Genomic DNA, 277,670 nt, shown 5'->3' with positions numbered 1-277,670 from the left:
TCCAGCAGCGACATAACAACCAGACGGATATCTCAAATTTCATCTTTTAAATTTTTTCTTTATATTCCAACCAATGCAGGCAGAATTATACAATTTAATCATAAATTATAAAATTTTGAGGTACCTCATAACTCAACTAAGAGAGTCGTAACGCTGATAAGAAAATCGGATTAAATTTCCTATTATGCTCGCTTGTGAGGATTTTATTCGGCAAATCTTGCAGAAGTTACTTCTGACATAACTTTTAGTGATGGAGAGGAAATATCAGTTCCTATGTTTCTGTCTTTCGTCATTTATTGCCCGAGGAAAAATTGATGTTATAACATAATCCTACAGTTTTAGATAAACTCTTAATGGAAATACATCATAATCGAACCTAGTCGCACAACTGCGTTGATACCCCTTTTATTAGTAGTTCGACAATGAGAAGAAATGTATCTTTTTTCCAACTTTTTCTTGGCTAATGAATCGAATAATATCACACTTTAATCCATCGAATAATTCACCCTTTCCAATTAACAGTCTTACATTCATAATAACCATTCCCGACGAAGGGTTATCTAATTTCAGTTTTAAAAGTTATATCAATTAAAGGGCCATGGAATTTTGTATGATAGTCCTAGAAGCGGTAAAAACAATCAGTGATCGTATCTGCGGTTAAATTTAAGGAGCTTTACGAGAAACGTTTCCGTGTGGCTTGTAATGAATTAAGTGGGAGATAGCCTATTCCCGCTCACAACTTCGTTTGGTGGTGTCGGATAGAGAATCAATAGATTCTCAACATTATTTCCGGCTAGGCTCCACGTACACTTGCCTTCAGATTTCTAGTTTTAGATTTCACGCCTTTTTCCCCGGAAGCAAGTGTTCCTAAGCCTCAATTTCCTTTCTCACCTTGTAACGTAGAGTTTCCTGCCCTATCCTTGGTAGAATACCATAAGAGGTAGTCGTTTGTTGTTTGTCTTGAGACTTAACGTCTCGTAGGTGATTGCCTTCCAGAAGCCTCTGGATCTGTGGGCCTTTGCGGCTATAAGCTGAAAGGTATCGCCGTCCGAGCTTCTGAGGAGTGTCCTTCCCTACCTTTATGTGAAACGGTTATCTTTTCGTTTCAGCATTTGAGAAAGATTAAATATGCTTTCTTCTTCGTAAGGATGAAGTGACGGGTGAGATGAATCCTTGATGGAATACGGAGGTAATCGGCTCTATGTTGTGCCGTTCCGTCCTCAATGATTCATCTTCGCTTTGCTCTCTGACTCCAGACGAGGAAGATTGAATTCTCGCGATCCCTTTTTGCTTGTTTTTTTTTTTAATACTCTACGACGGGGAGCAACTCGATTGTTGTCTCTTCATGAAAAAAAAACACTGTGTGTGGAAGTTTTCTGCGCACAGGTGAAGCAATTTATGAGGTTGGGATGGCTTTTTGGTTTGGAGTTTTGCGGGAGTTTATTACAGGAGTTGACAATTTAGAGAGAGAGGAATCCTCGCAATTCATTTTTCTTTCCTTTTTCACTATTTTCTTTCCTTGGCCTTGTTTTTTTTGCTTCTTTTTCTTTTCGATTGATTTGACTATTTTAATTTTCGTTTTTTTTTTCTTTTCCTTTTCGCTTTTGCACCTTATAATTTCGCTTCTTTTTCTTTTTTTTTTTTGAACTTCCTTTTAGTGGTTTCCAATTTTATTTTTTTTTTAATTTTATTAACAACATGCCACATCGCGAGATCACGGGTCTCGCGACTTTAATCGTCTTCCTTCTACGCTACCTCCAGGTCAGTGGAGCTCTGCTGAGCTTGACCTGCCAGCACGCCGTAACGATTGACGGTGGCATGAAGCGGCGAGGAGAGATCCTGTGGGTTGGGTTGATCCTTCCACGCGGGATGCTAGGGCGATGGACGCTTCACGAGTTGAAGGAATGGTTCGTGAGCAATTTGTTACGCTTCGAGACTCAAACCCGAATACGCATTTAGTACATCAGACACCTCAACATCAGCCTGCTTCTACTCGTGCAGTACAATTTGAGGACTTACCTCCCTCTCTTTTCCTCCTTGCTCCCGCAGAACCTGTATTGAAGGGACATCCTCAAAAATGACAAACTGGCCTGAAGATGTCAAGGAAGGGTGGGAGCCTCAGGGGCCGCGACTCATTCAAGATCTGAGGCGGAAGAGGCAATAATTGGGACTGTGATCCGTCGTGGATCTTCCCCTCCTTGATCGCAGCACTTGGGTCCGGAGGCTTATGGCTCCACGCGCGCGGTCGAGCCGTTTTTTTTTATTTATTTTCCAATTTTAGTTCCCGTTCTGGTTATTATTCGATAGTCCGTCGCGAATTTCCTAGTATTGTCTATTTTGGAATCCGGTGCGGACCCACGCATCGGAATAGACACGTTGATTTGGTAGTAATGAAGCCTGAGGGATCAAAGCGCTGTAAGGACCCGCTCTAGGTCACTCAGGTACATTCGGAAATAGAGCGTTCACATCGTAAGATACTACGCAATCGTCTTGTGATAGTAGAGAGAGAATTTATAACCGCATGTTTTCCGTTAGTGGGACAAGCAGCGAATTATTTTGAACTTCGTAATGACCCCTTGTCGGCTTCCATGAAACGGAAGGAGAAAACATTAAAAGAATGCCCCCTGGTTGTCTCCAATCCGTCTCAATTATGAATGCCTAATTATTCCTTGCCAATTACCATAGATGCCAACCTAAGGTCCACAAGGAAGCAACGAGATGCGGGAAATTATAGCAGACTCTAATTCCTCCATGTATAACATTGCAAAGTGGCTGGTCAATGAATGTCAAAAACTAGGATCCGGTATCCGATCTAGGCCTGCCTTAATAAGGAACTCCAGACATCCCGGTTTTGCGCCGAGGTCCACCAATTCGATATCCCTAAAAGCTGTCTGGCGTCCTGGCCCACGCCATCGCTCCATCTTAGGCAGGGTCTGCCTCGTCTTCTTTTTCTACCATAGATATTGCCCATATAGACTTTCCGGGTGGGATCATCTTCATCCATACGGATTAAGTGACCCGCCCACCGTAACCTATTGAGCCGGATTTTATCCACAACCGGACGGTCATGGTATCGCTCATAGATTTCGTCATTGTGTAGTCTACGGAATCGTCCATCCTCATGTAAGGGGCCAAAAATTCTTCGTAGGATTCTTCTCTCGAACGCGGCCAAGAGTTCGCAATTTTTCTTGTTAAGAACCCAAGTTTCCGAGGAATACATGAGGACTGGCAAGATCATAGTCTTGTACAGTAAGAGCTTTGACCCTATGGTGAGACGTTTCGAGCGGAACAGTCTTTGTAAGCTGTAGTAGGCTCTGTTGGCTGACAACAACCGTGCGCGGATTTCATCATCGTAGTTGTTATCGGTTGTGATTTTCGACCCTAGATAGGAGAAATTGTCAACGGTCTCAAAGTTGTATTCCCCTATCCTTATTCTTGTTCGTGCTTGTGTTTGACCAGTGCGGTTTGATGTTGTTGGTTGATTCGTCTTCGGTGCTGACGTTGCCACCATGTATTTTGTCTTGCCTTCATTGATGTGCAGCCCAAGATCTCGCGCCGCCTGCTCGATCTGGATGAAGGCAGTTTGAACGTCTCGGGTGGTTCTTCCCATGATGTCGATATCGTCAGCATAGGCCAGTAGTTGGGTGGACTTGAAGAGGATCGTACCTCTTGCATTCACCTCAGCATCACGGATCACCTTCTCGAGGGCCAGGTTAAAGAGGACGCATGATAGCGCATCCCCTTGTCGTAGACCGTTGTTGATGTCGAATGGTCTTGAGAGTGATCCTGCTGCTTTTATCTGGCCTCGCACATTGGTCAGGGTCAACCTAGTCAGTCTTATTAATTTCGTCGGGATACCGAATTCTCTCATGGCCGTGTACAGTTTTACCCTGGCTATGCTATCATAGGCGGCTTTAAAGTCGATGAACAGATGGTGCAACTGTTGTCCATATTCCAATAGTTTTTCCATCGCCTGCCGCAGAGAGAAAATCTGATCTGTTGCTGATTTGCCTGGAGTGAAGCCTCTTTGGTATGGGCCAATGATGTTCTGGGCGTATGGGAATATCCGGCCTAGCAAGATAGTGGAGAATATCTTATAGATGGTACTCAGCAACGTGATACCTCTATAATTGCTGCACTGTGTGATATCTCCCTTTTTATGTATGAGACAGATTATGCCTCGCTGCCAATCGTCAGGCATTGATTCGCTGTCCCATACCTTGAGCACAAGTTGATGAACCACTTGGTGTAACTGGTGGACAAACAAAAAAATTGGTGACCACAAGATTCACAGAAAACCTAAGAGCGGGAGAAATAGCGAGGAGAAATAATAGAAGAGCTTCTAAATCCATGGTGGCCAAACATATGTTAGAGGAAGGGCACCAGATAGATAACAAAGGGAATGGGCTTAAGCAGGTACACAAATTTAAGCAACCTGAAAATATTAGAAAAAGGGAACAAGTTGTTACCGAAATATCGATATATGCTAAATAAAATAATCAATACTACTATACTACCGATGGAGGCGGTGTTACGTTCTAGTTCTTGTTTGCACACCTCTGTACTAGCCAGGCTCGAGAATATGGGGGTCGTTCTTCGAACACTTGGATCCCTCACGTGTCATTTCACAAAAATTCACGTTCGTCGTTTCTCCTGAAAAATACGGCGTTTCCGGTATAAAGGTTTTGTGTCCATCTTATGTGAGAAACTTTCTACGTACATTTTCCATTCCTATATGGGTAAAAACCCAAAATATTCCCTCATATTTTTGTCAAACTAGAAGGTATACGTACATATTACAGACGGAGATAATATGCTGACCCTCCTGTGTGGAGTTGTCAAATCTCCCATCAGGCGCGTCCCTTCGTGCGGATACGGGAACGCTCAGGAGATGTGCGTACATGGGCATGCCTATGCGCAGGCCGCATAGGTGAGAAGTCAACGCCCACTCGTGGATTAAAATTGCCTATGGAAAGGACACCCAGAAATCAAACCAAATATGGAGGGCGAGAAGAGTAGTTTTTTACGGTAAAGGGCTTCGAAAACCCAGTACCGGCGGTTTTTGGGAGTGGGTAAGCGGGTTCAGTAGAGGGAAACTTGGCTACTATGGCATCTAATGCTACAAGAGATCTTAGTGGAGTGGAAATGAGATCTACACCGGATTCTTTTCGAAAAAACTCAAAACTTGGCAGGTCACCACTGAAGGCAACTTTACCCTTAGGCAGTCGAGATTCATCGAGGGACTCGGAAAGAAACTTTGCGAGTTCCCGGACTGACAAAACTATCGATGCTGTAAAATCCGATCGTAGAAGGCACAAATTGCAACAGCGTTTGCCTCACTGGGGTATAAATATACTCTGTGAGTTCATTAAAGAGATGCGGTATATCCACCAAAATATCAGGGACCTGATATGAGGTATCAGGTTGTCCTAGTTGTCCTGGAAGAGAAAAACGCCTAAACGTCATGTGACAAAGTCACACGGGAGATGCAGGTAATGCCACTTTAACGTAAAATAGGTGAGAACGCGGGCAAACGGAGTAGGGATAGAATAAGTGAATCCCTTGGTGCCCAACAAGCGGCCAAGAGGAGAAAAGCCTCCTCGCCAAAGAAAGATGCGTCGGCGAAAGTTTCGGGTCGTTCTTCCATTGCGAGTTCAACTATGACAAAAGGGGAACAGCCTACAGCTCACAAACCCGAAGAATGAACAAAGGTGGGCGACATAAAGAGAAAAAGAGAACTCCTCCGTTTCGTAGAGCGCAGTCCACGGTTGATGCCATTGCAACGGGAGGCATCGGCCGCTGGTAAGTGCTGCACGGTGGTAACGCTGAATGTCTGGAATGCTTTAACTCAGCCAACTGGGGTTGAATTAAGAGCACCCTGGCTAAACTGGGTGTCCCTGGTTACTTAGCTCGGATAATTGAGAGTTATCTTTCGGAGAGACTTCTTTGGTTCGAGACGGACGACGGATCGAAAGAATATATTGTGAAAGCAGGTGTTGCATGTATGATAGAGTGCTCGGCCTTCGCGTGTCAAGGGAGGCAACATTGATTGGTTTTGCAGATGACTTGGCAGTAGTAGTAGTTGCGAAAGACCACCAGGACGTGGAACTGTATGCCAGCGAAACCATTCATGTTATCGAAGCATGCCTCCAAATGGTGAAATTGGACCTGGCACAAGATAAGACGGAGACGGTCCTTATTACCAATCGCAGGAAAAACAACAATTTCAAAATCCGGGTTGATAATCACGAGGTCGTTTCAAAATCGATCGTTAGATACCTTAGGGTAATGATCGATGCCACGTTGAGCTTCAAGGGGCGCCTGGACTATGCTCGCGAAAAGGCAGCAAAAGCTAGTTCATCTCTAGCAAGGATGATGCCACATATTGGAGGGCCAAAATCTAGTCGCCGGCTACTTATTGCAGGGGTGGTGAAATCCATCCAGCTATACGCGGCTCCTGTCTGGGCGTACGCACTGGAACCAGAGAAGGGTAAGTTCGGCATACCGACCAATCACGCTGAGAGTATGCAGTGCATATAGAACAGTATCAGGTGAGGCAGTGTGTATCATCGCGGGAATGATTCCCTTGGATCTTCTGGCGAATGAGGCTCACTGTCTCTACCGGAAAAGGAGTGTGCATCCGACCGAAGTGACTGCGGGCTTCCTAAAAGCCCCTAGGAAGGAGCTGTACAGAAGATGCTAGCAACGGTGGGATAGAGTGGGCCTGCCTTAATAAGGAACTCCAGACCTCCCGGTTTTGTGCCGACCTCCACCGAGATCCACCAAATATCCCTAAAAGCTGTCTGGCGTCCTCACCTACCCCGTCGCTCCATCTCAGGCAGGTCCTGCATCGTCTTCTTTTTCTACCATACATATAGCCCTTATATACTTTTCTAGCTGGATCATCCTCTTCCATACAGATTCAGTGACCCGCCCACCGTAACCTATTCAGCCAGATTTTATCCACAACTTGACGGTCATGGTATCGGTCATAGATTTCGTCGTGATGTATTCTACGGAATCGTCCATCCTCATGTAGGGGGCCAAAAATTCTTCGGAGGATTCTTCTCTCGAACACGGGCAAGAGTTCGCAATTCTTCTTGCTAAGAACCCAAGTTTCCGAGGAATACATGAGGACTGGCAAGATCATTGTTTTGAACAGTAAGAGCTTTGACCCTATGGTGAGACGTTTCGAGCGGAACAGTTTTTGTAAGCTGAAATAAGCTCTGTTGGTTGCCAACAACCGTGTGCGGATTTCATCGTCGTTGCTGCTAAATAGGAGAAATGATCAACGGTCTCAAAGTTGTAGTCTCCTATATTTATTCTTCCTGTTTAACCAGTGCGGTTTGATGTTGCTGGTTGGTTGGTTTTCGGTGCTGACGTTGCCATAATATATTTTGTCTTGCCTTCATTGTTGTGCAGCCCAAGATTTCGCGCCGCCTGCTCAATCTGGATGAAGGCAGTTTGGACGTTTCGGGTGGTTCTTCCCATGATGTCGATATCGTCAGCATAGGCCAGTAGTTGGGTGGACTTAAAGAGGATCGTACCCCTTGCATTTACCTCAGCATCACGGATCACTTTTTCAAGGGCCAGATTAAAAAGGACGCATGATAGGAAATCCCCTTGTCGTAGACAGTTGTTGATGTCGATTGGTCTTGAGAGTGGTCCTGCTGCTTTTATCTAGCCTCGCACACTGGTCAGGGTCAGCCTAGTCAGTCTTATCAATTTCGTCGAGATACCGAATTCTCTCATGGCCGTGCTTCCACAGACACTTTTCTAAAATTCTCCGATTACGCTAACACGTTTTCTTTAACAAAGGATCTTCGCCGATGACGGTTTTTCGGGACCAGACCCAAGTTTCCTACTAATTTCACTTGGACTTGAATTTTCCGATTATGATGTAAGAACTTTCACTTTATCACTCTCTGTACTGTTAAAATTATGCAGAACTCAAAATGACTGAATCATTTCGAATTATAATAATTTTGTCAGATCCGGCAAATATGTCCCGGAAGATAAAAAATTGTCGCTTTTCAAAAGAGCTGATATTTTTTTTGCGAAATGAGCTTGTCATATATTATGACATTAAGGTGCACTATCTACTGTTAATAGAAAATTAGAGGCATCTGATTAAGAAAGTGCGTATCGTATGTGGCTGAGTGTTCCTGATAACATAGATAAAAGAAATGTATGACCGCTTTTAGCGCCAAACAAATTAAAGATAAAAAAGCATCTCAGGGTTGATTAGCATTTTCTGACGTGTTGGTCATAATTCCTTTCATCTGCCCAGGAAGAAATCTTTCCCACTGCTGAAAGACAGCTAGATTGTGGAAATGGTCTACATTGATTTGGAGAGATCAACGCTCTGTTCCGCTGCATAATGACACAGTAGCGACCCGCAAGCAATAGTAAACATCGATCAAATAGAAGTCCCTTTTGAGACCAACGCCAGCCCCTTTTGTTACGCGCAATTCGAAGATAACACTCAAATCTACTGGCATTTATTGCCAAAATTGACAACTAAACTGATCCTACAGCAGACACTATGCTCTGATAAATTGACCTCAAGGATGAAGCGATGAATTTCGAGAGAACTAAAAACCTTCCGTAGTGTGCTCTTTATTCTCATAGAAGCTTTTTTAGAAACCGGCTCCGAGAGTGTTGGAACACACCTTGCGGAAGATTCACCAACAATTCGATACCGGGTTTGCGCGTACTACCATGAGGCTTATTAGAGTATCCTTTACATTTGTGCAGCTAGAGTTGGGGGTAGAAACTAAACCCCTACCGAAAAAATGTACCCTCAACCTATGGAAGGTTCATCAAGCCAAACTATGAACTTTCCCGAATGCATTCAATTTAGATTGTGTAATTAATTATAGATCGAAGTTAAATTGCACGTAGGCATTTGATCGGCTTCTGCCTTTCAGCGGAAGAGGAGTACATGTATATACAACTTTTCCTCTAATTTTATCTAGTTAAACACTTGATAGATTCGTACTAGGCTTTTTTCACTTAAGAAAACATAATCACATACTGACAAGAGCACATTAGGTAATCAAGATTTACAAAAATAATGTCTGACATTAAAATTATCGAAATATTACTTGACCAATGTGGACCCCAAATTTATTAAATAATTCATATCTTATCTGAAAAAAAAGTGAATTTCGCTGCTTGTAAACGGGACAAAGGCTGAAGAAAAGAAGAAGTGTACGTGAGAAAAATCACATTCAATTACAATTATAATTGTAGTTATGCAAAGATTTTCAAAATTGAATTCAATCTTTGGCAAAAAACATATGTTTTCTTATATCTAGCACATGCTTTACGCTTTGTTCCATAACATTTTTATTACGGAATCTTGAAAGCAGCTTAGTCATTGATACATAATTGATATACTTTATGCGGAGATACCACTTCTCTAATATGAACATATGTAATGTTCAATACATCGCAGAAAGAAATTTGTTATTATGAGTTACTTACAGCAAGGCGCCGTATGCATTGCAGGAGCAGCATTTGGCATTTGGTCCCTCTTTTTGAACACCACATTGTTCTTTGCTCTCCCTCAAGTACTTTGAAGGGGTTGTCCACAGTCCTGATTAAGGAATTTTCTTATGTTAGCATCATATTAGGGAATTAAAATTTTAATTAGTTCAAATTAAGCCTGTTTGTCATGACATACAGAATGGCAGATAGTAGAGTGAACTGGAGATGGTAGCATCCTTTTTGTGGCCCTATACTACAACATCTTTGGTTAATATATGCCCTATCAAAGTTTCAGCGAATAGTTCCGACCAATTTGCTATCCTAAGGAGATAATCGACAACTTGAAACTGATCAAGCACTTTTCAGGTTTTTTTAATTCGCCAGGTAGTATTGTTCCACTGCGCAAGTACTCTATATGATATCAGAGATCATTTAGTGCACGTCTCTAGTATAGGAACCCGTTGTGCCTAGTATTCGTTTTCCCACCCCTTAGGGCTTACACAGTTGTGAAATTGCTATTTCCAAATGCAAACTCTGATCTTCCTTGCAGGTAAATCGACATTCATTACCTTCAACACTTATTCATGTCAACGTTACTTCGTTTTCAGTTGTTAAGGTCTTGAGATTTTCCTGGCATTTCCAGGCCAATTTAAATCTCGTTTGAGGTGATGTAGCTTTCAAGACAGCCTAAATGTCAGAGGGAGTCAGTACTTTTGCCACCTGCCCTCCCTCTGGCAAACTCTGACGCGCAGGTTTTTCGCATATACTTCTGCCTGAAGTACAATAAGGTTCTTAAAATTCTGACGTGTCATGTTTCGAATTCATTCCAGGTATCCTTGCTTCTGTACCATTTTGGGTTTTAGACATGTATTTATATGGTACATAGTATCTAGTTTCCGAGATAATTGTTTCCGGCAGAATTTTAGCAACTGCAAATCCGCCCGTTAACTGTAGGGTATCGTGTATTCAGCTCCCAGCCCTTTTGAAGCGTAAATCCCTCCATGCAGAGTGTTGAGTGTAAAAAAACCGCTGTTGATTTTTATGTTTCTGTCATTGAGATCTTTATGTTTCTGTCATGTTTGAGTCATTGAGATCCCGGTCCACACAATCACCGAGACTGGAAAAAGACTACGACAGAGAATTCTCGCAGTTACATTCTTCTGCTGACCCTTCAGGCGATTGCGAGCAGCTCAACAGTGAAATTCTCCTCGCTGCGCAACTTTTTTTTGGGCAATGTTTTGGAGAGCATCTTTACTGACTCTGAGGTCTTTTGCCATTTTGTGAATCGAATTGTCCACCTTTTCTAGAGTAGTGGAGGTGGTTGGCCTACAGCTTCGAGGGCGGCCGCGCTCCCTACAGTGTCTATGAAACAGTTCACAGCTTTGTAGATATGCGTTTATTTGAAATCACTGGATTAAGCATCGTCGGCCGTCCTCATTTACGCCTTGTGTAGCTTGATGACTTGACATATCGGCTCTCCCTATCACATTACCAAAGCAGAATTGAAATAAATAAAGTAACTACAACATATTCTGGACTGAAATTAAACAAGCCATTCAATAAAATCATTAGAAATTGGAAAAGAGCATTATGTTAATACCAAAAACAACAAAATGCAAAATTAGCAGAACTTTTTACGCACTCAGCATAAAGAGTATTCTCTACACTCCTGGCAGCTGGCACCATAGATTCGAAGAAGATAAAACACTTACAACACTCACTGGGAAGTAACTTACTCCCTCTTTCCTGGTCTACGGACCCCTCGCTTAGGGCTTGCACCCAAACGATGGCGGTTTTACGGTTTCTAACCAGGACAGAGGCAAATCATCAGACGCTGCCTCACCTCTGCCCTGGGAGCAGCGTGACCGTAGCGGCTCGCAGATGTTGCGTGCTCCTTTATATAATTCGTAGAACACTTACTATATTCTTCACGACTATGATTACCGTCACTTTATTGACGATTCGGTTCCAATCCTCGGTACTAGTTGATGCTACATCACAAAATTTCGATAATTGGTGAACTTCTTAGCTACCCCCATAGCCAGCAATGGAGTTGTCACGCTTTCTTAAAGTGTAACTTATCCTTCTTATCTTTGCCGACCCGCAAGATGCTAGCTTTCGACCTATAACCCGGTACCGTAGCCCGCTATAACCACCGGTACCATAGCCGGCAACCAACCGCTGAGTTACAGAGGTGTTAATTAAGACACTTTTACTCAGGTAGCTGTTTGTAAACTCAAGCCCAGTTCAGATTCCCATGCCCCATGCATAGATCCCTTGGTTATCTTTTCCGCTCCGAAGCTAGTTTTGTACAACGATTTGTTGTCGTCGTTGTTCTGTTTTGCTTTACATTTGCTCTAGAGTCTCACCGATTATTGCAAGAATATGGTGACAATTTGTAGCCTACGTTCAGTGGCCCCAGTGGACAGGCAAAGCTTAAATACTCCTAGTCCATTCGGATTACATTTGGGTGATAATATAACAGCCTTAGCTTTTAGTTTTCCTCCTAAAGTAGAGCGCCCACTGGGACCGACATGACACGACAGTTTTATTAGAATTAACTTATGATCGGGAAAGGAAAATGCCTCCGGTTGCTTTGGACAACAGACAGACAAATGTCTGTGCATGTTTCAGTCATCAGACAAAAAAAAATGATTGCGTCAAACAAAATCTTTTTCTGCAGCTGACAAATGTCTGTGTCTGTTTCGCACTTCAAACAGACATCAGGCGGACAAATGTCTGAGTGTGGCTCAGACATCAGACAGATAATTTTCTGTCTCTGTATCAGACAAATGTTTGCTTCAGCCAAATGTCTATTTCAGGCTGCCTCATTCTGTTTCAGACAAATGTCTGGGTGTGGCTCAGATATCACACAGATGTCTTCTTGGTGTCTGACGCAAGCTCAAACATTTGTCTGACTGACATCTGAGCCACACTCCGACATTTGTCTGACTGATGTGTGTCTGAAGTATGAGACAGGCACAGACATTTGTCAGCTGCAGCAAAAGATTTTGTCTAAAACCAACATTTGTCTGACGCAGACATTTGTCTGACGCATACATTTGTCTGTATGATGTCTAATGCCGACGCAACCATTTGTTTGACAGATGTATGAAGCAGCACAGGCATTTGTCTGCTGCAGAAAAATACATTGTTCGAAACAGACATTTGTCTGTCTGATGTCTGAACCATGAAGAAACATTTGTCTGCCTGTTGCCTAAGACAGCCGGAGGCATTTTCCTACGTCAAACATAAGTTGTTGTTGTAAGTGTTTTCAATATGTTTAATTTGCAAATACACTAGGCAATATTCTGTCGTGTCGTTCCCAGTGGGCGTTAGCAAAATTGTCGTGTTGTATCGGTCTCAGTGGGGGCGCTCATTAAGCAGTTTCCTAGAAGAAATCCTCTACTAAACCCACTACCACTGCAAGCACGTATGCATTAAACTTGAGTTTGATGTTTACCAAATCCAAATAAAATCAAATAACAATTTCCTTACTTTTAACTCAACCGGGAACTTAGCAATTTTTTAAAGGTCAATTCGTTCGACCAGGCGATGTTAAGAAAGAGTAGCCCGCTAAAATCTGACCTGCCAAAAGTCACAGACTTTTTAATTCTTTAACTAGCTCTGCGCTCGCGACAATAGACAACATGAATACTGACACTTGGCATCCAATTTTATAATATTGCTGACATAATTCAGAAGCGAAAAGCGACAGCTTTGTTTTGTGCCATGCAAAACATTCGTTACTTGCGAACGAGTTACTTAACGAAGGAGTAACGAAAACATAATGCCTGATGATCCCCAATTATGATGTTGGTCAATGTAGAAGGCTATCCTCCCAGGCTGACTAGCAGGCTCAAAAGTGGATAGGTGTCGAAAGCAAGATGTTTGCGTAAATGACCCAATCAACACTGCTTATCAACTCGAGCAAGAAATCGATCTGCTTCGATAGCTCATTCTAAGGAAAAAAGCCTTAGACTTCCTGCCAAATAAGCTAAATGCCTTAATTAATAAATATAAGAACGAGTCCTTCAGCGGATATATTTAAAATCTGACAGCACAAAAGGGCACCCTATGGAAGGCTCTGCAAAATCCGAAAGGGTCAAGACAACAAACTCCACATCTTAAACAGGAAAATGGGAACTGAGGCCATTCTGCAAAGGATAAGGCATCAGATCTCTTTCCAGAGCGTCCAGAAAATACCTTCCACCCTCTTGATTCAAAAGCGTGTACGGCGTGCAGAGCTAAATGAAGACAGAAGTCAGACAGTAATATAAATGTGCCTCATAATAGAGCACCTGAATAGGAACTTACAGGCGGTCAAAAGGTAGTATTTGTCCTCGGGCGAAACGTGGATTGGTACCCACAATGGAGTATAAAAGCTGGGAAACGCCTGCTGAACGAACACCAACAGCTCTACTACCAAACCATGTCTTCACTTTCACGTGATGATCGCTGAGAATTCTTTCTTAGTGGAAAACTGCAGACGGAGAAGAATGAAGGCGAGTCTCCCGCGCCTAAAAACGGGACGAATTGTACCAGCTGGCCCTCCAGGTTGGGGTTTGGGTGGGGCTGACAGCCCTACACGGAAAACCGATGTTGTGATCCCGCAGAAGAAGTCTCGGGAAAGATGTAATTTAAAACGACGAGTCCGGCAACGACAACGAAATAACGATTTGTCCATTTTCTCATAAAATGTGCGCTCCCTGTACAGACCAAATGCTGAATGTTGAAAGTAACTGGTTTGGGTGGAAAGCGGTCCACAAACATACGTAGGCCTCTCCAGATGGGACCACTTTTAACCAAACTGACCACGTGCTGATTGAACGTCACCACTTCTCAGCCTTGATGAATGTAAGAACATATAGGGGGGCTAATATAGACTCAGATCACTATCTCGTTGGCATAGTGCTCCGAGCTTCAATTATGACACTACCTGCAATCCCCTCTGACAATCATGTGGGAGTGAATACTAAAACCATCCACAACGCAGCCCTCCGAAACATCTATAAATGAAGAACGTTATCATTGATACGGCCACAAACGTACTTGGCCCCAGCCACAAGAAAAGTTGAAACGGCTGGTTTGACTATAATTGTAAGCTAGAAACGGAACGGAAGAATGCCGCATACCGAGTAATGTTGCATTCTCAAAGAACGCGGGCGCGCAGAAACTTATCACGATCCGTGCAATTCATCGGCTCAAAAACCATAAGTCGCCAAGAGCCGATGGAATTACAGCAGAATTGGTTAAATATGGAGGCGACCAATTAAAAATTGATAAGACTGATAAGGCTGACCTTGGCCAATGTGTGAGGTCAGATAAAAGCAGCAGGATCATTCTCGAGACCATTCAATATCAACAACGGTCTACGACAAGGGGATTATCATGTGTCCTCTTCAACCTGGCCCTCGAGAAAGTAATTCGCGATGCGATGGGAAGGAGAACCCGAGATATACAGTCTACCTTCATCCAGATCGAGCAGGCGGTAATCGGCGCGAGATCTTGGGCTGCACTTTAATGAAGGCAAGACGAACATCGAATCGCACTGGTCAAACGAAAATAATGAGGATAGGAGACTACAACTTTGAGACCGTTGAAAATTTCTCCTATCTAGGGTCGAAAATCACAACCGTTAACAGCTATAGCGATGAAATCCGCGCACGGTTGTTGGCAGCCAACAGAGCCTATTTCAGCTTACAAAAACTGTTTCGCTCGAAACGTTTCACCACAGGGTCAAATCTTTTACTGTACAAGACAATGATCTTGCCAGTCCTCATGTATTCCTCGGGGGTTTGGATTCTTAGCAAAAAATACTGCGAACTCTTGACCGCGTTCAAGAGAAGAATCCTCGGAAAAATGGTTGTCCCCCTACATGGTTGAAAAAGAAGACGACGCTTTTAGGGATATCGAATTGGTGGACCTCGGCGCAAAACCGCTATGTCTGGAGTTCCTTATTAAGGCAGGCCTAGACCAGATACCGGTTGTTGCGCCGTTCATGATGAATGTTTTTATTTTACAATTGGGCATATTGTTCAGGGAATAAAGTTTAAATCCGCCGGATAGGATCAACATGTTTTCGACGAAAGCACTTATAAGGCATCGCATAATTTATAGCACGGAAATCCCAAAGACGATTGTGAAAGCGTAAACCCTTCAGCAGTATAATCCAAACATTTTTGAGAAAAATTATAGTCATTCAAGCTCATTACGATCACAATCGAAAAACCAAATCTTATGCTAAATATGGATAAGATTTTTATAGGAAGCGTTCCTTGAGTCTTTCATCAGTTTCTTTTTCATGAAAGCCCAGTCACTTCCCCAAGGGTAAGCCTAAAGCCGTTCCTGAGATGCATTCTGCACTGTGACGTAACTGATGTAGCTGACGATGAAGAAAATATTAATTTTATTCACCTGCGTTCATACTTCTAATTTCTTCACCATCAACATTTTTACTATGTTACTTTTTTTCCATATTTTTTATAGTACAAAAAGGTTAGAGACCGAAAGTCATTACTAATTTTATTTCAAAAGTTCCAAGTTCACAAAATGTAATAATCACCATCGGTAAACGTCGAATCATTTCTTGATTGAGTGATTACATAATTGCATTCTCAACATAGAGTGAATCGAAACCCGCAGTTTCCGGAATCAAGTAAGTAGCGAAAAACATGCGCTAATCATGTTCATAGAAAACTTTATTGCCCTCATATAATTTTAATTGAACTACAAACTGACTGTTAGTTTCGTTGCCAAAACGTAAAAACTTCAAACTAATTTTCACCTTGTAGTAATTATTCATCAAATAGTGGTGTTTGTTGCGCTTTCAGCACAGTGTCGAAACCTTAAAGCGTTCTTGAAAGCTAAAGAACATGTGGCAGCATTACTTGCACTCAAGTTTCTCGTCTGCATTAACACGACTAAATGGTATTTTCGGTGAATAGGCAATTAGCTAATCGAAGCCAACTTCATGCCACCGTTGATATTGCAATAAAGGTGATAATCAGCATGCTAACTAGCTACGGTTCACTTAAATATATTTGAACACAAAAGTAATAAGATTGATTAATCTCACTGCAACTTGTTTCAAGGATATGACCATAATATCGGCTACAATGGATTCTTGTAGGTGATAAAGTGAACACAAACAGTAATTACGATTACGCAAAACTGGACGTTTTTAAGTGCAATGTTAGAACGAACGTATCTAATATTCTACATGTTTTTACTGGGGAGCATATTTCCATTAGAATATCAATCAGTATATTAATGACCACCAGGTATGATTAAACAAGTCTTTTAGTTCACCCGAAACCAAACAATTAGTGTGTTAATTAAACATAAAATTGAGAAAACAGGATATAATGCAAATATGTACAGACATCTGATTGGACCAGAAAATAATTTGCAATTTCTCTGAATTTCCGACTACTACTTTTCAAATTACTTCGAATTGACCGAAAAGCTTCAATGACTTACTTAGAATTTACTTTGAATTTTGGTTGAATGGATTTCATCTGAAACACTCAATTTAGCCATTAAGCGTAGCTACCAGCGACAAATAGATATCAGAACAGCTCTAATGTAAACCTGAATTTACAATGTAACAAACGTTAAAAACTTCTTTAGGTTTGAATGGTACCATTGTTCGAATATCACAGTAAATTGCAGTTGTTAAGAGAACATTCGAATTTAATCGAGTTTCTCGCTTAAATCTTTCGTTTTTTATTGCTGTTCTGCATTTTAGCTAGTTGCACTCGGATCTGATAGCTATGTTTTGGTATAGGATAAAGTAATTTAGTCGGGAAGGGCGTCATATTATATCTCAGCTAGCAGATCAGTAGGGTTCCATTGAGTTTCAAGTCATATGGAAGTTTGAAAAATGTTGAAGTCATTCAGTAAGTAAAAAGCTGGTCAGTTCCGCAAGTGTTGTATTGTTTTGCTGTTTTGTTGTTCTTTTTTTGTAGTAAACGTAGGCATAAATTAAAAAAAGACTTGTCTCACGTTATTTATGCGTATTTACAAACTACTGCTGCTATAGCTCTAGTCGCTAAATATAGCCAAGAATGTGAGCCAACCCAAAAATGAGCAAAGAAATATTTTCCTCGTAGCTTTTTTTGATTTAATTTTTTCTTCATTTTTTTTTTTAAGTTTCTTTGATTTTCGTGCTGGCCATCACGTACGCCAAGGAAGACATCCGTAGAAATTATCAACTTGAAGGAATACTGGTGGGAACCCCATATGATTACAAGCTTGACAGACTACAAAGTCATGGCTCGTGCATCATTTGGTCTTTTTATAAAAATACATTTGAATTGCTTAACCCATAACACTTTAAAATGAGCAATTAGGAATATGAATATAAGATGGTAATCAAGCTGTCATTATTTCAATTTCAACGTTTCTGAACAGGAACAAAATTCCAATGGATTTCAGAATTCATGCTCTGACGCCTAATGGCCACTTTTTATTGATCTCAAAGCGTGGAGGTATGTATGCCAGATTGTCTCAAGGAAAAAGTTGCAACTGGAGGTGGTGCTCCTATCCAGAAATAAGTGTGGGTATATCTAACTCAATCTTCATGATTTTTTTTAAAGTTCGGACTAAACTCTAAATTTGACAATGGCATTGACGTATTACACTCAAGAAGAGCCTTGACAATCATTAATGGGGCAAATGGTGTGTGAGTTTTTAGTTTCTTCCTTTTTGGAACTATATGAGGGATTTGATGCTATTGTTTATCACTTGAAAAGGAAAAATAAGTTAAATATTTGGATTTAGGAATTGAGAGTCCTATAGTTTAGACAGAGTTTACCTGAATGAGGAATTTGTAATCTATTAAACTTGCATTCATATTTTAATGGTAATTTGTATTTCTTTCCTTCGATACAAAAGGCAGCAAAGAGGGCTCGGACGGTAAGGGCTAGGCCTTCATTTGTAACCAAGGCTATCGAATCCGATGGATGGGTCCTGTATGACGACTCTAATCCATCCAGTTACGATTCTGAGCAGTGCAAACAGCAAGAGAACCTCGCAAGGCATTAAACTTGGCTCCCTCACTTATGTGTGGGAAGGTACACGACTAATTTTGAAAAGGATCTCTGAGCTACCATCGTTAAAAAAATGATTCCTCTGGCTTGCAGAAGAAGAGCGAAATAGTGCTGGGGTTCTGGAACAAATTGGTGTAGAGAATAATCTTCACACTATCACCTGGATGCTGGTAGGCAGCAAAAGAGGATAGACAGCCGGTAGGCCGAGGACTTTTCTCACTATCGGCGTTCCCGAACTCGATGTTAAGAAGGTTCGGGAAAAATCGGGCTGCCGGCTCTACTACGGGTTAGGGATCGTCAAGTTGCAAGTGTCGGCTCCTTAAACCATTGAAGGTGACGTGCAGCTCTCGGCATTTTCATCTCAACAGGGAGATAAAGAGATACTACGGTGCTCTGCATACTTTCTCTATGACACAGAAGACGTTCCCAGTGGAACATTGATCAGAGCTATCCAATATGCCAAAAGTAGAGATATGGCGACAATAGTAGGATGTGATGTCAACGCTCACCACATATGCTGGGGAAATTCCAACATCAATGCAAAAGGATCTAGACTACTGGAGTATCTAGTAGGAACCGATTTGCAGATCCTTAACTCGAATAATGAACCCACTTTCCTCAACGTGGTCAGGCGAAAGTCATCGACATGACGGTGGCATCTCCTGACATCGCGGGTCTGGTCGGTGGGTGAAAAGTATCATGATATCACACTCTCGGATTATAAACACATTGATTTCGTAATGGGCATGGATTCACCTCCACCCACTCTATTTCGGAATCCGCGGAAGACAGACGTATAAAATAGAATTGAGTGCCTGAGCCGCGATCCCTGGGAAGCGCATCAATTCCATTGTTGGAATTGGAAGAGAACCCAGATGATCACAACTAGCATGAGAGAAGCTTTCGAAGAAAGCTGTCTACTCAAGATTCCTAAGAACGGTAAAACATCATGGTGGAACTCTGGTTTGACAAAACGGAGAAGAACGACAAGGATGCTTCTCAATCGTGCTCTAAAGTGTGATTCAGAGGCTAGCTGCAAACGCTATAAAGAGGCACAGAAGGCTCTAAAGAAGAGCATAAGATCGGCTAAACGATCATCATGTAGACGCTTTTGCGAAGAGACTCTTGAGGCAACCTCAAAGCTGAAGCGGATTCTGGTTAAAGAACGTAGCCAGAAACTGGGTTATTTACGTTTACAGAGCGGGAGGTACACAGAAAGCGATGAAGAAACGCCAAACCATTTACTGAAGTGCACTTCCCAGGCAGCATCCAAAATCTAATCTTGAGGCGAACATGTGTTTACAGCCCTCAACCGAGAGACTGCAATCTGGCATGCAAAGTAGTATCACTGGAGCGAGTAAAATGGGCATTTAACTCGTTCCATAGATACAAGTCTGCAGGTCCGGATGGTATAATTCCTGCGCTAGTAATAGAGGGAATAGATGCCCTGGGTCTACATATTAGGAATATATATCGCGCATGCCTAGCACATGGTTATATTCCAATTAACTGGCGTGATGTGAAGGTGTTATTCATTCCGAAACCAAAGAAATCCATCTACACAGACGCAAAAATCTTTCGACCGATCAGTGTAACGTCTTTTCTACTAAAAGGACTCGAAAGACTAGTAGATCGGCTCATAAAGGATACACACATTCCTAAGTGGCCACTTCACCATAGGCAACAAGCCTACCAGAAAAGCAAATCCACGGAGACAGGACTCCATTAACTTACGGTAAAAATTGAAAAGACGATGTCCGAAAAAGAATACGCCTTAATCGTATTCATGGACATCGAAAGTGCCTTCAATTATGCCTCATTCGCGGCAATTTGTGATGCGGTAAGACAGCATGGAATCGAACTGCTGCTAACCAGTTGGATCCTTCACATGCTAGAGTGGAGAAAAATCCACAGAACGGTCGAAGTCTATTGAAGCAGGATGTCCTAGGAGTTACCCACAGGGAGGAGTTCTCTCTCCACTGTTATGACTCTTGGTAATGGATACCCTGCTGTGGCTCCTAGAAGGCAAAAAAGTCTTCGCGCATGCATTTGCGGACGACCTAGCCGTAATAATTACTGGCAAGTTTGCGGACACAGTATGTGATCGCTTGAATGTAACTCTGCATGAAATACACAGTTGGTGCCTCCGCAATGGACTCACGGTGAACGCTAGGAAGACTGGACTAGTTATGTTCACTAGGAACGTCAGGTGGGACAGCTATACGCTACCCAATCAAGTATTTTTTCACTCCAAGTTAACGTGGAAGCACCATATCCAGGAACAATATCAGAAATCCTGCAGATTACTCAAATGCTGTAGAAATGCGATAGCTAGGACCTGGGGACTTTCACCAAAACGGATACACTGGATGTATATATCCATAATAAAACCCATTTTGATGTACGCATGCATGGTCTGGTGGCCGAGACTGAACTTTGCTAACAGCAGGAAGCTGCTAACGCAGATTCAGAGGCTTGGTTACCTAAGTATCATCATCATCAACGGCGCAACAACCGGTATCCGGTCTAGGCCTGCCTTAATAAGGAACTCCAGACATCCCGGTTTTGCGCCGAGGTCCACCAATTCGATATCCCTAAAAGCTGTCTGGCGTCCTGGCCCACGCCATCGCTCCATCTTAGGCAGGGTCTGCCTCGTCTTCTTTTCCTACCATAGATATTGCCCTTATAGACTTTCCGGGTGGGATCATCTTCATCCATACGGATTAAGTGACCCGCCCACCGTAACCTATTGAGCCGGATTTTATCCACAACCGGACGGTCATGGTATCGCTCATAGATTTCGTCATTATGTAGGCTACGGAATCGTCCATCCTCATGTAGGGGGCCAAAAATTCTTCGGAGGATTCTTCTCTCGAACGCGGCCAAGAGTTCGCAATTTTTCTTGCTAAGAACCCAAGTTTCCGAGGAATACATGAGGACTGGCAAGATCATAGTCTTGTACAGTAAGAGCTTTGACCCTATGGTGAGACGTTTCGAGCGGAACAGTCTTTGTAAGCTGAAGTAGGCTCTGTTGGCTGACAACAACCGTGCGCGGATTTCATCATCGTAGTTGTTATCGGTTGTGATTTTCGACCCTAGATAGGAGAAATTGTCAACGGTCTCAAAGTTGTATTCCCCTATCCTTATTCTTGTTCGTGCTTGTGTTTGACCAGTGCGGTTTGATGTTGTTGGTTGATTCGTCTTCGGTGCTGACGTTGCCACCATGTATTTTGTCTTGCCTTCATTGATGTGCAGCCCAAGATCTCGCGCCGCCTGCTCGATCTGGATGAAGGCAGTTTTAACGTCTCGGGTGGTTCTTCCCATGATGTCGATATCGTCAGCATAGGCCAGTAGTTGGGTGGACTTGAAGAGGATCGTACCTCTTGCATTCACCTCAGCATCACGGATCACCTTCTCGAGGGCCAGGTTAAAGAGGACGCATGATAGCGCATCCCCTTGTCGTAGACCGTTGTTGATGTCGAATGGTCTTGAGAGTGATCCTGCTGCTTTTATCTGGCCTCGCACATTGGTCAGGGTCAGCCTAGTCAGTCTTATTAATTTCGTCGGGATACCGAATTCTCTCATGGCCGTGTACAGTTTTACCCTGGCTATGCTATCATAGGTGGCTTTAAAGTCGATGAACAGATGGTGCAACTGTTGTCCATATTCCAACAGTTTTTCCATCGCTTGCCGCAGAGAGAAAATCTGATCTGTTGCTGATTTGCCTGGAGTGAAGCCTCTTTGGTATGGGCCAATGATATTCTGGGCGTATGGGGCTATCCGGCCTAGCAAGATAGTGGAGAATATCTTATAGATGGTACTCAGCAACGTGATACCTCTATAATTGCTGCACTGTGTGATATCTCCCTTTTTATGTATGAGACAGATTATGCCTCGCTGCCAATCGTCAGGCATTGATTCGCTGTCCCATACCTTGAGCACAAGTTGATGAACCACTTGGTGTAACTGGTCGCCTCCATATTTAACCAATTCGGCTGTAATTCCATCGGCTCCTGGCGACTTATGATTTTTTAGCCGATGAATTGCACGGACTGTTTCTCCTAAACTTGGTGGTGGCAGTATTTGTCCGTCGTCTTCAGTTGGCGGGACCTCCAACTCGCCGATGTTCTGGTTGTTCAGTAGCTCATCAAAGTACTCAACCCATCGCTCTACCTAAGTATCACTGAAGCAATAAGTACAACGCCGACTGTGGCACTTGAAGCTATCCTAAACTTACCCCCCATTCATTTGGAAGTGAAACGGAAAGCAACAATGACGCATATAGACTCGATACCACTGGGACGGGGAAAGGCGGCAAATCACACGGTCATGCGTCTATCTGGAATCATACGGTTTCCAGATTCGTCTTTGAAAAGACATACACTGCCGTAATCACCGAAAGAGAAGAATGGTCGACAAATGGCCATAAGTCTTTTCAGATTACAGACTTAATAATCTTAACGGAGGGCGGACAGGTCATTCATGGAGGGCGGATCGGGCGCAGGCGGTTTCGGCTATGTGCAGCCACTGTGAGGTGGAGAAAGAGACGACCCTGGACCTTTTTTTCAGCTGCCCGACCCCGGCCCAGATCTCAGACGAAGACACCTTGGTAAGAAGAATCTGCACAATATGTACCTCTGGAGAATGTTCTCAGATTCACTAAAGCCTACGAACGCCGTAGGCGGGAAGCCATTGAATAAGCGACTTACGGGGATAGTACAATGGGCCCAACAATGGCCTGAATGCTCGGAGCTGCGGGTCCCCCCAGTAAACTAAACTAACTTACTATTTTTTCATCACGTTTTTCCCTACTGAAATTTAATCGATTTATTTACTATTTTCGGGTTAAGTTTAGATTAAACTTATTGTTCTTTGATGTGTTACTGAAAATTATTAAGAGATAGTAATTCATATATGTCTCTGCTGTAAAGCACTTTAAGATCAATAGTCAAACTGCGCTATTTCACCATTGACTGTTATTATTATTTACTTATATTCTGTGGGAAAAACAGTTGATTTACAAGAAGTTCATCATTATTATTTTGAATTTGATAGGTGGAAATTCTCAACCGCAAATGACTCAGTTGGTTTTTTATCCGGGGCGAAAATAAATAGCAACGAAAAACTAGTTGTGCCGAAGAGTTAGAAGAAGAGAAAGACGGTTATTCTAATGTAGACATTAGTAAATAGGTTACAAATCATGTCAAGATATTCAACGATGTCTCGCAAAATAATTAATTTAAACGGAGGAAAAGAAAGGGCAAAAATAAATCGTTACCCTGGTCGATTTGGACGCTGTTATGATTTTTTGAGAGGAATTTTATTTGGGGGGAATTAAAAAACCTCCAATCACGTTGGGAGTTTAATAAAGTGGGAAGTGGCGTAGATAAAATGCACATTAATATTGGTAAGTTGGCTGAGGAACGAAGTTGACCATTTTAATAGGCTGATGAATTGTATTGGGTATGGGAGTGGCGAATGTTGTGAACTTATATACTTCTTTTCTATTGAAAAAAAAAACGGTTACCACTACTTACAATATAGGAACCTTTGGGAATTTATTTAGGCCAAGAAAGTTTCCTTCGCGGATTTCTATTTCCAAACACTCAGTAACTTATGCGTAGAGATATAGGTGACATCTTTCTAGAACTATCACTCAAATTTTACAAATACAGAGTGTGATACGAACAAGGGTAAAATTTCCTTTGATAAGCATATAATTGCACATACAGAGGGGAAGCATATGGAAGGTTCTAAACCGCCTTGAAATTTAATATTTTGTTTCTAATAAAATCAATTATCAGATTGACCCCTACAAAGAAAATTTCAACGTAGAAAGATTGCAAACGTTAGAAAAGTGTAAGATAGATGCTTTCGTGTTCTAGGAAACAAAATTATTCCACAGTAAGCTAAACGAAAACGTCTTTTATGCAACAATGAAATAATGCAACTAAACTTTAGATACTCCAGAATAAATCAGTAAAAGAAGGATTTTATAACTGCCCTGAGTCAGTATTGGATTCACTGCCCTCGAACGAAGTAAAAATATTACTTGGCGACTTTATCGCAAAAATCGGAAACAGCTGGATCACTGTAGAACTGCTAGTTTCCACAGCATTACTGACAAAAAAGAAAGCAGGCTCATAAAATTCGCAATCTCATCGGTCTGAACAGATGGTAGCATGTTCAACCAGATTAATCAAATCGGAATTCAATTCCTTGAAGACACTAGAAACAAGGAGTGTGGGGATGGTGACCAAGCTTCAAGAGCTCCTAAAAACTGTTTAGTCTGACAAACTATATCAGAAATGTTCACTATTCACAGAAAAAGTGACCAACTTGCGAGAACAAAAGAAGGACCGCATTATTATGTATATGTTGCAAAGTGATTTCAAAAATAATTGAAAGAATTGTCGAATATTTCTGAAAAAATATTACTGCCTAATACCGACCATCCCTTGAATGTGGAAAGTTGACGACTGGTCAGATATTCTCAGTGAAGCAGATACTGGAGAAGTGCTGAGAATATAATGATGGTGTCCATCAAATTTCATTGACTTCAAACAGGCATATAACAGTATGGATCCTTTCGTGCTCCACAAAAAAATTATCTAGATCTGAAGCGAAACTGTTTGCGCTCAGCTGAACGACAATGGGCCAGTCTGCCATTCAAACGAAATTCTGACTCAAAAAACATCCACAGTCTCTGAGTTAAAGCAAGGGAGTGGTCTGCACCCAATATTATTCAGTCATCATCATCATCAACGGCGCAACAACCGGTATCCGGTCTAAGCCTGCCTTAATAAGGAACTCCAGACACTCCGGCTTTGCGCCGAGGTCCACCAATTCGATATCCCTAGAAGCTCTCTGACGTCCTGACCTACGCCATCGCTCCATCTCAAGCAGGGTCTGCCTGGTTTTCTTTTTCTACCATATATACTGTCTGTTACATAAGAGCGTGGTCACTTTTAATAATAACAACAATTGATTTTTCGAAAATTCGCAAATTTATTGATAATTTGGTCGTCAATACTCAATGCAAATACTTCAGTAGCAAGTCCAATCTCCTGCATTGTCAATTATGGCCTGGCACCGTCGGGGCATACTTTCCACTAGTTTTTCTGCATATTCTACCGGAAAAGGCCTCCAAATTTTCCGAATTTGTCGAGAAAGTTGATGTAAATTACATGGCTTGCGTCTGCGAAGCTGCATTTTCATCAGAGCCCACACATTTTCTATGGGATTTGTATCCGGTGACTGAGATGGCCAATCTAAAGTGACAACTCCGTTTTGCGCCTTCCACTCGCTACACGCTCGACTCCGATGTTTCGGATCGTTGTCCTCTTGAAGGATCCAGCTTTCATTTTTCTTGATATACCATTGCTTAGCAGATGGTAACAAAGCCTTTTGATATATTTTATTCATTTTCTTTCTTTTATTCTCCGTAAATAAGAACAAAGTACCGAAATCTTTTTTTTGAGAAGCACCCCCAAACATGGACCTTGACTGGGTGTTTAACAGTCCGTTGAAGCATCCTACTGGTGGAGGTTTCCCAGGCGTGTTTGATGCTCGGAAATGCCCAGAAGGAGGATTCATCAGAAAAAATTACGTTGCTCCAATCGCGGTCAAAGTTTTCCTTCCCCCATTCCACTCGTTTTTCAACGTGTTTTGCACTCAACATTGGTTTTCCAAAGTACTGCGATATTTCAGTTTATTGGCAAGCAAGTGCCTGCGAATCGTTCCGTAAAATATGTCAACACCTTTTGCTTTCAATTTCACAGCAGCTCCACGTAAACTCAAAGTTGGATCTTTTGAAAACAATGCGAGAATCTTTTTTTCGTCTTTTTTTGAGACTTTGCTTGCACTTCCGCGATCAGGAAAATCATCAACGTTACCGACCTTTTTATAGCGATTTATCCACTTGCTAACGAACTGCTTCGACTTTCCCATATATTTCGCAGTAGCAGTTTGTGTTAATTTGGGTCCTTTTTCATGCAAACATAGAAAAATTGCCTCAAAGCGAGAGGCGTAAACAGCACTCATTTCGAAAAACCACTCAATTGAAGACTAAATTTGACAGAGAGCTGACTTTTTACAAAAAGCATGAAGGACTGAGGTGCCCTCTATGTCATAGAAAAAGAAACAGGACGCTCTGATTTTTTATCTACGTGTAACAGTGACCACGCTCTTATGTAACAGGCTGGATCATCCTCATCCATACGGATTAAGTGAACCGCTCAGCGCAACTTGTTGACACGGATTTTATCCACAACCAGGCGGTCATGGTATCGCTCATCGATTTCGTCGTTATGTAGACTGCGGAATCGGCCATCCTCATGTAGGGGGCCAAAAATTCTTCAGAGGATTTTTCTCTCGAAAGCAGACAAGAGTTCGCAGTTTTTTTTTTGCTAAGAACCCAAGTCTCCGAGGAATACATGAGGACTGGCAAGATCATTGTCTTGTACAGTAAGAGCTTTGACCTAATGGTGATAACTTTCGAGCGGAACAGTTTTTGTAAGCTGAAATAGGCTCTGTTGGCAGCCAAGAACCATGCGCGGATTTCATCGTCATAGCTGGTATCGGTTGTGATTTTCGACCCTAGACAGGAGAAATTATCAACGGTCTCAAAGTTATAGTCTCCTATCTTCATTGTTTTCGTTTGACCAGTGCGATTCGTTCCTTCGTTCTTTTGGTTTTGGAGCTCGCATTGCCACCATGTACTTTGTCTTGCCTTCATTAATGTGTAACCCAAGATCTCGCTCCGCCTGCTAGATCTGGATGGAAGAATGGTCTTGAGAGTGATCCTGCTGCTTTTATCTGGCCTCGCACATAATATTATCCAATATCGCTCTAAAGTACGCAATTGGAAATCTACCAGTGGAACTAAAAGTTGGCCTAAAATTAAACGAACAGAAGGTCAAAATCATTACTCAAACCAGAATCAGACAAAACCTGACACTAGACGATACAACTTCAAACAAATCGATGGGTTTGTATAGTTAGTTACAACTCTCAAAAGGGCAAAGACGAAACAGACTAAATCCTCGTGGTGCAGTTCCAAAAAAATAAAAACGAGCACTAGAAAATAAAGTTCTCATGAGATCCTTAGGCCTAATAAGAATGGATGGCAGATGGAGATTTTTTTAAGAGGTGGAAGTTTTCAAAAAGCTAACCTCAGGGTTCGCGATCTTTGAGAGTGTGGAATTTTTACCCACTAAATCCACCTCCATCCATCCAGCAGTTTTCTTTGCATATTTAGGTTTCGTTTTTATTGGAAGAAGACCCTGTCCACTCCAGTACTTTGATTAGCTTCGCTGAGGAGCTGGCTGCTCCTCAGTAGCTTATACCTTTAGGCATCATTTAAGTTAACAAGTCGTTTGGGTTTACTTCTTTCAGTCTCAGTGTAATTACGCAGTATTTCTAGCAATTAAATTATTTGAAATAATTAAAAGTTGCTTTTTCTATTCGTTAGTGTTATTTATTGGTCTTGTTAGCACTGATGGCACGAACAAGTGGACCCCGAAATATCGGTGTTTATAAGACCAATAATTAGCACTAGCGAATAGAAAAGGCAAGTTTTTATTATTTCAAATATCTTTACAGTCGTCTCATTATATCACCACTTCCACCAGCAAATTTTCGGACTTCGTTATTCTCATGTGATCGTATTCGGTCGCTACGTTTAATTGCTTGGTCTGTGTTGATTTCACTAACTAACTGTACTCATGTCCCCACGCAGATCCTCAGTACTAATAAAGCAGTGAGCGTCTACTATGCTCCACTAACCTTCAGGTTTATGGCAAATATCGGGGGTCCTGCGTCTAGCAGGCGACGTCTCCTGATGAGTTCAACGCATTCTGTCCTGCTCTACGACGCAGGGATATGGGCTGACACTCTTGGCAAGGAGATATACTTTAAGCGCCTCGCGCAAGTACAGAGACAGGGAGCTTTGCGGGTGGCGTCTGCGTACCGCACTGTCTTTGAACCGGTCGTGATAGTGATCGCAAAAGTGATCCCCGTTGCCCTTCTTGCTAAGGATCGTCAAGCCATATACAAGCGCAAGGAAGAAGAGCCAGTGGAGGTTGTTACTGGTGAAAAACGGTAACTCACTCTAGACGAGTGGTAGCTCTCTTGCAAAATGAAAATAGAGGTAACGCACGCAACTTAAGTTGCGTGGCTGAATCGGAAGCATGGTGAGACTGACTATTTCCTTACCCAATTTTTAAGAGGGCATGAAGGTTTTCAGTGTTATCTGCACAAGATTGGAAAGGCGCGATCTCCGGATTGTGTGTTTTGCAGTTGAGCCGTGCACAACGCCCGTCGGACTTTTTTTTCTTGTGGAAGGTGGGATGGGATTCGTCAGCAGTTTTATTTGAACACAGGGGATCTCTCTCCAGACAACATTGTGGAAGAGATGCTGAGGAGTGCTGACAGGTGGTGTCGTGTTGCCCATTACGTCCGGGTCCTTTTCGTTGATAAGAAGACAAAGCTCGACCGGTGGAGGACACGGATAACAGCGGGTTTCTTGACCTGACACTTCCCTTCCTTCTCTCCCCTCTCCCGTTGGTGGAAAGAATTCCCTGATTTGAAGGCTCCGCAAAGCGGGAAAGTTCGAGGACTAGCCCGAAGTATTGTGACGAAAGGTTCCAGGCTAGCTCTGTGACGATGGGGAGGTGTTTAGTTGGTAGTCCGACGACGTACCGAACTGGGAGTTCAACACTCCGTGCGGAAATGCATTCACCTACCCTACCCCAAAAAAAAGCTGGGAATTTCACCCCAATAGCCATTACATCTGTCTGTATCTGGCATTTAGCTCTTCCTTCTTTCTTAGGATGTGTCCTTCCCAGCGGAGCGAGAGTCATACGTAAATATTTAACCTCACTCACCTGTGGCACATCTGTGAAGTTAATGTACGTCGATTTGTTTTCGTTTAATTTTATTTTCCACTCCATGATCCATTCTACAATGTTGTCAATAGCTGTTAGTAACTTTATTTTTGTTTCTTCCGTAGTTTCACCCGTGGTAAGGATAGCAGTGCCGTCCAAAAATGACGCTGTTTTGGCTTCTTTACAGCAAGGTATATCATTGGTATAGAGAAGAACAATAGCCCAAGACACTGCCCTGCGGTACACCAGCTGCAATGATTTTCAGTCCAGAGTAGGGGGCAGGTGGCGAATGAGATGCACGATGTATTAAATGCGAAAAAGAAGTTGCCATCCATGTTAAGATTCAAAAACTTCAGTGACTACTATGTAGAATGTATGGACGACAGAAGAATTCCCAAACGCCTACCGACCATCAAAAAACTTCGAAACAGATGAGAGGACTCAGTGGACAATGTGAATTATACGCTGCTCGGTTTCCGAAATTGGAGGATGCGACCTCTCGGCCGAGAAGACTGGGGACGAAAATTTCGGGCAGAATCGACTTTTCACTGTAGTGCTATAGAAGAAGAAGGTCTTCATTTAATAGAAAATAATATTTTCAATATTTTCCTTTCTAAATTATTGTAAAAATTGTGTGGTGAGGAATGCGCAGGAATTTTGCAGTCTCGCAGATTATTCACTGAGGAAGCTATCGTCACACCTGCTATTAGGTATAAAATGCAAACTCGAAAATGAGAAGAAAGGGAAATTTGAGGTCCGGTACGAATAGCTGGCGGGAGTCGTCTGACTTGTTGACTAGGTCGGGCTTCCGTAATGAACAGCATGGCGTCGAAACCGCAGGAAGGGCATTCCGAAGAAACTAATAGCTATTATCAAAGCGACATATGATGGCGCAAAATGACACGTGCTACACCGAGGAATAATCTCGAAGGATTTTAAGGTCCAAAGCGGAGTCAGCCAGGGTTACACCCTGTCACGGATATTAATCAGTCACATTCTTCATGTTGCATTTTCGGGAGGACGTGGAAGACATCTTTCCTCAAGCACTCTTGACTACGCCAATGACATCTGTTGGCTTTATCACCGGATCATGAACCTTCGACAAATGACTCTGAATTTGAAAAAAGAGGCAAGTAGAGTTCGACTGCAGATATATACCAATAAAACAAGCTTCTCAGTCTGACGAATGATCGCACTCTATCTATCTGCATCAATGGCCAAACCATCGAAGGCGTGGTTTCTGCCGGCGGTGGCACTCAACTATTATGGATGTCGTCTGACGCATTAACAGTGCTAGATACGGTTTCGCTGCCCTGTCTAAAATCTAGGAATGTAATTATCTCAGCACCAAGATCAAGTTGAGACTGTTATGTGCTAGTGTTCTTTCGGTGTTGCTATTTGGGAGTCGGACATGGAAATTAAACTTCGCTGTTTTCTAAAAGTTTCAAGCTTTCATTAATAGCTCTCTCTGTCGTATCATCGGAGTACGGTGGCCTGACACTATCTCAAACGAAGAAGTTGGTCAGCACATGGCGTGGCACTCGTACGCACTTTGATCGGAATACGGACATGGCAGTGGATAGGTCACACATTAAGGAGGGGTGACAATTGAATTGCTAGCTTCGCCTTGCAGTGGAATCCACTCTGCCAAGATGGCCGATGAGTGGGTCGCCAAAAGGGCACTTGGCGCAGAACAGTAGAGAACGAGTGCAAGTGTCTCGGGAAATAGTAGGTGATGTTGAAGGGCATTTCAAGTAACCGCGAACGATGGCGCGTGGGTGTGGTCGACGCCTTACACCACACCGAAGGATGAAGGGCAACCATATACACATGTATTCATTAAATGTCACTTCATGACAAACAGAATACTACATTGGACATGCGAATATTACCAAGCATCCTAATTTCAGATGAATGGAATTATTTAAACTTTTCCTTCCCAATATCTCTCCGTTAGTCTGCACAAACCCTTAACGAATCCTAGATTTAAATATGATTTCTTACTCTGTAGGCCTATATATTATATTCGGCTAAGGAAAGAGTCCGAAAAAGCTCTGGAATTAAATATTCAGACGGAGTCAAGGTGACTCGATGAACAAAGAAAAACAGCAAACAAGATATTTCCACTCAGCTCAGCGAAGAAAGGAAAAAATCGAATGTTGAAGCCTTGAAAGATTTTTTTAGAATGGAATCAGAACTTAATTTCAAGCCTAGTACTCCCGCGAACTCCAAAAATAAACATAGGCCGAAAAAAGTTGTTCTAAATTACCCTGCCTAGCCTGCAAATCAGGTGATCCTTCCAGTTTTCTTAGCAGGATAATGAATATGGATGGAGTGAAAATAAATCCACATAAACTGAAAAAAAAGCATTTAAAGAAAAAAAAACTAAGTAAGGCGCTCACCAGACCTTACTAAATAGCTCAATCTGTGAATTTATGAGATCATTAGATGTCAAAGCTCACATAAATTCAAGACACATAGAATGTTGTTTGTCTCCAATCAACCACTCGACAATTAACCACTATTCAAAAAAACAATATTGACTAAGCGTAGGAAACACACTAGCCAGGGGGAATTATTGCCGAATTTCACAGACATTTCACCTTGAAATGTAAATTTATGGATCTAGTTTACCATCATTTTGTTCTCTTAGGCCCGAACTTAATTTTTAGAAAAAGAAAGACCCGACAGATTCTCAAAGTGATAACGAATGAAACCAATTCACCAAATGACGTAGTTGGGAAAGATATGTTCCCCCCACGCAGGTGAAGCCTGGCCCTGAGAAGCATCATCTCCAGTCGTCACAGTTTTCATAACATATCACTTCGCTCTAGTGTTAAATGGTCTAAAAAATCGTGCACAAACCTAAAAGATCGGAATCCTCCAAAGCTGAAAAAATAGTTCCTAATTAATTCTAAACTTCACTTAATAAATCTGAAAAGCTTTTCAATCGCTCTTAAATTGTACGTCACCTCCAAGTCTAATTATTAATTAATCAGTCAGTTCTATCTATTGGAATAACAATTCATAAATAAGCCAAGCATACCTAAAAGTATAACACACCTGGAGGTTTGCCACTTATAAGCCTTATATCAGCAAATTTATAAATATACACACCAACTGGGCATTCCCGACGTCCATGTTTGGCCAGTAACCGACCGGGTTCGAAAAAAATTTGCTGACGCAAATCTTTCGGACAATCAACACGGTTGCAAAAAACCGCTGAACAAGTATATCTAAAATATACCTGAAGACAATAAACGGAATTGGGCGCCAAATACCATAGATAATTGGCGAGTCATGACCCTCAATTATTCAAGAGTGTTTATAAATACCTACATGAGATTGACCCATGTGAATATTTTAGATTAGGTTTATTAAGATTGTCATAACGGATGAACTTGAATGTAGAGATTCCGATTGAAGGGTAGCACTGGTCATTACGGCGTTAGACTTCTATTCTGGTACATCTGCAAAGACCTACCTCAATTTCGCGTATTGAGGATACTAATAATGTTCTCGTGCTATTAAAAATACGTTTCTTTAATTTGTTTTTTTTGTTAATTGAATTTTAGTAAGAACTCATGAGACGGTCAGTTTGTACTGATTTTTTTATTTTTTTTTTTTTTGCTTACATCGGAAAAACAATTTTTCCTATGTCATGCTCAGCCCCAATTTGAAAACACAGTACGTTTATTCCACCACAGCACTGTGGCCCCAGCTGAAACCAAGGGGTTTCGGCGAGAGAATCCGCTGCGGGCTACTCAGTCGCGGACGATTGGCGGACGTCAAAACGTACGCGGCGTTCAGGCTTCCTTCCAGGAAGATAAGCGTCAGTCTCTCTAAGTAGACCATCTTAGGTTTGCCACCGACGTCCAAACTAAACCCGTGTTCCCCATGCTTGAGTACATTATATGAACCCCCGTATGGTGGCTGCAGTGGCTTTCGTAGAGCATCAGTTCTCACCAGAACGTGGGTGCAGACTTCAAGCTCCTCAGGGGTGTGAACCGCTAACCGCACATGACGAGATGGCGGTTTCAATCTGAAAATTACCTCTCCCAGCAGGCGCAGCAATCCAGTCTCACCAAGCCCGTCTCTCTTACCGAGGTGCAGGTCGCTGGGTAATCCCCATACATCAAATCAGAAGGACTGGCAGCAAACTCTTCGCGGACGGCTGAACAGAGGCCAAGCAGAACGAAAGGCAAGATCTGTGACCAGGACGGCTTGCCACGCGCCATAATTCCTGCCTTCAGCGTCCGATGCCAACGTTTTAGCATCCCATTGGATTGCGAATGGTATGCGGTTGTCTGCTGGGGTTTGATTCCAGGGAACTTTCCGAGCTCTGAGAGAAGAGTGGATTCGAATTGCATTCCCTGGTCTCTCGACAGAGGGCCTGAGCACATGACATTGAGGATAACTCCGAAATAAAAAGAATAAAAGGGAATCCTAGGCGAACGGAATGGGATTCCTATACAACGCCTCTGAGCAATAACATGGCTCATCTTCAAACATTGTGGTCATTAATCACCTGACGAATGTATTATGGGAAGTCAAAAAAACTAAAAGAAATAGGTTTGTATGCGTTTTTGGACATCGAAGGAGTGTTTGAGAACACATTGAACAAAGAGAAAAAAGATGTCCTGATCCGCAAGGGAGCGGGAAACACCCTGGCTTCCTGGATTGGTAGAATGTTAGAGGGTAGGCAAATAGAAGCACAGACAGGTACAAGTTTTATTGTCATGAATACTAAGGTTGTCAATAGGAGCGCTTATATGGAGTATGGTTATGGTAGTGGATGAACTCCTGGACGAGTTAATAAATACTAAAATACAGGTCCAGCGTTACGCTGGCGACATTGTTTCACCCTACAGAGAATATGATGATACCCTATGTGATACAATTCAAACTGGATTAAGGATTACCAGCGCCTGGTGCTGGAAGGTGGGGTTACGTATCAATCCAGCCAAACCACCATTGTACCATTCATTAGGAAGCGCAAGCTTGATCACTTGAGAGCCATAAAGTTACATGACATCAAAGTGAAACGAGAAACAGAAGTCAAATATTTGGAAATTACTCTAGAAGGCGCATGTCGGAAACACTTGTCCGAGAGTAACGAGGGCTCCGATGACTTGCAGGTCTATTGAAAGAACTGAACTCAGCACCACAAACCAATTACGCAAACTTCAAAGACTGGCTTGCGTGCGTATCGGTGCAGCAACGAGGAAATGCCCAGCGGCATCCCTGGAGAGGTCCTTCTAGGATTAACTTATCTCCATCTGCATTTACTGATGCAGGTAGGATGGCCGGAAGTATCAGTGAGACCGGCAGCTATCTAAATCGAATTAAGGTTGATATTCTTTCTAGGTGGTATAACGAATTATCGATACCACAGGGTAACATGACAACGAGGTTTCACTTCGATAAGAAATTTGAAACACGTTGGAGTAACAAGCCAAACTGGTAGAGCGTGTCTATGACATACTGCTTAAACCAGCACTTGATTACTTGGTGCAGTGATGTATCCTTCACAGAAGAGGGAACGGATGCCGGGGTCATTGTTCCAAGAAAAATGTACTTGGACCCAATTGGTAGGCAAACAAGCATCTTCTAAGCGGAAATATACGCCATAGGCAAATTTGCCTGCCTTAATCTCCAAAATAACTATAGGGGAAGAACTTTGCTATTCTGACTGCCAACCAAGTGGCGATCGTGGCACTGAGTCCAATCAGCTGAACTCTAAACTGGTATGAGAATGACTTGAGAGACTAAATACGCTCGGCTCCAACAATAAGGTCTGGATACTCTAGGTTCCAGACCATGTTGGGTTGAAAGGTAATGAAGGAGCAGACGAATTGGCCAAAAAGGGATCAGGGGCGCCTTTACACGGGCAAGAATCCTTCTGTAAAATCAAAAACAGGTTCGTAGCTATGACATTAAAAAATGAAGAGGAACGGCTGAGGGAACTATACTGGGTGAGCTTAAAAGAAATGGAGCAGTCCAGGGTGCCTTATTGGGGGATACGAACCCAACGCAGAAAGGACTATTTAAACTTCACCAAGAAGAACCTCCGAATCATAGTGGGAATTCTCACTGGTTACCGCTAACTAAACTATCACCTAGGGAATTTAGAGATATCTACATCCGCTGCCTGCTGAAAAGAGGGACGAAGACAGCTACGGTTTCGAACCAAGGCAGTGGCAATTCATCAAACGCTGCCTCACCTCTGTCCTGGGAGCAGCGTGACCGAAGTGGCTCGCCGGTGTTGTAAGCTCCCTTTTATAATTCCTAAAACATAGCAAGGGTACGAATTATATCCAGCGTAAGTCGACCCATAGTTCGGACTAAAGCTTGGTTGGAGCCAAATAATTTTTTTAGGGATTGAGGAGTCCTAAGTTCGTGGGAGCAAGTTCCTCTCCATTTGGTCCGGTCCGACGTCAAGTGGATGCGGACTTAGTACTCCTCAATCCCTAAAAAAACGGCCTGCTGGTTCTGTGCGGAGTGTGTCGAAACGCCTATATACTTTCTGGGACAGTGTTCGGCACTTATGCAAACTAGGTCGAGGCACCTGGGAGAATACTTAATACTAGAACCATATTTGTAATATTTTTAAGTAGGGAATATATTAAGATGCCTAACGGTGAAACCCTACTATAGTTAATAGGTACACTATAACCAATAAAAGTGGAACAATAGTTCCCTTGACAGAATAATAATAACAGCGTTACAAGAGATGCACTGGACAAGGAACGGTTTCCCACAGAAAAGCCACTATACCAGCCATAGACCAGATTTTCTCTCTGTGCAAGCGATGGAATAACTGATGGAATGTGGTCATGAGTTCCACTATTTTTCATCGACCTTAATGCCGCTTATGATAGCATAGCCGAGGTAAAACTGTATATGACCATGAGAGGATTCGGTATCCCGACGAAATTGATAACTGGTGTGTGAATCGTGTACCATCCTCTTTAAGTCCGCACAACTACTGGTCTATGCTGACGATATTTGACATTATTGGAAGAACAACCCAATATGAGCAGTTTACCTTCATCCAGATCGACCAGGCAGTAATTAGCGCGAGACCTTGGGCTGCACATTAATGAACGCAAAACGAAGTACATGTTCGAAACGTCAGTACCAAAAACCAAAGCACCAATAGCATCAAATAGCACTGTTTAAACAAGGACAACAAGGATAGGAGCCTACAACTTGGAGACTGTTGATAATTTCCCCTATCTAGGGTCGAAAATCAAAACTGATAACAGCTTCGACGAATGGTTGTTGGCAGCCAACAGAGCCTATTTCAGCTAACAAAAACTATTTTGTTTTCTAGGTCTTTTTAGATCTTACGCAGGCTTTTCCAGTGAGTAGCGTGAGTTTTTTTGTGCTGTCAGATTTGAGATATATCTGTTGAAAGAGTCGTTCTTATATTTTTGTTTTGTAATTAAAGCCTTTAGCATGTTTGTCAGAAAGTCTAGGGTTTTTTCCTTTCCGTTGTGCAGTTTCTTTGCCATTGTTTGCGAGCTCTACGTTTCTTTGCAAATAGTTCGTTAACCTCAGCAAGGCAGTCAGTATACTTTTCATTCACTTCACAATGAGCAAGAGTGCTTTTCCAAGCCGACTCTTATATCTCCATCGTTAGTAAATCAATCTACTACTCGAGTTGATAAACAATATTGATTACGTTATCAATGCAAACGTTTTCTTGGATGTACTTTTTGAATACAACCCATTTTGTTTCCTGCTGAATGCGCCTGCCATGTCGTTAGCTGCATTCTAGTTCTCCTGGCGCGCAAGCATTTTCCCAGTTGTACTTGCCGGTGCTACTGTTCCTACCATTGTCTTCTCTAGACTCTTTCTTTTCTCTGCAATCTATGACAATGGGACACTCCTCCGGAATACCGCTGCGGCGAAGACAGTTGAGTAAACCGACCTCTTTAAAGCTATAGAAGTATTTACGGTAACCGCCATGCCCCGTGAGATCATAATTTATTTTGCCATATTTTCTATACGTCATCACCTTGATACTGGGAGTCAATCTGTGGGTCCATCGACCCTTTTCCGTTTGTTCCCATCGTTGTTGTCACCTGTTTAATAATATCTACCTTTCAACGTTTTTCACGTGCCGATCAGATTCATCGGTCAAAATTTCAATCGGCTTAATTCCGGCTACTGCATAGGCCGCTTCGTCTGCGATGGTTCTATAACCACAGCACACTCTCGTGCTCATCTTTTGAGCATTGCATGTGGTATTCGTGATAAGCACCGTCTCTCTTTGATCCTCCGCAAGTGCAAGACCTGCATCTTTCAGCCACATCTTTATAGCAGTGATTGCTTCGGATGAATATGTTAGTTAGTTTAGTTGACTGGGGGGAGCCGCAACTCCCAGCACTCAGGCCATTGTTAGGGCCATTATACTATCCCCGTAAACCGCCTATTCAATGGCTTCCCGCCTACGGCGTTCGCAGGCTTTAACGAATCTGAGAACATTCTCCAGAGGCAGAAAAACTGCAGATTCTTCATTGAAGAAAACCTTGCCAAGGTGTCTTCGTCTGAGATCTGAGGAGGCCGAGCAGCTGCATAAAAAGTGCAGGGCCGTCTCCTTCTTACATTGGCTGCGCATAGCCGAAACCACCACCCCAATCTGTACCATATGGTAATTTAAGGAGCAGTGTTCCGTTAAAAGCCCTACTAGGGTTTTCATGTCCCACTTCTTAAGGGCCAACAAAAATGCCACTCTAGTGGCCCTAGGCTCTTTCACAAGGATGTTCGCCTGCCGGCAAGAGTCCAAATTTCTCCACTCGACTGCGTGAATCCTTGCAATTTCATTCTTCAGAGTAGACTTGACAGTAGATGGTCGGATTCCAAGAGCTGGTTCTGGCCCCACAATTGTGGATCCAGACCCTCGGCGAGCTAGTCTGTCAGCCACCTCATTACCAGCGATGTTAGAGTGCCCCAGCACCCACATCACGAATATTTCGTTCAGTTGGCCAAGTTTTAGCAGCACCTGATGACAACTCCACACCAACTGGCTTAATATGTCGTTGCTGTTTAGTGCTGATAATGCGGAACAGATTCGAATGGTGCGGCCCCCCCATTTTTGTCGCAGACATTCTTCTGTTGCAAACAGAACCTTAAAAAGAGATAACAAACACAATTTTTTTTGAAAATCATTATTTTTTCCATAAGAAATTTATACATATTTGCCTTGTTTCTAGAATTAATTGCCCCTAAACCCTCAAAATCTCGTTTTGGAGTGAAAAACAGAAAAAAATTTCAGCCGGCGCCAGAATAACTCGAAAAACATAATTGTGCCATTTCAGGGTTAATACTTATAAATTATAGTTTAATCAAGTAAAAAACCTCTGCTGGTTAGTAAACTAAACAATTTCAAATTTGGTTTATTTTGACTGATTTACATACAACACTAGATGCAAGTAATTTCTGGGATTTGATACAATTTCGGTTCAAATAGAATCCTTAAAATTTGTATTTTCACTTTTCCAATTTATTTTCGGGAATTTCCCTTTTAATGAAAGTCTGCGGGTATCTGTCGGTGAGAATTGTAATGCTGGGAGGCGTATATCTTAACCACCAACCCATGGTTGACACGATGGATCCTATCTTGGCTTCGCACCATGTAAGACACAGTATTAGTAATTCAATGCACAAACCCGCACTCGCCGAGGGCACTTTGTTTTATCCCCCATGTTGCCATCTATACGTCACAGGCAGTGAACGGTGGTGGCGTCGATATATCCAGCGGACATCTGGTGGTAAAACTGTGTATTAGGGCACTCTGTAGTAAATACATAAATCATTATAGACACATTCGGGGCCATCTGATTGTGCGCTACTTGACGCTAGATTGCACTAGAGCGTCACTTACGTCACGTCGGGGAATTCTCATACAACATTTGTGTGCATTTCCAAAATGGCGACCAAATTGTCAGACGTACTGTAATTGTTCTGCTCAGCTGCCCAATTGGTTAACGTCTGGACTTGAATAATTCGTGAAAGCGCATCGCGGATCGTTCGTGACGTGACCCGGTGACCCGCCAGCAAGTCTAAGCAGCGTGACGGGCGTTCGAAAGCGTGCGTGTGAGGCGACAAAACGCCTGGAAAAGTGCAATGTTATGGTTGGTTGTAACCTTGACATGCCAATGTTTTTACGATTGCGACGAGGACGAGAGTGAAAATTTTCAAATTGCCCAAAAAGGGGACGGAGACAAACGTTCAGTGCGAAGTGTGAGAGTGCGAAAGGCGTTTGCGGAGCCACTGCCTGGAGTAGCCGTGATTCGTCCTTGATCAGGTAGGTAGGAGGCCCAGACATTGGCTGTGGGGCTGAGCCCCGGGACGGGGACACGGTGCACTTGCATTCCTTCCATTGTCTGGCGTCGCGGTAGTTGGCGGGACGAGTCCGAGGGTCCGGGGAAGGAACCCCAACTTCTGTTGTCTGGATTCTCGCCTGGTGTCGTCGTTTTGGTGCTCAATTGTCTGCTGACAGTCGCAGCGAATAGGCTGCGGCGAATTGGGACTGTCACGAAACGTCAGAATTTGAAGTTGCGCGGGGGGCGGCAGTCGTCGCAAAGGAAACCTGTCCCCACCTTCAGGTGTTTGAAGTTCGGGCAGGTCCAAGGCCTGCTGCCAGTTCGCGTTTGTCTGCTCGGTCCGGCCTCCGGGTTTTCCATTTCGCACGGAAGATCCGCTGGCTGTCAGTTGGGTACAGTCGGAAGCAGAAGTCACGGTTTTGTTGTCACGGCTGGCAATTAGCGTTTATGAGTCGTCGTCGTCGTCAACTCTTTAACGTTTCACTGCTGGGCTGCGTCGCTGTGCAGACATTGTCCATAAGTTCGCGAGAAGACGGCACAGCGTCAGTAGCTCCATCGGACTGAGAACTGGCCGAACGGTTTCTGCGGTCGGCACAATTTGGCGCCCAGCGAACCACTTCCCGGGCTAATTTTAGCTCAGCTTTTTAATGATATGCAAATGCAAATTTGGCCGAGTTCGAGATGAGACGAAAGCGCCACCCAAACAGACGTCGTGGGCGTATTTGGTAAATAAAAGCGAAACGCATGCCGTGGTGGACGCGAAAGTTGCAGTCGCGGGAATATGGCCTCCGATTTCTCTTACGTAATTGTGCACGGTCAGTTGGGAATAATCGGAAAGTGCTCCCCGAGATTTGCATTTGTGGCGGTTGAATCCGGGAAATGGGTCAGGATGTCTATTTTTTGCATTCAGACGCAAAACGCTTATTCTCAGTTTGCTCTTCTCGCCGATTTGGAGATCCCCCTCAGCTTCTGCAGTTTCCAATCGCCTCGAGTAAAAACACATTTCATAATTCGATTATAGTTTGCAATATAACCAAAGCCAAATTGTTGCAAGATGGATACTTGTGTGGGTTACCCGTCGAATCCATGAAAGCCACCATTATGTTAAGGATTCAATGAATTTTTGAGGGAGCCAGTTAGTTTTTAGTAGGGTAAATAGTAAAAATGCATTATTGGTCGCCTGGAACGCCGGCGGTATTCATTAAGGCATAACATTGCTAGACTGATTCAAATCAACACTGACAATGCCAGCAGACAGGTGAAAAATAAAGTGCAGAGGATTTACAGGAACTATGCCATCCCCAGGGAGACACCCGTAATTGAAATTCTGGATACACTAAAGCAGACATTTTCTGTCGCTACGACGGTATGGCGAAAGTCACTCCAGACGTGTTCAGAATGCAACGTATGCGAGGAACCAGTAAGGTTTTTCTTCAGATCTTTTAGCAAATTCCAACAGAGCATCCAGACATTACAGTTTTCAGTGACGAGAGTGAAAGAACACAACGCCGAATATTTGCTTTCCAATCCTCTACAAATTCATACCTTTCTCGAGATCAACAACATTCTGTCCGAGGGGCAGAAGGGCTGTCGAGTTGAGTCAAGGGACTGCAAAGAGTAACTCATTCTCAATTCGGTATTTGTAGGACAAGCAACTAGAGGCGAAAGAAATCTCTTTAGTTCCTAAATTGATTACGCCAAAAGCTTTCGACACCTGCCTAATCGATGTCCTACGTCTGTATCGCATAGATCTCAAACTAATAAAGTTTTTTGCGACAGTCATGGAAGGGGTGTAAAGCTGTACTGAAATCGCATCTCTCGGGGAACAATAAAATAAGTACATTACACATATTAGTTATCCCTTCACTGGCTTATGCATTCAGAATATTTCCGCGGACAAAAACCGATCCGAAAAACATCCAGCGGTGGATATGGACTACTATGTGTATTCCGAAAGTATCATCTAAACTGTGCCGTGGAGCGGATGAACCTGTCTTGAACCTGCCTCTTGACATCGGAAGCAGGGGCGTGATTGACATGGGGGCACAATATCACCGTCAAGTCGTCGCTGCGCGCTTAGCAGCCGAGTCCCTTACATGCGGCTGTTTGCAAGCCAGACTGTGGCTGACTCTACTTAACTTGAAGGATCGATCTTTCAATCCTCTAAGTGAGGTGGAGTCAGACCAAGAGCAGATCGATGAATCGAAGTCGGCAGGCAATGTAGAGTGAATTGTCTTTATAATAATAATAATCGCTGGCGCAATAATCCATATTGGATCAGGGCCTTGAAGTGTGTTAGAGCACTTCATTCAAGACCGTGACGGTACACTACTGGAGTGCCACTGTAGTGGTCAGCATTGCGCTCGCCCGATATTATTACCCTGATTTGACTCAAGTACTCATTCACAGCTGAGTCGACTGGTATCCGACGTCAAATCACGATACAAATCCCACTGCCACCAGCGAGATTTGAACCGCGGTCTTCCGTATGACAACCCAGTGCTCTATCCACTGAGCTATCCGAAATTGTCTTTGGCAGCCATTTATTGAACGATGGCTGTGTGCTGCGGAGTTCTTTGCTGAGACGGAGGGATTTATTTGTGCCATTCAGGACGCTGTGGTCGCCACCCGAACTTATAGAAAGTTCATTATGAAGGAACGGAGGGAGAACCAGTGCAGAATGTGCGGCTCTGGCTGCACTGTAATGGCATCGGTGCAATTCGCGAAGAGGCATAATGTTTTATGTAAGGTGATTCATCGAAACCTTGCATACAAGTATGGTCTGATCACGGGAACCTGTCCGGTTTACGTATATGAGTCGTAAGCAGTACTAGATAGTTCTACTTATAGCATGTATTGGGACCGGCAAGTTCTAACTTGCCGCCACATACCAAACAACCAGCCTGAAGTGCTGTTAATTGGCAAGACGAGTCGCTTCGCGTATATTATTGAGGTTGTTGTCCCCTATAATAGCAACATTGAACATCTTACGATATTTTAGGTAAAACAAATTTGACAGCTGATCAGTTGGCTCCTCCTGTCACTGTCAGGCCGTCAGCTGTTTTCCGCGGCAATTAAATGAAGCGGAAACATCTCACCATAGGGTCAAAGCTCTTACTGTACAAAACAATGATCTTGCCAGTCCTTATGTATTCCACGGAGACTTGGGTTCTTAGCAAGAAGAATCGCGAACTCTTGGCCGCGTTCGAGAGAAGAATCCTCCGAAGAATTGTTGGCCCCCTAACGACGAAATCTATGAACGATATCATGACCATCCGGTTGTGGATAAAATCCGGCTCAATAGGTTACGGTGGGCGGGTCACTTAATTCGTATGGATGAGGATGATCCAGGTCGGAAAGTCTATAAGGGCGATATCTATGGTAGAAGAAGAAGATGAGGCAGATCCTGCTTAAGATGGAGCGATGGCGTAGGCCAGGACGCCAGACAGGTTTTAGCGATATCGAATTGGTGGACCTCGGCGCAAAACCGGGATGTCTGGAGTTCCTTATTAAGGCAGGCCTAGACCGGATACCGGTTGTTGCGCCGTTGATAATGATGATTGGATGAAGTGATGGAGGCGAATCCATAATGGCGGCCAGGTTCGCGCCTCCGATGCCCCGTCATACGTTGATCAATTTATACATTGTGTAGCTATAAGTTCTGACAGTTAAACAAATCTTTATTTCTCACGAAGAAATAAACCAAATCAATCGAAAAGTACAATATTAGAAAAAAAGAACATAGAGATTTCAAACGAAAAAACAATTATTCAAAATAGCCGCCATTTGGAGCTATACAGCCCCAAAGTCTGTGAGGCCATGCATCGATCGCTTCACGCACGGTATGAAGCGGCATTTCTCGAGCTGCACGCACGATGCTGGCCTTCAACTCCCCAAATCGGTGTAAGTTCGATCGCAGGCAGTCTCCCCTAACTTTTTCCAAAGTCTGTAGTCCAGAGGATTCAAATCTGGGCTGCCTGAGGCCCATCCATCTGCGGTTATGAAGTTAGGAACATGCGCCGCTGCAGAATTATCTTGGCTTTGCGATGGGGAGCCGAGTCCTGCTGGAAGCACCACGGATTTCCAGCGAATAGAGATTCACTCAATGGCTTGATTACATCTTCTAATATCTTTTCGTGCACGCTCGCATTGGTTTTGACACCGGCTTCGCAGAAATGAATATCACTTACTCCGTGATATGAGGCGCCCCACCATACTATGACAGAAGTCGGATGGTGACGACGTTGGACTAGCGGAGCATTTTCTTTAGCTTCATAACAATTGTGAGCATATACTTGGATCATTTTGTCGGTTGAATTTTTCCTCGAAAAATAGAAAATAGAATTTTGCGATATTTTTAACCGGGAAATCGTTGCAGGAGAGCAGCACACAGAGTTCGAAGTATATAGTTTTGGCGTCAACATATGGCTAACACACCGCCGATACGAACCGAGATCTCGTAAAATACGACTCATACTTCGAATTGAAACGCCCATTTCCGCCGACATTCGTTTCGGCTTGCGGAGAGGATTGTGATGAACACGCTCACACACAGCATGCACCACATTCGGGTGACGTACGAAGCGCGGGCGCCCCTCCCGCGGCTTGTCAACCATATCAGCTGTTTCGCGGTATTGAGCTAATGCCCTAAAGGCGAATCGTTCGTTTACCGGCAGCTTTTTTAACAAGCTATGAATCATTTTCGGCGTGCAACACAATAATCGCGATTCTTTTTTCGTAGCTGCCCAACTTCATCGTGTTGTCTTCCTGCGCTACTGACCTCCGGAATCCGAAAGTCTGGCGGAAATGAGGTATGGTTAGGGACTCTCCGTACGTAGTATTACCAGTTTCGGCAATCTATTTCTCGCTATATTCATCGACTGTCAGAACTTAGGCTATACTATCTAGGAAATGTGGTCTAGGCCGACGGTGGCACCAAACTGGATGTTTCCCGATGCATTAACAGCGCCAAATACGTTGGAAATGTAATTATTTTAACACCAAGATCAAATTGAGACTGTTCTGTGCTAGTATTCTTTCTTTTTTGCTAAATGGAAGGCCTGGCGCTCAGGCGCTTTGTGATTGGAAGGCGGAAGTGGCAGTGGATAGGTCACACATTAAAGAGGGCGACAATTACATTACCGGCTACGCCATGCATTGAAATCCCCTCTCTCAAGATGGCCGACGAGTGGGTCGCCCCTAGGGCTCTTCGCCCAGAAGAGTTAAGAAGAAGTACAGGCATCTTAGGAAATCATGTGGCGAACTGAATCGTATTTCAGGTAACCATGAACAATGGCGCGAGTTGTGATTGACGCGCTATATTCCATCAAGGGATATATTGCAACCATATACCAGGTGTACAAGCTTAAATCCGCTGTTTGCTCACAGATGGCGTCAGCGAACGTATCAAGCTGCTATAAGCACGCCATATTTTTTTTTAGTAGGACATTTGTCAACAATTGTCAGTCCATATCCTCAGCAATTTCATGTAAAAACATATTTTTTCTCTTCAATAATCATGTCCAGTATTGTTCCCGGAAAAGAGCATTTGCGGGGAGTTCTACTTTTTTGCTTCAATCAGAAATCAGCCGCTGAATCGCATCGAATGCTTGTGGAGGACTACGGCGACAATGCTCTATCGGAAACCTCGTGCCGAGACTGGTTCCGTCGGTTCAAAGATGACGATATCGATCTGAGCAACAAGGAGCGTGAAAATCGGCCCAGGAATGTTAAGGACCACGAATTTGAGGCACTTTTGGGACGAAAACGATACTCAAACGCAGAAAATGCTCGCCAAGCAATTAGGTGTTTCTCAACAAGTCGTTTCCATGCGTCTACGTGCAATGGGTAAGGTCCAAAAGATCAGAAAATGGGTGCCGCATGAATTGAACGATAAGAGCGGCGTAATCGCATGCGAAATCTTGCTTGCCACACACAGAAGAAAGATGTTTTGCATCGGATTGTGACTGACGACGAAAAGTAGATTTATTTCGAGAATCCTAAACGAAAAAAATCGTGAGTTGATGCCGATCAACCAGCGACATCTTCTGCAAGACCAAATCTCTTCGGACGGAAGACGATGCTGTGCGTGTGGTGGAATCAGCGGGGTATTTACTGCTATGAACGAGAGATGGAAAAAATGTGTAGATAGGAAGGGCCAGTATTTTGAATAAAGTCTTTTTTTGGTTCCTATAAGAAAAATGTGTTTTTCTTGAAAAAAAAACAGCGGATTTAGGCTTGTCGACCTGGTATATACGCATATTATTGACGATTTGGTACGAAATATGGGCATTACCAACTATCGGCAGTTCAAAATAAAGAAAATTAACTCTGGGGATCAGCAAATTTGTACGAATTAGCCGGAACACGAATAATCGTTATACGTATTATATTGGAATTCCTCTGTTTAAGGGGGTCATCCCATGGGTCGGATCCGGGGAATCGATTTTTTTTGCATCAATTGTATCTAGATATAGTGTAGAATATATGGACAAAGTGATTTTTTGATATTCGGAGTCATTCGGAAATTATGGTGTTAAACATGTGATAAGTCACATGCCAGATTTATGTCGATCGCTGGAAAGCTCGTATTTATCGGTTCGAATGACTTCGCTAAAAGGACAAAAATTGAAGCTAAGGCTGTACATGTGTTTCTTGAAAAAACCTAAGGTTTATGGACTGGGTATACCAGATTAATGGTCAGTTAAGGTTTTATGGCTAAAAATCGTATTCTACTTTTTAAATGCGTTCTTCTCCAGACTACATGTTGAAAATCAGCTGCCACCATAGCCCAAAATCTATCCAATGAAATTCTTTGAAATTTTCATGACTTATTCAGAACATATTTCTATGGTCCGCAAACTAGGATAATTGCGATTCATTCAGTAGTTTTTTTTTATTCATGGAAGAAGCGGTGAAAAAACACCAAAATTCACAAAAAAAAGTTTAACACGACACCAAAAATTTAGCTGTTAATATTTTTTAATAATCCTAGTTTGCGGACTGTAGTTAAGTCTGTACTTTAAAATGCCGTTTACTTTTTTTCTTTAAGATGATCGCAGCACCCTCTAGCGTGGCAGCAGAAAACACCTTTTTTGGAGATGGGTGTATAAATTGCTCTGTATTTCAATAACGAACTATGCGATCGGCCTGGAAAAATTACTATCATCATCATCAACGGCGGAACAACCGGTATCCGGTCTAGGCCTGCCTTAATAAGGAGCTCCAGACATCCCGGTTTTGCGCCGAGGGCCACCAATTCGATATCCCTAAAATCTGTCTGGCGTTCTAACCTATGCCATCGCTCCATCTCAGGCAGGGTCTGCCTCGTTTTCTTTTTCTACCATACATATTGCCCTTATAGACTTTCCGGGCTGGATCATCTTCATCCATACAGATTAAGTGACCCACCCACCGTAACCTATTGAACCGAATTTTATCTACAACCAGATGGTCGTGGTATCGCTCATAGATTTCGTCGTTATTTAGGCTACGCAATCGTCTATCCTCATAGGGGTCCAAAAATTCTTCGAAGGATTCTTCTCTCGAACGCAGCCAAAAGTTCGCAGTTTTTTTGCGAAGAAGTCTCCGAAGAATACATAAGGACTGGCAAGATCATTGTCTTCTACAGTAAGAGCTTTGACCCTATGGTGAGACGTTTCGAGCGAAATAGTTTTTGTAGGCTGAAACAGGCTCGGTTGGCAGCCGACAACCGTGCGCGGATTTCATCGTCATAGCTGTTATTGATTGTGGTTTTCGACACTAGATAGGAGACATTTTCAACGGTCTCAAAGTTGTAGTCTCCTATCTTTATTGTTTTCGTTTGACCAGTGCGATTCGATGTTGTTCGTTCTTTTGGTTTTGGCGCTGACGTTGCCACCATGTACTTCATCCTGCCTTCATTAATGTGCAGCCCAAGATCTCGCGCTGCCTGCTCGATTTGGATGAAGGTAAACTGTACAACGCGGGTTGTTCTTCCCATGATGTCGCTATCGTCAGCGAAGGCCAATAGTTGGGTGGACTCTCGCATTTACATCGGCATCGTGAATCACTTTCTTCAGAGCCAGGTTGAAGAGGACGCATGATAGGGCATCCCCTTGTCTTAGATCGTTGTTGATGTTAAACGGTCTCGAGATTGATCCTGCTGCTTTTATCTGGCCTCGCCCCATTGGTCAGTCTTATCAATTCCGTTGCGATATCGAATTCTCCCATGGCCGTGTACAGTTTTACCATGGCTATGCTATCATAGGCGCTTTAAAATCTTGTTTCGGAGGACAGTTGGCTTAAGTGTTCTGTGGGCTTCCTTATAGGCCTGCTATTTTTCCTCCTGATTGGTGCCGTCCCTTTGTCCGTTCGTCTTGCTCGGTGACAAGCCTTCGAAAGTCGTTATTTCATCAGTAGTTACGTTTTCTGCTAAAAAGTGCACATCTTCTTCACGCAAACGCCTCGTATACTGTCGCGATGCAATGGGTCATCAACTCATGAGGCTTAGATAATGCATAAATTCCCATATTTTTTTCAGATTTTTAGCTTAGGTAGTTTCTGAAAACGGATCCTTGCAATGAATGCCGCTAGCGCTAATCAGTTGACCTTGCAAACACCGATATTTCGGGGACCACTTGTTCCCGGCATCAGTGCTTGATGAGGCATTGATGAAGGGAGCAAGTGGTTCCCGAAATATCGCTATTTGCAAGACCAAAAAATTAACACTAGCGAATAGAAAAAGCAAGTTTTTATTATTTCAAATAATTTCATCGATAGAAATACCGCATAATTGCACTCAGAAAACTCTTGGTTTTTTCATCACGATAATGCACCTTCGCACACATTGGTTCTCCGTGACTTTTTCGTCAAAAATTTAACGCACATCATACCGCAGTCGTCCTATTCGCCTGATTTAGCTCCGTTTGACTTCTGGTTGTTTCCTAAACTTAAATTTCCATTTTGTGGACATCGTTTTAACTGAAACCGCATAAGTGCGTTGCATTCAGAGAGGATTACTATGGAGGCGAAGAATTAAATTTGGAGGAATAAATAAATTGTTCTTGTTTGATTTAAAAAAGTTTTACTATTTTTTTATCAGTGTCCGGATAGCTGAGTGGTTAGAGCACAAGGCTGTCGTACGGAGGGTCACAGTTCAAATCTCACTGGTGGCAGTGGAATTTATATCGTGACGTTGGATACAAGTCGACTCAGCTGTGAATCAGTATCTGAATCAAATCACCACATTATCTCCTATAGGTACTGTAACCCTGTAGTGTCGCCTTACGGTCTTGAATGAAGTGCTCTAACACACTTCAAGGCCCTGATCCAATTGGATTGTTGCGCCAACGAATATCGAATATGTGTAACCGTTTCTGAGCAAAGGGCGTGTAGCAATGTGAACCGAATTCAGTAAGGTTTGTTGTTCAACAAAGTACTTAAGAACAAGGCGGAAACCGAATACCCAAAAATATGGGTAAAGTTAAAAACATTTGCATCAGTGGTTCTTTCGAATTGGGGCTCTGTGCTTTATGAGTCTTGTCCTGATTAATCATTTTACCCCTCCCTATCCTCACATCCTTCGAAATATGCAAAGGGGCATCCCTGATCCTGATCTTTCATTGCCAGTATCCACATCTTGATTTATACTTTCGCGCTTCTGTTGTAGATGTCCTTAAAAAGGATGACGCTCTTTTGAACGCCCTTCTCTAAATTGGTTTTAGTATTAGATGCAAATTAACCAAGTTCATATAAACATTGCGATTGAGAAATGTTAATGGCTCGTTTCTTCATGTCTAAAAGTCTGTGTACTGAAATTAACACTTTGACATATCAAATTAACGTTTTAAAAAATGAAATTAACGATCTTTTAAGACAAGTTAAAGATCTGTTGAGTGAAATTCATGGTCTGCCAAATGAGAATAACGTGAATAAAATACTAATTAACAATTACAAAAATAAGACGTTGTGTCAATTTGATATGTTTAAGTATTAGTTTAACTTGCAGATGGCATATATAGCTTAGAATAGTTTTGAGAGAGCTTGTTTGTTGATCTATTGGTCCAAAACATCAGGATTTCATATACTTTCGTAGAATAAAAAGGAGCGTTAGCTTTCCGGAAGTCTTGAAGGAAGCTGAAATACACGATGGCGGATACGCATGTTTGACTTATGTTCCACGTAATGTCACCTTTTAATTATGCTATTATAGGTCAGTAATTTTTCCAATTTTTTTTCTGGGCATATAATAAATTTAGGTAAAATATTTTCTACCAAAAATGCAGTTGTCACCTTGTAATTAAGATATAATTAGCTTAAATTTAGCTCTAAGTTAAATATCTTTATGGCTTGTTATTTTCTTATAGATAAGATTGTTCCAATCTCTTACGATATTTCATTTACTAAAGCCTATGTGAAGACGAAACATTTGGCCTCAATAACAATTACTTATTAATGCATCTTATTATTTAGTTAGAATAGTGCACTATCTAAATATCACAAAAATCCTCAAATTCCTCGAAGTTTCCTTTGTTATTTGTCCTTGTCACTAAAATCGCCATCTTTGAATTACATACTTGACATTATATAATCACTAGAAACATCCAAAACCATGTGCAACATGCCAGAGAGCAATTTTTTCAACACATTAGACGCGGACCGACACCTTAAAATTAAAGTTCATCGTTTCACTATAGTATCTTCATTGGGTAAAATTATTATACATAACAAAAAAGATTGTTTTTTATGTCAGAGGGCAGATACAATTATTTAATTGTGCATACATCGATCTTTAGGAAGCCAGATGTTCCCTACTAGTTTAATAGATTGTAAAACGCACTGAAGAAGGGACCATCACACTTCCGAAATAGCGATATAGACACCATAAAAAAATTTGGCTTCCCTTTAATTTAAAAACAATCTTTTACTTCCGATCGTATTTTGAACAATTTTTCGATTCCACTACCGGTGAAACTCGCCATACAATTCCTGCAATAACCGGTTTAAAGATTACTTTCACTGCGCCTTGAAACTTACACGCGACTGTTAAAATGATAATACAAGCGTTGTCATGTCGAAGAAAGCGGTGGTGATAAAGATAATTTTTTCCAGACGCTCTAGTCATATGAATAAACTAATGATAATAAAAGGAAAAAAAATACTTCATGAAATATCTATTTTTTTATATTTCATAACATTAGCACTTTACCACTGGTTGTAGTTAGGCCGGATTCTTCTAGTTGTGGTCGTTTGTTCTTTGAATGTGCTGTTTATTTTTTCTAGATACAATCTGTGAACTTTCCAACACGACTTTTATTGACGGAAGATTTGATCACTTTAGATTTTCCAAACTTGTTACTTTTTAATTGATGGATCAATGGATCTGCTAATCTACATAAATAGAGAAATATTGAGTCCTTCAGTCATTGAATGTTGCTGGAGCTTATCTACCCATTTTCAACTTTCTGGAAAATTTAGATGTTTTGTTTAACTAGAAATCGCCGATATCCCTTAAGGTTTCCACACTATACCTCTGTCAATCTTCTTCTTCGGAATTCAAAGTTCTTCATCGCGAACTCACTAATTTTATCCCCTAAACCAACCCTTTAATTGTTTTTTATTTAATTTACACAACCTTTTCTTGTGATGAAATATTTTGACAATATATTGTACACATGTAGCGTACCAAATATTTACAAACCAATGCCACCCAGATTTGTCAAACCGAACCATCCTCATGCCTATAAATATCTAGTAAAGCTTAAATAGTTTTATAGTGGTCTTAATTTTCTCGCGAGATAGTGGTTGCAATAAAAAATATATGTTAGAACTCGAAGGATTTAGATATCCCCATCCAATTAGAACGAAAACTAGTTGAAAGTGGTTTTGGAAGAATATACGTGACGCCGTTGCATATATATGACAATCTGAATAACGCAATGGAAAGATACTTGGCATGACCATGAATTGTGCTCTGAGTTATTCAAACCTGTGCTCCTGAATCGTTTTTATTTTCATGAATGGTATCATATATTGACACAAATCTACACGAGTTTGGGTTTTACCATGTGTGGGAAGATATTGGACAGTCTAAAATTAAATTTCCGGGGTCATGAGAGGTGACATTTTGGCGCCATTTTGGAAATAGGAATGGAGTCATTTTTTGATTATACCTACAGAAGTTGATAGATAACCCAATTACATATAACTTTCATAAAGATTTTTTCTTGCAATTTCCCGATAATCACTCAGTCATATGAGTATATGAAAACCACTGAAATATTGACTGATGACGTCCGTTAAACTAAATAATTCCTTTATAACTTTACAAAGTTAAAAGAGTACACTTTCACAAAAAATCATGTCTTACGTTCTATCACTACATTTTTATTAATTTTACAAACAGTTCTACATTCAAAGAGACTCATATATGTTAGTGTTATTAAAAAAGCGAATGTATTCCATTGTCCCGCTAGGGTGATATTCATTTAGCAAGTACCGATGTTTCTGGAACAGCTTCTTTAGTTCGTCAATGCAAGGCGTCCGATATTTTCGTTTTTTGCTACATTAAATACAAATATATTTTTGGTTTGTGTCACTAGCCTTAATGTCATTTGTACAGCAGCATGATCCCCTAATTCCCGTCCTCCAAACTGCTTCCATAAGGAAACGGTTGAAAGCCTTTCCAAACCTTATCTGTAGAATTAGGGTGATGCTAGAGTAGTTCAAATCCTGATTTGCGAATGTCATCTATGGCAACTTTGACTTTGTGTTCAGGTGCGTTGTCCTCACGAAAAAGGGAATCAATCATGATGATTCTCTATGCATCCAAGGAAGCGGTTGCCTTAACCTTCCCTGCAGAGCTTGAAATATTGCATCTTATCAGGGTCGGTGATATTAGCGGTTTCTACCCCATCAACTATTGCTTTGTGTCTGGATCAAACTAATGAATCGAAGTCTCGTTCATAGTCACGAATCAAGTCAAAAATACATCCGGATCAGCCTAGAATATCTCAAAGTATGCCTTCGATTGCCAAATGGCTTTTTATTTTGTTCATATTCTGAATCTGAATAAAACTGAGTTTTTGGCGACCGATCCCCATGAAACAGGCGCATTCAGATCTCGTGTCAACGCTATCAGCCAATGGAAAACTATGTCATGAAATTGCTTCACCCATTGAGCAACCTGGATGAAGTGACAACTGGTGTTCTTTGTAATCGACGTATCAAGGAACGGCTCAAATCTGAAATTTACCGCAACGTCGTCCATCCTGTCGCTCTCTATGGCTCTCAGTGTTGGCCGACTATAAAAGGTAATGAACGGCGTCTTGAAGTAATGGAGGGAAATATGTTTTGTGGTACTTCATCTGAAATGAGGAAATCCGCGATCGATATGGCGTTGCACCGATCGTGGAAAAAAATGCGAGAGAGGCATCTTGGATGGTATGGTCACGTAATTCCCGCCAACGGGAATTCGCTTCCCAAGATTGGTCTGAACATCGAAGTCAATGATAAGCGACCAAAAGGCCGGCCGAAACAACGTTGGTTTGATACGCTGGATGGGAATTTGAAAGCCTCCCGATTGCATCTAGCTCAGACATTTGATAGAGCCAAATGGCGAAATCGATCACGACGAGCCGACCCCGCTTGTGAACGGGACAAAGGCTGGAGAAAAAGAAGAAGGTTTAGTTCGTTGGTAATAATTCTTCGGATGCTCCATGTGAGATCCTCAGTACATCTCTGATGGTTTTTCTTTGACCAGCTGCGACCAAATACTTGATTTCTTTGCAGATGGAATGTGTAAAATAAATACTAACAAAGAAATAAAATGGACCGTATATGGTCTATTCGGAAAGTGGCAATACTTAAATAAGTTAAATAAGTCATTAATGACAAAAAATTAGAATTTCTCAAAGTAGATTCTTTCCGCATCTAAACGCTGCTGCCAACAAGTTTTCCTATTTTCGTCTCCAGAAATGCCTGGACCGGAATGTTATTTAGTTCTCTCGTCATGGTCTTTTTAACCACTTCTACCCAGCCATGATATTTCCCGCCATCGATTTTATTCTCGGCAATAGAGAAAAGTCTAGCGGGGTCAAGTCCAAAAGTCATGGTCCTCATTCAAAAGATGAAGAAGATCCTGGCAGATCTCTTTTGAGTTGACCTTTTGCTCGTCTGACAACATTTGGCATTAACTTCGCACACATTTCACTTATGGTTAAGTTTTCTGTCACGATCTCAAAAACTTGGGCTTGGTGGACGCTCAAATCATTAAAAATCATTCTGATGCTCAACCTACGATCTCTGTTCAATAAGTTTTTAACATATTTATTATATATTTTGAGGCTCAGATCTCATATAGATGAATCACATTAATTTGCTTCAGATTTTTGCATGTGAATGTGAAAATCACATCTGTTTCGCTTTATTGTGCTAGCATTTTAAACCCTAATTCCTCGAATTTCCAGCTGATATCGAATTATAGGGATTGACATTGCATACAGTGAGTTACATCATTCTACGTCGAATTTAAGACGGGGTCCACATACATGCAAAAGGAATGTGTAAATTTTTACCAAATATAGTCATGTGGGGCATCAAATGGAAGGTCTTGGTTACTACTTTCCGAAGTCGCTCTCAGTTTTGACATTTGTTGGCAAGATGGAGAGTTCGTAGGGTTAAAATTAATCATTTCTATCACGGACCTATTGCTGGAAACTACCCAACCGAAAAATCTGAAATTCAAGAGGCTGCCACTATATACTAATATCTGTTAAAATAAAGATATAATATACTATTTACTATAATTTTTAGTAATTGATTGCAAGACATAGAGCGTGATCCTACCAAGTTTGGTGAAAATCGCACTATTAGTAACAAAGTTATAATAGGTCAAAATTGTCGCTTCGTTTCAAATTCAACACTTTGAATGTCAGTATCACGCGTTAGGTATTAATGGGACAAACGTCCACTCAAATGTTTTTATAAAAGAAAGACGCAAAGTCTTTTATAGCTGATGCGTCCAGCTTCAGGCTGTTGCTTTATATTCGAATATAAACTAACTATATTGTATTGGTTCATTTGTTTCTTATAGGAATTCTTATTTTGAGTGGGTACAACCATCTTCTTGAGAAAAAATGTATTGTGAAGCATATAATATGAAACACATAATGAATTGGTTTCGCCATGGGGACGGGTCGCTTTATTTATACAACAATATATATGAAGGACCAACTGTACTAAGCCAATGATTGAACTATTGAAAACCAAATTCTTAAAGTACTGTACTACATCTATGAATATCTATGCTTTGACGAAGCCATGGACAAGCATTACGGCCGACATGCATGCAAACAATTCACCCAAAGAGGAGGAAAACCTCAATATTGATTTACGTTATCTTGTGGATTTTGAAACCTACCAACGTAAAAGAGAGGACAGCATACGAAAAATCATCTGGAAAAGCCGCCGCTTCTCTTTCCACCATGCTGAAGGAAATTCCGAAAAAAAAACAACAATTTCCACCCCAGATATTTTTTAATAATTTCTTTATAAGTATCCATGACAAGTGACTAATTGAGCCCTTTCATTTGACACAACCACCACATGGCTATATTCTGAGAGAATAAATTTTACATAGTTCTTTTTCCTGTTAAAGTAGAAATCAAATTGTAGCACTCACCGTATGTAAAGGGTTTCACAGGCTACATATTTGTGTGACAGACAGGTAGGTAGACATTGAATCAATTTTAATAAAGTAAAACCTTAGCAAATTCAAAAATGATCATCCGGAATTGTTTTATTATTCTCGGTAATTGCTATTAATTAAATAATGAATTAAATAAAATCATTTTATCGTTTACAAAAAACGTTCTAAACAAAACATCCATCACACTGATCGTCAGCGAAATATATCCAAAAATAGAATTGACCCTTAACTATAAGGTGGCAACGAAGTGATTTCTTTCCCGACTCCGGAAACTTGGTTTCAGAGTATCTACTTACCTCCCATACTACTATGAAGTTTCTTCAAAACTACCCACTGGATTTGTACAGATCGGCTGATGATAATGCCCTTTCAAGATTGCAAATATCTCTATTATGTTATCTACGCGATTTTCAGTAAAGTGCGGTCGAATTTCAGAATGAACAACCTAAAGAAGTAACGATATATTGTTGAAACATTTGTTATGGCTAACACGGCTTACGGTGATGTTGCCATGAAATGTACATTTTTCTCCGAGTAGCATGGCCATCTTACGGGTGGTGGACAGACATATTGAAGACGAAAAATTGAAAAAGCATCTCGTCGCTACAAAATTTGTGCTACGACCAAAAACCAAATTGGGTCCAGGTTATCAGGAACTAGTGAAAAGATGAAAACTTACTTTCAAGGATCATAACAGGTGACGAATAAAGGGATCACGAATATGTTATCGCCAAGAACACGCTAAGTTCGATTCACTTCTGTTAGTTTCACGGTGATGCCAATAGTTTTATTTAATACTAAGAGGGTGGTTCTCCACAGGTAACTCCTCCACGGCTTAACGGTGAACCAGATATACTACCTTGAAATTCTGAAGCCCTTAATGGACACAAAAACCACCAGAAATACCAAGTAGTGACGACTAGCTTAGCCTCCGAGAACTCACGATTCTTTTATCAAACGCTTGAACACTGTTCTTTCCACCTGCATAGTTCCACGGCTTATATTCCAATACCGAAAAGTTCCTTCAAAGGAAGAAGATTTCAAACAATCTTCGAGGTTGATACAAATGCAAAGAATTTGAAAAACATTACAGAAGCGTTCTAGAATTATTTCAATAACTGAGAACACCATCGAGACGAGTGCGTGTGTTGGAAAGGAAAGTACTTGAAAGTGGAACTAGATATAGTCTTTTAAATGAAAGATATTTTACTTATATGACATGGAGTAAAAATCTCGAGCCTGACAACAAAAAACTCAATTTTTACAGCATTGTTTATTGTTGGGTATAGTCTCCTTACACTACAAGCCGCCTTCATTTATGATTAATCGAAGCCTGGCAAATAGGACTATGGTATGGTGAGAATGTCAACATTCGGATTTTTTCAAGCTTGAAAACAATATTCATTAAGAACAAATTCATAGAAAGGAGAATGGACACTAACTTGTAACGAAGCTCATATAATTTGACCGTTGCTTTGACCGACGAACATGTTGATGCACAGTCATGAAGCAACATTTTTTTTCTTGTCACCTGCAGCAGCTTTATACTGATTACTCAAAAGGGATCGGTTAAAAACTTCCTGGCCAATTGTTGTGTTGTCATCGATTTCGCCGGACTGCGCAAAATCTCGATACGGATAAAGATTAGCCGACCCCGGTTCTGAACTTGAGAAAGGCTGGAAAAGAGGCCACACTGTGACACATGTTTGATTTTGGTCTGAAATGAGGAAGTGTGATAGCGAACGGGTGATTAGCTTCTCCATACCCTAATCGTTTGGCAAAACGATCAAATGGATGTTTTAAGTGGTTCCTGAGGTGATGGTCGTGGAGGGACATCTACTGCGCCCAAAGCCCTTGGAACTAGCACGACCACGCTTGAAACCAGGAACCATTGCTTTCCAATTACAATCGATTATGCGGTTGTCGGATAAAATTTATTCAGATTTCCCTTGGCTTGGCTAGTACTTTTCCGCATCAAACGCAAAACTCGCTTTTATCGATCACACAATCGACTGTCGGTTACTATCGAATAAAATTCCATGAAATTGTGTGGGTAGGTCTCGGAAGGGTGGTCTCAAACGTAGACATATACGATGTGACGAATCGCATTATCCTGTCAATATTAATTATCAGAACTAAACTTTACTGGGTAATAAAATATTTATTGGAGACTAGCTGACCCGGCAGACTTCGTACTGCCTTCTGTAATTTTCAAAAATTTGTCGATTAATTATTTCCGATACATACATTTTAGTACATATTGAATATTATAAAAAAATATTCTGGTATATAATACCTTAAAAGTGGGCATGAAATTGTCCTGTATAATATGTGTAGCGCCAAATGATGTCATCTGGAAACAGCTGTTATGAATGTTGGCCAAGAAGTGCTTAGAATCATTTCCAATCCCAGAAACTAAAGATCGTAAAGGATCTGGTGGTGGGAGCAATTGTGGCAATTTTACTTTGCCTCCAGCACAACATAATCCAGTAGATTCATGAGTGTATTTTAACGCCTTACAATATTTACAAATTATTTTCATTTCCCCAATTGCTACCGATTTGTCGGCACTATAATCAATTGCCGGATCATAGTGGAATGCAGCTCGTTCGAGAATCACAGGAGCATTCCGTCTGCGAATTCGATAAATTTCATTATGTCGTGATTGCTGTTGTTGTGTTTGATGTGCACGAACTCGTTGCATTCTAAGCCTATCTACTTCATTATCACTCACTAAATAACGCAATTCTGACATAGCAATACGACTATTTTCTTGATCTGTCTCTCTCTGGTCACCGGTGCGGTTAGCACGTGAGGTAGCTCTTCGCACATTTGATTGACTGCGACGACCTAAGTCACGTCGTCTTCTCCTCGGTATCGTAAATTGTAAATAATCAAAGTGAGAAAATTTTTCGCTCACTTAGCAGTAAAGTGTCACAATCGCAAAATATCCAAAAAAGTCTAGGTCTAGTCTAGGTCTAGGTAGTCTAGTTTGGTCTTGAAATATTTATGGAAATTCAGAGAAGGTTTAAACGGTGAGAAACAAAAATACTAAAAACAGAAATTCTATTTTCCAATACAACATGTTCTGAGCTGTGAAACATTTGATGTCTTTTGTCTTTTTAGAAATAAAAGATTGTCACTTGGTTGTAATATGAGGTCCGATGAACACAGTGAGTGATTGAACTTTATTGAATATCAATAAATTTCAAATTGACTCTAAATTTTATTTAGAAAAAAACGTTTATATGGGAAGAAGAAAAGTGCTGTTTTGAGGGGTTCACCGGCAATTATTCGAATTATTCTCACCTTTTAAACCTTCCCTAGACCTCCACGGACATTTCAAAATCAAGATAAGATAAATCCGTTCAGCCGTTCTCGAGTTTTAGCGAGACTAACGAACAGCAATTGATTTTTATATATAAGACTATTACTTTACTTTATCAATAGTTAACACCGTCAAAAAGCAAACACACGAAATTCCTTTTTATCCATTTTCTTCAAAATAACGAAAGTTGCTTCATTCAAAACGCTCTATCCCACCAGTGAATAGTCTGACAACTGTCAAATTTATACACGTGTCTTTTGAAATTTAGGGTTAACTAAAAATCATAAGGATTTAATATTAGTAGCGTCATCTGTGTGTTAGCCTGCGAACTTAGCCTGCCATTCTCTGTATAGCTGCCTATCCCTCGCCTAGCCCGGAAAGTGCCATGCTGCCTCGCGGTAAACTGTCAAAGTCGCCCGTGACAGGGTTGCGATTTGATACAATTCGTGCCATCCCTGTGGGGCTTCCAACTTGTTCTTCCTTGTGGTATTAGGTTACATTTCAAGAAAAAATATAGTTAAAATTAAAACAGAACTGTACAGAATAAACTTGAAATTATATTACAACAAAGCTTTTCTTAATCCACGAAAGTTATACTATTGCCCAGCACCATACTTAGAAGGGAGTAAGTAGGTTATTTTTCAATTAAAGTTTGGAGTCAAGTGAAAGTTATTTCGAGGGTAAAATAACTTAAAGTAAATAAAAGTCTTAACCTCGAACTTATCACAGTTCGGCTGATTAAAATCTTACAGAGCAATTTTGGGTACAATTTTCCGTAAATCTCCTAGCGCACCCTAGGGTGCTTTTCCTATAAAAATATCTGAAGAAGAGGTCAGTGACCTTATCAAGGGGGAACAAATTTTGACTGAAAGAAGACACATTTTCGGCATCCAAGTTAAGTTTTATAAAGATCGTCAAATAACGAAAAATGCAATATCAAATAATGAATACTCGTATATCATGGACTTCTCTACGCTCTCTAAATATTCACCAGCTGAAAACAAGTGAATAAATTGTTGCTCTAATTTGCATCATATTGCAAAAATGCAGATCAAATTAAGTCGCGATTTACCATGAAAACCTTAGGCAAAGCTTGTGTTTTCCGGACTTACTAAATATTTATTCTTAGTTTTATTCTGAATTAACTTTCATGGGTTGTAAATGTATGCCGCCGGAGAATCTTTTCTGCATACAAAACGGAAAGCCTACAAAAAAGTGTGCCATGTTTAAAGATATTATTCTTTAAAATACCGAAAAAATATGTACACATTCAGGTAAAATATCTCCTATTTAGATTGAGGTCTGTTTGATGTGATTTCCAATCAAAATCCATTCTTCATTAAAATTTCCACTTTAACAACACTTTATTGTCAAAATAAAATGAGTCGCGTGGGTCATATTCTTAGAAAAGTTCAAGTCTTCAGATTAAGACAATACTAGAACCATATTTTTAGAAATTATAAATAGTTCCCTAGTCAAGAGCTTAAGTGGAATCCAGTACATTTCAATAACAACATTTATGGAAAAATTTGTGATTTTAAAGCCAAAAACAGCCTGAAACTCAGTCGGGAAAAAAAGATATATTAATTTCGACCCGACTATAAAACACAAATTCAATTGAAACCATTTAGTAGTTTTAATATAGTAACTCCTTCCGTGCGATAGTCCCAGATTAGAGACGCAATTTTCGGTTAAGATTTCTGATTATTGATCACTCAGATGGTGATCGGTTTTTGTGGTGCGTACTTCGCTCGGTAGAAGCAGTTTTCAGTAGCAAAAAAAAAGTGCGATATTCTGAAAAAGATTTCTCCATGGCGTTCTCCACTAGGGGGAGTTCAATACAGTCCATGAAAGGGTTGTTATGTAGCTGCAATATATAATAAAGGTAAAAGATTTGTTAATTATAACTTTATAAGTATCAAAGTGACAGGTGACAGATCCTCATTCTAACACATATTTACTCCCTACAGAAATCAAATCTAATTTTTTAAAGTATCTAAACACCGCTTCTATTTTATTGATTCCTGTTCTTATTTCACTGTCGATGAGACTGCATCAGTTTCATTATCAAATTCAATACTGCACAAGTGACAATCCTACATCAATGGGACAAGCACAAAGATGAACACAAACATCCATGAACAAACTGAGATCCATACTTTGTGAAAAAAACATGGATAGGTAAAATAGATAATAGTAGTTTCCTAATTTGAGTCAATACCCTTCGACTTTCGGGAAGGATGATGATGACCTTGACAAGTAGATCGGTCCAAGGTAGACGGAACATAACAGATGAAGTTGCAAGGAAGGTTCGAGTTCAAAACTGAATCAATGAAAGCAACATTCTACATATAACGTACCCAACCAACAGCCAATTTGATATTGACTCAATTTGCAATGTGGCTGACAATTTAGGGTCCATAAATATAATAGTTTTTCGCCTCACCATCTTTCAATAAGACACCACTGACAAATTTTGAGTACAACCTTCTACAATGCATATTATATACAAAGTGCATCGTTCTACTTTGGAATTTCAATATGCTCTTATCTAATTACCATGCTTATCACCAAAAATACGATAAGAATTTTGTTTTCTTTTTTCTGTCATCATTAAACAATGTTTTCGTTAACATTTATGTGTTCCAGGAACTAACAATTTAATTCTATCAAAAAATAGTACTAATTCTACGCGCCTACCACCTACAAAGTGCGCTACAAGTGCAACGACTGTAATGAAATCATGGCATCGTTTTGGAAACTTCTTATCTTGGAATGCTTGTTTACATTTCATCTCCTCTGGGGCGTCTAGAAGAAAGACAAGACAAAACACTGTGGGCATTTGACATTAAAATATTCGTAGAATTCACTGAACAGTGATTAATTACTTGTTCGTTCAATAATTGTCTTGTAAATGGAATTTTTTGCATTAATCACGGTGTGAACGAATGAACTTATTTATCAAAAGTTGAAAAGAAATGAGATTGTTGTTATATTGGGAAAGGAAGTTGGTATGACTCACCGTATTTTGAATAAATTGAGCGAACTTGAACTATAATATAGATCGCCTGATATACCTCCTTATGAATATGTTTACAACATCATGGTAGAATGTTCACTGGGACATGTCTAGCAGCTGTATATAGCGGAAGCATAGGGTTACACCTCCGTCTGTCGTGGGTCATATTCCAGGAACGATCCACTCGTCTGTCATTCTGGAATAGACAACTCCCATGCCTGAGATAACCAACAATGAAATTATCGCCCTTTATGTATGATCTGTTCGTTGAAGATCTTGGCGCAGAACGCCTTCAACTGCTCGTTAGTGTTGATGTACCTATATTTCCAGATTTTAGCTCAGCTTTAATAATGGAGTGCAAGTGAAATGCCTTCCTTTAGGATCTTAACAATCATTTTTTTTGTTTCCACTTCGCGTACACACTATTGGGTTGCGGCGATTTACACGGGGCACTGGCCTATGGAAGGCTGCTCATCTTGTCATTCCTACAGAAATTATGGTCCTAGGAAATTGCGGTAACAAACCGCGCATCATAGTGTTATTTGACCTCCTCGAAGCGGCGATTCATACCTGTACCTACCATCTCTGATACCGATGACCATTCGAAGAGCGAGTGGCACATTATGCTAAAGACAAATTCGGCATCGCGGAAATGTTAGTCGTTTGTATTTTTCAAGCCAGCATGCCAATTGACAGAACAGTGTCCCCTCATTAGTGCAAAAAACTCCAAGAAGTTTTCAGAAATGTAAAACGACGGTATCATCCAAGACAGAGACAACTCTCAGGGGCGTCGTAGCTTACCAGGCAATAGTAGATCGCTTTCTACTAACTCGCAAGCACATCATGATTGCAAATTACCATATATTCAACTGAAAATCAAATTTCACTTATACCTGTGAGTTGTATATTGAAGATTAAGTATCTCCTCATACCTTTTGATAACTGTTTGAGTTTTTCCGGTTGGTGGATAGTCGTTTGTTTTCAATTTTACTTTTTAACGTTTCCTGTTTCCCTGCTATTGACATGAAGTGAAATGTAGAGTTTGGACTAAGATGTCATTGTCAGTATACTGTATACAACCAGTTTCCAGATTACGAGCCTCTTGCGGATGCCGTAAGCATTATTCTGTCATCGGATTCAAACTTGTTTCCTACACGTTGTCCAGAGCACAACAGTACAGCTCCTTATGGAGGTGAGGATGGTTCTTCTGAATTCCACTATCCTACTTCGTAGAACTCCAAGAAGGTCCAATCAATAACCCTAGAATTCTAGCCCAAATTAGGGAAAGTACATATTCTGGCGTCCGCTGAAATCGCTGTCGCGGTTTCGTAATTTAGTTTTAGTCCCTCGTACGAAAGGCAAAGGTCGAAATCTTTAGGGGTATCCTTATCGAATCATGCATAAATTTCCATTGGAAAGGACGTTACTTGATAAACTCTTTTGCCTTTAACCAATTCTATGTCAACCCATTAATATTTTAAAGGGAGTTCTTATTCCTCAACTCATAGGAACTATCAGTATCTCATTAGAATATTAGATTCATTGAATTGAAATTGGCAACTGATTTTTTTCCTCACTAATTCTCTAAAAGTAATGCCACACATAGCAGTTTCTATCAATGCGAAAGCCGCAGGACAAACCTAAGTGCGAATTGGTTAAAGTAGGCCTTACCAAATTCGAAACTTTCCAGCCCGGCCGCTAAGGCAGATCCACAAACTCCATTAGACACAGCTAAATCTGAGACCATTCAACTACAGAATTGTTTACAAGTTCCAAATAATTAAAAGAATTCCGTTGCCCGTTTCTGTGAAATAGATGCTCAAAGAGGCTGAATCTTAACTTAAGGGGGAAGCCACATTAGGGAGGTTTTCAGAATTGAACTGAACATCAACGGCGTAACAACCGGTATCCGGTCTAGATCTGCCTTAGTAAAGAACTCCAGAGGCTTAGGTTTTGCGCCGAGGTCCGGGCTCGATCATTCGCATCCATACGGATTAGGTGATCCGCCCATCGCAACCTGTTGAGCCTAATTTTTCCACAATCGGACGGTCATGGTATCGCTCATAGATTTCGTCGTTATGTAGGCTACGGAATCGTCCATCCTCATGTAGGGGGCCAAAAATTCTTCAGAGGATTCTTCTCTCGAACGCGGCCAAGAGTTTGTAATTTTTCTGACTATGAACTCAGGTCTCAGAGGAATACTGGGAAGATCATACAGTATAGTAAGAACTTTGACCCTATGATGGGATGTTTCGAGCAAAACAGATTTTGTAAACTGAAATAGGTTCTCTTGGCAGCCAACAACCGTACGCGGATTTCATTGTCATAGCTGTTATCGGTTGTGATTCTCGATTTTAGATGGAGAAATTTTCAAAGGTCTCAAAGTTGTAGTCTCTTATCTTTATTCTTTGCGTTTAACCAGTGCAATTCGATGTTGTTCGTTCTCTGGTTTTTCACGCTGTCATTAATGTGCAGCCCAAGATCTCGACTGTTCATCTCGAGTTGTTCTTCCCATAATGTTGATATCGTCAGTGGTGAACTTAAAGAAGATGGTGCCTCGCAATCACATCTGACAATCCGAATCACTTTCTCCAGGGCCAGGTTAAAGAGGACGCATAATAGGGCAACCGTTATTTTAAATCGTTGTTGATATCGAATAGTCTCCAGAGTGATCCTGCTACTTTTATTTGGCCTCTTCTTCCAGACTTCCTTTTCCGTCTATGAAATTGCTTCTTCGCTCGCCGGAGTTCGTGGTAAGTCTCTGCGCGTGCCTGCGTTCTTTGAGAATGCAACATTATACGGTATGCAGCATTACACTTCATACATTCTGCGGTTAATGCGGCATCCATTTCCCTCTTATAGGTGTTCCGGAGCGCTGTGTTGTGGAAGGGGTTCAGTGTTAACTCTCACCTGATTGTCAAAGGGGATTCTGGGTGGTGCTGTTATTCGACCTCTATGTGTCCTGACATTCATCGAGGCCTAGAAGTGGCGGCGTTCGATCATCACGTGGTCAATTTTTTTAGCGCGAACAATTAATTAGTATTCATTCATTTAAATTTGGACATTATATTAGTCATAGTTTGAACTACTTTTGAATATCTGAGTTTAAAAAGATGGTTAAAGGGTAGTATAGATCCCAGGACGAAACGTCAATTGGTACCCACGATGGAGCACCTCCACATGCTGATCGCTGGGAGTTCTTTCTTAACGAAAAGCTGCAGACAAAGAAGGATGAAGGCAAGTCTCCCGCATCTAAAAACGGGACAAATCGTACCAACTGGTCCACCAAGTTGGGGGTTGGGTAGGGCTGACATTTGCACATTTTCTCATGGAACGTGCGCTCCCTGTACAGAGATGAAGCTGTCAAGCAGCTAGCCAATACCCTGTCCGAATATAGGGTTGATTTAACAGTGTTGCATAGCATATATTATAGCCGCCATCCAGTAAACCATATGCTTGGGATAGGTTCTTAGTCAGCCAAAAAATGAAACTTGCTGTTATCTTCGACTATATGAGAGACCCGGTGGGTTATTATATAACCCAAATAGTCTTTTGTATTCGGGAGGCTAGCACACCGCTCGGAATTCTGTAAATAAACTATTCCCCGGTTTTTAAGTTGTGGCATGACGGAAAGTGCAATGGGAAATCCAATGCAAAGAACTGAAAATAAAAATTTCCGACATGTGAAGAAATCAATCAGAGTCCCCTTGCTGGCAATTGATATGCCTATCAACCCTAACACGATCTTTGATCATTCGCGTATTTTTTAATTTCTGAGACTGTGGTTAACGAGCAGAATTCTAGTCAGGTTAATGAAATTATGATCAAAATGTAAGATCAGGGAATAAAGTCAATCCATTTCAACTTCCGTAGTAAGTCTTTCGGTAATTTAAATATACTAAAACTTAAGGACTGCTTAAAGACAAATTTCTTTACAGAGCGTCAACTATATTTCTGGATTAAATTTCATGATAAAGTATTCATAGAAGGCAGCACTTTCCGAAGGTTAAATGCCGAGTTGAGCATGACATGATTATAGCATAAACTATAAAACTGGCTCCAACATAACTATAGTTTTTGTACTTCTTAAACCTTGATTGTCCTACGATGTGTTTAACCAGGTAGCCTTTGGATTCCTTAGTTCATTTATAGAAAGAGAATTCTATGAAGGAATATCAGACGTTCCCTTAACTGATAACTTAAATACCAGAACTGTCAGCAATGCGTCACCATAACTCCCCTAAATGTAGGTCGCTAAAAGTCTCGGTGAGAAGTGTACATTCATCAGAACTAGAACAGAGAGAAGAAGCGTTGGGTTTATTCCAATGTCACCGTCACTGGCGAACCTCAAACCAAGTTTAGAGATCATTGCCAGCCCAATTCAGAAACGAATCACTCGGTCAGGAACTTTATCTGTCTGCAGGCGGAGCAGATCCACGGTGGATGAGCCGTGCCTAAAGGAAGTCACAAGCAATTTTTTTATGGTGGTGGGCTTATTTTGGGTCTTTAAGGATCAAGTGCTATGAAAGGATGACAAACCTTCCTTGTGATTTTCACATATTACATGTATTATTTTTATTCAAAATATCCCCCTTTTTTATTAATACACATTTATTATTTAATTGGTAGGTTAATCTTTAGCTGAAAAATTCGGGTCGCGGGAATTGAACTTTTTCTCCACCAAGAAGTTGTCCAAATTTCGAAAAAATATGATAATCTGTGCGGCAAGGTTTGGTAAGTATGGAGGGTGAAGGAAAATTCCCGACTCTAAGTCCTGTATTTTTGTCACTTGTTCCGTGTGTGGTCTGGCGTTGCGTGAAAAGCAATAGCGTCTCTCTGTTGACCAATCTCAGTTGCTTTTCCTTGAGTTTTTCCATCATTTGACTTAATTGGTTACAGTAGACCTCTGTTTTTATCGGTGTTCCAGGTACCAAGTACGTTTTCCTCAGTGTCTCGGTGCTTCATCCACATCCAATCACACACGTTATTGTAAAGGATTCATTTCTCGTCACAAGTCACTATCCGAAACAAAAGTGGATCAAACTTGTGACGTAGCAGCAACATTAAGCAAGCCTCTAGACGCCGCTGTTTTCGGTTTTTTATTAAGCTCGTGCGGAACCCAGGAATCTGGCTTTGTCACTTTATTATTTTGATCAGGTATTGCTGGTTTGGCGATACCAAATTCCAACACTAATTCACTCGCACTTTGAAATGTGTCCAACTCTACTGTGACTTCTACTTCGTCGTAGTTGAATTTCTTTTCGTAGTGACCACATGGGCCATTGCTTGCCCTTGCAAGTAGAATAATATTTTGTTCGGGAGAATTTTTTAAAAACGAACAAAAATAACACCAGAAATGTAGCAAATACATAAAAGTTCATCAACTACAACCATAGGAAATTCAAAATTTGAGAAAAGTGTTAAAAAATCATAACCCTAACCTATACATAATACTCAGAGTTCCAATTAGCTAATGCCTGCTTCGTGATTATTCGTGATCTGATCATCTAAAAGAAGAAGATGCCTCAATTTTCGCCATTGATGCAGTGGTATCCAATAACACGAATATCTCTGGACTCTCTATCGATCTTGTAGCAATCTGGCACTCACAGAAATCTGTCTATAAGGGTTGCAGGAATTATTAAGATTCGCAACACGCTGACTTCGCCGAACCCGGTTAACTACTTGTTCACTTGTATACATGAGACCATAAATACCGCCCAGATTTTCTCGTTTCTCGTAACCTATGGTGCCCAGGACACAGCGCCAACGAGCTGAACATAAGGGCACACCAGGCTGCAAAGTCTACATACTATCTGTTACATAAGAGCGTGGTCACTGTTAAATAATAACAACAATTGATTTTTCGAAAATTCGCAAATTTATTGATAATTTGGTCGTCAATACTCAATGCAAATACCTCAGTAGCAAGTTCAATCTCTTGCATTGTCAATTATGGCCTGGCACCGTCGGGGCATACTTTCCACTAGTTTTTCTGCATATTCTACCGGAAAAGACCTCCAAATTTTCCGAATTTGTCGAGAAAGTTGATCTAAATTACATGGCTTGCGTCTGCGAAGCTGCATTTTCATCAGAGCCCACACATTTTCTATGGGATTTGCATCCGGTGACTGAGATGGCCAATCTAAAGTGACAACTCCGTTTTGCGCCTTCCACTCGCTACACGCTCGACTCCGATGTTTCGGATCGTTGTCCTCTTAAAGGATCCAGCTTTCATTTTTCTTGATATACCATTGTTTAGCAGATGGTAACAAAGCCTTTTGATATATTTTATTCATTTTTTCGGCATTTAAATTCTCGGTAAATAAGAACAAAGTACCGAAACCTTTGTTTGAGAAACACCCCCAAACATGGACCTTGACGGGGTGTTTAACAGTCCATTGAAGCATCCTACTGGTGGAGGTTGCCCAGGCGTGTTTGATGCTCGGAAATGCCCAGAAGGAGGATTCATCAGAAAAAATTACGTTGCTCCAATCGCGGTCCAAGTTTTCCTTCGCCCATTCCGCTCGTTTTTCAACGTGTTTTGCACTCAACATTGGTTTTACCAAAGTACTGCGATATTTCAGTTTCTTGGCAAGCAAGTGCCTGCGAATCGTTCCGTAAGATATGTCAACACCTTTTGCTTTCAATTTCACAGCAGCTCCACGTAAAGTCAAAGTTGGATCTTTCGAGAACAATGCGAGAATCTTTTATTCGTCTTTTTTTGAGTCTTTGCTTGCACTTTCGCGATCAGGAAAATCATCAGCGTTACCAACCTTTTTATAGCGAATTATCCACTTGCTAACGAACTGCTTCGACTTTTCCATATATTTCGCAGCAGCAGTTTGCGTTAATTTGGGTCCTTTTTCATGCATACATAGAAAAATTGCTTCAAAGCGAGAGGCGTAAACAGCACTCATTTCGAAAAACCACTCAATTGAAGACTAAATTTGACAGAGAGCTGACTTTTTACAAAAAGCATGAAGGACTGAGGTGCCCTCTATGTCATAGAAAAAGAAGCAGGACGCTCAGATTTTTTATCTACGTGTAACAGTGACCACGCTCTTATGTAACAGACTGTATAGTCATGTCAGACCTGCTCATTTAGCGCTGGCAATGATTATTGTAACATCATAAAGGATTCAGTTCTAAGAAAATGGAAACGAAAGTATAAAGAAACCTTATAAAGGTCGATTATTTGCTGATATTTTTGCGGATATATACGAAACATCGGTTCATTCCTTTGAAAAGTAAAGCTGCAGAGATCAATATGTTTGACAGACTGAACACAATTAGCTTGGATGAATACGAGCTATGTGGGAAAAGAGGAAGGGCTACGGTTTCTTTGAATGTAAAAAGAAGTAGAAGTATAAAATCGACCATGGTATGAAACAAATACTATATTAAAACGCTCGACTCAGCCGGCGTTAAGCTGCCATATGGTCAATGCATTACTATCGATATCTCAAGAAATCAAAGGATCAATTTGGAGTCATTTCAATATAAAAAGTGTTAGTTTTCCTATTAACAAAAGTTTGTTCCTTCGCCATAGCATTCTGGGACTTTATACGGCCACACAGACATGGATCCTATTTATGGCCAAACGAGGTGGCGTACAGGATCTAGACAAGGCGATCCCATCACTGAATGGAAAAAAGTTTAGAGAAAAAAAGACATACACCCTCCATTTCAGAAAGTTTCAAACGTCGTTTCTCTTTCCGCTATAGAATATTTTGAGAGGGTAAAATGTTGACATTATTAAAGATTGCTACTATATCCTGTCAATTTCTCCAGAGAAAAACCACATGTTTTTCGAACGAAGAATTCATACATTGGTTAGGTTTCTGAAAAATGATTGTTATAAATATTATAGCATTGATGAGGAAACGATGTAATATGTTTTCTTCAAACAATGCTAAGACATCGATTTATTGTCATAAATTTCTTACAAAACTATCACATTGGATGAAAACATCATTAAATTAGTTTACTTGCTTCTAGTGATGTTTCGTGATTCAACAATTTATGAGACGAATTTCAATAATAAAGTGTTTTTTCCGCAAGTGATCACTACACGAATTAAGTAAGTGACATCACTTTTAATTCTGTTTAAAGATTTTTTTATTCATTTCCTATATTTGGTAAGTAATACCCGCTTAGCGACCTTGTTGTCAGTTAACAACTGAACTTGATTTTAGGGTCTTTATTTTTTACAAGGATCAAAACACATGAGACGGATTTGGTAACAGTGGCTCAAACTTGTAAAAGTGAGTCAAGTGCAAATAAAAAATTCAAAATTTTTTTAAAATAAGCTTAATTTTTTCTTGTTCCTGAGATAAATACTAAATGAAATGCACTATTAAATTTTTCAGAGTATTTTCAATGAAAACGTAATTTAAAAGAATGTATTGATAAAAAAATTGGAACATCCGTTTTAATTAATCGTATCAACTGGTACACAAAACGGATAGATGCGGCAATAGTTCACATATTAAAATTAGTTTTTGAAAAAATAACAAAATTAAAAACTGCCGGATTTCATGGATTAAAAACATTTCAGCGGCAACGAAGCACCGATTTTGCAAATGATTTTTGAATAAATAAATCTCGCTAGGTGAAATGAACTTATTCTTGTCTTGAACGATTTTTAACCGCCCTTTGTCTAGTTTGAGGCTTTGTGTTATCATACTTAAGTATGGGTCCACCACGATTTACCTGTGAAAGTTGTGGAACACTCATTGAAATGGAACTCTTCTGGAATATTATCACCAGCTGGTTGTAAAAATGAATAGTGAACCCCACTATGCAAAAAAATTTTGTTTTCGCCGGGCGAGGTGATCCTCTTAGTGGTACTGTTCATTTTAACGTTTTTTCTAATTGTTTTCAACAATCGACGTCTGTGGCCTTTATTTGAGCCAATCAAGATTCGTGGAGCTTACATGTTATAAACATCAATTAAGGGGTCTACTTTCGGGATTTCAAGATATCGTTTTTATTTTTTTGTTTGGCATATTTCGAAATTTAATGTTGTCGGGAATACGTTATATGAGGGATTGTGAGATACGCTTCCCTTCCTATGCAAATGAAGTACCTCTGCCTTTTCGAGTATCTTTACAATACAAGAACGCTTCTTTCAAGAAGTTTTCAGCAGGACTTTAAATGCTCATAAAATTGACCAAAATTCGATTTATTTTTGCCTCAATTTTTATTGGGAAATTTTAACAAAATTCGAAACAATTTGGAAAAAAAATCCAACGTTACTGTTAAGTTTTTATTTTTTTTTGTATCGTATAACTCAGACGGCTGCAATGTTCCTACAATCCCGCCCGTGGCATTTCTGCAGTGATTAGATCAATTCAGATGGCCAATCGTTATTAATTTTCAAAAAATTTTTTCTTAGGACGAAGGATCTACCAAGAAAAAAATAAATAAATAAAAACAGTTATCTCTGGTACTTCCTTCGTAATTAATCTTTAAAATTAAATTTGGATTTTCCTTTTATGTATTTATCAAATAAATTTCATAAAAGTGGTCCGTTGACCTTGAATTCTCTTAGAAATAATAATAATAATCGTTGGCACAACAATCCATATTGGATCAGGGCCTTGAAGTGTGTTAGAGCACTTCATTCAAGACCGTAACGGTACACTAGGAGGCAATGTGGTCAGCATTGCGCTCGCCCGAGATTATTACCCTGATTTGACACAGGTACTCATTCACAGCTGAGTCGACTGGTATCCGACGTCAAATCACGATGCAAATTCCACTGCCACCAGTGAGATTTGAACCGCGACCTTCCGTATGACAGCCTAGTGCTCTAACCACTGAGCTATCCGGATCTCTTAGAAAGCCACTTCATTTACTGGAAAAAGGTGAATCATGAAAGCTCAGCAATTTTTTTTGGGGATCAGTCTTTCATCGCGTACCCCATAGTAGTCTATTATGTTGGGACAATTAAAATTTCTTCTGGAGAAATATTTCTCAGCGGTGCTTTTTGTTTTACATAAAACCTTGAAACCAGCAATCGTCAAAGTCTTTAGAACTACCCGGTTTATTAAATCGGGAAAAAGTGCAACAAATTCTCAAATCCACAACGAATACGTTCAAAAATGGGGTTGGAAGTACATACTACTGTGATCAAAAAGTAAGGTGGATTTGTTTATAAAATGTAAATTCTTTATCTATCTATCTTCTATCTTCAAGACCTTCTTCGATTCGGTTTTTATCTCCTCAATCGTGTCAAAACGGGGTCCCAGCATTGACCTTTTGAGTTTGCTGAATAGCCAGAAGTCGTACGGAGCCACGCCTCCAGTAATGATGTATTTGATGTGGTCCTGATACTCAGACAGCAAAGTTTCACACACATCAACGCGACGCTTTTTTCCGAAAAATTGAACGATTTTGGCACCAATCAAGACTTGACGCGGTTGAGACACAAAATATCCTTCACAATGGATTGGGCTGAGTCAAATGATATACTATTAACGAGGTCCCTAATTGTCAATCGACGATTTTCAAGCACCAAATCTTTGATTTTTTGGACATGGCCCTCGTCGATAGACATTGACGGTCGTCCAGAACGCGGTTCGTTTTCAACGCGTTCTCCGCCCGCTTTGAACTCGTTGTACCACTTATAAACATTTTTTTGTGCGATAGTTTGATTACCAAAGGTCTTCCACAAAATTTTCAACGTGTCCGCACAAGAATATTCGTTCCACAAACAAAATTTGATGTAAGTTCTTTGCTGAACAAAAACACCCATTGTAAAAATCGAAAAGTTCACTTTTGGTTGTTTACAAAGACACCTGTAACTCGGAGATAATTAAACCTTTTGACTAAGAGACGCCTTTGCCAGGCGTTATAGACGGTCCTACCAACCTAGGGGAAAAAAATACTTGCCTTCCTAATGTCCAACAAAATTAGTGAAGAAGTTTTCAGTATGCACCTCGTAAACCGAATCCTCCAAAAAAGATCTCATCAATCAGAAAGCTATTAACTTATTAGCTTTAGTCATATCTATTGGACATCTACGTATGTTACGTGTGTGAAACTCAACCTTATTAGAATCGATTCACTGTCTGTTTGTCCGTCTGTCTGTCAATCTGTCACACCCATTCTCAGAACCTATCCAACCGAAAAATCTGAAAAAATTCACAATAGTGGATCTATACAAAATCTAAGCCTCAAAATACATCTCATTCTAATTTCTGCTCTAATAAAGTTAATACTTGCATATTACTATTTTGGAAATTTATCTGAAAATCGCCGTTAAATTTATCCTAGAAGTATAAAATGGCAGCGTTATAAGGGATAATATTATACACAATTTTGAGAAGTTTGAAGGAAATCCAACTACTGTTAACAAAGTTATAGAAGGTCAATTTTGTATTTCACGTGAATTTGTTGCACTCTAAAACGCGCATGGCGTCATCATCATATAAAGTGAAATTCTATGAACTGTAGAATTTTTGCTTAGTAATAAATATATCAAGGAGTATTTTAAGATTTTAGCTATGTGTATAGGAAATTTCTTACACAAGTGAACACAAGATCTTTATACCCGAAACCTTCAGCTTCCGGTATTCTGACTTTTTTTCTAGATTGGTACAATTTTCTTTGACATTCATCTGAAATTTAAGGGGGATACTTCCTTCAGTGTCTGTTTGGCAGTCATTTGCTTATAACGCGAAAAATTACAGTTCATTGAAAATTCATTATAAATATTTGAGTGGCATAAAGCATTCACTGAGGATCGTGAAGTCGTGAAAGTTGTCGTTTTGTCATGGTTGATGTTTTGGGAACTGCACTCGTATCGAACGATCTAATTTTTTGCCAAAAAATGAGGGAAAGTGGTCTTAAAGAGATGCTTGTAACAGTATCTAACGGCCTTAGATTCATCAAACTGTTGACGAGACATCGCAACTGCCGAAAGTAGAGAATAATAATAATCTTTGACGCGACAATCCAATTGGATCTGAACATTGAGGATCGTAACGGTGGTACACTACCCGTGATTATTACCCTGATTTAACTTGGGTATCCTAGCGCTCTAACTACTATCATAGGTTTTGAGTTTTTATGATTTCAACGGTGCTAAGGCTGGGTTTTTTAGAAATTCAAATATCCGTGGCAGGTAAACGGTTAGTAAATCGAAAAAGTATTGAATATATTTTGCTTAGAATTGCGCCAGCCATACCCCTCGTCCGGTAGTTGTGAAACACCCTGTATACGTCAAGGATACAAATGCGAATTGTCAAAGTACTTTTTAATGTACAAATTTTACCTTTTTTTGTGCAATTTTAAGCCTTTTGACAGCTCTGCATCATCCATCTAGACTTCTGACAATATTTGTCCTGTATTGTGTCCTGTGTGCCTGGATGGCTCAAGTGGTTAGAGCACAAGGCTCAAGGATCAAATCGTATATCAGTCGACTCAGTTGTGAATGAGTACCTGAGTCAAATCAGGGTAATAATCTCGGGCGAGCACAATGCTGGCCACATGTCCTATAGGGTACTGTAATCCTGTAGTGCATCGTTACGGTCTAGAATAAAGTGCTCTAACACACTTCAAGGCCCTGATGCTGGCTCCAGGTGGCACATGCTCATCATCTGTGGTAAATCAAGGATATAGAAGAAGAAGGAAAATTTAGCCAGTTTTGACACAACCTAGATACAGGAGCTTGTGAGGCAAACACATATGAATGCTTACGGGATTCCAGCGATCTATACGAAGTGCTGGTCATTAGGATGAATGTTTTGGCGGTTATGCCGTCAACCACCAATGATGGAAGACCTAGGCGTGGTATGATTTGCAGGAACCAACTTAACGAATTTATCGTCCGCGCTTATTACCGTGTCACGGATTTGGAACGGAATCCATCAGGGTACAGACACCGATTCCATGATGTGTTCATAATTCGCTTTCCAGAACTAAGGCATGTTCCCGGGCAGAACGTCATTAATCAATACCGGGTGATAGTGGAAAATACAAAATAAATTTTTCACGAAGTTTTACTTGAGCTCGGTTTGGCGTCATCAACTTACTGGACTGAACAAAGGAGTAACGCAAATATTGCACCTATAAAGTACTCCATGAACCCAGTCATCAGGAGAAGCTTAGTGACTGGGGATGTTGACCCAATTTATAATGAGACTTCACAGAATATGCTGAGATTCTCCAAGACACTAAACCAAGGATCCTAAAACTAAAGTTTACTTTGGCAACTACGAACATCATTGCTCCCGTTGACAGAATTTTGGTTGATCGTTTGGCTAGTGTCTGGTCTGCTTTGCAGCTGCCATAGTTATTCTTCTCAATAATCAATAACTTGGAGCGAATAACAGAGGTACTCAACAAAAGGGTCGAAAAGTTGAAAAAGAATGCACAGATGCATTGCCAGCATCATTGGAAACTACCATCTGTTCAATGATGTGATAATCGAAGAAATTCTCTAGGTGCTGAAGTAGAAACTTTCATTATGCTCCAATCGCATCCATAAATGTCAAAAAAGCTTTCAGTGAAGGACAGACAACATCTTATTCTTCCAAAACCATCGGGGATTCTAAAAAAATCTCATGCGAGGCCCTGCCAGAAATGACGATGCCTGACGTGACTAAAGTTAAGGTAGAAGCAGCCCTTGAAAAGGCAGATAATTGGAAGGCGCCAGAAGTTAACAAGATTCACATGTATCTGTCTGACTGAAGCGCTTATCATTGTTTATGATAACTAATATGGAATTTTTAAAAAGAGTATTACAGCCCAAAATGAAAAGTACTCTTACTCCCTTTCGACTTTTGTACGCTGGCTAGGAAGCCAATCCGTCCCTCAGCTATGGTCTGATCTGCTGAGAAATTACAACTGAAATGAATGAACTTCTCTTGGAATATTTGAATGTTAGGAAGGATTCAAAAACAGTGTTTTTGATAACAATTTTCATCATTCAAATGTAAGTTTGAAATCTGCAGCGATAAGCAAATTGACTATGGTTTTGATAATCCAATTCATAAATTTGGACCGATTTTTTCGGCAAAAAAAAGATACTATCTACGAAGCATAAAATTAGCATTGATGCAAAACGTGCGGCGACTTCATCGCAGTCAGGTTCAAGTTCAAAACTGTAGTCCCGGTATGAGAAAACTACATCACTTCGTTTTTGTCATCTCAGTTTCAACTAGAATCAGGAGACTAACTACCCCCTTGAACCTACAATGTTCAATTCTGGAAGTTGATGGTGTGTTTGTTCAACAGACTCCCATAATGGCCGAGAAATTTCCTGAAAACAATAACGAATAATCCATGGAAAATTAACCCAATGTAGACAATTTTGAAACTAAAAAAGAAATCATAATGGGATGTGCTATATTTCATGATCTCCACAGTTTGATGGAAATTACCGTGCGGCGGACATTGCGATTATACAAACTAAAGTGAATTAGGGGTCTTTTCACGTCGCAGACACGTGCTACCACCTGTGGCTGCGTAGCGATGGCATCCATGAAAACGAGCATAATTTCGTCTGATTTTTGCGTTCGCTGCAGGCAATCAATTCAAAATATCTATTTCTTACTTCTCCCTACGACAAGTCTAGCTACGGATGATAGAGGAATATGTATTAAGTGTAGCTGGTGTCATCATTTTTGTCAGCCTTATCATTTGCTGAATGTGTACGCCTCGTTCACTTATCTCGAGATAATTTCGCGTATGTCGAGATTAATCCTACGTCATACCTATTGACAATATTGTCCCCCAATTTTTGGTTATTTTTGTTGGTTGTTTCTGTAATCACTTCTTTTACGTATACTTTCCATGGCTTATGATATCTCTCTTATCAACCTTTAAGCGTCTAGTAGTAATCTGGCAGAAATAAAGATTTTAATCTAGAAAAAAATAAAATAGATTGCATTGAGATTTCGGCGTAAATTTTCCTGGAATTTGGATTGATAAAAGACAACTTTAATGTGGGCGTCTGAACTCTAATGGGCAATAACACAATGAGTTAAGTTGATTAGTAAGTTTGTGGGAGAGCTGCCTTTTGGTTCAAACCCAAATGCCCGGCAACAACTTTGCCATTGGAGTACAACTCAACAATCAAATTTCCCAACATTTGTGTGGGTTAAACCTTAAATTCCCGAGAAATCGTTACTTGTCTCCGATTACGTTCTTTTACTTTGAAATGGCGGTATTAAATGTTAAGATAAAATATATGTGCAGCGATAGGTGTGAGAAGATGATTTCGCAGATTTTTTTTTCAAACAGTAGAATATTTATAAAAAACTTATCAATCCCCCAACGGAATGGATTGGAATTTTCTTATCGTTTCAAATTTGTCCAAGCTTTACAGTGCAATAATGCATAAGCATGAAAGCACACCGCACATGATCAAAGGTGAATCGATATGTCCGAACATCTAAATGTTACGGCATAATACCTACGAACAGCTAACCTGTACGTAATCCCGATTCCTTTTGAAAGGTGATTTGTTTTAAAACCATACACATAGCTTCAGAAAAAGCAAATGCCTGGAAGATAATGGTCACATCCACAGATGATCTACAGAAATCAAGCAGCAATCCCAGCTTTGGCAAGACAGAAACGAATAACTATGTATCTGCCTGTCTGTCTGTCATTTGAAACTTGTCATGGAGCTTGATGCCCTTCCATTGGAATTGCGTGACTTTGAAATGGTGTTTAGGACATGAGCAGAACTCCCCATGCATGACAAGTGGAGATTCAATTTTTTTCCTCTAAAAATAATTCTCTAATTTAATCGGAGATTTTCTTCACCTTAAAAGAAGCTTGCCCAGGCAAACCTCTGATTTGTGTTAAGAATCAGAGGCCTGGCTAGGAAGCACCTTTGCATAGTTTCATCCACTTCAATCGAAAAGGTGACGGATTCTTTGTATTTTTGAATGATTCGTCAATGTGAAGAATTTTGTAACTTGAGAATGGAAATTTCCAGTACAAAATAACCCTCAAATTACTCGTTTTGGAAAAAAGATTGTAACCGTATAATTGCGTTATTTACAATAAAACTTTGGATAATGATAAATCAATAAATTTAACCAATAAGTTGAAGAAAGTTAATAACTTGAAGTCAAACAAAATGAACAGGTTGTAGAGAGCATTTCCTTTATTGGCTAAAATTGTTTCGCTGAGTAACACATATGTGTACTGTATTTCGGGAACCAACTGTCCTCAACATTAGTGTGATTTTGATTTTCTCTTGTTTAAATAATATGGTTTTAGCTTGAATACATGTTTTAAAAAGATGAATTGGAGTAATTTAAAGGGACGATAGGAAAGTTAATGTTTAGATTGGAACTAAGTCACGACAAAAACAGCTCCTAATGTGAGGAATGAGAGCTTATCGAAAAGCAAACGGCAAATATACATGCAATACACAAGTTAATAGAATGCGATAAGGAAGCCCCAAATTAATGTTGTACGAGTATGTAATCAATTATTTTTCAAACGAGAAAAGATGGTTTTCACCGATATTCTAAATTTTGTAGTATTTGCTGATTTCGAGGCGTGCGAATAATCTCAGAATTTCCATTAACCATCTAATTGCTATTTATTATCCTAAAAACACCGCATTTTCATGTTTCCCATAGCCTCATCGGTTGAATACTGGCTAGCATATCTCTAAATGTTTGTTATTGAAAAAATTAATTTGCAATGTTGATGTATATATACATGGTTCAAAAACCCACGGACCCTCCTGTCCAACCGGACCGAGGGGCGACCAACCTAAGTATGCGCTGAAGGCAACATCCAAAGTTCTGGATCACAGCAATTATGCGTTTCAATGTAAAGTGTGCGACCATGTGAAAATGTATTGCTACATTCCGATTATCGCAAACACTTCAAGCAATGACGCGGTGGTTCTATACTACAGAGACACAGATCTTAAATGAGAGACAGTAAGAATCAAGGCTGAAGCCCACTAGGTAAAATTTGTTACCGGACGGGAGTCTTCGGATTATAGCACAGGTTGCAAGGATAACCGCTTTTTGCATCTCCATGTATAGTCCAGCCCTAAAACTGAGCGTTTTCAGAGCTTTACACAAATTTCGCGAGACAAATCCCGTCGCTGAAATCCCGACTGGGACTCCTTCGATCTTTGGTAGTCTCCAAATTTGCTTCATATCGTCCGCCAAGGGGCCGTAGTTTCGGATTTTTTCGTGCTGTTGTTCAATAGTGTTCCGGTCCAACGGTACGGCTACATCAATTATAAAGCACGCTCGTTCTTCCTTCAGAAGCAGAACTAGATCGGGTCTGTTATGATTAACACTGTGGTCGGTGGCAATAGTGTGATCCCACAGTAGTTTGACCCGATCATTTTCCAAGATTCTCTGCGGAGTATACTTATAGTAAGGATGGTAGGTTGTCACTAAGTTATACTTCAACGCAAGGTTTTGATGGAGAATCTTGCAGGCGGAGTTATGAATGCTTCGGTCTCACAGAAAAGTACACTATTTGTCAACCATTTGTTGGAGGCTTCGATGTCAATGCCTGACAACAACAAATTTTTTATATGACCTCCGTGAATGGGTTTCTCTTTCCACATGTCGATCTTCTGTCGGACTGAAGTGACATTCGACATGGGATCCCATTCTCTGCTTCTCAAGTTCAAAGAAGATAATTTATTATCTGCCATGACGGTAGCCTGATGTATTTGGCTAGAGGATTGTTTCTCATAGAAAAACTCACGAAGAGAATGCACTTGATTGTAGTGCAATGTTTTTAAATCAAGTATCCCCCTTCCTCCCTGATGACGTGGGATAGTGATCCTCAATTTTTCGGCAGCTCTATTGTGCATGTTGTTGTTTGCAAGAACTACCCTTACCCGTCTATTGACAGATTCTAAATTCGTGTTACACCACTGTATCACACCGAAAGTATAAAGAAAGACGGCAATGGCGAAGATGTTGATCACCATGATTTTATTTTTCCCGAACGGCTCAGTTTTAAAGATAAGATCCAGACACCGTTCAAATTCTCCAAACAACTTGGATTTGTTTATTGCTTGCAATATGCCGAGGTATTTGTAGACCTCGTCCGAATCCATATCCTCAATTGTTATTGTAACTGTATCCTTCGTTGTCGGTGTGTTTTCCCCGAACAATTACTTTTATACTTCTATATATTTCTCCAAACCCAACTGCATGCCGATATCCCTGCTGAACTGGATGGTGATGTTCAACAAGGAGCGAAGTTGGTTTTCGTCTTTAGCATACAATTTGATGTCGTCATCAATATACATTAAATGACTTAATGTACATTTCGCCAATATGCCATGTTTGACTTGGAACCCGTGTTTGCTTTCATGCAAAAGTTGGGATAGTGGATTCAAAGCCAAACAAAACCACAGTGGGCTTAAAGAGTCGCCTTGTAAAATGCCACACCTGATTCGTATCTCATCTTCTTCATCAAAGTTCTCAGGAGAAGAACGACACTCGGGTTGATTTTGTAAAAGGGTAATAGTTGTAGAGTCCACGAATACGATATGGAGTCAAAGGCTGATTTATAATCCATGTAGGCTGTCGAGATATTTCGTTTGTGGTGGACAGCTTGCTTTAAGCTACCGTATCGATTCTAAGCTGTTCTTTACAGCCTCGGGAGCCTTTTGCGTATCCTTTTTGCTCATCAGCTATCAATTTATGAACATCAAACTGTTTTGAGATGTTCGCGCACAGAACTGAAGTGAAGCCCTTGTAGATGGTAGGAAGATAAGTAATTGGTCGAGATTTGTAAGGGCAAGATGCACCCTGTTTCTTGGGGATGAGGAAAGTTACCCCCTTGATGAAAAATTCTGGAACTAATTCAGGATCGGCAATCATCTGATTAAAATTATTTGCCAATACCCTGTGAGCGCTCTTGAAGCGCTTCAGCCAAAAGTTGTGAATCTTATCAACTCCTGGCGCCTTCTAATTACCTGCCTTTTCAAGGGTTCATTTCTGGGAGGGCCTGGCATGAACGCATAAGGGTGGGAGCCACGTCGCTGCGAAATTGCAACGACTGGGTTCGCTCCAAACACTTCTCCAGAAGTCTTCTACCTGATCCAGATCGAGGTTATCCCTCGCTGAAAGCGTTTTTGATACCTACGGATGCGATTACAGCAACTTTTCGACTCCTTTGTTGAGTCGAAATACCCAGAACGGTGAATTCCTATTGCGCGTACCTCTGTAATTCGCTCCAAGTTGTTGATTATTGAGACGAATAACCGTGGCAGCTGCAACGTAGGTATGTAATCTCGCTAGCCAAACGATCTGCCAAAAATCTGTCAACGGCAGCAATGATGTTCGTAGTTGCCGAAGTAAACTTTAGTTTTGGGATCCTAGGCCTAGCGTCTGGGAGAATCTCGTCATATTCTGTGAATGCGAACTGAAATGCGGTCAAAGCCTCATTATAAATTGGGTCGACATCCCCAGTTACTAAGCTTCTCTTAATTACTGGGTCCATGGAGTGCCTTATATCCAAGGGCGAAGAGCCGCTCTGGTGTTGTCGACCGACTCTTAACTATGTTGGGTACTGTCTTCGAGTCCCTGAAGTCCCATTTAAAAAAATTTAACAACAATATATATTTATATATACTATATATAATTATATATTTCCACCAAACTTGCCAGGATCATGCTACATGTCGTAGCATACGTTGATGCAAAATTTCGTGGATGAATTTAAGGAGGGTTTTGCAATTACTAGAAAGTATAATAATATACTATTATAAAAAAAGTTTAGTTAAAGTTACTTGAACAGATATCGGTATGGAGGGTATTTCGGAGTCTAGGCAGCCTCCTGATTTTTTTCAGATTTTTCGATTGGGTAGTTTCTGAGAATGGGTCCGTGAAAGAAATGGTCACTTTCGGCTCCCCGCACTCTCCATTTTTCCACCTGTTGTCAAAACTAAGACCGGCATCGGAAAGTACTAAGCGAAACCTTTCATTTAATAACCCACGTGACCATATTTGGTTAAAAAAAAAATTGCATCTCCCTTTTGCATATATGGGACCTCCCTAAGTAATTGTATGCGTGAGTGTTCATAGTTCCCACCTTCTTTCTCAGAAAAATGCGTGTGACTGACAGTAAACCGATTTTAATAAGGTTTCGGTTTACACAAACCTTAAAAATCGAAACGAATCAAATATTTTCCAGGTTTTGTTTCGGCTACCGATTAAGTATTTGTTATCACTCGGCAAACTGATTTTCTTTAATTTCGTCCGAGCATTTTTTAAGATAACTGTAATTTTTCAGGAAACATACAAAGCTAAAGCAGAAAAAGTCTGCGTACACTCATCGAATTAGGGAATTCCCCAGAATATGACGTCTCAAATGCACTTTTCTGAACTTGTCTTGTATCTATTATATTATTAAATAGTTTTTATTTATGGACGTTATAAGAAAGTTTGTATAAAGTTTATGTTGTGGAATAATTATTTTTATTGCAATGGCAAATAATTTAAAAGGAATTTCCGTTGGCGAGTGGAAAATCGTTATTAAATGATGGAAGGAGGGAACAAGCTACAGAGAAATTACGCGAGTTGTCGGACGACAACATTCGTATATCCAGCCACTTAGGTGGGCACAATAGGTGAGTTCTCGTCGTCCATCAATGTTGTCCTGACACAGTATTCTAACAAATTTGTCCGGATACTATCAGGAAAATACTTAAAAAGGATGAATACGACGAGTCGCGCGACGAAAACCTTTCATTTCGCCGATTAATCAAAAAAAGCGCCTTGCCTTTACTAAACAGTGCGCAAATGAACCCAAACCGTTTTCGAAAGAACCTGGAAAATAAACAAACCGGGAAATCGCCTGTACCTAGTGAAAAATTAGCACACGAGGTAAACTTAAAGTGAAACAAGAAAAAAATTACGACTCCAGGCCCGAGTGGCGCGATCGAGGAGGAAGATCTACGATAGATTCCCAAACAGATCTCAGTCGCAGATGTGTTATGAGGCGTGGTCTTTTCAGTTTTCTACTTACCTTGGCGTCCTCAGTCCATTAAAATAGGAGGATACCTCTTATTTGCTCAGTTTCAGTTTCTCACTGTTTAAAATATCAAATACACAAAACTTTTCCAATTCTCCAAGTCTCTTGTCTGCAAAATACCATTACACATATGCCGTCATATGCAGGCAGAAGCTCTTCATCAATTCTCCTAGGTCCAGTTGATCATCGGTCCACATTCCTCAGCTCGTCCAAGTTCCGGGAATTTTTTTTTGAATTTCAAATTCAAAATCGGCGGTAGCAAAAGCAAAAATTACATCAAATTTTTCCTATTACGAAAACAAAGTCCCATTTGCCCCAGCCAGAAACTAACGACGGATATATGATAGTATGCATCCAATAATATGCAGCATGGAAAGTCTGCGTAGAAAATTGTATCTTAAAATTTAAAAAATTAAAAATGCATTCCCTCGTCGGATTGCCAATGGACAAGACGAATTAAATGTTGCACTTGTTGCAAAGCCGCGGACACTACAAACGATCATTTGAAAACCGAAAAAGGGCGAAATTTCTTTGTGTATCTTGAGAAAGTGGATTCCACTGCCTGGTGTAGCCAGAAATGCAATTGTCGCCTCTTCTTAATGTGTGATCTATCCACTGCCTCCTTCGTTTTCCAATCACATAGCGTACCAGTGCCAGGTTAGTGCGCCGAACAAGTTCTTCGCCCGAAAGTTTCATTTTATGGCATAATTCCAACCTTTATTGAACAATTTCATTTCTTTTTCTGTAAACATCGTTGAAGACTTGATCAGATAATTTGAGATTTCATTCACAGTTGCTTGCTAGGGTTTTGTGCATAATTCTACATAATTCTACATCGAGTTTAAGGGGGGATATATGCAAGGGAGGGCGAGGGGATTTTTTTTTCATCAATAGGGTATCAAATGAAAGGTCTTAATTAGTACTTTCCGATGCCGGTCTTAGTTTTGGCATTTGTTGGAAAGGTGGGGGATCGAAAGTGATCATTTCTTTAAGGGATCCATTCTCAGAAACTACCCAACAGAAAAATCTGGAAAAAATCTAGAGGCTGCCACTATATGGTGCCTAGACTCCAGAATACCCTTCATACCGAAATCTGATCAAATAAATAATAGTACATTACGATAATTTTTAGTAAATGGCTGCAAAACCCTGTTAAGTTCATACTGGCAAAAATGTAGAGTTTATCATATTATAGAACATGATCCCACCAAGTTTCACAAAGTCAAAGTTGTAACAGGTCAAATTTGTCGCTTTGCAAATTCAAGACTTTGAATGAAGAAATACACCAAACCATTCATACCTGAAGCGTCCAGCTTCCGGTTTCGCGACTTATTTAGATAGGCCCCCACTGTGAAATATCGATATATACTGAATTGTTGTTGTTTCAGCCGGCTTTTTGATTACTTACCATTAACTTCGATGTTCATACCAATATTGGTAAGTGAATTCTCGTTAGCGTTACGTGACCACACCATGGAAACCGCCTCACTCGTAGGTTTTCCACGGTCGGTGCAATTCCATATCGATTGCGGATATCCTCTTTTCGGACGTGATCAAAACGTGTCACGCCACCAGTGCAATGCAACATCTTCGTCTCCATTACCGCAAGACGCCGTTCATTGTCTTTTATAGTCGGCCAACACTCAGAACTATAGAGAGCGGCACACGGGTGACATTGCAGTAAATTTTAGATTTGAGATGTACGCTGATACGTCCATCACAAAGAACATCAGTTATGGAATGCCACTTCATCCAAGTTGCATTAATGTGTGAAGCAATTTCATAGTGCAGTTCTCAATTGCCAGAACTGAGCGATTTAAATATCTAGAGTCAATGCTATCAGCCAATGGAGAACTGCGTTATGCTCCTCACATTGGGAGACACAAAATCTTTTATGCCTGAAGCGTCAAGTTTCCGGTTTCCTGACTTGTTACTTATTTGATGCAGATAAAATGGGAGCACACTGCATATGGCAGTCATAGAGAGTCCACAGACCCACTTTAAACAACATTATTTATTTTATGGCCCTATGTCATCGTCTTTCTAAGTTCAATCTCAAGACAGAACTTATCGCTACTTGTCGATTTTTGGCTCCAATCATCTTAAAATAACGAACCAACTATTGTCCGTTCTTGACTTCTCTCTTACAATTTGAACTATCTTAAAAATACTTGTCAAGCGACCAAGTTGAAATTGCTAATAAGCTTTACCTTGTGAGTGATAACGAAAACAAATTACTTGCTCCCCACACTGCAGTCTCGCATTATGCTTAGGTCATTCCACCATTCGACTCATGGCTCTTCTTATCTCATTTTAGACAGCCAGCAGCAACCACGGCAACGATGATGAACCACCGAAATCTGCACTCTGGGGCCAGCGGTGGGGCCGGCGTCGGTGTCAACGTTGGCGGTACAGTTGCCAGAGTGATATTAAATTCCGCCATGACGATAAAGAGAGAAAGCTTTGAACAAGATCTGAGCAGCTCGGCCGAGTTCGAGGAGTCAGAAGGCGAGATCGGATCTTTCAAGGCCGCCGAAGTGTCTGACGAGCAGTTGAGGAAGTTATCCGAAGAAAAGATTATTAGGTGAGTACGTAAGCGCTTTCCTTAGAATATGAAATGCATAGTGGGGTGCATTTGGGGGTCTACAGAGTCGAATTTTGGTGATCTTGGGACAAGGTCCAATCAATTAACACCTGTCGGTCTCGCAGACTTAAGACGTCAACTAGACTGGTCTGCGTTTAGTTGTGAAGAAGTGATATGAATTCTAATTCCGGTTTTCAGAATCATCAAAAGTTTACATGGCCAGAAGGTGCTGCGGATAATATTTAAAAGCTAACACAGAGACCACTTGCGAATCGCATTATAGCAGGTTTACAAGACGCCAAACTCAAACTCGAAAACTTCATACCTACTCATTACATTTCCCACACAGATGGGGACTATTATTGATATTTGATGATTAGATAAGCTTTTTCTTAGGGATCCAGATTAAAAAATAAATGATTAAATGAACGAATTTTGAATATGCAACCAAGATATCCCCAGAAGGATCAGGCTCTTCGAATTTTAGCGCGACTATATAAGACTTATTCGCCTGAAGATTTGTCAGCACTTGTCCTTCATTTATTTATAATTTAGCTGAACACATTATTGTCTTACTTAACTTTACCAGAACTAGTTCCTGAATTCTTCAGTTAAAATTTAACAAATCCGGTTTATTGGCTTTTCGAAAAAAATTTGTTTTGAATATTCTGAAACTGACCTCAGTGTAATCACACAAACCTTTTCGTATCTTGTGGGGAGAATTTCCGGAAATCAATAAAATATTTTGAATCGTTGATTTTTATACCATTTTGATTAGAATGTGTCGTTATCATATATGTGGGTCAGTAGCATGTCGACATTAATAAAATACATTGTTAAATTTGAAATGAAAGCTGAGCTTTAGTAGGTCTAATATTTTACTTCCATCGTAATAAAGTTTTAGAAACTGAATAAAAAAATATTGGAGTGTGACTGGAAAACAACACTGGATTGATCAACATCCACAATAGCGCAGTGGACGAGGGGGTTAGAATTTGGCCTCCCGAAACGCTTGAACACGCGTGCAGCGAGTTTAAGCCCTGATTGATGTAGTTGTTGCTTCTATATTGGTTTGTTCTTGTCCCGTGCTCGTGGGCTTATCATTCTTGCATCAAGGTGGCGAAATTCAAGTATGGTCTCAAAAATTACGAATTAAAAAAAAGTATTTGAATTAAGATTCCGAAAGTCAGACTTGTTACTTTTTTCCTTGAGAAAGGCTCTAGAGTACTGTCATCTTCAACCTGGATCCAATTTAAAATTTTTCTCAGATGGTTGCCAAATTGACAGCTCTTTACTCTGGAAATTTGTCATTCATTTATTTCGAAATTATCTTTTTGATCTTTGCATTCTTTATCATTCATAACAATGAACTTTATTATCGGAACCAGTGAGTTCTAGAAGTATTTTTGGCTTCAAATTTGGAAACAATCGTTGAATTGATTTGCTGAATATTTCCATTGTATTAGTTTTTCCCAGTCTTTCGAGGCATTGCACAAATTCCATTCGTATAGAATTTGCTAGGTTTTTAACCTGAACAAGTCTCGAGTGCCGTTTTGGACTGATAAGCTTCGGTGAAACGTCATCGGCTACGGAAGTTTTCCATTATTCGGAACATATAGTAATCACTTAGAGTGACTTCCCCGATAGTTGATTCAGATACAGTTCAATTTTTCAAAGATTGCCAGTGTTTGTTAAGCCGCATAGGATTATCCTAGTGGAAAAAATCTATATGCACTAAAAAACTTCTTAATCAGTTTTCGCTGCACTTGGTCCAGCGGTTGACATGGATGATTGGCAGTAATTCCTAGACTACTTGGAAAACCTAGTAAAGTAAGTTTTATTGTTACAGTTCTTGGTTGATTTTTCCTCAGCCACTACTGTTCACTAACTTGTCGGGTATCATAAAGGGTCCAGTTGTCATAGAGGACCAACTTCTTAACATAAGAAAGGATGCAAACCGCTTGACCTTATGTAATAACGTTTCACAATCACTTTTTAGAAATTTACATTAATTCATATAGCAGAATCAGGCTTGACGAGAGGTGATGAAAAGCGGGGTATTCCCCCCGGACCCGGAGTTTTCAACCCGGATATTATTCCCATTTTATATATGAATTTGATACGATGAATCCTCGCAGGCATTTCCTATTTGCGGCCGACGGATGTCCGGGGATTTGCTTGCTCTTTTTGTTTCTTTGGCCAGCTTGAATTTGATCCAGCAAGTGCCTCAGGTCGGACATTGTTTGCTAGTTATCATCTGAATATTTTTAGTCGGATTTGAAAAGTTGACGCCGACTTTGAACTATTCAAAAATCAAATCGAGGATTTATCTACCCATTTTGAAGGTTTTGTCTGCCAAATGAAACCTTATTAAAATCGGTTCAATGTCTGTCGTCTGTCCGTCCGTCTGTCTGTCTGCCTGTCACTTTTCTCAGAAACGGCTATACCGATTGACACGAAATTTGGTGAGAAGGTGCGAACTGTGGACCCCCAGACATGCAGTGAGTGATATCCTTCTAGGTTGAATTTAGGGGGGGGGGGGAGTGTCCCATATATGTAAAAGGGGGGTGTAATTTTTTTTTTCACCGAATGTAGTCATGTGGGGTATCAAATGAAAGGTCTCGAATAGTACTTTTCGAAGCCGGTCTTAGTTTTGAAATTTGTTAAAAAGGCGGGGAGTGGGAGCGGTGGAAAGTGATGATTTCTTTAACGGACCCATTCTCAGAAACTACCCAACCGAAAAATCTGAAAAAATTCATGAAGCTGCCTCTATATGGTGCCCAGGCCTCAAAATATTCTCTATATCGATATCTATTCAAATTAAGTTAATAATAGTATATTACCATATTTTTGGGGAAATTGAATAAAACCCCCGTACGTTTATCCCAGAGTTATAAAAGTTGGTAGTAATATAAAATATAATGTGAAGCATATTATCCCCAAGTTTGATCGAAATGATACTATTACTAACAAAGTTACAGTAGCTCAAAGTTGACTCTCCCCTGAAAATTTACTGCAACTAAATATCAATATCACATTGAAGTGGGTTGTTAGACATGCTAAATGCGAATACATAACAGGCTACGTACAAATGGAATAGTTCTACACTTAAATATACTCACCGAAGAAGCAAACAAAACCTTTCATACCTGAAGCGCCCAGCTTCCGGTTTCCCGACTTGTTATTTGATTCCGTAGAAAATAACTTTAAATTGAAAACAGATAATTGTACAATTATTACTTTAAAATAATAACGAAATAATAGGCAATCAAACAATATAAAAACGTTGAAGGTACGCGCAAAAATTGCTAGAGAACCTACAAAAGGGGTACCTGGATGCGAATATGTGCATCGATATTTTAAAAAAACCTGCATGCCAGCGCCGAGAAATTGGGAATTTGTCAAACATTCAAGATATGCCAAAACAGTGACCCGAAAAATAAAGCGTGAAAAACACGCCTGTAGTGCTCAATTGCCCGAAGCCACTCGAAACCTCTCCGGAGTCCTCGGAGTGTAATGTTATTGGGAACCAGCAGAGTTATGTTGATGAACAAAAAACGCTTGATGGAGCGTCTTCTCGAATAATGGAGAAAAAGTTCAGTCGAATATATCCAACGTTTGGTCAAATCCATGTCACTGCACAGTGAAGGATGTATATGATGCTGGAAGTCTCCATACATCCATAAATGATTCTGAGATGGACTTAAGGGGGGTTCTGCCATCAGTTACTAAAAATTATGGTAATATACTGTTATTAAACAGATATCAACATGGACGGTATTTCGGAGCCTAGGCATCATAAAGTTGCAGCTTCCTCATTATTTTCGGATTCTTCGGTTGGGAAGGTTCTGAGAATGACCCCGTGAAAGACGTTCCCCTTTTCCAGCCCCCGCTCTCCACTTGTGAATTAAATGAGAGACTAGTTTCAAAAAGTACTAATGGAGACCTTTCATTTGATACTCCACATGACTATATTTGGTGAAAAAAATTGTACATCCCTTCTTATGCATATATGGGGACCCCCTTAAATTCCAAAGTAACTCACTGAATGCGTGAGCGTTCACAGTTCCCACCTTCCTACCAAATTTGGTGTCAATAGGTGTAACCGTTTCCGAGAATAATACGTATGACAGAGAGTTAGTAAACCGATTTTAATAAGATTTTGTTTTATACAAATTGGTTTTGGCTTTGTTAAGCCTTAAAAAGACCCATTTTTCTGACACCGCCGAAATTTTCCGCAGTGAATCATAGTCTAAGCTAAGGTTGTTAAGAATCAAATTTAAACCGGCAGCTTTTTTACGACATATAGACATCGCAGAATAAATGCGAAACATTTGAAAATATTAAGAATAATTCAGAAGTCGGGGCATTGAATACAATACAAGGTTGAAGGTGAATGGTACCTCTGTGAATAACTGCCAGCTGTCAGCTAGGCATTGCAGTAATATAGGCTATGATATATAGAGCGTCACACTACGAAATTTGGTGGAGATCGCATGATTACTAATAAAGTTATAATTTGTCCAGTTTCCCGCCTTTGTGGAAATTTCCTGTAATCTAAGACTTCAGAAAAATGAATAGTCAGACATACTAAATGCATAAACATTATGAGCTAGGTACAAATGTACACTCAAATATATATAAAATACCCAAAACCTTTTATATCTGAAGCGTCCAGTTTCCCGGCTTGTTGACTATTGTTATTGTTCACAAAATTTACTATTTAAGTAAGGAACTTCATAGTGCAAACATGGAAGATTTTCAACATCACTCCCGCTTTTGTTATTCCTCATCATTTATCTTTAGTGTTAATTCTGTGGATTCTTTGTATCGAAGACTCGCGTTCGTTATTCTGCATATTATAATGCAGATGTAAACATTTTCCAGTGTAAATTACTACAAAAGTATGTCTTTGTGGTACTCTTTCTGTGAAAATTAGAAACAAAATCAAAGAATCAATTGAAGGTTATCATGAATCATTTCATTCGCTACTTCTTAGTTCGTTTTGTCCAGCAAAATCACTTTCAAATAAAACTGTCGGACCGTATGGCCAAATTTCACATTTTTTGAAGTCGTTAACCGCCATTAACATCGATGATATCTGTATGAAAGCCTTTCAAAAATTATCAACAGTTTGTTGGGCTTCCTGCGAAACCAGGCTGTAATTCGATGCCAAAATTTTTGCTGTTATTCAGCGCTCTGATATCGCAACATCAACAAAATAGGTCGAGGGGATCCCCCCTCAAACTCAACACAAAATGGCGCCACTTGTTATATGTAAAGGCATTCACATACCACATCTTCTCACCAAATTTCGTGACAATTAGTTTAGCCGTTTCCGAGTAAATCGGGTGTGACAGACAGACAGACATCGAATCGATTCTAATAAGGTTTTGTTTTACAAAAAACCTTAAAAATCAAAAGATTGTTTGCAAAAATCGGTTTTCTTTTCTAGAAAACAAAAATTTGAGTAATGTTTTTACTCAGTGATTCCGCTTTCTACATAGTAGCCATCATGGCGTCGTAATGTCACACGGTTAGAGATTGTGCCTGGCTAATTAGTATTTGTTTTAAGATGTCGACCTAATCTTGTCTCCCGCTGATTGTAGAAATGAAACATATTCTTTTTTTGTTTTGTTTCATTGACTTGAATGAGCAACTCATTCCCTTCATGAAACTATCCTTCCTTCTGTTGCATCATCTAGTAAGTAGTAAGCAATAGCGAAACTATTATTACCCAAGTGATAATGGAATCATCTAGGGCAGGCAAAAAGACAATAAAGCATGCGTTTGAATAAAATTTACACCGCTATTCGTATCCTAAAAAATGTTCAATGTGTTATATTTATAGCATATCATATTGTATGAGACAATATAGCTATTAATATCAGCCGACTTACGTAGCATGGTACTTTAAAATAGCCTGAATGGAATAAATATTGATATTATCCAAGAAAGAATTCAAAAGGAATTTCAGTCTTTGGTGAAGGATCAATATTTTGTCAGAGAAATCCGGGTTAATGTCGTCCCTTCAATCTAAAGAAAGGAGAAACAAGGTACATCAAACGTAATTATGCGTGTGATATTCTCCTCACGATCACTTTAACAGAGGTAAAATATATGATGGTTTCCATCACCCATTATCAAGCTGCCCTCCAAATCTACTTGATTATTTCCAATAGTGTATTAACAATTGTTCTCCCGTAACTTGAACAAAGTTATGCTTTTTTGCCAGGGGGAGAGACATGTTAATGCCTACTTTAATCTCCAAGGTCTCTTAAGTAGAGGTTTCCGGTTACTGTTCTAAGAATTCTTCAAATATACTCTCTGTGCATGCGTAATGACTCCGGTTGTGTGTATTCCCCAGAAACTTCTGCATTGATTCCAAAGCTCAGGAAAGCCTGTAATTCGCTGAATTAAGAACGTTCCATCCTTTCGGGCCGCATGAGCCTAATCATAAACCCCTTGGGCTTGAAATTTACTGGTACTAAGGATTCGCAGCCAATACATAAATTTCATAGAAAAAGGTTCGCATGCTTCATCCTCCCCAAGGAATATTTTCTCCTTTAATTGAATATGCATACATGCTACTTGGGAGAGACATGAGCGCGTGATATTAGGGGTACCTTTGAACGATCGGAGCTAGCTACTGGAAGAATCTAGGAAAGAATCCTCGATCGAACTGAGGGATCTACCCGTCATCCATAAATCTTCTTTTTGTTACCATACACACAAAAAAATTCGAGCAAAAAAGAAACAAAAATAAATATTAAAAAGAAAATCCAAAAATAAGAATAAAATAATAAATATAAAGAGAAAATCCAAAAATAAATATAAAATTCAAATAAAATCAATACAAAACGTAACTTAAAAAAAGTGAAAAATATAAATTGCATGCACAAGCAAAAACACATAAATAGGAATGTAATAAAAATAAACTAAGAAATGGTTATAATTTAAATTTAGGTCTGGAATGTAGACAAAAAAAAATGTAGCTCCGGGAGAGGGCCAGAGCACTAGGGTAGGTTACAGGGATGTATCTTATTTTTTTCTGAACAATTAAATTGCAAGTTTAATCTTAGTCAATCTACTACACATTTCGTTTCATGAAATAAGCTTCACTTCACTAGTACGTCTGCCATTCCACGACAAGAACTTATCGATAAGGCTGATGACTCCAATTGGTATTGAAGCAGAGTCTAATTTTTACAACCCGAATTGAAATTGTGATGCTCAAAAAAAAAAAAATCCACAATAAATTCTATGCCGTATTATTCCGGCCACAGTTCTTCAACAATCCCTTCAGTATAGTTGATCATTCGTCCGCCTTCCTCAATCACTCAATTACCTGCTAATTTTGTTCTGGTCGACCTCGGCCTTGAATGTTAAAATTTCATAAGCTGTATGCCTCGAGTCGATCTCATTACAACGACAAAGTCCATTTGCATTCACCTGTACTTCGTGTTAGCCAGTAACAGACTTTGGAAATATTACATATATGCAGCCTTTGCAAACCTATATCAAAGCAACAGGTCAACGATCATTTCTTTGGGGAAAGTTAAAAGGAGGTAAGGGTTTGTAAACAAAAATATAACAAGTCTGGAAACCGTAAGCTTGAGGTATGACAAATTTTCTGTATTTCTTTCATAAAAACACTTGAGTGGACATTTGTTCCGTTAGTACCTAGCACCTAATTTATGCATATATTACGTGAAAATATCCACCTTCACCTGACACTGACATTCAAAGTCTTGAATTTGCACTGAAGCTACAACTTTGACCTATTATAACTTTGTTAGTAATAGTGCAATTTCTTCAAACATGGGGGGGGGGGATCATGCTCTATTGTTGCATTCGTGATTCTAGGATGAAGTTAAAGGGGGTTTAGCAGTCAATTACTAAAAATTATAGGAATATACTATTATTAACTTTAGTTGAACAGATATGGAGGGTATATCGGAGTCTAGGCACCATATAATGGCAGCCTCTTGATTTTTTTCAGAATTTCGGTTGGGCAGTTTCTGAGAATGGGTGAAAGAAATGATCACTTTTGATCCCCCCGCACTATCCACTTTTCTAACAAATGTCAAAACTAAGAGCGGCTTCGGAGAGTCCTAACCGAGACCTTTCATTTGATATCTCAAATGACTATATTTGGTGAAAAAAATGTACACTCTCCTTTCCTCCTTAAATTCGATATAGAATGATGTAACTCACTATATGCCTTAGCGGTCACACGTCGCACCATTCCACTAAATTTGGTGTCAATCGCTTTTCGAAAAAAATGCTGGCAGATACAGGCCGATGTTAATAAGGTTTTGTTTTACACAAAACCTTAAAAAGGGCTCACCTAATACCAGTAAAGGGTAAAATAATAATAATCGTTGGCGCAACAATCCGTATTGAATCAGGGCCTGGAAGTGTGTTAGAGCACTTCATTCAAAACCGTAACGGTACACTACAGTACAATGTAAGAGGCAATGTGGTCAGCATTATGCTCGCCCGAGATTATTACCCTGATGTGACTCAAGTATTCATTCACAGCTGAGTCGACTGGTATCCGACGTCAAGTCACGATACAAATCAAAATTTAGAGAAAAGCAACCTCTCCGTGATCGTCCTAAAATAGATGTCTAGGACGCGTTCTAGGGTCTTCAACACGAAAGAAGTATGACTGATTAGCCCAAAGTCCTTCGCGGACTCTTGGTCATACTTGGCCACTTTCGGTATCAAAACCACCAGTGTGCGCATCTAGGAGCGCAGTACGTATCTGAAAGAAAACCTACCAGCCACGGCATGACCCTTTCTTGCTGATTCTACAGCGCGAATGATGTTATACTATCTGTTCCCGCGGATTTACATGCGGGGAAGCTGTTTATAGCCCAGCCGAGTTTATTCTCAATAATTACCGATTTGATAATCCGACACGACTAGGGTTGCAAAGCTCTGATTCACAGTCCTCCTCTCTGGCGAGGAAGACTAGCAGCTCCATCAGAAGTTTTCGTTCAGGAACCTATTGATTATTCAAGAAAGGTTTGACTCCGTTGTTCCTTGATGAATTTTGCAGACTCGCTTGTGCTTCCAATGTTCTAACAATAGCCTGGACTCCTTGCTGGTACTATTGACGGCCAATTTGTACCTTTTCAGACAGTCCTTGCTCTCCTGTTCACTCCTTCGTAGAGTAGGAGGCATCCACACAGTCAGATTGTGGTTCAGGTCCACTGTCGTCACACTTAACGCTGTGCAAGTAGTAATCTCACAGCGATGAGACAAACACAAGGCGAACACAGACCCTTACGACGGCTGAGATTCAAACCCAGAGCGGTGAAATTAAGGGGCTAACGCTCTACCCCTTCAACCATCGCGTCGTCGTTTCAGGCAGTCCTTGTATGCCTGCCAATATTTGTGCATGCGGCAAATGTTGAATACCTTCCTCATCAGCTTCCTAAAGTTCGACGGATCTTCATCCCACCAGGGTGGCAATACTTTCTTGCTGTATTTTGCAGGGCACTGAACTTCGAATGTTGTTCCCTTGTTTATCTTTTCAAGAGCCCCGACCCTTGATTTCAGCCTGTCTGTCGCAAAGAAACCGCCCCGGCTACGGTTTCAGTCGTTGGCTGAAGGAAATAGGCTGGATCTCCAATATCTTAGGCCTGATATTAATTCGATGTTGGCGATTGAGTCCTAACTGCCCATTCGAATCCTGATCAATTTACTTCTGTCTCTTTTATTCATACAATCACGTTCTTTTTCTTTCTCGGCTAGCTCGTGAGCTTCCCATTATACACACCATTTCTTCCAGATTTCAAATCCATAACGTAAGACAAAGTTGGTAATATACTATTAATAATATTATTTGAGTAGATATCGGAATGGGATATATTTTGAGGCCTAGATTTCACCTAAGCGCTCCTTCCTGATTTTTTTTCGGATTTCTGGGTTGGGTAGTTTCTGGAAATGGATCCTGTCTCACTTTAGATGTGTACATTTTGACTCCTTACTCGCGCGTTTTGCAATTCACGCCAAAACTAGCCGTTTCGGAGAAAAGTTCCTGTGATAGACAGACAGGCAGACAGTGATTCGATTTTAATAATGTTTTGTTTGACACAAAATCTTAAAAGGAAATTGAACATTTTAAAAATAAAATTTTTAATCTATATAAGCGAATTAAGAAATTGGAAGGAGTATTTGAGATGTTAAGGAGTACTCAAACGTAACAAAAACAAGAAATGCTGCATATTAGCAAATTCATCCCTTCGTCAGCTTGTCACCGGACAAGGTGAACGAAATGTTGCACATGCCGCAAAGTTGCGGACACTACAAGTGATTTCATCTTTATTAGCTCTCTGTATCCAAGTGTCGTTGTTTTCTATTTTTCCTTCCAGAGGAAAATGTTAACAAGTCTTGTTAGCACTGATGAAGGGAACAAGTGGTTCCCGAAATATAGGGATTTGCAAGGATAAATATCTGCACCAACGATATAGAAACAACAAGTTTCTTATTATTTCAGATAATTAATCGTTGGAAACACCGCATAATTACACTCATAGGATCATACCGTCACCAGACGGAAATAATGCCCCCAACTTGCGATGAGCACTTTAGCGTGAATCGTTGTCTCAGAGGAAGTGCGACATGTATATAATACCCCAACTTTGGCCACCTCTTTTCCTGGAGAAAGAACCATGACCTTATCTTGTTTTACACTATAGCGAGTAGCCCGGAACTTATAGTAAGGTGAAAATTGGGGATAGTGATGAAACCAAAGGTTCTTAAGCTACAGATTTAATTATCAGACAAAATTGCTTCTCGAAATATGTTTTTTGTTTAGCAAATTCCTCTGTAGCCAAAAAAGGAGAAACCTTCTTTGATTCTTCTTTAAAATAATAAACGTCAAAATTAGTGCTGCCTCGTAAGTTTAGCATGCCAAGAACAGTGATAACGTTAGCAGTCAAAACACATTAAAATATGTGCATGACCAAGGTGGTTTCTGCATGCATCTCCCCATTTTTCCGATATAACCTGCTGCAAGTATTTTCAATAAAAGCTTACAACTGGCATGTGGAAAATTTCAGAGTATCAGCCCGAAATATGATAATCTTGATCAGATTTTCCCTCGCGCCACCATATTCTCGAACCCCCGCGTTTCTACGCTCAAAGCTCCAATCTGGAAAATACTATAATTATTTTCCCTACCCCTAAGAGGAATTGTGAGCTAACGCAAATGGATTCCCACGCCATTGCACAGTTGTATCGAGCAAGCAGCCCAATAAACTCGGAGCTACTTAGAATCGATGAAAACAAGAAATGATTGAATGTTCGCTATTACTTCGCCGTCTCTTGTTGTTTTACGTTCTTTGTTATTTTTGTCGCCGTCTGCCTGTTCTTAGTCAGCGTAACAACAATTTGCATAAGTATGAGTATAAGATGTAATGGTTCTGTGGACGCACCGTGGCACGAGGGAGGAACAAGTTCACTTTATTACGCATTTCGTATTGCCAGGCCTCTCCGAATTCAGGGCGCACAATCTCTCAAAATTCAGTCGACTTGAAAAGCTCGTTTCCCACCGTGCTCGAGGCGAAAGTCTCGGCCGTACTATCTCGGGGCTGATATTGCTACGTCGACGCAAACTGATTAGTGATTAGGCACTTAAGTTCGTCTATAGCGCCATTGTGGGGCAATCAGAAGACAACAAACTCGGCCATGTATGCAAACAATGTGGGCGCAGAACCTCCGGCTAGGGACGCGGGAAGGGCTGACACTCAATTCGCTATCAAATCAGTTTTGTTCCAAGTTTGCCACCCTGGATTGCCGCATTTCAATGATTGTATCATAGTAAACACATTAGATAAGCTCTAATCAAGCATAGACAGAGCAAATTGCTCTTCTGTGGAAGTGGATGTAAGCCTCCGTTAAGATTGCAAAAGTAAATTGCGAACTTTTTTGTCTGAGAGTGAAAACTTAATGAGCTCAACAAAATTTATACTTACTATCAGCAAACAAATCAGAGTGGGTTTCTCTAATAGTAGAATGGATCGATTTGGAAACAAACAACGACTGCTTCGACCCAACGCATTTGAAGGGGCAGCTTATCCTTCTATTCAGTTATTATCTTCAAATCTATGTCCAAGATACCAGTAAATATCACACTTGCAAGAATTATATGAGATATGAAGTTATTGACAGCACTATCAGAAACCTCTTGTTTGTATGAAAAAATAGATTGAAATATACAACTGTAAGGCAAATCGAGATACGAACCTCAGTCGAGAGGCTGACTCTCAAATTATTATCGGGAGTCCTTAACCGATTTTGAAATGGTTTAGAGGATATTTGAGAGTTCTGCGCCAGATCGATTTCCACCTGTCTTTCCTCCAATGTAAAGTATCTTTTTGTGATCCGAGATCTTAAATTGAATTGAACAGCAAACGTTGAAATGAGAACTTAACAGAGCATGTGTAGCCTTCTACGTCTGCAAGAAGGCCTTTGTGAGGAAATTAATGCTCCGACCGAGGATGGCTCTTTAGATGTACACAGCCGTTGTCCATCACGTCCAAACGTACAATCCTATTGTCTCGTGGCCGGCGTTGAGCAGAAGTCCTGGAGTCCTGTATACTGCTACACCTTCTCCGGGACCATCATATGAAATATGCCGTATTGTTCAGTGTTGTTAGATTCCGTGAGTCTGGATGCTGGGCAGCTATGATATGGCCAGTGATGTGTTCGGAGGTTTACGACATATAATATTCTTTATCGACGGATCCAAAATGTATGGAATCGGTGCCGAGGTTTTCCCTAATACGAATAGGATACCCCAGTCTATTTCAAACAGAAATGTTGTTGATATTAGGGACCTGTCCATGGCTGAGGCATAATATGGGGTCCAAACGTAACAAGTCATCTTAACTGACATTCCAGCCTCCATTAGCGCGGATATCCAACAGGAGGGTGGGGCAGTGCAGTCACACTCTGATCCGCAATCATTGGAACATAGAAGCTAATGAACAGGCCAAGGTACTGATTAGGTGGGGCTTTGCTCTTGACAGTCTTTCGGTGGACGTAGTCAACATTTCGTTGGCGGCTGTGAAGAATGAAATCTACTCGCCCAGCCGCTGATTCCAGACGGTGAGATCCTCGTCACCCACGCTAAATCCCGCAGAACCCCACCTTCCTAGAAAAAAAAACCGGTTACGAGAGTCGATCTATAGGGGATGATGCCGGTAGATACGACTAACCCCATAACTCCCATTGTCAAAGCTCTGGAAATAAAGAAAAGACCCTCACGCATTTTCCTTACGACTGCTCAGCTCTAATTAGAGCTATTAAGCGGGCACTAGGTAAACAACTCTATGGAGGCTTCAAAGAGGTTTTTGATTGTAGGCTTGAATTTGAAAATCTAAACCGGCTAAATTTTGCTTTCTTTGTCCTTCCCACAGTTGTGACAAGACAGGAAATTGTGGGATAAAAACAGCGCATCACATCGTCAATTAGACTTCACCACATATCGACTTATATCTACCTACTTCCTGTACCAGACGACAAATTAGGCATTCTAGGTATAAATACCATGTAAAAATACGGAAGGTTGCAAGATTCCTCCTGAAAATATACCTGGTCAAAAATTCAGAATAAGGCTCTGTGGGTTTTACGAGTTCCAATTAGTACATACTGTTTCGCAGGGTATCGACCATTTGCAGGAGAGTTTCAGAGCACGTTGGTCAATCGGATGTACAATATCGAATTGATTCCAGTTGATGTTTGTAAATTTGCTCCATAGGGTATGCCTCTGAGAACCATTGCTGACGATGCCCCTAAAGAGCTGAAAGTAGCCTATTTTATTCAGATTATTTGGCATTTGCATAATTGGCAACTAGCGAAGATTCTTTGCGCAGAAGAGAGTAAAGTCAACTTGTTTTTGCCAAAGGTATGCGGTATGTCCTTTGGTCGTAAAGAGATCAGATTGTGAAAGAATCATGTACATGGTATGATTAAATTTTTTGTTTATTAGTAGGGTAGGTAGGTAGGTATCAGTGGGCGCTCCGAGGAGCCCAATTAGCGCTTTGGTGCGCTGTTTTGATGCCACAAACTCCTAAGACCGTGACTGTTGTTATAGGAACAGGGAAGCAGAGTCCAGCTGGCTCGGATCTTCAGAGCCAGCCCGTAGCATTCACGAAGGAAAGCAGCTCTCCGACCCTGCAGCTAGAAATCTCACTGAGGTCCCCCAAAGAATGGTTTACCCAGCGTCCGCAGCCTGACTCGAGCCAGAGCTGGGCAATCGCAGAGAAATTGCATGAGGGTTTCCTTTCCTTCTCCGCAGCTTCGGCAATGCGAGTTGTAGGGTAAACCGGATTGGATTGGAGATTGGAGTAGGATATATTTTTTTATTCCTAGAGTTAGTAAAGGTATATACAACGTATACAAAGTATTCAGGAGTGTTTAATAATCTAAAGGGGGGTCGCCGTGGTCAGACGATCAACCGGAGTGACCGAAGACGACCTAGAGGAAAGAGCTATCTCAAAAATCTAAAAGGTTGGCGAAATTGAGCGTGAAGGTCCACCCGCAAATACTGAAGCTCCATTTGAGCGCTCGGTCGACGCGTGTTAGCCAGGCTCGGAAATATGGGGGGGGAGGTCCCTTGAGCGTGAGGGATCGTAACGTGTCATTATATAAAATTCACGTGTCTATATCAGTACATGGATCCGCACCGGATCTTGAAATTAACGCGAGCTGAAACCCGAAAAATTAAAATAAAAAGAACGACGGCTCGACCGCGCGGATGGAGCCGTAAATCTCTGGATTCGAGGGCCGTGATCGAGGAAAGAGATCCACGACCGATCACAGTCTCGATCCCTGTTTCTTTTGCCTGAGATGTTATTAAGGTGCAGGGACTAAGGAGAGGGAGGGAGAAGAGGAATCCTCAAATTAAAGAAGGTGATTTATGGTTCATTAAATGAGATATATTCAAAGGAAACGCGAAATAAACTAGTCATAACTAAAATTAAACATAAGAATCAATTAAAAAAAAAAAACAAAAGAGCGAGAAACTAAAACCATTCATAAGAAATTTTCGCCAACTTTGTTATACACACTTTACACAATACCAAAAGTGCGAAGGATGAATCGCGTCTCCGTTTCGTAAGTAAAGAGCTGATAAGTAATTCCAGTTTGCACTGGGCGTAACCGAATAGGGTTTAGGCTTTGTAGTAAACTTTTGATCTAACTCATTTGCATATCAATTACTATCCAAACGATCAGCCACTTTCCGCTGATCGCACTCGAAAAAACGATAAAGTTTTGCGGAATAGTCGAGCGAAAGAATTTGGAATCAACTAGTTTGGAATAAATTTGTGACAGTTTCTCTAACGAGCACAATCCAATTCACCCACGGGGGATGGACGGAGATAAGTTAAGTAAACGGATTTGCCTTAAAAAAGGAGCGGAACACCTTTTAAATCCGAAAACGTAATATGCCGCTTTACGGTCCTTGCTTCAGCATGCTCAACCGACAATCTTAATTTTGATATTTCAAAACATCCTTCACTGACATTTTCGCGTCTGATCGCAAACGATTTGAGCTGAAGACTCGTCCGAGTCTCCACAGTTAAAACCAGTCCTCTGTCCTCTGCATTCAGCATAATGGGACTTTCTCCAATTTCCCGCAGTCGCCGGAGCTCACATACACTGCAGGGAAACGGGTCGGCTGTCCTCATTAACGGTGAAAACTCACATTCATTGAACATTACAGTCAAAATGTCAATGAAAAATTCCTTACTTTTCTTGAAATGCGGTTCATGCACGCACTACTCGGGGTCAACACGATTACCGGACCGAGCGTTAAGATCCTCAAGATATTCAGTGAGCACGAAGTCGCTTAAATATTCAGTACAATAAATACAACCGGCGAATGACACAGTCAAACCAACCCCCTCAAGTCCATCGCTCCCAGCTCGCTCCTCATCCATCCATCATCCATCGATGAACCTCCTCTGTGAAAGACTGACGTTCTCCCCAGCCCATTCGCTGTCTCTAGATTAGCAGGTCCCGCTAAACCTGACTTGGAACTTTTAAAATTCATGTTGCGAGCAACAAGAGAACAATGAGAACAACGTCGTCCGCGACAAAACGAAACATTTCTGATGTGGGTGCCAAGGTAGCAATGAGAAGCCAACAAAATAGCCCATGGAGGATCTGGCTCCACAGTTGTGAGATCAGAGCCAAAGATCTGGCTCATCAGTAGTGAGATCACAGCCAACATATCAATCCTATTTTGAATGATGAAGTTGTAAGGGTTCACACAACTGGAAAATCTTTTGTAATGACTTGTGGGATCCTGAATTCAATTCATTGGTTAGGCTCAACCACGAGGACTAAGCTATCTCAAAACCTGGAAAATGTGCTACATTGGATTGAAATTTTCGGGAGGGGTTCATTCTGACACTTTAGTCCCTCTTATGTCATTATAAAAAATTGAACGTCTCCAAGGTGTGGAGCGCTTCTCTGAAGTACCGAAGGTCCAGGATACTGTGAAAAAATTAGTTTCTTCAGACAACAGTCACGAAATGGTTGAGTATTGAGAAGAGTTGTGCATTGGTGCATTCGTTCAATCAAAAGGAGCGACAGGCTTATAGGGAACATCCCAAGGATTTTGTTCTTCGAAAAAAAAATCGGCGATCTAGTGAACTTCCGCCACAAGCTCCAAACCCTTAGGTGCCGCAACTGCATCCGACGTCCAATTGACATAACATAACAGTAAGCGTCGAATTGGAGAGAGAAACACCAACAATGTAAACATACTATGCCCATGCTGCGATATCCTCCTTCATATGTGGTCCAAAAAATTTCGTACAAGACGGTTGGTCACATATGAGCGCTCGTCCTGGTAACAGTCGTGGAATGAACGCAATTCCAATGAAATTTCAGCGGTCACTTTCGCAATTCAAGGTCGATTGATAGTTTCTTTATAATTTCAGAGACGTCAATTGTCGATCCAACAGTGATAACAAAGCCGATAAGGTATCAGTTGTTATATTTGAGTGGTTTTAAATATGCAATCTTTTCATAGTAAATTGTGATATAATTCTCTAAGTTGGTTGGGGGACGTTTTCTTTGATTTTTTGTAGAAAAGCGAAGGTCAATGACTTTTGGTCAGTTGCGATTCTGGAAAAAAAAATTTCAGTCGTCTGCATGGGTCTTCTTGCAGTTGTCCAATATGGTTGCCCTTCCTACCCAAAATATGCTTGAACAGGTCGTCCTAAGAATCTGCACTCCACCTCTATTGTTCTTCGTCTCTGAGTCGACCCAGTTATTGGCCGCTCTGAAGTAGTGGATTCCATTGCATAACATTGTTAATGCTAACGACTTTCTACTGCTTTCTAATGCATCTTCGACTCGAGGATTTCACGCGCTGATATATCTGACACTTCTTCGATACCTTCTGAATACTTATCGAGGAGTATTGAAATTTCTGCTGGATTTTGTAAAAATCTTCAATAAAAGCTCCGTAAATCCGAACGAGGATTTCAACTTTTGGAAATAATGTCAATATTCCTTAAGCACTTACGATATAACATATAAATTGTCAAAATGTGTTGTTGCCATATTCTTTTTGTGCACGTTGTGAACAAAGTCTTCTAGATTTGGACGCGAAACTGGTAGGACCTATTGCTGCATTGAAACGCCCATAATCGCCACATGGTCTCCACTCTCCTGAAATTTTCCGGAGCAAATAAAACGGACGAACCTGGCTTTTTGACAGACGACATATTACTTTTTTTTATCATAAATTCAAATTCTCGTTGAACAATTTGCTACTCTTCGTGGGTAATCGACGAACTCGTTCCGTAACTGATGATCCCTTCATAAGTATATGGTGTTTCTCCTTTGATAAACTGCTTCCTCCTGATGTCACCTCTTCTTGAAAAAGCGAAGGAAGTTATATAAATACACTGTTAAATCTTGAAGCGAAGTACTGCTTTCCATTATCATGATCTTCATCATTTTGGTCTTTCTAAAATCATGAAAATCTATAGATTATTAACACATTCAAATAATAAATCCTTAAAAAAAGTTTTTAATAAACATTTGAACCAAAATTTAAGTAAATAATTCCCCAAAAATTCACTATTTATCGCAGGTTTCGAAAGTGAAATGAACCTAGTCATTTTCGTTTCAAAAATGTCGAACTTTGTTACTATTGTGAAAGGTTTAAATTCATTTTTTTTCATTTTGAATGAAGCAGCTGTTCAAATTCAACAATCCATGACGGCTTATGCAGACATGCACTGTTTCAAAATACTTGTGGACGTTAGTCTCATTATTAGGCGAGAATAATTGAAAGTTGATGAAGAAGATTCAACAACGGAGAAAATGATTGTCGCACAATTTGGCTGAGATATAAACAACAAATTGGTAAATTACTCGCTAACTCAAGTCAACCATCATTGGTTTGATTAGGTTCCTAATTTCAAATTAACTTCCATTTCTATTATTAAGAAGGCGCATCTAAATCGAAATGAATGTTTATCACCGAAGGCAGATTTAGCCATGTTCACGCCACCTTCATCGGCGCTACCTACGTATAAAGTTCTTTATTTTTTTCTTTTATGTTCCCACCATTCATCATCATCAACGGCGCAACAACCGGTATCCGATCTAGGCCTGTCTTAATAAGGAAATCCAGACACCCCGATTTTGCGCCGAGGTACACCAATTCGATATCTCTTAAAGCTGTCTGGCGTCCTGACTTACGCCATCGCTTCATTCCAGACAGGGTCTGCTTCGTCTTCTTTTTCTACCATAAATATTGCCCTTATAGACTCTCCGGGCTGGATCATCCTCATCCATACGGATTAAGTAACCCGCCCCACAACCTGACGGCCATTGTATCGCTGATAAATGTCGTCGTTATGTAAGCTACGGAATCGTCCACCCTCATGTAGGGGGAAAAAAATCTTTCGGAGGATTTTTCTCTCGAACGCGGCCAAGAGTTTCTAGTTTTTTTTGCTAAGAACCCAAGTCTCCGGGAAATACATAAGGACTGGCAAGATCATTGTCTTGTACAGTAAGGGCTTTGACCCTATGGTGAGACGTTTCGAGCGGAACAGCTAAGCTGAAATATCCTCTGTTGATTGCCAACAACCGTGCGCGGATTTCATCATTGTAGTTGTTATCGGTGGTGATTTTCGACCCTAGATAGGAGAAATTATCAACGGTCCTCTTTAACCTGGCCCTCGAGAAAGTGATCCGTGACGCTGATGTAAATGCAATAGGTACGATCCTCTTTAAGTCCACCCAACTACTGGCCTATGCTGACGATATCGACATCATGGGAAGAACCACCCGAGACGTACAAACTGCCTTCATCCAGATTGAGCAGACGGCGCGAGATCTTGAGCTGCACATCAATGAAGGCAAGACAAAATATATGGTGGCAACGTCAGCACCGAAGACGAACCAACCAACAACATCAAACCGCACTGGTCAAACAGGAAGAATAAGAATAGGAGAATACTACTTTGAGACCATTGACAATTTCTCCTAACTAAGGTCGAAAACCACAACCGATAACAGCTACAATGATGAAATCCGCGCACGGTTGTTGTCAGCCAACAGAGCCTATTTCAGCTTACAAAAACTGTTCTGCTCGAAACGTCTCACCATAGGGTCAAAGCTCTTACTGTACAAGACTATGATCTTGCCAGTCCTCATGTATTCCTCGGAAAATTGGGTTGTTAGCAAGAAAAATTGCGAACTCTTGGCCGCGTTCGAGAGAAGAATCCTCCGAAGAATTTTTTGCCCCTACATGAGGATGGACGATTCCGTAGCCTACACAATAACGAAATCTATGAGCGATACCATGATCGTCCGGTTGTGGATAAAATCCGGCTCAATAGGTTACGGTGGGCGGGTCACTTAATCCGTATGGATGAGGATGATCCCACCCGGAAAGTCTATAAGGGCAATATCTATGGTAGAAAAAGAAGACGAGGCAGACCCTGTCTAAGATGGAGTGATGGCATAGGCCAGGACGCCAGACAGTTTTTAGGGATATCGAATTGGTGGACCTCGGCGGGATGTCTGAAGTTACTTATTAAAGCAGGCCTAGGCCGGGTACCGGTTGTTGCACCGTTGATGATGATGATGATTTTGATATGATATCCGGGACAGGCTTCAAGGGTTTATTCTACTGCTTCGTAGAAGGTATCCTCCTCCGACTCTTCAGTCTCCTCTGTAGGGGCGTAAACGTTAATGAGGCTTATATTTTTAAATTTGCCTTGCAAACGCAGAGTGCATAGCCGTTCGCTTATGTTTTCAAAGCCGATAACAGCAGGTTTCATTTTCTGGCTGACTAAGAAGCCTACTCCAAGCACATGGTTTACTAGCTGGCCGCTATAATATAAGGTGTAGTGACTCTTCTCCAGGAAACCGGTCCCTGTGCAACGCATCTTCTGTAACACCGTTTCATTAGCCCTATATTTTGACAGCGTATCGACTAGCTGCTTCTTAGTTCCATCTCTGTACAGGGAGCGCACGTTCTATGAGAAAATGCCCAAATCGTTATTACTTTGTCGTTTCCGGGTTCGTCGTTGTGTTATCCGTGCAGTCCGGGCCTCCTGTTCTGGCTTCGCAACTTTGACTTTGCGTGTAGGGTTGTCAGCCCTACCCAACCCCCAACCTGGAGGACCAGTTGGTACAATTTGTCCCGTTTTTAGGCGCGGGAGACTCGCCTTCATCCCTTTCCGTGTGCAGTTTTTCATTAAGAAAGAGCTCCCAGCGGTCACCACGTGGAGGTGGAGATATGGTTTGATAGTGGAGCTGTTGGTGTTGGTTCAGCAGGCGTTTCCCAGGTTTTATGCTCCATCGTGGTTACCAATCCACGTTTCGCCCTAGGACCTATACTACCCGTTGACCACTATTATATTAGAAAGTTTGGTGGAAATCCTACTATTAGCAAAGTTACAGTAATAGTAGGATTTTCACGAAACCTTCTAGTGTGATGCTTTATGTTATGATTGCAAACTGTTACAATGAATTTCCAAAATATAATAAAATATTACTTTCAACTTTTTTTAAACAGGCGGCATTTTGGGACCCAGAAGTCATATGGGCATGACTTTTTGGCAAATTTTCCGGTTGTGAAATTTTCTAAAAATACTCAGTCTGTCTCAAAGGAAACAGGACTTTTTCAATGGGGCACCATCTTGAACGCCTTTAACGTTAGAAAGGTACATCTTTCACTGGAAGCAAAGTTATTGCGTCTAAAGTGACAGTATGTTTACGTTGTCGGTACAAAAACGAGCATTGAGCAAAGAGTCAATATTAAGTTTTTGTTTACCGAAACGTTTCAATTGATGCAACAAGTTTATGGGGATGATTGTGTATGCCCTGGAAGAGTTCATGAGTGATATACGCGCTTTAAAAACGGTCGCGAAGACATCAAGGACGACCCTCATGTTGGTCAGGCGAAATTCGTGATTGCGCCACAGCCTAAATCGTCGTTGCGTTTCGTGGAAATGGAATTGGGAATGTCCATTCGATTCATCGCATTGTGGCCGGAAAATTGGGCTATGGGAAGGTTTGTTCTCGGTTTGTGCCGCACAAACTCACGACCAAAAATTGCTCAGAATCTAACATTGTAAAGATGTCGCCAAAGAGTCGAAAAAGGATAAAAACTTCCTTAACAGCATTGTTACTGGTGACGGAACGTGGTGTTTCCGATACAATCCGGAAACAAAGCGCCAAAGTGCTGAATAGAGGCCACAAAACGAGCCAGCAACTAAAAAAATCTCTTTTTTAAAAGTCAAAAGTGAAAACAATGCTCATTTGTTTTTACGATTCAAAAGGTATTGTTCATCATGACTTCGTTCCACCAGGCCAAACGGTTACTGCGCCATATTATCATGGTGCCTTGATGCGATTGTTGCATCATATTCGTCGCATTCAGCCAGAATATCGTGAGAAAGGGAATTGACGTTTGTTGCACGATAATGCGTCGTCTCATCGATCGACGAGCAAAAATCGCATTTTATCGGTCAATTATTCCCCGTATTCGCTTGATCTGGCACCCTCTGACTTTTATCTATTCGGAAAACATCATTTGCCGATGAATGGCATGCGCTATGCTGACATTCCGGTTTTTAAAAAGGCGTGTACCAACATCCTCCGAGCCATGCAGGTCGACGACCTAAAATCGTCATTTGAAAAGTTGTTAAGTCACGCAAATCAGTGTATTGAAGCGTAAGGAGACTATTAGGTTGTTGCAAATGAAATGGCCGTTTTTGTACTAAAATTTGAAGCAACTGTAAAGCTTACAAAAATTTATTTATTTAGTCAAAATAGGCGCCAGTCGATTCAAAACACTTCTCCCAGTGAGATTCAAGAGCATTTATGCCAGTTTCGTAGAAGTCCAACTGTCGGGTGTTGATAAATTCGCCGAAGGCAATTTTGACAGCCTCTTCGTTCCTAAATTGTTTTTCCGCCAAAAAGTGATCCAAATGCTTAAGAAAGTGGTAGCCGGTTGGCGAAAGGTCCGGTGAATATGGCGGATGAGGCAGAGTTTCATACCGCAATTCGTTCAACTTTTGAGCCGTTGTTCTGGAAACATGAGGTCGTGCATTGTCGTGAAGGAGTATCACACCATCTCTGTTGACCAATTTCGACCGTTGAATACTCAATTTTTGCTGCATTTTCTCGAGTTGGGCACAGTATTTTGTGCATTTATCGTTTCTCCAGGTTCCAAAAAAGAATAGTGGGTAACTCCCAACTGTAGAGCACCAAACACTCACCAATACCCTCTTCAGATGGAGGCTCGGTTTCAGCATATTCTTCGGTGGCTCATCAGCATCTAGTCATTGTGCTGATTGGCGACGATTGTCGTATAATACCCACTTTTCATCACATGTCACTATTCTGTGCAAAAAGAGATCGGTGCTGTTGCAGGTGAGTAGAGAACTAGGTTGTTGTTTAGGATCTGCGGGATCCTAAGTCCCCATCCACATGATGGTGGACCGGACTAAATGAGGAGCAACTTACTCCCACGTTTTTTAGTCCATGGATCCCTAGTTTGGAGCGTAGCACCCCAAGCATTAAAAATTGAAAAAATCAAAAATGACTGACGGTTTCGTCCAGGGCAGAGGCAACTCATCAGACGCTGCCTCACCTCTGCCCTGGGAGCAGCGTGACCGAAAGTGCCAACAGGTGGAAAGACGCTCCCTTTTTTCATTGCAAAAACACGACAAGGTTGCGAGTTATATTGGACTTAAAACGCCAGTCGTTGTAGTCTAAGCTAGACTAAGGCTAAACCTAGGTTGTTGTTTAGGATCTGCGGGATCCTAAGTCCCCATCCACATGATGGTGGACCACGTTTTTTAGTCCATGGATCCTTAGTTTGGAGCGTAGCACCCCAAGCATTAAAAATTGAAAAAATCAAAAATGACTGACGGTTTCGTCCAGGGCAGAGGCAACTCAGTAGTAGAGTAGAGTAGAGTAGAGTACAGAACTGCAAATTTCCATTCGAAACGCCATGTTTTGCTCCGTAAGGGCACGCGTAACCCATTTGTTGAGCTTTTTCACCTTTCCAAGTTGTTGCAAGTGCCGGGAAACTGTCGAATAGTGTACGCCCAGTTTCTCTGCAATGTCCCTCACAGACTGACGTGTGTCGGATTCGCAAACGCAGCTCGCCGTTGTCAATCGTTGGTCCTTTGGCTCACTTTGAATGTTTACGTCGCCTGACCGGGATTTTTCGAACCACCACCGTGTGGTTCGTTTGGATACCGTATCAGCTCCAAATGCGCTGGTAATGTTCTTGATCGCCTCCGCCGCTTTATGACCGAGTTTGAACTCATACAGAAAAAGTATACGTTCTTGGCTCTTTTCCATCCTTTTTTCCTTTCCCAACGATGGTCAAAACGGAAATGACTCAGGAGTATTTATGCTTCAATATTCAACACCAACAGCGCCAACTGGTGGTGGTTTGATACACCAAAATCGCAACTACCTTCACTTGATTGCCAAAACGGCCATTTCATATGCAACAACCTGATACTTTGACTAAAATCAATCAACTTTGCGGAAAAAAAAAACATTTGTCGTTCTTATTCTGAAAAAGTTCTGTTTACTTTGAGGCAGACTGTGTAGACCCTTGATTTAAGTGGTCTTTTTCTAGGTTGTTGTTTAGGATTTGCGGGATCCTAAGTGCCAACAGGTGGAAAGACGCTCCACCATCATGTGGATGGGGACTTAGGATCCCGCAGATGCTAAACAACAACCTAGCTTTAGCCTTAGTCTAGCTTAGACTGCAACGACTGGCGTTTTAAGTCCAATATAATTCGCAACGCAAAGGGAGCGTTTTTCCACCTGTTGGCACTTTCGGTCACGCTGCTCCCAGGGCAGAGGTGAGGCAGCGTCTAATAAGTTGCCTCTGCCCTGGACGAAACCGTCAATCATTTTTGATTTTTTCAATGGTCTTTTTCTAGCTCCCAATCCTTCCACTTTGGCTCCGATGGTTGGTGATGGAACAGACCCCCTTTTGCGTGAATAGGGACCCCTTTAAGCTCAACTTTGAACTAGGTATGTCATTCCCTGCAGTGTTGGTTCACAGATCGAAACTTTCCACTGAAATCCCTGTTAGTAGGTATCACTATCTCTGATAAAAGTGATGTGACAGATGAACCGATTTTAATAAGGTCTTGTTTCCTCCGAAGCCTTCAAGGGCTTAAACCCTGATCTGAAAGGCAGTACAGATCTTGCCCTTTTTTGCAAGGATACTGCGAAAGAACACGAACTTCCTCCAGAACACAATTGGGGTATGTAAACTACCAACATATTCAGGAAATAGGGCTATGACCAAAAGAGGATAGTCAAATACGTCGCAAATTTTAGCCCTCATTCAAATTGATAACTCAAGTATTCTATTAATACTGTGGTATTCCTAAATTCCAAATTCCCATTCGCACACTGTTTGCTGAATTGTTTCTCACATATTTCACTGGCAAAACAGAACGTCTACCGAGCCATCTTTTCATTAGTTTAATGACTAACCACCAGCGCCCAGCAGTTACCCTAGGCGTATAAATGACGGGAAGCATCGTTCAATCCACTGGTACACTTTTGGATTTCGCCAATCCTTCATTCATCACTACCAACGTGAAAGCTCGTTGTTAGGAACACCATATACTTAAGATGCCCCAAGTTTTCTGGACTTTTCTTTTCTCGTCTGCTCCAACCCATCAGGAGACGAACACATGATGAGCGAAAACAAACTTCGTATTCAGTTCATCTGCTCGGTCGCCAAGGCAATATGAGTGAGACAGTCGCCCAGTAAATGGAGTCTTTCCCTTGTTTACAGCCACACAGCGACGCCATATTTATCATAGTCGGCGTGCTTATCAATGTCGCTCCGCCATCGCTGTTATCACTCAAGTTTGCTTATTAGCTCAATGTCATATGTACTTTTGGTATTTAGGTCGGAGCTTCACTACTGCTCGGCCTGGTGTCTTCGGCTTATGGCGAAGCTCCCATTTTCAACGCATTGCTTATCAGGACTCCTCTAATTTCTTGTAATTTGCCTGTAAAATAGTTGTAAACACGGCGAAGAGCGCCTATCACAGCAAGTGCTTCATTGAGATGTAGCTGGTTCCATGAGAATGGGCACGAAAGCTTTCAGATTTCTACCACTAATTCCCGGTTGTAATCGTCGGAATTCTCGCTCAATTGGAAAAAATATGGTTGTGTATTACTGCTGATTGCTCCAAACTGCCCCTTATTGTTAGTAGCGTGTTTAGGGCTACTGGGCTGCATTTTGATTGGCGGAGTTTGCTCCAGAATTTAGGTCAATTGAAGAAAATTGTAACTTACAACCTTGGGACTCCGTGGACTCGAGTCTTAGGACTTTATATATGTACTAACGGAAATAATCGTATCGATTTCACCTCTAACGAACCAAACAGGCAATTCAGGGAGAATTCCGGTATTTTTAGATCAATTACTACAAGAATATCAGCTTTCCGTCTAAGAAGTAAGTTTATTGTTGCTGGTACCCTTCTGGTGAATGTATAATACATAAAAGTCCAGTTGAAATTGCTCTTGCCGGAGGGTTATCACCTGTTCAGCAATTATTGAAGAGATAATGATGGTAGGGGCAATAGTATCGTGGAGAGTAAGATAAATCCACTCAACATAAGAATCAACAAGAGGCGCACAATACATACAGAAAATCAAGTTTATCGACACCATAAAATATTAACATCTGGAATGGTAATTACAAAACTTCTCTAGTGAAGCAAACAGTCAAATAATCTATTATAATATTAGCCAAGAGGGAATGCCTAAACGTATTAAAAAAAATATCTAAGTAAAGGTTTTAATATAAAACTATTATTTCAAAATTATTGTAGAGTTTGGGGCAAAAATATTTTTGCTCCATCATTTTTATGGTTCTGTGTATAGCAAAACCTGATTCGGATTGATTTAATGTCTATTTGTATGCCTGTTACACAAAACGGAAACGGGTGAACCTATTGTTATGAAATTTGGCAAGAACATATGGTTTACACGTGCATGATTTTGTGCTAAATTTAAGAGGGTCACTCCGTGCACGTGGAAGAGTGATAATTTTTTTTTTCTTAGGATATGATGACGAGAAATATCAAATAAAAGAATTCAATTAGTAATTTTTATAACTGGCCTGTTCTTTCAACATTAGTTGGACTATAAGAGACTGGAACTCCTGAATTCGTCCTAATATATTTGTAGATTTTTGTGCTTGGAATTGGAAAGGCAGTATCATTTGAGGTTGGTAAATCCCTAGTGTAAATGAGGTGGTTTTCGGTCCACGGATGCTACCTTGGGGAGTTCAGCTTAAATGTTGTAATCGCGATAGGTGAAACTTTTATATTCCACTTTGAATTTGTGTTACAAAAAGATTCCAAAAATTGTAAAAAAACATAGGACATCTGTCATATTCATAAGTAGAGAAATAATCGCAACATTAGCAATTTAAGATACAAAGTGAAGTTTGCAACTGGGCTCAACTGAGGCTCTATCCACATTCAAACTGTACCGGGGACCTGCAAAAATTTGACAATACTCTACAGTTTTCCAAGCGAACACCACACAATCTTCGTGCTTTCGAATGAGCCTCCTTTTTCCTTCTGAATAACTTGTCTGGTGGGAAAGGAAATTATCACCTATACAGTCAGCAAACCCTCATTTGAGGTGACCAGATTCGCAAAAGCAAATTTACACAGATCTTCATTATCGTAGATTCCATAGAATCATATATGGGATTGGAAAATACAGGATCCCCAAGGTTTCTGGATACTTCTTAGTCAACAATTTGTATGGAGAAGAAGACTCATATTACAGAGCCGCCCTTACCGTTCGTTGTGAGGACTGAGCTCTCAAACCTGTATATGGGGATCACATATCCGAGCCGATCGTTACCTTGATCACTGTTGAGAAATGCATCCCTTACATGCTTTCCTGATGTTAGGACTTCTTCGAGATTGTATAACTTGCTAAGACTATCTGTTCCACTAGGTTCGATCTGAAGCCTATCGATCCCTTTTTTCCCGCCAACTCTGTCCCCTTCAATTAATCTCCGAGACGTGTTTCCAGTTTTAATCTCGTCTGTCCGATGCATACTTTTTTGCAAAGGAACCGGGGAATTTTACTTATCCCAAATTTGGACATTTTGCCAAATATATATTTACGGTTGCCATTTGCCCCTTGGAAGGTATAGCGCGTCAACCTTGCCTACGCGCGATCATTGGCGGCTATTTGAAATGTCCTTTAGCTCACCCCACGACTTACCGAGACGCTCGCACTCCTAATATATTGTTCTGCGCCAAGTGGCCTTGGGGCGACCCCCTCGTCGGCCATCTTGAGAGAGTGGATTCCTCTTCATGGCATAGCCCGCAATGAAATTGTTGTTCCTCCTTAAAGTGGTACCTATCCACTGCCATTTCCATTTTTCGATCAAAATGCGTACCAGCGCAGGCCTGTGGAGACCGAGTTCTTTGTTTCAGATAGTGTCAGGCCAGCGCACTCCGATGGCATTAAGCAGACAGATATTGACGAAAGCTTTTGGGTAACAGTGTAGTAGACTTTCCATGTACTACTCCCATATAGCAACACAAAAAATAGACACTAGCACAGAACAGTCTCAACTTGATCTTAGTGTTGAGATAACTGCATTTCCAAAATTAAGACACTAAAGACTCAGATTCCTAACATTTCCATACGATTGGGAGTAGCGAATCTGCAGTAACTGCAGGTGTAGCGGTAAATAACTCTGCGGGGGACCGTCAAGCCCAGCGGCTTTACTCCGATGAAGTTTATTGGTGGTCGAAATGATTTGCCTTCTGCTTGATGAAACCGCCCTTATCGACATGTAACGGTGACTAGCCATTTCATCCCCAAGAGGACGAACCTTACCGGATGTGATACGATTTTTCTCACCTCTTCAGTTGGTCCTAAACGTGGATGAGAAGGCGACCGTTCAACCTCTTTCATTTTTCGATTCGTTCCCACGATTCCGCAGTCAGCTAGATCTTGCGACGCCCCTTCGGGATGTGCTGACGACCTATGTAGCACCCGAAAAAAAGCGTTTTTGATGCTAGCCCAATGCTGATCGGTATTTTCAGGTCAGCTACTCTAATAAATTTCTTTATTTGAAAAATCACACCTTCATGCGGCGTTTTGTCGAATGTTTGCGTCACGTCCAAGAAGACAACTGAGCAATACTTTTCCCCAGGGTACTTTTGGCTGACTCGATTGTATCGTACTAAACTTAAAAGCCACAAATTACTTAGTTTTCCACTAGATATAGTGTCTTTAGTCTTAGAGTCTTTCGGACACCTTTGAGAGGATGGGATGGACCTGTATGATACAACCTGGGTCTGGTTCTTTCCTTATTTACAAAAGATTGTTCATTTCTGAAATCTTCCCAGCCTGGAAGTAATAGACAAGACGCACAATTGCATCGAATAAGGGAGTACTGTGCGTAATTGCGATCGTCGGAAGTTGCTTGAACAGTTTTTCCGTGATAAGGTCATACCCTTGAGCTGTCTTTCGGACCATTTGCTCTATCATTTTTGAACGTTGAAAAGGCATATCTTGAAAATCCGTCGGATTGCTGCAATTACTTTAAATCCGCTTGGATTGGTTGGTTGTAAGTTTGTATTGGCTCTGCAATGCCCTGATGAGTATTCTACCTCGTAATGAATAAACTGTCCACCGAATGGTAAACAATTTGATTATGGCGTCAGCGAGAAAGATCAGTGTTTAAACGGTTGAATCCAAGTATTACCCGAATACGAGTGACATGTCTAGCAGCTATTAGTGGTGAATGAATGATATTGCTATATTTTCCGCAATGAAAAATTGTCTTATCGATCGCTTCTCTTACGCGGAAGTTGGGAAGTGTTTGTTTAGAGTGCGATTGGTGAACAGTCTACTGGTTTTAGTAGTTTCAGGCTTAGTTTGAATTTTACTAAACAAAAGGTTCAGGAAAATTGGACATGATTCCGAAAAAGAGAGACCGACTTTAGTTTATACTCTTCTTCTCACTATTTTCATATGTCAATTCCGACTAGTTTAACTTAGCCGATGCCAAAAACTCCCTGACAGTTTGAGAATTTAAGGCAGTAATAGTTGTAGCGCGGGACTCAAAACTAAAGGAGTTATTACCAATGAGCTACGTAACACAATATTTCGAGTTTAATTTTAAGCATGACACGATTGTTGGCTGCCAACAGAGCTTATTTCAGCTTACAGTTTTATTCGAAGCGTCTCACTATAGGGTGAGAGCTCGTAGACGATCTTCTCAGTCCTCATGCATTCCCCGGAGACTTCGGTTCGGAAAAATTGTGAACTCTTGACCGCGTTCGATGGAATATTTATTTCCCTAATTTTACAAATTACTCGACAGGGGCCTCATTTTCAAAATTCTGAATCGTCAATTGTAACTGAAACGTCACGCATTGAAAAATGATTTATTACCTTTTAAGGAGCAAAATATTCAAAATCATTTAATTTGTCAAGAGATTAGTGCCTCAAATCAGTCCAAGGCTGAAACAAGGTGTAAGGTTTGCCTTTATTTTCCGTGATTATCTTTAAATGGTTTTTTTTTGTATTGACGTCTTTTTATGGAAGTCTGCTTGGTCCATTCCATTCAAGTGTTACTCGGAAAGTTGCAAAGATGTAAAGAGGTTTTCCTCTACTTTTAATTGAGGAGACTTCGCTTAAGCGTGCTTACAAAATGCTCCGCTTGACCACTTGGTTGAGGATAGCACCACGTGGTAAAAATATGCTCGTTTCACTGATGTAGGCAAAGCTTGAATTCGTAAGAGGTGGATCGACTGTTGTTACCGTTGACATTTTGGAATTCCACAGTATGCAAATAGTTTTCACAGACCTGCTGCTAAACAAGGGGAGATATTGAGCATAAAGATCTCCAGGAAGGTGATGGAAAAGCATTATCCTTGATACGGTCCCGTATAGACGATACATGGGTGCATAGGTGTGGCACCTTCGATCAAATGAAGAATTCGAATTTGACCGATTGTTTCGCACCAGAAAAATAATTGCGAACCAGAAGTTTCAGAGTTTTTGATCGTAGGGTCGCTGGTATGATGACGCGTTCATTAGAATGAAGTCTGCCTTGTTCGACACTGACAGTTAGCCAATTATTGCTAACATAGCGAGTAACAGGTTGAAGTCTATCCTTTTTTACGGGTTCCCATAGATAGTTAAACGTGACCTTAAATTGAGCAGTTGATGGATGTTGCTATGAGACGAGATAGTGTATCAGCTTAATTACATCTATAGTTTTGCTGAATTAATAGAGTGGAGTGGGGGCTCTGGAAAAATGTCATTTCTTTCACGGGACCATTCTCAGAACCTACCTTCAAATTAATATCTGCTCAAATAAAGTTAATAAAATGACGTCACTATAATTTTTAGTACCGCTGACTGTAGAATCCCCTTTATTCTAGAATTGTGAAATTTTGCTGGAATATTGGCTGTGATATAGAGCTGTAAATGGTCCTACCTATCTTCTAAGTTTGGTGGAAATCACACTATTACTAACAAAGTTATAATAAGTCAAAATGTTCACTTGTGCAAATTGTACTTTGAATATCAGTAGCACTCAAAATTTGATATTCTGGCATAATATATGCATATACATTACGTGCTAGGGGGTGGGGGGGATATTTTTATCTAAGAAATACACAAAACTTTTTATACCTGGACCGTCCAGCTTCTGATTTCACGAGTTGTTTGGTTTCTGAGCTGGAAAATCGTACTCGATAATTTTTCAACAATGTGAAATCCTTTTCGGTTTCGGATATGATAGCTCTTTGCCCTGAGGTTCGACACATGTCTCAAAGAAAACTGCCTGGTGATCGCTGTGGGTGTAGCGTTCGCTGACGCACCAGGACATACCACGCGCCAGCGAAGGGCTGACAAAGGTCAGGTCTACAACTGAGCCTGACCCCCCTTTCTGGAAGGTGTTTACAGCACCTTCGTTAGCCAAAACCATGTCCATCTGCGCGAAAGCTTCTATTAAACTGCGCCCCCTAGCATTTGATTCTCTGCTACCCCACTCTAGGGCCCAAGCATTGTAATCACCAGCAATCACCTTTGGACTTCGTCCCCTTGCGTCGAGAACAAGATTATCAAGCATTTGCTCGAATTCAGACAGTGTCAAACTCGGTGGGGCGTAGCAGCTGTATACATATACACCACTTATTTTCGCCCACACAAAGCCACTGGCTGCCTGACTTGCAGTACATTGTATGGCCTGTCAACCACAAGCCCATATCGCCGCTCCACCAGTCGAATCTGTGACCCATATGCCACCGTGACGGCTTCTGTACGGCTCACTTATGATGGCGATTTCCATCTCTGATTCGAACGTGGTCTGCTCAAGTAAATCCTGAGCGACCCCGCAATGATTGAGGTTTATCTGAATAAACCTCATTTTCTTATTGCAGTGAGCGCCTTCCTAAATTCAGGACATTTACTACTTCCGGCAATATGCCGGTTATCGTGCCCCTCTTTCACCTCGCACAATAGGCATTTGGGGTCTCTATTGCACTCCCTGGCAATATGGCCCTTCTCCCCACACCTTCTGCATCGATCGGATCGATCAATGCTGCTGGTGCATACCTTGGCGAAGTGCCCAAACATGAGGCATTTAAAGTACCTCTTTAGTGAAGTCTGTTCTCTTAAACGGCAGACAACCCATCCAATCCGAACTTTTCCGGCAGCCAACAACATCTGCGCTGCCTCCGCTGGTACTCGTATTGTGGCCGTTTGAATACCGCCATAGGCTTTTCGTAAACTTACAACAGACTCCTCTGTAAGTTCTTCCAATTTGAATTGCTCCTTCAGAGCTGTACAAATTTCTGCTTTTGATGTTATTTCATCGAGATCCTTACATTGTATGTAGATCTCATGTTTTTGGGCACGCACTGCGGCATTCTCCCCAAGTGAGTCCTTCACCCGAGTGCGAAAGTCATCAGCCTTGCCCACGCTGGATCTTTTCAGCTCGAACATGAGACCCCTTTCTGGGTTCTTGGGATTCAATTCACATTTCCGCTCAGATCTTTTAGGTCGGGATCCGCTTTGACCTTTCTGAGTATCTCCGCGTAGGACAGATTTCCCTTACTGGAGATAACAATCGCATCTGGACGGGTTCGCAATTTTGCTTTTCCTTTCGCTTTTTTGCTCGTAACCTTAGTCCATCCATCGTTTCCGTTCGTCTTGGGCTTCGCAACGCTGGTTCACTTTTCTACATTCGCTGTACGCTTTCCTCCTTCAGAGCTATTAGTGCTGGTTTTCAGAGTTTCCTGTCCGCCTTTTTTTCTCTTAGGTGCCTGCTGATTATTTGAAGGATCCCCCTCTTTTTCCCATACTCGTTTATTTCGCCGTGTTTCGATGGTAGTACGGTTAGGTGTCACTTGGGTCGCTTGTGACACAGTTGGTGCAGCGGGGTTCGGCGTATCCTTAGTATTCTTTTCCTCCATCTGCGATCTATTCTAAATGAATGTGCGATCTATCCTAAATGAATGTAAGAGCTCTCTTCTCTATTTTGGGTGTAATCTATCAAAAAAGTGAATGACGGCATCAATATCATCAGTAAAACTATGATAATAATGTCGAGTATGGGGTCATAGTTAATGAGGAGTAGATCCAGTTTGAGACCACTTCCATTTTTGAGAAGCTCAAACATTTGCTGGTGAATTTTACGCACACTGACTTTTTCTTTTTCTTGAGTCTTTGTCCCGTTCACAATAATTTAGCCGTCTCTCAGGAGCGGTATATTTATAATAGCATTTTTATTCTCGCAGAACCCCACAACAGAACCCTACATGCTCAAATAGGCTTTATAACCTCCTTGTATTAAAGGACTTTGTACTCCAATTTAAGCATAGAGCGCCTGTATAAAAACCAATATAGACTCCTTGCTTTAATGGTCATCGCTTGCTCCTTGATCCGATTTAAATGCCGCTGTAAGACGCAAGGTGCTAATTAAGATTCGACATTAGTAACCAGAAACAAGGTATCAACCGAAAATTGCTGCCAGTTGGCATACCTGATGTGTAGGTAAGGTGCAGCATCGGTCCTAGCACGCTTCCGACAATTTCATTGTCTTAGGTCTTATCCTTCCTGTCTCAAATTGCTTTTAAGTGATATTGTATGTACATTTAAATGTCGGCTGCAATTTTCATGGAATCATTTTCAAGATAATGGCTTAAATAATTCTGCACAAAGACCAGGATGGATTTTGCTCGTAATCCCCATGCAGCGATCACGTTAACACACTGAACGTGCTGCATTTAGGTAAAATCTCTCAGGGCTGCATTTTGTCATCGCCACTTTTTCGTCCCGTTATCTGTTACATCCCTCGTGCTACCCTGGGGTTCACATTAAGCAGCAGAACATGGAGTACGTCAAGTAGTTTGTGTATCTAAGAAACCTTATTCCTGCCGACAAGCAGAGGCACTGGAAATGATATTGCTAGATGTATTAACAGCACTAAATCCGCTTTCGCAAAGCTTCAGGCTCATGTTTGTATCGTGTTATTGGAGTACTCTGGCCTCTGACAATATCAAATGGAAAACTTCGTTGGCAAATGGGCATATTCCCCCTCATGGATGGTAACGTTGACGAGGGAGAGAGAATGACCCCTACATCGAGAAATTGCAATAACTCCATGGAAAAGTGCGAATTTCTCCGCAAATCTTAGAGTCTGCTAAACCACTTAGTCGAATTAGTTGCCCACTTCATATTCATCACGAAATATATTTTTATATTCGTCGGGAATCTAGAATCTTTATCATACTGAGTGTTATAAAATTATGATCCATTTTATCCTTTGGTATATTTTTTTGCACAAATCGTTATTCTATTTTCGTTGTCGCATTCACCATTGTGTTGTCAGTCCAGTCCGAGGCTGCTTTTGTGGTTTCGTAACAAGTTGTTTTCCGTGTAGGGTTATCAGCCCTACCCAACACCCAACCTGGAGGACCAGTTGATACTAACACATCGTTCAATAAGTCCCGGGACTAGCGTGGAAATGGCGCTAATAGTGCCATTTATATACCAAGGTTCAGAAGTACCAACATTCAGATAAGATGTGTCAAAATTTGATGTAATTCGAAACATAACCAAGAAAGCTATAGTGGTTAAAGTGACGCTACCTTTGCAATCGTGAAAAAATGGACCAAAACGAGTTTCGTGTGTTGATAAAACATTGTTTTCTAATGGGGAAAAAACACTGTTCAAACTCAGCAATGGCTTGAAAAACGTTATCCGGACTCTACTCCGTCGGTGGTATGCTGACTTGAAACGCGGTCGTGCTGATACAAATGATGCGGAACGTTCGGGTCGGCCAAATGAGGGAGTAACTCCCGAAAACACCCAGCAAGTATTAAAAATCATGATGGCTGACCGCAAAATGAAAGTGCGCGAGATAGCCAAGATGGTGAACATATTGCACCAAAAATTGGCTATGAAAAAGGTTTTTTCCAAATGGCTGCCGCGTTTGCTCACAATGGAACAAAAGCAACAACGTATCAATGATTCGGAGCGCTGTTTGGCACTGTTTACTCGCAATAAACAGGATTTTTTGCGTCGATATGCGACAGTGGACGAAACATGGATTCACCATTTCACTCCGGAGTCAAGTCAGCAGTCAGCTGAATGGCGTACGACCGGTGAAAGCCGCCCGAAGCGTCCAAAAACACAACAGTCGGCCGGCAAAGTGATGGCGTCCGTATTCTGGGATGCGAATGGTATAATTTTCATTGACTACCTCGAAAAAGGAAAATCCATCAATAACGACTACTACATGGTGTTATTGGATCGTTTGAAGGCCGAAATAGCGAAAAAACGCCCACACATGAAGAAGAAGAAAGTCATCTTTCATCAAGACAACGCACCGTGCCACAAGTCAATCAAAACGATGACCAAATTCAACGAATCCAACTGCTTCCTCATCCTCCGTACTCGCCGGATCTGGCCCCCAGCGACTGCTGGCTCTTTGCGGATCTCAAAAAGATGCTCCAGGGGAAAAGATTTGGCTCAAATGAGGAGGTGATCGCTGCTACGGAGGCTCATTATGAGTGAAAAGACAAATCGTTGTACAAACATGGCATTGAAAAGTTAGAGAAGCGTTGGAATGATTGTATAGCCCTTGAAGCAGATTATGTTGATGAATAATAAAAAATTTTGCCGATAAAATGTTGTTTTCATAGTTAGTCCCGGGACTTATTGAACGATGTCTTATTTGCCTCGTTTTTAGACGCGGGAGACTCGCCTTCAACCTTCTCCGTCTGCAGCTTTTCGTTAAGAAAGAGCTCCCAGGGGTCACCTCGTGGAGGTGCAGATATGTAGGGTTTAGCAGTAGAGCTGTTGGTGTTGGTTGAGCAGGCGTTTCCCAGGTTTTATGTTCCATCGTGGGTACCAATCCCCGTTTCGCCCTGGAACCTATACTACCCTTTGACTACCTACCAGATATCACGCAGTGCAGCAATTATAGAGGTATCACGTTGCTGAGTACCATCTGTAAGATATTCTCCACTATCCAGGGCATAATTGGCACATGCCAAAGAGACTTCACTCCAGGCAAACTAGCAACAGATCAGATTTTTTCATCAACTTTAAGACCGCCTATGCCTGCCTGGCCAGGGTAAAACTGTATCCCGACGAAATTGATGAGACTAATTAGACTGACCCTGACTGAGCCTGTTCGCCTATGCTGCTGATATCGACATTATGCGAGGAACGACCCGAGACGTACAAACTGCCTTCGTCCAGATGGAGCAGGCTACCGCCAGGTAATTGGCGTGCGATCTTGGGCTGCACATCAATAAAGGGAGGACAAAATATATGGTGGCAACGTCAGCACCAAAAACCAACCAACCATTTCAGCTCACAAAAACTGCTCCACTCGAAACATATCACCATAGGGTCAAAGCTCTTAATGTACAGGACAATGATCTTGCCAGTCCTCATGTATTCTTCGGAGACTTGAGTTCTTAGCTAGAAAAATTGCGAACTCTTGGTAGCGTTCGAGAGTAGAATCCTACGAAGATCTTTGGCTGCCTACATGAGGATGGAAGACTCCGTAGCCTACATAACGATGAAATCTATGAGCGATACCATGAAGATTGGGATGGGCGGGTCACTTAATCCGTATGGATAAGGATGATTAAGCCCGAAAAGTCTATAAGGGCAATATCTATGGTAGAACAAGAAGACGAGGCGGACTCTGCCTGAGATGGAGCGATGACGTAGGCCAGAACGTCCGGCAGCTTTTATTAAATTAGTGCACCTAATGCACGGCGCAAAGTAGGGATGCCTGTAATTCCGATACCGGTTGTAGGGTCGTTGATCATGATGATATTTTTGTGCGCGATATGTCATATGCAATTTCAATTTTCTGAAATCACTCTAAAATATGTCTTGTATTTTAAAAAAAGAACTTTGTAACTGTTGTCACCTGGATGTCATCACGAAATTACGAAAGTTATTCCTTGAGATGAAGAAGCGGGTGAAAGCTGTTCAGAGCCACATTTGGCAAATAGTAGAAGGAGGCCGATTTGCGAAGCACTTGAAACCTTCTCGAAGCACTTGAAACCTGAATATGTTTTATCTGGTTGACGGTGGTCGCTTTCAAACCATTGACTGGTCTTTGTTCTCTGGATCTAATATCGTTGGATCTAACTAGATTTTTCTGTGCAATGCATTTTCACCTCTGCAAGAAAGGATAGTTGTCCGTAGATATTAAAAGCCTCGATCAGTATTGTCCTAGGTTGATTCTGCGCTTTTTAACTTGTTTTCGCTTAGCAACTATGAGTGAGCTTTAAGATGTTACGCAATTGACAAGTTGATCAAAAGATACTAATGTCACATTCCATATATGTTCTATAATAATTATTGATTCTAGAATACTATGAAATTCTACTTTTTGAGTCATCTTTTTGGCGCAAAATTGTGTAACAAACTTATCAAACTGTCGTGGCTGAGTAATGCCATGCACAAATTTAACTCGAATTACTATGCAAATCAAAACAATCCATATTCATAAACGGAGGGAATGCGTAGATACTTTGGAAATTGTTCCTCAAACACTGGTTGGAAAATGTATACATCACAACTAGTTGTAAACTGCAGCGTTAGCTCAGAAGTAATATTGAGAGATATAGTTCCGGATCCTGAGTCTTGAGAACATCTTAGGAGGTAGCGGCTGAGAATTGTTCCAGAGACAGTAAAAGCAAGTCGTCTCGCTGTGAGTCGAGTTGAAATGAAATTATGGCGACAATTCCTCCGACCAGCTTCTAATCGTAATTATTTCCAATAAGTACATTCCGAATATCATTGCAAGTTGACCCAGCATTTTATCTTATCTGAAAATGGTTTTCATTCATGGTGTAGAAACCGCGACCTTCCACAATGATTAATGGCAGCCCCACAAGCAAACACTGATGTTTGACGGTATTCGGATACTGTATCTATAGTTTCTCGCGAGCATGTGGGATTTTTCCGCAAGCTTTTTGGGAATTTTCAGAGTTAGTACTATAAGCAGTAGCTAGCTGGTAAGCAGAAGCAGGAGGCGAGCTTTTGGCATACCCCCATTAACGCTGTTCTTGTGTTGCCGGAGCGTATAAGGAGGGTTTTGTGTGTTTATCGAGGCTTGCTCCCAACTGCTCCGTGTTTTGATATATCGTGGCACTGAGTGCGCACATACTGCCCGACCGCGAGCTTAAAATAAGCTCGAATATAATAAATTTCTTAATATTATTGCAAAAAGCATGGTGGAGCATCGCTTTCGTATTGTTGTTGGCCCGACTTGTACTCTGGCCCCAACGACTAGATGAGAAGGAGAAGAAATATTGTATCTAATACAGCTCTGATAGTGGTTCAGGGGAGCGTTGGGAAACGTAGTACAAGCTACTCGCGACCTTAAGCATTCAGAGTTTCAGTATCCGCCTATAACATGAATACGACATTACTTTTGCGAGTAGTCGAACGCCGCGATTCCGCCGCCACCGTCTTTAGCTGAAAGTCTCCGCCGCTACTGAAAATTGTCATTTTTTACTCTATAGAGAATTCTGTATCTTTTATATTTTTGGCGCGTACTATTAAGAAGAAAAAGACTATTTTTTGCTTTTCCAATTGTCGAATTTATTATATAATATATACACGGGAGAAACGAAAATTTGGTAACTGAAAATTTTGGTGCGAAAGTCGGTTTCCTCAGCGTGATAGTGCGAATCTGTATCGGTCGTCAGGGAAATTTTTGGTAAATCAAAAATTTTGCGTGTTCCCGAGCGCTGCCACGCCGCGTCGCGAATTGAATGTATTTTGTACTTTTGCGAATTTTGTACACGACTCCGTAGCCGTAAGTCATAGTGTCGAGAAGCTACCAACCACGTCACAGTTTCGAAAAATCCACAAAATCATCAGCGGCCAGGTCGAGAGCAGATTTCCAAGGAGCCAGATAAAAGTGAAGAAATGAAAAATCCGAAGATGCAACATTTCCTACAAACTTTGGCCGATTTGCTGATTTAAGTGCGTGTTTAATTATTTGTGCAAAACCGGTTCCGAATAGCCTCAAATCAAAAGCTAGCAAAGCCTCTGCCGAAATTCGAAGTTTAATTATTGGCTGCGGGGTTTTATGTTTTAGAAATTAAAAAAATGGTTACTGCGATATCCGAGTGAGTGCTTTGGTGTTGTATCCAAGTTGGATTCCATGTGCAAGAAAGTAAGAACCAAAAACCAAGGAGAAGCAAGAGTGTGATCGGGCGAGCTCTGGCCAAGAATTCGGAACAACCTCAATCAGACACAGACACAAACAACCCATCAGACTTATTTATTCGCTGCGTATTTCGCTGTGGACTTGCAACACTGTTGCAAGATAAATCCCCTATCCGAATGGTTTCATCGAACGGTGACTACGAAAACAAGTGCAATTATTAATAAATAAAATTTAATACAATACGCTTAGAGAGAATCTAGGGTGTAGCGAGAGCTCCGCGAGAGAGGCGAAGAGTTAACTTAGCCTAAGTGTCAGACCACGCTTGGAAGTAGGAAGTAACAATTGTCTTAGGTACGCCGAAAAGTGGGTTTGGAGAATGAGATGCAAAGTAAACTTTTCGATCTTTCAAAAATCATCTTAGACATTTCCTCTCTTCCTGGCCGGCGCAAAATGAGTGATATCTCCTAAGCGAAAAATAACACGTCACAAGTTGGGGCCACAGTCAGACGACGGGTGTTAAGCTTTTATTTTGATATTTTTTATTGTTTCTGGCTCCATCATTATCTCCTCATTCTGCCATTTCGCAGTCCCTGTTGTTCTTGCTGATTTCAGCGAGTGCTATTGCCTTCAACCAGCAAACAACCTGTACGTCTGGCGTTCTGTTTTTCGGATTTTCAATTTTTTTGCTGCTGTATTTGGGAAAAAGTTCAATTGTGCAATGTTTTGAACATTATTCGTTGAAAAACACAGCAAACAACGCGGCCCGCCAACAGGCCAACATCAAAGCTTTAGGAAAACCGAGAGAGGAAGAGAGGAAAATGATAGTCCAAGACCAATCATAAAAATTAATTGGTATTGTTGTTGTTTTTGTTTTCTTTCGTCAGATATCTCGTATTTAGTTTTTTGTATTTGGTCAAAGCTTTGATTTGTTTTGAATATATACTTTGTATTTCATTTTTTATGAGTGTGTGGATTAAAGTTGCCAGCGTTTTTTTATGAAATCATGGAAAACAACTTCACTCACACACTCACCATTCCACACGTTCAATTGCACGACCATAGTCTAAGATATAATATACTGACCCTCATGGCGAACTGACAATATATAGTATTCATAAATCCAGTGGCATATCAGCAGAGCAGAATATTACACTGTATTACTATTCGCGAGATAACTGTTAGCTGCGAAACATTAATGCAAACAATGTCTGAGTGATTACAGTGCAATTTCAATATGATTCACGAGGGGTGCTGAGTGCACCTGACCAGGTTGTGATATTGTTAGGTCAAATATTAGGCATGATGCTGGTGGTATCTTAAGTGTAGGTGCTCTAAAGCTCAAGATGTTGTAATCTACTGGCTTTTTCGAGATACAACTAACTAGAGGTGCCTCACAAACATGTTTTGGACTTTTGATCGCAATGATCGACCATGGAGCAGAAGCTTACCAGAGGATGCTTCAAACGCAGCTTGACACACCCCCTTCATCAAAATAATCTCACAAATCAAAGTCCTACGTTTTCGATTATGAGCCATTATTTGGCGGTGGTATTTTTTGTTTTTGAGTGGGTAGAGAGTTGAACTCTCGACCCGCATGAAAAACTGTACTTTCGCTAGATAAGATAAGAACATATGTTGTTCTCGTCGCAAATTATCATTTTGTAAACAATTCCCAACTAGAAATCCATCTCGTTAATGATGAGAGAAAAAAGGTGTGTGGATGCCTCCACATGTAAAAGATAAAATACCACTAAAAAGCCGGTTCAAGCAATCATTGATAAAGGTAGCCAATCAAGGTCGAACCAGTATTACAATGAAAACACTTGTACTATACGAGCGATATGATAAAATATTTTTGAAAACGAAATTGAACATATTTTCAAAAAAAAATTATAATATGGATCCTACAGTACCATATAGGGATCCAGAAAAGTCCAGAGTATTCCAAGCTTCTATTTTCATTACTAGAATTTTGTAGCGACTTCGACTTTAATCTAGACGAATCAATCTTCCAAACTTTTCCGAAGTAGCGCCCAACGTGGGTAGCCTGCTTCGAGTTGATCTATATTTCCAAAATTGTTGCAAACAATTTTTATTAGTACCAATTTTGCAAAGATCCTGTTCATGGATTGAAATGATTCCAGTTTTGTAGTACTTCGCCTTTAGTCTAAAAGAACGAATCTCCCAAACTTTTCTAAAATAGCGCCCAACGTGGTAACGTGGGTACGTGCTTTATTTTGATTTATATTTTAAAGTGCACTAAAAACAACGTTTGCTATTGCCATTTTAAGAAAGATCCTGATTGATGATTACCGCACGTTTTTGGTTTTGTCATTTTCTTTGTTAATTATACTACTTCCCGTAGCATCTATAATTTTGACTTTGACAGAAGTGGTAGGATTTGCAGCCAAATTCTGCGTTCCGTTTCGGGCGTTAGTTTTCAGGATTTTCCTTTCTTCCTCCAACCATCTTGATCCATCGCTCCCGTCCTCCAATTTCGAAATTTAACATACCTTCAGAAAAAATTTGTGATATCGATCCTACAATACCATATAGGGATTCATTCAAATCCGCATTAATCCACTTTTCTCAAGCAGCGCCCAACGTGGGTAGCCTGTTTGAAATTGATCTATATTTTCAAGTGTGTTGAAAGCAATTTTAATTACCGCCATTTATGCAAAGATCCTTTTTATGGATTCGAATGATTGGAGTTTTGTAGTACCTCGCCTTTAGTCTAAAAGAACGAGTTTCCCAAACTTTTCTGAAATAGCGCCCAGCGTGGGAAATGTCTTTTACGTGTTTTATTTTAATGTGCACTAAAAGCAACTTTAGTTGTTGCCATTCTAAAAAGATCCTTTTGACGAAATATTTTCTTCCTGCACACAGGAAATACGCCCATGGTCGAGTTTCAAATCTAGGACTCAAGGCCAAGAGATTGGTACTCAGTCACCTTGATTACCGCACGTTCAAAGTTATTCTATGAGAAATAGTCGCATTTCTACCGTTTTTTAAAAGTAAATGACAAAACCACATTTTTTTAAAAAAAACTGTAGAAATGCTACCATTTCTTGTAGAAAAACTGACACTAGTGGTAGAATTTGCAGCAACCTTCCAGTACATTCTTTCAAAGTGAAATTTAACATATTTTCAAAAAATTTTATGATATCGATCCTACACTGATATCGGTCCTTCATTCAAGCCTATAGTATTCCAAGCTTCAATTTTCATTTAGAAGGACGAATTTTCCAAACTTTTCTGAAGTAGCGCACAACGTGGGAAGTCAGCCTGCTTCAAGTTGGTCTATATTTTCAAGTGTATTGCTAGCACTTTTTATTACCGCCAATTTTGCGAAGATCCTATTCATGGATTTAAATGATTGCGGTCTTGTAGTACTCCGCCTTTAGTATAAAATAACGAATCGCCCAAACTTTCCTGAAATAGCGCCCAACGTGGGAGAAGTGTCTTTTACGTGCTTTATTTTAACCCTATACCCATCCCTTGTCATTACAACTTAATCCTGCCCCTCGGGCACTCAGTGTATTTTCCATGGAAAATCGCAGTTTTCACGCCCTCTCTGGTAGTTATAACTTAATTTCGTCTCTAGGGCACTCAATGCCCCTATGTGTTTTCCACGCGTCCCTCGGACGGTCAGTGTCTTTATGCATTTCGTATATTAAATCGTTACTTTTTATAGGAAATCTGTTTTCCTAAAAATATCCCAAAATAAAATTGTTATAGGCAAGTTTGCATATATATAAGATATAGTTCAATTCATCATCATCAACGGCGCAACAACCGGTATCCGGTCTAGGCCTGCCTTAATAAGGAACTCCAGACATCCCGGTTTTGCGCCGAGGTCCACCAATTCGATATCCCTAAAAGCTGTCTGGCGTCCTGGCCCACGCCATCGCTCCATCTTAGGCAGGGTCTGCCTCGTCTTCTTTTCCTACCATAGATATTGCCCTTATAGACTTTCCGGGTGGGATCATCTTCATCCATACGGATTAAGTGACCCGCCCACCGTAACCTATTGAGCCGGATTTTATCCACAACCGGACGGTCATGGTATCGCTCATAGATTTCGTCATTGTGTAGGCTACGGAATCGTCCATCCTCATGTAGGGGGCCAAAAATTCTTCGGAGGATTCTTCTCTCGAACGCGGCCAAGAGTTCGCAATTTTTCTTGCTAAGAACCCAAGTTTCCGAGGAATACATGAGGACTGGCAAGATCATAGTCTTGTACAGTAAGAGCTTTGACCCTATGGTGAGACGTTTCGAGCGGAACAGTCTTTGTAAGCTGAAGTAGGCTCTGTTGGCTGACAACAACCGTGCGCGGATTTCATCATCGTAGTTGTTATCGGTTGTGATTTTCGACCCTAGATAGGAGAAATTGTCAACGGTCTCAAAGTTGTATTCCCCTATCCTTATTCTTGTTCGTGCTTGTGTTTGACCAGTGCGGTTTGATGTTGTTGGTTGATTCGTCTTCGGTGCTGACGTTGCCACCATATATTTTGTCTTGCCTTCATTGATGTGCAGCCCAAGATCTCGCGCCGCCTGCTCGATCTGGATGAAGGCAGTTTGAACGTCTCGGATGGTTCTTCCCATGATGTCGATATCGTCAGCATAGGCCAGTAGTTGGGTGGACTTGAAGAGGATCGTACCTCTTGCATTCACCTCAGCATCACGGATCACCTTCTCGAGGGCCAGGTTAAAGAGGACGCATGATAGCGCATCCCCTTGTCGTAGACCGTTGTTGATGTCGAATGGTCTTGAGAGTGATCCTGCTGCTTTTATCTGGCCTCGCACATTGGTCAGGGTCAGCCTAGTCAGTCTTATTAATTTCGTCGGGATACCGAATTCCCTCATGGCCGTGTACAGTTTTACCTTGGCTATGCTATCATATGCGGCTTTAAAGTCGATGAACAGGTGGTGCAACTGTTGTCCATATTCCAACAGTTTTTCCATCGCCTGCCGCAGAGAGAAAATCTGATCTGTTGCTGATTTGCCTGGAGTGAAGCCTCTTTGGTATGGGCCAATGATGTTCTGGGCGTATGGGGCTATCCGGCCTAGCAAGATAGTGGAGAATATCTTATAGATGGTACTCAGCAACGTGATACCTCTATAATTGCTGCACTGTGTGATATCTCCCTTTTTATGTATGAGACAGATTATGCCTCGCTGCCAATCGTCAGGCATTGATTCGCTGTCCCATACCTTGAGCACAAGTTGATGAACCAATTGGTGTAACTGGTCGCCTCCATATTTAACCAATTCGGCTGTAATTCCATCGGCTCCTGGCGACTTATGATTTTTTAGCCGATGAATTGCACGGACTGTTTCTCCTAAACTTGGTGGTGGCAGTATTTGTCCGTCGTCTTCAGTTGGCGGGACCTCCAACTCGCCGATGTTCTGGTTGTTCAGTAGTTCATCAAAGTACTCAACCCATCGCTCTAATATGCCCATTCTGTCGGAAATCAGATTTCCCTCTTTGTCTCGGCAGGATGAGCATCGAGGTGTATAAGGCTTCATCCTGCTGACTTGTTGGTAAAACTTCCGCGCCTGGTGCGGTTGCTCCCTGTACTTTTCTAGTTCACAGACTTGTTGGTTCTCCCAGGCTTCCTTTTTCCGTCTGTGAAGTCGCTTCTCCGCTCGACGGAGTTCGTGATAAGTCTCTGCGCGTGCCCGCGTTCTTTGAGAATGCAACATTACTCGGTATGCGGCATTCTTCCGTTCCGTTGCTAGCTTACATTCATCGTCAAACCAGCCGTTCCGACTCCTTTTGCGGCTGGGGCCAAGTATATTTGTGGCCGTATCCATGATAACGTTCTTCAGGTGGTTGTGAAGATCATTAGTTGATGCTTCATCTCCAGGTCCTCTATTGACTGCGGTTATTGCGGCATCCATTTCCCTCTTATAGGTGTCGCGGAGGGTTGTGTTGTGGATGGCTTCAGTGTTCACTCTCACCTGATTGTCAGAGGGGATTCTAGGTGGTATTGTTATTCGAGCTCGGAGCACCATGCCAACGAGATAGTGATCCGAGTCTATATTGGCCCCCCTATATGTTCTGACATTCATCAAGGCTGAGAGGTGGCGGCGTTCGATCAACACGTGGTCAATTTGGTTGAAAGTGGTCCCGTCTGGAGAGGCCCACGTATGTTTGTGGACCGCTTTCCGCGCAAACCAGGTACTTCCAACAACCATTTCGTGTGACCCTGCTAATTGAATAGTCCGCAGTCCGTTATCATTTGTTTTTTCGTGTAAGCTATGGGAGCCAACGTATCGCCTGAATACGGGCTCCTTCCCTACTTGGCTGTTAAAATCCCCAAGTATGATTTTGATATCATATCTGGGACAGGCTTCGAGGGTTCTTTCTACTGCCTCGTAGAAGGTATCCTTCTCCGACTCTGCAGTCTCCTCTGTAGGGGCGTGAACGTTTATGAGGCTTATATTTCTAAACTTGCCTCGCAAGCGCAGAGTGCATAGCCGTTCGCTTATACTTTCAAAGCCGATAACAGCAGGTTTCATTTTTTGGCTGACTAAGAAACCTACTCCGAGCACATGGTTTACTGGATGGCCGCTATAATATATGGTGTAGTGGCTCTTCTCCAGGAAACCGGTCCCTGTCCATCGCATCTCTTGCAACGCTGTTACATCAGCCCTATATTGGGACAGGGTATCGGCTAGCTGCTTAGCAGCTTCATCTCTGTACAGGGAGCGCACGTTCCATGAGAAAATGCGCAAATCGTTGTTCCTTTGTCGTTGCCGGGTCCGTCGTTTTAATATCCGTCCTATCCGAGGCTCCTGTTGTGGCTTCGTAACGGTTGTTTTCCGTGTAGGGTTGTCAGCCCTACCCAACCCCCAACCTGGAGGACCAGTTGGTACAATTTGTCCCGTTTTTAGGCGCGGGAGACTCGCCTTCATCCTTCTCCGTCTGCAGCTTTTCGTCAAGAAAGAGCTCCCAGCGGTCACCACGTGGAGGTGGAGATAGGGTTTGGTAGTAGAGCTGTTGGTGTTGTTTCAGCAGGCATTTCCCAGGTTTTATGCTCCATCGTGGGTACCAATCCACGTTTCGGCCCGGGACCTATACTACCCTTTGACCACCAATTCAAATGAACTATAATGTTTGGAAACTAAAAAAATATTAAGATTATATTATTTGAAATTAATGATCGAGTGACAGCGACGTTTTGGCGATAGCCCCGTTGATGTCGATGGTCATTGTCGATCATCCTCGTCCAAATCATCACTTCCTTCGTCACTACCGCTTGGGTTTCCGAAGTAACGTAGGTAGCATGACTGACATGCCCGTATGTAATGGTTCGAACAGCAAGGTTTCCTGCAAATATCATACACGGCCGTCGTCTTATTATCCTTTGTAGCCGGGTTAGTTTTGCAGGCCTCACATCTACGTTTTGCATTGCTAACCTTAAAACGAAAGTCGAAAAATATAACTAAATGTGCATACGGAATTGGAATATTGTTTGTTACCTGTATTGTAGGCATTGTTGGCCGTCCATAACTCAGATTTCCGGGTTTGAAATCGATCAAGCAGTTCTTACGGATTTCAGCAAGTGAGGCGATTTGGACCGAGAGTTCCTTCAAAAATATTTTGGGTTTTTCACTCTTGTCACCATTCCATGTCGGTTCGCATAATTTGAGCAAACCGTATGCTGAAAGAGTTGCGACGTCAATCATGTTGTGGAGGAGAAGCATTGGCCAACGGTTGCTCTTCCGTTTGCAACTGTAGTTGCGCAGCGTTTTATCAAAGGTGTCCACACCATCTTTGTGTTCATTATAGTCAACAAGCGATTTTCCGGGTTGCGGGTTAGGCTCTTCTGTGGAATGGATGGTTAACAGCAAACAATCATGCTTTTTTCTTTGTCGTGTAGCTCACCAGCTCACATACATTTGAAAAGCAGAAAACTGATGGGAGGTCTGTTTCGTGCTTCCTGACTCGACGTAAAACTCGTTGGCAATTCGCTTATTCCACCGTATAGTGCCGACCAAAGTTGTATTCTTTTCAGCCATTTCGATTCCCAGTGGGTAACTGGTGGAAAAATTATCCATTGTGATGTTGGTGCCAATATTCTGAAAGTTTTTGCAAAGGTGCAACACCAGACCATATGCGACGCCAGTTGATCGAGTCTCATTCGACTGCATGCCCACATAGACTTCAGCAACGAGGGGGTAGTTGGTTTTTGCATCAACTAATCAAAATATTTTGTGCCGTGTTTGGCGGGCTTCGAGGATATATATTGATGAAAACTGCATTTGTTCCGCGCCACCAACAGCTACTTATCGACACATAACTCCAACGATGGCACAAAACAGTCGCCAAAGATTTTTGAAAAAGACATGATGAATTGGGACCAATTTATCCTGATGCAATCGTGCCAAACATGTCATAGAATCGTCGAAACGTATGAGACAGGACAATTGCTCGAAGCGCATGATGGATTTGTGGATCAAATCTTTAGCATGAACGTCTTTGGATTTTTTGGCACCAGCGTATAATAAAATGGCAATGGCATAACATATACCTCATCCGCATCCGTTTTTTTTTTCCATGGCCCCATTTTTATTATATTTTAAAGTGCCTTAAAAGCAACTTTTGCTATCGCCATTTTAAGAAAGATCCTTTGTTGATGCTTGCTGGTGCTTTCCAACTGGATTTAGGAACTCCTTGATTCTAGTTTAGCCTCGGCTGGCTTATTCCTGAATTTTACAAGGCAGCTTTTGTCTTCCATTACAATTCATACACATGTCGTGTTTTTGAATTAATATAAGGGAGGAAATGCCAACTTGTAATCATTTCGGTCACGCTGCTTCCAGAGCAGAGGTGAGGCAGCTTCTGATGAGTTGCCTCTGCCTTGGACGAAACCGCAAGTCATATTAAGTTACTAGTTTGTCAATACAGCAACTGATTCCGGACGACCTTCGTTACTTTCGACGCCGGCCAAACAGTGACCAAGATTAAATTCGTTATACCAGCGTTTGGCAATACTAACGAAAGGATTATCAGTGAAGTCATGTCAACTAATTGGACGAACATTTTCGCGAAGATTTCATTTTTCCATTGGGGCACAAATAATTGTAGATAGCGTAAATCGCGCTCAAATAACAAAAGGTCTTAAAGAAGGTTATTTTGGAAACATTACTAGTTGAAGCATTAAATGACACCTGATAACAATCAATATTGCCAAGGCTCAAAATATAATTAATGCTCCTGTTTATAATACTTACTGGCTTATTGGTTTAGTCGATAGTAAATGATGTTGTTTAAGGTATATAACCAAGAAGACTAAACACCGGAGATTCGTCTCCCGCTGCATTGGTAGGAATCGTATGGTGTAAAAAAGCATTGCGCATGTTCGGCGGTCTTCGGTACGTGTGCGATAAAAATTCCGCGATCACGTCTAGTGTTAGTGCCGTGCATGCGATGCACAACCACGTGGCTGTTCTTCTTGAATGTAAAACTATTTTTTTTTGTAACCGACTTTGTATTATTTCTTAAACTGAGGTTTTTTTTGGGTAGGGGGGAGGTGTCTTAGCCATGACGACGCTATGGTCGGGATGTTTGAGAGCCAGTCTCCTTATCTCGTTATCAGGAGTGCGAATCTCGGTTCGGTAGGAATGTTTGTGATCGTGTTTATGCTGCTCCGCCACTGTAGGTTTATCACTTGTACAGTATTTACTGTGATTATAATGAAATTGAAGCGCAGTCTCACTGAACAATGAAATTATGAATGTTCTATCGTTCACAAAGCAGTGATCAGGAGACATGTTTTTATGCTTGTATGACATGGGAGATAGGCAAAGCATTGTCGGATGTACTCAACTCCTCCGTCTAGCGGAATATCCCAGATACGTTTATGTATCGCTAGATTTCCGCTAGTGAATGTAATGTTAGCTGCTACAGCTAGAGTACATCAACACCAATAGGAGACCTACATCTGATCTGTTCTTTCCATTATAGGACCCATTTACTTTTAGTTTCAATACATATCGATTCATGAAATTCTACAAAACAACTCTGTTCCTGCGGCCTCGTAGTTGAGGAGCAATTCTAAGGACTTTTGGGCGCATTGGGTCAATATTTCTGAAAGAAAATTAAAAGAGAGAGATAACATATTAATTTAATCAAAAAGTTGCTCAAGTCTATTTAAAAACAAAATTAAAAATAATATTCAGCAAAGGGGATATTATCCCGTAATCCCCATTGATTGCAATATGCCACGCTAACACTTTGTCCGATCCTTGAAACATCTTTGATTTTTTTATTACCTCCTCCCGATTGGTGACACGTACTCTCTGTACTGTTTCTTTTGACTCGTTTGAACAGAAGAAATCATAGGAAGCCAAATTATGTGACTCCGATGGCTGTTGGATACTGTTCATTACGCGTTTGATAAAAAACTCGCGGGTAACGATAACATAGTGGTTAGAGCACGAAGCTGTCGTAGCAGAAGGTTGTTGTTCGAATCTCACTGATGGTCGAAACACCAGTCGTCTCAGCAAATCATAATAAAAACTCGTAGTAAATTCAATAATCTAGTTAAGGTTGGGAAACAAATCGAAACCTTGCACTCAGACAAATGTATACAATCCAGCGTCACTTTTTCAGCTCTATGACGCTGAAATTTAGAGGGATTATCAGTAACGTATGTGATAGTCTAAAAAAAATGGGCTTTAAATCGGGTCATCAAAAGGTGGTAATGTTAGCTTTTCGATGAAGGTAGAATTTCAGTGTGCTTATGCGATAGTTAATCTTTGAGGTCATACACTCAAGAGTTTGTCATCTTTTTTCTTTTTTAATGTTTGTCCCATTCAGCATCGGAGTCGGCTCGATTAGATTGGATTCGTCAATTTTCTCTGTTTTAAACTTGATCTGGGCGAAGTCGGGAGATTTTCAAATCACCATTTAGCGTATCAAGCTACCGCTGTTTCAGTTGGCCTTTTGCTCGATCTCCATCGGCTTCAATGTGCTGGCCACTCTCAACTATTGGGCTCTCGCAACGTGAATTAGATAACCGCACCATCGAAAAAGGTTATTTGACATGTTTTCCCTTTCAATAGCGAATGTCCTCATTTCAAACGTGATAATTCCCTGAATGTCTCAAAACACAGAGGCTGATTGTTGTGTCTTCAAACGCTTTGGCCGGCTTTCACCCTTTCATCTCCATTCGCCTGACGCTCTTTCGTACTCTGGAGTATAATGGTAAATCTTTGTTTCATCTATTGTTATGCACCGACGCAAAAATCCTTTCTATTCCGCATAAACCGCTGCATACAACGCTCTAAATCATCAATTCTCTGTTGTTATTGCTCCACTGGGAACAACATTTTTTTTATCCAAATTGTCATGCAGATTGCAGATATCTTCCGGGTCTCACCTATGTCTTCCAACTTCGCTCTACGCTCGGATATAAAAATTTCTAGGATCTTTTGGATGTTTTCGGGCGCAGCCACCTCAATGCCCTGGACACCCTGCGTCTTTGGTAGATGTTTGATCACGTTTAAAGTTCGCAAGTGGTTACTTTCGACGGGCATTTTTATGAGTAACACTTTTTCAAACCTTTTTCAGCATTAAAGGTATTCTTTCCCATCAAAAAAACAGTGTTAGGATAAAACGCGAAGTTCGGTTTTGTCCATCGTTTAAATAAACACAAATCGATCGTCATTTAGCCTCCAATATCTCAAAAGCTACTAAACCGAATGCCATGAAATTTTGGCACGTATCTTCTAATAGTTGGTTCTACCGAAAACTATTGTAGTACGGTATCGTAGCACGATGTGTGTGTTAATCTCGGGACTTAATGGGCTATGTACTAGAATATAAGCTGAATAAGGATACAATTTCTGTCTATGCAAATTTTCTGTTATGAAAATTCTTAAAGATACTGAATGTATCTTTGTGAAATTATCAAATATTAATAACATGTACATGTATTTGCACCCTACATATGTATGTATATAGGTCACCAACATTCGATTTTTTATTAAACAACTTTTCCTTCTTGGAAAATATCTCTACTTTCAATAAAGATCAAAGGACTCTTATGGAATGAATTCGAAACTGGTTTATTACCTTACCTAATAAAAAAGGTTCCTTCATGTTCCGGCAATCCCCCAGAAAAGGAAGGAAAAGAAAATCGTTTTTTTATATAAAAGTCAAAGTGATTTCTTTCAGTGAGTAAAGCTCAGTAAAACACTTTTCAATACCCGAGTACTTCCATTCAACATTTTTAAATACAACTCAATCAATTTCTCTCAATTACTTTTTTGCAAGCTTTTTAATTTGATTCAGTAATTAATATAAAATATAATGCTATGAAATTTTAGATAAAGGGGCTTTGGACGTTTGTACCTGATGAGTTTCGTAACTGCGTTGAGCTTATAGGTTATCTCCTTTTCTGATTTGAGTTCCAGAATGAGTGATTCAACAGAGAAGGAATTTTTATATTCTGTGATTGAAATTTTATTCAAAACTTCAGACGTGACCAAGTGAACTGCAATCTTTCTACTTTATTCTTCCGACGCAATATTATCCAATATTTATGTATATTATATAGTATACATCACTACATCCCATTTACCCATTTTAATTACTATTGGGAGAGCTGTGAATGACAGGACGATAAAGCCATCCAATCTCCTTGTTAGAAATACACAGTTCTTTGCGTAGAAAGGAAACGGTACCTTGAAAATTAATTGGTCATTACATTTAGTATTTGATAATCTTATTATCAGGCTTGACGAATAAGATAAGGGGCTAGAGAACATTATCAAGGAGCTTGGGAAGACTATAAATGAACTGACGTCCCAATCTATTCAAATCCTTACAAACCTAGTTTTATGGTAGTGTCAGCCGTCAAGTAGCGTCTATATAAAGTACAGAACTACCTCGAAGTTTCAAGAAAAATGCCGTAAGCTGAACCGGTTTTCGCCTACTAATTTGTATGCTTATCGTATAGAACGGTGTTATCTAGTAGAGATACCCATATAAGTACTAACCATACTCAACAGTGCTGAACTTTGGTAATCTGATGATTAACAGTGCTTTCTCGAAGCTTTATTGAGGCTTAAGGTCTGAACGATTCGCGGGTCAGGGTAAAGATTGTACCCTCAAATCTTCTTTAACATTCACTACCTGTGGAAAGAGAAATCGTGGGACACTGTTAACCAATGAAGAACATATTTGAAATAAAAAATTTGGGCGCGATGTGTAGGGGTTGAGCCGCCGCTTCAAAAGTGGGAATCAAGCCATTTTGTAGAATTTCTTTTTGTTTGGACGCGTTTACATAGCTTTTATGCACCCCCAGACCATGACATACGAAGAATGTTTTACGGTTGATAAATGCATTCATCACTATACCGTTCTTCCATTCTCCTTCGAATTAAGGCTGTACCATTTGGTCCAATCAAATCCAATTAAATTAATCTACGATCCAGCTGCGCCTCTCCTTCGCGCCAGTCGGGTCGCCTTTTCTTCATGACTTTTGTCAGAAGAGGCTTTTTGGCAGGCTTTCGGGAAGGAAGTCCAAGCTCATTCAGGCGACGTTGCATCGTTCGCAGGCTCTCTTGCATCTTGCATGAGGTCGATTCCACTGGCCCTCTTTTAATTTGTGAAGCCGTTTTAAATCGATTTCGGAGGCTGATCCAACCAATTTCCTTAGTCGCGATCTGTTGCAATTATTTTCCTGTCGCTTCCTTTTTTCATTTCCAAACTTTCTGTCTGCACATGAAGTTTAAGAAAAGATCACACAGTCGACTCAGTTCTCTTTAATTTGCGTGCTATCTCGAACATCTTTCAAACTACAATTCTTGCCTTTTCTTCTGTACTTGACTTTCCGTTCCTGTTCATTGCAATATTTTTAATTCTCGGAAAACTCACTCGCTCGAAAGCACTCGGCTTCCTCGAATCCTCGGCATTTAATAAAGGAAATATCAATAACAATAATTTGGTTGGTTAGATTTATAACCAATACGTGTTCGCTGACACTGTCGTAAATTCAGTTATGAAGTTGAGAATGACGCCCTCCTGGGCATGTAGGCTCTGCAGGCCATCATTATCAGCTTCATAACTGAATTTACGACAGTGTCAGCTGCAACGCCACTATCCCCAAGAGTACTCTTCAACGCAGCTCTACCTGTTCCAACAGTTTTGACAAACTTCCCCATGTTCACCTTCGCAGCGTTCCATGCACAGAAAGAACGCCGGATTGGCGCACACCGAGAGTTTGTGTCCACCACTTCGAAGGCAATGTATTGATGTTCACTTATCGAGAAGTCTTCCAGAACTTGCCACCCGTCCACCAGTGATTGCGACATGAGGGTTACGACCGTGCTCAAGATGGCGTCCTCCAAAGCATCAAGCCTGCCTCGAAACTTCGGTAAAAAAAAACATTATCCCTAAACACCGAATCCAGATAAAGTCGTCCCCTCAATTTTAGGCAAGAATCCCAGATGGCAGCGGTACCTGATATTTCAGGATGCCATGAAGCTGGGTCCTTATTTCGGTACTACTCACTAATAAGCACTAAATCAGCTTTGGTCTCAGCAGCGAATTGCACTAGCAACTCGTGAGTGGTTGCACCCCGGTGTATATTGATTTGTAGGATGCGCATCATGTTCACTGCATTCTAGCCCGTTCCACTTCTGCTCTGAAGACTAGAGACCGCCGCGAGCAACATTCTCATCAGACGCGCTACAGTCCCTGCAAGGATACAGCTTTCCTTCTCATTGCAGGTGTTCACTTTATGTCCTGCCTGACTCCATGTGCGGCATATTGTCCTTTTGTCAAGTCCCTGAAAGGTTGCAGACGTGTGCCCATAATCCAAACATCTGCAACATTTGGCTGGGGCGGCCCGAATCCGTATCGTACCTATAATACCTTGATCCAAAGTTTGAAGTTTTCTGGCGGTATTGGAGGGAAGAAATAAAATTTTGACATATAGTATCTCTGGTTAGTTGGTGTGGCTGAGCAATTGTCTATGAACAACACGATCCTCCGCTTCTGGAATTTACTTGATCGGCTGAGGCCCTTTATCTACTCGATGAAAAGTTTCCGTGTCACCAATGCTACGAGAAAATGTTGTAATGTTTAGTTTTTCCGTAGTTTTATGAGAGCATCACTTATCAGATGTCCGGATAGCTGAGTGGTTAGAGCGCAAGGCTGTCGTACGGAAGGTCGCGGTTCAAATCTCACTGGTAGCAGTGGAATTTGTATCGTGATTTGACGTCGGATACCAGTCGACTCAGCTGTGAATGAGTACCTGAGTCAAATCAGGGTAATAATCTCGGGCGAGCGCAATGCTGACCACATTGCCTCCTAGTGTAGCGTTACGGTCTTGAATGAAGTGCTCTAACACACTTCAAGGCCCTGATCCAACATGGATTGTTGCGCCAACGATTAGATTCGATTGCGCCTTCCTCCTTTAAAATTTTGCTCAAGCTTCACTCACATACTTCAAACTGTTGTCACACGCTTCATGCGATTTTCCGTTTTCGATTTCACGACCCAATTTCTATTTATCACTGAGGGAAAACTGCTTTCGTTTAGACATGGCTCGTACGTGAGGCAAAAACCGATCCCGAGAGATGAAAGGCGTGAGACTTATAATAAAGACAATCAACAGGTCACAAATCCTTGATTTGTTTGATTATTGGAACAGCTAGTTGTTAGGAACACACAGAACAAAAGGATAAAAAAAGGAATTAGAAAAACCTTTTTCAAGCATCTTTCTTCTATAGAGGGCACTTATAACTGACCCTGTCTTATACGGAGGTGAATGTTGCTGAAAGCTAGCGAAAACAACTTTCATATACAGAGGTAATAAAGTTGTTTGCATCCAGCTTCCTCCTCTTTTTTTCCTAAAGAGAAGTTTTCCTTCTATAGAGGTTCACAACAACTTGGTTCGATCGTACTTCTGCATGATTTGAACCAAACTTTGCGAGAGTTTCAAGTTATTTAAGGGGGAGGGTAGGGTTAACTCGGTGGAAAGTGTCATGTTTAAGATTTGAAGATTTTTTTTCGGGTGCAAATAGTGCCAACCTATTTAGTCAATTTCCATATAATGATGAAACAATCGAACAATATTTCCCGAAATTTCTATTGAAAACAATTTAAAATTGGATGAGTGACTGTAAATCTTCAGAGGCACTTCGAGATATAGTTGTTTTGTGGTGTACACGATATCTCGCAATAAAATAATCTGAAAAACAAAAATCAAAATGCATTTGTTAAAGGAGATGCTGGTCGAGGTAACCCTAGAAGGTTTTTTTGTCGATTTTTCAATTTTTTGTAGCACTTGGAAATCCAAAAAAGTCGGCTAATTTAAACAAATTTAAAAGTTGCTAGTATTAAAAAAAAGAGCTTGCAGGGATACCTAGCGAATCACGTGAAGAACCACTATGGAATATTTCGAAACGATTGGTATAGTAAATTTTGAGTTATTGTGTACACGGACTTCAAAAACAACAAGTCTCAAAAAGGCGATTTAAAGTTTTGTACACTAAAGCAACTTCGTTAGTTTTACTCCAATCGACTTGAAATTTTGACACAATATTCTTGAGATGTTATGCATTCATTTAAAAAATGAGCAAAAATTCAAATAAAAAACTTTAAATACCCTATCCCCACCCCCCTTAAGTATAATTAAATAAATTAAATTAAATTGTTGTTTTTAAAAATAGACTAACAGTCTGGTTTAGTCAAATGATTGCCGAAAATTGCTTAAATCTTTTTGCTGAAGTTTTGATAAAAATTAACTAACTAGTCAAAATTCGTTGTGATTATGAATTGCAAAAATTCCTGTCTCCTCACGGTCTCCTTTTTAAAGAGAATGGTGCTCCTAAGCCTAATACATTTCTTCCAATCGATGCACAATAAAATAGAGTAATGAAATACGACGCGAAAGTTTTATTCTCAACTATCCACATACTATTTCATGTAACAGATAAGAAGAATATCTTTTTAGATAAGCTTATAATTATCATATCTTAGGTGTGAATGTTTAATATCAATGTCATGATATGTTGATCTACTGACACAAATTCTTCCCTCTGTTATAATGAGCAACGCAACTGAAAAAGATTGCCATGGATTAGATTTCGTATTTATGGAAAAAATAAATAAACAAAAAGCTAATTCTGCGCTTCCTATGCCCTTTTGTAGTTTTTGACACGGCAACTATCTGATTTACTTTGAACAACTTCTCTTGTTCCTTTTAATGGCTTCAAAATATCACCACCTTCGCACAATTATGCCCTATAGTTATCCCATCATTAAAATGCTTCGTGACAGTTATCACGTTTGCGTTTACTAATTTTTTATATGAAACTTTGAAAGCACATTCAGAAAGATAGCAAAAAGTGTTCCAATAGATATAGCCAATTTGGTTTTGGTATTCACATTGAATTCAAATTATTTACAAGTAAACAAACAGTATTTTCAATTTCAAGTGAAAGCACAACATTTCTTAGTTAGAAAGTAATTAGTAATGTAAACTATCGGACTGTGGCATAAAACTTTGGTATGCCCCTATCAAAATGCCGCTTTACTGTCACTTTTTTCCCTCTCATAATTAGCGGTATACCAAAAAAAAATGTTCACTATCAAAGATCTATCTTATATAATCTAAAAAGCTTTATTTTGACTTCGTGGCCTACATTTATATTAATTATTTCAATCTATTTATATTGATATTTGCTAATTGCAAAAGATTAAAAAAGTTGTTCCCTAACCATAGAGAGCGGCGTTTTCGCTATCGGTATCCTTCCTCATAAAAAGTTTGCAAGTGTTGAATCTAAACTAAAGTCCGAAGTAGAACACGTTCTGACAGTTTATATCTTTAAAGAGAAGATAATTGAGCCAACTGCAACAGCGACATCCCATGAGCTGAAACTGGATCTACATATGTATATAACTTTATATGTATATGCTTGGTATTTATTCACCAAGAACCAGTTTTGGAAGAATAACTTGAAATAAAATCTGACAAATTTATTTATATCTTATCTATCGTATGTGTTTTTATATATACGCATTGTTTTAGAAAATATTCCCTGCTGAATATCATTTTATTTTTTTTTAATCGGTTCACCCTTTGTGTTTTCTTAAAAAAATATATTTTATGTAAACTTAATTGACGTAAATACGGACTCATTCAAGACATTTTGCATCGACTTTCAAAATTAAAACAAGTTTAATAGAGTTGCTATTTTGGATTATAAAAGATATCGTGAGAATGATTTTTTTCTATAATAGAAGTATTATATTGAAAACCACTATGTTTAGGAAACTATTTGTTTCTATGCATTAAGATATTGACCATTATGATATGCAACTATCTGCTATTTTGGGCATAATGAGTTTCTTATCAGGAGTTCAATCCCTACCCAGTACAAATACGTGAATGGATTATTAAAATATATATAAATTAATTGATTCATGATTAGGAATATATGCTGAAAAGTGACAAATTTCCCGGTAAGATGCGGTTGATTTCTATTGAATTGTAGAACTGTATACGAAAGGTTAATTTCGTGTTGAAAAATGACCCCCTCCAGCTTATAAGCTTTTCATCATCAATGATCAGCAAACCTTAAAAAAGTTTATATATATCACAGGTGGTCTAATGAATGCATTTTACCTTTTCCATGGCAGGCAAATGGTTTTCCTGTCAGGCAAAAATTTAATCAAAATATGCAAACATATTTTGATTAATATTTAACAAATTATACTTGATTGAACTGAGTTTTTGTTACGTGTTGAAAAGATCCTTGATTATTCTTCTGAAAGACCACAACCCTGGTCTCAATATTAGGCGACTAGTCCTGATTTTTTTATACAGATCATCAACTTCATAAAAGGACTGAGCATTAATAATCAAGTGATTGGGCAGCAAAAATGCATAAGGCACAAATTCGTTCAATTAAATTTTTATTTTTCGCAAACAAATTACTAATTTTTACAATCAAATATAATTTTATTATGAAAATTTGTAACTTATTTTATAATTGTCCCGAACAAATTAGAATCTTTCTCACACAGTTTAGTACTCTCTTCAAGTGGGACGCGTCGTCAAGATTGAATTTTTAGAAAATTAAATCATTGAAAACTAGTTTTGACTTTTTTCAAGATGGAATTAGATAATTTTCAAATATTATTTTTACAAATTTTTAGAATCATTAAATATGTTTGCTTATTTGCAGAATGTAGGGTATGCACATAGCCTCTTTGTCGTTGCTGTTTTTCCTCATTTTCATTTGCTTCAATTTTGTAACAGCGATACAGACGAATACAAACATTCATGACAACGGAGATTCAAACTCAGGGATTTATTTATAGTTATACCGAAATTGGCGATAATAGAATTAAAAGATGCGAATTAAACTTACCGGACGAAAACCTGGTTGTTAATTTACCTAAATATCTGGTAAATTTATTGTATGGACAAATTTTTTTAATTTTAATTGTTTAACAACAAATAATAGCTCCTTCAAAATTATACTTGTTATCACCTCCCTTGCAAAATGAAATTTTAGCAATATTAACCAAAAATTTCTGGAAAAATGTTTTTTCAAATACAAAAATTTCAAAAATTTTCTTTTAAAATACAAACAAGTTTCTAACATGGAACTATACGATGAAACTGTCTGCCAAGAACTCAAATTTCATTGTTGAGGTCGCGTCCCACATTCAAGCAAGTACGAATTTGGTTTGGTGATAATTATGAATTTGATTGGTATAATGATGTATTTGGTTGGGAAAATCACAAATTTTGTTTCGAAAGTAACGAATTTAATTGAAAAATGCTGCTTTCCCACAAGGTGGAGTTTACCACAGAGTAGAAAGGAGTACGCAATTAGTTTGATATTGCTCGTCCAGTTCGTCAGCCTACAATGCAATTCCTAGCCGAAATTTCTAGAACCCGTATTTTAATATTTGACTCGAGGTATTTTCACGAGCATATCTTATAGTAGTGTATACTAACAGTACTCCAGATTATGCGTAAAGCCTTTATTATTAATTTAAAAAAAAATGCCCAAGCTAATTCCAGGAAAAGCCGTTCGTTCCAACGTAAGATATGTATGTAAGATATGATGACATGTATTTTGAGATCTAGTTTCCTATGGATGCACCATTGTTATTTTTCTTCAGATTTTTCGGTTAGGTAGGTTCTGAGAACGACACCGATTACACTTTTTAGTGCACACAGTTCACTTCTCTATGTTGCACCCAGTATCAAAAATATGAGTTTCGGAAAGTATTTATCGAGCCCTTTCAGTTAATACCACTCGACTATACTCTGTGAAAAAAAGACTGACGCCCCTCCTTTCATATATCTGGAGAGCCCCCCCTCAAACCCAACATAAAATGGCACCATTTGCTATATGTAAAGGGATTCGCTAAATTTGACAACAATTGGTTCAGCGGTTTCTGAATAAATTAGGTGTGACAGACAGACAGACATCGACTTGATTCTAATAAGGTTCTGTTTCACACAGAATTTTTAAAGTGAAATGACAGAAGAAACGATGGATATTTGTAATTATTGCTAATTATCTTGTATATCAGTTGTTCTTACTTTAGTGGGTTTTAGGAAACTCCTTGCCAAATCTTTTCTGCCTTAATTTTGTTCTTACATAATCATTTGGAATATTTCAATAACTTCAAATTGTTTCTTCTAAGATAAACATTTTGGGCATGGACAAAAAATAAATATGTCTCCAAACGACAGCAACTTTACGCCATCTAGATGAATCCGATAATTGATTCTGTTTAACGCTAGCTAGCATCAACATTTCCTAGTTTATATTCGGCATCCATATTTCCTCACCTTACCGTATTGCATAAATATACATATATCCCCCTTTTTAAGAACTTCCCGGTGTGCGCGTTCCTTCCCAATTTCGCATTCTAGATCTCCTTTCCCTGTAAAAATGCCAAATATCCTTCCTTTCGATTCCTTTCCTTTGCAATTGCCCAGCTCTAGCTATAGTCAGGCTACAGACGTTGGGTAAACCATTCCTTGGGGATTTCAGAGAGATTTCTAGCTGCAGGATGGGAGAGCTGCTTTCCTTTGGGAACGCTACGGGCTGGCTCTGAAGATCTGAGCCAGCTGGACTCTGCCTCCTTGCTCTCATAACAGCAGTCACGGGCTTAGGAGTTTGTGGCATCAAAAGGGCGCGAAGCAGCGCTAATTGGGCTCCTGGGAGAGGCCACTGATACCTACCTTCCTTGATATGTATACCTTTTTCAAACACTGATGGACTGCTCTGCCGCCATGGATTCCGCATCTCTTCCGTTAGTGCACGTAGTGTGGACATCTTTGAAGTCCCCTTCGCGGAGTTGACGACTACTTCCACTCTCCGGTCCTATAATGCCCTGCAGTTTGGGTTCTCTGGCTCTGTTTCCTTCTTTAGTTTTAAGTATAAGTCTGGCTGCTTACCTGATCCTTCCAAGGTGTAAGGTGTAATTTGTAATTTTATGTGTATGTATGTGTATTGTATTTGCATTTATTATTTTATTTAGTTTTTTAAATATTTATAATTTTATTTAATTTATTAAATAAATAAATGTTGAAATAGCGAATCGAAGTGGGAATAAATTGAAAGAATGAGATGTGAACAAAAAATTAATTCAGAAAAGTGAAAGGAAAGCGACTGTAATTCATACCTAAAAACTTCTCTCTGTGGTTAGATAAACGTCCCGCCTGTCTACAAAAGTTTAGTTGAGCCCTAGCTAGTTTATTAATGCCATATATAGGGTAAAGCTTGTTAATAATCTGGCTGGTGCTGACAGGCAGGTGAATACAGTAATAGAAGAAATATTTGCGGATTTCTTTCAATTGGGGAAAAGAGTCCTTGCTCCGTTTTTGGCTAAAATTGATTGGTTGCAAATGCTGTATTTCAAGAATGAACTGGTCCTTTCTTCAGTGTGTTACATTTCTTTACGTTTTTTAACATTTCTGTTTAAGTGAGGCTATGTTTCAGCTTCATTATCATCACTAAACTCTGTGCAAATTGCCATTTTATTAAATTGGCAAACCTAGCCACGGTCGTTCTAATACCAAGATAAATTAACTAAGCTAAAATTTGACTAGTGTCAATCTAGGCCCAGCTTAGATTTTTCTATATTTGGCTTTTGTGGACAATATTCTAACCATTCGCAAAGTAAAATTCTGTATAAAACGTACGCGTAACAGAAGTTGAGTGCGTCGTTATTAAAAACTGGGAAAAAGAATCCTTCCTACTAACCTCAATTGGCTGGAAGTGAACATGAAACATCTTCGGAAAGTAAAGATTAAATACAAGTAGCGGAAGAATCTCAGATATTATTTTTTCTTTTTGCCAATTCTCTGATCATCTAGTCTTGTATTGTTATGAAAACAGCACATTGTACCAATAGAAGTCTTAGAATTTGCACTTAAGAGGCAAGGTTGACTTATTTTAACTTTGTTAGTAATGGTGCGATTTCTACCAAACTTGGTGAAATCGTGCATTATATTACCCACATTACTGCAAAATTTCATTCATTCTAGGATGAACTTAAGGGGGGTTCTGCAGTTACTAATAATTATAGTCATATACCATTTATTAACGTCATTTGAATAGATATCGGTATGCACGGCACCTCGGAACCTAGGCAGCTTTGTGTTTTTTTTTTCAGATTTTCCGGTTGAGTAGTTTCTACGAATGGGTTCGCGAAAGAAATATCCACTTTTCAGCCCCCGCCCTCCTCCTTTGTGCATTAGATGTCAGAACTGAGATCAGATTTCAAAGTTGCTAATCGAGAGCATTCATTTGATATCCCATATGACTATATTCCATGAAAAGAAAATGTATACCTCCTACATGTATGGAAAGCCCCCTTAAATTTCACATTGAACAATGTAACCCACTGTATGCGTGGGCTGACGAGACTGATATTTATAGGCTTTGGGAAAAGGTACTATAACAACTTTGCTTGATTATTGATAGATTTTGGGTCCTAAGGACTATTGGCTTGATTAGTGAGGAGACATTATTTCCTAGGGAGATATTAATCAGTGTTCTGGAAGTATACTGACAATGTGGTAACTGTCATATGCGTTTGTTTTCTGTTGTTGATTTCTTTGTTTACATCAATATGTTCCTATTATTTCATATCTATATGTCTATATTCCACAAGATTTTTTGCCAATGTAGACTATACGTGATTGTTTTTTTTTTTCTTAGCACATTTTGCTTTTTTATGTGTTCTATGATTTCTGCATTCTTGTCAGATCATTTTATAGATTACACCTTTAGAGACTGTAATTGTAGGTGCTGTCTGCTTGTCTTAATCCTTTTAACATTTTATGTCATCACTCACTTCCAAGTGATCCTATTGACAAAACCTATATAGAGCGCTCTAGTTAAACGATAATCATTAAAATAAAAATTCAAAACTTTTTCGTTCTGCTTTACTCAAAAAATTAAATTCTTTGCAGGTATGCATATTTCGCCGGGTACTTGTCGCCTTCTTCGGTGCTTTTATTGGAACCCTAGCTAAATGAAAAGATCTTGGGGTTTTTAAGTGTATTGATCTTTTTGTAGAATAAAAGGGAGAGCTCCTGCTCCTGCTCCTGCCAGCAGTGGCACAAGCATAAGCATCCATGCCGAGAACTAGATTTCTAACTTGGGGAATGGATCTAAATTTCTAACTCGGGAAAAAGGACCAGTCGCTTTGGCAACTGTACTGCTAGGATAGTAATAGCTGATGTAGAAAAATTGAAAGAGATTTCGATATTAACACGAGCGTACCATTTGCTAACTTTTACCGCCAAATTTGAAGGGTTTGTCCAGTGTAGAAATTGACAAAATTGAATTCTCTTTTCTGAAAAAATGTCCTTTTTCAGAATTTGAATTCACCACATTGTTCCGCTGAAAAACAAATCCCAAAATTTGATGAAACCACTTAACGAGACAGGGAAAATTAGATTTGCTACCAACCCTATCAGTGATTCTGTGAAAAAAAAAACTCCACCATACTAAAGGTCGGATCATATTTGATTAATTGCAATGATAAGAGGGTTTTCCGTTTTGCTAGTATTTTTTAGTTCAACATGAATAACAAATTGTTCCCGAAATATCGGTATATGCATGTTAGAATAAAAAATACGAAGGAAAAGGAAAAAATCTTCTAATCATTCCAGCTAATTTAATTTCTAGAAACGCCTCAACAACAAACTTAGATATTTGATTGACAATCCAGTATCAGAACTAAATGAAACTAACAATAATGCATTGGCTTATAAATATCAATTTAAAATTAAAATTGAAAAGACCCAGTAAAGACATTTTCAATCGCTAAGCCGGAAAAAGTTCAACGAACGCCATTGAATTCGAAAAAACCCAAGATTCTTGGCCCAACAATTCGCGGGCTTTGCACCGTGATAGTGCACCTGCAAATTTGTTATTGCTAGTTCGTAATTTTTTCGCCAAAAAGAAGGCTATAATGATGCCCCAGCCTTTGTATTCACCAGGCATGGCCCGAGGCAACTGTTTTGTGTTTCTAGAATAAAACCTTAAACGGCAATAGATTTGCAAAGAAAGATGAGATTAAAAATGCATCGCTGAAAGTTCTAAAAATATATTCAAAAATGACTTCGAGAAATATACGATATTTAATGGGTAATAATTTGAAAGGGGCAACAATCTTGTAGGCGAATATATGAAATTTCTTGCAAAAAATGAGACTCCCAATTTATTTTTTTTAATACAGCTCGTGAATATATAACGGTAACGGTAGCCACTGGACAGCATAGGTTTTAGATTGTCTTCCGCAATAATATACAAAATGTCAATTACGTACCCTCAGCAAAAACTTCCTGAAGGGGGGAGGGACTACAGTGTAGAAGAGTCTAAATGAGGTCTATTTTCGAAAGTAAATCAAGGCTAAAATTGGCAAATTAGGTATTTATTGTTTAAATTGAATTATTGGCCATATTTTTGGCTTCAGTTTAAAAAAAAACCTTCCTAGTCCCTCCCTAGCCGCCTTTGCGTCACAAAATCGTTTGGCGAGTAAAAAAACGGCATCAGTTGGTGGACACGATTGCAGCCCTCCGGTCGGTCTGAAACAAAAATCCAAAATCCTTAGTACTCAAGACACTTGCAATTATCGTGTGAACTTCTCATTTAAGTCCCCAGCTTTAAAAAAAATGTGAAAAATAACTATTAGAAATTTTCGGAAATTTTTGATTTCAAAGCTTTTAAAAAAATATTTCTGAGTAAAAACAGGCTAATGTTAGAGGTTCACACGAGAATGACATGTACTAGCTCTACTTTCCCGCAAACCACTTTAAATTACCTTTATTTTTGCGCCTTGAGGAGCGATTTAAAAAAAGAGAGAGAATTCTTTCTGGGAACTTGGATAAAACAATTCTTACATTCTTTATTCTTTTCTATTCCATGGCACTGAAACATTGGCTTCTTGTAGTCACACCTAACTCTTCCATGAGAGTGAAGTGTCCTTCATTGAATAGGCAGACAGCAATATTGCAAGCAGTTTTAACTACCACTTTGCTATTGAACATTGTCGTTGGTCCAATTTGACAAATCATGCTGTTGAAACTTTCATTTGCATTTTGATTAGAGGCACCTACACATTTTGTCAGCAACTCTTCTCTTGTTATGTCCTTATAGATTGATTTCATTGCAGCTACAATTTCATAACGAAGGATATCCTGGCGCTTGTATTCTTCATTTTTTGCCATAGCCCACATCATGAAGTTTCACCTTGCGAGCAGTAAAAGTGCTGAGGGTCATTGTCAGTTGAGGCACGGTGTTAATAGGTAACCATTATGGCCTTCCTTATTTCTTCTACCTCAAAAGGGTTGCTTCTAATTGCATTTCCATATTTGGACAATTTGTCTATCTGAGCTCCAGTCAATTTACTTTTCCCTTTCAAAGAAGGGTGAAGCTCTACTAAGTCTCGAGCTCATTCTTTTGCTAACATGGTTAATAATTTCTTTTTTTTAACAGGATGTTCTTGCCTAATTGTTTTATCCTCGGAGATTGCTTTATGATTTTTTGTGTCACCATCAGCTGTGTAGTCCAGATAGCGAACACCTCTCAAGTCCACTGACCTTTTAAAAATTGACCTCCATTCCCCTACTGATCTCTTCATAGTTACCATTGCACTCAGGCCAATGGGTATCGATGAAATCCTTATATTCTTCAGTAGAAAATGTGTTTTCCCGAATTTCACATGGTTTGCAAAACATGCTACTCATTGAAATTTTTATCACTTTTGTAGTCAGCACTCCTATAGCCACTACAACACCAAATAAAGAAGAAAATCCTTTCTTTATCCAGGATCTATCAATTGAAATTACAATGTCTCCTAGCCTATAACCTGGCCTGAGTACAGTTGTCTCCTTTTCCTCTGTAGCAGCTTTGTTCATACAATAATCTGCAACTACACTAGAAGTTTCTCGTATCTTCTTAGTTAGCTCAGAGAAGTAATTTTTGGCGACTGGCAGATGTATGTCCATAATTCCACAAAACAAAGTAGCATCACCATGACATATTCCAAGCAGCTTCATATCAAAAAAAACAGGCTTAGGTCATAACCATTCTTTACAAAAGGACAAGATGGTATCTCAAAAGATTTGAACTTGCAACATTTATTTGAAATCCTAGTCTACGTTCTTGAGAGGTCACGAACTTCACTTTTTGATAACACTTTCCGCAACTGTTTCCGAAAAACACTAAACACCGAGGAGAACTCCAAAATGACGTTCATGAAGTTCTGTATTGTGGAAGGAACAAATTCGTTGTTTGTACGAAATTTTCTTGCAGACGTTGAAGTTTGAGCTTGGTTTGTTTCCTCCTCGTCGTCCTTGGAATGTTGATTCCCATAGGTTTTTTTTTGAGCACCCAAGGAGTTGGTTGCTTGTTTTGGGTTCCTTCCGATCGATCGAACGAACTTCGGACATTTCTATTATTCAAAAAATGATGAAAATTTGCCAAAACGAAGGTACTTTACAAACGTAAGCGACCTAACCAAACAATTGTCAATAAATAATAACAGCTGCCTTTTAATAAATAGCACGAACACCTAGTTTGGTTAGTTTTGCTTTATAAAAGGTGTAAAAACACCATCATGCAGGAAAGTTCCCGCCCTTGGCTCCTCTACGCAAGAGAAGCGAGTGCGCACCAGCCAATCCGCAGCGCACCAGCTGACAAGCAAAAAGATCAAAGACAGGACGCGCGCTTGCAAACAAACGACTGTAGCGGTGGACATTTTTTGAATTCAGCCCTCGGAGTGCCCGCGTTTTGTTCGGGAAGAAATGAAGATTTTTTAGGACTAAAAAATATCGATTTTTCTGACCCTCTACACTGTACTCTTCCCTAAAGCTTGAAATATCTTGGCATATGTCTAGACTAATCTTCAAATTTAAAAACGCTACCACCAAAAATGGATCTAATATCCAAATAGACATACGAATAATAGGACATATCAGCCCGGTAGATAGACAAACTTTCGCAATTGATGTTTGCAAGCAAAATTTTCCTTTACTTTTATTTAGGGATTGGGATAGTCCTGAGTCTGCCATCCACCGGATAGGACTAATTGAGAACAAGCTAGCGCCCAATTTGTCAATAACTAGATAACTCGCGGTATTCTAATTCGTCCAATTATTTAATAATTTATCAACCTCTTCAAAAAATTAAGTTATGGTTTTCAAACAGGGTATGCAGTTGCCTTTATTTTTTGGTCCAGGATTTTGAAAATATTGGCTCGTTAACCTCGATTTTCCAATTAGGTTCCAATCCAAGGCCTTTTTGATCTATAAATAGCAAAGCTCGTAAATTCCCTCAAAAAATTACGCTGGTTGTGCACTTGTTCTGCATTGCATTGAAATAAGCCTAGTTGCCAGCGAAAATTGCATTTCCAACGAAAGCATTTAATTTTAGAAATTTCGCTAGTGTTTTACGCCACGGTTTTCTGGTTTTTCACAGCTACGAGGTTAGGAACGTGGAAGTTCTACTTGATGAAGAAAACACTGTAGATTCACTGCAAAAAAGTTTATAGGTTTCATTTGCACAAATGAATAATACTAATAGTAATCGATGAGGAAACAGTACATTTTGAAAGTAGGCCATGAAGCGTAGAAGAGCACCTCATTTCTATATTGTAGAAATTCTAATTCAAGATAATGAAATTAGTGCAAAGTAGAGTAAAGAACCCATAAAAAGAGTCAAATCAGATACCATGACAAAGTACATCCAAATGGAGTCCTGATGTCAACCAAGAAGAGATATTTCTCAAAGGCATCAACCTAGGTTTACTATGCAGACTAATCAAAAAGAACAAAAAGGCCTCTTATCTTCATAATTTCTTATTCTGTCAATATTATTTCCTTTTAATTTCAGTGCATTTTTGTAATCAAACGAAAATGTTCACTTTTCGAAATATTTACCTCATCCATTCTTTTCTGAGCTTTAGTTGACAGTTTTGGCAGCTTTGTTTGTTTGGCTTGTTTTAATGGGTGAAACGTCTGGATTGCATTTAACATTTTGAGGTGTCCGATTGCTGGATTGTTCTTGCGTTTCGCGAACTACAATTATATTCGATGTTCTAACTAGTCTGACAATATTTTCTACATCAGTCTTAGATATTTTTAGATTTCGAATTAAACCAAAGCCAAAATTGTGTCGTCAGTTAAATAACTGCCACACCTCCAGGAGAAAAACGAAAGTCTAGAAATTCCCGTACTTAATAGCGCTTCAAAGGAACAAAAACCATTAACTAAACCAGGCTAAGACAATTTTTTTAATATTTCAAAAATAGACAATTTTTAATTTTAAATTAGATTCAAATGAGTGGCTAATTATTAGTTACAACCAATTTGGCAAGTTGTTTTTCATAAAGTAACACTTTTTCGCCAGTCTTCAAGTGTCAATTTAACAAAGAAAAAATACATCACGTGTGTACTCTTGAAGCGGACCAATAACAATAATATTATCTACCAAGAGTTCGATGACTCAGATACTACTCATAATTTATTCAATCACGTGTTCTTTTTACAATTTTCGAATAATTAGTCTCTTCTAGAAGAGGATCACATACCCGGAACTTTATGGAAAAACTTGATTTGATTTAAGATATTTATATTAATATGTATATGTTCACTAAGCACAATAAAATCTTCAAATTTAAGATTCTGAATATTTATCATTTACTCGTATGATTTCTGGGGTTGAATCTTATTAAATTTTTAAGTTTCACAAATACTACTTGATCGTGAATCTGCTGTTCATTTTTTCTGAAGTTTGTGTTAAAAACAAAGTATCAGGAGTTAAGAAAGATTGAAAGATCTCAACAGCATGAAATTAATCCTACTTTTGTTATCGGTTAGATCGTCTTTGCCTGGAAAATCAAATTACCCGGAATTTTTTGAAACGTAAAATCAAAATAATGTTTCCAGTTAACAACCCTTGATTTTATTGCGTGTGTATGAATATCTCCTGTTCACTTCTTTGTGGAGTAGTTAATGCTGCTATTTTCACTCGTATTTTATTTGCAATGAGACTGCTTCAGTTTCATTATAATCGCATTTAATACTGTACAAGTGATAAACTTACAGCAGGTAGACAAACACAAACATCCATGACGACTGGGGTTTGAACCCAGGGCAAAAAGATTGCGAGACGTTCAACCAAGTCAGCCATGTGTCATCAAGTTTATTTTAGATTCATCAAATACCAATATCTATATACATATATACATAGTAATCAACAATATACAAAATAACAATGAGTCATGCCATAAACAACAATTCTTCTTTTTCTTCAGCCTTTGTCCCGTTCACAATCGGGGTGGCTGGCTCGTCGTGATCGGTTTCGCCATTTGGTTCTACCAAATGCCTGATCTGAATGTAGCCCCGAGTCATATCAAGCCACCGTTATTTTAGATACTTACCGTCGACTTCGATGTTCAGACCAATCTTTCCGAGTGAATTTTCGTTAGTATGAATTACGTGGCCATACCATCGAAGACGCCTATCTCGCAATTTTTCCACGATCGGTGTAACTCCATATCGATCGTGGATATCCTCATTTCGGATGGGATCAAAACGTGTCATGCCACTAGCCCAACGCAACATCTTCGTCTCCATTACCGCAGGACACAGTTCATTGTCATTTATAGTCGGCCAACACTCAGAACCATAGAGGGCGATAGGACGAACGGCATTGCGGTAGATTTCAGATTTGAGACGTTGATACGTCGATTACAAAGATTACCAGTTGTTGAACGCCACTTCATAATAGAAACGACAATTAATGCAATTTGCTATTATTGGCGAAGCCACAGAACAGTGAATGTAATTTTTATTTGACAAAGGCCCTCGTTTAAAGCAAAAAACATAAAAAGAGAAATGAGATTGGTTAAAACAATACTTCCAAAGGCTTTTAATTTAAAAACCATCATCAAATCAAAATTATAACAATTCAAAATTGTGTTTGCTACAAAATATTTTCCATTCTAAAATATGGTACAATGGCTTCAAAATTAAAGTAAACTTTGCGGAAGTATTGTTTTATTGTCTTTGCTCGTAAATTTTCGGCCCACTCTATCGTGTTTCTAGAACCCACCTGTTTAAGTTATATATAGATCGCATCAGACGTGCGAATCATTCGTTTGATGCATAAAAGAAAAAAAAAATTATGATATTTTTCCAATCTGATAAAATTAGTTTGTGAAACCACTTCGTTCCTTTCAGAAAAGTATTTTTAATCAGTATAGAAGGTGGTGCTTATAAATTTAGATGAACACCCACCACCTTCTTCTGAATGACAAAAATAACGTTCAACCCCCATTTCGTTAGGAAAATATTGGAGATCTCATTAGCCCATTTTGTGGAAAGTTGATCTTTCGCCGGTTGTATTTTTATTTTCATTTTGATAAGCCAATGTTTCGCCGGATTTCTCTGGCATCTTCAAGGCTACGGGGATGAATCACGCCCAGTTTCGTATATATCATATATATTCCACTTCGATCAGAGATTGAGTTATCGAGTCCCGTGGGTACATTTTTGTGACACTATCTATTATACTGCAGTAGATTTTACTGATGCCTTCAACATCTGATTACAATGGTTTTGTAATAAATGAGCCCCCCTTTTATTCTTTCTGACACCCCTGGGATATATTTAATTATAAGATATCCATTCCGGTCCAAATCTCTTGTAATGTTTGCAGCAGTTTACTGTAAGACATCTTACATCTTTCTTAGAGAAGCCGTTTGTTTCCAATCTTGGAGATACTTTATTCTTATTCACGCAATGAATTTCATCTCCACTGACCGTCAAAAATCTATGGATCGTATGCCACTTTCAGCTTCTGTTTTTTTTTTTGGGTGGAATGAGCCGAAGTCGCGATGCAGTTTCTCTTTGAAATCAATTTAGTCCAATGAACCCCTCATCCTGTGCGACTAATGTATCCAGATACAACAGTAGATGTCATATACAGGCATCACCATGAACTCTTCTAGATTTGTTGGCCGGCATTTTCTGGGAATGGGCCCTTCCAAATAAGTAAACACTTTCCAAGCCCCGCAACCCCCGTTTTTACAAATGGTGTCAAAATTCTGACTTGTTTCAAAAGTACTAATTGAAACCTATTTATTTGGTTCCCCACATGGGTACATTAGGATTAGCACTATCGCGATTGATCCGCTTTTAGGCAAGTGTTTCCAATAATTTCTCTTTCAATTTTTTACTTCCTCCTTTCGTATTTTCTAGTTGAATATTATTCTGGGGGGTCGCCAAAATATTTGACACTCAAAAATTTAGATTTTTTTTTCATGTAGCTTCTTTCAATATTCAATGTTTTAGTTTCCATAGTTGGATGTGTTGTCATTAATTGGCCTCATGTTTGAGGCAATTATCCTCGTTAACCTTCAAATCAATCTCTCTGTCACAATTCATGTGAAATAACTTCATGTATCGTGGTGCTGATGGGCGTTGAATCCTCCTGGAAACTTACTCAAACGTTAGACTGAACAACATGGGACAAGGCATCTCTCTGTTTGTGTGGATTTTTTAAATCAAATCCTCTCATCTTCAACCTTCTCTCGATAAAATACAAAGAATGACTAATAGTTTAGCCCAGGGCAGAGGCCACTAATCAGACGGTGCTTCACCTCTAGCTTGAGAGCAGCTTGACCGAAAGTGGGAATGGATGGAAATTGCCCCTTTTTAAGGTTTTGTTTGTAAAACAAAACCTTATTCAAATCGGTTCAATGTTTGTCTGTCTGTCACAGGCATTTTTCTCAGAAACGGCTATACCGATTGACAATTTGGTGAGAAGATGAGAACTGTGGATCCCCAGACATGGGGGAGGTTCCCGTACATATAAAAGGGGGGTGTAAATTTTTTTTACCAAATATAGCCATGTGGGGTATCAAATGAAAGGTTTCGATTAGTACTTTTCGAAGCCAATCTTAGTTTTGAGATTTGTTAAAAAGTCGGGGCGTGGGAGGGGTGCAAAGTGATGATTTCTTTAACGGAGCCATTCTCAGAAACTACCCAACTGAAAAATCTGGAAAAAATCATGAAGCTGCTTCTATACGGTACCCAGGCCTCAAAATACTCTCCATATCGATATCTGTTCAAATTAAATTAATAATAGTATATTACCATATTTTTGGGAAAATTGAGTAAAACCCCCCCTTAAGTTTATCTCAGAGTTATAAAAGTTGGTAGTAGCATAAAATATAATATGAAGCATGTTATCTCAAACTTTGATCAAAATCATGTCATTAGTAACAAAGTTACAGTAGCTCAAAGTTGCCTTTACCGTGTAAATTCACAACCTGAAGTACTAAATCTGATACGCTAATTGCATATTCTTAACGGGCTACGTACAAATGGGATAGTTCTATACTCAAATATACTCACCGGAGAAGCAAACAAAACCTTTCATACCTGAAGCGCCCAGCTTCCGGTTTCCCGACTTGTTATATTTTCGCAAACACGAGAAGGATCCGAATTATATCCAACTTAAAATCCCCAGTACTTGACGCCTAAGCCAGGCTAGAACTAAATTTTTTGTTTGGGATATGAGGGATCCTAAGTCTACATCTACTTGATATTGGACCGGACCAGACACTGTCAGCCATTCTTTCTATTTTTTGAATACTTGGGTGAATATTGTGAGGTCCCCCCCCCATGCTTGACATCCTCAGGCCATTATTTAGAGGATGCCCCTATTAAGGTTTTGCGGGGTCAAGGAGTAAGAGAGAGGGAGGAAGTCCTCAAATCAAAAAAAAATTATCTCAGATTAATTTTATATTCACACAATCAAAAAAAAAATCTAAAAAGTGCTAACAACAAACTCAAATTTCACCAATTTATTTAAATTTTTATCCTCCAGTCAACGCTTCTCCGGATAGCTCAGTGGTTAGAGCACTAGGCTGTCATACGGAAGGTCGCGGTTCAAATCTCACTGGTAGCAGTGGAATTTGCATCGTGATTTGACGTCGGATACCAGTCGACTCAGCTGTGAATGAGTACCTGAGTCAAATCAGGGTAATAATCTCGGGCGAGCGCAATGCTGACCACATTGCCTCCTAGTGTACCGTTACGGTCTTGAATGAAGTGCTCTAACACACTTCAAGGCCCTGATCCAATATGGATTGTTGCGCCAACGATTATTATTATTATTATTAGTCAACGCTTCTCGCACTACAAAACTCCAATTCTTCCAGAAGAACGAAATTCTCACTCCGAAAATCACTGATTGTTCTGAGAAACGAGTACAGGTCAAAATCGTTTCAGCACTTTCTTATCGCTCAAGGGAAATTCGGAGATCGTTCCCCACAATGTCGCCTTCCCGGCTGTTCCAGGTGCGCATGACCTTTTTCAAATCCCATCGGCCGTTAATCGGCTGTCCACCTACAAACCGGTCCCCATGCTGCTTCGCTCGCCTTGAACTCGGTTGAACTCCGAGAGTTCATGTTGCAACAACATGCGCGTGTGGCTACGGGTGCGGAAAATTATTCCCCGCTGTCAAGATCAATTCGACCGAATGCATTCAATAATGTGCAATTTGCGAATAACGTTAGGGTAATTGCACATTGCACATAATTCTTGCGAAAATTTGGATGTACACAAGGATAAAATGGTTTTGTAATTGTCAAAACCGTCAGGTTTCTCTTCTAATCAACCTGCCTGCCTTTAAGGGTTTGGGAATAATGCAGTTCAAATGCTCTCTAACCGAACACGTCCTCGCTATCTCTCTACCTAAAAAGGATGGATTTCAGATGGGCAAGGGTAAGAATATTAATTTTAATGAGCAAGGGTGTTATCCTGCTTCTCTTGAAGGATACAGATTGGGATTGGGCTATTTTGATTGGTAGACCCAATCTTCGGGATTCACCACCAAACGCAGTTACCTTTGCAAACATTTGCAAGTCGACAATCAATCATCTCCAGTGGCCAAAATGAGGACTTAAAACGCATCCTGAAAAAGAAGAAATATTTAATTACATTTTAAAAATTGATTTTTATATCCTGAAAGAAGGAGATTTTTTAGGAGTTTTTTAAATAACGGGGAATAGAAATTACCTAGATCTGAATTCAATCTGGTGTCTACCGGCAGTTTTAATACTTTCAGATCGTCGGTGCTGGCCGCATTCCACCATATGCTTAGCCACCATGCTTGATAGCCAACTGTGCCTCCTTCGTATGCTCCCTCTATCTAATGGTTACCAGCCTTTTCGTTTGTCCGATATACACCTTCGGACATTCTGAGCCAGCGATTTTATAAATACCGCTCATCTCCTCGACTGTTTTTCGGTCTTGTTCTTCAGGAAGCTGATAGATACGACTTGATCCTATCAGTGGTATGTTGAACTTTTACAATGCCCGTTTTATATCCTTGGACAGATTTGAGTAGTTGACACTTGATCTTTTTAATGCGGTAGAAGTAGATTGTTGGGTGTACAGTGTAGTAAGATTACAACGATCAAACCTTCGGCGTGCCTCCTGCTCATTGTGTCTATGGTGGTGCTGGTGTACCCGTTCTTCCTTGCAGTATTCATAATGTAGTGTTTTTCCCTCTGGTAGTCTTCCTCTGTGAGTGGAATTGTTAGAATACGGTGGATCATCGTGTCATAAGCTACCATTTTACGCTGGTAACTATGGAACGAAGTGACCGGGATTGTACGCTGGGTGCTGTAAATAGAACAAGAAAGTTGTGATGTTTGATTAATATATCTAAGAAAGGCAAATGGTTAATAACTTCAATCTCATGAGTGAAGGTTATTTTTGTGTGTTATCCAACATATTGTTGATACTTGTTTCTGGGATCGCTGCCAAAATGTCATCCACGTACCTCAAGTAATTCATCCTCTCCATTTTCTCCTCCACTGACGCCATAAAAATTTCACTTAGGAGTGGAGAGAGAGGATTGTCCATTGATACACCTGAGCTTGTCTTGAAGTATTTTCCCCTGAATGTGAAATAATTTTTATTCATATATAGGGAAGCCAACCTCACATATTGTTTCGCCTTTCTCCTCCTTCTTCTTTCCTCAAATTTTATTGTTGCCTCTTTTACAGGCGTGCTTGGAAATAAAGCTTTGACATCGAATGACACTAGGCGGTCATTAACCGCTAAAACCCCCGCTACACTCGATCTTTCAATCAATTCTTCCGGATTTTTTGATAGATTGTTTCCTGTTGGTAGAGCTCAATTTTTGGCATTCCTTAACCAACCACTTCGCAATGTTGTAAATAGGGGAGTTAGAATTGGCAATAATCTCCCTCATCTTGTTGTCTGGTTTGTGTATTTTTGGCTGGCATCGGATTCTGGGTAAAGAGGGGGTTTGGCATCCAGAGCTGGGCTGGGTTATCAACCACCAGAGAGCATTCTTTTAAGGCCTTCCCTTTGCAAGACCAATAAATAACCCTAGCGAATAGAAAAAGGCAAGTCTTATTTCAAATAATTCAATCGATAGAAATACCTTATATGAACTAGATCAATTTCTATTTGGACTATTTGCTGAAGTGAACAGCTAATTTGTAACATTGAACATTACCTCTTCACGATTCGACAAGGTTTAGACTTGTTCTCTCACTTGCGATAGACGTACAAAGCTCCTGACGCAAGTGGTTTATTTGACAATCCGTGTATAGAAATTTATTTATTTAATGAGGAAAATACACAGAAAACAAATTCCTTATTGCATATTGTCCTCAGAGGAAGGAGCAAGTGAATGGCTTATTTTACGCTTAAAACTAGAGAAGGAAATAGAGTCAAAGGACCCAAGCTGTAGGGCGTTGTAGGGCCGGCAAGGATGTTTCTGAGGGAATTGAGGAGGGAAAAAAGAAGGACAAGAGGGAAAAGAAGGAAAAAGAAGACGCGGCAGACTCTGCCTAAGATGGAGCGATGGCGTAGGTCAGGACGCCAGACAGATTTTAGGGATATCGAATTGGTGGACCTCGGCGCAAAACCGGGATGTCTGGAGTTCCTTATTAAGGCAGGCCTAGACTGGATACCGGTTGTTGCGCCATTGATGATGAAGGAGGGCTGGATTGAGGTAAAGTCGGAGGAGGAACGTAGGATAAAAGCAGACATTTGGAAGCTCTATTGCTGACGTCAACAACGTGGGAATTGAAACGAAGTTTGTCATCGAATATTGTACCCAGGTCTTTGAAGTCGGTCAGTAGTGGAAGGGGTTGTCCACTGAGAGAATCGGAGAGGAATGGTCAGGGATTCGGAGGAGTCTGCAGTTACGAGAGGTGTAGAGGGTGGAGGGCTCGAGGGAGAAAACACTGAAGAGAAGTAGGTGCAGAGAAGGTCGTAGGATTGTTGTGGGGAGTTGGCAGTGGAGTCAGCGTAACTGATAGAGGAAGGGAGAGATTGAGTGGGATTACGAGAATTGCGAGCGTGAGACCAAAAGGGTTTTAAGTTACCGCGGGCAAGGGCGGCTTCGACGTTCAATAAGTACCTTTTACGCGCTTTTCTGACTTCAGTAGAACGGATAGCCTTAAAGTGAGCAAGGTCGGCGTCATTTTTAGAAACGCGAAACTTCTTCCGCAGTGTATGTTTCAAGCGAATGTTAATAAAAATTTCCGTTGTGAACCAAGTTAGCTACGAACATAGGCAGGGAAGGGATATAACAGGAGAGGAGATCGCATAGGATATTGTAAAAGATGTTTAGAGCTTGATCACACGATGAGTTGCATAATATATGTACCCAGTTGAAAGACGCTAAAGCTGAGTTCAGACCGTCAAAATTGGCTTTGCGGAAGTTGAATTTAGTGGATGCTTGGTTTTGGGTTTTGAACGAGGGAGCTCCGCTTCAAATTAAACCGCGGGTGGTAAGCGTCAATTTTGACATACGGGGATGTGCAAGGAAATAAAGAGAGGCGACGCTCGGGGAAGTTGGAAAGGAGAGATCGAGAGTGCGGCCCAAGGAGTTGGTGGTATTGAAATTCAAGGTAGAGCAAGTGTTCATAAAGGAAGAAAGCGGAAGGGAAAAAAGTTGAGAGGTTGTTAGAAGGAATTAGAAGGCTAAGATTATTGGCCAGTGGAACATGGGGAGGTTAAAATCTCCGTAAAGGAAGAAAGGGAGGGAGGGGAATCTGACAGTAAGGAGTTCAGACAAACTCAAAATATTCTTCATACAGGTGAGAAGGGCAAGCACAGGGGACATAAACACAAGACACAATGAACGGGAGGAAGTTGGGCGGGGAGACGCGAAGAGCGACACAATCAAAAGGAAAACCTAGAGGAGGGGAAGACGAGTTCGGCGGGGAGTCCATTTTTTATTGCAATTAAGACTCCACCGCCGGTGGACTTACGAGATGCGTCCCTGTCACAGTGGAAAGTGGAGTACCCTTCGGGGAACACAGAGTTTAATACAGCATCGTCCAGCCAGGTTTCGGAGATACAGCCAGCGCGGATAAATTGAAGGCCCCCAGCTGGGTTCTTAAACCCCTAACATTCTGATAAAACAGACGGACAGTAAACATGGATCAAGTTATACAGCTCGGCGAGACAGGCGGGTTGCCCTGAAATTTACCCGCGAATTGGGGCGCTTGTATGGCTTGATGAATACACCTTCAGGCCAGAAAGAAGGGTTGCCGAGGACGTTTCAGAAAACGTTCTCCATCCGGAGTCGCTTATGACTCTTTTGGGACAGATCTTGCGAGTTAATTGTATCTGTATCTGTTTATTGTATCAGTGAAAATTTTAGTAAACAACCATTAAATTGGTGCGTGTGGTGAAAATTATATTTATTCTATGAGTCCATAATGGGGATCAACAACAAATAGGAGTACCCATTTTGCAAGGAATTTCTTCATTAATTTCTTTTCCACGTTCTGAATAGATAGCTGAATCTGCAAATATCAGGAAGTTTCAACTGAGAACTTTATTCTAAATTTATTCAAAACGGAAGAGAAGAATATCGAATTGTATTATAATTAGGGCTGCAACAGTGTGAGGCATGATTAATATAACTGTCTCGCTGAATTGTTCCTTCCCAGTGCGCAAAATATGGAAAGCTATATTGGGGGTATTCAGGTGTTAAATGATATTTTGAGGGAAATACAAACACGCGGAAGAAATACAATATTTGCTTACCAAGCAATCTTCAAAGTTTCGCAGCAATGGCGCAACAAATGTGTGTATTCATCGTAATACTAGTTTTTCCCTTACACAACCGAAACCCTCCTCACCTAGATCAAAGTAGTTTAAGTTCACAACTAGATTCAAATTCCATCACAAAGTAGAAAAACCGCTAGAAGTATGGAAATTTAATATAGAAGAAATGAAATGGAGTCGCAGTCTCGCAGACTTTTGATTTCTTGCCAGCTAGTCAGTCTTGTTGGTTTGTAAATAACTTCAGATAAGTTGTCGACAAACAATTTTTCTGTGATAAGAAAGCGAAGCTACTTGAAGCTCCGATTACAAGGTCGAAAACTGAACGATTTTTCTGGTACTACTATGGGTGGGTAGGTGTCCAAATAGCTCGACAAAATCAAGGTGAAATGAGTTCATATTGTATTGTGCGATACCTTTTAAGGTGACGAGTTTTTCCATATGAGTTTATTACTCAAAACATAATCACAAATACGGTGATTGATGCGATTGTTACGATTTGATGGGCGGGGAAAATATAGGGTAGGACAAAAGTTTTTAATTGAAATGGCTATAAAATTGCGAATCGTACATGAATGACGAATTGTTTGTTTATTATTAAAATATACAAATTAGTATTTTATTTTTTGAGCATGACATCATTCAAATATGACCTCTGAGTTTTTTTGACACTCCTCTAACCCGGGCCGAAAATTTTCCGTGACAGTTCGACAAGTGTTTGGTGAAATGTTCTCCATTTCCCTCATTTATTTTGTCAACCATTATATCCTAGGGTACGGGGAAGAAAATTTACTATTAATATGACATAAGAGGAAATATTCCATTGGAAACAACTCCGACCTTTTGTATTCAAATTTTTCGCCAAACAACAAACTACTACTAAAGATTTGTTGGAAGTATGATTTGTCACACCACTTTGTCGGAACCATGACCTTTTTTAGAACCTGATAAGCCTTATAATGCCGAAACAAAAGAATTATGTGTCATCTCATTGTATCAGTCTGTATTTACAGTACTGAGACAGCTCCTATAATTTTAATAAAAATATGAACCAATAATGCTTCAAGCTGATAATAGCTCCCAGACTGTAATTTGTGCGAATGCACTTCTTTCCGGGATTTTTAATTGGGAACTCATGTGACACCAATGTCTGCAATTTTGTCTGTTAACATATTTGAAGTGCACCTCGTTTGCGACAAAGATGTTAATGAAGCTCGTAAACCTTTCAAGTATTTCGCTGGCAAACTGCAGTATTTCTGATTCAGAAGGCGATTAGCATTAATTCCTGTGAATTTCCGATTTTATATGCATGCGAATGTATAAATTCGATCTAAATTTAGATCGTTTGAGTGCGCTGAGGACACTAGACCGCTTCTCGTATGTGTTCACAAATTCTCGTGATACCTTAGGTCAACCGAATCGTAAGTGATTTAAGGGGGATCCGAGGAATCAATTTTTTTTTAACATCAATTGTAGTTAGATGGAGTGTAGAATATTTGGACACAGTGATTTCTCGATATTCGGAGTCGATCGGAATGGTTAAGTGTCGTATGTTAGATTTATGTCGACCGCCGTAGTGAAGTACGAATTTACCGGTCCGAACAAAGCCATAATAAAATCGATTCGTCTGTCTGTCTGTCGTAGGCATTTTTCTCCAAAACAGCTAAACCGATCCAAACGAAACTTGTTGACCAGATGGGAACTATGAAATTCTACGCATGGAATGAGCGACATAAATTTACGTGGAGTTTAAACATACATGCAAAGGAGGGACGTTAATTTTTTTTTTAACCAACGCAGTCATGTGGGGTATCGAATGGTCTCGATTAGTACTTTCCGAAACCGAGATTAATTTTGTCGTAGGTTTCAAAATGCGCGATTAAAGAGGCACTATGTGCACACTTAAAGTGAAACAGGCCTCTTTTTCGGAAAGTACCCAACGTAAATCTGAAAAAAAAATCAGGGTGATGCGTTTATACAAAATCTAGGCCTCAAAATATGTCCCATTTCGATTTCGGCTCAAACAAACTTTAAGCTTTCGTCTAAAACAGAACCTTATTAAAATCGCGTTACTGTCTGTCTGTCTGTCACACACATTTTTCTCGGATAACAGTTATAGTGATTGACACCAAATTCGATGGAAAGGTGGGAAGGGTGAACCCCCATACATACAGTGAGTTACATCCTTCGACGTCTAATTTAAGGAGGAGTCCCCATACATTCGAAAGCGGGGTGGAATTTTTTACACCAAATATGGGATATCAAATGAAACGTCTCGGTTTCCGAAGGCAATCTTAATTTTGACATTTAATGGAAAGGTGCGGAGTACGGGGGGTGGAAAGTGATAATTTCTTTAACGGACTCATTCTCAGAAACTACCCATCCGAAACATCTGTGGAAAATCGGGAGGCTACCTCTATACGGTGTCTTTGTTGTTGTTGTGTTTGTCGTTGTCCCACGATGTCCCGGTAATCTACATCAGAGAGAGCTAAGTTCCTTGGTCCGGCTTACGATGACGTTACGTGAAGAGGAAAAATGGCTAGGCTTTATGCCTATGTATGCCAGCTGTCACTCGATGGTATAGGTAATTTACCCTTTATAGCTGAGCCTCCTTGTATATCCAGTAGTTTTGTGTTGGTCAAATTGGTATTATCGTTGTAATATGTGTAGTTTCCACTTATTTGTTTCGGAGATTTTGTTGAAACCGTTGAACTGCTCTTTTTGGGTTTGGAGCCCGTCGAGAAGTTGACAATTCTTGCCGCTTTTATCGCCTTTCAGATCATATTGCTGGTATGATTTTTAATTGACACAGAAGCAGTTATTGTCCTACCCAGAAAAATGGTTTCCTTATTTTGCTTAAGCGGGGTTCGATTGGCTAAAATGTGACATGGTGCGATTCTGCTTTTTTTCAAAGTGATTACGCTGTTGTCAAGATTAACCGGTAAGCTAAGGGCACCACATTAAGGAAGATGTTGACTTGGTTCTGTAGAAGTTTGACGACACGTTGGTTATCTTTATCTGCTGCTAGTAATAGAAAGTCATTAGCATGTTGGTAGATTCATCTGTTTTCTTATGGAAAGTGGTTGTGTATAAATTAAAGAGTGGTAAGCCATTTCTAGTTGTTTCAGACCTTTCGTCCAGCATCAGATGCCTAAATTCAAAAAACCTCAACACCCACGTGTAGATGTCAGCTGGGATTTTATTCGTTCTCATAATATTGGCCAAAGTTCTGAGGTCAACTCTGTCATAGGCGTTGCTGATGTCCAATGCAAAAGCCTTCACTATTTTCCCTTGACTCTTAGAGACTCATTTATGCACGATGTGGTCGATCTACCTTTTCTGTAGGCATAGCAGTGTTTTGAGAGAGTATCCTCAGTTTCCATAAACAATGTGAGTCCCACCTTCATCATGACATTTAAAATTTTTTCAAACACGTTAATTAGAGAAATGAGTCTGTAGTGTACTATATCCGAGGGGTCTTAGCTTTCTTGGGAACCGGTACCATTTTTATGCTCTTTTATTTCAAAGGGGGTTTGTTTAGACATTTCGTTCCATAACTCATATCAATGTTTCTTTTTGGCTTTCTTAATTTCTTTCCTCCAGTTTTCTAAGGCTTTTCGTGTTCTGAGGAAGTTCCTGAAACCAGGCCTAAAATCCCTTAGAGCACTAATTTTTTCTAAAAAGTATGGTTTTAGGTCCGCATCCCACCAAGCCTTGGGTTTCCTGCCCCTTGGTGTCTTAAATGTTGCAAGTTTGATTTTCTCTTGAATACTATGCGTGAAGCCTTCAAAGCTGTCCTATGGTTGCATATTTCCAATTAGGTTATTTAGTTTGTTTTTGGCAATTTTGAAGCTTGGTTGGACTGTAGATGATTTGTAGGAGAATTGGCTTGTGATGACTGTTTGAGTAGGTGCCATCTGAGGTTTTCCAGTGCCAGGAGAGCGCCAGACAGTTGATAAGGGAGTTATCCGGGACTGAGGACATGAAACTTTTTGTTAGGATTGTTACTGCAAAGCTTTCATCATCGTTATTTAGTATTCGAAAGTCAGAATTACAAAGCTCGCTTAGTAGTATGTTACCTTTTGCCTGGTTAACAGTATCCCGAAAGGCTATGGACCTGGCGTTCCGGTCGCCAAGGATCATCGTATTGGGACGGTTAAATAGAGAAGCAATTAGTTTCTTGATTTCTTTTTTAAAGAGCGAGACGTTCATTTGAGGGTGGCAAAAAACCGATACCACAGTCATGTTGGGTTGAAGGCTACACATTTCCGCAATGCTGATATCTTATCGTATTTAGCTTCTTTAAATATGATATCATTTTTGAAGGCGATGGCCACCCCTCCAAAACCATCTTCCTCCACTTTGTGTATCAGGCTATTGTCTGTTAATAGTTTGGATATAGAGTTGAAATGAATGGAAAATATTTCTTGGAGTGCTAGAATGTATATTTCTCTTGTACATGTGAATAGCATCCTCTTTGCAGTTAGAGATGCTTTGAACATTATGCTGTGATACTCGTCTGTCGATGAACAATTTTTAGTTGTTCCTTAAAGGTGGAAACTCCCTTTCGTACTCAATCTCGTTGTCATTTACATTAAAATAATTCCTAACATTTTTTGTGGCTTCCTTAATTGCTGTAATTTTTATCGCTTTTTATATTCAGCCCATTTGGGACATTCTTTATTTCGAACATTATGCTCTGTGCTATTGCATAGTATGCATTTTTTGGAGCATGATGTGCCATCGCAGTTTTCACTGCTTCCACAGTCCAGGCATTTCGGCTTTGTAGTTTTGCATAGTTTGGCAATGTGCCGGAGGTATCCGCATTTGTAACACTGTTGCTCTCGCTGTTTAAAATGATCTACTTTGAAGTAAGTTTTCCCTATGATTACATGTGCAAGAAGGATTTCCCCAGAAAGGTCAGCTTAACCGGGCCCGTTGGGAAGTGCAGATCTTTGTTTTCTTTGTCTGTTTTCCTCATCCCAGTTTAGAGAAACATGTTTAATAACTCCGTAGCCTCATGATGTGCTAAACGATATAAAGGGTGTGTAGCCCATGGATTTTACACTTTTGTTCGTTACGAAGCAGTTCGTTGCTTGTACGGTTTTGAAGATGGCCGTCGCCCTCGCATAGCTTTCACGCTTGATATTAGTGATATCATTGCTGTACCTCTGCTCTTCGTATTTATATCTTTATCCAATTCTTCACGAAAAATTCCCAAAAAAAAAGCGAAATAAAAGACCTTCACACTGGATGACCCCCTTAAGTTGAACGTATTGCCTCGAGCTTGAGCTTAGTTTCTGTTCCGTGTATTATAACGATAACTAAATACCTATTTTGTTTTCCGTTAATCCTCAGTTTCAATGCCCTCTTGGGACCGATCCAAATGTTAGCGGAATTTGGTCCACCCTATACATAGTATACCAGACTTCAGCTGCAAGATAAAACAATATTTATTCTTTGAGAATACTGTCTTGCAGATATTCATTCCACCATTGCTTAGAATCAAGTCAAATATTAAGATACATGTGATGAGATGAACACATAGAAAACATTCGCTACAAGTTTCGCTTGTTCTGCGGTTACGTAAGAGTAATTTTTGGATATTACTGGTTGAGTACTGGTACCGCCGCGAAGCTACTATTAATCTCCATCATAATTATTTGTGTCTTTACGTTGAGAACAATAAGTGATAAGTAGAAATTTAATGCAATAAACAATCATTTTATTTGCGTGACCCTGACAGCACGTAATCAGTATTTTCGCGTCATGCAATCTTCTCGATAATTTCCTATTTTCACATTGTAACTACCAACAATGTTACATTGTGTAAACAAGGGTAGTGTCAATACTTGCAAAAGGCTTGGAAATTATAATACTCATCGTGCTAAGATGAAAAGTTGTGCTGAATGGAAAACTACCGAATATGGGCTATCAAAAATTAGACAGTAGACTCTAGTCTCCCACAACTACAAAGCACCCATTAAAATCTTAAAATTCAGATTTTATTATATTTATTGATAGCTGAAAAACAGTAAATTTATTTTATGTATTTCGCGTGAAAATTTTAGATCATTATCTCGCAACAAATAAGTTTAGCAATTTTGAAAGTACAGTTTTGAATTTGAGAAAAGTGATTTGGTGATCATATCTTGGATGCGATAACTGACACCAATTTACTTTCTCATTCTGATCATTAACCGATCAAACTCAGAGATACACCTCGGAGCTGGTTACCAAAGATTTTTACAGCTGACTCAATTAACACCAGATTTGTGTAAGGTAGCTTCCGTTCTGCCTCAATTAATGCAAGTAGACCGTGTTGCCTGTAGGACGCCTAAGGCGTTGTTTTCAACTATAGCGAACCAATTAAAAACTTGGATAGTAATATCTCGGGATTCAGTTTATATTTTTATTATTTAATTAGTTTTACTTTAAACAGAAAAACACAATCAAAAAATGGGCGTTTTGCGTAGTCGAAAAAAACTTGGACAATTCAAATTCAATACAAAGAGAACAAATTTATGATAATGATTAATAATTAATATTAATAATTAATATTTTGTGTGGTGGCCGTTAACTTTTAGAATTGCAAGAGGTCTTCTTTTCATTGATTCTACGAGCATTTCGGTAACATCAGCAGGAATGCCTACCAGATAACGTTTATGTTCTTCTTCATCAAGCCTTTTTTTGCCTTTTGCCTCTCTTTTGCGTACCTCCTTTTGGACGTGTGCTCACAATTGTTCAGATCTAAATCCGGGCTCCTAGATGGTTAAGCAAGAGTAATTTTGATATTAAGGAGGACCTATTCCTAAAAGACCCTGGATGTGTGTTTTGAATCATTATAATGGTCTAATATTATATCAGATGACAAACTCAATATAGCAACCGTAGTTGGTATGTACTGAGTTAGTATGTCAACTTAATATATTTTAGTGATGTTATTTTGGATTATAGGCAGTAATCCTGGTCCTTCAGACGCCACCACATCATAATGCTGGTACCGCCGTGTTCAACTGTTGGCTTAATATTATGATCTACTTAGGCTCTATACCAATTGTAGGCCATCTGAACCGAAAATGTTGAATTTAGATTCGTCACAAAAAATTACGGGTTTCCAAAGTTCTTCTGCCTTATTAACAAACTCTTGAGCACTTGTTTTTAAGGTTTTGTGGAAAACAAAACCTTATTAAAATCGTCTGCCTGTCTGTCCCTCTTTTTTTTCTCGGAGACGACTATAGCTATTGACATCAAATTTGGTGGAAAGGTAGAAACTGTGAACGCTCACGCAGTCAGCGAGTTACATCTTTCTACGGCGATTTTTAGGGGGGGGGGAGGTCCCAATACATGCAAAAGGAGGGTGTACCCTTTTTTTGACCAAATATAGTCATGTGGGGTATCAAATGAAAGGTGTCGAGTAGTACTTTCCGAAGCCTGTCTTAGTTTTTACTTTTGCTGGAAAGGTGGTTAGTGCGGGGGTCGAAGGTGATCATTTCTTTAACGGACCCAATCTCAGAAACTACCCAACCAAAAAATCTGAAAAACAAGTCGAAATACCGGAAGCTCGCGCTAAAAAACTAAAATAAAATAATTCTCTGCGACCCAATTCATAAGAACTCATTTCGTTCTGGTATTGACGAATTCGTATGTGATGATGACGTAATGCAGGCTGTAGAGTGCACGAAATTCACAAAAAATTGTAAAGTTTCACCCCCTATAACTTTGTAAATAATGGTTGGATTTTCTTCAAACTTGACCAAACTATGCATTATGTTCTTCGTTATACGCATGCCACTTCTACTTCTGGGATGAACATTAGGGGGGTTCCGGGTAAATTTCTAAAATATGGAAATACATTATTATTAACTTTATTTGTGCAGATATCGGAACCGCATATATTTTGAGGCCTAGATTTCGTAGAGATGCACCACTGTGATTCAGATTTTTCGGTTGGATAGGTGCAGAAAGCCCTCACTCTCCTATATTTGACCCAACATCAAAAATATTGACCCAGTTTCGAAAAGTGCTAATTGAGACCTTTCATTTGAAACCCCACATGGCGACATTCTGTGACAACAAAAAAGGTAAAAAAATTGTATCCTCCATTCACATCTATGGGGAGCCCCCTCGTCCCCCCCCCCCCCCCCCCTTAAACTTAACATAAGATGGCGCCACTGCATGTAAAGGGAACACCAGATTACATACTCTCACTAATTTTCGTGACAATCGGTCTAGCCGTTTCCGAATAAATCGGGTGTGACAGACAGACAGACAGACACCGTCTCGATTCTAATAAGGTTTTGTTTCACACAAAACCTTAAAAACACGAAGCTGCCAGTATCTGGTGCCTAGGCTCCGAAATACCCTCCATACCGATATCTGTTCAAATAAAGTTAATAATGGTATACTACTATAAGTTTTAGTAATTGACTGCAAAACTCCCCTTAAGTTCATCCTATAAACACGAAATTGCAGCAATGTAGTCTCTAGTATAGAACTTGATCCTAAGAAACAGAAATCGCACTATTACTAGCAAAGTTATAACAGGTCAAAATTGCTTCCTTGAAATCCAACATATGCCTATTGCTAGCTCTTTCCTTGAAGGTCTCAAGTTCTTATCAATCGCTTCTCGCCACTTCACACTTTCCCACTTCTCGAATAGTCACCTCCGGCTTTGCCCTGTTTTGCCAGGCATGCTCACCTTGCTTACAAAATTCTTCCTCCTATTTCGTACCTTTTCACATGGCCTCCTGCTACCATTTTACACCTTCCCTTATGACTTCTCCATGGTCTATTGTTTCTCGGCAGTTTCGCTCCTCCTCTTTAGTTAGCGCCTGACTGGTCACTTCTTGTGATTTTCGAATATCCTGATTGGCTTTATGCAGGTCAGTCCATGGGTGAAATGGTCCCATCTTTGAACTCTTGCTGTACAAATCGCGGCTTATGATATGGCGCGTTGTCTTGCTGGGAAGTTGCCTTTGAATTAACTGGCAATGGGAGGTTTTCCGGGAATGGTAGAAGGTGCTCTGGCAGCAAATTTTGTTAGGCTTAAGCTTTGAGTTTGCCCTTGACCTTGCAAATAAACCCAGCTCTATATTTGCTGAAATAGCTCCATACCATAACACTAGCATCACCAAATTTCAGCAACTTCCTGGTGAACCTAGGATCCAACTTCTTATCGGGAGGATGTCACACACAAGTTCTGCTTCAGGACGGCATTAGTTGAACTTTCGTTCGTCACTGTAAATAACTGAATACCAAAAGGAAAGAGGAGAGACAATATGGCTCCTGACGAAGGCTGGCCGTGTTTTTCTGGCTACTACGTGTAACTTTTGATTTTTTTCAGTCTTTGACATCCTCTGAGGTTGGTCGTAAAAATTCGCTGTCTGATGGTTCTGGCAGATATATTTACACCATAACTTCTTGCATTGTGGCTCTTATTTGCGTGGAAGTAGCGAAAGAGACATACAATGATTGTCGAACAATTAAAGAGTATTCGCTCTCTGTGGTGTTTCTTGGCTGTTGGCCAAGTCTTGAATTTGGAAAAATTTTATTTTCCTGGTTGTGTTTAATCGCATTTTGAACTTTGTTAATTTTTTCCCGTGTATCGCTGTTCCATATCAGTCGCCTTTCATCCTCCGTAGAACTCTTCTTGTGTCCCATTTTGATTATTATTATTATTCTTCTGTTAAGGGAAAGTCGCACCACGTCCTTGAAGAACTATTGTGCCCCTTTTACTGGTTATAGTGTACCTATTGATCATAGTATCTCAAGCAGGCCTGTAACCATTAGGAACTTTAGTATGTTCCCTACTTCCAGATCTTTCCGCTTTGCATCTGGTATTAAGTGTTCTCCCAGATGTCTCGACCTACTTTGCACAAGTGCCCGACACTGTCCCAGGACGTGTATAGAGGCGTCGTCCTCCTCTTCACAAAACCTGCAGGCAGTGTCCGTAGATATCCCTAGCTTCCCTAGGTGATAGTTCAGCCGACAATGACCAATGAGAATTCCCACTATTCGGAGGTTCTTTTTGGTGAGGTTTAAGCAATCCTTTGTGCGCATGGGTTCGTATCTACAAATAAGCACCCTGGACTGCTCCATCCCTGGTAGGCTCGCCCAATATAGTTCCCTCAACCGTTTCTCTTCATTTCTTAGATTCATAGCCATGAAACTGTTTCCGATTGCACAGAAGGGTTCTGGCCCGTGTAAAGGCGTCCCTGCTCCCTTCTTGGCTAGTTCGTCCGCTGCCTCGCTGCCTTCCAACCCAGCATAGCCTGGAACCCAAAGTATCCAGACCTTGTTGGACGAGCCGAGTGTATTCCGTCTCTTAAGGCATTCCCATACCAGTTTAGAATTCACCTGGTTGGACCTAAGAGCCTTGATCGCTGCTTGGCTATCGGTAAGAATAGCTATGTTCTGCCCCCTGTAGTTCCTTTGCAGATTAAATGAGGAACATTTGTCTATGGCGTATATTTCCGCCTGGAATATGGTCGTGTACTGCCAATTGGCTCAGAGTACATTTTCCTTGGACCAATGACACCAATGACGCTCCCTCTACTGTGAGGGATCCGTCAGTGTACCAAGTAATCAGTTGCTGGTTTAAGCCGTATGTCGCAGCCATGCTCTCCCAGTTTGCCTTGTTACTCCAACGTGTTTCAAACTTCTTATCGAAGTGAAACCTTGTTGTCATGTTATCCCTTGGTATCAGTAATTCAGGATACCGCCTAGAAAGAATATCAATCTTCCTTTGATTTAGGCAGCTCCCCGCCTCACTCATACTACCGGCCATCCTGAATATTGATCTCCTTGCCTGCATCTGTATGTGCAGATGGAGAGGGGTTAATCCCAGAAGGACCTCCAGGGATGCCGTTGGGCATGTCCTCATTGCCCCACTGATACACACGCAAGCCAACCTTTGGAGCTTATGTAATTCCCTGGCTTGTGCGCTGAGTTTGGTTCTTTTTGCCCAGATTACCGCTCCTAGGTAATCATTAACCTTCCTATTGCAATATATATCCAAAGTAGTATCTTCGGGCTGCAATCTCATTTTTTTCCTGCTATTTATCTGCAAGTCATCAGAGCCCTCGTGACTTTCCGACATGTGTCTTCCAGAGTAATTTTTGGTCTAGTGTAACTCCCAAATATTTGACCTCTGTTTCTCGTTTCACCTCCATATCATGTAATGTTATGGCTCTCAGGTGATCCAGCTTACGCCTCCTAGTGGATGGTACTATGGTGGTTTTGGTTGGGTTAATCCACAGTCCCAGCTTCCTGCATCAGGCAGTAGTAACCCTTAATCCAGTTTGGATTCTATCACATAGGGTATCTTCATATTTGCCCCTACAGATTAGAACAATGTCGTCCGCGTAGCCCTGGACTTGTATTCCAGTATTAGTTAACACGTCCAGGAGTTCATCCACTACCATACTCCACATCAGCGGCAATAATACTTCACCCTGTGGACAGCCTTGAGTGGTGTTCATGATAATAGAATTTGTACCTCTATTTGTCTGCTCTCTAGCATTTTGCCCATCCAGAGTGCCAGGGTGTTTCCCACTCCTTTGCGGCTCAGGGCATCCTGTATCTCTGTGTGCGATGTGTTGTCGAATGCTCCTTCGATATCCAAAAACGCGCACAGTGCAATTTCTTTTGTTTCTATGGCGTGCCGTAGTATCTCTGTCAGCTGATACAGAGCAGTTTCAGTTGACCGTCCTGCCCGGTAAGCGTGTTGACAGTGATGTAGGGGATTACGCTTGAGAATGTTAGTTCTAATATGGTTGTCTATGACCTTCTCCACCGTTTTGAGTACGAACGATGTTAGGCAGATTGGTCTGAAAGATTTAGGGTGAGAAGGATCCTTTTTAGCCGATTTCGGAATAAAGACCACTTTTGCCCGTCTCCATGCCCTTGGTATGTAACCTAGTGCTATGTTCCCCCTTACCACCCTCAGAAGAGACTCTAAGATAATTCCTAGGCCTCTCTGGATAAGTGCTGGGAAAATGCCATCTACTCCGGGAGATTTCATTGGTTTAAAAATTCCCACTGCCCATCTTAGCCTAGCTTCTGAGCATACCTCTTTTGCTAGTTTCTAGCTCTCCTTCCTTCCCCTTTCATTCGTTGTTGGGGTGTCAGGCAGATTGTTGTCGCCTGCCACCGAGGGGTAGGACCCCGGGAAATGAGTTCTGAGAAGCAGGTGTACCTTGTCCTCCTCATTCTCGGAAAATGTCCCATCTTCCTTTTTCAAGCAGACAGAGGATATTCCCCCGTCTTTGGCTACAGCCTTGTACAGCCTGGTTGCTTCTGTGATCTGTTCAATCCCTTCACAGAATTCCCTAAGGCTGTTCCGTTTCGCTTCCCTGATGGCGTTGCTATACGCAGTCAGTGCATTTTTATTCCTCTGCCAGTCCCCGATTTGTTTTGCCCGGTTAAAGAGTTTTCGTGCCTCTGTTCTCATTCCGGCTAGGTTCTTGTTCCACCATGGTACATCCCTTGATGACTTGACTGTCTTAAGCGGACAGCTGGCCTCATATGCGTGAATGACGATCGTGTTGAGGTTTTCCACCACCGTTTCTAATTCTAGTTCGCTCCTGATGTCACCGCCCCATTTTGATTCTTTTGTACGATTTTTCACTTAAAATTATGTTTCGTCGTCCGGTCAAAAGAGCTATCCGCCCCAGAGAGGCAAATTGTTCTGACATATACAAAAAAGTCATAATCAGAGAAAAATTGTCCCCTCAAGAGGAGCGTCCGCCTATTAGGGGTGTTCGCTAAGAGAGTTGTCACTGTATTTTTCTGTAATATTTCCATAGAATTAATTACAGTAGAAAAGCCCCGTAAAGAGTTATTGTGTTTTCCTTCATAACTCATTTAAAAATATCACATGGTTTTCAAGACATTTGACTTCAAAGTGTACTGCAGTAACTGTCCACCTTTTTCATTGGTAGACTATATGTTATCTCGCGAAACTTTGCTGTACCACGCCACTATGATCTCGTTCCCATTGGGGTCAGTATACAAAACAACAATTGTAATCACAAATTTTATTTACTAGAAATCAAACCGACTACAGGAATAACGGCTATGTACCATATAAAATTACGGGTGACCTAACATAAATCTAATGTGAACTGACTGAAAATATAGTTTTGGAGAAAGTGTTGTAGATCATATCAATGTTTTGCGTACTATGTATTCTCATCGTTAGTGTAAAAGTGAATCTGACAGGTAAATCTGCCTAGTGCGTATCCTGAATCTAAAACCTACACTGAAGACTGCAGCATCACCTCAAACGCTAAATGGAAAACTTGGTGATTCGATGCGTTGTTAATAGTGAGCTTTATATCAAAATACCTTTTGATAGAAAATAGACGCAGGAAAGGTATTTGACTGTCCAAAGGACCAATTATACATTTAGCATCCCGTACGTGACTTATCTACCGAACTGGATTACAACGAAGAATGGAATTTAGACGAAGGCATAAACGAAAGAAATATGCACAATTTAAGTACATCGAGCTACTGTCATGGATTAAGTAATCCAACGGCAAACCCTCCATCAGGCCATTACGCTTCGCCTTCATGTTCTCGGAACTACTGTACCGATACATCGAGTGATGAGGGTTGTGGGCCGTCAACTGGAGAGTTTATACGACCGCATCCGTTCCAGCAAACCAACCCGTATTACTATGATGCAACGGCAATGCTACCCCCGCCTAATTCTACTTACACCCACTGCTATCCGCCGGATATCGGGCCCCCGCCTCGAAACAACACAATGTATCCTGGACCTATGTCGAACCCCGGCATGAATCCGTGGTACCCGAACCATCCGATGGGAGCTGCTCAACATGAACAAATGCTCAATTTGCATTTCTCCAACAGGTAAACATTACAATGAATTTCCGAAATTATATAAAATTTAATTTTTAAACTCCTTGGGGTGTTCAGGGATATTTCCGCTCTGTTTGAATTAGAATTCAATTCTGGGGGGTGGTCGCGTAAATAAATCAAGGAATGCTTTTTCTAAATTTTCAAAACATTATTCAGACTCTGTTGTGGCCTATTATGTTCCTGAATGCGAAACTTCCATTTCAACAATAAATAAGAATTTTCCGGGAGAGAACGTGACGTGGGCCCGCTGTGAAAATTTTCTTGTAAATTAAACTGTTGAATGCATTCGCGCATTCCTCTTCCGATTCGATCGTAAATCATTGAAGGACACAAAATACAAAACGTTAGAACATACAATGTATGAAATGTTAGGCTATAAACAATGTGGTTTGGCTATTAAAATGCTGGGTTTATGTTTCATTTCGATTTTATTTTGCTTCTATTTCTAGAGATTGCACAACATACCTTGCAATAGGTTAAGCACGACGGTAGTAGGGCAGTTTCACAAAATAGAATACTTTGGAATTGTGATTTTCTATAATGATAACTTCTTACCTTGAAAAGTTTGCTATAGAGTCAATTGGAAATGACAATGTGAAGGGGATGTTTTTACATTTGTCGATTAAATTTTACTGCCGATGTCAACATTTTATAGTTTGTTTATTACCTGAGAATATTGTCCGTGCCATAAATTGTAACTTACTAAAATTTTATCACTTCGGGGCGTGATTAGGAGGTCTGACATTGAAAATGCATTGGATCCCGGGGTATGGGCGGAATTTTTTGTACGCTATGCCAATGTCACCCACACTTTTGTTGAGAATCTTCTAGCAATTACCTTTAAGTCCAGATAGGTTTGGGTAATGGGAAAGGAATCGAAGAAACAAAAAACTATCAAAAGATGTTCTCAGGAGAAGCAGGACCCTCAGCCGCTCATATGGTAGACCTGGAAACGACATACATCGTTACCAGGGTCACTTACTCTTTTCGAACCCCTGCACTCCTCCCCTTGGCAACCAATGTCAAAATTAATATCGGTTTCGGAAAGTATTAATCGTGACCTTTCATTTGATACCCCACACGATACTCGGTGAAAAAAAATGTTACACTCCCCTTTTGCATTTGTGGCGACCCCTTAAATTCAACGTGTAACTATGTTATTCACAGCATTTAGTGAGATTCACAGGTCCCCTTTCTACCAAATATCGTATCAACAGGAGTAAACGTTTCTGAGATGTACGGCATGACAAACAGATGGCCAAACGAACGGACAGAAAGATAGTATATTGAGTTTAATAAGGTTTCTTCGCAGCAGTACAGCCTTAGCTTCCTTCAAAATTTTGCCTTCAACTATCTCGCTCCACTGACCGTGTCACCCAAATTCTTGTATTTAAAGATATTTCACCGTCGACATCGATTGCTTTTTTTCCATCTTTCCCTCGGTATTCCGACTTACCACATTTCACCAATTTTCCCTTTGAATACCCTTTTAGTTATTCTCGCATCATCCACACGCTATAGATAAACACCATCTTTATGGTCGTATCACGGTGGAGACTTCAGGCTCAGCATTGATTTCATACAATTAGCTGTTGTACCTAATGCGCCACTCATTTTCCACGTGCACTGCTCGAAATATTCCACATAGAGCCTTCCTTTCAAAAGCATCCAGTCGCGGCCGCGCTAACAATATTTTCAAAATTATAATCACCAATAGTAGTATTCGGTCTAAGTGATGTTTCATTTATTCCAAGTCCGATTTAATTGATTATAATATCAAGGGCTACCAGCGTCTCCAAGGCAGAAATCGAAAGAAATACTAATATTGTCAGCGTACGTCACTATCTGGTGGCCGTAAGCCTGCTTCGAGTCTGCAAATATATGTCAACACTATACTCCTAGTATTTCTCTAATATCTTTTTTTTTATGGGTAGAGGAGGAAATCTTAAAAAGACGCTACTGTGCCAGGTTGCAGCAGTGTGTCGGACCCTCACCCACTAAAACCACCCCCACTTCTTCGCCCATATCCTGGCGGAACCACCGTGAAGTATTACTTCGTGAGGAGGCCTCTGGTTTACACCATGCTTTCCGAGCTCGATCCGGTTTCTTCGGCTTCTCCTGCATCGCAGTTACTGTCCTCAGCATATCCTCTACGAAATTATAGGGTCCGATAACGGCACCTGTTGAGGGAATCGTTTAACCTCCTTCTTTCATTCGCGAATCTCGGACAGTGGAACAAAACATGCTCCGGGTCCTCGGGTGTAGCGGCGTATTCGGGATAGTCTGGAGACTCATCCAATCCGAAGCGATTCAAGTTCTTCATTGTATCCGCGATGTTTGCGCTCGACTTATCTCTCAATACACGGGATCAGTGTATGGGCCCAGCGGCCTTTTTCGGAATTATCACACCGTTGCTGGCATCTCCTGTACAGCTCCTTCCTAGTGGCTTTTTAAGAAGCCCGCAGTCACTTCGCCTGAATTCACCCTCCTTCTCCGGTAGAGACAGTGGGCTGAACTACCCTTTGCTGCTTTTTCACGAGAACAGTCCAGGTGCCCCTTGAAGCTCAACTTGGCATCGATCATTACCCACTGCTTTACCGTAAATAGTTGATCAATTGCAGATCGATGTCATGGAAAATGTTATCCTACGCCGGCCAGTAATTTTCAGCATCTACCTCGCAGCATTAAAATAGCAGTTCGGAATAATGGCATACTGCCTTGAACCCTTCTTTGGCATCTCCATAATAAATAAGATATCAGGATAAGAAATAAGGCAGTATAGCAATTCTAATTACTTCCAGGTTGTGCTTGTAAAACAAAACCTTATTAAAATTGGTTCAATATCTGCCTTTTTGTCTGTCACACGCCTTTTCTAAGAGGCGGCTGCACCGATTGACACAAAATGAGAAGGTGGGAACTTTGAACGACCACACATGTAGCAAGTTACATGTTTCTACGATGACTTGCAAAAGGGCGGGTGTAAAATTTTTAATTATCGAATTGGTTATCAAATGAAAGTTCTCGATTAGAACTTGGTCTTAGTTATGACATTTGTAGAGAAGGCGGGGAGTACGGAGGGTCGACAGTGATGATTTCTTTAATGGACCCATTATCAGAAACTGTCTAACCGAAAAATCTTGAAGCTCTCTTTCTCTCTATACGTAGCCCAGGCTTCAAAATACTCTCTATGTTGATGTTGAAATCTATTGGAGAAATTGATTAGAAATCCCATCCTAGAATTCTAAAGCAATATAGACTATGGTACGAAGTATTATATCCCCAAATTTGGTCAAAATCGTATTATCACTGGCAAAGCTGCAGTAGCACAAATAAACATGATAAAGATACATATGCATTGCGGACTACATACAAATGAGATAATGATTTAATAAATAAGAAACAAACAAACAAAACTTTTCATACCTGAAGCGCTGAGCTCCCCTTTGTTCGGCTTGGTTTTCTTCCGAGGTAGAAAAATCGAAAAATAGAGATTGGCCTGCACCTACCAAGAAAAGATACGTCTACGCATTTTGGTCATCTCATTGTGAAAGAACAGCATGGTTTCATGAAACATGGATCTACTGCTTCAACCCTTTTGGTTCTTTACCAACTTCGTTGTTAAATGTCTCAATTCACGACAGGAGCTATTTATGCTGATTTCGCCAAAGCCTTTGATACTGTTGACCACAGTGTTCTCCTTTCCAATTCTCTCTACTCAACTTTCTCTCTCAATCATCTCCTGGCTTTCGTCCTACCCCTCATAGCTTTCCAATAGAATTTCTTTTCATGGACATTCATCACGTTCCTTCTCTCTTATGCTTGGCCCATTATAATTCCTGTTTTTTTTATAAATGACCTCTCTCCACCGTAATTTCTGCTTGTGTGCTGTACGCTGACGACCTTACATTATTTGCCCTTGTTTCGTCTCTGCTAGACTGTGCTCGCCTGAAGTCCAACTTTGCTACTTTCGTCTGTTGGTACTCGATTAACAAGCTGACACTGAATGTCATCAAATGTCACTGGATGTGCTATTCACTTAAACCATCCCCAACATCCTTTCCCTATTTTCTTGGCGATCAACCCCCTTCACTATTGTCCTCCTTTAAAGATCCGGTTGTAATCTTCCATGACAAACTTCGTTTCAGTTTCATTCATTAGCATGATCAATCGTGCTTCCAAAATGTCTGATTTTATCCTATGGTCCTCCTCCGACTTTACCTCAATTCAGACCTTAAACTTTTCAACTCTCTCTTCAGAAACATCCTTGAATATTGCTCTGTAATCTCGTCTCCTTTCTGCAACCGTGACTGCTGCACTCTTGAAACGGTACAAGGTAAATTCACCCGAAACCTCTTCTTCTAAAAGAACCTTCCACGGGTGGACTATTCATCACGGCTCCGCAATCTCAATCTCCCATCCCTTCAGCAACGCTGAAACTTCCTTGACATGTGTACCCTCTTCAAACTCAACTGCAATTGCCTGATAGACTGCTCTGCCAACAACGATATTATTTTCCGCATCGCCTCGCGTAGTACACGCAGCTCAACATCTACTTTCACTTCCCGATCCCGAGGCTATGCCGGTCCTACAGCGCCCTAGGGCGTGGGTCCTTTGGTTCTGCCTCCTTCCTTAGCGTCAGTTAAACCATTTACTTGCTCCTCCTTCTGAGGACAATATGTAATTAGGAATTTGCTTTTCTGTATATTGTCTTTAATTAAATAAATAAAGGAACAAGATATTTATTCTTTTTCGTGAACGGGAGCTATCATCTACGCACACCTTTTGTTTGGGATCGAGTACATCTTTAGTAGGCCGTTGATTAAGGTGGTCCACTCTTTCCTACGTATTTGTACCTGTAACAGTTTTAAGCTTGACGATGGTCGCCACATTGAAGCCGTTGCTATCGGGACATGCTTACAAACTTTTTCGTACCGCAATTGGAAGGCAGTTAGTAGGCACCCCATGCTACGCAGCATGTTGAAGGAAACATTTGACAACCAATTAATTTCACGAAATGGATCTGTTAATTGACCACCGCACCTCGTTCTTGTGATTTGACCCCTGAGCATATGAAAACTCGCATGCCTTCGAGAAACCAAAAACAATTAGCACTTAGAAGTAAACGTTCGATGCGTCATTGCCGAAATATTAGTCGGTAGTTGCGGCGGGCAATTTGCAATATGCAATGAGAATATCCTTTCATAGGTTGCAGCGCTTCAGGAATATGTCGACACGGTGAAAAGTATCAGACAGTGTCTCAAAATCGAATAGGGGAATCGATAATATGCCCGAAACCCTTATATTAACTGTAATCATTATAATTGTACTATCGACTTCAAGACCGGACTTCAAGCGTTCATTCTATGGTTCTGAGTATTGGCCGACTATAAAAAACAATGAACGGCGTCCTGCGGTAGTGGAGTCGAGATGTTGCGTTGAACTAGATCACATTCGAAATGGGGATATCCGCGATCGATATGGGGTTGCACCGATCGTGGAAAAATTGCGAGAGAAGCATGGTATGGTGACGTAATGCGTGCGCTAACGAGAATTCACTTGCCAATATTGGTCTGAACATCGAAGTCGATGGGAAACGACCAAAAGGCCGGCAAAAACAGCGGTGGCTTAATACACTGGATGGAGATCTGAAAGCCTCGCGATCACGCCTTTGATAGAATAAAGTGGTGCAATCGATCACAATGTGTCGAACCCACTTTTGAACCGGACAAAATCTAAACAAAATGAAGGTTAGCTTACATATTAAGTAGGTGAAATTGATTTTCTGAGATGAACTTTTCTAAACTTTTGAAAATGAACCAAAATGTCATTATAGAGAATGGAAATTATATTCTAAAAATATCAGACTAGTTTATAGTTTGAGCTTAAAATGTGCTACAAACAAAACTAGCTTTATTTTGAGATTTATGAATTTTAGCCTCTCACGCTTTTAAATTTGAAGAAAACGTAGTTTCTGACAGGCAATCTCAATAAAATTGGTAAGATCGCTGCCAGTGACAGCAATCTGCCGCAAACAGCGATTTATGAACCTCGTATTATTCGGCTAATGATAAACTGATCGATGATCGATTTTACGTATCAGCGGATCCTGAACAAAGTAAATCCCATAATAGATACAAAATATTCGCAATTATGGAAATGAATATGTTTTGCTAAATTAGTGAATACCTCGCTTTGATCATGGTCGAAATAAGGGCATTGAGTGAAGTTCCGAGAGAAATATTTTCCATGATGCAATTGTCATCCATCCATCATCATTCCTCATTGGTAATATGGTAGAAACATTTATGACTGACACCAGTTTACATTTATTTATGATAAAAGGCGAACTAGCTGTGTTTAGATATGGTTTCTAATAATACTAATATGGACGCTGGGTTTCATTTAAAATTCAGATTCTTTGCATAAATTTCTTTAGGTCGCAAGATACATTCGGTTGGTAAAATTACTATAACTGCAGTTGAAAATGAAGAAAAATTTTCACGTTAGATTATAATGCAATAAATTTTATTGCTTATAGGAATAATTCACGTAGAATAAGAGAATAATAATTTTTCTAATCAAAATGATTTATATCTAAATTAAAATCAAAATTGGTACAAACATAATAAAAGATTGTTACAATTCCCTAAAATATTAAACTACACAGCTGCGTGAAGTACTTTCCCTGTCCTTGATAACTTAAAAAAAAAAGATTGTTAAATGAATTTTTAATTTAAAGTGTTGTATTCCTTCGCATATTTGGCGGCTGATATCTAGCAAGCCACTAGATGGTCATTAAATTTTGAATTGAGTAGCCCTTGTCATATACAATATTTTTAAAGGAACTATAATTTTTTTGGAGGCTTTTTTCATAATTTCTGTTTGTTTGAAGATTCTGATTGCATCTTCCTTTTAACACTAACTAGAATTGATTTATGAGTTGATCTTACACCCAACAACGCACGCTGTCTGTGATGAAGATAACTCCCCACAACAGGGACAATATATTTTCATATAGAACCCTATTGGAAATGCAACCACACGCATTGTTCGTTTGAACGTCATAGTCAATCCCCATAAGATTGCGGTTTTCTGCTGGGGAAGAATCTACCAGTTCAGTGGCTCACTGATTAAGGAACTTGCCCATGGCGCATCCCATCCTTGCCATTGGCCGAAACAGCAAATTCGGGATCTGATACCTTTTAACAAAGTATCATCACAATTGCTTATAATATCGTATCACCCCAGGAATAACCACTTATTCACTTCCAACGGCTTTATCTGCTGTGTACATCTACATGAATTATAATCTGATCATCTGATCATATCGGTTGCTATATTAACCGGGATATCTAACCACATTGAGACCTAGAAATTAGTGATGAACGACCAAATTGAAAAAAAAGACAAGGCAGACCATGCCTGAGATGGAGCGATGGCGTAGGGCAGGACACCAGACAGCTTTTAGGGATATCGAATTGGTGGACCTCGGCGCAAACCCGGGTTGTCTGGAGTCCCTTATTAAGGCAGGCCTAGACCGGATAGCGGTTGTTGCACCGATGATGATGACCAAATAGTCTACTTCCTTTTGTTGATTAAGTTCGTCAAACCTCTCGCAGTGCCGCCGAAGCCTTAACAAATTTTTTATCAGAAAATATAAATCTCGCTATTCAGTTCGAAAGTCCTTGTTTATCAAATTCTACACATCGCATTACGACCAGAACATCTGTATTATCTTTGATCAATTCATTGATTGCCAATGTGTAAGTAGTTTCTTTTTTTTTGAAGCTAGAAGAGGTGTGTAAAATCAAAAAACGATATTTTTTGTTTAGGCCAGACAAACTATCTAATGAAATAGGACAGACTGTTCTTATCAGTGTTCCCAATAGGGAGTGTTCTTGCCTTCATGCTACTGAAACATGTGCTTCGAAAATCCTATCGTATCACCAAGTGATCAAGTTAGATGTCTACCGTCCCCTCTTTGGTGGATCATAGGGCATCCACACAATCTACTCTTTCTTATTTTTTTCTTCTCATTTTATTTTTAATAAGATTGTGATTAAGTTTCATTATCATCACACTTAATACCATGCAACTGATAAGCATACGAAGCGGTAGAAATACAGAGGCATACACAGCCATCCATGACGCAACTAGATTCGAACCCGGTGCGGGAAATCAACAGAATGACGCACATTGAACTCGGCATTTGCAAGTTTCATTGCGTAATCTGGGAGCTATTAGAGTACGATGTGATTAGAGAACTTATGTGTAGCTGCTCTATTATCAGCCAATGTTGCATAGAAGATGTTTTAGTCGTAAATCGGATAACCTACCTCAATGATATTTTACACTGTTCGAAATCCGATGGCTTAGTGTGGTAGAGAGGATCAAAATTATTAAGGATATTTTCTGGTGCTTGAAAGCTGTCTGCATAGTACAGAAAATATTTCCTTTAGAGTTTCAATTTCTGATATATCATTAAAAATATCATTTCATATATTTTTAATGATATATCAGATTGATATTTTGCAGATATCTGTTCAGCATGTCCATTGTTAGTCAGTAAAGGGATTGTGCTGAAAAGGTTTGGGAATTAGACTACTCTGCTTTGGGGATCGAAAATGCCATTTTGCGCTTGTTGGAATAAGGGTAGCTAGGGGAACAAAAGAGTACGAAGAAGGGTTTTTTCGACGTCAATTTATGTCGGATATTGGTTAGGTTAACGGCGTGCGGCAAAAATAGTGTCGATGCATGGAATTTGGCAGGAATCATATAGAATTTGCTTGGTTGCAAAAGTGGCTATCGGACCAGAAGATGAAGCCGAAAATAAGGAGAGGTCTAATAAGCTGTTTGTAACAGATCAGCTTAATTTTTTCCGAAATCCTGGCCAAAAATATTTTATATGTTTTTACAACATTAAAACGCTATTCAAGACCAATTATGAGTGCAAAGTTGTATATGATACATTATAGAAATAACATCAGTAACAACTAAAAACTAACATTGTATAATATTATAATTATACAGAAGCTTCCTTTGAGAGTTAGCCTATTGGTAATAAAGCGTGAGCTATGACATTTGGGAGCAGTTTGGTTTGCTCTCGAAAATATATATCCCAAATCTGTATGTGTCTATTTGAAATCCCGGCGACAAAACCTCCAAAATCACTCTAAATCAGTTATGGGTCAAGGTGAAGTCTGTGAAATCAGTTATGGGTAACTGAAAAATCGACGAGAAGTACATATTAGGCTGTTACACGTGAAATGGCCGATTTGGTACTAAAATTTCGGGTGTTGATAAACTCTTCGAAGGCAATTTTGACGGCCTCTTCATTCCTAAGTTGTTTTTCCGCCAAAATATATTCCAAATATTTAAAAAAAATGGTAGTCGATTGGCGAAAGGTCCGGTGAATATGGTGGATGAGGCAGAACCTCATACTGCAATTCGTTCAACTTTTGAACCGTTGTTCTGGATACATGAGGTCGTGCATTGTCGTGAAGGAGTATCACATCATCTTTGTTGACTAATTTCGGCCATTGAATACTGAATTTTTGGTGCATTTTCTCGAGTTGGGCACAGTATTTCTGTGCAATTATCATTTCTCCAGGCGCCAAAAAAGAATAGTGGATAACTCCAGCTGTAGTCCACCAAACAGTCACCATTACCTTCTTCGGATGGAGGCTTGGTTTCGGTATATGCTTCGGTGGCTCATCAGCATCTAGCCATTGTGCTGATCGGCGATGATTATCGTATAATATCCACTTTCCATCACATGTCACTATTCTGTGCAAAAAGGGATCGCTTCTGTTGCGGGAAAGTAAAGATCTGCAAATTTCCATTCGAAGTGCCAAAGTGCTCCGTAAGGGCATGCGGAACCCATTTGTCGAGCTTTTTCACGTTTGCAAGTTGTTGCAAGTGCCGGGAAACTGCCGCCCAGTTTCTCTGCAATGTCTCTCACAGATTGACGTGTCTCGGATTCGACTAGCAAACGCAGCTCGTCGTTGTCAATCGATGGTCCTGGGTGTTCACCTGGCTCACTTTGAAGGTTGACTTCGCTTACCGTATCAGCTCCAAATGCGGTGTTAATGTTCCTGGTCGCCTCCGCTGCTTTACGACCGAGTTTGAAGTCATACAGAAAAAGTATACGTTCTTGGCTCTTTTCTATCCTTTTTTCCTTTTTATTCACTGTTATCACAGCGATGGTCAAAACTGAAATGACTCCTTGATTAAATGTAGGAGTATTTATACTTCATTATCCGATTGCTCTTGGACGTTCTTTTTGACTGGATGTTGGATTACTCTTCTTTGGCGGTAACTCGTGTTTTGTGAACGTTTAAATGTTGCTGGATTTTCCATGTTTTCTACATTCAAATCGTCGAGGGTTTTTTGCGTCTTCCCACATATATAACACCTCAATGTTGATGTGATATTTGTTGTTGCATTGCATACTTTACCATCAATCACTGTTGGTAATAAAGTGTGCCTTATTTTAATGTGTTTACCGATTGTAGTTCCTTGAAAATCCGCGGCTTGATTTTCAATATAATTTACCTCTTCCTTGACAAATCTGATTCTAATTTGTCTACAAAACCTTGATGACGATGGAGTCGGGATCTGCCAGGTAACCTTGGCTCCATACACTAATCTTAGAGGTTTGGCAGAAGTTAAATAAGTGGCGCTATCATAATCTCCATCATTTTGAAATTTCTGCTTATATTCGGACTGCTGTGATCCGTTACAGCCCCACTTATATATTAGCGTTAAATCGTCCTTTTCACCATCGGAATAAGTATAAATTATTTCCCTCACATATTTGTACAATCTGTGTTGGGTACGACACTTTTGTCAAGGACCGATTCCAATTTAACTCTTTGTAAAAGCGTATAGTACGGATATACGTCCTTATTAGCTTTTTGTATGACGTCGTACTGAGTCTTCGTTAAATTAGCTTCCACAAATATTCTTAAAGCCGTTTCAGGTGTGCGCTTTTTAGTAGTCGTCATTAGTGGAGCGAGTAGCACTGCTTTGCGAACTTTTGCTGCCCTTATTGGTGATTTTTGTATAGCTTGAAGTATTTTCGCAGCGTCAGTGTTCCCGGCAGTACGGTTACTCATTTTGGCTGCATATATTAATCGATCAACAGATACAGATTTCCTATTTCCATTGTTTTTCGTCGCTCCCATCGTGCACTACTTTCTTCTTCTTCTTCAAGTTTTGTAGAGGGCCAGAGTGTCAAGGCAACTAAATAAATTCTAATTCGTCCAATCTGTCATCAAAAAGCCTTTTAGTACTTCCCCTAATGATTTCGTGTAAATTTCTTCTTGTGAAAGTCCTTACTGATTCATTTGGGTCTGAAACAGAAAATTTTATATCGTCACCAAATAAAACTACGACTCAAATTTGTGTTTTAAGGTTTCGAGTAAACACAAAACCTTATTAAAATCGGTTCAATCTCTGTCGGTCTATCTATCTGTCACGCCCGATTTACTCAAAAACGGCTGAACCGATTGTTACGAAATTTGGTGAGAACATGTGGTCTATATGTCCCCTTACATGCAGCGAATGGCGGCTATTTTGTATTGAATTTGAAGGGGGGCTCCCCATACATACGAAAGGAGGGTCTAAATTTTCTTTTGACAGAACATGGTCATGTGGGGTATCAAATGAAAGGACTCAATTAGTACTTTTTGAAATTAGTTTTTTATTCTGATATTGGGTGAAACAAGTCTCTATGACTATTCTACAATGAGATCGTGAGACTTAATCCAGTGATCTGACCGTACTGTGACACGGAATGGGGAGAGGGATGCAGTTTCTTCTGTTTTAGTAAACGAAAGAATTTTCGATTTATGGCCAGGTTTTGGGGTCGAATAATTCTATGTGCGTTGAGGCGCTATATTTTAGTGGGATACGAGGATTTTCAAACAAACAGTACCTTCGAAATATGGGATACTTTGATAGTTGGCTTCTTATCACATTTTCATATTAAGTCGAAAGCTTTTCTTATGTCTATGGCTATGCTTGGAAAAGAAGGGGAAGGACCCTTCTTTTAAAGGCAAGAAGCGCGTACTAGACCGAGTGTTTAGGTAGGGGAAGTCTACAATTTGAATCACAATGATGCTCAGAGATCTTGGCGGAGGAATATAAGATAGAAATAAGTCTATAGCTATCGCAATTAAAAGAATTTTCATTTTCCTGGGAAATGGAGTTATTTGACCAGGAGGCAAACCTTTTGTAGGACTTTGAATGAAACTTAGTCGTAACGTGCCCAATTTTTGCTTCAGACATCACGATCGACGTCGATGAAATATTCTTCCAGTGCTCAGATGATTGAAGGAAAGGGTAAAAAGATGGGATTGTTTGAAATTGGGAAAATATTGATTGGCTAGCCTCCGTTTAAAAATGTTGTCCGAAAAAATGGATAATCTCCAATCCCGTTCAATAAATATATCTATAATTATTTGTTGCAATGAAGCTTGGTCCAATCATATAACCGAGAGTATATCACAAAAATAATATACACCAGGTCCTAGGCCCCCAATAAGTACCTAAACATCCAAACTTCTATCTAGTCGACCAGTGTAATTAAAATCTGTGCTCCAAAAGCTTTTTCGATGTCTCATTTTTCGTCATTTGGCAGTAAATATTAAAAGTGAAATTAGTTTCTTATTTGATTTTGTGCATATCTGAATGGCCTGCAGTGAAGGACGGTATACTTCAGGGGATCGTGAGTTGCTTCTTTCCTAAGACTATCACCACTATTTAGTGTCCAGTTTACGAATTGATAGCTAAATTTGTTACTTATCTCTGTTACTTATAATGCGTTAATTTCACTGCGATGGAATGCCTATATTGGATCTTTGGTTTCTCTAGTACTCTACATATATTTTACCCTTAAAAATTGAATTCATTGTTTTCCCCGGTCAGTTGCTTTACTTAAGCTTGACTTTTTATTTAATTTTTGACTGCTATATTGCATATATTATACTGTATTTCTATAATAGATGGTAGTATATCTCCAGTCATTCGGAAATATAGCTTTCTTTTAGCAAATTGCTAAAGCAGAAGTGGTGTCATCTTCAAAATCATGTTCAATCATGTTCTGGTAATAATTACTTTGATATTCTGATTCCTTGTGGCTGAAATAATTTATTCGGATGATTTCGGACTGGATCATCAGGATCAGGTTGATCTTAAAATATTTCCAATCAAGATTTATCTCGTTCTTTTTGAATAGTTTACTATCTTTTTTGGTTGAATGTGTTTACGAGTGTGACTTTGAAAAGTACTTCATTGGTTACTGTTTGAATGTTTAGTGTGATGTTTTTCCTTTCACCCTCGATAAAAAATAAGCTGCTAAATAAGAAAAACACCTTCGCGCTCTAGACAAAACACAAAAGCTTGGGCTTTTTTTTCTGTTTCGAATATAAATGATGAATAAGCTTAAGGTGTAATTCCCAACTGTTTGCTTTTATAATTTTCCAATGATATTATTGCTTACCAAGGGTGACTTTGACTAAAGAAACATTGACTTTATTTAAATTCCAAATTATAGAAAAAAAATCCACTGTTTTGCTGACTGCTCTAAGGCGGTTAGACGTATAGATCGGACTAATCCGAAACTGAAAAGTTGTTGCAAGTCATTAGTGGTAGATTTGTTCTTCTCTTCGAATTTTCATTACAGAGCAGTTTTGATATTTCTGTTATAGAAATTTGTAATATTACTAAATACTGCTAGAAAATGACAAGGAAATAGAATCAGTAATAGATACGTTTCCGTCAAGTCAATCATGGAAAAGATAGTATAGCCCTGGAGAATTTATGGCTTGGTTATCGGATGCCACGGCAGTATTCAGTTTCTGGTAGTCTCCGTAAGAGAATTCAGGAACCGACGAGAAATTCCAGATGAACTAAAAGATGCTGTTACCTAAGTCGATTTAGGTGAATGACTATACACTTTTGCTGTCCTTTGACCGAAAAGTGTGACTTGTCTCTATGGCCACCCACTCATCGGCTAGTCTGGAATAGTGCATTGTAAGGAATTGCGATGGTCAAACGACCATCATGAGTGCTCGGAGACGACCTAGAGGGGAGAGCTATCCCAAAAACCTTAAAAGTTGGCGAAATTGACCGTGAAGGTCCGCCCGCACTGTATCTACACGTGCTTGCAGCCCTCTGTGCTGACGGCGCGCGTGAAACCGTGGATCTCTGAACCCAGGGCAGCGTTCGCGGTGGAAGATTCCCGGCGGATCACAGCCTCAATCCGTGTTTCTTCTGCCTCAGATGTTCGGTGAGGCATGGTCCCCGATGTTCCCACCCAACCTTGACATCCTCAGGCCATTATTTGGGGGATATTGCTATAACGTGAGTTTTGCCGGCTAAGGAGAAGGAGTCTTCAAATTAAAAGAATTTAGTCAAAATTTATGATATGGGATATATATTCAATTTAAATTGACAGCACAAAAAGTTCAAAACAATAAAAGGAATTGATCATAAAAGTCAAAAAGAAACAAACAATTTTATTAGGAATTATAAAGATAATAAATTCCTAAAATATAAATAAAATAAGAGATAAAAATAAAAGGAATAACATAATCAAAATATATAGATAAAATTGAATAAATGACAGAATTAATAAAAGAAAAGGAAAACTCGCAATTTCACACTTCAGAACTATGCGTGCTCATCGATCCTACTCCGAAAAGGGAAATGGTTTATTACAACAACAAAAAAATATCTGAATATCTTAAGTTTTTGTCTTCCCTGGTATGACATATTAACAATCCTTGCCCGGTGGCCACCGGCCGTCTAATTTGACCTATTTAAATTTAACGGATGCAAAGTGGGACAATATGTGGATCGAGTTGACCCTGGTATTCACGGAAGGTGACATTTAATTACTCCCAGGTTCAAATCAATCTCCTCCGATCCAGAATTTATCAGAACGTATACAATGACCGTCACCATCCTGTTCATCACCAGACGAATTCCCAAACAGCTCCTTTTTTCACTCGCCACCCCATTTTCTCGTTTTTCCAACTGGACATTTTCTTTGACTTTTCTCTCAGTGCTTTTTTTGGTGGATTTCTATTATGTGTGAATGACTTTCGAGCGAGAAACGATAACTTTCTAAACCAAACACAAGGCACTACGGATTGGCCTAGTCGATGCGTTTCCAAATTTGTGTTCATTTATCGCTTGAATTATAACACCCCTAGAAATCGGAGAGCTCAGCTTCACAAAAGAAAACGACCTAACTGCTCCTTAGCGATCCGAAAAAAAATATCCTCTTTTACAAAAATTTGGCGGTTTCGATTCTCCCGGAAAATCTTCAGCGAATCAGTGTGAAGTTATTTAAAAAGAAATGAGATGTTTACAAAATAGAACACAAAAAAAAATGCAGCCCGAAATGACCTTTCGATAAAATCTGGCGATTTCCTTAGTCAGGAAAAAATTATATGAAAAACAAACGAATGAGAGGGGGTTGGACGCTGTTTATTACGTCAGTTGTAAATGTGATTCTCCTCGTTTTCGTCACAACTATGAAAATCACATCCACTCCTAGCAAGTCCAAAATATGAACTCCCTCTTCAACAGCCAAAAACTATCTCCCTGCTCATCAGCTGACTCTCCGATCAGCCGGTCCTTTTGAACCTCGAAGTTCATGCCGCTTTGCGACAACATCAACACCTTATGTCCCGCTCAGAAACTGATGGCACGATGCGTTGCGAAGACAACACTGGTAGATTTACATAAATGGGGTTGTTCGCTTGCATAATGTGGAAATTAAAATAAAATTTGGAAATGTGCAAGTATTAGTAAATTCTTGGGGTTAGGGGAAAAAGGCCTTTAAATAGCCGTTTTATAAAATAAATAAAAGTACTTAATTGGTATTTCAACTTTTGAAATGTGCGGATGTAGATTTCTCGAAATTCCAATTTTCTCTGATTTTACAGTTTTCATAAAACTAGTTTACTTGAACTTTCCGAACTTATATTCGTTGTATTAATTTATTTTTATTAAACTCAAGTGCAATTTTTGAGATAGTGACTCTGGTTTGAGTTGTAACGCTATAGTTATTTCTGTAAACGATAGAAAAAGATCCCGCGGTGATGCTTCCTCTGATTCTATTAAGTTCATTCGTGACAACATTAAAAGTGCACATTTAGATATCACAGCTGCAATTTCCAAAGGAAATAGATTCCAGCTCCTAGCTGATTTGAATAGCTCCGAACTCCAAGAGTTACCTTCAAAACCTGTCGAGAGCAAAGACTCAAAATTGAAAATTACCGCCAATTATATTCCCGTTGTTGACGGGGGAAACTATTTTAGTTATTATGGACGAATTGGGAATTACTGAGTTCGATGTTAGACTGATGTCAATCGTCAAAAGATTTCATCTAAAAACTGTAGTGATTATGATAAGGTATGTAATCACCTCACAGTAAAAAAGTCGACTTTTTCAATCACCTTAGGGCGGACCAGCGCCCAGTAAAAATTGTATTTTCCGGCCTCCACGATATGAGCTGTGATGACCTTAGAAAGGTTTGAAAAGTGAGCATGGAATTGAATGTATAGATCTTAAAAAATTTGGAACAGGTGAGAAGGACTACCTTCTCTATTTCACCAAAGGCTCCAAGTTGAATAATTATCGAGTTCAAATATTCATTTATTTACTGTTTACTTCCCAGGAACAAAACTTACTCGAGAAAAATTAGACTCCTTCAAAAGGGATATTGAGCTTTTCACATCTTTTAACAAATTATTCATATCTTACACTCGATGACGAAACTCGAGCGATTATTCAAACAAGTCGGGAAACCGGGAGCGGGACGCTTCTTGTACGAAAGGTTTTGTGTATTTCTTAGTATATAGCACGTAATATATGCATATATTATGTCAGAGTATCCACATTCGAATGATATTGACATTCATAGTCTTGAATTTGCAAAGAAGCAACAGCTTTGATGTATCATAACTTTGTTAGTAATACCGCGTCTTGCACCAAACTTGCTCTATATTATAACCTACATCGCTGCAAAATTTTGCGGTGTTAGGATGAACTTGAAGGCAAATTTAACTCTTCTAAACGTCAACTGAGAACCTATGGTGTTTATTGGTATTTTTTATTCAACCTAATCCTACTTTTTCTCTTCTCCAAATCCAAGACTTCAGGACTGGGTGTAAGAGCATCTGCATAATCGAGATTTTGAGGAAACATATCATTGGCCATTGAAGCCCTTTACATCCGCCAGGAAAAGGTGGCATGCATGGAACTCTACTTTAGACTTCCAGTTATTTTTTTCCATGTTTTATTTCGTTACAGTAGATGACTTTTTTGCTATTATATGTCGCTCTGATAGCAGTTATTTGCTTCTCCAGAATGCTCATCCTATCAGAGGATTCCAAACGCGCTCCTTATTGGCGCTTTCGAAAGCTTTCTCAAAACCGATGAAGAGCAAATGAACCGGTGATCTGGAGATCCAGGCCGCCGCTGTTTCCCACTGCTCTATAACGATCTTTAAGGTGTTGATGTTTCAGTGCCGAAGGATACAGCTTATTAAGTGCTCTTTGACGCATGGCAGCTATGCAACGATAGAGAACACGGTTGGTTCGGTATGTTAGAAGGGTGAATTGAATTATTCTTATATAAAGATACATTCATAAATGGGAAACCAGATCACCATTAAAGAGAGAAAATTAAATCTGTCGTCAAAACTCAATGATAATCAGCCGAGCTGCTTAACTTCCTTCCTCTCATTGTTACTCTCTTCTAGATCCTAAAAACATTTGTCCAAATAGCAATGTTTTCTCAAGTTTTGTTTAATCCAATCTCTCAATCAATTGAATAAACAGTTTATGAAAAATTACTCTCTATAGATCTTTTACATTCCATAGCAATTTACCTGAATTTATTCCGCAAAATAAGCTTGCTTCCTACATCAGAATTTTGTAAGTTCCTCGATAAATGCTTGTAAAACTTGCTCCATTGCTTCGATTCAAATGGACCAAATGGTAAATTTTTATTTGTTGCGTTCTGTCTGTCTCTTTTCCTGTTTTAAATATCTGAGATTGTTACTTAACGTCTGAACTTCAATAAAAAAAATTGACTTCTTTTTGTGTCCAATCTGTGTCTAGCTACAAAAACTTGTTTACGTTAGATGAATTCAGGTTTTCCACAAACAAAAAACAACGCGAATTCTACCTGTTGTATTCTTCAGTGTTTTTTTTTATTAGCAAGCACAACATACAAAATTTTTTGCAATATTTTCTGGGAGAATGAGAGAACTCGTAATAGAACGAAGTAGCCGCAGTCATCAATGGCCGGCAGTTTGAGGTTCAAATCAATCTATTTCTACACATTATAATTTCGCGGTTAGCTGTTAGCCCAACAGTGAAGCGAACATTTGTTAAGTGGTTGCTGGATCAAAATACCATCGGGCATCAACCGATCATCAATTTTTCATCAAAAGCAGTAGATTTTGATCGGCATTGACCGCTTCTGGTCAGTGTACTCAAGTGCAAGCTTGTTCGAACATTTTGGGGCCAACATTTCTATAAAAGATGGACCCAATTTCGGTGCTGCCAGACAAAATAAAATTTACTATTACTGCTATTAGTTTACGTCCGTCATAGCATACCTAGTGTTAGCAACAATTTCATAATAATTATTTGATATCTAAGGAAGATATAGGTGAACAATTTATGACAAGAGAGTAGCACCCATTTGTTGCTAATCATTTTTTTATTCGTCTAGTATTTTTTATACCCATGCAATCATTGTAGAATAAAAGAAGTTTCTGTCATAAAAGGGGCTTGATCATTTGTATTTCACATTGAAATATAACAATCATTACATGGCAAGGAAAAATTTATTCTCAGAAAGAGGAATTTCCAACTATCTCTTGCTCTAGGGCACAAGATTCCGTACTTGGCCTTCGACCTGGAGTTATGGGCATATTCTTCTCGGTAGACATATGACTCGTGTCTTGTCTACTGGGTCCCCCTATCTATTTCGGGGTTAATTCACGTGGTCGTTCACCTTTCACCTTGCCTGTAAGTAGATGTCTAGAAGTTCTTCAGTAATCCATCATATCTACATAACTTGCCCAGTTGAGCTGCCATATGTCATCCTTAGGAGTAAGATATACACTCAGCGTCCAAAGACATTAATTGTCTGCTCTCCAGCTAGGTTCATTGTTCATGCCTCGCTTTCATAATGCATTATTAGGGGATGTTAAAGCTGACATCTGCAACAGTGTTCCTGCCTGCACTGGTATAAGTTTGATCGAGGGACATAAGATAGAACTCCTCCTGGCGTAAGTTTGTTGTTGTAGATTTTAGTTATCCCACGACAAGCTAACAGGTAAATTCTTTGGACCGGCCCACGAGGATCATACGTGGGGATGAGAATTGGCCATCTCTTCGGCCTATATATGTAGACTGATGTCCCACTGTTAGTTGTGCTCAAAAGGCTTAGAAGGCAGTGAATCGGTCTGATTACTATGAGGGTTGTGTCGCAACTTGGCGTAAAATTTAGGCCGGTTTTTCGTCTAATCACTTTCGATATTAGTTAGTATAGTTTAGTGGGGGAACCGCAGCTCCAAGCACTTAGACCTTTGGTAGGCCCATTGTGCTATCCCCGGAGATCGCCTATTCATCGGCCTCTTGCCGACGTTTTTCGCAAGCTTTCGCGAATCTGAGAGCATTCTACAGAAACAGAGAATGCGCAAGAAGAAAACCATACCAAAGTATCTTCGTCTGAGGTGGCCGGGCTCTTCTTCGTCCTCGCATTGCCTGCATATGGCCGAGACTACCACTCCGATTTTTTCCATGTGGTAGTTTAAGGGGCAGGTGTCCCGTTAAAAGCCCTACTAGAGTTTTCATGCCTCACTTCTTAAGGTACAACAAAAATGCTTCAGGTTCCTTCACAAACATTTTCAGCTCCCAGCAGAAGTTGAAATTTCTCCATTCGACTGCGTGAATCCTTGCCATTTTCCCCTTCAGAGTAGACTTGACAGTAGATGGTCGGATGCCAAAAGCTGGTTTTGGCCCCACCCGCCTGGAATATGGTCGTCATTCTTCCGAGGACACCCCTGCGCCCGATCCGTTTTCTAGGACTGACCCGTCGACGAAAATTATTAAGTGTGTAATCCCAATTCGTGGCTATTTATCGACCATTACTTTTTTTCAGTGATTACGACGGAATATGTCTTTTAGAATTCGAGCCTGGAAACCATATGATCGGCGGGCACTTAGGGATATATGTATCCCTTATGAACCGATCTACTAGTCTTTCCAATCCTTTTAGCAGAAATGAAGTTAGACTGGTCGGTCGGAAACTTTTTGCGTCTGTGTAGGGGGATCTACCTGATTTGGGAATAAATATTACCTGACTAGCTGGTTGGGGAATATAAGCGTGTGCTAGGCAAGCGCGGTATATATTCCGAATGTGTAAGACCAGGACATCCATTCCTTCTATTACTAGAGCAGGAATAATCCCATCGGGACCTGTAGACTTATATCTATGAAACGAGTTAAATACCCGTTTCACTCGCTCCCGTGAAACTACTTTGATTGCCAGAATTCAATCTTCTGGTAGAGGATATGTGTCTGTCGGCCCCGAGATGAGATTTTGGATGCTGCCTGGGAAGTGCACTTCAAGCAAATGGTTTGCCCGCTCTGTAAACGTAGATAATCCAACTGTTGGCTACGTGAAATAATAAAGACTTGTTGTTTCTTTTTCGTTGGTGTCAATATTTATTCTTGCAAATACCGATATTTCAGGAACCACTTGTTCCCTTCATCAGTACTAACAAGTTGGCTACGTTCTTTGACAAGGATCTGCTTTAACTTTGAGGTTATACTTTTCTTTAGAGCTTTTTAGCCTCTTTGTAAATAACCCAGCAAGCGGTTGAATCATACTTTAGAGCTCGGTTAAGGAGCATTCTTGTCGTTCTCTTCTATTTCGCCAAATCCTAGTTCCACCATGGTGTCTTACTCTTTTTGGGCATCATGAGTGGACAGCTCTCTTCGAAAGCTGCTCTTTTATGCGTCGCACAATCTGTCTTACGTGGATTCCGAAATAGAGTAGATGGAGATGTATTTATGCCCATTATGAAATCAATACACTTGTTATCCGAGAGCGTGATATCGTTTGATACTCTCCACTCTCTGACAAGAGCCACAATGTCAGCGAATAACACCGTAATGTCGATGACCTTTTGCCTGACCACTTTGGAGGAAATGAGTTCATTACCAAAATTGAGGATATCTTCTTCAGTTCCTACCAGATACTCGAGTAGTTGATGTTGGAACTTCCCCAGCATATGTGGTAGGCGTTAACATTACATCGTGCTATTATTCCCATGCTTTTACTTTTGGCATATTGGTTAGATCTGATGAATATTCCTCTGGGAACTTCGTCTACGTTAGGAGAAATAAGCAGAGCACCATAGGATCTCCTTATTTCCCTGTTGGTTTTTACGGTCAACTTGATCGTTGTGGTGTCGCCATCGTCATAGGTCGTTAACCAAGATAGCTTGAAGGTCTTTTGAAATCACCATGCAGGTCTATCACTTCCATTGGCATACAGCAAGTCAGCATGTCGGAAGTTTAAGCCCCTAATTTCCTCACCAACAACCCATGGTTCTTGTATGAGGTATATACATGTCTTGTTGCCGCTGTCAAACTTAGCACCCTATGTTGAGGTATAGAAATGCCCTACAGCATGGAAAAATCCATCAAAATGATGCGTCCATATTGTACGAAAAATGTTCATGCCATGATTGATATTCCATTCTCCATTCTCATTTTGCGTATAATCAACGCCGTTGATAACCATCGTGTGTTGAATTGACAGTTAACAGTTGCCAGCTCCTTGCTTCAAATTAAGATTTCGAGTTACTTTTCCGTAGTTCGCTGTGTAGGTTTGAAAAGTAGTTTTCGTTGCTGACCACGCAGTGGTGCATGGAGGGAAAACATTGGCCTTGCGGGCTGGACTCCAGCAGTTGAAGCAGGGATGTGTCATTCCAGCATATAGTCAGCGCTGGTCAATTATAGCGTTCGTGCACTCGTGCATTTATGAAGAAAAGGTTTTTTTTGGCGGTACATGCTCCAAAAGTCGTTTCTAACTGTCGAAGCGGTAACGAGAGCCGTCGTCGATCCGTGGAGCTGAAGCGACTGTTGTTTTCTCGTCTTGCTTGGCCGGTCTGATCGTTTTTCACAAGCTCCCTAGGCAAAACAGAGATTCTCTTGGGTTTAATCAGGTCCATTGAACCGTCGAATAGCGCATGGATATATTCTGCTTGAAGCATTCACGAATATGCACTATTTGCAAATATTAAGACCTCATACCCTTTTCCTGTTTTCTATAGTGGACCTAACACTGTGAGAGGACCACATTAGCTGAAAGAAATGCTTGGCAGATTAGGGAGTATTATACAAATAGTGACCACCACGCAATCTGTATGGAAAGTTAAGGGAAATTAAGCTCCAAAACGAGAAAAATGAATCGCAACGCAAGAAGGCTTTACCAGAAGCACATGTGAAAATAGTTGCAACGATGGAGGCTATTGGGAGGGAGCATAACGGAGGTCATAGAAAGAAATCGTAAAACGTTGACGACATAAACTCTCGGTGCGAACCTTACATGGAAGTAATGAAAGGGTTGCAGCAGTAAGAATCGCCTTAGATTATCTACCAACTTCCTCATTTGGAGCCGAATTAAAGGCGTATTGGCAGAAATAGGTGGTTCTAAATTTTTTTCCGGTTCAGCCGAGAATTACTTCTGATATTACCGTCCGGTACTTCACAGATAACGACCGTAAAAGGGAATATTACAAGGGTGCCATAAATCTCGGTACTGAGCTCTATATAATTTATAATCGAGAAAACATGCTTCTCATGCTAATAGAGGCTATGAATCCCGATTTTTCATAGATGTGTTCGTCCGTATGTGGTTTCGTTGTTGTAAGATAGCATCAAGTGCAAGGATAATGAAACCGAAGCACAGTCGCATTGAAAATCTAAGTGTCTGGAGCGGAGGGACGGGGAGATCAAATATGATATTACTCAGCTCCATGTAGGATCAAACATCCTACATCTTCTTCTTTTTCTTCAGCCTTTGTCCCGTTCACAAGCGGGGTCGGCTCGTCGTGATCACGACGAGCTCCACAGCTCCACATAGGAACAAACTGCCATATAGCTTTTACAGCTGCATGTAACTAGGAACAAACTGCCTTCGATTTAGTAGAATCGGATCACAGCAAGGAATAGCAATGGAAGTTGGATATAGTCTCGACTACTTTAATATGTCTATGTATGTAATCCAAAAGACTACAAGCTGGAATCCTTTCTTTGACTAAATACATGTCTTTCTAATTTTATTTATTTATTTTATAGACAGAAATATTGATTTATATTTTTTTCTCTCTTTTTCCAGGTAAGCAATGTTATGACTACTGTACCCACATAGGAGATTTAGGGTAAGACTAAAATAAGATTGACAAAAAAAAGTATGATGTAATCATCGCACGAGATGCACAATCAATATATTTACGGAGTTGAATGGCCTTGCGGGGTTCACCAGGAAATTTTTGCACCGTAGAACCCAGGGGAAGTATCCTTTCCATCGTGGGTTTTACATAACACTTTTTAGTCGGATGTAGCTACTCGGTCGCAGACCAAATGATAGATATGGAAGCCTTTGCTCTTGGAAATCGAGAAAAAAACTGAGTCATGAAAACTCTAGAATAATTTATATTATATCTTCGTTTCCTCTCGTAACTAAATCTAAATTAATTTTTAATTCTTTTAATTAAAAGCTATTACACTTCTAGAAAGACATTGAAACTTATTGTAAATGGTTAATGACATCAACATCAGATCCATCCAACAGGCCATTTCTTTGTTTGTTATTATTGTTACCTTGAAGCACACGGAACTATTATCTTCTTCAGATTTGTAGTTTTGTCATGTCACATGTTGTGTCTGACTTTAGTTTGTCTCATTACTTTCGTTTTATTCTCTTTTTTAGGTCAATGTCTTCCACTTCCTCGTCAAGCGTCTCTATAGCTCTCACTTTTGACCTTTCTATACCATTCATATAGGCCGGTGTCTGGGGTGGTTTATAAAGCGCTGTGTCACTTAGGTGTACTGAGATTCTCCGGGTAACATGTACCAGTGCGACATTAAATATTATCGGGAATAGTCCTTCGCCTTGTAATTTTGAATTTATATTGAATGAGCTCATAAAGCTGCAAAAGTTCTACTAGAGGGTTTGATCGAGTTATTAGTTTCGTAGGGACCTCCAAATTCAGACAATATTTTTTATAGGTCCCAGCAAACTATACTGCTGCACGGCTATTTGAAATCCCATCAAAGCTGATGTACGTTGATGTTACTTTCACAGCACTTTTTGAATATTTCTTTCTCTGAATCGAATATTATTGATTATTCGAAAATTGGCACTTTTTTTGTTGTCACGTCCTAAATGGTGGGGAACATATATATTTCGCATATCCAAGTTAAAATTGATGCGCCAGATAATTGAGAATCAACTAATCCATATCTGTTCCTAGGACGAGGACCGTGACGACAAAAAAAGTGTCAATCTTCGTTCAGGACATCCCATCCCTAAATATATTTTATTTGCAAAAAATCGTTATTTTTTTAAGTTCATTGATAGCCTGAAATAATATACTTTGCGTTCTTTCAACTTCAGATGGTAGTAAAGTAAATCGGAGTATGCTCCTTGGATCACATAAGTCTACTAGTCCCCTTTCTGGTGCTTTAGTGTTCTGTATCTTGTAGTGTTTTCTGACGTTGTAGAAGATTCACATTTACAGGGCGTAATTCATTTTTGATGTTTGTTCTAATGTAGTTCATCAAAATTCCAGGGTTTGTAAGCGGCAATGTAGATGCACTTCTTTCATGAAATTTTTTACCTTTGTAATCTGATTTTGGCACTCGTAGAAATCGCTTGTGTTCAAATATAGTAGCTTTTCAAAAATGAGCTCATTTCAGAATGGCTCGTACCTTTAGAGTAGTCACTCGAAGTATCTAAAAAAAACGAAATGTCGCTATCATACTCTCTAAGTTTCCAATCCAAGTAAGCATGAAAAAAGTAATTCACCCATCATGTGCTTTTGTTTTTCACTACCGAAAAGTTCCACTTATTTGCTATTTTTTGTTCCAGTAGAAAGGCTGACGAGAATTGAAGAAAGAACGACGGGAAGCCAATTATATTTAAGCAATTAAGAAAAACGTAAATTACCACATATGATATTAAAAAAGTGCTATGTCATTCAAGCCAAAGATTAAAAATTTTTCCATAAAAACGAAATATCATTCATAACTTTTTGGTATTATAATTTGCTTTCATAGTAGTTAATTAATGCGTCAAACGGACCGCAGATAGCCCTCTGCAAAGTGAACAGGGGAAAAAGCGGAAAGAGGACGACGTGCCTGAAGGAGACTTTATCGAAGTAGTCTCCAAGGCCCAAAAAAAAAAAGGCGAAAAAGGATAAAAAGAAACAACGGACTCCAGCGCCAGAGACACGTCTGCCCAAAAACAAGGAGGCTGCCAACCCAAAGCCAGTAGCGGAAAAAACGACGAAACGAAGAAGGACTAGACCGTCGGCTCTGCTCATTAAGCCGACGGAAGGCAAGACATTTGCGGAAGTCCTTAGTGAAATCCGCTACAGGATGAAACCCGAGGAGAACGGAGCAGAGGTGTCTTCGATACGGAAAACGAGGAGTGGTGGAGTTCTCGTCGAACTGGGCCCAAAGACGACCAACAAGAGCACGTTCTGCGAAGCGGTCAAGGGGCTATTGGGGGAGAAGGCCCTTGTTTCCAGCCTAGAACCCATGTGCTCTCTGGAAATACGGGATCTTGACTGCCTCACAGAAAAGGTCGAAGTAGAGGAGGCGCTAAAGCGCGAATGTCCAGAGGTAACCAATGCCCGGGTAGCTATTACCTCTGTAAATGCTCGAGGCCAAAAACTTGCCGTGGTGGATGTCCCCGAGCAATATGCGAGGAAACTCCTTAACAGCGGGAGAATCAAAATCGGATGGGTAGTATGCAGGGTACGAATGCGGATAGTCCCCACCAAGTGCTACAGGTGTCTGGACTATGGACACACGTCAGCAGCTTGCAAGGGTCCGGACAGGAGGACAGCATGCCGGAGATGCGGCCAAGCGGGTCATCAAGCGAAGACTTGCAAGGAAAGCGAGAGTTGTGTTCTCTGCAGGGATCGTGGTGCGTCTGGCGAAAGCGTCGCACACACTGCGGGCTCGGGACGGTGTCCGATCTTCAGGGCGGAATTGGAGAGGGCTAGGGTGCGAACGCCATGATCCGCATTTTGCAAATTAATATGCACCGGAGTGCAACCGCTCACCAGTTGCTAGCACAGTTCGCTGCGGAAGTAAATGCTGATCTAGTGCTGATTAGCGAGCAATACCGAAACAAGGACCCGTCCTCATGGTATCTGGACTTATCGGGCACCGCTGCCATCTGGGTTCGGGACGACGTTCGACTTCGTGTTCTTGCCGAAGGCCGGGGAGACGGATTTGCCTGGATCCGGTGTTTAGGGATAACGTTTTTTAGCGTTTACCTGACGCCGAATGAGTCGATTCCGGACTTTCAACGTCGGCTTGATGCTCTGGAGGACGCCGTTTCGAGCACGGAGGGACGAATCCTGGTTGGCGGTGATTTTAATGCCAGGGCTCTTGAATGGGGCATGCCTCAATCAGACTCCAGAGGGAAACGGATTCTGGAAATGGCGGCGAGAACCGGACTCGTAATTTTAAACACCGGATCCACGCCAACGTTTCGGCGCTCAGGTTGTGAAGGAAGCATTCCCGACATCACTTTTGCGTCGGAATCTCTGGCATCATCGGTGGACGGGTGGCGAGTCCTAGAAGACTTCTCGGCAAGTGATCATCAGTACATTGCGTTCGAAGTGTTTGACGCTACTTGCCGGCGAGCACCAACACGACGTTCCCCCTGCGTGTGGAATGTCGCGAAGGTGAACATCGGAAGGTTCGTCGAAGCTCTTGGAACAGGTAGGGCCGCACCGGGGGGCACTCCGGGGGGTGGTGGTGTCGCAGCTGACACCGTCGTAAATTCAGTGATGAATCTGATAACGGCGGCGTGTGAGGCTTCCATGCCCCGGAGGGGCCCCAGGCGCGACAAGCCTTCTATGTACTGGTGGACGGCGGAAATTGCCGACCTACGGAAGGAGTGTCATAAGCTCCGCCGTTTGGCACAACGTTTGTACGCCAACGAGGAGGCATGTGCCATAAAGGCACAATATAGATCAGCAAAAAGGAGACTCCGCAGCGCTATAAATAAAAGCAAAGCTCGCGGCTGGCAAAATCTCGTTAATGAGGTGAATGATGACCCGTGGGGACTTGGCTATAAGCTTGTCACTCGGAAAATCGGGGCTCTGCGGAAGCCCTGCATACTGAGCACCGACCAGATGGACCGCATTGTGCGGGCATTGTTCCCCAGACACCCTGTACGGGTTGATGTAAACAGCGCGGAAAGCCTCGTGGATTGCCCCCTTTTCACAATGGGAGAACTCGAAGAAGCGGTTCTCACTATGAAAAACAGGAAGGCGCCAGGCCCTGATGGCATCCCGGCGGAAGTTTACAAACTGGTGTTCCGCCAACGGCCAGAATTGCTGCTCGAAGCGTTCAACGCGTGCTTGAAGGAGGGCATTTTTCCTTCTCGCTGGAAAGTGGCCAGACTCGCGTTAATCCGTAAGGGTAAAGGAGATCCGGAGCTCCCGTCTGCATACCGACCGCTGTGTATGCTTGACACGGCCGGAAAAGTGCTCGAGAAGCTCATCAGGGGTAGACTCGCTGAAGCGATCCGTGTTGCCGGGGACTTATCCGCAAGGCAATTCGGGTTTAGAACAGGGAAATCTACAGTGGATGCTGTTATGGAGGTCGTAGATGCGTTTAATCGAGCCGGGGCACACAGCCGCCGATCTCGACGGATAGTGCTCCTCATAACGCTTGACGTCAGAAATGCCTTCAATTCCGTAAGATGGACAGATATGCTGGGCACACTAGAGAACTCCTTTCACGTGCCAAGCTATCTCTTGCGGATATTGAAGGATTATCTGAAAGACCGCTCCCTGTTCTATGAGACGCTAGAGGGCCAGAGGAGGATGGAAATCACGTCGGGAGTAGCGCAGGGATCCATCCTAGGGCCGGACCTCTGGAACGCTTCCTACGATAGTCTGCTGAGACTCGATATGCCTGAAGAGTCGCGCCTGGTCGGTTATGCAGACGACGTTGCGGCACTTGTTGCCGGACGCACTGTTGAACAGGCGCAAAGCAGACTTGGCATATTGATGCGACGGGTAAGCGGATGGATGACTGCTCACGGTTTCAACCTTGCGCTGGAAAAAACCGAAGTAGTCATTCTGACCAGAAGGAGAATCCCGACCTTGCGTCCCATATCGATCGGCGAGTTGACTATAGAGTCAAAACCAGCGGTTAAATACCTTGGTTTAATGCTCGACTCGAAGATGAGCTTCTTCGAGCAAATCAAAGCAGCCGCGGACAGGGCTGCAACAGGAGTCGCGGCCTTGAGTCGGCTAATGGCGAATGTGGGCGGCCCTATATCAACTAGGAGACGTCTCCTCATGGGAGCAACGCAGTCCGTCCTTCTCTATGGTGCGGAGGTATGGGCTGATGCCCTTGACAAGGAGGTGCATCGTAAACGCCTAGCTCAAGTGCAGAGGCGGGGAGCTTTGCGAGTGGCGTCTGCTTATCGCACTGTCTCCGAACCGGCTGTGATGGTGATTGCGGGAGTGATCCCCGTTGCCCTCCTTGCCAAGGAGCGCAAAGCTATCTATCGCCGTAAGGGCGAAAACTTAAGAGAAGTGGTTGCCCGTGAAGAACGTCAACGCACCCTTAACGAGTGGCAAGTTTCTTGGCAAAATGAGCCAAGGGGCAAGTGGACTGCGCGGCTCATCGACAAAGTAGACCCATGGTTGAACAGAAAGCACGGTGAGATTGATTACTTCCTTACCCAACTTCTAAGTGGGCATGGAGGTTTTCAGTCTTACCTGCACAGGGTTGGGAAGGCGCGATCTCCTGATTGTGTGTTCTGCAATAGAGTGCCGGATGACGCTGAGCACACCTTTTTCTCTTGCGAGAGGTGGGATGGCCTCCGCCAGCAGCTTTATGCAGACACAGGGGAGCTCTCTCCAGACAACATTGTCAGAGAGATGCTGAAGAGCGCTGGCAGCTGGAATCGTATTGCGCATTATGTTCGGGCTCTTCTTACTACGAAGAAGATTGAACTCGACCGGCAGAGGGATCGGACGGTAAGGGGTTCCCTGAACTAACAACTCCCTTCCTCCCCTCCCCTCCCGTTGGTGAAAGGAATTCCCTGACTTGAAGGCTCCCAAAGCCGGGAGAGCGGGAGGGCTAGCCCGAAGTAATGTGTCAAACGGTTCCAGGCTAGTTCTCTGATGACAGGGAGGTGTTTAGTTGGTAGTCCGCCAGCGTGCTTTTGCGGGAGTCCAACACTCTGTGCGTAAACGCATTCACCTACCCTACTAAAAAAAAAAAAAAAAAAAAAAAATAGTAGTTAATTAATATAATGGTATACTTATTTTAATATTTAACAAAGAGACCTTTGTCAATTTTGAGGGCTCTAAAACTTTCAGTCGTACTTTCTGACAGATTTTTCTAATTTCGATATCTTCATTCTACATAATTTTGATCGTTAAAATGAACATATTTTCATTTGTTGGACGATGCAATTTTTTTTAAAATTTAGTAGCTCGTCTTTCTACTGTTCTAAATGAAGATAGAAACTCATTGCATTCTTTCAATAATCGTCTATGAGTTGGGTGATGCTATACCTACCAAAACTAAGAATTTTATCACCGCACGATATATAATTTTTTCTATTTTAAAAAGTACTATTATACGGCAAATTTGAGCACCGGTAAATATACAGCTGAGTTGGGAGGTCTATTTGAAACTTCACTCGAGGTCATGTAACACTAGTACCCCATTATATCTCTTATCGAATGACAAAATTTATTGAAGATCTTCGTAGTCACTTAATTTCAGTTTTTTACATAACACCGCATTTCACAAATTTTTTTAATCCATGACATTGAGGACGCAATTCAAAAAGGTTGCATCTTCGTTGGGCGGTTTATTCAAGCCATCGACCTCCCTTAACTGAGATTTTGAGTCAATAGTAGAACCAATACTTCATCATGAAATTTACATAAAAACGTCCCATTTTAAATTTTAATCAGAAATACGAGAGCCGGCTGATAAATTCGTGGCCTAAGGTACTTAAGGGGGTCATCCCGTGTTAAGGCCGTTTTTTCTCGCTAGCATAGTTGATTATTGAAATACAGAGCAGCTTTTACATCCATTTCCAAAAAAGGTGTTTTTCTGCTGCTGAATAGATTTTGAGCTATGATGGCAGCAGCAACACGCAGTTTCGAGGAAAAGACATTTAAAAAGTAGAATGCGATTTTTAACTATAAAATCTTAACTAACCATTAATCTGCTATACCTAATCCATAAACCTTAAGGTTCCTCAAGAAATACATGTAAAGCCTTAAGCTTCAATTCTTATGATTTTAGCGAAGTCATTCGTAGGTCATTCGGATCGATAAATACGAACTTTATTACGGCGATCGGCATAAACCTGCCATGTGACATTTTACCTATTTAACACTGGAATTTTCGAACGACTCTGAATATCAAAAAATCACTTTGTCCATATATTCTACACTCTATCTAGATACAATTGATGCCAAAAACAAAAATTCGATTCCGCGGATCCGATACACGGGATGACCCCCTTAAAAGAAAAGGGTGGTGTTATATTTTTTTTATTTTTCAATGTAATCCCCCTCTAGTGAAATACACTTTTCACATCCTGAATATAATGCCTTTATGCCACTGGAAAATGATTTCCTAAACTTCTCCTCAAAATGATGTCTAATGGCTTCCGTCGGAAAATTTTCGTCCACGTAACTACTTTTTTAAATTAAAAAAAAAGTCGCTGCGAGCCAGGACCCCACTGAAGGTGGATTGATCATATCCTGTGGATCCCGCAGCTTTTAAGGCAGCCCTCACAACTTGACTGGTGTGAACGTGTGCGTTGTCTTGCAGAAACCATACTCCCCACGTCTCTTATACGACTGCTTCACGTACCTGACCCAATAAATGAGCGTATTACTGGCGGTTCATTGTAGTCCTTTTTGGCAAGTAGTCAATTAGTAAAATTAGCTCGTTGTTCCAAAAAATGGTAGCCATAATCCTCGATGCCGACTTTTCACTTTGAATTTCTTTGGTGGCCTTTCTCCTCTTGACTCTTGTTTTGACTCCGGATCATATTAACGAATCCAATCCGGTCATAATACGGTTCCAAATTTCATCCAAATTACTCCGAAAAATCTTTACAACATCATTACTTGTCGAGCGGTTTTTGCGTTCGCAGTACCCAACATGCACTAATAAATCTCGTCAAATCGTTCTTTGCAAATCTGCAGTTCCTATACTATCTGCCACAATTTAATTCTTCGATCGGCCAATATTAATTTTTCGACTTTTTGAGTGTTTTCTTCGCTCACTACTGTCACTGAGCGACTCGGGCGGAGGTCGTCTTCATTGGACAATCTTCGTTGTTTGTTTTGTTTTGCAAACAAGACCTTATTCAAATCGGTTCAACATCGATCTATCTGTCACACGCATTTTTCTCAGAAACGGCTATACCGATTAACACGAAATTTGATGGGAACTGTGAACATCCACACATGTTGTAAGTTACATCTTTCTACGTTGAGTTTAAGTGGATCCTCATACATACAAAAGAGGGGTGTAAAATTTTTTTCATCAAATGCAGTCATATCAAATGAAAGGTCTCGGTTTGTACTTTCCGAAGGTGGCCTTACTTTTGATAGAGTGGGGAGTGCGGGGGTTGAAAGTGGTAATTTCCTTAACGGGCCCATTCTCAGAAGCTATCCAACCAAAAAAACTGAAAAAAATCAAGAGGCTGTCACTATATGGTACCTAGGCTCCGAAATACTCTCTATACCGATACCTGTTCAAGTAAAGTTAATAATAGTATATTACTATAATTTTTAGTGATTGGCTGCAAAAACCCCCTTAAGTTCATTCTAGCACCACTACAACTATATGGGATATAATGTAAAGCATGATCCTACCAAGTTTGGTGGAAATCACACCATTATTAACAAAGTTATAATAGGTCAAATTTGTCGCTTCTTTGCAAATTCAGGACTATGAGTGACAATATCCGCGGAAAGTGGATACTCTCATGTAATAAATGTATATATTACGTGCTAGGTACTAATGGGACAAATATCCACTCAAATGTTTCCGTAAAAGAAATACACAAAACCTTTCATACCTGAAGTGACCAGCTTCCGGTTTTCCGACTTCTTTTAAATACTTGGGAGTTAAACTCGAAAACAGGAGTGCATTGATCAAAGAAAGTGCAAGATCCTCGGACGACAGTTAGCCTCAGCTCCGACACATGCTCGCTCTGGTGTTTAGCACAAACCCACATACAATAGTTTATCGGATTTAAATCGGATTTATCGGATCTGTCTGTGAGGTGGCGATCATTCCTCAAAGGGGGGATATTTGGACGAAGAATATACCTCATGCCATTCGTAAATCAGTTTCGGTGGAGACGGGTCTTGCTGAAACGTTCGTTCCGTATCAATGAAGAGCTTTTGGATCCGTGAAATCACCAGGTCTCGAGGCCTTCCTATTGCGGCAGTGTTGATTTCGATCCACGAAAACACAGAGTTCCTTAGCGCCAGCGCTCCAAATCACGATTACTCGTGGAATTTGACGGCGGATGATTGTCGGTGGGCCGAAACTGTCGTATTGATATTTGTGGGCTTGTTCCACGGCGAACTGCTTCTCGTCAGTGAAAAGGAGACGTTTCCATCACTAGTCTGCAGTCTGGCGTTTGTATTGGCGTTATCTTTGGAGACCTGCAAACTTATTTTTATCGATGAACTGTTGAACTTTTCTAAGCCTATGCGGCCTGAAACTGTTGCTATTCTTGGCACTGACCAGTTAATTTTACTAGTTCCAAGGGTGAGTTTCTTTATGGAGCCCCTTCGAATTTCAATAAATTCATTTCTTGACGATTTGGGGGTTCTTGGACGCTGTCGCCAAGTTCCTTCAACCAGCTAATTGCATCAAATATTGTTTGTTTCTGTACCCTGAGGAATCAAAAAATTTCACCTTGGAAATTTTTATTTACGAAACAATTCCAAAGTTACATTACATTTATTTGTCACTTTAAAAATAGTAAAACAAAAATTCAAAAAAAAAATGGAGAAATGGAGAATTTGCCTAGAAGAAAATGTGGTTGCATCAAAACACCTGTACGTTCTTGAAACACATAGTTTAAGCATATTTTTAAAATCCATGCTAAGATAAAAATATGGTCATTCTACCTTAATCAAAAAGTTCCGGAAGTGACCCCCGTCGGCTATTACACCAACGTTTGATTCAATCCTGGAAACATTTTTGGTTGGTATGGGCATCAAAGCCATATTGGACTTTTTTGTTGAGCCTTGCCTTCTTCTAGCAGGCCATTCACTCACATGTATTCATAAATGGCTGGTTTGATGAATGTTAAATCTAATTTAGCCATTGCAATCAAGTATTTTGCCACGAATTTCCTGCAGACGAGGGACTTTTGCAGAAGATTCAGATCTGTTAGTACCAACTTTCCTTCAACAAGACATTAAACAAAATGTCTCGAGGAATCTCTAAACAATGGCCAATGCCATCTCTTATGAATTGTTCGTACCACTAATAAACGACCCTTTCCTTAGAGTCATTTTCGATGCAATTATCTAAGATTTCCAAAGTCTGCGCATAATCGAATCCGTTTTTAACCGAAAATTAATTTAAACTCGTTGGAAATGGAATACCATATTTAAAATTGTAAAACATCTAAATTACGCTCACAGAAATATGTTCTCAATATGTCGCCGCTTTCTGATCTATGACGCTGAAGGGTGTTGAATCTGGAGGAAATATCAGCAACTGATATGGCAACCTAACGTTTCAGGTACGAACTCCGTTAGTACTAGTAGGGTTTTTACCAAACATTCCAGTATGATTTTCCATGTTATTGTCTATCTTAAGGCCTAATTCGGAAAGTACTAATCAAAGCCTTTCATTTGATACCCCGCATGGTTATATTCAGTGGAACAAATGTAACATCCCCCCCCTGCCATGCTCCTCCTTCCCTGCATGTTTGTGTCCCGCCAATATGTTTCTAAGAGAAATGCGAGTTATTGTGTTTTCCGCAAAAGCTGGGGCAGTAAGAGCTTGGATTTGGTGCAGCTTAGGGGGTACCACTATGAAGGAAAACTCATTCAATAATATATGAATCAGGGCTGTTGACAATGCCTTCAACACTGCAGACTATCCAGAATGCCTTTGTTGAATTGATTTTCAGGATAAGTAAAGTTCACATAGATTTAGTTTTGGAACAGTTATGTTAAGTATCTGTGAATAAAAAAATATCCGAATGAATAGTGTTCCAGTATTAAAAATATTAGAACAGAGTGGTAATACCTACTGCCTACCAAGCAGAATCAAACTCTACCCTCAAAACCACTTCTAAAACCATTGTTGTTGTTATTCAAGCGGAAATAAACATATTAGTGTATCTGCTAGTTTGTAGCTAATAACAAAATTTGGAGTGTTATTACGTTATTAACTTTTTTCCCTGCTTATTAACAACAATAACAGCAATACATAGTACTTTTACAGTTCACTAATTTTTCTATAAATTAATCATCTCTGGCGCGGTGTTCATTTTGTGGTAAAAAGCTTATAATTCAATATTAATTTCGTTACCATAGTAAGAACAAAAAAATGGTCTTTCCCACCAGTGAAGAAACAGAGTAAGAAGCATAGATTTAATGAGTCTTTCATCCGATAAACTGTTCTTCAACATCAATTTCGAGTCAGCCAGGAATGCCTTCTATAGGTAGAATACAAGATCTGATATTATATTGACCATTGAACCAGGAAAGTGCCAAAAAATGTATCTAAGATACTCAATACAAACCTGGCCGTTCGTTTACTTCTATACTTTAATTAATCAAAATAGCACTAGCGGATTTATTAAACAATTTATACGAAACACTTTGCATGATGTATAGACGAAGTTACATGTATTCTCTAATCAGTCAAAATATAGTTTGAAATGAGCAAACTTGACCTTAAGCCAACTCTAGAAAGCGAAGATTAATATTGATAGATTATATTGATATATATAAACATGTAAGGCTGTGGTTGTTTACGCAATGCTCTTTGGGGATTATTATGGAGGATAATTCATTGAACTGAGGTGAGACTAAGGCTTTTTGTTTTGAGAAGCGTCCAAACATCAAACCTGGCGCGAAAGAGGAAAATGTATCTAATTTCCATTTGGTACTATTACTACTTCCTTTAAGGTTCCAATATCAATTCGAAAGATTTTCATCAATTTTTATCACTCATTGCTCTAAGCTATAACCGTCTCTATATAATCTTTGAGAGCGGAACGCTGTACAGTCATGATATTGACCGTCCAGTTTTGAGTTATATCCATACGGAACATTAACCCCAAAGCAATATGCTTCAAGATCTAGCCGAGATGTAAGTATAGGTGTTTTGCCAACAAAACTATCTTTAACCACTAGCAAATATCAAATGAGTACTACATGCGCACCGTGCCCTACTCTTCGCCGATTTGCTGCCCACATTGGCAGTTCTTTGATTGTTGTGCGTTCTTGACCTTAAATAACACACCACAGATTGGGATAGAAGAGCAAAGCTCAGCACTGAGAAGACGCAGCTACTTTAATGGCTAACATTAACGTATTGCATTGAACGTATCCGAGCGGTATTTAATGTTCGATTTCGTTCGGCTAATAGATAATTGCTTTGGAGCTTGATTATTCGCTTTAGTCAGTGCAGAGCGGAACGACCTTACGGTTTTGTGTATTTTCATTCGATTAGGGTTTTGTAGCATACTGGACCATAATAAAATCGACTCATTCGACTGCCTGTCCTTCGAATTATCTGTCTTCTGACAATAGTTGAATCCATTATCAGATCATTTGATAGCAATATATAAATTAGGAAGCTCTTGACATGCAATGTACAAAGTTCCTCATATCCTACCAAATTTATATGTATCTTTCTTCTCTAATATAGCATGTGGAGTTTCAAATGAAATATGCTCATTAGTGACTTCTATACTAAGTCGTTTTCGTTTGGAGGAAGGAGGAATAATCGATGTCAAGCTGCAGTCTTGAGAGGGTAACAAATCTATTTATTAGAAAGAAGAACGGAAGAATCACTAAAAAATATTGACACAAAGGGCACAGGACCATTTAATCCTCAAACAACAAAGTTTTGACATAGTATTTGTGTGTCTTATTGACTTCTATGAAGGATAAATCAGATTTCCTTCCTTCCTTATTCACTCATTAATTTGAATAAACTGTAATTCTCTTATCTTTTTGATTAAAAATATTCAGTGGTAGACTTCCAAAGACGACTCCAGCTTGAAAACAAATTTGTAACAATTACGGACGAATTTACATTCAAATCCGAGATATACCAGGTGTACAAGTTTAAATCCGCTGTTTGCTCACAGATGGCGTCAGTGAGCGTATGAAGCTGCTATGAGCACGCCATATTTTTTTTTTAGTTCGACATTTGTCAACCATTGTCAATGCATATCCTCAGCAATTTCGTGCAAAAACGTTTTTTTTCTCTTCAATAATCATATCCAGTTTTGTTCCCGGAAAGAAGCATTTACGGGAGGCTCTGCTTTTTTGCTTCAATTTGAAGAAATCAGCCGCTGAATTGCATCGAATACTTGTGGAGACCTACGGCGACAATGCTCTACCGGAAACAACGTGCCGAGACTGGCTCCGTCGGTTCAACGATGGCAATTTCGATCTGAGCGACAAGTAGCGTGAAAATCGGCCCCGGAAAGGACGATATTCGAACGCAGAAAATGCTCGCCAAGCAATTCGGTGTCTCTCACCAAGCCTTTTCCATGCGTCTGTGCAATTAGCACTAGACTTCTTAACGATTTCCGCGTTTAATTGATTCTTTACACCCTTGAGACCAAACTCAGTAATTTCATATTTTTGTATATATTTAACAACTTGGAAATCACTTTTAGAACGTAAATTAATTACGAATGAAAAATCCACTAATTGGAAGGAAAGAGTTTAAATTCATGTGGTTCTCATGGTACACTTTCCCCGCTAGTCTTCTACTCCCGTGGCGAGCTCTACAAAGTGGAAAGTTCCGCGCCATCTATTTGTTCGCATTCGCAACATTCGAAATAAATTTCGAATGCTGCGAACCCTGCCGCGCCACACGTCTACGTTCAATGGGTAAGGTTCAAAAGATCGGAAAATGGGTGCCGCATGAATTGAACGATAGACAGATGAAGTAGCGCCAAAAAATTGAAAACTTGCTTGTCAGACCCAAAAAAAAAGATGTTTTTGCATCGGATTGTGACTAGCGGAGAAAAATGGATTTATTTTGAGAATCAGAAACGAAAAAAATTGCGGGTTGATGCTGGCCAACCAGCGACATCTTCTGCAAGACCAAATCGCTTCGGTGGGATCAGCGGCGTACTGTCTACTATGGCTTTTTGAAACCTGGTGAAACTGTCGATGCCTACCGTTATCACCAAAAACTCAACAAAGACATGGAAAGCTAATTTTCCTCCATTATACGCAAACGCCCAAAAATGGCTTGATGCCGTGGTTTACCTCGAAAGATCAACAATTTTATTGGTATGGTATACGTAAATTACCCGAGAGGTGGAAAAAATGTGTAGATAGCAAGGACCAGCATTTCGAATAAAGATTTTTTTTGGTTCCTATGAATAAAACGTGTTTTTCTTGAAAAAAAAAACAGCAGATTTAAGCTTGTACACCTGGTAATATCGAGGAGTTAGTCGCCAAGTTAATAGTTTGTTGAATTTGATCGTGAAGGTCTGCCTGCAAATCTTCGAGCTCCATCGAAGGGTTCCAACGCGCATTGTATCAAAATTCAGGTGTCTTTGCCGGCGCATGGGTCCGCATCGGATCCTGAAAAATACAAACACACGGATTTGCGTGCATCTAACGTTTATTTCGTTAGGAGCACGCGAACTAAACCTGGAAATAAAAATTAAAAAAAAAAATTGTAAAACTTCGGACTGGAGTACTGCCATCGAAAGGGATGATCTGTGACGGATCACATCCTCGATCGCGGCCTCTGAGGTTCCCAACCTTCCTTGACATTCTCAGGCCATTATTTTGTAGGATGTCCCTTTTTAAAAAGAGTTCTACGGAGTTAAGAAGGAGAGGGAGAAGGGAGTCCTCAAATTAGCTGGAATTCATTATGTTCTATTTAAATCAAAAATTGAAAAAAAGCGGGATAGTAAAATAAAATCCAAATGAAAGAAACAATAACTGATATGAAAGTGTCACCAAGCCAAACCATCAAAAAGAAAATAATAAAATAAATACGAAAATTAAAGAAATAAAGAATAAAAGTAATGTGAAAAAGCAAATAAATCCAATATCAATATAACGAAAACAAGACCGAAGAAGAAAAAACGTTTGATCATCCTAACCCAAATCTCTCGAAATAGTTTCCTTTTTACATGAAATACTAATACACAGCAATGACAGGTGTTCACTGAACAAATAAAAAGAAAGAAATCAAATCAAAACCTCTCTTCCGCCGGAAAAACTGAAGATTCTGTTCTAGTTCCTCATACTAGAAAAATAAGAAAAAGTTGGATGTTGCATGTTTATAACGCGATTGTTGCCCAAAGGTTGTATATTTACGGTTAGTAATGAACCGACCGGCAGTAGGTAGTTTTTGCCAATATGTTCCGAAAAGAAGGCAAAGGAGGAGGATCTAAAGAGCTCGTATTATGTTAGTTCACCATTTATGCGCACTCCTGTTTTTTTGTTTGTTTGTGTGGTCAACTCTTAAGTGTATTCCCCTATATATTATATTATACAACTCATGCGTTTTCCCAAAAAAAATATCAACTTTTTCTCTCATTTCATGTTTTGCTTGCGGACTTCCCTTCGAGTGTAAATTTAACGTCTGTATATTGATGCTTTGCCGTGTTTGACAATCAATTTTATTCTCTCGCCAAACTTTTTCACTTCCCTTATGGACTTCATCATTACAGTTCATCAACTGCCCACTCTTCCCACCACCAATCGCACGGTTTTTACGTATATTCACATGCAGTTACAGCACACCCTCAGATTAATTCGCAATTTATTTCATGGAATCACTCTCTTTCTCAAGAAAAATGGCCACTACTGACCGACCGAACAAAACTCCCAAACTTCCACTAATTCTTCCTCAGCTGAAAGACAAAATCTTCTTCCAAACGTCTTCCACTGTCAAAAACCAGCACCAGTCTCCTTGCCAATCTCCCAGTCCTCTCGTCCCTGGTCTAGCTCATCAGCTGTCCGGTGTCACAGTGATGCCCTTCGCTATGTCGGAACGCTGCTTTGCCGAAACAACAACGTTACAAAATTATGTAGGTGCAGCAGTACAGCAGTTGACGTGAGTGTACATTATCACCGTTCAATATTGGCTTCCATTATTTGGGAAATTAAAATAAAATTTGGAATTATGCAAATGCAGATAAATTCTTGGAGTTAAAGGAAAGGGAACAATTGTTGGTTTTTTTTATAAAATAAATAAAATTTCTCAATTTAAAGTTTGCATGTAGAAGCTGAAAGTTTAAATTCGAATATATAGGGACGGGTATGGGTAAATTGTAAGTAGTAAGTTGGGAAAGCTGAAGAGGTTAGAATTAGAGAAAACGAAAGAATATTGCATATTATTAAAAGCATTCTCTTGTCAGATTATCCCTGGACAAGACAAAGAAAATGTCGCAAACCCGCGGCCACTACAAAGAGCTATTAAGCTCCATTATATAATATGATACATGCATAATTTAGGCCTCGAAAAACAATCCTTTCTATATGACTGTTTACGAAACAATCAGGCTAATCCTTTTGTCATTGCAGATGCAGATATTAATCACATTTCATTGAATGTATGCAATATCTCTAAGTTAAAAGATAACAATTGCGTCCATAATGCTATTTCCATGCCCTGAAGAAAAAATGACTTTGAAAGTATTTTCAACATTTTTATAAGAAAGAGTAACACTTTGAATCTGCACGACCGAAATTGTTAAGATACTAGTCTACAATACAAATTTAAGGAAAGCAAATTTTTCTATTTTTACTCTTTTCAACTCTGTATACCTTCAAAAATGGGCTTTGGGAAAATTTGTACGTTAAAGTGGTTTTAAACGCAAGCGCGTTTTCGCTTGTTCACGGCTACTATGGTATCCTCATGGCGTCGACTGTGTATTCCCTTTTTCTTCTTCTATTCATTGACTTCTTCTATTCATTGCCTTTATATGGCCCAAGGATAGCAAATTAATCAATTGTGAGTGATAAAACTTGATTCCAAAGATATTCAACAAGTGAAACATTAGAAGCTTTAAATGTGTTTTTCTCCAAATAACGTCTTTTCAATTGACCGCTTGTTAATTTTGGGATCCGATTTCAATAATGTTAATGCGTTTTATTTGTTAACATATTCTCAATGACAATTTATCATAATTAGACCGAATGCCGATTAGTCGAAAAAAAAATTTTACCGTGAGCAAAATAACTAAACAAGTCGGAATACCGGAAGCTGGCGCTTCGGGTATAAAGGTTTTGTGTTCATCTTATCTAAGAAATTTCAACGCACATTTTTCTATCCGTATATAGCTACAAATCCACCGAATTGTGCATCCACCGAATTGTGCATCATGTTCTTCATTACACCTATGCTAAATTTTGTACTTCTGCGATGAACATAAGGGGGGTGCCGGGTAAATTTCTAAAATGTGGAAATATACTATTATTAACTTTATTTCTACAGATATCGGAACCGGATATATTTTGAGGCCTAGATTTCATAGAGATGCATTACTGTGATTTTTTTCGGATTTTTCGGTTGGGTAGGTTCTGAGAACGAGACCTGTTACACTTTTTGATGCTCATATTTTGAGCCCTCACTCCCCAATTTTTCACCCAATATCAAATATTGAACCAGTTTCGAAAAGTACTAATTGAGACCTTTCATTTGATACCCCACATGGCTACATTCTGTGAAAAAAAATTTTGCAGCCTCCTTTCACCTGTATGGGGAGCCCCCCCTTAAACTTAACACAAAATGGCGTATTTGTTTCACACAAAACCTTAAAAATGGTCTATATTTCCAACTTTATTTTTTCAAAGTTCTGTCATTCTGCCATTTTTTGCCAATTTTTCATAAACGGTGGTGAATTGTCACGTGAGGGACCTTACACCTCAGAACCAACCTTGAGTTTTCTGCTTCAGATTTGCCAATTTTGAGATTAATTGTATGCCATGCGATTAGGTACTTTTCGAAGTGTCAATTCGCCCCTATAGAATAGCTAATTCATTAGAATTACAAAAAAAAATGCTTATACTCTCAAAAGATAGATTAATTGATTAAACAAATGTAGAATGCTCGCTATGTTATTATATTTAATCTAACCTTGACCTTCCAATGTAAACTAATCTTTAGTTAATGTCGCCAAATATTTCTCAGTATGATTTAGATATACTCATACAAAAATGACAATATCAAATCTCCCTTCCACCAGTAAGATTTGAACCGCGACCTTTCAGTGCAACAGGCGATGCTAATATTTTACTTAATTTTTTAATAATAGTAGAATTTGCACCAAATGTTTACATTTTGTTGTAGACATTGCGAATGAGAGCAAAACATTCCTAATCATTTGTCAGATACAATATTGGTTCTAAGAATATAACCTGTTACACTCTAAAATACCTTCATTCATGTATATCTGAGCCAACGTTTAGCAATATTTACGGCAACTCCAATACCACTTCCAAAGGGGATGGGGAGGATATGGAGGAAGAAGTGTGAAGTCCTCACTCTCCAATCGCGGAGATTATTCACCCTTCTAAAAAATAGTTGGGTCTCAATGAGAGGAGAGGATACTTTGGTATCATTATAGTAAAGTTTGGTTTTCAAACCCAACCCTGAAAGGGGAGGATGTAAGGAAAGTAGGCAGAAAGAAGACGGAAATCTCTCCTCCTAAACCCTCGAAAAATAGCAATGGTTACTTTTAAAAAGATACGATGCTAGAAAATGGAGTTATTCTGATATCATAAATACGCTTCTAATTCTATGATGAACTCAACTCCACTCGAATCCAAAAGCCAAATCATTTTAGATTCAGAACGAGAGTTGTCTTGATAAGATTTCTGTCTTTGCAAATTCAAATTCAACAAATTTGTAATCAACATTTATTCATTTGAAACCACAAACTATAAATTATGATTTATTTTGGAAATTTAAATAAATCATAATCCTATTGTATTATATAGAAAAAGTACCCTTTCAAAATCAGTCAACAATCTCTAACAAAAAACCAGCTGTAATAAATCTCGGTTATCACACAATAATTCTATTCATGTGTCCAAGAAATAACAAACGACGTTCTTATTTAGTTCTAATAATTAGCGAGTTTACAAATATTTATTTATTGACCATTTAGGAAAATTGCTTTTTGTACATACTATGCAAATGTAAATTATGTCGTGGTATCTTTTGTAGTTTCTATACTACCAACCATGTACGCCATTTTGCAATAATAACCGCAGGTCATAGTGTAGAAATCATAATAAATTCTCCTATTTTATGATTCGCTCAAAGAATATGAAAGCTGAAACTTCAATAAGTGAATATGGAGATAATTTTTTCATTATTGTTGGTAAACATTATTTGACAAGGACTAAACTCATATCAGGTTTTTGAATCTAGATCTATTTTGAAATTCATCAACAATTATTAGCATGGTGTCATCAGGGTACTCTGTCCCGACGCAATCTCGAATGATAAATTTCGTGGGCGTACAAGCTAGATATTCATGAACTTGATGAGAAGGCAGCAGTAACAGTGAGTTGTTCGCACATTAGGAAAGGGCGATGATTTCATTCCTGACTCTGTAACTAGGCAACCCCAGGATGGCTAATGAATGGGCCGCCTCTGAAACAAGTGGCACAAAACAGCGGAGGAGGAATACAAGCTTCTTAGAAAGTCCTAAAGGAGTTTGAAATACATTTCACTGAGGGTGTTGTTGGCGGGGTGCTTTCACTTAGGGACCAAAAACTCTTACAACCTTTACAGCGTATTATTAAAGATATAACTCTAGCTTACTCCTATCGTCTTCTTTCTGTTCTCTCTGAACTAGAGCTATTTAGAGTATGCTTGGACGTAGCTCGTAAGGAATGAATGGATACCATTATGAGTCTCTTTATACAATACCAAAAATAAATTGCTAGGATCACCGAATATCTTGTTGTTGTCAACCTAGTTTAATGTTCATTTTTGATCCATTGCAGGCCAGTTGCTCTTATAGCTAATCCCTTGCCTGAGAATGCATCTCAGTATTATTCCAGCGCTCATTCATCAGAGCACCGCAGTTGAATGCTTCTGGGTTTAATGCTAGAAAATCGTATCAGAAGGTCGTGTTTCAAATCTCTCAAGTGGCAGTGGGATACCTGCATCAAATCAGGGTAATTATCATAGGTGAACGTAATGTTGGCCTCCTACAGTATAACACGCTTCCAGATCCTGTCCCAATTGGATAGTCTCGCCATCGATTATTATTATTATTAAAAGGGCAAAGCTATCCCGGAAATCTGAAAATCGGCGAATTTTGATCGTGTAGATCCACCAGCACCTAAGTACAGCTAAGCTGAAGTGATTGACAGCAATCAATCCCAATGTTTATTTTAACCATTCAAAATCCGCTTAACCATTGAAAATGCCACCGAATGTGGGGCTATACATTCATTTGGATGGAAGACAACCTCTTTCAACACCAAACCTCGTTTAGCGATTAGAGATGGTATCAGTCTCTCAAATGGTTTCCTGGCTCAGTAGTATATCACAAAAGCTTCTCATTCTTTGTTCGTCTTGAGACTCATAATCTCATAGGTACGCTTTCCAAAAGTCTCCAAATTTCCACGAAGTGTCCTTTCCTATCTTAATACGTAATGACAATTTTTTCTTTGAACTATTTGAAAGCTTTTATTTTCTTTCTATTCTATTTCTTTGGGGAGAAGAGACAATAAACAAACTGTTGAGGTAGCTACATATGCTGTCCTGTCTGCAGTGATTGATCCTAATTCTTTTCCCTAATTTCAAAGTTTCAATTTGCACGATTCCTTTTCTGCGGGTTTTTCTAACATACACACGTCTAATGCTTAGGGTAGCATCTGTGCTAGCAATGATGCTTGTGCTTTTTTTAAGTTATTTGTCTTCCATAAATAGTTGAATTTATGCATGAAGAATCATAATTTTTCATACAGAGATGAGGATCGGCCCATGATTTCTTGGAAACGTTCAAAGGGGGACGTCACGCTCATATCCTTGTGCAGAAATGGCTGCAATTGGTTTGAATTTGTCCTGCATTCAGATGTCCATCCATGATGAAGTTCACAGCAAGCATGCCTCAATCCAGTTTCGTCACTATACAGCCCACCAATAATTCAACAAAATCAAATAGCACGGATATCCTTCGTTTGCTCTGGACAGAATTTTGAAATCTACCCGTGAAAAACTTCCCAGAAATCAGTCAGTATTCTACCTGCTACTCCACACTCCCATCTAATGATGTTGAACCAGCACCTATTAGCACACTAGTATAAGATTCAAGTTCAACTTCTCTAGATGTTCGGTACCATACACAACGAAAATTAGACCCCCATTGTCTAAATTATCAGCGCTACCTTGGATTTCACCATCTGTAGAAGCGGCTTGCATATATATTTGAAGCTTTCCAGACAAACGGATTCTGTTCCAAAAGAGCATGTCTATGAGGACTCTTGTCCATTTCACGGTGAGTTGCTGTGGTACACACGAGCATATACTGTTTAATTACAAAAATTGGAATTGAATTGGCGGCACTGCCGGTCTATAGGTATCATGAACTGGGAAGGTTTGAAAACTGCATTGTGTACGCCCTTCCGGCCTTAAGAGGCGGATTTGAAATTGAGAAATCTAGTTCGTCGCAAAATACAAATGTCAGAGGATTTCGAGGAGTTCTGCAAAGAGGTCAAGGAAATCTGAGTGGCTGAAACACCTAGAACTAAAAAGAAGGTGGAGTTCGTCGAAATCTTGCGTGGTTTGCATAAAACATGGCCTGGAGAAACCAAGGTAGGGTGGTCTTATGGTTGCAGCGGCTCCCGGAAAGCACTGAAGCCATCTTGGCCTGTGCGGACTCCGGGTCTTTGGAGGTGTTAGCAAACACTGCTGACAAGAGCCACCACATGCATGCGCCGCGATCAGTGAAGTGGCGTGGGATGCCATAGGCCAAATTATCGAGCTTCAGCAGACTGTGACCACCCTACCGGATCTAAGCTAGCGCAACAGCGGGAGCTTTGCGTTCGGGAGGTAGGTTCCGAACTCATTCACGGTGCCCCTACCGAAATGGGCGACCGATTAGTTGCGCGTCGGGGACCTCAACGAGTCCTGCAAGCCTAATGGCGAATGGAGACCATGTGGCGATTACAGACGTCTGAATACTCAAATCATTCTAGAGTGCTACCCTATACCACTCATCCACGACTTTGCACATCACCTCGCTAACTGGCGTATTTTTACGAACTTGGACTTGCCAAGGCATACCATCAAATACCTGTAGTTCTAGAAGGGATTCCAAAAACGGCAATATGGACACCCTTCGGACTCTTCTAGTTCGCACGGATGACTTTTAGTCTGTACAATGCGACGCAAACTTTTCAGAGGTTCGTCCACTCTGTCCGGCAAAACTTTAACTTTTGTTTCATGTACTTGGATGATATTTTGATCGCCTTTTCTTCTGAGTCTGAGCATTGGGAACATCTCGAATGCATTTTTCAACGTCTCCTTGAGGCCGGTCTTGTATTTAACTTGAACGTTGATCGTTATTATAACTTACATCGCTATAATATCTTAATTTCAAGTTGATTTTTCCAATAAATGTTTTAATATAATAATTAACCCTTAAACTCATAGAACTACCATACCTAAGTAAATTTACTTCCTATCACGACCACGTTTTCTTCGATGTATTCCGTAATATTCCTAAATTTTCCAAAAGTAAACCCATAAGTTTTACACGACATTCGAAAACAAACATAATTGAGCAACTTTCGTCAACTTTGTAGTTTTGAAGTACTCTTGCAATATTGCATTTTGAAGTTTAGATGGCAAATCAATACTTGATTGAAATTTCTTTAAAGTTTGAACAGTTGTATCATGGAAGTGACGGTGCCCTTTGTGATTGGATAAATATCCATTTATATGAAATTTTATGTAGTTTCCACAATTGGTGTCATTGGGCGATTGGATAATTGTGATTTTGTTAGTTGGATCAAGCTTTTTGATTACGATATTATGGTTAAAGATACAGTGGTTATTCCAGGGAGCAATTTTCCTCAAACAAGCAGTACTATCCACCATTAAAATTTCTACCGTCATCAACGGGACACTCTGTATATTAAGGATACGCGATTTTTTTTTACATGATTGAAATGTCAACAAATCCGACCCATCTTCCCGAGCTTGGCTAATATAGAGGCATCTAAGCCCCGCACTGGTGAAAGGGACTACAGAGTGAATCCTATCTGCTATTAACTTCTCCTGCACCCTCCAAGGAACAGGCGGAAGAAAGGGAAGAGACGTGAACGGAACTGACTTGATGCCAGTTCGAGTGAAACCGGACACCGCAAACCAATCAAGGTGCAAAGTGGAAAACAGACGGCTGTGGTACCTTCAAGTGCAGCTTTTCTCAGAGAAATCAAACACGAGGAGATCGAGTCTCTGGCGGTTATGTGTGGGGGAAACCCCATTACACGCGGACTGCAGCACACGCTTCTAGCTGTTTTCCCTACCACAATAGACTAAACATAAAGATTGGTCAAATCGACTTGCAGCATGCCAAAGCCCCCTCCTATCTGTTGGCAGCGAGACTGACAAAGCTGCAGGAGTTCCTCTACATCTTTCTGGTGCAAGAGCCGTGAGTTCAATTTAACAGAATCTGTGCCATTGGATCAATAAAGGGAGCTAGGTCTCCTACAATGAAAGATCCATAAGACCGAGAGCTTGCGTCCTGATGTCAAGACGGTTAGAGGCAACCATGCTGAGGCAGTATTGTTCCCAGGACTTAGCTACGGTCATCATACAATATCAGATAAATGACGAGAGGAAAAATATCATAGTTTACTCCGCTTATTTACAATATGATTCTTTGTATCCTCCACAGACGCAAGAGCTTTGGGATCTGGTGGTGTATGCAGAATCAAGTGGCTACGAACTCTTAATAGGTTGCGATGCGAATGCTCAATATATTTGTTGGGGCAGTAGCAAATGCTATCCAAGAGGAGAGAAGCTATTGGATTTCATCACTTCAGCTGGTCTTATGACCGCAAATCCTAGGAAAATGGATTTGACAAAGTTCAATGATCTTCTTGGCAATAAAGTACAGTTTCCTAGGCGACTAAAGACTCCTTTGGCGCTGGAAGATGAATTGAAAACTCTGAACTGCACACTTTTAAAGTGCAATGGAGAGGCTTGTCCTATTTCCCGAGGCCAAAGCGGTAAAGCGGTTCCTTAGTGGAACCAGGAACTGCAAAAACCCAGGAAATCAACCAGGCGACTTCTGAACCGTGCTTGCAAAAGTAATCAGAAGACTGGTTAAATTTCAGGAACTCACAGAGTGAATATAAGAGGCTCGTTAGCCTGGAAGGCGAAAGAGAGACTTCAAGGCTGTGCAGGGTCCTCAAAAGGATTGAGTCGTACAAGTTGGACACTCTTAGAAAACCAGACAATACTTTCACTAGCTTCAGATTGAATTCAGTACAGACCCTAATGGAAGTACACCACCCGGAAGAACGGGTGAGAGAAGTGGCAGAGGGAGAGTTGACGGTTCTTGCAACCCCTTCAACACGTAAGTGCTGCAAGGGGAACTGGAAAACTGCGAAAGCGTTTGTAACAAATAAAAAGGTACCATACTGTCCTTTGAACATTTCAAAGCGCCTATCATGGATGGCATCTATCCGGCAATGCTAAAGAAGGGTATGGAGCACTTAGAGCGACCTCTAAGAAATATTTTTCGAGGATGTCTTGCTCTGGGCTACGTGCCATCCTCTTGGCAAAAGATTAAGTTTGTCTTCATACCGAAACCTGTGAAAGATGACTATTCTAATCCAAAGAACTTCGGACAGATAAGCTTGACTTTATTCTTGCTATAAAGTTTGGAGAGACTGGTGGAGCGTCATATTCGTGGAAACGTACTTAGATCACAGCCATTTAATGAAAACCATGCTTACCAGCATGGAAAGTCCTGTGAGTCTGCTCTTCGTTCTTTGGCCACAAAGATAGAAGAAGCAACTTTGAATGGTGAGGGTGTGATGCCGCCACTGTGGAGAATGCTGATCGACTCACTACTATGTGAACTGGAAAATTTGCAGAGCATTGCAAGAGTTACTGGGAGTACTGAATCCAGTTCTTACAATGCCTTCCGATTCTGGTGCCCCCATACATATGTTTGGTAGAAGATATGAAGTTACCCTGAAGCGTAGAGAGGACTGGGAAGTCCCAGAGAAATACGTGGCGGGATATACGGAAGTCTTTTACACCGATGGCTCAGAAACAGAAGGGGGTTCTGGAGATGGAGTCTACCACTTAAATAAAAATAAGAAGTGAACTTTTCCTTTGTGATAATATACAACGGTTTTTCAAACCGATCCTAAGGGCAGCAAACTGGGTGATTGACGAGTGGTTGAAGGACAGGCGCATCGCAATCTGCAGTGAGCTGCATTGAACTACGCTGGGTACCTGGTCACTGTGGCGTAGAGGGAAATGAAATCTCGGATGCTGCCGGGACCAGAACCAGCAATTGGAGTATCAGTAGCATTGGCTAAGTCTGTCTTCAAAAACTGGGAATAAGCTTCCTACAAGAACAGGTGGCAGATCCTAAATGCCGCTCGTCACACCAAACTTTTCCTGCCAGAATCGAACATGCGCACCACAAAGTTTATCCTGTCGAACAGCAAGAGGACTTACAGGGGGACTTGTGGGCATTCTGACAAGCCATAATTTACTAGCTGGGCATATGTTCAAAATAGGAATTACTCAAGATGATACATGTCCCTCGTGTAATGAGGAAGCGGAATGCACGGAGCATTTCCTATGTGGTTTTTCAGGATATCTCTGTTTTCGGGATTATCCAAACTCAATCAAGATTGTGATTTGGTCCATTCCCCAACCATAATAGCCATTACAAGCACTATGGGGCACTTTGTGGATAAAATAGTATAAGCCACATGAGGAAATGAATTATGAGTACACCTGGGCTGCAGATACATATCACCTATTATATATTAACTCGATAACGTTGTCACCAAACAGTGGTTATATTCTGGAAATAATTAAGCGTTGATAAATTAATACATACAGGATGGTTTTGAGGATACTATGTATGAAGAAGAGATCCTCCCATTTATCTATTTCTCCTCATTTCTTCGTGGGAAGATATTCTTACAATTTTGAATAGAAAGCGATGAGATTTTTTCATAATACTAAGAGGAGAGAAAACGTCGTAAATTTAATTTAAGACTACTTTATCATAATATTCGAATTAAGCCCAGTAGATAAGAGATTTTTTTATAGTATGCTTCTGTTGGTTGTAGAAGATTCTTAGTCTCTAGACATGTGTAAAATTTAGTTATTAAATTCGATAAGATGCAAAAATTATAGTTTTGAAATGGAAAGATATTCAACCAAATGTGAAAATGAGTATTCAAGATAGCTTAAAAATTCAGGGAATTTGGCTTTGTAAATAAGTTTTAGCATTTTTGATGCAATTTTTTCAACTTTCATGTAATTTTTTGCGAATATTGATTTAGATTACTATAATTTATAATTTTTATTGTTGAGTCTCTAATAAATTTCACTGGCTTCTTGTGATTCCTCCGAAAATTAGAATACTATTTTGTCCATCTGGCAAAGGGAAAAGTAACTTTCTTGGAGCCTATACAGTGAATCATTATTCTTCGAGGCAAAGTATTAATCAATTTCGGATATTTGTTGTATGTATGACTATTTGATTTGTTCCCAACCTTCCACTCCAATTTTTCACCTTCAAACGTACAATAGCCTTCACACTATTTTTAACATTACATGCAGCTTTCGTGAGAAATTTCCCAAATTTTCTGATAACTTATCATGGTCCTTGTACGAGCTTACTCTCGTTGTGGCGGGCATTAGTGAAAAAGCTCCCAGAATTTCACTTGGAGTCGCTCTCGCACACGCACTCATGGTACATGGGGGAAAATGGGGAGATGGAAATTTCGTCTGTGCCTCCACCATCATAAAGTTGACTGTGCGTAATGCTTTTTTGACAAGCCAGCCAAATTTCATTTCTATCCACACATACAGAAAATAATGGCACGATGTGATATACAGATAGATAGGCAAGCACCTACAGTGGCTTTTTATTGATTATGGCGTCCTGGAAAAACAAGGTCAATGTGGAAAATGTTCGTGTAGTCGTCGTGAAATATATAGAACGACAAACATATACAGATGTTGCCGTGGTTTCAAAGAGTGGGAACTTTGTTTTGTTTACACTTTTTAATGATATTTCAAATGTGTGCGCTTTCACTTTCACTACACCACGGAGGAGCCGAATTGCCTAGAAATGAGTGATTGAGAAAAGGAAAAGGATATGTGTTTGGTCGTCCATATATGTGTATGCATTCCATCAATTTCGGAAGTAATGGTTTTAAAATTTCCAATTCATATTTTTTTTGTCCTGACGACAGTAGTTTTCCATCAGTAAATAATCAATAGTCATTAAATCTAGGGATATCCTCGTTGAGGGATACCACTAGATCCAGCTACTATGATTACTATCGAAAATGGAGTTTCCAGCACTAAATTTCCATACAAAATTGCCTCAATATTCAAAATCAATTGACATGTGCACAGAGGAGCACAATGGTACTGTCCCTGGAAAAAACTCTAGAAAGGATCAGATCAAATATCAGCTATATTGGGGGACTTTCCAAATCAATATCATTAAATATTGATTTTGTTTCATCTTTCTAATTATCATATACAGACTTGCCTGACTATTATAAGTAACTTGATGGTCATTTATTCCTAAAAATATAAACATTTATAGAAGGATGTTTTCAATTGAAAGTGGCAAATTGGCAAGTCCTCTCACACGTGAGTAGCATTCAGCAAAAGCATGGTCCAAATCGATGGCAACAAATTCAGAAAACTACCAATATTTTTCTTATTTCGAAGTAAATACGGCATTTCAGGAATCAGTTATTCATCTTCGATATGCGTTTACTCAGAACTGGTTCCCGAAGCACACAAGATCCAAAATTACCAAATTTATTGGTCAAAATTGTTTTGTTGAAAATCGCATATAGTGTACTTCGAAGACCCTTTCATCAATGTGCTGACAGTAGGTCGTAAGAAAATTTGTTTTCATTCGTTGCTGCTGCCCAAAGCCCAAATGGTTCAGAACTAACCGGGAGTGAGTTCTATACTGACGTGGATAGCCAGTAATCATCATCATCAACGGCGCAACAACCGGTATCCGATCTAGCTCTGCCTTAATAAGGAACTCCAGCCATCTAGAATTTTGGGGGGAAGAGGGGGAAGAGAAATATCCATATAATCTCAAATTTCTTGTTATTTTTTCCATATCAATAGAGCTGTGCTTCAGTTGAAATATAACAATTAATAGTGTGTAAGTAATAAACCTGCCGCAGAAGAGCTAGCACAGAGACAAAAAACATCCATGACGCAACCGTGATTTAAAATCGGGAAACTAATATTCAACAAAATTATTCACTGCATTATCATTTCACTAAATGATCCAATAATGGATGCTATGCATCCTGCCGAGAAACCATGGAAAGTATGGAATTCCCCCGGGCTCGAAATTTTTTCGGTTGATTCGGAATATAAATTTCACTAAAGAAAAGGAGTAATATGGAGCGGGAATATTTTTCACCCCGGGCCTCATTTTTCTGCATGCTGTTCACACCGGGCCCGGGTTTCCTATTTACGGCTCTGACCATAAGTTTGAACATTTGTCTTCGAGACTATGGTGTGCATTGAGTTTTATTTCGATTTTTGCTTACTTACCTTTTGCCTGGTACCATTTTTAACAGTTCTCCTTTCGCGCTCTTTAGTCTCAGATCATCAGTTCAGTTCCTGACTACCAATTTGTACTGAAAACAACAATTTAAAATTCAAAGTGAAATTATGCGGTGTTTCCAACGATTAATTAATTAAAATAATAAAACTTGTTGTTTCTTTTTCGTTGGTGTGGGTATTTATTCTTGCAAATACCGATATTTCGGGAACCACTTGTTCCCTTCATCAGTGCAAACAAGTTTCTTGTTTGCACTGATGAAGGGAACAAGTGGTTCCCGAAATATCGGTATTTGCAAGAATAAATACCCACACCAACGAAAAAGAAACAACAAGTTTTATTATTTTAATTTAAAATTGTTGTTTGAAGAACTATCATAGTTCAGAACCTTCGTCTTCAAGATCCATTACGCTCTGCAAGACATATGCGTCGTATTTTCCTTCTATCGATTCTGCTGTTTGAGAAGGACAGATCAGATTCATATCAACATTTAATTCTATATAAAGAAGCGGAATAGTCAAAACTCTGAGTTGACTGAGTAGATTCATTTTGGTGCCAAAACGAAAGCGAAGCTCCCAACAATCAGCCGAGAGAAAATACTTCAAAGGTGTCTAAAAAATGGAGGAGATGGAGTCAAAATAAACTCACTCTTCAGCCTTTGTCTTGTTGAAAATCGGCTTCGGTGCATCTTGATCGGTTTCGTGATTTGCTCGGTCAATGCAAAGGCCTAATCTGGATGGAGTCACGAAGCTTTCAAATCACCATCCAGCGCATCAAGTCGAAAGAACTTCCATGTCAAATATTAATTAGTTTTCGGGTTGAATTAGAATGCGGAGAAAGCAAATTGAAGAATGGCGAAGTTCACCCAAAATATAAACAAGTCGGAAATCGGAAGGTCGGCGCTTCAGGTATGAAAGGTTCTGTTGATATCTGAGTATACGATGCCCTCAATTATACATAGCTCGTAGTGTATGATGCTCGCTAGTAAAGTGTACCTGTTTGAACAGATATCATTACGAGGAGTATTTTGGAGCTTAGATATTAAGTGCATGGACTAACATGATTTCTATCAGATATTTTGTTGGGTGGTTTTTGAGAATGGATTCTTCAAGTAATTGATCTTTTGGATCCCGCCCCTTGCTTTGTAACCAATGTTAAAACTGATATCTGTTTTCAAAAATAGTAATCGAAACCTTTCAGTTGATACCCCACATGGCAAGACCTCTCCCCTTAAGTTGAGCATCCAGCGCTGTAACTCACCGCATGTGTGGGGTTCACAGTTCCCAGCTTCGCACCAAATTTCGAGTCAATCGAGCTAGAAATTTGCTTTAAAGATGATAAGACAGCCAATTAAGCTTGACAAGAATCCACTATTAACGAAGAAACGGATTAAATTAACCTCAAAATCAACAAAATATGTAAAATGTATAATAGAAAATTCATCAGCAGCCACCTCAACGCTAAAATAAAGACTTAGAATTTTGCTGTGCAGACATTTATTAAAAATGAACGACAGACGGTTTTATTCAGGGCAGAGATGTCCTTTTTTAAAATATTTCGTCCGCAGAATAAGAGGGTTCCGTGGACCAAAGAAGTTGAAGAATGCTTCTCTCTAACTGGTCCGGTCCGTTACCAAATAGACTCAGGACTTCCTGAATAAGGTTGTTTTCACAGTGATTTACACAATTAACACTCTCATCGTGTTTGCAAATGTATATAGGGGACCTATTAGCAACTTTCGGTAACGATACAAGGGTGAGACAGCGTATAATAAATGTTTTTGCCTTGGAAAGTTGGATGCTTATTCGAAGGGGAAGAGTTTATGGATTAAAAACTGTGGAAGAAAGTTTCTCTCCATTTGGTCCTGTCTGTCAACAAGTGGTTGCAGGCACAAAAAGTATATGCCATTAACTGTTTTCCTCACAAAAGCAACTGTTTTTTTTTTTCAACATTTTTGACTTCACCTACACCAATGACAGACCATATACTCCATTATTGGCCAATTGGTGTCCGAGAAAATGCGGCTGAGATACGAATGGCAAGTAATTTGACCATCTGCTTCAAATTGGCAATTCAAAAATGCAACTAAAGCTCTAAGACAAGCTCTCTGGAAAAGAAAAATATGCGTCGGTACCTGTCCAACTTATCCCCTAAAACATAATCTGTCTATTCACTTTGAAATGGAACAAGGCACAAGAAAACGCTAACGCCCATTCACCAGTCGGCAGGAAGTCCATTTAAAAGAATAAAGTTAAATATATGAAAGGCTCCTAGGATCGATTTCTACTGGTAAAATAATCAAGGAACTACCATATGCAGCTCTCATTTGCCTAACGTGCACATTCAATGGTGTTCAAGTTGCCCCAAATCATTATGATTCAAAAATCTGGTAAGGAACACGTCTAACTCTCATCGTACCGATAGATCAGTATGCTGCCGAAAAATCTACAAATTACCTCAATAAGCAGCGTATCATACCACTCCATCAATTTGTCTTCCATAGGAAGGACACACAACTGAACAAGCTCACCAATTAGTAGAAGTAATGACAACTGCTTCTGAGAATAAAGACTGCTGTTCAGATTAGAGGGGGGAGGGGGATACCCTCCGGGCCCATAGTTTTCTCGAGGGTCCCTAACAAAAATTTCAAAGGAAAAGGGAGAGAAGAGCCCCGCAGAATTTTCGCCACATTCCCGGGCCGCGTTTTCCACATAATTTTCACCCCGGACTCGCAAATATGTATCTAGGATCAAATACTACTTTCTGTACTACTTTCCGTAAATTGACAAAATTCGATTTCGGTAATACTCGTCGTTAACAGTGCAATTATCGTATATGGTAATAGGCTCGGATTTTCTGTATAAACTGATGCCTCCGGCCACCATAATTTCAAGCTTAGGTCGTTGCACTGGCTTTATCGACTTTGGATCGGATGTCCTTACTCGCATATTCTGCCAAATCGGTTTGGGTAGGGCTCAATTGGGGATTCGTCCGTAAAAACAATGCGAGCTCGTTGTCGCTTGCCCCTCGCATTATCTAGAGTATAGCCTTCATTGATTAGCCTTTTACACAAACTTTTCCGATCATCATATTTTTTTTAGACAAAACTGGTTTCGTTGGCCTTACGTAAGCATGTTTTCCTCAGGAATGGCTTCTCATGTAATCCCTGACAGTTGTCCTGCTTCCTTTTGCCAGCGACGTTGAAATTCTAGTGACTGATTTGAAATTTTTGCCACAGTTCTAGTTTCAACTTCGATTTTGCCCTTGACAACCGATGTGATGTTTTTTTATCCGCCGAGGACAGGACAGAGGGTCTACCACTGTTGCAGAGTTCTTTGAGCTGTCCTGCAGGGCTGTGGTCCATAGTTTCATGGCCTTCCATGAAACTCCAAGTTGGTAGCTGATCGAAGCCATGCTGTTTCCTTGCCCTTGCCTATGCAGATCTTATATCCTTTTGCGTAATTCTTTTGTTAAAACCATGGTCCTACATAAAAACTATCCATGATATGAAAATTGTTCCAATTTTTTGAAATTTACCAAATTATTAAAATTCGTCTTTACCTTATATTGACTGTTTTCGCAATGAATGCCTTTCCAAAAAAAATCGAAACTACGCTACCAACAAGAAGTACGCCGTTAATCTTTACGAATATCTCACCGATTAATTCAACTTCATTTACAATGATTTTCAATTTCAATTTCCTAGTCTCGAACCTCGCTGTCAGAAACGTTTTGGAAAATAAGTACTCTTTTGGAGTGAAACACATTTTCTTCTTTTCAAAGTAAACCATGTACAATATTTCATTATAACTAACAGGAGAACCTTAACACTGAGTTACTTAATGTAAGGTAAAGCATAATGGTCTTAAGATTACGACGATGTTTATGTGATGTTGTAGTCCGGGAGCTTCAAAATCGAAGGAAAGCCTGCAAAGAAAACCCCCACTCTATGATGGTTCTAGATGGGAGACGGGGGGAGGTGGAGTAAGCAAGTGGGAAAAAATAAAGGGGAGATAGTAAGAAGAGGTGACAGAAAGTGAGTGCAGGTGAGAAAGGGGGAGGGGTTATAGACGTATGCTGGCATTTGTGGGTTTCACATATTGTGAAAGGGAGTAAGGGCCTGTTTAGAGGGTGACTCTACCTTCGCCGTATTCAAGGAGATGGAGGATAATTTGAGGAAATTTGCTGTGGGTTAGGAGATTGTTTTGAACGCAGTTTATGTTCATAGAGGATTTAATTAAGGCGTTCGGGTGATCTCTGCAGTTGCGGAGGAATTTAATGGCCTGGTTGATGAGGATAGCGTCGATGCGTGGAATTTCGCTCCTGTATAGAGTGGTGTTTGAAAGTTATTTAGAGTGATCTTCGTTACGGCAGATTTGGGTAACATGCCGGAGGAATCATCTCTTCTTTCGGCGCAGTCGCTCCATCTGCACCGGGGATGAGTCGCACCAACAAATGAAGCCGTAGGTGATGATTGATCCTATGAGCTGTTTGTAGCACATAAGTTTGATTTTGTTTGGGGTTGGGCTCTTGTAGAGTAGGATTGGGTGGAGAGCATAGAAAACCGAATTGACTTTGGATAGGACTTTTGTGATATCTACATCACAAACGTTGGATAGCCTTGAGTTCAAGATGACACCAAGATATGTTATTTTGTTTGTGTTTGGGATTATAGAGTCGTTTATCCGGAGTGATAGGTTATTGGTCGTTTATAGTATGTGTTTGGATAGTTGGAGGTGGCCTCGGAACACAATTGCCTGATATTTTTGGGGATTCAGTGGGAGCTTTAATCTAGTGAAGTAGTGGTATAACTCGTCAAGGTAGGAGTTAAGGCGTGATTTTCCTAGTGGTATATTTTTGTTTGTGGTGCAGAGTATCAGATCCTGCCGGGCATGAGTATGCCGGAGAGTTGGCTTCGGGAATTGCGACTTTCGCCGATCGATTTTCTAAGAAGTTCAATGTGAGCTTGCATAGGTGAGGATGGAATGTCAGAGACTGGTAGCTTATGGACTAGTCCGTGCTGCCAGACAGAGTCGAAGGTCTTCTTCAGATCAAAGAGGCATGCTTTGTAGAGGTTTTGTTGTTGAGGTCCTTGAGGGGACCTACCTATTAGTTATTAGCACTGATGAAGGGGACACGTGATACCTGAAACAATTGTATTCTAAAGAAAATAAAAAAAATTACATAATAAGGAAAAAACGTAGTTTTTTTCTTAATCTATAATCACTGTAAAAAATAGAAACATGGACACAGATTTCCACTTGAATTTTAGTTTGAAGTTTCTGTCTTCAAACCAATATGGATTTATGGCATTGAACTTTGAGACTGTTCGTCACCGACAGTTGGCAACCTGCTATAACAGCACTGTTAAAAATATTGACTCCATATCAGGTGTATCGTGATATATAATCAATGCCAATATTTATTAAGAATTACAAGTACCAATCGTTACAGACATAATCGAAAGATGCAGAGAATCCTATCAGCGGACATGAGAAAATCATTCAAATGGACGAATTAAAGATTCAGTAACTCTTTTGCAAATATACTGAAGATAAGCAAATTATTTCTAAGATAATGAAATCAAATAAATAAATACTCTAATGAACTGGGTTTTTAAAATTTTTTAGTTATTTAGATACGTCTTGCTTTAGAATTGCAAAGATTCTGTGTTAAAAAAAAATCAATTTCAAAAACAGCAAACAAATATTTTTGTTCATAAAAACGGCAGAACATTTTAAAATTAATTGATTTTCGACTGTAATGAAAATTATAGACACATTCAAAATAAATTACGAGCAGTTTGCGGAAATATTCGCCAATGCTATCTGAGATCATTACATTTAAATTAATTAAAATTAATTGAATCATTTAGCGATATCAAGTCAGCTATTTCTAGGGTCACTACCACTAACATATCTATCATCATCCTTAGGTTTTATCAATATTTGCAATTACCTCATGATTAAAATTCATGGAAGATGGATTTACCTTTTTCTTGTAAATTGTAATTTGCCATTATTTACCAAATGCAAATTTGATATACATAGTTTTCTTCCAATCAAAATATTGTTTTCCACCACAAAGCCTACATCTGACCTTCCTTTTATTTTCTTTCTAATTGCAGTAATGGTCGGGAGGCACGAAATCGAGCTGAAAAGAATCGACGGGATAAACTCAATGGGTCCATTCAGGAGTTATCATCAATGGTGCCACATGTTGCCGACTCGCCCCGTCGCGTAGATAAAACTGCTGTACTTCGATTCTCTGCCCACGGACTCCGCCTTCTTTACGGTACTAAAGATTCAATATAAATCCATGGGAAATTATAATTTGTTTGTTGATTCCGAAATACAATAATTATAGCGAATAGAAATTCAATTTATCTCATTCCAATCAATTTTCAGTGTTTGGAAATGCAATTAATGGAAAACAGAGTGTGGAAAGTTTTGTTCCGGACTCATTGATGAGACTCCTCGATAGCTTCTTATTGACATTGACATGTCGGGGGCAAATTGTATTGGTTTCGCCAAGCGTTGAACAACACCTAGGACACTGCCAGGTAATTGAGCTATTATTAGGATATGATATATATTATCACAAGTTCACAGTAAATATACAGTAGATCACACTACCGAACCGGACAATCAAAACTAATCCATTTCTGGAATATGATTGACCCTAAATTTGTCTTTTTAGAGAAAAGTTAATATAGAATGCGAGTAATTGGTGTATGTGGTTCTTGCTCCTAGAAAACCTTATTAATATACTAGATTTGCATTTACTATTTCAATGTCCCTTAAAATGATCAGAGTATTTACCATTTCCCTATTATTTTCTTTCATGCACGTGAAACTATTCTGATCCTGTAGTAGCGTTTGTTATTGGTCATTGTGTAAACAATCGAAACAATTGTTGCACAATAGATAGATGACCTTCATTCTCCGCCTGGTATCTAGTTTCAAATCAATATTTCAAAAATATTATGCACCATAGCATTATGAACAATATTTATTCTATAGTACTCGCAATAATAAAATGGCTTCAATTTCATTTGTCGGGGAGGAAATGGAGAGAAATTGCTTCCAGCGTGCATATTCTCCTCTCTATTTATTAGTTTTTTTTATAATATTCTGTACCACATGTCCTTGGTTGACATGTGTACCATACCAAATGTTTATATTCCAATAGAGTTAACAAATTTGATCATCAAATATTATTGTACTGAAGCCCCTACATAATATGGTAGTTGAATTCAAAAAAGTTTAGAGTTTTTTAGTATTGTAGAAAGATAGAAATATCGTCAAACTTTGCATCGTAATTCTATTAATATCGCTTTAATATTTGTTAGTAGACCTTTAGAATTAGGCCCGCAGTACAGCAGACTTGGGAGCCCCGGTATGTGATGAGTCTTTTTATTGTTTTTCTTGACTGGCTAAAATTCTTCAACCTATGTTACTACAGTCTAATAACAAGACAAGAGTTAATCGATATGGCGACGAATCTCCAAAAAATCTTTGCATCTTTCCAATGTTGCCCTCTTTGTTCCCAGGAAACAAATCGAGTTGCTCGAATACCTTTTCCGAAGAACAAAAACTGAAAATATCTGTTCAAAGCAGATCCACCGAATGGGGTGGAAGAAAGGGGATAATTTCCTCATGTCCTGAATTTTCTGGGGGGTCAAAATCGACAAACAAAATTAGATTGATCGTACAATTTCGGAGAAGAGGCCGCATAATTTTCTGCCCGTGACTTATTTTTCCCTATGACCCTGCCCGTAGCATAAAAGTACTTGGTGAAATGGCTTCAGTGTCTTCATAGGGTAGTCTCCGTTTTCTTAAATACAAAAGCTTAAATTCTTGTTAAAACAAAGAATGAATCCTCAAAGAAGTCATGCCTCAAGCCAACGGTCAAGTACACCCTGAACCTCAGTAACAATCCAATATTTCCACCATTTGATTACGAAGAAAATGTTTCTGACCTGATCTTTGCACCTTTGTTCTTAGTCACAAAAACAAGCAACAATTTCCAGGTCAATTGAAAACAACTCAGCATTCTTATGGGTAGATTGCATCTGAAACATTGGAAAGGTTAACTTAGGCAGGCTTTTCAAAGTTTTTCTTAAAACTCGGAGGCAGACAATGATGAACCCGTTTTCTCAGGGGGCCTCAGAATAGTAACTTCAACAAAATTAAGTTGATTTTGAAACTGGAGGAGGTTTGCATAATTTTTACCTACCATAATTTTCTTTAAGCATAAAATCCTAAAATGAAATAAAATGTTTGCCTTAAAGGAATATGAAAACACGAAAGAGATTTATCCCATGCAATTAACCAAAACAAAAAATCTGGAATATGATCAGATAGAGTCTAAAAATAAGCTATTTATCCGGGCGTTTGACGTGCTCCGATCATTTCGTTCAATGTAGGTGACAACCCGATCATTCCTCCTGCCCACCCTCTCCGAATCGATGTCATCGATGAAGAGGAAGAAATAAAACATTGCAATCATCCAGTTCAATGTAAGTGACAACAGTTCAAGCATTTCTCCTGTCTACCTTGTCCGAGTGGATGTCATCAATGAGGAGGAGCAAATAGAATGTTGCCATCTCTTTGCGAAATCGAATGGAGTGTCCTTATCTATGATAGACAAGAAACCCCCACTATATTTCCTAGTGTGGTACTGAACCCAGATTTTATCAGCCGAACTTGATGCTCAGCATACTCATGGCACGCATGGCAAGAGGTGTCTTCCTCTCTGGCTAGAAGATCCCAAGGCCTGTCATGTTGAGCCAGTTAGAAAGTTACACAAACTGATAAACTGCCAAGCAGGCTCTACTGCTTTGTTCTAGTATTGGATCAATTTGCAGATGGAAGAACGTTCCACTGTCGACATGACACTGATATTTTTCTTAGATTTTGGGCCCCTAAGAAACTACAGGGACTCACTCTCTTTTCTCCCGCTCTGTTCATATCTGCGCATTTAGTATATTCGCAGTGAACCACGGGCACTTAAGCAAACCAGATGCTTAGCACAACTTTAACATTGCGGCGGACTTATCCTTCCTTTTTTCGAGCCTGTATGCTCCATGTTGTCATTACGATAACTGGAACTTCGAATCTAAAAACTTCATCACCAGTGATCACGGTGTTGAGAATGAAATTTGGTGTAATAACATTGTTTAACTTTTTCTGTCATTCTGTACAAAACAAGCATTCTGCGGCATTTAAAGCGATCACTCATCAAGTGCTTAGTGAGTACAACGAGTAACGAGAAGGGGTGGTGGCTTTGCCCCACAATTGGCGTTTTTTGATAATATGGAGGGTTCCATATTCAGCCTAGCATCACATTTTCCCTTTTTAGTCCTGCTCGTGTATTAATCCGCAAAATCGCAAAAGTATCCAGAAGGGTATTAAATGGAGGCGGTCTGGCAATAAAGGGCACGCTAAAAATGCGATCGGACCTAAAGTCCTGTTGATATTCGGAAGTGAGATAGATCAATTCGATCACAACTTTTAAAACAAGTCGGGAAGCCGGAAGCTTAACACTTCAGGTATAAAAGGTTTTGTGTTTCCCTCTGCGAGAAGCATAACGCAGTTCTCCATTGGCTGACAGCATTGACTGGAGATATTTAAATCACTCAGTTCTGTCAAGTAACTTGCCCAGAACTGAGCGATTTAAAAATCTCAATGTTAGTCAATGGAGAACTGCGTAATGAAATTGCTTCAGGCATTAACCCACCCTGGATGAAGTCGTATTCCACAACTGGTGTTCTTTCTGATCGGCGTACCAGCGAACATCTTAAATCTAAAATTTATATATGGAATAATTGTCGTCTATGCTGGTACAAAATTCGGATGCCCTATGATGAATTTAACGGGGTTTTTCAGTAAATTTCTAAAAGTTGGTAATATACTATTAGTAAGCAGCAGCAGATAGCGGAAGGGGAATTATTTTGAAGGATTTTTGGATTTGGTAGTTTCCAAAAATGGGTCCTGTCTCACTTTAAGTGCGTACATTTGAACTCTTTACTCACGCACTTTGCAATTTACGCCAACACTACTAACACTTTCGGAAAGTGCTAGTCCAGACCTTTCATTTGATACCCTACACGACTATATCCGGTGAAGTTTTTTAAATCCCTCCTTTCCATGTATGGGGAGCCCCCCTTTAAACTCCACCTACATTTATGTCACTCACTGTATCCGTGGTATTTCATAGTTCCCATCTGTCCACCAAATTTCGTTCGGATCGATTTAGCCGTTTTGTAGAAAAGTACGTGTGACAGACAGACCGACAGACACGCAGACAGTGAATCGATTTTAATAAGGTCTTGTTTTAGACAAAACTTTAAAAAGGTGATGCTGGAAGTTTTGAATAAGATACATCGGAACCTAAGATTAACAATCGATATAGAGGACAATGGAGAACTTCCAATTCTCGATTTAAGGGTCATTAGAGTGGAAAAGGGAGTCTGTTTTGATATCTGTAAAAAGCCTATATATAACCAGCGAACGATTCCGGAAAATTCGAACCCCTCCCTTTTACATAAAATGGTCCCTTCCATGCAATGATCCACCGATTGTTTACCGTGCCTCTCAGTACTGGAGGATTTTGGAAAGAAAAGGAATATATCATCGACACCGAATTGAAGAACGGCTTCAAATCGTCGATTATTGAAAAACTCAAACAGGTTTTCTGGGTACTTGCTGAGTTTGGTAGAGAAATACCTGTTGAAAGTCTAGGCATTTATGGGTACTCAGCGACTTCGGTTGAGAAATAACTTTAGGAGTCTTCTCAATGGCACAGGATGCAAGCCGTCAAAGCGGGGGTATCACAAACTTCGGTATTGGCCGTCTGATTATAGATGTGATATATAATAAAATATTTTTGCTTGTCGTCTCAGAAGACGGAACGATTGCTGGTTTTGCGGATTGATTATTATAGTAATTCATTAGGGGAAGATGAAAATCTACACGGTGAAGACCATGGAAGCTGAGAAATGTTGGCTAGAATGGGTTGCGTTGACCCTGGCTAAGGCGAAAATTTCAGTGATCTTGATAACAAATCGAAGGATATCCAACTGGAATTCGATGGACATACAGTTGTCTCTGAGCAACACGTGGAAAATTCTCGAAAGAATGATTGACGTTACCCTAAGCTTTGGGCAGTACCTAAAATATGCATATTAAAAGGTAGTTTGCGTCACGGCAGCACTTGCATGGATTTCGCCGTGTACTGTCGGGCCGAAGCAGCAATAGATTGCTTCCAGCTGGAGTAGTGTGGTCCACTCTGCTATACGCATCGGCCAGAAATAAGGGCACTGACTCCTCTCATTAATAATTTAGAACAGAAAAGAAGAATAAGTATCACACACTCTCCGGCTTCGCTGAAACTTATAAAAACGATGAAAAGATTAAATATCGACATGGTGCCATTGAGTAGGTTTGACTAGCTTAAAAGCAGGCTAGGATCCCCCAAGAATCGCAAAATAAAACACGAATCTAGCGGGGTATATAAAGTGACATGTCCAGATTGGAAACAGCCAGGGAAAGAATAAGAAAAACACGACAGTGAAATCCTTGATAGCACGGCACTTCATTGTGGAGAAACAGCGTCACATGGGACAACGTAGAGATTGTCAAGCCGCATTCCTTGAATAGCAGAAAGTTGGATGCGCAAGAGGGCTTGGCGATCCTAAAGGAATCAGAAGGATCCGTTAAAGAAACCATCAGTTTGAATCCCACGCAGTCTCCACCTTTCCCACAAATATCAAAACTAAAACTAACTTCAAAAAGTACTACTTGTGACCTTTCATTTGATACCCGACATGATTATATTCAGTGATAAAAAATGTTACTCCCCCCCTTTGCATCCTTTCATTCTCATATGGGGCTTATATGGTATCCGTGAATCCTTACAATTATACCACTCGCCTTAGGAGCAATAATGAAGATGATATATGCGACTTGAATCACAAGCATCCAGTTGTTTGTCACACTGACGGGCTATTAAATCTCAAGTCATCTACCAAAACCTAGGTATAATAATGCAGGACAATTGATCAGAGTTTTTCTCACGCTTTTTAGTGCATGTTTACATTCATTCTTTAACGAAAGTGGATACTGACGATTTCCATCCAACCAGGGTCAAGGCATCAGACGTTGGCTTCAACTAGGCCAGATGTAACTCATCAGATGCTGCCTCACCCTGTCGTGGAAGTAGTGTGACCGAAAGTGGTAACCAAACACTGGCTGCTTCCTCTTCTATCTGTTGGATAAACTCCATATAAACCAGTATATTCACCGATAAACGCTACTACGAAAATGTGGATCAACTTATTTTAAATTTGAATAATAATACTAAATTCTCCCTACTGCTAATTGCACAGTTGCAACCAAGGGCGTTGCTCAAACACTGTTTTTTGGAATTCGTTATTTTTCCGCAATCATAAACTTTTCACGTGCAATTGTGCTTTTCCCAATATTTGATGTTTACACTCTCTTACTGCATTGAAATCCATACCGGAAATTAAACACATACTACGTGCCACTGTATAGTAAATAGTAAAATGTTCGGTTCGTGATTCTGTGTCCAACGAAAGTATCACTGAGCAAGCACGTACCAAGCATCCATCAACTCTACGTGCATTCCCTTTATTTAGAATATACAACGCCAATTGCGAATACTATGTAGTATAATATTCTGTAGATATTAAAAGTTAGCTGTTGCTATTGCTTATTTACTCATGGTTCTTCATACATTTACCAATAACCCATTTCAGCTTGTTTTTGCGTACAATTCATTTGATTTGCATTCCATTCCTTGCAGACTGATTTGTTTGGACAGAATATAGCGCAAATAACACATCCCGATGACCAGGCCATGTTGAAGAAACAATTGATACCCACAGGACTGGAAAATCTGTTTGATGTTCAACCCGAAGATGAATCGGGTGAACCAAGACCCCGAACTAAGGAGGAGGAGGAGGAGATTGATCGAAAATTAAGTGCTGATAAGAGGGTGTTTACAGTGAGGTAAGTATGCAATTGCATTCGATGAAATGATGCGCATTAAATTGCCGAGAGACGATGAAAACGAGAAACAATTTACGTCGTGATTATTCTTTGATTCTAAACTGTATAATTAATATTATACTGTGAATTGATCTTGTTTTCAAATAGTAGCACTTTAACTATTTCTACTTAAGTAAACTATAATGTTTAGATGCATTTCAAGTATGACGAAAAGTGAGCGATTAGAATAGTGACCACTTGTTGCTTCATACAGATATGCACATATTTATATGAATGTTAACATCAGAAGTGCGTAGTAGGAAGTAATACGTTTTGAGTTTAACCATAATAACAGATTCTTTCTTAATGATGCTGGAGCAGCTCAGGCAGGGTCTACAAAACAAATGCAAAAAATACAATTGCACAAATCTCTGTAATGAAATTTACTTTGTTTACTTTGTTTGTTTTGAAATTTTAAAAAATCCAAATATTTTATTTGACAATTATACAATTTTTCACTGGCGCATATTATTGAGACTTTATCATTTATGAATATACGAACAATGTCAGGGAGACGTCCACCAAGACCACGGAAAAGTGATCTCTCAAGTTCGCGGTTAATGGGCAGGAAGTGTGATTCGAGTGAAAACTAAATTCGTCACCATTTGGCTAATCAAGGTCTACACTCTAACTCCAGGCAAGAACAACTCGGAAAACAATGAATTCTATAACCGCCTTGAGTTACTACTTCCCCTCGAACGATGTGATGGTGATTCTTGGTAACTTCAACGCGAAGTTAGTAAAAGAGCTGATCTACCGTGGAGCTACTGAGGCCCAAAGTCTCCACGATATAGCTAATGAGAACGATAATAGCCCCCACATCCGCTTGCAGCATAATCATGCCAATTTCATCGATTTGTTCCCTTACCGCAGGTTCCACAAGAGTGTGACGCAGCGGGGTTAACAACATTCGAAATAAATTTCGATTGACAGTTGCCACCACCGGTGTTGTACGTGGCGGAGTAGGCCTGGAGGTTTCGCAGGACCAAGTGAGTCAACATTTGACCCGAAAGTCTGCCGTGTGAACTTGAAGAGTCCAAAGGGTATGCATATTGCCGTCTTTGGAATGTCTTCTGGAGCTACAGGGATTTGGTGATAGGCATTGGTTAAATCCAAGGTCGAAAAGATGCGGCAGTTCGCAAGATGATGCGCAAAGTCGTGGATGAGTGGAATAGGATATCGGTCTGGAACAGTCTGCGCGTTTAGCGGCGCCATTCGCCGTTTGGCGTAGGGACCATATGGAGTGGGGAAGACCAACAGCTGTCTGAAGGTCTGCAGATACCCGGACATTGACTCTTGTAATGGGCTCCAGAGCCCTGCTCAAAAACAGAACTGGGTTCTAGAGCCGGAGTCTACTTCTCGAATAAAAACGAGAAATGGGCTTTTCCTTTGAGACAATATGCAATTGAAGGGCAGGCGCATTGCAATCTGCAATGATAGCTAGGTTGTATTGAGGGCGTTGAGTAGTTCTTTGATCACCTGTAAAATCGTCCAGGAATGCAGAAAGCGTTTAAACTCTATCTACAGATTAAATACGGTGGACTTTTGGTACCAGGTCACTGTGGCGTAGAGGGAAATGAAATCTCCCCTATACCAGGACCAGAACCAGCAATTGGAGTATCAATAGCATTGGCTAAGACTGTCTTCAAAAACTGGAAACAAGCTTCCGACAATGACAGGTGACAGAACCTAAATGCAGTTAGACACACCAAACTTTTCCTGTCAGAACCGAACATGCGTACCGCAAAATTTATCCTGCCGAAAAGCAGGAGGACTTGCAGAAGTATTGTAACTATCCTGACAGGCCATAATTCACAAACTGGTCATATGTTCAGAATAGGAATTATTCAAGATGATACGTGTCCCTTCTGTAATAAGGAAGCGGAATCCACGGAGAATTTTCTATGTGAATGCCCTGGCTATGGAGGCATCAGACATCAGATCTTCGGTTCCGATGGTCTCCAGTTGCGAAGGGTAGCATCATGTCCACTAATGGGAATCCTGTGATACGTTAACGAATCCAAGATATTCCGTTAAATGGGGGTGTCGAGTACAATGGGCAACCACGGCCTAAGCGTTCAGCAGCCACGGCTCCTCTCCCACCACACAGATCCACACGAATGTTTTAACAAAATTTAAAGCAAATTTCAGCATAATTGTGGCTCTATTATGCGAATGGCATCTTTGATATCCACTTACCTATTACGTTTCACACAACTCCAAAAAAACCTTCTCCTTTGGAGTTTGGAAAGTAAGGGAAAAACCTTTTTTGAACAATTTTTTATATTATTTATTTAATATATAATAACAATAATCGTTGGCGCCAATTCAATTGGATCAGAGCCCTGAAGTGTTTTAGAGACTTTATTCAAGATCGTAATGGTGGACTCCAATACACTGTAGGAAGCAATGTGGTCAGCCTTTCGTTCGCCCATGGTTATTATCCTGATTTGACTCAGGTATTCACGCTGAGTCGACTATTATTATTCGACATCCAATCACAATACAGATCCGTCTGTCACCAGTGAAATTTGATTCGCGACTTTCTCCTACGATAGCTTAACGACATAAGCACTGAGCCACCCGAGCACACAATTTAAATTAAAATAGAAAGTAAAATGGCTTCCTCTAGAGACATCTAAAGGTACACAACCTGCAAGTAGAGTCTAGATTGATATATGGTATATGGTTTATTCTTAAAAATAGTTATTCATGAGAATTGTGTAGACGATTAGAATTTTCCAAAGTAGCACCCTTGCGCATCTACACAATGTTGCCAACTTGTTTTCCATTTCTCGAAGGCTTCCAGAAACACCTGGACCGGAAAGTAAAGTAAATGAGCATGGACTTTTGCTTGGATTTGGTCACCCGGGCTTTACGGGGGCCTGGAGGAGAAGGGGCCTACCATTCTGACCCCTGTCGCTTTTTCTCCGGGTCGTACTCAAACACCCACCTCTCATCACCGGTCACTACACTGTCCAAAAAGTCGAGGTCCTCATTCGTATGATGAAGGAGATCCAGATTACTTGGCGTTCTGCCCCTCTGGCAACGCTCACGGCGCCAACTTCGAGCATACATTTCTGTTCTGGGGTTGAGGGATGCATAAGTTGTCAGCAATCGTTCGGCCTGGTTATCGTCTTCCACTCTTTCTCTATCCTCTCAGAATAACTTGCGTCACTCAAAAACATCCGATCTACATCACATCACTGTAGTCGTCCTTAATCATGCCATGAGGCCCTTTTTACCGAGCTTTACACGAAATTTGATTGCGCATTCTTCCCCCATGATTCTCTCTGACGAGCCGTTTCGGCAGGAGTTCACAGTACAAACGACCTGCTCTCTTCAACGGCCGAGAGCCAACAGCCGATTTTTCCTATCGTTCCCAATAACTCCCTCTATCGATCCTACGAATGCAGACCACCTATCGTCTACCTTTTCGCCTGGGAGTAAACCAATCCTACTAATTTCAGATCAGACAGAATGCAAGCTCTGAAATCCGTTTTTCTGCGAGAATGCAGTTAGGTATCTTAAAGTTAATCCACTGGACACAGGAAATACACCTTTAAAGCTATGTAACAATGCTAATGGCTTCATCTCTGATCAGCAGCTGACCATAAAGTAGACACGTCTAATGATCACAGCTGGGTGTTGCGCGACTACCAGACCTGACGAAAGAGGGGACAGACAGGATTAATTCCTCCGCGCCTCGAATTTGGTTGGGGCTGGAACAGTGGCTTTAACAAAACTAGATAAATATCTTGATAATAAGAAGGGTCCTTTCCATCCCGGGGGCCGAATTTTATTTCTAAGGATTTGATTTTATGTGAATATTCCGTAAGAGCATGCAAAAGGGTATTGACCGGTTTGTTAAATACAGAAGCTGTGGGAAGAAGAGCACAATACTGAGGAAAGCGACAGGATTTCAAATTCGCGATGTGCGAAAGAAAGGAAAAGGATTTCAATATCCTCAACACGTAAAAAAGTCGGCACAATCATTTGAACCGTACTGATGTTTTTGGTTCCGTCTGTTTAAAAAACATGGTTACGACTAAACGTGTTTAAAGTTTTCCAGTAACAAATCTTATGAAAAACTCAATCTTTTTGCAACTTTCTTCTAATCAGAGCCTTAAAGAATTTGCTCCTCTTCCTCGTGGGACTTGTTAACCATCTTGCTTTTTGTACGTTTAACGCATTGGCTCCTCTGTAGCTTCGACAAGTTTCATATCAGCAATGCGGCTAAACTACATGGCAATTACTCCCGTTTCAATGTTTAATTCTTTCATGGCGTGCAAAAGGCTTCTATCCTCCATCATTGAATGCAGCGACTTCCATAGTTTTCAAATTGCAATACAGATCCATAGGCGCCAGTTCATTGTTAAGAGTCTTACAACGTCTTGCACCAGTTTTAACATCGGTAAAGAGTGAGAGTCGGCGTCGTATCATCGGAGTACGCTGACCTGAGACTATCTCAAACGAACAACTTGATTGGCGCACAGGCTTGGCACTCGTTTGCGCTGTGATAGGAAGACGAAAGTGACAGTGAATAGGTCATACATTCCGGAGGGACCACAATTGACTTCCGGGTTATACCATGCAATGCATACTCAGTAAAAAGTTATAATAAGTGAAAGTAAGCGGCCCAGTCGACTTATATCAAAAAAAGCAACACCAATCACGGTATGGAAGCAATTAGGTAGAAAACTATCTTTTAATTCCGGTTCTAAGGGCCATCCAATCAGTAATATTTCGTGGAAAATGGGTTCATATTATTAGCAATGAAAACATCCCCAGCCCTCTCGTCCTACTTTTTACATCAAACAATTATGGCGGCACTCAAAATCGTGACAGAGTAGAGCGCCTCCTACCAAAATCCAGGTCCATATAAACATCGGTTTGTGAAAAGATATGCTTTTAATTCATGTAATGAATGAATGCTCTGGCCAAGGCAGTATCAGACAACTTACTGAGTATCTGTCACTTGGCACGTTGGCCATAAATTTCTTGGAAAATGTTGCCTAAAAGCTCGTGAAATTTTACACCGTAATAGGTTACTTACTTTTTGTGCTTTGCTTCGCCGGGCAATTAAGGTTTACTCGCTATTTACGTTACAAGAAGCTTGGAGGGTTGGATGGTGATTATATGTAGAGGATTGGGCTTTATTTTCCCACATTGCAGTCTGTTGGTTAAGTCTATGATTTACTAAAAGTCCGTTTAAGTGGATTATTTCATCCTACTCTCTATGGTAAAGAAATCTTCTACAAGGTGCATTTTCTAGATGATTAACAGATTAACATGGTAAGTGCGTGCATGTTGGATCTCCATCTTGTGTACATGAGTCCATAGAGGGCATTGGCCGGTTACTTGACCTTTTAGCGTCCTCTTTTCAAGTTTATTTAGTTTCTTAATTTCGACTGTTTCGATCCATCGTTGTATGAATTCACAACGCCTGCAGGCCAACCACCCCCATCGATAAACTAAATGTCTGAGCTCCAAACTTCGTATGGATTCACTAATTCCAAGTGCTTGAGTCCGGGCCCTACAAATGATGTTTAGGACCTTTCTTGTTTATCCATCCTTTTATAAGCGTAAATACTTTTGTGCCCCTCTATCCACTTCAACGTTATCCCCGTTTCGACCGCCAGGGGTTTAAGATTTTACTGATATTCCCTAAGGTATATAGATTTTATCACATCTGCACTTCTTCCAGAGATTCTGTCTCATTCAGGGTTTACCCTATCCATGTTGATCTGTCAATTGGTGACATGTCGTATTTTGGATTCACTCCCGTCCTACCTTCTGTTTTAGATACATCAGTGTGCCATAGTGTGTATTTTCTTAAATGGTTATCTATCACTCCAAACATTTCAGTTCTTCCATGCTTTCAGTTTTAGAGTCGAAGCAACATTTCAATTCGCTGTCCATCTCCCAGGGTGGAATTGTAATTTCGTTAGTAACTTTGTTGAAGCCATATCCCACCCAGATGTCTCTATTCTGCAAACATTGCGGCTCGGTAGTAATAGATTCCACTTACCCTTATCTATCATATATTTGAGAACTTTTTTTATAACTTTTGTTCTCTTCCATTCTCGGGTCGGCTTGAAGTTCAAGATTTTTATTCCGAATCAACTTGGTATCTACCATAAATTCACTCCCAAATATTTGACTTCCCTTAATAGTTGAAGCTGTTCACCAAAAAGAAATATGGGTTGTAGTTCTAAATTGTGAGGATCAACAAAGGCGTGACTACTATTGGGCTTTCGAAATCAGCTTGAAAAAAGGTAGTGCATGTGCGACACTTAAATTATGACCATGCATGTCCTACAACTCGTATTGAAGCTCAGAACATGAGCTGCAACTTTTCTCTTGTCTCTCTCACACTTATAGGATATGCTTCTGAACGTCTGCGGACAGACTTTTAGGTTCGTATCACGTAAAGCGTTCAGCTGTGACAAAAGGGAGTAGGTATTCCCTTAATGACCATACTTGGGTCAAAAGGCGATGTGGTAGGTAGAAGTCCCTACCGGCACGTGCGATGCTGAGCGAAGTCTACTAGACTACCACTAGATGACAACTTTGTACCCCAGTTTTTTTGATCAGAACCAATGTATGCGAGTGTTCCAGTCGATAGTGAGCGATTTAATCTCTCTGAGGTACTTTCCTCTATCATATTAGATAAAAAGTCTTTATCCCAGGCTTCATCGATTACATGCTTCAATTCTACCAGCGTTATTGGCTGCTATTTCGGGGAGATTATTCCCCAGAAGTTCTCAATCCGATTGACGTCTGAGTTGTTCGTGAGCCAGGTTATGGATGCTGTGACGTTTCAATAGTGGAAGCCAAACAATCTTGCGGAATTTGCTTATATCCAGCATCAGATTTTCCCACTTTCGTGTCTTATAATGCATCCAGAGACCATGACATACGGTGATGATTTAAGGGTTGATGTCGTGCATTCCTCGCTATACCGCTCTCCCTTTCTCTGACGAACTCATTGAAATTTGGAATTTGAATTCATCGGAAAAAAATGACTCCTTTCCCATTATCGGCACTCTAATTTCGCTTCTCTTTCACCCAGTTAGATCGCCTTTTCGTCATGGCTTTTGTCAATAGGGTTTTTTTTAACAGGTTTTCTGGCACAAAGCTTATTCAGGTAGCACTGCATCGTTCGCATGTTAATCTTGCATGAGCTCGATCTCTAGCCCTCTTTTGAATTCTGAGGCTTATCTGACAAGTTTTCCTGCAATCGCGAGCTGTCCCAACTTGTTTTTTCCCGCTTCCTTCATCTTGTCTAAACTTGCTATTTGTACTTGTTTAAGGGAACATCACAAAGTCGATTCATTTCTCTCTCTTCCTCCTTCCAAACTAGAATTCTCGCCTTTTGAATTTAATTGTCCTTTCTGTAATACTCACTCGAATGCATCTGAATTCTCGAAATCAGATATCCTTTAAAAAAAAGTTTTATAAAAGGTGCGCAAAATTGTTGATTGAGGGCATACTCCTTAGTTAGGGTCGTAGAGAGAAATTCCGGACCCGAAGTGACAATTGTACGAAAAAACCGTATTCGAGTTGAAAATTGTATGAGTCTAGGATGAAAATTATGCGAACCCTTCATTATCCCCTTTTCCTCATTTAAATTTCTATTCCGGGCCCCGAAGAAACAGCGGGCCTGGGGGGATCCTTTCTTTCCACCCCCTCTCGTCAGGCCTGCCCTTAGTCTATAAAATCATTTTAGCCTAATAAAACTAACACCAACAACCAATTTGTTACCCATCCTCCCATGGGCACTTCAAGGATGATCGTGAGTATGGGTGAGAACACATGAGTTTCTCAACTTTCTTCTCAACTCACCTTTTCCCATGAATCAAGTGTTCCTAAGCCTCATTTCTCTCTTTCCTAGTAGAGTTTGGTCTACTGTCCTTTGGCAGTATACCATAAGAGCTTATCATTTTTTGTGTTTGTCTTATGGCTCATTGTCTTGTAGATGATTGCCTTCCAGAAGTGTCTGGTTTTACTGACCTTTGTTGAAAATTGTTGCTGACCCAGCTTCTATTTTATATTTTCCCAACTTTATGTGAAATGACAAACTTTTCGTTCTGATTCTTGAAAATTGTAATATTTTTTTCTTCCTCGCGTGCTATTGGACCAGAACCGTCAACCTTTGCCACTTTTCTTTAGGTTTTAGGAGTATCTCTGGTAGTAGTCAAACCGGATGATAATTTTGACCACCTCCACTACAATATCATTGGAAAATGCTTAAGCCAACCTTCTTTCCAGCAACAACGGGGTGAGTCTGCCGTTTTTTTTTGAAAATGCTGGGATTCCTGTGTCTGCACCCAGTTGATGGCGAACCGGACCACTTGGGAACCAACTTTCTTTCTCTCTTGTGATCCACGGACTTCTCTTTTTTGGGTTAAACAGCCAAGTTTTTCAAAAAAGTTGACTGACGTTTTTATCCAGGTCATAGGCAACTCATAAGATGCTGCCTCACCTCTGCCTGGGAGCAGCGTGATCGAAAGCGATGACAGGTACCAATCCCTCCATTTATATATCATCGTCAACACGACATGAGTGCGAATTATATTGAACTGAAATCCATCGTAAGTTCAGACCTAAACCAGGCCGAAGTTTTTTTCTGTTAAGGTTGTTGGGAGTCCTGAGTCCGCACCCATTTGATGACAGACCGGACCGGATGTCCATCGTTGATCCAAAGAATGTATTTTCGAAAACGTCTACTATATCCAGCAAGATTCCGAAAATTGTCTTTTTCCTATTTATTGCAGTTTCAATTATTGATTCTAGCTGACGAAATACCGTCTGATAAGGCTCTCCTATTCTCTCTCTTTTTCTGATGCTAATTATGCTTGGTGCTATGTAGAGGGAAAAGTGTTAGTTTCTCTCCAATGTGTTTTTCAGCTGGTTTTTTCAACGTCTTGACGAAAAAAAGTAGGATTGATTAACCTATAGTCTTTAGCTTTGAATTGATCTTACCCTGGCTTTTCTAGAAAAGCCACCTAACCACCACCACCCCATATCGTCGTTATGTAGCCGTATGCAGTACCATCTTTGCAAATTTTAATTAATTAGCATTCTATGACTGAGGTCGCTTGCTGTAGGAGTAGCACCAATCTGGACAAGATGGTCCATAAGGTTCAAATGAGTTCACCATCTAATTCAATGTTGCAGTCGTCTACTGAATATCATCGTTTCTTCCAATTTAATTTTACCACTTATTCTTATTGTAGAATCTGAAAAGTGAGTTTCTAAACAGATTTCTAAATTTTTCCTTAAATTTTTCGTATATGTTCCGTCAGGTTTTTCAATGTTCCATTCGGATTAGCTGGATTTTTAGCTAGAGTCCTTTGAATGTCAATTCCTTCTGGAAGGGTTTCCATTTTCTCTGGGTTTCCTACACGAGTCCTTCTTGGGTTTTGGATTTTATTTATGCTGGGTAAGTATTTAGTTATGTTCTTGCCACAGGCCCTTCCTCTTTGCCCTATTGAATAATCAACCTATTTTCTGTTGAAAATTAGATAGTGAGGTGATAATTGGCTTAATAGGCTCATCCACGGACACTTCGATGTGTCTTATTTGATTTTAGTTTTCTTTCCTCCTCCTCCGTTCCATCTAAATCATCAGATTTCATCTGTCCGAATTCATGTTGCGTTGCTCGCGATATACTGTGTACTGTTTGGATTACCATTTTTACCGATCTTTATCCGAATGTTGATATGATCTCGGAAGGGGGGCGGGGCATACCCTTGGCTTGCCTGAGAACATATTTTATATGAAATTATCTCCAAGGTTGCCGAGGCCGGCTCTCACATCCTTCTTGGGTTCATCATCTAGATTGCCTTCAGTATTTAGCGCCCCTTAGGTCACATTCTTGAACATTAATTGAGACAAGCCAATGCAACTTTTCCATTCCTTGACTTAAGGCACCTTCAAGCTATCGTTATCAAATCTTAGAACAAGATTTATACCACTGATTCGGGTTTAGAATCGATTATGATTCACTTTTTGACCTGGGGTTCTGAGGAGTAACTTCTCTGGATTCCCAACTACCTGGTCTCAATAGAGTGGCAATATTCCATGAGCGCCAAAGCGTCTTTTATCGACCTTTAGTCTGTCGATTTTAGCTTCAAGATGAAGACGCATCTGTTTAAGTAACTATTTATGAACTGAGATCCAGTGGAGGGTTGATACTTGCATTCCTTAGACAGATTAAGTGTTTGCATTGTCTAGCTCTGCTCTTAGTCAATTTTCACTTTAGGGTACTTTTCAAGCACAACGACGATCTCCAGAGCGGCTAGTGCTTTTGATTCGTTAGGTCTGATCTTTAGGATTTCGACCCTCACAACAGCTTTGGCCTATCTGATTGGATCAGTCCCGATATTTCCCTTCCTCGTTCTATGGTCCCCTTTCGCGTTGGACTTTAGATCACCGGAAACTTTCTCTAAATAACTAAGCTCTTGATAAGATCAATAAAGGCAAAATTCAAAAGGAGGTTACGATCTTTCATGGTATTTTTCGTCCAAACCTGTGGAACATTATCGTATCGCCTACTTCGTTCTTTTTCATTTTCTAGATCATCTATTTATCGATATTTTGAGCGGAATTCTAATTGAATATATATTTCCAATAATATTATACAATATATAATCTAATTTTAACTGAAATATTCTTTACTTCGAGAAAGATCTTTTCATTATTTGCTAGAATATTTTCCTTATATGTTATTCATTTTTCGTTACAGACTTGCACGCGCTGGGCCCCGGTCTGAACCACCTACATATGAAATAGTGAAAATCGATGGATACTTTCGACGTGCGGACTCAGCGCCTCGGGGCGTTAAAACCAGCACGTACCCTTCTGGTCTTCAGCTCATCAGGAGACCTCGCGGTCGGGACGATTCGATTCCTCTGCATACTATCAGCGGAAACGATATAGTAAATACAGAATAAATAGATCATTTGGAATTTTATTTGTAATTTTAACATATTTATTTTCAGGTCCTCATAGCATTGGCCCGCGTCATCAAGCCTCCCAAAGTATGCGAAAGATTGCTGGAAGCAAATCACTATGAATATAAGACACGGCACCTAATCGACGGACGAATAATTCAATGTGACCAAAGAATTTCACTCGTAGCTGGCTACATGACCGACGAAGTAAATGGATTGTCACCATTCACATTCATGCATCAAGATGATGTTCGATGGGTCATAGTGGCATTACGTCAAAGTAAGTTTTTGTTACTATGAAGATCAACGTATGAATTATTCAGTTTGAATCGAAATTTTAAGTTATTTATCTCTGGACATGAAACTGAGGAGGCAGAGATCTTTTATTGTTCCTATTTTCGATATTATTTTTAAAGTTCTACGGTAAGAAAGGATGATGTAATTCGATATTCACACATCTGGACTTTAGGGGAATATAGTATTGATCTGTTCAAAATGTGATGACACGCATCATTTGCTCTAATTGCATTCAGTATGCTGTTTGCTTCCCAACTGCGATGACTCATGTAAGCCAGCAGGCTACCTCTCTACTGTCACGTCTGCAGTGCCATAAATCCATATTATTTGGACCAGCTTCCATTGCTTAAAAATCGTAGGAGTTGCTAATATCGAAACAAAGAAAAGCAGTTGAAATCATCGATAGCAATAATTGGATCAAGATTTACCTGTTAAGTAGACTAGCCCTACACCTAACCACTAGTTAAGTAAGGTTGCTGGAGATTACATTATGAAACACTTAAAAATCTATGAATAATATCTGCTTACCATAAACTACTCAAAAGGCAGAAAATCAAATATTCAGTGGATTTTTTTAAGGCCAGGGTCTTGGACGTTATCTTTTATTCAGAAGCTTCTTAATACAGAAAGTGGGAAATGATAACGCGCTAGTATTCGCCTTACACAAGTATTGTGGGGGATTTTGATTTTTTTTAAAATTCACTGCACCCATTTGCATAAATTTTCCTCTGTAATTCGAATCATAATTAACAATTAAGGAAATATAAGATTGGAACTAACTACAAGGGGAGAAGAAAAGAGGGTAAAAATTGCATCTAAAATGTTCATATTCAACACTAGAAAATCAAGCAGAAATTTTAATTCAATGTTTAATCGCAATGCGGCAAATTTATGTTATTTTTATCCTAAAGATCAAGAGATTCTTCTTCGCTCCAAATCTACCGGGTGAATGCTAAAAAGACTGGACTAGCTCTTTTTACTAGGAACATTAAGTGGGGCTAAGCGATACCCATCTTATCAGAAGTGAAAATCCAGCTACTACACTCAAATATTTAAGCAGCGTATATCGACTCCAAGCAAACGTTGAAGCTTTATATCCAGGAACAATATCACAAACCCTGGTGCTGTAGGACTCGACAGATAAAAGACTTAAGGATTTGTCACAACAACGGATTTACGCAATTTACACATCTAGAATTAGACCATTTTCACATGTATGCATGCATCGGCTAGTGGCCGAGGCTGAACTTTACTGAATATGATGCAAACTACGCCGAGCGCAGCACTCGAAGCTACACCAAATCCTGCTGCCATTCATCAGCTGTCGATGCATATAAGGTCGATATGTTACCATTGACAAGTTAACTTGGAAATCTACACCAACAACAGGTCGAAAATAGAAAGGTCATGAGACTCGAGTATTCTCGGACAATCGGGTAAGGGAACTGGTCCGACCACGTACCACGTGCGTCTGTCTGGAACCATTATCAACGCTAAATAGTAGCAGCATATCAAGCCAGGCGGTTTGTAGTTGCCATGAGCTGCTTAGCTCAACTTAACTGACCGAACGAACCATTCTTGATGCGAATGCCAGAGCACTCGAAAGTCGCTGAATGAAAAGACTGACGGACTGGCTCACCAGGAATTTGGCCACAATGGAGGGGCCAGAGTCAAAATTTGGCGTCAGGCCAGATCTACTGTCAACTCTGAAAGGTGAAGCCCACACAGCCGGATGAAATAGAATAGAATTTAAATGTGCGTCGTCAGATGAAAATCATTGTTAAAAAATCCGGAATCTTCAGAGGAGGTTTTTAATTGCCCCCTAAGAAAGTGGGCATGAACACTGTGATCTGGACACTGATCCTTAAGCTACCACATGAAAAAACGGAGGAGATAGTCCTGCATTGTATATGCAGCTGCCCGGCATCCTCATACCTCCGACGACAAAACCTCGGAGAGTTCTTCTGTAATAAAGAATCTGCGCACTTTCTACTCCCTAAAAACGTTCTCAGATTCGTAAAAGCCGGGATGATACGCCTTGTATAGGTGACCCTGCCTAAATGTTTGGAGTTACGGCTCTCACCATTAAATTAACCTTGCTTAACTTAAAGCTACCGTTCCAGAAGGGGTTGCAATTTGCCTTCAATACAAGAGGGCAAATATAGTACGTGTGTGTCTTCTACGTCATCCATTTTTCATGCGAATCTCAACTCTTCTCTACTTTTTTCGTCAGCGACGGCATTGAATTTAATTCGTTAGACCTTTCTTCAATGCAACAAAATTTTGCATCCAACTCCATCTGAGTGGTATGCGATTACTATGACGAGTAACTGTTCCAAGCTCATTCACAAATAAAATGACTTTCCTCATACACAGATATAGTATATCGACTATAGATATATATAAGAAAAGAAACGCAACACCAATTCGTCCCTGAACGGCAAAGCAATCGCACTGATAATCCACCGTACATTCTGCCAATGGGTGATCCTTGAACAATTAAATACGTCAGACTTCTGTCCCTTGAACGACGATACTTCCCTTCGTATTGTGGGTTATGCGTTATCTCCACTGATATCTCAAATGCTGCGGCTGGTATTGTTATTGTTCTCACGTTCCGTTTCGACCATCTCCGAATCTTACTGGGACGACTTTATAAATCGCACGAATGCGGCTTTCATACTCGTATCAGCATCTACTGAAGTACGCAATGCTGAAACCAACTTTAGGAAGCTTTGTCTGAAGTAACAGCAAAATACTTTCCACCGAGATGAATTTCCTAAATAGGGTCAAATTTTCCCATTTCAACCCCTAAATTACAGACCAAAGAGATCGCATTCTGAACACAACCACGAAATCCAAAGGATTTAAACCCATAATTCTGTGGTATCCGTAAACGTGGTTTGCATACCTAAGCACTTGCGATTTCTTGTCCACTATTACAGCCCGCAAAGTACTCGTACTTCATATCCCCCGCAAACATCTTTCATGTCGGGTCATATGGGGAGTCATCATGCCCGAAGCGATAAAGGTCCTACGTCCTTTCGGTAAATCTTCCTATCCCTCTTGCCACCGCAGAGTAAATTCAGTTCGTGCTAATTACCGATAGGTACGGGTCTCTTCGATAGGATATGTTGCATCAGAGATCATGCCTGCTATCAAACATGTTGCTTCATCGGATGTCTTTCGGTTTTTCGACGGTAGACACACAATATTCGCAATGTACCTAATCGATGTGGGCCTCAAAGTTCTGTACAAATGGAGCCCCGTGCATTCAACCTAAGAAATCCGTAAAACTATATATCTCATGTCTAGAGCTTCCGTTTTCCGATTTGTTGTAAATTTTCCTTAATTTAAAAAACAAACACGCCTATGTTTTTCCATATATCCTCCTGCTTTGGAAGCACCTTTTCCAATGAATTAGAAGCTTTTCGACGCTTTCCTCTTCGGACATATCTTCAGCCATTGACACAAAAACGTTGCGACCCTCATCGATTCGTCGGACGCCAAGCTAAAGTGACCCAAAAGGTAGAAATTAAGTGTTCTGAAAAGATGAGGATCATAGGCTGATAAATCTAGACTGTATAGCGAATGCCCAAGTGGTTTGTAGTGTTGAACTTTTTTGCTCATGTGTTTCTATTTCAAATTCTTTTTCTTGAGGGTTAGCACTGTCTGCAAGAAGAATCTTTTCATTGATTTTGCTTTCCATTTCCTTCTATGTGCCCTTTTCGCACCACCGCACTTGATTGTAAAGGAAATCGGTGTAAAAGGCACTTTGGAGATAACAAACTGTTACCAATATATTCTTCGTTGATAACCACGTCTTAGCCTTCACTTGTTTTTCTTCCTCTTCTCTTTGCTGGCCAGCTTTGACTCGGGCGTATAATAGTTAACCCTTCTACTGCGTTCTACTGCGACGATACGATTTGAAAGGTTCTCGTCTCTTGTTCGTAACGATTCTTCAGGGTAGGTATTCATCCTCGGATGATGATCGTGGCTCTCGTTGTCTATTTTCTCTTTTCCTCCAGAAATTTTTCTACTTCATTTAAACACTCTTGTCCTTCAGAGGTTATTTTTCCGGTACTATGCTTGCAAGTATCGTAAAATTTCGGTCGGAGTTAACTTTTTAATTAGCATGAATTTGAAACTATTTATTCCTTAAGATAACCGTGCATCTGTTCAGTTACACCTGAACAGCCCACAGTCCATCCCGCTTAAACTGAAAACTCCATAGACATACTGGCAATACGGATGGCACAATCAATTGAATCCTTTTCGCGAAAAGCATTGGACATACAATTCGTATGAATGCACAATCGGTACTGACAGGCCAGCCGGCTCCTACACAAATTCCAGCCACTGTTTACCTTTGGACTATTCATGCATAACTGGCAGGCTCACTGGAACGCGTATGGTTGGTTTTAGTTTACATTAACTAGAATAACGAGACCTGCTGGTAGTGTATAGAGTGATCAGTACATTTATAGGAGACCAAAGCGCTGTCCATAATAAACCACAGTTACCTGCTTACTAAGCAATCTTTGGCAGGATGTTACCAAAATGATCATCCTAACCGCCGTCAAATGAATTCTCGCAAAATTCGGCGCAATAGGAAAGCTCTGAAATAGAGTGCCCAAGGATTTAAAAGGGAACTTCCCCTCGATGTAGTTTTTAGACGTCATTGCCCCATGTTCGAATCTCGCTGATCATGGTTGTTTGTGTCCATGTATATGCTGTTCGGCTGATGTAGGCTTATCAATTGTACAGCATTAACTGTGGTGTTAATGAAACTGAAATATGAATATCTTCAATTGCTCGGTAGCTCTCACGTTACTTATTTTACTTTTCTTGGCCTTGATGCGGAGGAGGCTGAAATGCTTTGCTAAAATTTAATTCAATACACAGGGACACGGGACGTTACTACAATAACGACGACAATAAATAATTGCTATTTTTGGCTTAGGATTGAGGAGTCCTGAGTCCGCATTCACTTAATGTCGAACCGGACCAAATATGTTAGAGAGCAACTTGCCCCCACTCTTTATGGTCGATGGACTCCTACGGTTTTTTACCAACTAATCAGACGCTGCCTCACCTCTGCCCTGGGAGCAGCGTGATCGAAGTGGGAAGCAGGTGTTATGCGGGTGCGACTTATATCCAACGTAAATCGAGGGTGTCCAGAGTCCGCATCCATTTGATGACTTCCTCAGCAAAAAATAGACAACTCCCAGGGCCAAGGTGGGGCAGCGTCTGATGAGTTGCCTCTCCCTTGGTAAAAAACCATAGCCAATTTTGTAGTAGACGAAAATCTAATCACTTAATAATTGCCAATGTTTCCTGGATATATTTTTCGCAGTTCAAACATGTACCCTAAAATCTTTCCAACCTAGCATCCAGATTCCTCAGTTTCATGTCAGGCAGGGCTTAATTATGTTATTGTAAAATTCACCATTCTATTCTATCACTACCTTATTTCATGAAGTTTTTAGAAAAACTCAGATATAGACGAGCATTAATTATGACCTAATAAAAACTGAACTATTCAAATATTTAAATCTAAAATGTATATTTTGCTAACATCTATAATGTTCCCTTTTATATTTTCCAGTGTACGATTGCAATAGCACTTATGGTGAATCTTGCTATCGTCTTATAACCCGTACGGGCAAGTTCATCTACCTCAAAACCCGGGGCTACCTAGAAATTGATAAAGAAAAAAATAAAGTTCAATCATTTATATGTATTAATACGCTTGTTGACGAAGATGAGGGAAAAAGACGGGTTCGTGAAATGAAAGCTAAATTCTCTGTCTTCGTCAAAACAAAAATACCTCCATCGGCTATAGATGCTCCAGCGGCTGAAAATCCTCAGCAACTGGAGCGCGCCATACTCTGCCTAATCCATAATTTGGATAAATCAAATGAAAGCGAAGACGATTCAAATGGTCCGGAGAAGAGTGATGGTAGCCAACGACATTCGAAATCGCCACCGCTTGTACTTGTTCCGCCCAAGCCATGTACCATAAAGTCCTCGATAACGAAAAGCGTGAATGTCGTCAATATTACGGCAAAACACTTTCAGAATAAATCGCATTTAAATAACGTGAAAAGTCCAAATCCCGATGAGGAGGGAACCGCCAATTCACCGACGAATCGCGAGGTCAAAACTCCGGATGTTGAACGTAAAGATGAGAATGACAGAGTTGCAGGGCTAGAGGCAATTGTTGTGAAGGAGGAGAATGATTCGGATTGCGAACAAAGAGTGCCACCACTGCCCACAGCTACAGGATACTTCGAAATGAGCACATACACCCAATCCATGTCGAGTTCTTCGTCCCTCGATCCAAATATCCTAAGTTGCGCAGATCAGCCAGTTCGGTCGAGATCGGTTCTTAAGCGAATGCGCAGTTTCGATCAGTTTGAAGATGAGAATGAAAGTATAGCTCCAAAGAGAAATGTTTCAGAAAACCATATTTTTAGGACACCATCAATACAAGATCTTACGAATCCGAGTGCTGGTATGTATGATTTAAATAGCGAATTGTATTTTAATAACAAAGAATTCATAATGTCAGCAGATTTGTTGCAAGTTCTACCAAACTCCTTCGAAGCTCTGGATAGATCCCTCCTGCATGTAGAAAGTGCAACTACGGAACTCAAGGACCAGTGCAATAATTTCCGAATCGATGCAAGTACTCAGCACCAACTGGATGAAATTATTGTAAGTCCCAAAAAAAGTTGATAGCCTTTTGTGTATGCATTACCTAAGCAGTCACGAGAACGGCGTTGCGAGTTTAATTAAATTAATTTTGATTTAAATTTCAAAACCGTGTAAATTCCTATTTAGCCAGTTTCATAGAATAAATGTTCGCTTTATTGGACCGTAACGTGTCAAGTGTTTATTGATAAGTTTCTTCATCTTTCCAAGGGCACTGTTCAGGCGGAAGATCACATCAACCATTGCGATCTTCCGGAGCACCTCATTTACTGAAATATAGACTTTGAAATGCTGCTTAATCAAATGATAGCTTGTGATATCGAATACCCTCAAATTCCATTTCTTTCCAACAGGAGGAGCACCAGGAGCAACGAGAAATGCTTGAATCAATGCAAAGCGAGTTTCAAGCGCACCTCAACAACACCGGACCGATTCGACCAAATTTGAAGGACAGCAATCCAGCCTTCTCCAATAAAAATGAGTTGAAACCAAGATAAGATTAATGTGCCCCAGAAGTAAAAAGTACATCGGAAAACTAAATTTGATATTGTTTATATACACTAAGTGAACTATATACTAGATGTATAAGCCAAGATTAAATTACCGAAGACTTTTGTCCTTCAAAACAATGGTATTTCATTTGTTTATGGTTTCTATTAGGAAAAGTTCACTTCATTTAGGAGATCTAATGGAACAGAAGAAGAAAATTAGTGTTTCCGGTTTTATTATATTGTTTATATATTAGTAGACTTCTATTGTTATTGTTATAAATTATATAAGAATTAGGAGAAAGGAGAATTAGACAGATTATTGGAAGCAAACTCTGGGGCAATATATATGTATGAATGTTTTTATAGCTCTATTTTTATCATTTAACGTTTCTGTTCGTTTATAATTCTTATTTATTTTTTATTCTTTTGTTTTAAGTATAAGACCAACATACCTCAATTTAAGTTTAAATTTGTGCGTAAGAAATTTTAGACTATGCAAGAAAAATTTTATTGTTCGTTTGTACGTAAGTGTAATAAAAGAAAAATAAAAAAAAAACAAGGAAAATATGTTAACTGAACTTTACAGCATTCAGTTTTACTGAAGATATCTATATACAATAAACTGTCAATATTTACGTAAAGAGGCCAATGTTTATCACTTAATATCCCTGAACATGAGAAACCATTTACAGCTGGATATCTATTCAACTTTCATCAACAAGGACTGCTTAAGGAAAGGGCTCTCGGTTTATAAACAGCAGTTCTTTAAAGAATTTGATCAGGTTTTTATGAAAGCTGGAAAATTTCAAATTGGTGCAGAAGTAATAAACTGCTGGGAAGATGTTTCGAACGAGACTAAGCCAATTCAAATACCCTTTTCATATTTTCTTCACGGGAAAACCAAGCAGCTATCAAATTGCCGCGTATGTGTATGTAATGGAGGCTATCAATATTTCAGAGGAATCTTGACAAAATGAGTTCGGAAAGGAACCATGGAATCTTGTCTACGATCAGTTTTAATAAGATGAAACCGTGTAAGTAAGACAAAAGTGCTGCTTCAGTCTTCTCGCTTCGATGACACCGCCCTTCAGTTCACCTGAAGACTCTAAACCCTATAATTCGAAGTGATGGCGACAGAAACAACCATTTGACATTCACTTAAGATAGCATAAATACCACACACAGTTCTTTAAAAAATTTTTTAGTAAGATTAGATTTTCGTTGCAAACCTTTAAAAATTCAAATAAATTTAAAATTTCATTAATCCATTGATGTGTGCGTTTGAGGTGGGGACAGGCAAAGCACTGGGCACTCAGACCCTACTGGTCCATTGTATCCGAAATTAGTAGCGACTATATTCCGAAGTAGAAAAAAACTTTTTAATATAAAATAAATGTTATACGAAGTTCGCGAAAAATGAAAGGAAACACTGACGCAATTTAAGGAAAACAGATATCTCCGAATTTTTATGAGCGTAGCAGAAGCACAACAAATCAGAATCAGACAATTTCGAATTTAAATTAATACACATTAGCGGCGACTTTTGAGGTTGACTGCCTCCTGGGGAGAATCTTGTTTTTCTGCAGCCTTTGTCCCGTTCACAAGCGGGGTCGGCTCGTCATGATCGGTTTGGCCATTTGGTTCTATCGAATGTCTGATCTGTGTGCAATCCCAATCCAGGGCCACCGTTGTTTCAGCCTGCTTTTTGGTCGTTTACCATCAACTTCATTGTTCAGATCAATCTTGCCAAATGAATTCTCGTTAGCGCGAATTGCGAGACCATACCATCGCAATTTTTCCACGATCGGTGCAACCCCATAACGATTGCGGGTATCCTCATTTCAGATGTGATCAAAACGTGTCACGCCACTAGTCCAACGCACCATTTTTGTCTCAATTACCGCAAGACGCCGTACATTGTCTTTTATAGTCAGTCAATACTCAGAACCATAGAAAGCGACGATAAATTTTAGATTTGAGACGTTCGTTGATACGTCGATCATAAAGAATACCAGTTGTGGAACGCCACTTCATCCAGGTTGCGTTAATGCGTGGATCAATTTAATAACGCAGTTCTCCATTGGCTGATAGCGTTGACCCGAGGTATTTAAATCGCTCAGTTCTGGGCAGATCACTGCCGCTGACAGTGATTGTGCCTGTTTCATGGGGATCGGTTGTCAAAAATTCAATTTTGTTTAGATTCAATCTGAGACCGTGTTGCATGAGACGATCATTCCATTTTTGGACAAATTGCTCGAGATCATTTTTGCTATCAGATGCTAGGAAAACATCATCTGCATAAAGCAGTGTATAGGGCGCTGGACGTTGGATATCCCGTGTGACGGTGTCCATAACAAGGACAAAGAGGAGTGGTGAGAGGGCACTTCCTTGATGCACTCCAACAGAGACACGAAGCGGTTTTGATATACCCGCCATACTTCGAACTTTACTTTTCGGATCGTAGTAGAGCAATTGAACCCAGCGCACGAGTTCTTCTGACACGAAGTGTTGTCGTAAAGCATACCAGATGATTCCAGGTAGGAAAACATCATCTGCATAAAGCAGTGTGTAGGGCACTGGACGTTAGATGTCCCGTGTAACGGTGTCCATAACAAGAATAAAGAGGAGTAGTGAGAGGGTGCTTCCTTGATGAACACCAACAGAGACACGAAACGGTTTTGATACACCCGCCATACTTTGAACTTCACTTTTCGGATCATGGTAGAGCAATGGAATCCAGTGTACGAGTTCTTCTGGGACTAACTGTTGTAAAACATACCAGATGGGTTCGTGTGGCGCACGGTCAAACGCTTTCTCTAGATCCAGAAATGCAATGTAACGAGGACAATGCTTCTCACGGTGTATCTCTATGTAGTAGAGTCAGTAGTTCCGTAGGTTTTGACAAATTCGGCTTGATTCACGGTTATTTAAACGATTTCACGAATACGGTTGTGAAGAATGCGTCCAAAAATCTGATTTGGTATAGGAAAGTAATCGGATGGAACGGTAATTTGAACATTCTGTTGGACTACCTTTCTTTTTCCATATTAGAACTGTGGAAATTTCTTGCCACTCAGATGATATTCTACCTTCCTCAATGACCGGATTGAAGGATTCACTGAGCTACAGTGTTGGGTCCCAGCTCTTCGCTTTCCAGGGCTCAGATGTGATCTCGTCAGGTCCTGTGGTTTTTTCATTCGTTATATTGCTTCCTCGACTTCATTTGCGCTGACAGGTGAAACTGCTCCAAATGTCGGCAATGCCTGTGAAAGTGGAGGACGAACAAATTCTTCAGTCGAAATCAGCTCGAAATATTCTCGTCATCTATCCGTCGCGGTTCGACGGTCGGTAAGTGAAGTACCGTTCTTGTCAATAACGCAACAGAATTTTTCGATATTCGGCAAGTCGATACAGATCTCTCTCGCCATCTCGAGTGTCTAGTTTATAGTAGAGATTTTTGTAAAGGACCGCTCGGGTGACAGTGATCGCTTTTTTTGCTTCCCGGTTGGCATTCCTATAAATATGCCAATTGGCGAGTCTTTTATCGTCGAGAAGCGTATGGTAGAGACATTTCTTTCCACGGACCTTCATTTCAACATTATCATTCCCAAGCCAAGTATCTCGGTTGATGAACTGCTTAGCTAGTTTGGCGACTTCGAGGGTTTAAGAGGCCGCTTTGTGGATCGTGTTTTTAATTTAATTTCACGATACTTCCATATTCATAATGGTTGGTAATCGTTTAAGTGAGATCATTCCTTCCTTCTTCTTACGAAATTCCCACCATTGAATGCGCGTGGAGCCAGTGCATTCCTCACGCTGTTTTATCGGTAGCTTAGTTCGCAGGACGATAATCAACGACCGATGTTGAGGTGCGATGGTCTCTTAGAGAACAGCTTTACAATGAGTGACGATGGTCAAATGTTGACATCTTATGAAAATATAGTCGATTTGCGTTTTACTATTCCTACTATAAAATGCTAGAAAATGAAACAATCGTTTGATAAACCATATGTTCGTAAGTGCAAGGTCATGTATCCTCATTGTGCGTTCAAAACCTCATTACGCCATGGGAAATGTTATCATCTGCCTTTTCACCGACATAGCCATTAAGGGCGCCTGCAATGATGATCAGGTCAAATTGTCTGTGGTGAATAGTGCCGGTCATAAAATCATTCGACTTCTTTAATGGCGTTACTGAAACTCTCTGATATGCCAATGCCAACACCGTGAGTGTTTGGGCTACCAAAATAGTGAAGTTTATCACCATTTTTACCATGTTCACGTCCATGTTGCAGCTTTTGGTACCAGACCATCAGGTTTCTTGTAGAGCGCAGATATCAATGCGCCTTTTCCGAAGGGCTGTTACAAGTTTCTTGGTCTTTTCAATCAGGGTGCCGACATTAAAAGGACAGAGACGTGTTTGGTTTGCTCGGACAAACTTACTTACGTCCTGACGCCGCCATGCGTCAAAAACCCTTGCCTATTTCTGGACAGGACCGGGGCCCGTCCTGCCAAGTCGATTAAGGACGCCCTAGCATTTTCCCGAAGCTTATTCGATGCATTTTCTTGGTCGTGCAGTCGCGGGGCCTGTCACCTAGAGAGATCAGGTAAAAATTAGCATAGTGGATAACTCCGACTATACTTTACTTATCTATTTCCCTGATCTAAGAATTTCACTTTTGTTATCAATCTTCGAAAATCATTACTTGGTAAGGAAGAATGCGCTGCAAGTTTGCAAGCCTTTCACTCTTCATGTTTTCCTTCCTTGCTTGTTGCCCAGCCGAACGTTATATTCCTCATTATGGCGTTCCCTCACAAGTTTTCCTAAGACAGCCTGAGCTGCCTTTCAGAAAGGCGTCCAAGCTTCTCCTCTCTGAATAAAATCGTGGACAGTAGAACATGAAATGCTTTGAGTCTTCAGGTGTGAAGCCACATTCAGGGTAAAAATGTAAATTATCCAGCCTGGATTGGTGCAGATACTTCCTGCAACCACTGTGTTCTGTCAGGGATTGTGTTGACTGTCGGAACCTGTGGGTCCACCAAACTTTTAGCAAATTATCCAATCGTCGTTGCTATTTTTAAATGATTTTTTCCTTACCACTCTTTGCTATTCTGTACCTTTTTCAGGTAGATTAATTTTTCTTTTCATGTATAGGAAACGCACCTCACTTACAAGAAGATCCATCGGGAACATTCTCGCCGTAGCACACGCTGCCTCCAATATAGTTATCTAGTGCTAGCCAGGCTCAGGATTGTGGGGGAACCTTTGAGCGCTTTAATCCATCACTTGTCATTATTACAAAATTAACGTGTCTTTTCCGATGCGCGGTTCGCACCGGATTTCAAAATCACAATAAATGAAGGACGCAACGGTCTAACGAATAAAAACCAGAACGCGAGCTAAAATTGAAAAATAAATAAAACGGCTCGACCGCGCACGGGGAACCGTAAGTCTCCGGACCCGAGTGCCGCGATCAAGAGGGAGGATTCACGACGGATCACAATCCCGATCATCGCTTTTTCTACCTCAGATGGTGATTGAGGCGCGGCCCCTGAGGGCCTCAGGCCACTTTTTTAGAGGATGTCCCTAATAAAGGTTTTGCTGTATCAAGGAGGAAGAGAGAGGGAGGGAGTCCTCAAATCAATCAAAAATTATTTAAAAAAAATCATTGTATATTACTCATGCCAAAAATAAGCAAATTTGATGTTGCTAATTTTGATTAGTGGCTAAAAGAAAAAAAATTCCAACATTACCATGGGAATTGCAAAAATTTACAATCTAAATACTTAGTTTTCTCTTTTCAATAAAAACAAAATAAAACTCTTTTTGAGTTCGCGGTTGCGAAAACGACACTTTCGGTTTGCATTGTGATATCACCGGAATAACAACGGTCTTCACATCAACTTAATATGGATCTGAAATGAATTTTCGAGCAAGAACAATATCCACAATTGAAACACCATAGAGACGACGAAGATAGTTCTTTCGTTTGGATTTGAGAACTTCTGCGGTAATTGATACACACGAGTTTACAATATTTGTATTATAATAACGGCGAATGAAGTCTTTGAACAATTGTCTAATGGCAGAAGTCCAAACTATGAGTAGCTCCGAAAGCGTAAAATATGAATAAATCCATTAAAAACAATAACGATTGGCTTTCTTTAGCTTTGTGTTTATTGTTCGAAAAGCAGAATTAGCACCAACCGCTCAACCAATCGACGCCCACACCGACTTCTGAACGAGAGTGAGAACCTCAAAAAAAAAACGCCACAAACCGCAAGCTCTAGCAATCACTTTTTGTTCGAATTGCCCACTTTGTTTCTCGGAAGGCATCTAGGAAACAATGATATTCAGGAGAGGTTATGTCGCTGAGCAAATTCCCCTTTTATCACCTCTGAAAACCCATACACCATCCAAGAATTCAAGAAAAACCGCAATAACCGTAAGTTGACCCAGGAACATTTTTGAAGGTGGCTGTGCCTGGAATATTTATTTCTGGAATTATGTAACCGCCGACGGCACTTATTAGCTGGTCACAGGAGCGCGCGCTATCAACTCCAAGATACAGTTATTCGCCAACGCGACGGCTCACGCTAATTCTTAGAAAGTTAGGCACTGCAGGAAAGTGGCGCTGGCGGATTTGACGACAAGTAGCTAGAATCGAATCAATATTTACCGCGAATTTCTTCATGTTTGGTGGAAGTATTTTACAAGAACTCGAGAAATCGCACTGCGCGCTGCTTCCGTCCTAGTTTCCTCTTCCAACTCCGCTTTCATCCCAGGCCAGAACCATCCCCTCTTCTTTGTCCTCCTTGAGTCCAACTGTTCTTTTCTCTTCACAATTCCCCAGAGCTTGTTTTTCCTTCTCGACTCACCAGTCCAGCTGTTCGTTCCCCGCCACCATCCAGCTGTTCTTCCCGAGAACCGCTCCCCATGCCGCTACTTTCGCCTTCAACTCTCCTAAGTTCATGTTGCAGCAACATGCGCGTGCGCCTACGGATGCGGCAAATCATTCCCCTTTGTCAAGATTAACTTGCAATCTGCGGCGAACATTAGGGCGATTGCACATTATGAAATGCATTATTTGAGCAAATTAATTCAGAAAGAGACGAACGAATTCCGCTCCCGTCGCGAAGCCGCGGTCATTCCCTTGCGAAAAATTCAAGGTCTCTCTGCTCCTTTGTTCTCCCCAGATCATTTCCCTCTGTCACGATCAACTCGCCCAAATGCATTTAATAATGTGCAATATGTGCCGAAATTTAAGGGGGTCATCCCGTGTGTCGGATCTGCGGAATCGAATTTTTTTATTGGCATCAATTATATCTAGGTATAAGGTAGAATATAAGGGCAAAGTTACTTTTTGATATTCGGAGTCGTTCGGAAATTATAGTGTTAAATACGTGATAAGTCACATGCCTGATTTATGTGGATCGCCGTAATAAAGCGCGTATTTATCGGTCCGAATAATGTTCGAATGACCTCACTAAAATCATAAAAATTGAAGCCCAGGATTTATTTGTGTTTCTTCAAAAAACCTAAGGTTTATGGACTAGGTATAGCAGATTAACGGCCAGTTAAGATTTTATGGTTAAAAATCACATTCTACTTTTTATATGCGTTTTTCTCGAAACTGCATGTTGAAAATCTGCTGCCACCATAGCCCAAAATCTACCTAACGAAATTCTTCGAAATTTTCAGGACTTATTCAGAACATATTTCTATGGTCCGCAAACTAGGATTCATTCAGTAATTTTTTTATTCATTAAAGTAGCCTAGAAAAAACACCAAAACTCACAAAAAAAAACTTCAACAAGGCACCAAAAATTTATATACCTTGTAATATTTTCTAATAATTCTAGTTAGCGGACTGTGGTTAAGTCCGCACATTGAAATGCCGTTTACATTTTTTCTCTGAGATGAATCTAGCGCCCTCTAGCGTGGCAGCAGAAAAACACTTTTTTTTGGAGATGCTCTATACTTTAATAACGAACTCTGCTATTGGACTGAAAAAATTACTACGCGTGCTCAAGATATTAATAAATATATGGTAAAAAAATCGCATTTGTACCTTTATCCAGTTCTTCACAAAAAAATTCTAAAGAAAGTTAAACAAGTCGGGAAACCGGAAGCTTGACGCTTCAGGTATAAAAGGTTTTGTGTTTCCCTATGTGAGAAGCATAACGTAGTTCTCCATTGGCTTATAGCATTGGCCCGACATATTTAAATCGCAGGTTACCACCATTGCCAGAACTCAGCGATTTAAATATCTGGAGGGGCAGATTACTGCCATTGAAAGAACTGAGCGATTTAAATATCTCGAGTCAATGCTACCAGCTAATGGAGAACTGCGTAATGAAATGTTTCAAGCATTAACGCCACCTGGATGAAGTAACATTCCGCAACTGGTGTTCTTTATGATCGACGTATCAGCGCACGTCCCAAATCTAAAATTTACTGCAATGTCGTCCGCCTGTCCCTCTTTATAGTTTGAGTGTTGACTATAAAGGACAATGAACGGCGTCTTGCGGTAATGGGGACGAAGATGTTGCATTGCACTGGTGGCGTGACACGTTTTGATCACGTCTGAAATGAGAATATCCGCGATCGATATGGATTTGCACCGATCGTGGAAAAACTGCAAGAGAGGCATTTTCGATGGTGTGGTCACGTAATTCACGCTAACGAGAATTCAACAACCAGCATTGATCAGAACATCGAAAGCAATGGTAAGCAACCAAAAAACCGGCCAAAACAATGGTCGCATGATACACTGGATGGGGATTTAAAGGTCTCGCGATTACATCCTGATCAGGCATTTGATAAAATAAGATGACGAAACCGATCACGACGAGCCGACCCCGCTTGTGAACTGAAGACTGGAGAAAAAGAAGAAGCTGTGAGGAGCGGTGAGCCTGACAGTTCCGTGTCACATAGTTAAAAATTCTGTTGGCATCTATTTTTTAGAAAGTAATTTAAATAAATCATTTGATGGAAAGCCCTGTATTGAAATAGTCAACCTCATACGCTTCACACTCTGAGTTTACTATTATTAGCAAATGCCAACAATTTAACCAACATCAAATATAAACAAGTCGGGAAACCGGAAGCTAGACGCGTCAGGTATGAAAGGTTTTGTGTATTTCTTTTATAAAGAGATTTGGGTGTGCATTTGCCCCATTAGCATGTAGCACGTAAAATATGCATATATTATGTGAAAATAGCCACTTTCAAGTGATATTGACATTCATAGTCTTGAATTTGCAGAGGAGCGCAGATTTGACCTAGTATAACTTTGTTAGTAATAGTGCAATTTTCACCAAATTTGGCAGGATCATGATCTATACTGTAGCCTACATTTTGTGATTCTAAGGGGGGGCTTTCCTGTCAATTACTAAAAATTATAGTAATATACTATTATTAACTTTATTTGAACAGGTATCGTTATGGAAGGTATTTCGGAGCCTAGGCACCATATAGTGGCAGCCCCCTGATTTTTTCCAGATTTTTCGGTTTGGTAGTTCCTGAGAATAATAATAATAATCGTTGGCAGAACAATCCATATTGGATCAGGGCCTTGAAGTGTGTTAGAGCACTTCATTCAAGACCGTAACGGTACACTACAGAGCACTGTAGGAGGCAATGTGGTCAGCATTACGCTCGCCCGAGATTATTACCCCGATTTGACTCAGGTACTCATTCACAGCTGAGTCGACTGGTATCCGACGTCAAATCACGATACAAATCCCACTGCCGCCAGCGAGATTTGAACCGCGACCTTCCGTATGACAGCCTTATGCTCTAACCACTCAGCTATCCGGACACTAGTTCCTGAGAATGGGTTCGTTAAAAAAATGACCAATTTGAACCCCCCGCGCTCCCCACTTTTTCAGCAAAAGTCAAAACTAATGCCGAATTCGAAAAGTACTCACCGAGACCTTTAATTTGATACCCCACATGACTATATTTGATGAAAAAAAAATTTACACCCCCCTTTTGCATGTATGGGGACCCCCCTTAAATTCGTAGTAAGAGGATGTAACTCACTATATGCATGAGCGTTCACAGTTCCCACCTTTCTACCTAGTTTGGTGTCAATCGCTATAACTGTCTCCGAGAAAAATGCATGTGACGGACAGACAGACAGACAGACAGTAAACCGATTTTAATAAGGTTTTGTTTTACAAACAAAACCTTAAAAAGGGCTAGGGAGAATTAGATTCTTCTTGAATGGAATTTTAATATTTCACTGGAATTTCAATTATTCTCGTTAATTATGACGTCAGCATCTTATTTGTATGGCTTGGGATGCTGTTAATTAGCACGAAATTGATAAGTTTGAACTGCTATAACTTTCCCAATAATAGTTGGATTTTCATGAAACTTGGCATGTGTATGCACGAGGCTGCCCTCTATGTCGGTGCATGCATTTAGTACACTTAGGATGAACTTAAGGGGAGTTTTTTAGTCTATTTCTAAAAGTTGATAATATACTATTAGTAAATTTTTCGAGCAGATACCGGAATGGGACATCTCTCCAAGATTAGATTTCACATAAGTGTTTTACACAAAACCTTAAAAAGGGCTGCAGATAAATAGATTCTTCATAAATGTGACTTTAATATTCCACGCGAATGTCAATTATTCCGGGTAATTATGACGTCAGCATCTGATTTGCATGGCTTTGGAAGCAGTAAACTCGCGCGAAATTGCTAAATTTGAATTGCTATAACTTTGGCGTTAATTGCCTGATTTCCATGAAATTTAGCACATACATACGAAATATTATCCCCTATGCTGGTGCAAAATTCGGAAGTGCTAGGATGAATTTAAGGGGGGTTTTTCAGTAAATTTCTAAAAAGTAGTAATATACTATTAGTAAGTTTATTTGAGCAGATATCGGAATGGGACATATTTTGAGGCCTAGATTTCATCTAGGCGCACCACCCTGATTTTTTTCGGATTTTTAGGTTGGGTAGTTTCTGAAAATGAGTCCTGTCTCACTTCAAGTGCGTTCATTTTGACTCCTTACTCACGCACTTTGCAATTTATGCCAAAACTCAGTTTCGGAAAGTACAAATCGGGGCCTTTCATTTGATACTCTACACAACTATATCCGGTGAAAAAAATTTTTGAATCCCCCCTTTGCATGTATGGGGAGCCCCCTTTAAACTCCACCTAAATTTATGCCACTCGCTGTATGCGTGGAGTTCCCATCTGTCCACCAAATTTCGTTCGGATCGGTTCAGCCGTTTTGGAGAAAAATGCGTGTGACAGACAGACAGACAGACAGACATTGAATCGATTTTAATAAGGTTTTGGTTTACACAAAACCTTAACAAATCATCCTTCACGCAGGATGACCGCCTTAAGGTAATTACATACTATAGAATACATTATTTGATGAAATTCATCCCGAAAAAGGCGAATAAAATTCCGCTCCCATCCCGAAGCCGCGGCCACTACATTTTTGAGGAAGGGAGGATTTATTTGTTGGTTTTTCGTTGCACTTGGGAGTCAAAAACTCGATTTTTTGCTAAAACATCGGCTAATTTAAATAAATTAAAATGAGTAAATATTAAAAATAGAATAACCAGAGATGCCCGTAGAACTATGTAAACAAAAAACGCAAAGAAAAAACTTGAACTTGATAGCTTCTATTTAGGGTTAGTTATGAACACGAGAATAATTATGATTTATATACAAGATTTTATTGTAAATTTCATTGTGACAAATAATTGGCAACATATTTTTAAAAACCTATATAACATCTGCGAATGTTCTGATAAATAAACTTTGACTGTATGAAAAATGCAGGATAATTTTCCAAAAAGTACCCCGGAAAAATGATTAATTTTCATGATTCTAACTATTACTAAAATAAATAATTCAAATAATTCATTTTTTTTGGAAAAGATATTCAATAAATATTATTTAGCAGTATTTAATCTATTGCGGTAATATAAATTTGAGATCTCTTATGGTTACTTTTACCGTAATATTTATTTAGTAAACTTATCAACTCGAATTCAAATCATTCCCTATCACTGTCTGCAGACAGTGCCCTTTATCAGCCAACCCACACTTTCTTATGTATTGATTAATATCTTGTCCATATATTGTGGAATCTGCTTTCTGCAATAATATTAATGTTTATTATTCTCAAATATAAACGTTAAACGTCAACAATGATTTCTAATAATAAAATTTATTTTGTATTTGTTGTTCAATATTAGTGACCTTAGTATAAAGCCTAGCGCAAGTGTCCTGGTATGATATACAGGGAAGATTTAACCCCCAAAATTGGTATACTAATCAGGGAAGATTTAGCCCTCAAAATTAAGAAAGATTCTTTTAGCTGAATTTTGAACCTGCCTAAGAAGGTTGCAGGATATCGCTTGAGAATCCTTTTATATTGAATACTATACCAGGATATCTGCGCTCGGCCACGTCTATTTCATTACGGTTTAACATGTTTTTGAAAAGTTTGTTTTTATTGATTGCTACTTATTTCCGCCTTATTAAGTTGTATATTGAACCAAGAAGAAATATCTGTTAAGTTCCACACTCCTGAGTTGGAGAACTGTAATGACAACTCTTACAAAAATATATCTTTTTTTTGTTCGGCAATTTTTCAAGATAATTCTGGTATCGATTGCACTTCTTTTGGATTCGGCAAGTAAACCGATTCCCTTAGAGGGATTGTGCCAAGAGCATGTGCCCATAGAAAATTTATATTTAATGATTTTATGAGCTTCAGGGACACAATACATTTGCTACATTCTTGGAAGTACATTTCAAAAAAGGGCCTAATTTGTTGCTTCGACAAAATGAGTTCGAAAGCTTCTTTGACATGCAATGGCACGTTCCTTAGTGTCCGAATATTGTCTTTAAGCGAGCGCTTACTGAACTCATCCTTTGATTGTCCAGAACATTTCTGCAGACCCAGAGCTGACTCTCTCTACTGTGAAACCTACAGTTCCTACGTCTTCCACAAATCTGCGTTTCGAGATGCTAACGATGACCAATTTGCAGCCCAAGCACCAATTTCAGAGAAAGATTTTGGTCGTTATATAGGTATATGTATTTGTGTGATTCCTTGAATAATTAATAATAAATTGTTTTCCTCTTTATATCGAAGATGTCGACATCTATTTAGGAAAAGATGTTCATAGCTTCTCAAATACTTAAGTCTAGAAGTCTTATAGTCTGTATTTTACATAAATTGATATACATCACAATTATACTGAGTTTACTCTATATAAATATCCTCAATTGGATAAGCGGTTTCAATGAACTTTTGATAGAACCTTTGAAATGCTCGCCTGAAAAGCAAAAGATTTGAATCAGCAACGTCAACGTACTACGTACTAAACAGTATCTAAGATCGTCTATCTAAATATAGGTAAAGTCTCCTTACCCTACAGCTTCTGCTACAGGCCGTGTTGATTCTGATCCTTTGAAAACATGACAGGCGAAACGCTGCACAGTAGGATGTTTTGTGATGAAGCCAATGTATCTGTGGTCGCGGGGATGAAATGCACAAAATGATACATTTTTGAGCGAGTAGAAGTAGTCAATGCATGGCTTTTTCTCTTTCTTATTCTGGAAGGGGACATTATTGTAATATCTAGAAAATATGTTCTTACTAAAATGCAAACCTGTGGTCTAGACCGATCCACCATGCGAAGTCCTTGATCTGAAACTTCCAAAATACAAATCTGTCCACTTGGTGAGTCTCCATATTCACCGACAATTTTCCTAACTGCTTGGCAAACAACGCCTGTACCTTTATGTGCGAGTGTCTCCACTGATCCTAAATATCCCAACAGGTATCTTTCCTTTTTCACTTGGACTGTGCACGGGTCGAAGTCATTATAATCAAGATCAACGGCATAGGCAGAGGGGAAAATCCCTTGCCTACCAGTCCTCAAATTAACTCCTTCACACCAGAGGTCATCAGCTTCCTTCTGAACATAAATTGGATCACCGATTTCCACCTCTATCTCATCATGATGTCTGGGGATAAATTTGTGCAAACCTCTGTGCGTTGCTTCCAACATCTCCAATTGACTGAATGGAACACCGCCAAAAGGAGGAGGAAATGGCGAATGTGATGATGGGGATGCCAATTGTGGAGACATGCTTTTGAAATCTACTGGGGAATGTGCAGTACTATGCCCACTATCGACATCACCTAGACTTTGGAGGCGTTCCGAATCAGGGCTCGAATCTTCGTCCAATAGGTAGCTGCATTTCATTGACAGAATTGTCCTTTGTGAGTTGCCGTTTAAGATATATGGAATGTGTGACCGTTGACCAGAACTGTCATCTGCTAGGGAAGTTTGGCCGCCACAGAGAAACATAATGGAAGCTAAAATTAGATTATTTCAGTTAATGTGTTCATGCAGTGTCTGGTCTGAAAATGTGTGATTGCTAAAACGCTCGACAATGAATGTGGGTATGTTAAAAAATGTATCCTGTAGGAAAGGTAGGAAACTGACTTCCGTTGTGATGGTTATTATCAAGGAATGCTATTGCATGAATCACATTGTATTCCTCACCCACGACAAGTGAATGTTGTAAATGCTTGGTATATGCACATGTAACAAATTAGTAGGCATGATACGTAACTTACATTTTTTATTTTTAGGTATTTCGGGAAGTTTACGTCGTCGCCTTTCCCCACCACTGAAACCGTTTGGTGTCATCCTCTCCGGTCCATGGATATTCCGACAGGACTCCGACTCGGTAATAATACTCGTCTTAAGCCCATCACCAATTTCATCGTCTTCAACATGTCGTTGTCGATTATTTGCATCACAACTCTCCTTTCCAGATTTCTCACTCAATGAATTATTCAAGTCTTCCTGGTCTGAAAGGTCACTTTTTGATGATGGGGAATCCTCGAGGTCCTCAATTCCCGGTATGAGGCTGGAAAGAGCACAAGCACATTAAATTCAATTAAGGCGAACCACTGTGCAATATGTGAATGACGAAACTTGAGAGACATCCCAAATCACAAGGCAAATTAAGAAGTTTTCCGAAGGTTACACTGTATCCTTTTTGCAACACGAAAATATTTATTGACATGCGAAAAATCGAAGTCAACATGGCCAAGTACGAAACCAAACCGAAAAGACAAAATGTCGCATTTGCCCGACGTGTTTTCAGGATTAAGGAACAAATCGACATTCAACTTACGAATAAAAGGGGGCTGGTGTCCTGGACGTTGTCGGCAACCGATTCAATGGCTTGCTAAACTCCTCGAATTCCGTGTCTGCCATTTTTCGATGCGACAACGTTCAACAGCAACGACCTGACCGACGAAGAGAATATTTTCGCAGTATCGATTTTACCCCTCAAAATCGGAGGGTTGTAATGAAGACTTGGCAAGGACAATACACGTCTTTTGTATGTGTACCCAGGGTAATGAGTGTTATTGAGGGTCGTTCAATGAAGTATGTAGGTGGGAAGAAAAGTGGGTTGGCGGAATTTGGTTCAAATTTCAGGTTTCTGGTTTGTTGGAAGGAAGCTCAAAACTAAAAGGACTTTTTTCATTTGTATTGTTTCTATAAATTACAGGGGGTTCTATTTTATTATATGTTACTATAATTAGACTTCAATTTTCTTAAATAACCAAAATTAGCGTAAATTGAGCAACACTTTGTTATGTTACAAGTCGACAAGTAAATAACTCCTGCGGTTGTTTAATTTACTGTGTTATACCTTAGCAGTTTCAGTTTCACTGTTGCCTGGACTTAGAGCAAGTTTTAGATTTTATTATTCAGATAAAAAAGTACGTTATCTACTCAATTGAGTAGAGTAATTATTTAGCACAAGATTATTTCAGTTAATTTCTCCAATTCTTGAATATTGATTCTCTTAACGCTGAACGTTTCAGTATTTTTTGCTTTTAATTTAAAAAATATTTCAAAACAAATGAGTTATAAAATTATTATTGAAAACAGGCAGACTCGAAAGGAATTTTTTTTATACATATTTTATTGCAATATCTTAGTTTTGTCGGAAGATATGCGTTCATAATTTTTACTAAGTTCGAACTGCTTTAGAGTTTCAATTTCCTTTTCGGGTTAATGGAAGTGTTATAATTAGACTTTCCTGAACTCATTTAAATAATAATTACTTTCATTTCAATTTTGAATAATACCGTTTGGCTGAAGTACATTTAATTAATTTTTCTTTGCAAAAGATTCCAGATTGTTGGACCACTCGTCGGAGTACCAGCTAAACATCTCCACTTCGTTCTGACACTACCTTGTTGCGGTCGGGTAGCCTGTAATAGAACACTGCTACACTAAGGGTGTTGAAAACACATGAAAATGGAAGCAATGGGCTTTAATTCTCCAAGTGGTAAAGAGTCACAGACTTCAAATCCACCCGTAACTTAGTAACATGGCTGAGGCACGGATTTTGGAAGCCTCACCAGTTCCATCTTCCCTTACTTGGATGACATGCCTTCCACTTCAGTGGAAAGCTTGTACTCACTATCTAGGGCGCTTGCCACCCAGAGAGGGGAGTGCCGCAAC

General features: G+C 40.2%; 2 protein-coding genes across 6 annotated transcripts; one reads left to right on the top strand and one right to left on the bottom strand.

Moving 5' to 3' along the window:
- Positions 1-39,363: 39,363 nt before the first annotated feature.
- LOC119647813 (aryl hydrocarbon receptor nuclear translocator-like protein 1) lies at positions 39,364-261,763 on the top strand. Of its 4 annotated transcripts, none has more exons than XM_038049038.1 (10): positions 39,364-39,746; positions 85,115-85,381; positions 235,705-235,871; positions 235,985-236,139; positions 242,409-242,614; positions 253,407-253,599; positions 253,663-253,894; positions 259,520-260,428; positions 260,486-260,631; positions 260,982-261,763. In XM_038049038.1, exons 2-10 carry the CDS (start codon positions 85,140-85,142, stop codon positions 261,123-261,125), a joined length of 2,394 nt encoding a protein of 797 aa, XP_037904966.1. In that variant the 5' UTR covers positions 39,364-39,746; positions 85,115-85,139; the 3' UTR covers positions 261,126-261,763. The 4 variants fall into 4 exon arrangements, with proteins under 4 accessions (XP_037904966.1, XP_037904964.1, XP_037904963.1 ...); XM_038049036.1 differs by lacking the exons at positions 39,364-39,746; positions 85,115-85,381 and adding exons at positions 123,819-124,980; positions 176,352-177,181; XM_038049035.1 differs by lacking the exons at positions 39,364-39,746; positions 85,115-85,381 and adding exons at positions 123,819-125,003; positions 176,352-177,181.
- Positions 261,764-273,610: 11,847 nt separating this feature from the next.
- LOC119650129 (JNK-interacting protein 1) lies at positions 273,611-276,483 on the bottom strand. 2 transcript variants are annotated; one of them, XM_038052658.1, is made up of 5 exons: positions 276,325-276,483; positions 275,759-276,054; positions 274,782-275,494; positions 274,541-274,725; positions 273,611-274,445 (listed from the first exon to the last, which is right to left on the bottom strand). In XM_038052658.1, the coding sequence occupies exons 1-5, from the start codon at positions 276,405-276,407 to the stop codon at positions 274,373-274,375; spliced, it is 1,350 nt and encodes a 449-aa protein (XP_037908586.1). In that variant the 5' UTR covers positions 276,408-276,483; the 3' UTR covers positions 273,611-274,372. The 2 variants fall into 2 exon arrangements, with proteins under 2 accessions (XP_037908586.1, XP_037908588.1); XM_038052660.1 differs by having other exon boundaries at positions 274,782-275,455.
- Between the last annotated feature and the right edge of the window lie 1,187 nt (positions 276,484-277,670).

Source organism: Hermetia illucens, chromosome 2 (assembly GCF_905115235.1).
Source record: "Hermetia illucens chromosome 2, iHerIll2.2.curated.20191125, whole genome shotgun sequence".
NCBI lineage: Eukaryota > Metazoa > Arthropoda > Insecta > Diptera > Stratiomyidae > Hermetia > Hermetia illucens.
Note: the sequence above shows the minus strand (reverse complement) of the source record. Positions and strands in the feature narration are given on the sequence as shown.

Excerpts from the sequence above, each read along its gene's own strand:
- LOC119647813 (XM_038049036.1), top strand. The coding sequence starts at position 176,793 with ATGCACAATTTAAGTACATCGAGCTACTGTCATGGATTAAGTAATCCA. Across the intron at positions 177,182-235,704 it reads AATTTGCATTTCTCCAACAG|TAATGGTCGGGAGGCACGAA; the intron begins GTAAACATTACA and ends TTCTAATTGCAG. Across the intron at positions 260,632-260,981 it reads ACCAACTGGATGAAATTATT|GAGGAGCACCAGGAGCAACG; the intron begins GTAAGTCCCAAA and ends TCTTTCCAACAG.
- LOC119650129 (XM_038052658.1), bottom strand. The coding sequence starts at position 276,407 with ATGGCAGACACGGAATTCGAGGAGTTTAGCAAGCCATTGAATCGGTTG. Across the intron at positions 276,055-276,324 it reads ACACCAGCCCCCTTTTATTC|CCTCATACCGGGAATTGAGG; the intron begins GTAAGTTGAATG and ends TGCTCTTTCCAG. Across the intron at positions 274,726-274,781 it reads TGGATCGGTCTAGACCACAG|AATAAGAAAGAGAAAAAGCC; the intron begins GTTTGCATTTTA and ends GTCCCCTTCCAG.